Source organism: Bufo gargarizans, chromosome 5, assembly GCF_014858855.1.
Source record: "Bufo gargarizans isolate SCDJY-AF-19 chromosome 5, ASM1485885v1, whole genome shotgun sequence".
NCBI lineage: Eukaryota > Metazoa > Chordata > Amphibia > Anura > Bufonidae > Bufo > Bufo gargarizans.
The window spans coordinates 214,813,637-215,085,487 of NC_058084.1; the positions used below are offsets into that span (position 1 = coordinate 214,813,637).

General features: G+C 44.8%; 1 protein-coding gene across 3 annotated transcripts; it reads right to left on the reverse strand.

The window, feature by feature from the left end:
* Nucleotides 1–51,077: 51,077 nt before the first annotated feature.
* Nucleotides 51,078–235,773, reverse strand: LOC122939062 (solute carrier family 25 member 48-like). 3 transcript variants are annotated; one of them, XM_044295008.1, is made up of 7 exons: nt 235,458–235,773; nt 233,891–233,934; nt 221,116–221,187; nt 207,365–207,617; nt 160,295–160,552; nt 70,078–70,203; nt 51,078–51,310 (listed from the first exon to the last, which is right to left on the reverse strand). In XM_044295008.1, exons 1-7 carry the CDS (start codon nt 235,666–235,668, stop codon nt 51,237–51,239), a joined length of 1,038 nt encoding a protein of 345 aa, XP_044150943.1. In that variant the 5' UTR covers nt 235,669–235,773; the 3' UTR covers nt 51,078–51,236. The 3 variants fall into 3 exon arrangements, with proteins under 3 accessions (XP_044150943.1, XP_044150942.1, XP_044150944.1); XM_044295007.1 differs by having other exon boundaries at nt 70,070–70,203; nt 235,458–235,766; XM_044295009.1 differs by lacking the exon at nt 221,116–221,187 and having other exon boundaries at nt 70,070–70,203; nt 235,458–235,769.
* Nucleotides 235,774–271,851: the final 36,078 nt, after the last annotated feature.

Genomic DNA, 271,851 nt, shown 5'->3' on the forward strand with positions numbered 1-271,851 from the left:
TCAGCCTGCAAGCCCACGTCAAGGGTCCTCAGTGTCTTGCGAGTCCCTACTCTCAACTACAACAGTAAATTTCAAAAAACTATCTAGAAAATAATAAACAACTAAAGAGGCCAGAAGATTTCAAAAACTGCCACGAATCGCGTCCCTCTGCCAGGGTAAGGAGCCCTCTGGGCTGTAAAAGTAGTCTGCATAGAGTTCCCGAACTGCAATCCCTGCAGATCCAGGTCGTCTATGCTGGGTCCTTTCCAAACCCAATTCTGAAGATCATCCATGTCAACAGAAGAGGAACCCTCGTGAATCCTGGTGAAGTTGTGTAGAACAACACAAGCTTGAATCACCAGGGTAGCATTCTCCGGCTTCATCTGTATGGATGACAAAAACACCCTCCACTTGCTAGAGAGTATCCCGAAAGCGCACTCAACATACCGACGGGCACGAGTCAACCGGTAGTTGAATATATGCCTCCTGACATCCAAACACCGCTTTGGAAAGGGCCGCATAACATGGGGAGTTAATGCAAACCCATCGTCCGCCACGATGACAAATGGAGCCGGCGGACCTGCAGATCCGGGCAGTCTTTTGGCCTCGGGCAGGGCAAGTTGGTTGGCACGAAGCTGCTCACCCATTCTAGAAGCACTAAAGATGCGAGCATCAGCAGTGCTTCCATAGGCCCCGATATCAACCATTATAAACCAGTAGTTACTGTCAGCAACAGCCATCAGCACTACCGAAAAATATTGTTTATAATTGAAGAAACGGCTCCCTGAGTATGGCGGCTTCTTCACACGGATGTGCTTGCCATCCATTGCCCCGATGCAGTTTGGAAACTGCGCAGAAATTTGGAAGCCAATCGTCCACCTTGGGCAGCGGCATCACCGTCTCTCGGAGTTGCAGCCAGATGACTTGACAGGTGTGACGTACAATCCGAGAAATCGTCGAGATTCCTAATAGAAACTCAAAATGCAGGGATGCAAAAGAGTTCCCCGTTGCAAGAAATCTGTGGAAAATGGTAAAGGAAAAACAATCAGCGACCAATCAAACTGACACACACTATGTCAGCGGTGGCAAAGATATGGCAAAGGCAGCACTCGGGGCCCTGTCTGTGGGCACACGCACTGTAGAAAAAGTAAAATGTCTACCAATATAACTTATATTTTAGAAAACATTAGCTAACACAGGGCGCACTATGAAATGGACAGGCAGCACGGAATGTATAATGTCTCTGACAGTTAAATGTTTCCAAAACATGGCAGATAAACTACGTTAGACTATGGTATTCATCTGAAATAGACTTATTTACATTAATCCAAAAATGAAATGAGTTTGGTTCAAAGTTTGGGCGCACAGTCTGAAAACGGCACGCCATGACTGACCTATGTCCATTGTTTGATAAGCACGAAAAAAGCCAAACTTTAGCGGGCTCATAGGACAACACTACCAGCCATTGTGGTGTGGGCAGTACTACCACAACTAAGTGACAACAGCTGAGTTTAGTCCCATAGAAATGCAGAAAGTTAAGAGCAACTACTGAATTATGAGCACATTATGCATGAGGAGGATGTTTGCTGGAAAACCAAAAAAGGGTTTTCATGCACCACAATCCCCAAAAATGGGGAACTGTCCGGGATTAAGGCTTCAAGCCGGGTTGTTCATGCAGAAAGGGATTCTGATTGAGAGTCCGAATTCCTAAAGACACTACAATAATCCCCAGCACTCACTAGTACTTTGAAAATAAAAAAAAAAACACAAAGGCAGGTTACAGCCTGCTGCAACCAGGCTGACGGACTGATTAAAGCTCCATTTTTCACTCTGAACTGGCGAGTGCAGAGGATTATTGTAGTGTCTGGAGGACGTTAGCTAAACAGTAGTTTGAAACCTGCTTAATAAAACAGTTTTACAAAAACCAAATTGAGATCTTAGGTGACAGGAATTAACCGATTATTTAAGATTTTGTTACAAAAACATTAGACCAACACAAAAAGGGCAAAGAAAGGTTACTTCAGCAAACAGTAGCACATGTCTTACAGAAGCCATTTTCTAGCACATGTTCCTCCTGACACAAGCCGTGCACATTACTGCTGAAAATGAATGCTTACCTCAACGTGACAATGAGCCTTTCTTCAGGAGAAATGCTGCGCCTCATATTGGTGTCGATGAATGTAAGGACAGTACGTAGAGACGACAGCAAGTGATCAAAGGTACCCACTGACATCCGACAGAAGGTAGGGAACTTCTCAGGATGCAGCCGCAGATCTTGGTAGAGGGTATGGAAGTGTCCTTTCCGGTAACGTTGTGAAACAATCGGATGGACCCAAAATCGTCGCCTTCTACACGGTTCCTCATCCAACAAAGGAGTGCGCTGTCCCCAACGCCGAGAAACCAGCCAATGCAGTACGACCTCTTCCTCAGAATCAGACATGGTGATACAGCAAAGAGAAGCAGCCAAAATAACCTCTGTACTCTGGAAAGACTACAGAAAATGGCCACAAATGCATACTCGGGTGCCCTTGATTTACACCAGTATCCAGGGTGGAGTTAGTAAAATTTTTTATTTTTTTTCACCATTCCTTGATTGCAGATGGTCCGCAAAAAAAACGGACACGGAACAACAGAACCCTGTTTTGCGGACCGTGAAAAAATACTGTCGTGTGCATGAGGCCTACCCCTGGCTTTGGGATAAAGAGCTTTTAGTAAGGACCCAGCTTTCCAAAACTTAGTTCTGTCAGCTTCTTTTTGCACGTCTCGGGTGTGTCCCTGGAAGAATTCCTTGGTGTAGTAGGGGTGGCGATATGGCCTAAAATCTATATTGTGATATAATTATTTGCAATATATATTGCGATCTTATTAGGGGGGGCGGGGGGTTTGAACTTTTACTTTTTATTTATTAACTATTAGCCCCCTTAAGGGCTAGAACCCTTGTCATCTTCACCCTAATAGAGCTCTATTAAGGTGAATAGGACTTTACACTCTCCCTGCTGCCCTGTGCTTTGTGCACACAACAGCAGGGAGCTGACCATGGCAGCCAGCCTCTGATGTGCCCCCCCAGCCTCTTCCCTCTTATCAGCCCCCTCTGGTAACTGAAACCCACCCCCCTCCCCAGTATTAATCATTGGTGGCAGTGGGCAGTGCGCCTCCCCTCCTCCCCAGTATTGATCATTGGTGGCAGAAGCAGCTCCGATTTGGTTACCATGGCAGCCAGGACGCTACTGAAGTCCTGGCTGCCATGGTATGTCAGTGAGCAGCATTATACTCGCGTGCGCAGTGGCCGCCGGGCGCTCCTTCTGTCTGTGCGGCCCATTGCTTATAGCATTAGCAATGCGCCACACAGACCTATGAGAAGGAGCGCCCGGCGGCCCCTGTGTACGTGAGCTATAAGCATTAGCAATGCGCCACACAGACAGAAGGAGCGCCCGGCGGCCACCGCGCTCGTGAGTATAATGCTGCTCACTGACATACCATCGCAGCCAGGACTTCAGTAGCGTCCTGGCTGCCATGGTAACCGATCGGAGCCCCAGCATTACACTGCCGGGACTCCGATCAGAACTGCTGCTCCGTGGTCATATCACAGTCTGGCGATATGCACAAAATCCATATCGTGGCACAAATTTATATTGCATATCGCCTATACCGCCCACCCCTAGTGTGTAGGGAGCTTTTTCTTAGGACTGGAAGTGGTTCCTGAAGTGATGCTGATACCTGATCTCCAAAACTGGGTCAGATATTCTAATCCTTATCTATGCCCATCCCCTCTTGGATTAGAGATTTCCAGTTATATAAGGTGGGTGTGATGTATGTTAATCATGGGGATGATGTCACTTAACCATCTCCCGACCGCCTAACTGATTTGATTTGTTCCTCCTGGACGCATCGGCGCGTCATCTCGAGAGACGCGAGATTACGTCACAGCCGACCCGCGCATGCGCATCGCGGGCCGGCATTTCGCAGCAAAGTATTTCGTAAATATTAGTAAATATGATGGGGTTATATGGCTGCTGTGCTCCTCTGCTCCTTCTTTTGGTCGGTTGGTTCCAGCAGAGGAGCACACATCACTGTGAGTACCCACTACACCACACTTAGCCCCCAGATCACCCCTATTAACCCTTTGATCACCCCTTCTTGCCCCTGTCAATCACTAGTGAAAGGAAAAAAGTGATCAGTGCAAACTGTCACTTTTTTTTCCCACTGGTATTGACCGTTAGGTTTTAGGTATAGTTTAGGCCCCTTGGTTAGGTAGTTTAGGGATCAGTTAGCGCCCAGCCCACCGCACCGCAGTCCGTTATTCGCTGATTAGCGTATCGCTAATCAGCATTTGTACTTTTATAGTATCTGGAAGTGATCAAAACTGATCACGGTCAGATCTATAATTGTATTAGTGTCACTTTAGTTCTCCCTCCACCCAAAACGCAGTGTTTGCCCAATCAGGCCTGATCGGTCGCCCACACGTGCGTTCGCCCACGCCCGCCCCACCGCAGTGGCAAAAAAAAATTTTTTTTTTTGATCGCTGCACATTCACTTTACACGCACTGCGGCGATAAAAAAATCTGTTTTGATATTTTTTATCAACCGCAGCGGCCTCCGGTACTTCGCTAGCCTCCCATTTGTAAGACAGGCTTGCTTTTTTTTTCTTGGGTAGTCTCAGGGAATACCCCTAAATTTAGTTGCCCACATGTCAAACAGGGGGGTATTCCTCTGAAGAGGCCTACAGGCTTCTGACCCAGTCGGATGAGGAGTGGGAACCCTCATCTGATGAATCCAGCGGGTCAGAATACGAACCTGTAGAGAGCAGTGGCTCTCTGACGTGCAGTAGTGACCCCGTCGCAGCCACCGCAAAGACGTGCCCGTAGAGCCCCTAGAATCCCAGAGGTGCTGGCAAACCCTGATTGGCAGTCCCCAACTTCAGCCGCACCTGTAGTTCCCCCTTTCACCGCCCAGTCTGGAGTTCGGGTTGAGACAGCTCAGATCGGTTCGGCCCTGGGATTTTTTTGAGCTGTTCTTGACTGCGGCGCTCTTAGACTTAGTTGTGGCAGAGACAAATGTTCTCTGCTGCTATGTCCAGGACACGATTTGAGACCATCCTGCGTTTCCTGCACTTTAGTGATAACAGCACCTCCCGTCCCAGAGGCCACCCTGCTTTTGACCGGCTCCACAAAATTCGGCCCCTCAGACCATTTCAACCTGAAATTTGCAGAAATGTATACCCCAGAGCAAAACATCTGCGTAGATGAGTCCCTTATACATTTTACCGGGCGCCTTGGCTTCAAACAATACATCCCAAGCAAGCGCGCCCGGTATGGGGTCAAATTGTATAAGCTCTGTGAAAGGGCCACAGGCTATACACACAAATTTCGTGTCTGAGGGAAAAGATCAGACCCTGGAGCCGGTCGGTTGCCCTGACTACCTGGGGAGCAGTGGGAAGATAGTCTGGGACTTGGTGTCACCCTTATTCGGCAAAGGGTACCATCTTTATGTGGACAATTTTTACACAAGTGTGGCCCTCTTTAGGCATTTGTTTCTAGAACGGATTGGCGCCTGTGGTACCGCGCGAACTAGTCGCACGGGCTTCCCCCAACGGCTCGTTAGCACCCGTCTTGCAAGGGGGCAGAGGGCCGCACTGTGTAACGAACAAACTGCTCGCGGTGAAATGGAGAGACAAGCGTGACGTTTACATGCTCTTCTCCATTCACGCAGACACGACAATACAAATTGAGCGAGCAACCCGTGTCATTGAAAAGCCCCTCTCAGTCCACGACTATAACCTTCACATGGGAGGGGTGGACTTCAATGACCAGATGTTGTCTCCGTATTTAGTTTCCCGCAGAACCAGACGCTGGTATAAGAAGGTGTCTGTATATTTAATTCAATTGGCTCTGTATAATAGTTTTGTTCTCTACAGTAAGGCCTCATGCACACGACAGTATTGCTTTTTCAGTGTTTTGCGGTCCGTTTTTTACGGATCCGTTGTTCCGTTTTTTGTTTCCGTTGTGTTTCCGTTTCCTTTCCGTTCCGTTTTTCCGTATGCCATATACAGTATACAGTAATTACATAGAAAACATTGGGCTGGGCATAACATTTTCAATAGATGGTTCAGGAAAAAACGGAAACGGAAGACATACGGATGCATTTCCGTATGTGTTCCGTTTTTTTTTTGCGGACCCATTGACTTGAATGGAGCCAAGCACCGTGATTTGCGGACAAGTATAGGACATGTTCTATCTTTTCACGGCACTGAAATACTGAAACGGAATGCACACTGAGACACTTCAGTATTTTTTGCTGAACCATTGAAATGAATGGTTCAGTATATGTTCCGTATACTGAGCTAAAAAAACGTCCAGTATACTGAACGCAAAATACTGTCATGTGCATTAGCCCTAAGGCTGGGAGAACTGGATCCTTCCTCAAATTTCAGGAAGAGATCATCGAGAACCTCCTGTATCCAGGAGGTTCCGTGGCCCCATCCACCAGTGTAGTTAGCCGTCTACACGAGCGACATTTCCCCAATGTCGTTGCTGGTACCTCAACCCAACCGTCACCCCGAAAAAGATGTCGTGTCTGTAGCAGGAGTGGAATAAGGCGTGACCCCCGCTATTACTGTCCTGACCACCCTGCCCTATGCTTAGGGGAGTGTTTCCGGAAGTACCACACACAGGTACACCTAGCATAGGGATCATCTCACCAGGACAGGCACACAGGGCTATTAGGGCCCATTCACTCACACAGCTGCTGCAAACGTCTTCTTTCACCTGGGACAAAGTGCATAACGCACTTCGCCACATCTTTGGGCTTTGCACATTGACCCATGGGGAAGGAGAGGTTTGTTCTATAAAGGTAAAAAAAAAACACCAGTAAGCAAACACGTTAATGTTTAGTTCAAAAAGTTAAAGTTTACATGTTCTGTTCCAAAGTTAATAAAATTATTGCGTTGTGGCCTGTTTTTTTTTTTTTTTTTTTTTCCTTTTTTACCTTCCAGGTGGACCAACCGATCTACTAGCTGCAGCACCGATGTGCATTCTGACAGAAGCATTGCGCTGCTGTCAGATTACACGCAAGTCGGAGTATGCGGCGCTGCAAGACGAGATTTTCTCCTCTGCAGTGACAGATACGTTTGCCAAGGCATACGAGCTGAGGAGGAGGCGGCGTTCCTATGCTTTGGCAAACACTTTGTGTATATATATAAAAAAAAATAAAAAATCCCGGCAATGATTTATTCATCCACATTGATCGATGCGAATGAAGAAATCTGTGCCGTTCATTTTTTTCTTTCAGCCCAGAGGCTGAACGGAAAAAAAAAAATCGCATTATCTGTATGCTCAGTATAAGGAGAATAGCAGAAACTCCTAATGCTGGCCATACATGTAATGATTGCGGAGACCCTCAAATGCCAGGGCAGTACAAACACCCCACAACTGACCCCATTTTGGAAAGAAGACACCCCAAGGTATTTGCTGAGGGGCATATTGAGTCCATGAAAGATTTACATTTTTGTCCTAAGTTAGCGGAAAGTGAGACTTTGTGAGAAAAAACCAAAAAAAATCAATTTCCGCTAACTTATGCGAAAAAAAAGTTCTATGAACTTGCCAGGCCCCTCATTGGATACCTTGGGCTGTCTTCTTTCCAAAGTGGGGTCACATGTGGGGTATTTATACTGCCCTGGCTTTTTAGGGGCCCTAAAGCGTGAGAAGAAGTCTGGGATCCAAATGTCTAAAAATGCCCTCCTAAACGGAATTTGGGCACCTTTGCGCATCTAGGCTGCAAAAAAGTGTCACACATCTGGTATCGCCGTACTCAGGAGAAGTTGGGGAATGTGTTTTGGGTTGTCATTTTACATATACCCATGCTGGGTGAGAAAAATATCTTGGTCAAATGCCAACTTTGTATAAAAAAATGGGAAAAGTTGTCTTTTGCCAAGATATTTCTCTCACCCAGCATGGGTATATGTAAAATGACACCCCAAAACACATTCCCCAACTTCTCCTGAGTACGGCGATCCCAGATGTGTGACACTTTTTTGATGCCAAGGTGGGCAAAGGGGCACATATTCCAAAGTACACCTTTCGGATTTCACCGGTCATTTTTTACAGATTTTGATTGCAAAGTACTTCTCACACATATGGGCCCCTAAATTGCCAGGGCAGTATAACTACGCCACAAGTGACCCCATTTTGGAAAGAAGACACCCCAAGGTATTCCGTGAGGGGCATGGCGAGTTCCTAGAATTTTTTATTTTTTGTGCAAGTTAGTGGAATATGAGACTTTGTAAGGAAAAAAGAGAAAAAAAAAATCATTATTTTCTGCTAACTTGTGACAAAAAAAAAAATTCTAGGAACTCGCAGTGCCCCTCACGGAATACCTTGGGGTGTCTTCTTTCCAAAATGGGGTCACTTGTGGCGTAGTTATACTGCCCTGGCAATTTAGGGGCCCAAATGTGTGAGAAGTACCTTGCAATCAAAATGTGTAAAAAATGGCCTGCGAAATCCGAAAGGTGCACTTTGGAATATGTGCCCCTTTGCCCACCTTGGCAGCAAAAAAGTGTGACACATCTGGTATTGCCATACTCAGGAGAAGTTGGGGAATGTGTTTTGGGGTGTAATTTTACATATACCAATGCTGGGTGAGAAAAATATATTGGTCAAATGCCAACTTTGTATAAAAAAATCGGAAAAGTTGTCTTTTGCCAAGATATTTCTCTCACCCAGCATGGGTATATGTAAAATGACACCCCAAAACACATTCCCCAACTTCTCCTGAGTACGGCGATACCAGATGTGTGACACTTTTTTGATGCCAAGGTGGGCAAAGGGGCACATATTCCAAAGTACACCTTTCGGATTTCACCGGTCATTTTTTACAGATTTTGATTGCAAAGTACTTCTCACACATATGGGCCCCTAAATTGCCAGGGCAGTATAACTACACCACAAGTGACCCCATTTTGGAAAGAAGACACCCCAAGGTATTCCGTGAGGGGCATGGCGAGTTCCTAGAATTTTTTATTTTTTGTGCAAGTTAGTGGAATATGAGACTTTGTAAGGAAAAGAGAGAAAAAAAAAAATCATTATTTTCCGCTAACTTGTGACAAAAAAAAAAATTCTAGGAACTCGCAGTGCCCCTCACGGAATACCTTGGGGTGTCTTCTTTCCAAAATGGGGTCACTTGTGGCGTAGTTATACTGCCCTGGCAATTTAGGGGCCCATATGTGTGAGAAGTACTTTGCAATCAAAATCTGTAAAAAATGACCGGTGAAATCCAAAAGGTGCACTTTGAAATATGTGCCCCTTTGCCCACCTTAGCATCAAAAAAGTGTCACACATCTGGTATCGCCGTACTCAGGAGAAGTTGGGGAATGTGTTTTGGGGTGTCATTTTACATATACCCATGCTGGGTGAGAGAAATATCTTGGCAAAAGACAACTTTTCCGATTTTTTTATACAAAGTTGGCATTTGACCAATATATTTTTCTCACCCAGCATTGGTATATGTAAAATTACACCCCAAAACACATTCCCCAACTTCTCCTGAGTACGGCAATACCAGATGTGTCACACTTTTTTGCTGCCAAGGTGGGCAAAGGGGCACATATTCCAAAGTGCACCTTTCGGATTTCGCAGGCCATTTTTTACACATTTTGATTGCAAGGTACTTCTCACACATTTGGGCCCCTAAATTGCCAGGGCAGTATAACTACGCCACAAGTGACCCCATTTTGGAAAGAAGACACCCCAAGGTATTCTGTGAGGGGCATGGTGAGTTCCTAGAATTTTTTATTTTTTGTCGCAAGTTAGTGGAATATGAGACTTTGTAAGAAAAAAAAAAAAAATCATCATCATTTTCCGCTAACTTGTGACAAAAAATAAAAAGTTCTATGAACTCCCTATGCCCATCAGCGAATACCTTAGGGTGTCTACTTTCCGAAATGGGGTCATTTGTGGGGTTTTTCTACTGTTTGGGCATTGTAGAACCTCAGGAATCATGACAGGTGCTCAGAAAATCAGAGCTGTTTCAAAAAGCAGAAATTCACATTTTTGTACCATAGTTTGTAAACGCTATAACTTTTACCCCAACCATTTTTTTTTTTTTTTTGCCCAAACATTTTTTTTAATCAAAGACATTGTAGAACAATAAATTTGGCGAAAAATTTATATATGGATGGATTTTTTTTTTGCAAAATTTTACAGCTGAAAGTGAAAAATGTCATTTTTTTGCAAAAAAATCGTTACATTTTGATTAATAACAAAAAAAGGAAAAATGTCAGCAGCAATAAAATACCACCAAATGAAAGCTCTATTAGTGAGAAGAAAAGGAGGTAAAATTCATTTGGGTGGTAAGTTGCATGACCGAGCGATAAACGGTGAAAGGAGTGTAGTGCCGAAGTGTAAAAAGTGCTCTGGTCATGAAGGGGGTTTCAGCTAGCGGGGCTGAAGTGGTTAATTGGCATTCCTTAGAAAGTTCTGCCCATCTACCACTTGATGGCACTGTTGTATCATATATGAAATGTAAATATTTTAAGAATTAACAGTTGTGTACCCTAACTGTCTCAGCTATTGAGTAATGATGTTTGAAATATCAGCTCTGAATGGGTCCTATTTAGGAAAATTCAACTTAAACGCTCTCTACATCCCCTAAGATTATATATCCACCCAGTGAGATAAACACAGTATAAAATCTACATTAACAATATTTGGTTATAATACATAAATATTGCATACTATATATTAACCCCTTAAGGACACAGGGCGTACAGGTACGCCCTTGTGCCCTGGTACTTAAGGACACAGGGCGTACATGTACGCCCTGTGTATTTTAGAGCACTGCTGTGCAGGCACCTAGGCTAAATGCACGGGGTGGTCCCGTGCCCCCCCCATGTTGGCGATCGCGGCAAACCGCAGATCAATTAATCAACACACGCGCGCACACGCACACACAGGCGCGCGCACAGACACTTCTCATTCAAAGTTTATTTTCATGACTATGAAAATTGTAGATTCACACTGAAGGCATCAAAACTATGAATTAACACACGTGGAATTATAGACATAACAAAAGTGTTCAACAACTGAAAATATGTCATATTCTAGGTTCTTCAAAGTAGCCACCTTGTGCTTTGATTACTGCTTTGCACACTCTTGGCATTCTCTTGATGAGCTTCAAGAGGTAGTCACCTGAAATTGTTTTCACTTCACAGGTGTGCCCTGTCAGGTTTAATAAGTGGATACACAGCTGATAGTCCTACTGAATAGACTGTTAGCTGCTTTTTTCTTGCCATAATACAAATTCTAAGTAAAGAAAAACGAGTGGCCATCATTACTTTAAGAAATGAAGGTTTGTCAGTCCGAAAAATTGGGAAAACTTAGTGTCCCCAAGTGCAGTCACAAAAACCATCAAGCACTACAAAGAAACTGTCTCACATGCGGACCGCCCCAGGAAAGGAAGACCAAGAGTCACCTCTGGTGCGGAGGATAAGTTCATCCGAGTCACCAGCCTCAGGAATCGCAGGTTATCAGCAGCTCAGATTAGAGACCAGGTCAATGCCACACAGAGTTCTAGCAGCAGATACATCTCTAGAACAACTGTTAAGAGGAGACTGTGTGAATCAGGCCTTCATGGTAGAATATCTGCTAGGAAACCACTGTTAAGGACAGGCAACAAGCAGAAGAGACTTGTTTGGGCTAAAGAACACAAGGAATGGACATTAGACCAGTGGAAATCTGTGGAGTCCAAATTTGAGATCTTTGGTTCCAACCACCGTGTCTTTGTGCGACGCAGAAAAGGTGAACGGATGGACTCTACATGCCTGGTTCCCACCGTGAAGCATGGAGGAGGAGGTGTGGGGGTGCTTTGCTGGTGACACTGTTGGGGATTTATTCAGAAATTGAAGGCATACTGAACCAGCATGGCTACCTCAGCATCTTGCAGCGGCATGCTATTCCATCCGGTTTGCGTTTAGTTGGACCATCATTTGTTTTTCAACAGGACAATGACCCCAAACACACCTCTAGGCTGTGTAAGGGCTATTTGACCATGAAGGAGAGTGATGGGGTGCTGCGCCAGATGACCTGGCCTCCAGTCACCGGACCTGAACCCAATCGAGATTGGTTTGGGGTGAGCTGGACCGCAGAGTGAAGGCAAAAGGGCCAACAAGTGCTAAGCATCTCTGGGAACTCCTTCAAGACTGTTGGAAGACCATTTCAGGCGAATACCTCTTGAAGCTCATCAAGAAAATGCCAAGAGTGTGCAAAGCAGTAATCAAAGCAAAAGGTGGCTATTTTTGAAGAACCTATAATATGACATATTTTCAGTTTTCACACTTTTTTGTTATGTATATAATTCTACATGTGTTAATTCATAGTTTTGATGCCTTCAGTGTGAATCTACAATTTTTATAGTCATGAAAATAAAGAAAACTCTTTGAGAAGGTGTCCAAACTTTTGGTCTGTACTGTGTGTGTGTAGATATACCGTATTTATCGGCGTATAACACGCACAGGCGTATAACACGCACCTTCATTTTAAGAGGGAAATTTCAGGAAAAAAAAGGGTAGCTCAGAACTTTTTTTTATTAATATTAATACCACTTATAAGGTAAATAATGTAAAAGGATGACACTTATGGGGCTCTGTGGATGACACTTATGTCATCCACAGATCCCCATAAGTGTCATCTACAGATCCCCCATCAGATGGATAAGTGTGGAGAGAGGAGGCGGGAACACTCATGGCGGGGCCCGGTGCAGTGACTCTACTCTAATACACCGGGCCCCGCAACTGTTAAACATTCAATCTGACTCTATATCTAATTGTACGGTACTTACTGTAGTACCGGAGGTATAACATTAAGACGGCGCAGACCGGCATCTCCCTCGGTCATGCGCCGCCTGTCTCAGCTCCCTCCTGATGCGCTGCCTGCCCCAGCTCCCTCCTCATGCGCCGCCTGCCCCAGCTCCCTCCTCATGCGCCGCCTGCCTGCTTATCTCACTTTATGAATGAACAGGCAAGCGGCGCATGACAGATTGAGCTGGGGCAGGCGCCGCATGACAGAGGGAGCTGGGACAGGCGGCACATGAGGAGGGAGCTGCGGCAGGCGCTGCGCCGTCTTAATGTTATACATTCGGTATGTAAAAACATGGCTTCATGGATTATATCGGCGTATAACACGCATACATCATTTGCCCCCTATTTTCAGGGGGAAAAAGTGCGTGTTATACGCCGATAAATACGGTAGATATAGATATATATATATAGATCTCTCTCAATCATGTATTTTCTATATGAAAGAATCTTCATATAAAAGAGGATAAAAAAATATAAAAATTATATTATCCTTCAGGCGGACATAAAAAAACCTCCAAGTTCTTTTTATCAAGTATCTTAATTTGATTTGTGCAAGCAGTGAAACAAAGGAACAATTGTATATGCAAAAATATATAATTATTATAAAAACCAAGAATATAAAACAATACAACTGCAAAACAAATGATGAAGTTACAAATTAACACCCAAAATGTACCACACGGTGGTGTTGACACACCCCTATTTGATCAGCACAGTATGATTTATGACAACAAGTGGCATACTTTTAACAAATGGACTCGTATACCAAGAGAAACTTAGGATCTTCTGTTATCAAACAGGCTATAGCAATAAAACATGGATTTACAGGAAAATAACTGTTATCCCTTGACTCTGTTTTTCCTATGACCAATCAAAAATATGATATTAACCCTTTCACGACCGCAATCTGTATATATATACGTGATAGCTGCACATACCCCGTGCAGCTACCACGTGTATATATACGTTCTGGCAGCTCTTTAATCCAAGCGCTGCAAAGCGCTTGGATTAAAGCTTCTGCCCCTGCCCTGTATGCTGTCACGGACAGCATACAGTGCAGTAATGCCGGCAAGGGACCAATCGGAGTGGCCCCTTGCCGGCAATCGATCCGATTGGTTAGTCTGTGCAGACTAACCAATCGGATCGCGGCAGTGAAAAAATGCCGGTTTCAGGCTCTGATCTGCGCTCTGCAGATCAGAGCCTGAAAGCCGATAGTGTTCCTCATGCCCCCCGATCCTCCAAACCTTTGGTGCCCCTCTGTGGTCCCCCCCCCCCCCCCCCCCCCGATCTGTGCCTCGCTGATCTGTTCCCAGCCGGCGCTCATGTCCTTCCTCCTGCCCGGATTGGCATGCGGTCCGCCCCCTCCCCGCCCCCTGCATTAATTTTCTGGCCGCCCCTCCTGCCCCAGCCTCCCTCAATATTGTCCCTACCCCCCGATTCCCCATTCTGTGTGTGTGATGGCGGCGGCTCCATTCCTGAGCCGCCGCCATCAGCAGAGTGTCAGCTCTATGCTGACACTCTCCTGTAACCCGATAGATGCTGCGGTTGCAGCATCCATCGGGTTAACAGAGGGAGGGGGCTCCCTCTCTCCACCATCGGGGCTGCAGCGCTGTGATCGCAGCGCCCGATGGTTGCCATGGCAACCGGACGCTTTGCAAAAGCGTCCGGTTGCCATGGCAAAGGCGTCCAGTGCTGCCACCTACAGGCAGTCTGGAAGTATTATACTTTGCAATGCAAGAGCATTGCAAAGTATAGTACAACTATCAGCCCCACTGGATCTTCAAGATCCAAGAGGGAACTGATAAAAAAAAGTGAAAATAATAAAAGTAAAAATAAATCAATAAAAATGTAAATAAAAAAAAAAGACATTGCCTTTTCCTATAAAAAAATGAAAAAATAAAATAAAATAAAATACACATATTAGGTGTCACCGCGACCGTCTCTATAAATATATCACGTGATGGACCCCGTCCGATAAACACCATAAAAATAAAATAAAAAAAACAGTGCCAAAAAAAGCTATTTTTGTCACCTTACATCACAAAAAGTGCAACAGCAAGCGATCAAAAAGGCTTATGACCCCCAAAATAGTACCAATCAAACCGTCACTTCGTCCCGCAAAAAATGATACCCTATTTAAGACAATCGCCCAAAAAATAAAAAAGCTATGGCTCTCAGACTATAGAGACACTAAAACATCATTTTTTTGGTTTCAGAAATGCTATTATTGTGTAAAACTTAAATAAGAAAAAGTATAAATATTAGGTATCGCCGCGTCCGTAACGATCTTCTCTATAAAACTATCACATGACCTAACTCCTCAGATGAACTCTGTAAAAATAAATAAATGAAAACTGTTCCAAAACAGCCAATTTTTGGGTCACCTTGCCCCATAAAGTGTAATAATGAATGATCAAAAAATCCTATGTACCCAAAAATGGTACCAATAAAAACCTCAACTCTTTCTGCAAAAAACGAGCCCCTGCACAAGACGATCGGCAGAAAAATAAAAAACATATGGCGTTCAGAAAACCAATCCAGCACAATCTGCCTTCCAAAAACCGTATGGCATTCCTTTCCTTCTGCTCCCTGCCGTGTGCCCGTACAGCAGTTTACGACCACATGTGGGGTGTTTTTGTAAACCGCGGAATCAGGGTAATAAATATTGAGTTTTGTTTGGCTGTTAACCCTCAATGTGTTAAAGAACAAAAATATATAAAATGGAAAATCTGCCAAAAAAGTGAAATTTTTAAATTTCATCTCCATTTTCCTTTAATTCTTGTGGAACGCCTAAAGGGTTAACAAAGTTTGTAAAATCAGTTTTGAGTAACTTGAGGGGTGTAGTTTCTACAATGGGGTCATTTATGGGGGTTTCCACTATGTAAGCCCCACAAAGTGACTTCAGACCTGAACTGGTCCTTAAAAAGTGGGTTTTGGAAATTTTCTTAAAAATTGTAAGAATTGCTTCTAAACTTCTAAGTCTTCTAACGCCCTAAAAAAATAAAATTATATTTCCAAAATGATGCCAACATAAAGTAGACATATGGGGAATGTTAAGTAATAAATATTTTATTAGGTATCACTTTCTGTTTTAGACGCAGAGAAATTGAAATTTGGAAAATTGTGAATTTTTCCTAATTTTTGGTAAATTTGGGATTTTTTCATAAATAAAGGTGAAATATATTGACTCAAATATATGACTATCATGAAGTACAATGTGTCACGAGAAAACAATCTCAGAATGGCGTGGATAAGTAAAAGTGTTCCAAAGCTATTACCACATAAAGTGACGCATGTCAGATTTGAAAATTTTGACCTGGACACTGGGGCATCAATGACCCTTGGTCATGAAAGGGTTAATATGATAAAATATTCAGCTCGGCAATCAGACTAAGGAAAATAACTTTCCAAGGGTTTAGTCCTCTTTTCAAATAATGTCAGATCTTCCATTAACAATATGCATCTTTGCTAAGAGAATCAGCATTATGGAGGCACCTAAGACTATATATTCCCACGGTATGGGAACTCTTGGCTATATACCGAGAGAAATATATAATTAATATCATGAATAGTAAACAAAATATACGTTACCGGGTCAAAGGTAGACAGAGTTCAGATGGGACCAGTGCTGAATAACTTTCCTAGTAATCCAAAAATAATTTTTTGATTGAATGGATATATGGATCTTTTTTCCTCTCTAGTTCTCCCTTGCTTCCCCGCACACAAGTAATTATTCCCCCCTTATCTAAGAATCATCCCCTTTAGATTAGGGATTCCCAATCAGGTAAGGTGGGTGTACTTGCATGCTAATAACACCATGATGTCATATCAACTCCTATTATGGTAAAGAACAAATAATGAAATAATAACTATTGTTTTGAAATAATTCGTTTTCTGAGAAGAGAAAATGTTAACATAAACTTACTTGTTTCTATACCTTCTACAATTCCTTCTAAATGATAAATACATGGTATGATATATATTATAAATCGATACATTGTTGCACATAGATAATACATTATATGAATTATTGATTAGCATATGTTGTAAACTAAATATACCATGCAGAGATTTTATATATATATATATATATATATATATATATATATATATTTTATATATAATAATTATGAATATATAAATTGAACTTCATATAGCAGGTGTGCCTCAAGGACACGAGACCTTATCAAGTAACCTTGTTCCCTCCAGACAGATATGTCTTAGGGAGTTGACTTACTCCTTACAGATGGTCCCATATCTTTAGCAAGAACTTTTAAACACAATGATAAACTGAACTTGCCATGAAGTCATCTTGGCTTCCTCAGCCACATAATAGAACTTTGGTTCAGGCTGATTTTATTCTTGATCATAATGTCATTAGATAATATTGTATATGTATGAAAATGCACAACAAAATAAAAATAAAAAAATATATATATATTTAATTTTTTTCCCCCCATCACCATATTCTGACCCCATAACTTTTTGTGAAGCAACCTGTACTTCTCAGCAACCTGTACTTCTCAGCTTCACACTATTCAACACATGGGATTATTATATTTTAATAGTACTGGTGTTTTGGTCTCTCTCGATTTATATATACTGTATTTTATGCCCCCCCCCCATAACAGTGTCATCCACAGATTCTCTTCCCCCCACCCCCAATGAGTGTCATTCACAGATCTCCGTCCTTGTTCTAGTGTAGATGTATATTTTATAATCCTATTATGAGACCAAAAAGCGGGCAGCACTCCAGACTTGTTTCGGCTCCGTGTGAGCCTAACTACTACTGCAACATTCTCTTCTGTGGCCTTCCATTTAGCACTCTAGTAGTAAGTGCCTTGTATTAACTCTGTCTACATGATAAATGCCATTGGCTGAAGTGAGAAAACAAAGTACTGTATCTTCAATTTTCCTGTACAAACCACACCATGGAAACTGGTTCTGTGTTTTTGTAGCCGCAATCTGCAATCCTCATCCCTGGATTTGGAAAAGCTAATAGTTCTTTTTGTACTTTATTATTTTTTTTTTTTCAGATCCGTTCTCTCTTGAAGGAACGTGCTGACCAAGGCAAGAAACTTCAACTCTTGGAGGAAGAGTTCAAAAAGACAGAGCAAAAACTGGTCACTGCTGTGCGGGAGAAAACATCACTTACTGCAAGCATTGCCTCCTTGGAAAGGCAAATGGCTGACCTCAATAAGGCAAATGAGCTTCTGAAAACCAAGGTAAATACAAAAAATCGTCCTAGCATTTACATGCAAACTGACCTTCTGTTTCAAACCATGGATTTACTCCCAATTATGTACTGCTGTAAGTATGTAGGTGTTGGCCAGGGGACACTTGCACCAATGGTCTTCTAAGAGAGGCCACTAATTTTGACTGTTCATTAACCTCTTGGGGTAAATAGTTATTTCATTAGCGAACGGCAAGTGGTGATTTAGCGAGACATTTGTGTTTAGAAGATGTTTCGTGTCACTGAACAATAGTTGTCTTTCAAGGTTTGCTCGTGATTGCAGTTGCTTGTCGCCTCAGAGCCATCACACTGCTAATGCCTTGCAGATTTCTGCTTGGACGAGGGGACGTGGTGGTGACAAACTATCTTGTTGTGGGATCAATGGTTCATGGTCCAACTTTTTATTTTTTAGTTTTCTGATGACAGCTCAAAACGAAAAATTAACAGTCTTTACGCAGAACTGATGGAGGCAAAAAATAAAATGGACGCAAAAGACAAGGTTTGTGTGTAATTTTACTTCTTCCTTTTGACTGACACTTGAGTAGATGACTGTTTGCCCCACGTACTGGTTCTGTATGTGATCCAAATACGCACATTTCTTTTGCTGTAAAAATCTGAACTGTTCTTTCTTGAAGTATTTAATTTGGTCAAAACTCCTCGACTGGCTGTTTTGTAACTTGTGATTTAAAATTCTCATAATTTTTTTTTTAAAAAATTACTTAATGCAGATTACGTATTAAACCTCCAAATGATTTCCTTAGTCAGGGGACCTGGATGGGTGTGGTTTGTGTCCCCCATTCCCCTCAAGACTTAGACATTTGGGCAGGTTTATTAATCAAACCAGAAGTCTGGAGCACATGCCTTGTGCCACATTCATCAAAGGGCCTTGATGTGTCAACTATGGTGTAAAGTAAACTGCCGATAGGTTGTGTAAAGTTGGACAAATGCATTGTTTGACACCTTTGTCTATATATTTGGGGGGGGGGGGGGGGGGGGGGGTTATGAGCTGAGAGCTCCTAAATGTTGTCTGAATTTTGAAAACACTTGGAAATTTTGCAAAGTGTCTAGTAAAAGGAGCATGGCCAACAGAGTAACAAAATGCACAACAATTGCCGTGCACCATTATTTTGGCCAAGTAAGCCAGCCAAGAGATTTCTGGGCATAGACATGTCACACGATGTGCAGTCAATGTATTCTAGCATGAGCTACTGAGAATACATGTGGTGCACTGACTTTAGGACCGTGAATCTCCATAAATCAGAATATCATATAAAAGTTAATTTATTTCTAGAACCACTAATAATGCAGTACAGTGCCAGGTACTTGTATTGTAATGTCAGGACAGGTGAACGGTCCTTTTTAATATTAGACTCATTGAGGAACATTTATTAAGCAGTTTGCCAAAAGCCCCCCCCCCCCCCCCCTCAAGACAAGGTAATTTCAAGAATTTGTTGGAAATGCACAAGGAGTGGACTGCGGCTGGAGTCAGTCAGGGTGGATTTGATTTAAATCAAACCGATTTAAATCACTAGTCAGTAAGGCTTGATTTAATTCATAGTTTTTTACATAAAGATTCATATTTGGACAATTTTTCTGTTGTACTTAGGAAAGAGAAAAATAATCATTACCTTAATAACAATTTAAATAGGATTTATTCAACTGAAACAATAACATTACAGTATGTTATTTGCTTAAACATCCATGTTTGTTGCAGTGTTTGCATTCATCCCTGCCTTACCGATAGGTAAAGGAACTTCATTAAAATATTGCCAAACTGGGTGTCTTTTACGGCCTGCTGCCATTTTAGTTTTTTTTTTTTTTCCTCCAAGGAAAGAATTTGATAAACCTCAGGTCATACACACAAAAAGATCCAAAGGCTTGTCTGTCTGTGGCTGTGCAGTACTGTGCTCAGAAAGTTTCACTTTCATTTTGTAGTACTCCTTGTCTGCCTGCCTTTTCCTCCTTACACTTAGTTTCACTTTCTTCTTGTGCAGATCTATTCCACTCCAAACAATCAGAAAAATATTGTTTATATTCTATTCACTGAACTTTGAACTTGGCACTGAAGGGGTTGATTCTGTACTTTTTCTCAACTCTTCATGTTATAAATTCAGTTTTGAGAACTCCAAAATTAAACCAAGCATCTGTGATAATATCTTGTAGGCAGAGAAACTACCCAGTAATCTTACAAAAACCTCTGGAAGTGCATGACATTGTGAATGGATTAATGGAATTTAACAAAAAAATTAAACATATACAGCCTTATTCTACATAATTAAAAAAGTAATCTTTATTTCATAATGAAATAATCTTTGGATGGTAATATTTTCCTCAAAGCATTTTCTATTCAAAAATCCGATTTAAATTAAAAAAAATCCGATTTTAAATTTAAAAAAAATCCTATTTAAATCTAAAAAATCAGATTAATTTTATTTATTTTTTATCCACCCTGAGTCAGTGCTTCAAGAGCTACCACACACAGACACATATCCTGGGCATGGGCTTAAACTGTGTCGCATTCCTTGTGTCAAGCCACTCATGACCAAGAGACAACGTCTGACGCGTCTTAGGCTACTTTCACACGGATCCGCTCAGAATGCCTCAGTCTGGCACGTTTTGGCCTGCAGCGTTCGTGTGTCCGCCTGGCCGTGCGGAGCCAAACGGATCCGTCCAGACTTACAATGGATCCATTGTAAGTTGACACAATATGGCTCAATTTCAAACTGATCCGTCCCCCATTGACTTGACTTTCAATGTAAAGTCTGGACGGATCCGTCTGACTAACTTTTCCACTTCGAAATTTTTCTGAAATATAATGCAGACTGATCCGTTCTGAACGGATCCCATCGTCTACATTATAGGAGCGGATCCGTCTGTGCAGACACCAGACGGATCCGCTCTGAACGCAAGTGTGAAAGTAGCCTTACCTGGGCTAAAGAGAAAAATGACTGGACTGTTGCTCAGTGGTTCAAAGTCCTGTTTTCAGATGGAAGTCAATTTTGAATTTCATTTGGAAATCAAGGTCCCAGAATCTGGAGCAAGGGTAGAGAGGCACACAATCCAAGTTACTTGGGGTCCGCAGTGCTCCAGACTAAAAAAAATACCTGGTAGCCATTGGCTCCTGAACTGAAAAATTTAGTCGCCAAATCAAATTTTTAGTCGCCAAATCGAAACCGAATAAAAAACCATAAAAAAGTATTGCGATACTCAATACCGCGCAAAAAAAAACAAAACAAAAAAACACCACCAAAAAAAGCCACGTGCATGTCGCATTTTATGAAATGTTCGGACCACAATAGAACAGTCCTATCCTATTTTTTGTGGTGACAAGGTGACTAAAAAATGGCGAATGCTCACCGCATAGGAGATTTTTTTTATAATTTAATAGTTTGGACAGCGCTATGTAATATGTTTATTTATTCTTTATATATTTTATATGTAAAATTGGGAAAGGGGAGATTTATACGTAATATTTTAGGGTACTTTCACACTAGCGTTTTTCTTTTCCGCCATAGAGTTCCGTCCTAGGGGCTCAATATCGGAAAAGAACTGATCAGGCATATCCCTATGCATTCTGAATAGAGAGTTATCCGTTCAGGATGCATCAGGATGTCTTCCGTTCAGTCATTTTGACTGATCAGGCAAAAGATAAAAGCGCAGCATGCTACGGTTTTATCTCCGGTGAAAAAAAACTGAAGATTTGCCTGAATGCCGGATCCGGCATTTTTTCCCATAGGAATGTATTAGTGCCGGATCTGGCATTCAAAATACCGGAATGCACCCGCACTAAATCCGGACCCATTCATTTCTATAGGGCTGTGCACATGAGGGGTGATTTTCACACCACTTGTGCGTTGCGTGAAAATTGCAGCATGCTCTATGTTGTGCGTTTTTCAAGAAGCTAATGGGGCTGCGTGAAAATCGCAAGCAAGTGCGGATGCGGTGCGATTTTCACTCATGGTTGCTAGGATGAAAGTCTATTCACTGTATTATTTTCCCTTATAACATGGTTCTAAGGGAAAATAATAGCATTCTGAATACAGAATGCATAGTAGAAGGTCAATATAATTAACACTGGTGGCGCAGTGCGCCCCCCATCACCCCAGTATGATAAACATTGGTGGTGCAGTGTGCTCCCCCAATATAATAAACATTGGCGTAGTGCGCCCCCCAACACCCCAGTTTGATAAACATATTGGGGGGGCGCACTGCGCCACCAATGTTTCTTATATTGGGGGGCGCACTGCGCCACCAATAAGAAACATTGGTGGCGCAGTGCCCCCCCCCTCAACACCCCAGTATAATAAACATTGGTGGTGCAGTGTGCCCCCCTCAATATAATAACCATTGGTGGCGCAGTGCGCCCCCCCCCTCAATATAATGAACATTGGTGGCGCAGTGGGCAGTGCCAATGAGGGTTAAAAAATAATTAACTCACCTCCTCCAATTGATCGTCTCCTAATCTTTCTTCAGGACCTGTCAAAGGACCTGTGGTGACATCACTGTGCTCATCACATGATTCATCACCATGGTAATGGACCATGTGATGAGCTCAGTGACATCACCACAGGTCCTGAAGAAAGAACAGAAGACCGGCAGCTACGCGATCAACTGGAGGAGGTGAGTTAATTTTTTTAAATTATTTTGTAACCCTCATTGGCACTTCCCACTGTGCCACCAATGTTTCTTATACTGGGGGAAGGGGGCACACTGTGCCACCAATGTTTCTTATACTGGGGTGTTGGGGGGGGCACACTGTGCCACCAATGTTTCTTATACTGGGTTGTTGGGAGAGGCACACTGTGCCACCAATGTTTCTTATACTGGGGTGTTGGGGGGGGGCACACTGTGCCACCAATGTTTCTCATACTGGGGTGTTGGGGGGGCACACTGTGCCACCAATGTTTCTTATACTGGGGTGTTGGGGGGGGGCACACTGTGCCACCAATGTTTCCTATACTGGGGTGTTGGGAGAGGCACACTGTGCCACCAATGTTTCTTATCCTGGGGTGTTGGGAGAGGCACACTGTGCCACCAATGTTTCTTATACTGGGGTGTGGGGGGGGGGGCACACTGTGCCACCAATGTTTCTTATACTGGGGTGTTGGGGGGGGGCACACTGTACAGGGAGTCTAAGAAAGAATCGAATGAGTCACTAACTAAGGCCTCATGCACACGACAGTATTTTTTTCACGGTCCGCAAAAACGGGTCCGTGTGATCCGTGACCGTTTTTTCGTCCGTGGGTCTTGCTTGATTTTTGGAGGATCTACGGACATGAAAAAAAAGTCGTTTTGGTGTCCGCCTGGCCGTGCAGAGCCAAACGGATCCGTCCTGAATTACAATGCAAGTCAATGGGGACGGATCCGTTTGACATTGACACAATATGGTGCAATTGCAAACTGATCCGTCCCCATTGACTTTTAATGTAAAGTCAGGAGTCTCAGACGGATCCGCTCATATAATGCAGACGGTGGCTCCGTTCAGTACGGATCCGTCTGCATTATATTGTTAAAATATTTCTAAGTGTGAAAATAGCCTCAGACGGATCCGTCCAGACTTTCAATGGGGGACGGATCCGTTTGAAGATTGAGCCATAGTGTGTCATCTTCAAACCGATCCGTCCCCATTGACTTACATTGTAAGTCTGAACGGATCCGCACGCCTCCGCACGGCCAGGTGGACACCCGAACGCTGCAAGCAGCCTTCACGTGTCCGCCTGCTGAGCGGAGCGGAGGCTGAACGCTGCCAGACTGATGCATTCTGAGCGGATCCGCGTCCACTCAGAATGCATTAGGGCTGGACGGAAGCGTTCGGGTCCGCTTGTGAGCCCCTTCAAACGAAGCTCACAAGTGGACACCCGAACATTTTAACTTGAAGCGTCCCCATCACCATCGACCGAATCAGGATCTCTGAAAGCTGACTGGAGATTTTTGCCCTCCCAGGTGGATTGTGGCGGGGCAACTAGACCTGTATGGAAACCCTCTGTGAACCCGGAGATCAGAAACTGGACAAACTGGGTTTGGGGATGATCCTGGAGGAGGGTGGCCAGTAGATCAACGTTAACCCCGTCTAGTCAGTTAACGCCGACTTGAGGGCAAGTGGACTGAGGGTGAGCTCTGAAGCATAACGACCAGATGTAAAGAGCTCTAAATTACTTTAACCCTTTGACCTCACAGTGCATGTTAACATTTTAGTATTTTTAATTACTAACTGGTGGTCACTAAGGACCTATTTACGTTTTTGGATCATGTACTGTTTATTAAATTAAAACTTCACTTTTATTTTATTATTTATAATTATAATATGTATAATATATTTTCACTTATAACAATAAACCACTAAACTATAGACGTTAAAACTATCAGCGATGCGGTAATGCTCAATTTTTTAATCCACCTGTATATTATATATACCACCGTTATAGCTGGCTTAGTTAGATGGACAGATCAGCTGAAGAGGAGGAGGGGGAAGGGGGGGAGGGAAATTGGGGGAGGTGGTTGTGGGGTGCTGGAGAGTTGGATGGAGGTGATGTAACTGTATAATATAGGTATATATCGCTCCTAGATTCTTTGGAGCGTTATCTTGATCATTAATGGTCAGTTACGTGATTGAAAACTAGGAAGGGGGGGCAAAAGAGTGAAAATAAAAGAGTCCAATTGCCCCCCGAAACAATGCCAGAACAGGTCAGAAGAAATGATAAGCTCAGAGTCCTGTCTACAAATGCTCACAGTTTAGGTAAAAAAAAATCAATGAACTTGGGTCAATAATGGCATCTGAGAATGTAGATTTAGTGGCTGTTACGGAGACATGGTTTAATGAAAGAAATGACTGGGACATAACCATACCAGGGTACTCTTTATACAGAAGAGACAGAGAAGGCAAGAAAGGAGGAGGAGTGGCCCTGTATGTGAAAGATAGCATTAAATCTAACCTAATACAAGTTGGTGAGGCCAACATAGAGTCAGTTTGGGTTACGTTGCAGTTTGCTAATCATGCAGTAACTCGTGTAGGTGTGATATATAGACCACCTGGTCAAGTTAAAGAACTAGATGATCTACTAGTTGAAGAAATTGCCAAAATGACAATGAAAGGAGAAGTTATCATCATGGGAGATTTCAATCTTCCAGATAGAAACTGGAAAACCAAAATAGCAAGTTCTACCATGAGTACAGATATTCTAAATCCCCTACTGGGGTTATCCCTACAACAAATGGTTGAGGAGCCAACCCGGAGGGAGGCCATTTTGGATTTGGTATTCACAATTGGGGATTCGGTATATGATGTCATTGTAGGTGAAACCTTGGGATCTAGTGATCACCAGTCAGTGTGGTTTAATATAAGAACTGTGAAAGAGTCCCACCACACAAAAACAAAAGTTTTAGATTTTAAAAAAACAGACTTTTCAAAAATAAAATTAGTCATAAATGAGTCCTTATAAGACTGGAACGGATTACATGGAGTCCAGGAGAAATGGGACTACTTAAAAGGTGCATTATTAAATGCAACAGAAAATTGCATTAGACTTGTCAATAAAAGCAAAAAAAGGAAGAGACCACTGTGGTACTCAGCAGAAGTGGCCCAAATCATTAAAAATAAAAAGCTAGCATTTTGTAATTATAAAAAAAACCAGAGCAATGAAGATAAGGAAATCTACAAGATTAGGCAGAAAGAGGCCAAGCAAGTTATAAGAACTTCTAAAGCGCAGGCAGAAGAAAAACTAGCTCAGTCTATGAAAAAAGGGGATAAGACATTCTTCAGATATATAAATGAAAAAAGGAAATGAAAACAAGGAATAACTAAATTAAAAACAAAGGACGGAAGGTATGTAGAAGAGAATAAAGGGCTAGCCGACTGCCTTAATGAATACTTCTGTTCAGTTTTTACAAAAGAAAAAGAAGGAGAAGGACCTCCACTAGAAAGGATGACTGATAAATCGTTTGATGCATGTGTCTTTACAGAGGAAGATGTTCTAAGTTTGTTGTCTAAAGTGAAGACAAATAAGTCACAGGGGCCTGATGAGATACACCCAAAATTATTAAAAGAGCATAGTGGTGAGCTGGCAAAACCGTTAACAGATTTATTTAACCAATCATTAGTAACAGGAGTCGTCCCGGAAGATTGGAAATTGGCAAATGTCGTGCCCATTCACAAGAAAGGTAGTAGGGAGGAATCGAGCAACTATAGACCAGTGAGTCTGACATCAATAGTAGGCAAATTAATGGAAACCCTATTAAAGGATAGGATTGTGGAACATCTAAAATCCCATGGATTGCAAGATGAAAAACAACATGGGTTTACTTCAGGGAGATCATGTCAAACAAATCTTAAAGATTTTTTTGACTGGGTGACTAAAATAATAGACGGTGGAGGTGCAATAGACATCGCATATCTAGATTTTAGTAAGGCTTTTGACACTGTCCCACACAGAAGACTTATCAATAAACTGCAGTCATTGAGCATGGACTCCCATATTGTTGAGTGGATTAGGCAGTGGCTGAGTGACAGACAACAGAGGGTTGTAGTCAATGGAGAACATTCAAAACAAGGTCATGTTAGGCTACTTTCACACTAGCGTTCGATCGGATCCGTTCTGAACGGATCCGATCATAATAATGCAGACGGAGGCTCCGTTCAGAACGGATCCGTCTGCATTATTTTAGCAAAAAAAAGCTAAGTGTGAAAATAGCCTCGGACGGATCCGTCCAGACTTTCAATGTAAAGTCAATGGGGGACGGATCCGCTTGAAGATTGAGCCATATTGTGGCATCTTCAAACGGATCCGTCCCCATTGACTTACATTGTAAGTCTGGACGGATCCGCACGCCTCCGCACGGCCAGGCGGACACCCGAACGCTGCAAGCAGCGTTCAGCTGTCCGCCTGTCCGTGCGGAGGCGAGCGGAGCGGAGGCTGAACGCCGCCAGACTGATGCAGTCTGAGCGGATCCGCATCCATTCAGACTGCATCAGGGCTGGACGGAAGCGTTCGGGTCCGCTCGTGAGCCCCTTCAAACGGAGCTCACGAGCGGACCGACGAACGCTAGTGTGAAAGTAGCCTTACCAGTGGGGTTCCACAGGGATCTGTACTGGGACCAATTTTGTTTAATATCTTCATAAGTGATATTGCAAAAGGCCTCGATGGTAAGGTTTGTCTTTTTGCTGATGACACAAAGATATGTAACAGGGTTGATGTTCCTGGAGGGAAACGCCAAATGGAAAAGGATTTAGGAAAACTAGAAGAATGGTCAGAACTCTGGCAACTGAAATTTAATGTGGATAAGTGCAAGATAATGCACCTGGGGCGTAAAAACCCAAGGGCAGAATATAGAATATTTGACACAGTCCTGACCTCAGTATCTGAGGAAAGGGATTTAGGAGTAATTATTTCAGAAGACTTAAAGGTGGGAAGACAATGAAATAGAGCAGCACGAAATGCCAGCAGAATGCTTGGATGTATAGGGAGAGGTATAAGCAGTAGAAAGAGTGAAGTGCTTATGCCGCTGTACAGAACACTGGTGAGACCTCACTTGGAGTATTGTGCGCAGTACTGGAGGCCATATCTCCAGAAGGATATAGATACTCTAGAGAGAGTTCAGAGAAGAGCTACTAAACTAGTACATGGATTGCAGGATAAAACTTACCAGGAAAGATTAAAGTACCTTAACATGTATAGCTTGGAAGAAAGAAGAGACAGAGGGGATATGATAGAAACTTTTAAATACATAAAGGGAATCAACTCGGTAAAGGAGGAGAGCATATTTAAAAGAAGAAAAACTACCACAAGAGGACACAGTTTTAAATTAGAGGGGCAAAGGTTTAAAAGTAATATAAGGAAGTATTACTTTACTGAGAGAGTAGTGGATGCATGGAATAGCCTTCCTGCAGAAGTGGTAGCTGCAAATACAGTGAAGGAGTTTAAGCATGCATGGGATAGGCATAAGGCTATCCTTCATATAAGATAGGGCCAGGGACTATTCATAGGATTCAGATATATTGGGCAGACTAGATGGGCCAAATGGTTCTTATCTGCCGACACATTCTATGTTTGAATAGCTTTATTACTATTTTTCATTGTCGCAGCCTCTGCTGCTCCTAATACAGCTCCTCTTACTCAGCTACTACTCCTCATACACCTCCTTCCTCTCAGCTGTCCTATATTGTATTTCTACTGCCTGCTATCTCGCTCTGACTATATGCCCGTATATTTGAGCATTCTACCGCTGAATCACTGCCTAAAACTTTAACACTCCTACACGCTGCATCCCGACATGTTTCGCTGTGTAAACAACGTCTTCAGGGGATGATGCATGTGTGAGTGTTGGGGGCGTGGACCATCGCTCCAATTTGGTCACATGTTCCCATGCTCCAATGGTTAACCAGTACGTCAATCTCCTCCCCTCTTGCTGCTGCGCCTTCTTTTCTTTGATTGGCCATGTTTCGTCATTATACTATGATTCATACTGACGCGACGCAATCACGGGGAAATCACGCATGCGCCCGGACTTGCATTTTTTCTTCATACTTACGATCAGCTTCTCGTGAGACTGCTGTAATATTCGCACGTGCGTGCAGACTTTGAGTTTCATTTCTCAACGTTGATGCTCTGACGATAGTACCTTCCCCAGCCTCGCGCATGCCCGCATTCTTAGTGTCTCTACGGAGCCTGATGTTCCTGCTCTCCAGGATCAAGGCTGCGCAGGCGCGAGAACTTAATGGATTTCTTCTCTCTTTTCTTCATCTAAAGATATACTGGTATCCCATTCTCGTTGGTCTCTGGACCCACTTCTATCTTCTGTTTTAATGCACCATTTTTATCATAGTCCCTACATCTTTATGTACAGGTCCTTAGCATATTGTGATAAAGTTCATTATTTTCTGTAATGTACTGATAAACATTAGACTTTCATATATTTTAGATTCATTACACACAACTGAAGTAGTTCAAGCCTTTTATTGTTTTAATATTGATGATTTTGGCATACAGCTCATGAAAACCCAAAATTCCTATCTAAAAAAATTTGCATATCATGAAAAGGTTCTCTAAACGAGCTATTAACCTAATCATCTGAATCAACTAATTAACTCTAAACACCTGCAAAAGATTCCTGAGGCTTTTAAAAACTCCCAGCCTGGTTCATTACTCAAAACCGCAATCATGGGTAAGACTGCCGATCTGACTGCTGTCCAGAAGGCCATCATTGACACCCTCAAAGCAAGAGGGTAAGACACGGAAAGAAATTTCTGACCGAATAGGCTGTTCCCAGAGTGCTGTATCAAGGCACCTCAGTGGGAAGTCTGTGGGAAGGAAAAAGTGTGGCAGAAAACGCTGCACAACGAGAAGAGGTGACCGGACCCTGAGGAAGATTGTGGAGAAGGACCGATTCCAGACCTTGGGGGACCTGCGGAAGCAGTGGACTGAGTCTGGAGTAGAAACATCCAGAGCCACCGTGTACAGGCGTGTGCAGGAAATGGGCTACAGGTGCCGCATTCCCCAGCTCAAGCCACTTTTGAACCAGAAACAGTGGCAGAAGCGCCTGACCTGGGCTACAGAGAAGCAGCACTGGACTGTTGCTCAGTGGTCCAAAGTACTTTTTTCGGAAGAAAGCAAATTTTGCATGTCATTCGGAAATCAAGGTGCCAGAGTCTGGAGGAAGACTGGGGAGAGGGAAATGCCAAAATGCCTGAAGTCCAGTGTCAAGTACCCACAGTCAGTGATGGTCTGGGGTGCCATGTCAGCTGCTGGTGTTGGTTCACTGTGTTTTATCAAAAGCAGGGTCAATGCAGCTAGCTATCAGGAGATTTTGGAGCACTTCATGCTTTCATCTGCTGAAAAGCTTTATGGAGATGAAGATTTCATTTTTCAGCACGACCTGGCACCTGCTCACAGTGCCAAAACCACTGGTAAATGGTTTACTGACCATGGTATTACTGTGCTCAATTGGCCTGCCAACTCTCCTGACCTGAACCCCATAGAGACCATATGCCCTCCAAAACATGTGGGCCATATGTCCTGGAGTGGCATACATTGTGCGCATCGGGCCGTCTGCGGGGCTATTGTCCCGCACTCATAATATCATGTGTGCGGGATAATGGTACCGCAGGTGGCCCGATGCGCACAGCATCATTGTGACCTAAGATGTATGCTGCTCCGGGTCATATGGCCCGCTCACAGACTGTATGTTTCGGAGGGCATACAGTAGTGTGCATGAGCCCTTATTGATGACCTATCCTAGGAAACCCTTTAAGTTTATGTTCTAAAGCTTCTCCTTCATATCTGTATAATCTCACTACAGCAACAATTAGATGCGTTTGAAGCTGAAAAAAACGCCTTACTTAATGAACATGGCGCAGCCCAGGATGAACTGAACAAGCTGAGTGACTCATATGCCAAACTGAATCAGTAGCTGCCTGGGTCGTAGATTTCTGCCCACTTCTCAATAGATATCACTCCATTCAAAGCTCCTACATCTCGCTGTAACAGCAATGGCACTCCGGCTGTGCTCAGAGAAGCGGGACAAGCAGGTATTGTACGGCGGTGAAGCGGAGCATCTGTCTCACGCGTCTCTACATGCCCGCGCCGGAACCGGAAGCCTCCGCTACTGTCTTCACATCACTGATGTCCCCCTTAATGGTCTCAGGGCCAGGAGCCTGACCGCTCGTAACACCTGCATCAACACAACTCTCATCATCACTACTTGCCCGCCTACTGGATGATGCAGCGGATGTCTTCTCCAGATCTTGGCTGGGCTGTAGCTGCTGACTGTCCTCTAGTAGCTCATCCTCGCTGAAAAGAGGAGCCGAGCCTATGGCATATAATACTTCTCGCTCTGAGGGAACTGAAAATGACAGAGGAAGGTTCAGGACAGGTAGGGGCACAGGGCCTGCTCCCGCGCCATGCCAACTAAGAGTCATGTCAGAGAAACCCACCAACTCTTGGCTGGGGGTGTCTGCTGTCACTTGCAACGGATTTGAAGACCGACTCAACCATTCAAGCACCGCTGGGTTGCTGGTCAAGACACGACCACTAGATGACACTGGGAGGTCATGCCTCTCGCTGTGACTCCTGCTGCCACCACCCCTTCTTCTGCTGCCTTCAACAGAAACATTTTGGCCACTGCCTATTCTCTTTGAAGGGCCTGTCACCTGTCTGTATGACATACTATATAATAAAAGAATGACATGAATATTAAAATAATACCACCCTAAAAAAGGCAGTAGTTCACTGCTGATTAAAACATATATATTTTTTTGTATTAATGAATCCCCCCCCCCAAAATAATAATAATCACAATTCACCGAAGAAGGGCAATTAAGACTTATTCTTTTTCCTATAGCTACACCCCAAAAAAAGAAATATAACAATCACAATTAACTGCAGAACGGCTTATATTTCCTTTTTATACACCACGTAAATGGCTGGATTACAATGTAACTTCACCGCTGAATGGCAATTATGACATATATTTTTTCCTTTTTTTTCCTATTTCTGCACCCAAAAAAAAGGAATATAACAATCACAATTCACCGCAGAATGGCTAATGTCCCATTATGCTATTTCCTTTTTATACACCACTTAAAAGGCTGTAGTACAATGTAACTTCACTGCTGAAAGGCAAATAAGGCGTATTCTTTTTCCTATTACTGCACCCTCAAAAAAGAAATATAACAATCACAATTCACCGCAGAATGGCTAATGGGACGTACGTATATTTCCTTTTAATACATCACGTAAAATGGCTGTAGTACAATGTAACTTCACTGCTGAACGTCAAATAAGGCAAATATATATTCTTTTTCTGATTAATAAACTCAGAACAGATAATAGGAAGTATGTTTATTTCCCTTCAATACACCTTGTAAATGGGTAAATGGCTGTAGTACAAGGTAATTTCACCACAGAACGGCAATTAAGACGTATTCTTTTTCCTATTTCTACACCCCGAAAAAAGAAATATAACAATCACAATTCACTGCAGAACGGCTAATGGGACGTACATATATTTCCTTTTAATAAACCACGTAAATGGCTGTAGTACAATGTAACTTCACTGCCGACCGGCACTTATGACATATATTTTTTGCTTTTTTTCATATAAATACACCCCACAAAAAAAATAAAACAATGTAAAATCAACCCAGCACGGCTAATAGGATGTACGTATCTATACTATTTATACCCATACCATGTAGATTGTAAGCTCTCACGGGCAGGGCCCTCTCTCCTTCTGTACCAGTTTGTAACTCATCTTGTTCATGTTTAGTGCAATTGGGTGTATTATGTATGTATACCCCTTTTCATATGTACAGCGCTATGGAATGAATGGTGCTTTTATAATAAATAATAATAATAATATTAATGCACCCTGTAAATGGCTGTAGTACAATGTAACTTCACCGCTGAACAGCAATTATAACATATATTTTTTCCTTTTTTTTTTTCTATTACTACACCCCCCAAAAAAAGTAAAACAATGTAAAATCAACAGCTAATAGGACGTACGTATTTTTACTATTAACACACCCCGTAATTGGCTGTATCATAGAGAACTTGCACCCCAATCACAAGCAAGGTTTGCTGGAATTACTGATGCATCATATAGTGCAAACAACCTACAAGCAGCAGTATAACTGCAATTTAGACCCCCAATTAGTGCAGCAAGGTTTAATAGATTCGCTCCTATTACCCAGGCTGTACAGTCGTGGCCAAAAGTTTTGAGAATGACACAAATATTAGTTTTCACAAAGGTTGCTGCTAAACTGCTTTTAGATCTTTGTTTCAGTTGTTTCTGTGATGTAGTGAAATATAATTACACGCACTTCATACGTTTCAAAGCCTTTTATCGACAATTACATGACATTTATGCAAAGAGTTAGTATTTGCAGTGTTGGCCCTTCTTTTTCAGGACCTCTGCAATTCGACTGGGCATGCTCTCAATCAACTTCTGGGCCAATTCCTGACTGATAGCAGCCCATTCTTTCATAATCACTTCTTGGAGTTTGTCAGAATTAGTGGGTTTTTGTTTGTCCACCCGCCTCTTGAGGATTGACCACAAGTTCTCAATGGGATTAAGATCTGGGGAGTTTCCAGGCCATGGACCCAAAATGTCAACGTTTTGGTCCCCGAGCCACTTAGTTATTACTTTTGCCTTATGGCACGGGGCTCCATCATGCTGGAAAATGCATTGTTCTTCACCAAACTGTTGTTGGAAGAAGTTGCTGTTGGAGGGTGTTTTGGTGTCATTCTTTATTCATGGCTGTGTTTTTGGGCAAAATTGTGAGTGAGCACATTCCCTTGGATGAGAAGCAACCCCACACATGAATGGTCTCAGGATGCTTTACTGTTGGCATGACACAGGACTGATGGTAGCGCTCACCTCAGCCTTTTTCCTGATGCCCCAAACAATCAGAAAGAGGCTTCATTGGAGAATATGACTTTGCCCCAGTCCTCAGCAGTCCATTCACCATATTTTCTGCAAAAGATCAATCTGTCCCTGGTGTTTTTTTTGGAGAGAAGTGGCTTCTTTGCTGCCCTTCTTGACACCAGGCCATCTTCCAAAAGTCTTCGCATCACTGTGCGTGCAGATGCACTCACACCTGCCTGCTGCCATTCCTGAGCAAGCTCTGCACTGGTGGCACTCCGATCCCGCAGCCGAATCCTCTTTAGGAGACGATCCTGGTGCTTGCTGGACTTTCTTGGACTCCCTGAAGCCTTCTTAACACGAATTGAACCTCTTTCCTTGAAGTTTGAAGAAAATTGTTGCTTGAGGTGCAATCTTAGTAGCCACAATATCCTTGCCTGTGAAGCCATTTTTATGCAACGCAATGATGGCTGCACACGTTTCTTTGCAGGTCACTATGGTTAACAATGGAAGAACAATGATTTAAAGCATCACCCTCCTTTTAACAGGTCAAGTCTGCCATTTTAACCCAATCAGCCTGACATATTAATCTCCAGCCTTGTGCTCGTCAACATTCTCACCTGAGTTAACAAGACGATTACTTAAATGATCTCAGCAGGTCTTTTAATGACAGCAACAAAATGCAGTGGAAAGTTTTTTGGGGGATTAAGTTAATTTTCATGGCAAAGAAGGACTATGCAATTCATCTGATCACTCTTCATAACATTCTGGAGTATATGCAAATTGCTATTATAAAAACTTAAGCAGCAACTTTTCCAATATTTATGTAATTCTCAAAACTTTTGGCCACGACTGTACACTCTCCTATTGCCCCATGTTCTCCTTTTATAGTGTAGATGATGCCTCCCTATCCTTTCCCGACACCTTGACTAATCTTTCCCTGAACTTATAAATAATTTTTTCAGCACAATAAAGTCTTTCCTAGCACTATCCCTAGCGCCTGATGACATCTCTCCCTGCACTAAGTACACTGGAAAATGGCAGAATCCAAAATGGCTGAGGCTATTTATAGGGCTGTGACATCACAGGGGCTGGCTGGCTGCTAATCATTGTGGGTAATCCCTCATTCCCAGAGTTCTTTGCTCCATGTCCTAACACGTGCAGCAGCTAATTTAAGAAAAAATTGGATTCATTACCACGAAGCACGAGGAAATTCGGATTCAGTGCAAATCGAATTTTTCTGAAATTCGGATCGATTTCCACTTCATCAACTTCTATTTGCTTATCTCTATCTATGAGCCTATCTTGATTCCATCTCCTGCAGTAAGGGGCGCTTCCCTCTTCTCATTGGTAAGTCTCAGCATTCAAACCCCTACCAAGCAAAATCTTTGATACATCACTGTCAAATCAAAAGCTTTTCCATATTATTTGTACACCTTAACTCAAGTTGTCCTGCCTTTTTTTCTCTTATTTTGGACTATGTTCCTGTATTACAAAATCTTTGATCTAAAAGACATGGAAATGTTTTTAAAATCTGCATTCTTACTTTCACACTCGCGTTTTTGACTTTCTGTTTGTGAGATCTGTAATGGGCTCTCACAAGAGGTCCAAAACGGATCAGTTTTGCCCTAAATCATTCTGAATTTAAAAAGGATCCGCTCAGAATGCATCAGTTTGCCTCCGTTCAGTCTCCATTCCACTCTGGAGGCCGACACCAAAACGCTGCCTGCAGCGTTTTGCTGTCCGCTTGATAAAACTGAGCCAAATGGATCCGTCCTGGCACACAATGTAAGTCAATCGGGATGGATCAGTTTCCTCTGGCACAATAGAAAACTGATCAGTCTTCCATTGACTTTCAGTGGAGTTAATGATGGATCCGTCTTGGCTATGTTACAGATAATACAAACGGATCCGTTAATGACAGATGCATGCAGTTGTATTCGTATTCGTTTTTGCAGATCCATGACAGATCCACCCAAAATGCGAATGTGAGAGTAGGAACCAAGATCCCTATGTCTTTCGTCAAGGGGTTTTCTAAGATTTCGTAAAAATTGTTTTTATTTAAGTACAGTCTTCTAAAAAAAAAAATATTTGTATTCGCAATCTGCACCTAGAGCCGCCAGCGAGGATCCCCCAGTCGCTTCCAGAGTCCGCGGGAATGAGCGTGGCGGTCGTAGACGTGTAAGTATTGAATTTAGTAGTTTTAATTAGCATTTTGTATTAGGATTTACATTAAATTTTGTATTTCCTTTTTTTCAGGGTTCCCTAGGCTCCACCAGGGAAGATGAGGAGTTTGGGGTTCCGACCATCGATAACCTGCTCCTCATCCGACTGGTGGAGGCGCGTCCAGCATTATGGGACCACTCTGACCGCCACCACGCCGATCATCGCCATACCCAGCGGCTCTGGAGGGACATCTCTGCTGCAGTTTTTGAGACCTGGGGGGATCTAGATGCGGCGGCTCAGGAGAAATATGGTAAGTAAAACAATATGTATTTTAATACATTAAAATATTGTTGTATTCCTTTCATCATGCTGATTTTAGTTTTTATTGTTTTTTTCAGTAGTCAAACTGGTTATAACACGTTGCCGATCTCTCCGGGACCGCTTCAGGAGGGATTACAACAAGGAGGTTCAAGCCCCGAGTGGCTCCGGAGGAACCTCAGGGACCACATACATCCATACGGCGGCCCTGGGGTTCCTACGAAAGGCAATGCCACCAAAAAGGTAAATATTTATAACAACTGTTTAAAAAATAAATTGTAAAGGGGCTGTCTGAGACAGTGGAGCGTTTGGCTCCCCTGTTTTGGACAGCCCCCCACAGTCAGATGGACAACTGTTCTCTCCGTCCGAGTGTAAGGGGCTGTCTGAGACAGCGGAGCGTTTGGCTCCCCTGTTTTGGCCAGCCCCCTACAGTCAGATGGACAACTGTTCTCTCCGTCTGACTGTAAAGGGCTGTCTGAGACAGTGGAGCGTTTGGCTCCCCTGTTTTGGCCAGCCCCCTATGGTATACGGTAGACATAGCATAGAACATGAATGTTTTTATTTAAAGAACAATTCCTAACTTTCCTTTTTTTTTTTCTACAGAAGTGCCAGCAGCACTCGGGAGCCTGACCAACCTACTGAGGCAGAACCGGAACAGATCGCCAGCGCCAGCCCTCCTGTCCCTCATGCATCGGCTCAGGATAATCTGGGTCCCCTACCAGGTCCCTCCGCTCAACAGAGGCTCTTAGGTTTCCGTCAAAATTTGAGAGCCCTGGTGAGCGGGCAGAGATCTGGTAGGCCAAGTCGAGCCGATTATGCGAACCTTGTAGAGGTCGTTTCCGACGCTCTAGAAGGTTTTGCCCGACATCAGATGGAGTTTGGTATTGACTTGATTCGCCGCTGGGAGGGGGCGGAGTCGGCATTTCAACGCAGCCCAAACTACCGTTATGGGCTAAACATGATCGGTTTGATGGACTCAATGACGCCTGAGCAGTTGCATGAGTTCAAAATCATGGTAGAGAACGGGTCATGGGAAATCATGCACCGCCCCCAACCCCCACCCCCATCCCACACCTATCCCACACCTACCCCCCCATCCCACACCTACCCCCCCATCCCACACCTACCCCTCATCCCACACCAGTGGCCAGTACCGCCAACCTTCCCCCCCCCCCCCCCGAGCATGTGTTTCCTTCTTCTTCTTTTTCTTCTCCTGCCCCTTATTTGCCTCCTACTTCTTTTCAAACTCCCTCCACCTCTACACATGCTCGGGTCCCCTCCTCCTCAGACCCTTCCTTTCTCCACACCCCACAATTACGCCCTGCATCCTTTCCTATGGCCTGTAGTTTAACCTCAGTGGCTCACCAGGACAGGGGGGCTACCATTGCCAGCCCCAGCACGAGTCCACGACAGTCCACCTCCCCTCAAAGTTATGAACAGTTATAAAAAAAAAATATATATAAAAAAAAGTTTATATTTATTTTATTTATTTATTTACAGTAAAAAATAAAATAAAAAAATATATACTTTACTGCACTGTATCTGTGTTTTTATTGTCCTGTACAGGGTAACCTTGGCACTACAGCTGTGTTGAAATAAAAACTACCCTAGTCTCACTACTGTGCGTTTATTACAACACCCTTGGTAGTTTTTATATCAAAACAGCATTAGTGCCAATGTCGTAAGATCCATTAAAACCTGACCATCAATAATGAGCTAAATTTTGGCTCTTTATTGATCGTAGACCCTATGATTGGCACATGAACAAGCAAATGCTTGTTCATTGTTCAATCTTGTGCCCTTTCATATGAGCCCTTGTGGGAGTCACGGTCCATCAGCATCATCAGGAATTCATTAATAAAGTGTGATTTTAACGTTTAATGATTTCCCGATGACGCTAATATAACTATTGTGATTACCACAAGGGACACGCAAGGGACATACAGTTTTTAAAGGGGTATTCACATAGACAATGGGGGGATTTCACTTGAATATGCCCCCATTGTCTGATAGATATGGGTAACATTGGTAGGACCCGCACCTATATTGAGAACGGAGCGGGGAGCACTGTTGCTGTAGGACACATTTCCCATGGTATGTCCACCGCCAAACGCTAATCCCCGCCTCAACCATAGAAATGGATGGAGGGCGGCAGCGCAGTGCGACCTCGTCCACTTTCTTGGCTTCGTTCTCAATATATGTGAGGGTACCAGCCGTGGGACCCGCGCCTATAAGACAATGTAGGTATATCCTTAAAGTGGTATGCCCCCATTGTATGAGATGAGAAAACCCCTTTAAAGGCCTCTTGCACACGACTGTATGCCACAAGAGACATACGGTCCGTGAGCGGGCCATATGTCCCATAGTGGCATTGATCGTGCACACGAGAGTACACAGCATCATAGTGTACAATCATCCTGTGCAAGTTGAGCTGCCCGCGGGGATATAGTCTTGCACTAATAGATCATATGAGTGCGGGACAATAGCCCAGTTTGCGGCACAACATGGTCAGCATCATGATGCTCTGTACTCCTGTACGTACTATCAATGACCATCAGGGACAAATGGCCCGCTAATGAACACTATACATCTTTAAGTGCATGTAGTCGTGTACAAGAGTCCGAAAGGTGTGGGCCATTATCAAAGTCGGACCAGCTTTGGAACTTCAACAAGATAGCCATGGAGAAATATAGGAGCATTACAACCCTATAGATCTCAATACATGAAGATGGAACCTAGAGATGCTTTTCCTTCCAAAACGGATCCGCTAAACGGATGACAAAACGGAAACCAACGTGACAAACAGATCCGTAATACAGACGGATCCGTACAAACGGATCCGTCTGAATTGCTTCCGTTTGGCTCCGTTTAGTCAATTTATTGACGGATCCGTTTGAAATGCCCTTCAAACGGATCCGTGAAACGCTAGTGTGAAAGTAGTCTTACTCTGATCCATCAGAACAATAACCCAAAAAAAAACGTATCCTGTCTGTTGAGCTTTTCCCTTCACTCGGTCAGCATTTGGTCTGTAATACATTAGTATTGATAAGGCCAAACAGATGGATCCAAAACAGAGATGACACGTGAATGGAATAATTGCATGTCTTCTGTGTTTTGTACCCACTCCTGCTTTTGGCTACCAAATTATAAGCCAATTCTGATGCAAAATAGGGACCATGTCATACAGGCCTTACAGCTGCTACATAGACAGGATTCATTGTGCATCTAATTTTTCCTTCCTTCTGACAGATCAGAAGAAGGGTCAAATGTATGATGATGTCAACCAGGCTAAAAAGGCAAAATAGTGGCCTAGTCATGGAGTGGTGAAGTAGCAGCAGCATGAAAAGACCACAGAGTGGCCCAATGACAGAGTGTTGAGGTGGCAGCAGCATGAGGAGAACACAGAGTGGTGATGTGGCAGAAGCATGAGGAGACCACAGAGTAGTGAGGTGGTAGCAGCATGAGGAGACCACAGAGTGGCCCAGTGACATAGTGGTGAGGTGGAAGCAGCATGAGGAGATCACAAAGTGGCCCAGTGACATAGTGTTGAGATGGCAGCAGCATGAGGAGACCACAGAGTGGCCCAGTGACATAGTGGGGAGGTGGGGGGAAATACCAGTACCAGTTGATAATGGTGGGTGGCAGTAGGAACACCTGGCAATAGGTGTGGCATCAGGCAGGTGGCAGCATCAGAATAGTAGCTGAAGCAGGTAGCAAGAAGAAACAGGTCTCTTCTGTCAAAGTGTAGGTGTGGCACTATGGAGGATCGAGTCTGATGCATCAGGCACTAGTGTTTGAAAATACTGGCTGATCCACACCTGATTCATCTTCACAAAGGTAATTTTCTCTACATTTTGGGTAAACAAGCGAGTTCTCCTTGGGGTAATTATGGCCCCCGCCACACTAAACACCGGCTCTGATGCCACACTGCTGGCCGGGCAGGAAAATGTATGCAGGGCAAATTCGGCCAGTTGCGGCCACAAATCAAGTTTGGCTGCCCAGTAGTCCAGGGGATCTTCGATGTGGGGTGGCAGGGTGCTGTCTAAGTATGCCACCACCTGCTGGTTCAGGTCCAGCTCCAGGTCTACCTGCTGCTGCTGGTGAGTAGTTTCTTTACTATGCGGGTGAAGAAAACTGCTCATCAGCAACTCTAGACTTAAGTTGCTGCTGATGGAGCTGGTACTGCTCCTGCCCCCCCAAACACCCCCAGCAGCGGAACGTGAGCGCAGAGGGCCCCCCTGGTCAGACCTACGCGCACATAGGCAGCGGCCAACTGACTACATAGGATGTCTCGATAGTAGTTCAGTTTTTCCTCCCTTTCAGCGGGTGTAAAAAAGACCCCCATTATGGGCCGGTAGTGAGGGTCTAAACCTGAAGAGCCAGTAGTCATCCCTCTGCCAAATGGTGACAATTCGGCTGTCACTACACAAGCAACTGAGCATGTATCGGGCCATTTGCGCTAGTGACTTGGAGGGACTCCCTGCCTCCATCTCCACTGCATACTGCCACGGTGTGTTTGGGTTAACTACCTCGTCTTTCTCATCGCTCTTTAGCTCCTCTGGCTGCTCCTGCTCCTCCTCTCCTGTCACCTGTGTAGAAAAAACAGCCATTTTGTCATGCCCTGCTCAGGTTATGTGTGGCGGTCTGCCAGGTTAGCAGCACGTGTGTAATTTTTGGTTTGTTTGCGGTTTGAAGTTGAGCTGTATCCGCCTCCCTTCAGGTGCACTGGGTGTGGTCGTTTGTATGAGTTTAAATTATGCCCCTTCCCAGTTTCCTGTGCGGGTTATAGCTTCTATCTTGCTCTGAGGAAAGGAGGATTTGATGTTTCTGCTCAGCTACAAGATAAGTTTGTTTTGGTTTCCTTTTTGTGTTCTGACTAGGCTGTTAGAGAGACACCTGCCTCCTCCAGGTCCTGAGAAAGAAGGCTGCCTATTTCTCCATTTCCACCATCTTAGGGACTTTAGGGAATCTTCAGCCTTAGGCATGGGGGCACGTTGATTCCCACCTTTAGGGTATGAACGTGGGCACAAAAGACCAGGCAGAGCTGGTAGGGATTTGTCAGGAGGTGACCTTAATCTTCAGCTTCTGGCCTAGACGCTTGTTTTGTGGTTTTCTGTGTGTTTATTGTATCTTGTATCCTACCCAGCGTGACACATTTCTCTACACATTGCTTGTGCTTGAATGTCCTCCTCCTCCTTCTCTAGTTCAGCCCCCACAAGGCTCATGTGGCTGTGAGATGTAGTCGCCATGTCTCCTATCACCTGGCCAGCCAGATTTAGCAGCATATGTTCCAGGACATAAATAAGTGGAATGATGTTGTTCATCCCGTAGTCCTGGCGACTGAGAAATAAAGTGGCCTCCTCAAAGGGCCCGAGCAAATGGCAGGTGTCATACATGAGCTGGCGCTGGCTAACATCGAAGTTACACAGCGGAGTAACTCTGTCCGCCTGTATCATCCAGAAAACGTTTATGGCCTTTCTCTGTTGATATAATCAGTCCAACATATGGAGGGTGGAATTCCAACGGGTGGAAACATTGCATATCAGCCTTTGCGTTGTACGAGTGGCTGAAGTCCATGCAATGTTTCCTGGCCATTTTCAGGATGTCTTGTAGATGGGGTGAATACTTTAGGAACCAGATTGAACACGTGCGCCATGCAGGGTGCATGGCTCGGCCCTCATTGATGCAGCATGTTGTCTGTCACTATGGTTCAGATTTTGAGTTGTCTAGGAGAAAGCCAGGATTCGATTTCTTGCTGAAGGACGCAGAGCAGTTCCTCCCCTGTGTGACTCCTTTCACCCAGGTAAACTAGATGCAGAACAGCGTGACACCGCCGTGCCCTGCACACGTGTTATGCTGGTGGAGCACAGTGAATTGTCCCTGCAGTTGATGCTGAGGACACGGTGGAGGCAGAGGCAGACATTGCCCCAACCAGGGGCAATCCAATCCGCCACTCTCACAATACCCACTACGCAACCGAGTCCAACCACCCCCTCCAAATCCTTAGGCCCCCAGGTTGTTAACCTGTCGTCCCGTCCACTTAGCACCATCGAGACACAGGTCCTCCAACTGTGCCTCTCCTTTGTCCCTACCCCTAGTTTCAATAGATTTGACACCATCAAGGAACTTAACTTATTCGTTCGTAAGTTACGTTGGCATAAATTTTTTAAGTTACAAGAGAGAAAACAGTGTCGTGAACTGGGTATCCCGACTGAAATCCTGTCAGACGTGCGCCTGCTCTTTGACCTTCACAAGGGGCCACCACAACACGACGGACGGGGTCCCTTTACCGACCAAAAAATAATAAAATGCCACCGGTATCCGCAGATCCATCCTGCATTGATGTATTCTTGGACCTGGTTTCACACCAGGTCGAAGAAATTAGGCCTCCACATTGCTCTAATGTTGACTGCGCCCAGGCCACCGCGATCTCCGATCTCGAGAGTGACCGGTCCATCGTAATCAAACCCTCGGACAAAGGGGGCAACACGGTGGTCATGGACCAGGGTCAGTATAGAGCAATGTGCGAGTCCTTATTGAACGATCCCTCTACTTATGAGGTGCTACCTCGAGATCCATCTAATGAATTTAGATCTGAACTCAAATCTATTCTAGTAGAGGCCAAGCTGTCCAACCTCATCTCTGATGATGAATTCAAGTTTTTGTTCCCCCCGTGCCCCCGCATGGCAACGTTTTATTGCCTCCCTAAATTACATAAGGGGGTCAATCCACTCAAGGGACGACCCATAGTCTCAGGGGTGGACAACCTCTGCCAAAATGCAGGGATTTACGTTGATAAAATTCTGGCTCCGTTTGTGACTACTCTTCCATCTTACACTCGTGACACGACAGACCTTCTGAAGCGGTTGGAGGGCATTTACACCGAGGCGAATAGTCTATTGGCTAGCATAGATGTGGAGGCACTCTACTCTAGCATTCCACATTTACTAGGCCTCAAGGCCGTTGAACATTTTTTGAGCAGTCGAGGCCGTCAATATCGCGCCCACAGTCTGTTTATCCTCCGTCTGTTGGAGTTCACGCTTACTCACAATGTGTTCTCTTTCAGCGGTAGGATTTACCACAAGCTCAGGGGCACCGCGATGGGGAGTCCATGTGCCCCATCGTACGGTAATCTGTTCCTGGGCTGGTGGGAAGAGACCCTGGTGTTTACGGACACCGGGTCCGCACTTTTGGATCCTGTGGGACTGTGGGCGCGATATATTGACGACATTTTCATCACCTGGAACAGTGATGAGGTCTCTTTCCGCTCCCTGGTGAAGGCGCTCAATATTAACAACATAGGCCTTCGCTTCACCAGCGAAAACAACATCGCCCAGTTACCATTTTTGGACGTCCTCATCTCCAAAACAGCGGAGGGAGAACTGACCACGACTGTCTACAGGAAGCCCAGCTCAACTAATAACTTTCTTAGGTGGGAAAGCAGTCACCCGCTCCCGCTTAAGAAAGGCATCCCAAAAGGCCAGTACCTCCGCCTTAGGAGAAACTGCTCTTCCAAAAAGGAATTCATTAATCAGGCCGCGGATCTGCGTCTGAGATTCCTTCAGCGGGGATACCCCGATAGGGTGTTGCGACTAGCCTTCAGAGCAGCGCTGCAGGTAGACCGCACAGATCTCTTAATTCCTAAACCCCACCAGGAACAGACGGGAAATCTTATCCGCCTGGTTAGCACTTTTGACCGTGCAGCACCAGAGATCCGCAACATCCTTTGTCAAAATTGGGGTGTCCTCATGATGGATCCAGACCTCAGAGAGGTCCTGGGACCTCATCCCAATATCACCTACCGCAGGGGTCGTAACCTCCGCGATAGGTTGGTTTCAAGCGAATTCATACCGCCTGTACCCCCGGGTACTGCCTGGTTGCAGTCAAACATCAAAGGCTGTTACAGATGTAGTGGGTGCATTGCATGCAGCCACCTGCAAACAGGTAGGACCTTCCGCAGTAACAATACCGGTAATGTCTACACTATTAACCATTTCATCAATTGTAAGACCCGGGGTGTGATTTACCGCCTAGCCTGCGAGTGCGGCAAGGAATATGTTGGCAAGACTATCCGAGAGTTTCGCAGGCGGGTGGGCGAACACCTTAATGATATATCTAAGAGCAAGGACACGCCAATAGCCAACCACATTCGCACTCATCACAACGGCACTGCCCATGTATTTTTTATGGGCATTGATCGCGCCGTGGAGGAGATTGGGACCGGCTGATCCTTCAGCGTGAACTCCGCTGGATTTACTATCTTAAATCCATGGCACCATTGGGGCTTAATGGACAGCTCAATTTTAGCTGTTATTTGTGACCATCTGACCACATCATATTGTGCCAATGTTCAGCCCCTCTGTATTAATTCATTAGACATAGTCACTATAATCTTTGTCCTCTATGCCTCCTGACCTCTCCGCCGGCCCTCTGTTACGGCAGCTGGGCCTCATTGCCTTTGTTTTCCCTCCCAAAGAAGCTCTGATGTTGAGAGCATTACTCTCGCTTCACCTTTGAGACCGCTGACACGCTGGTCTCATATTGCAGCCACTGGTTTACCGAGCGTTCTTGCGCGGTGTCCAGTTGCTAGGAAGCCAGACCCGCCCCCAGGCTGTCATCACCTTAGCCCCTCCTGCTATCCTGCGTGTCTTGCGGCGCCGGCGTCTGCGTTCCACGTGTCTCCGCCCCCGGTCCTGCACAGAGCCTTCCTGGTCTCCATGTGACTTCCGGGGGGGGGCATGCCTTGTCAAGGGGCGCGCTGCAGCCTTCCTTATTTAAACGGCACCCTCCAGGTAAACAGTGCCGACAGCCCCTGATTGTATATCCCTTTGACTTGGGCCCCACAGTGACCGCACCACGCTTTTTGGCGTCCCTGTCTATGTGCCTGGACAACCCACTGGTTTCCCAGCACCTGCGGTCCTGTTTGTAGGATTTTTTGTGGTCCGGTCCCACTGGCCTGGCCACTGTACCTGGAGCTTGAATAGGCCCCACTGGACCTTTCTGCAGTACCCAACAGCCATCCTTCTGTTGTACTGATTTAGCTCCCACATCTGCGGCTAGTCTCTGTAGCAGGTCTAGCCACCAGCATTGTTTGTTTCTCAGGCACTAAGTGCCTGTTACCCTGTATTTTTTTGACGTCCCCTGATGAGTTTGTGTAAACGGAAACGTGACACGTCGGGACATTGTTAGGGTTTATTAGGGACACCGGCCCGCACCAGGGTTAGGTATCTGGATGGGGTCGCTCCTTGCGGAGCAAGCACTCCGTATAGGTAGGTAGGGTCGACTAGCCACCTCCCCCCTCCACCAGGGACACAATAGGGACTAACCAATCCCGACTCCACCTACCGTCAAGCATCCTCTGGTACCATCCTTTACGCACGTGCTCCAGTGATCAGCACCCATTATGAACCGGACTCCTTGCCTGTGACATCACCATTCAGGTTCCATCCACACAGATTGGTCCGTCCATCAACCATCCGGGTGAGAACTTTCCATTATTGACACTGGTGCCCAGTCGTGCAATTGTGTTTGGCCCATTTGGGCTTGTCTTTAATATTTCTGTGTATCCTTTTTTGTGCCATTTTTTCTAATTTATTACTATTAAATGTTAAGTTTGAATCCCTTTGATCCTCATTAATGGATCAGGTCATATAACTCATTCAATTTGGGATTTTTTGGTCCAGGCTCAAAGCTTGACCTGTGCACTTTATTTGTAGACATTGTCGCAGGACCAACAGTGTGAAAACATGGAGGCGGAAGCAGCATCACTTAGCCAAGTTGCTAGTGTGGCTGGGCAAGAACCACATTTACATTGTCCTTGACTGTTGTTATAGCTCCACACGTCGGCGCTGCCGTGCACTTTGGCAGACACCGACAGGCTCAAGGACTGGCCCACCTTCTGTTCTAAATATGTGTGCAGTGCTGGTACTGCCTTTTTCGCAAAGAAATGACGGCTTGGGACTCTCCACCTCTGCTCGGCACAAGCCATTAGTTCTCTGAAAGGTGCAAAGTCCGCCACTTGGAAGGGGAGGGACTGCAGCACCAGCAACTTGGCCAGGAGCATGTTCAACTTCTACGCCGTTGGATGAGTGCATGCATACTGTTGTCCCTTGGCAATCGCTTCGGTGATCGATTGCTGACGGAATGACTGATGAGGAGTAGGAGGAGCAGGAGCATCAGGACCAGCAGATGATTGGAAGGACAGAGAGCTTCCTTTAGCTGAGGTGGTGGAGCCTTGACTGCAGGAAATTGGGTGTGTGCCACTGGGTGATACAGCGGTTTCTGCTGCAGGCCGGACCACCACATCGGAGCCATGGTTCTCCCAGGCCACTTTATGGTGATGCTGCATGTGTTGACGCAAGGTGGCCACGCTTCACCATCTGCCCACAAATTCAGCAAATGGACATGTTCACCTCCTCCGGCGACCTAACAAAAAATTGCCACCCCGCCGAGTATGCCATTTTCCCCCCAACACTCCGCGCTGACTGCCTGCTACCGCTGACTCTGTGAACCCCTGCTTCACTACTTTCCATGCCGGTAGTGTAGTGTCCCACTAGGTAGGAGTGGGCACTACACAAGGGTCAATTGGGTAACGTGTTACTTCTGCTCACAAGGGACAGCGATGTTATCTTTATCCATGCATTGTAATGTATTTCCTGTGTGTTTTTGCATTTGTATGTTTCCCCTGTTATATGCTTATCAGGCCTAGTTGGGTGTAATTAGACATTCCAGACACTAGAGGGAGATAGGGAGCCCCTAGTATAAATGTCCAGGCCCAGACAGGGAGGGGTTAGGTCATAGTCAGGAGTCTGTGGAGACAGAAGTGAGAAGGCACCAGCCCGAGATATGCTGAGGGCCTCCTCCTGACATGCAGCTAGATAGTCCTGGTTTCTAGCTGCACCAGGAGGCTAGAAGGAGTACAGCCTGCTTGGACACGAGTGTGTATTCCAGGGGACTAGAGGAGTCACCTTGTCAGCCTGAAGCTCCTGAGGCTAAGGATAGCTGAGTTGAGATACCCCAGTAGTAGGACAGCACCTCCTGGGAGAAACCTGCAGCCACCTTTCCCATCCAGCAGTGAAGCCAGCTAGGAAAAGAAGGTATTGTAACCTCAAGCAAGTGCCAATACTGGAGGAAGGAATTTATATACCAAGGATTCAAGCCAGCGATTAGGCATCCGGGGCCTTGGGATCCAGCTAGCTAGAATAGCTGTGGGGATAGAGCAGCATACTACTGCAAAGCATTAACGGTATACCCTCCAAGTATCTTGCAAGATTGAAACCTGCTGTGCTAACAAGTAAACCTGCTATGCATATGTACTGTAAAGGACTGCATTATACACCCCTGCAACTGATTGTATAAAGTTGGACTGTTGTCTAAAGTAAAGCAACGTTTGGTTTACCAACTGTGTACTCTATTAATCCTCCTGCAAATCGGTGTGCCACCGTTACAGGCACTGGCGTCACGATTCTTAAAGGGACCTTACCTAAGGCACTCAAAATACCTGCAACATCCAGGGCACCTCACATACCATCAGGCCTGGTCCCTATTTACCAAGTGTGCCCCAGAGGAACTAGTGTCTACCTCTCTTTCACTGTCGCATACCTGCCCAGGGTTCTCCTCAGAAAAGTGAGTAACCCTCGATTGCCCATACCGTGACGTCACTGTCGCAATACCCTGCACGTCTGGCGTGCTGCAGTAGGCTCCTGCGAAGCCGGTGATCTACCCCGGGCACATTTGGCTCCCGACCTCCCACTGCTGCCACCCAGCTGACTCACAGCCACCCTGGTGGCTCAGCCGCTCCCTCACGCGCAAGCTGCCACCCTATTCTTCTGATGATGAAGCCCCTTCTTCACCCGGCTCCCAAGTGCAATCGGCTACATCATCATCATCCGCTACTGTCTTTTTTTTTTTTTTTCTTTAATCAATTCTTTATTATTTTATCAACAAGACAAACAATATATCCAGAATGTACAGTCCTGGACATAAAACAGTACTGCAAATGCAATAAACAATTTCACAACATACATTGGGGCATTCAGTAGTTATGATCACAATATAATCAGTACAAGCAATCAATAACAATGACACGTGTACACCTCATTCTCAAAAATCTAAGACTGATTGGCAGATCGGAGCAATAGACGACACAAGGTCCCCTTTAGTTGACCCACAAGGTACCATTTCGTTAGTGTGAACAGACTCATTATTAATCTGATCTCCTCATCAGACATACAGTGATTAATATATCCAGTATTAATCAGTAGTGATGAGCGGCAGGGGCAATATTCGAATTCGTGATATTTTGCAAATATTTGGGCAAATATTCGCCATATATTCGAGAATTCGCAAATTTGTGATCTCCAGGCATTGTTTTCTTGATTGCGAAAAATTTGCAAAAAAATCGCATAAACATTTTCGCATAAAAATTCGCATGAACTGGTAATAAAAAAAATCTAATATTCGCGATTACGAATATATTTTGCGATATTCTAAATATTCGCGAATTCTCGAAGTGCCGATATTCGTGATTAAAATTCACAATTCGAATATTCGTGATCAACACTATTAATCAGCAACTTTTTAATCTTTCAGATGGCAAATCAGATGGCAAACTCCCTCCTTATGAGCTCTCCCCATGATAGAATCCTCACCCTATAGTGTGGACGCCTCTTCAATACCACCGGTAAGTATCATTTTTTTATTCTTTTATAATGTTATGCTTTTTTCTATTATTCTTTTTTACGGATGGTCTCTCCCCCACCTCACTTGTCTATTGTCAACTCTTATTTATTCTATTATCATAGTTCTTTTTATACTTATTTATACTTATTTATTACTCTTTTACTTCTTTCCTTTTTTGCCTATTTTACTGTCCCGTGAGATGGTAAACCCCTTGTTGAATCCAATCGGTGACAGTGATTTTAGTCGATATATATCCACCTAGCTTCCTCCTGTTGTAGTTTAATGTCTACATTTCCCTACCTTGGGCCTACTCTGATCTTCTGTATTCCCCATATTTGAAGATCCTTTGGATTCCCATTATGGTATTTATTGATGTGTCGTACAAGGGGTGTATCATCGTCGGTATTAAGAGTACTTAGGTTCTCCTTCTCAGCTCTTGTATAGTTTTACCTACATAGATCTTGGGGCATTTGCATTGTATAGCATACACTACACCCGTGGTCTTGTGATGTGAAGAGCTCTACACTTGTTGTAATTACAAACGGACATGTTATAATTATTACAAACTTGGCTCTTGCCCAAGAAAACTATGGGCCTGCCTAGTTTATCTACAGACGGCATCTGTTTTTGTATGCCGGATGGACCAGGAAGATACCTGTCGTGGGAAGTGGGAGCTGGGTTAGGGCACCATTCAGAGGAGTGAAGGATGGATTGGCAGGAAGCCCAGGTTGGAGCCTTAAGCCCTGCAAAGTGACAGCAAAAAAGCTCCATGTCCAGCACAGCCTAGTTTGTCATGTACTGAAACTGAGCCAGGGCTGCAGCTGCTTTCACTGAAAAGGAACAATAATAATCGTAGAAAGCGAAACCACCGTATTTGTGCCCCAAGTCAGTGACCCTGTAGAGATATGTGTCTAACTCCTCACATCTCCCTGGTTGAGCAGAGCATATAACGTCCCTGAAAAGGCTGAAGGCAGGACAAACTCAGTTATGGATAACTTCTTATTGAGGCGGGCATCTTTAGATTTGAGGATGATGGAGACGTAGCCACAGGCGATTGTCTTATTTTCAAGGGAATCATGGGTGGCAATGAGGATGGAGGCTAGGTTGACATCCCTCCCAGCCAAGATGTCCTTCTTAATGTTTTCAGGGACAAACTGAGAAGGCGCAATGTCAGGTATACTTGAAATAGAGGGGCGCTTCCCTCTTCTCATTGGTAAAAGTCTCAGCATTCAAACCCCTACCAAGCAAAATCTTTGATACATCACTGTCAAATCAAAAGCTTTTCCATATTATTTGTACACCTTTACTCAAGTTGTCCTGCATTTTTTCTCTTATTTTGGACTATGTTCCTGTATTACAAAATCTTTGATCTAAAAGACATGGAAATGTTTTTAAAATCTGCATTCTTACTTTCACACTCGCGTTTTTGACTTTCTGTTTGTGAGATCTGTAATGGGCTCTCACAAGAGGTCCAAAACGGATCAGTTTTGCCCTAAATCATTCTAAAAAGGATCCGCTCAGAATGCATCAGTTTGCCTCCGTTCAGTCTCCATTCCACTCTGGAGGCGGACACCAAAACGCTGCCTGCAGCGTCTTGCTGTCCGCTTGATAAAACCGAGCCAAATGGATCCGTCCTGGCACACAATGTAAGTCAATCTGGACGGATCAGTTTCCTCTGGCACAATAGAAAACTGATCAGTCTCCCTTTGACTTTCAGTGGAGTTAATGATGAATCCGTCTTGGCTATGTTACAGATAATACAAACGGATCCGTTCATGACGAATGCATGGAGTTGTATTCGTATTCGTTTTTGCAGATCCATGACGGATCCACCCAAAATGCGAATGTGAAAGTAGGAACCCTCTATTTCAGATCCCTATGTCTTTCGTCAAGGGGTTTTCTAAAATTAAAACATTAATAGCCTTTCCAGGGGGTCCAATCACATACATACACAGCCACAGTCTTTTTCATTCTCCTAACTGGTCCAGGTATCAGAGATTGACCAAACATTAATGGCCTGTCCTAAAAATAGGTCATGAGTGTGTTCCTCCCAGAAAACTCTTGGATTTACTGTAATCCTGACTAATTATAAAATACATATAGCCTTTTGATACAAATTAATCATTTTGTTACAATGCAGTTGTATCTGATATGCTCATGTGAATATCTGGTCAAGCAGCTCAGCAACAAAACCTTTCTGGAATTATTGGTGAAGAACAGTATTCTCAGACCATCCTCTTCGAAACATCAAATAAGGAGCAAAAACAAATGATGCAAGAAAGTATTAGCCCACACATTTCACAAATGTAGTCGTTTTGGCAGTACACAATGAAATGGAACAATAGCATCGTACACTTCTGATATCTCATGACACAAACGGCAGGAGTTTGATTAAAATCTTGACCTCATTTATGTTACGCAGCAGCTCAAAGGCTTCTTTTCCTTTTCACTATCTTGTATGACTTTTCATGCGGCTATTAACAACAGAGCAGACTCTAATTATCCTCTTTTTATTACACAAGTCATATGTTATAATAACAATAGATTGAAGAAATGTAATGTCAAAAAGAAACAAAATCAAACTTAAAAATATAACTTTCTTGAAAAGGTGTTTAATTTGATTCCTTGCTTGTCTTCAGGGCTCGTAATGAAAGTTCATAGGTCAAAAACATTGCAGCACTCATTGGAAAGCCTCGTATGGCATTTACTGTGATTCCCCTGAAAAATACCTGTAAAGATAACAGTTACAAATCATTGAAAGAATTTGCTCCATAGTGAATATAACAGATTCTAAATTAGATTCTACCACAAATTTGAGTTGATTCACAATTTATTTTTTAAATAGGAAAAATTCCAACTTCTATGTAACCTATATGTATGAACAAGAAGTACTTATTATCAGTACTTATTATGACTGAATGTCCCTTATTTTAACTGGGGAGATAAGGGTTTCCCATATGCTTCTGGCAACACTCATCACTGGGGGGAAATAGGTTTAGGTATTAAAGATGTAATCGCAGAGATTGGGGACTATCTGTCTGGTTTGGCAACATTGAAATGTCTATAGGGAATACTCTGTTATAGTAATCACCAAGTCTCTAGGCACATCTAAACTTTTTTTCAGCATTTTTAATAGCATGTAAAAAACATACTCTTTTCTTATTAGCATTTTTAGTGGGGCTGTTTATTTTGAATAATTTTATACATGTGTTTTTTCTTGAATCTTAAATCACGATCGCCCATTTTCAGGTCACACGATATGAGGAAGCAAATAGGAGGAAGTTCATCTCTTAATTTAGTAAAATAGTTTGTCTTTACCACTCTGATGGGCAGTTGCATAAAATCCTCTGTCCCTCTTGAAGACAAACACCTTTGTGACCATGAGGTAGATGCATTTGCATTTTGCTATCAGAGTCTATTTGATGGCCAGTTACCTTACAAATGTATAAGCCTTACACCTACTTTTTTTCTACTTTTTTTGCAAAATGTTTTTATTATACTCATGAATCATAAAATTGTAAGCATAATTCATTAAAATCAAACAGAACACAAAAGACATTGCCCTTTTTTCAGTTCCTATTGCATTGTTTATTGTACTCACAAGATAAAAAAAATAGTATAAGCAGAACCCACATCAGAGGCTTCACTTATGAGAAGCAAAAACCCTGAGCTGTCTGCAGATAGGTGTCTTGTGTGTTATAGCAAAGCTTCTGCTTTTGGCTTATGTGGCCAGACATTTATTTATAGAGTGGCTATCCAATAGAAGAGCATCTGGAAAATATGTCATTTATATTTCCCTTTTCCCAGGTACCATTGCCTGGTTTATATGACTCTCTATGCTTTCTTGGTGGTCTCCACAGGGAGAAACTTAAAGGGGTTGGCCTCCTTCTGGTTACTGTTGACCAATAGATTTGTGAGAAGATTGTATGGCACTTACTAATATAGCCTTTGTTGCTATTCTGCACCATTTTCTATATTTTATAAAGTATACTCCATTGGTTACAAAGTCTTTTGTGCTGTCCATACAGAGGTCCTGTCCATAAAATGGCCGCTGATGAATAGTCATGTGACCAGGCAAATCACCTCCATGTGATGTCTCCTCCATTCAGACACACTGCACTTGCACTAGAGATGATTTGGAATATACTTGAAATATGTGAAATATAGAAAATGGTGCAGAATTTCAACAAAGGCTATGTTGCTAAGTGCCATATAATCATATTACAAACACAATGGTCAACAGTTAGCAGGAAGTGGCACCTTTAAAGTGTACCTAACTATTCAACAAACATTGCATGAAACAATACTACAGTGTGTACATGAGCAATAATACTATTTCTGGCCACTATATGACTATATTTCCCCCTGTGTGCTGGATGTATAGTTTGTACTCTCTGTCCCCTCAATGCTGTGGGTTCACACCTGTGCTGCCCTCTGTTTAGTACCCTCTCAACTAAAAATGGAGGAATAACTAAAACTTAAAAAATAGCAATGTGACAATAGTTTTTGTATGTTGCTTCATACCGTTTGTTGTCTCTGGCACAAATATCAAAATATTATCCCTAGATGACATGCTTTCCCACTTGAGAGGTTTGATTAAATAATTTGGTGCAGGTTCCCTATGTCTGGATTCGCCAATATTAACTATAATGGGACCGGCAGAGATCCGGCCACAACCTGGCAAATGTGGAGAGAGTCATCCAGATGAAAACTGCCACATATTTGCTGAATTGCAGTCAGATCTCTTCTGAATGAATAAAAATCCCTCGAACAAGAATTAAAAGAAACTCTTGACTGGCTACAAAAAGCGACCACGAGCTGTGATACATGCCAAATGGGGTGCTACTAGGTACCAACCATGCAGGGTGCCAAAACTTTAGCTTCAGGCCCTTTTCCTTTTTTTATTGTTTTGAAAATGTAAAACATGAAAATAAAAAACTTGCTTAAAATACAAAAGGGAATGTGTCATCAAAAAGATATATATATATATATATATATATATATATATATGAAACGAAAAAAGGACAGCACTCCAAGTAAAAGTGATGATGATTTAATCACCCATGTGCAGGCAACGTTTCAGCTCATACAAGAGCCTTTATCAAGCTTGATAAAGGCTCTTGTATGAGCTGAAACGTTGCCTGCACATGGGTGATTAAATCATCATCACTTTTACTTGGAGTGCTGTCCTTTTTTCGTTTCCTATTGATGGGGTAAGCTGCTACATCCCTGGACATAGCACCCTTTTTGCATTCCGGTGCCGCCATTGCTTTCCTTTTTATATATATATATATATATATATATATATATATATATATATATACAGTACAGACCAAAAGTTTGGACACACCTTCTCATTCAAAAAGTTTTCTTTATTTTTATGACTATGAAAATTGTAGATTCACACTGAAGGCATCAACAAGGCATCCACAAGAATTAACACATGTGGAATTATATACATAACAAAAAAGTGTGAAACAACTGAAAATATGTCATAATCTAGGTTCTGTAAAGTAGCCACCTTTTGCTTTGATTACTGCTTTTCACACTTTTGGCATTCTCTTGATGAGCTTCAAGAGGTAGTCACCTGAAATGGTCTTCCAACAGTCTTGATGGATTTCCCAGAGATGCTTAGCACTTGTTGGCCCTTTTGCCTTCACTCTGCGGTCCAGCTCACCCCAAACCATCTCGATTGGGTTCAGGTCCGGTAACTGTGGAGGCCAGGTCATCTGGCACAGCACCCCATCACTCTCCTTCATGGTCAAATAGCCCTTACACAGCCTGGAGGTGTGTTTGGGGTCATTGTGCTGTTGAAAAATAAATGATGGTCCAACTAAACGCAAACCGGATGGAATAGCATGCCGCTGCAAGATGCTGTGGTAGCCATGCTGGTTCAGTATGCTTTCAATTTTGAATAAATCCCCAACAGTGTCACCAGCAAAGCACCCCCACACCATCACACCTACTCCTCCATGCTTCACGGTGGGAACCAGGCATGTAGAGTCCATCCGTTCACCTTTTCTGCGTTGCACAAAGACACGGTGGTTGGAACCAAAGATCTCAAATTTGGACTCATCAGACCAAAGCACAGATTTCCACTGGTCTAATGTCCATTCCTTGTGTTCTTTAGCCCAAACAAGTCTCTTCTGCTTGTTGCCTGTCCTTAGCAGTGGTTTCCTAGCAGATATTCTACCATGAAGGCCTGATTCACACAGTCTCCTCTTAACAGTTGTTTTAGAGATGTGTCTGCTGCTAGAACTCTGTGTGGCATTGACCTGGTCTCTAATCTGAGCTGCTGTTAACCTGTGATTTCTGAGGCTGGTGACTCGGATGAACTTATCCTTCGCAGCAGAGGTGACTCTTGGTCTTCCTTTCCTGGGGCAGTCCGCATGTGAGCCTGTTCTTTGTAGCGCTTGATGGTTTTTGTGACTGCACTTGGGGACACTTTCAAAGTTTTCCCAATTTTTCGGACTGACTGACCTTCATTTCTTAAAGTAATGATGGCCACTTGTTTTTCTTTACTTAGCTGCTTTTTTCTTGCCATAATACAAATTCTAACAGTCTATTCAGTAGGACTATCAGCTGTGTATCCACCTGACTTCTCCACAACGCAACTGATGGTCCCAACCCCATTTATAAGGCAAGAAATCCCACTTATTAAAACTGACAGGACACACCTGTGAAGTGAAAACCATTTCAGGTGAATACCTCTTGAAGCTCATCAAGAGAATGCCAAGAGTGTGCAAAGCAGTAATCAAAGCAAAAGGTGGCTAATTTGAAGAACCTAGACTATGACATATTTTCAGTTGTTTCACACTTTTTTGTTATGTATATAGTTCCACATGTGTTAATTCATAGGTTTGATGCCTTCAGTGTGAATCTACAATTTTCATAGTCATGAAAATAAAGAAAACTCTTTGAATGAGACGGTGTGTCCAAACTTTTGGTCTGTACTGTATATATATATATAATCAAAATAAATGCAACGCAGCACTCCTTGGATAAAAAGTGAAAAAATACAAAATGTACTCAACTCATGTTGATACAGGCAACGTTTCAGCCTCACTTGGCTTGATAATGGCTCTGTGAGAGAGCTGAAACTGCCTGTATCAACATGTGTTATATACATTTTGTATTTTTTCACTTTTTATCAAAGGCGTGCTGTGTTACATTTATTTGGATTGTGTTTGGACCCCAGGACCCAGGGGAAAACGCTGGCACCTGAATCATTTGTATCACTTGAAGTGAGGAGTGCTGCCCTGCCATTTTCTGGAGATATATATACATACATACATACATACACACACAGATATATATATATATATATATATATATATATATGTATATATGTATATATATATATATATATATATATATATATGACAGAGATTTCTAATGTATATAACCATAATAACAGAGCATCTTCTATGTCTAGAAGAAAGAAGATGTCATCGTTATCATAATAAAAGGGGCTGTGAATGATTGGAGAAACAGCACCATATGTATCTGTGGTTTGTATCTGGTATTGCAGCTCCATTAAAGTGAATTGGGCTGAACTGGATTTTTATTTTTAACCTTGTACAACACCTTTAGTGAGGCTACAAAACTCTCTGCCACAAGATGCTGTGATGGTTGTGCAAGTTCAAGAGGGGTGCTGGATGGCTTTCTGAAATTTGTAGTATTATTATATATTATTTTTATGATACATTAATAAGTTCTGGGCAGTTTTTCAGAGATGTTGATCCAGTGAGTTATTCTGATTGTCAGTTCAGAAGATAGGAAATAAATGTTACCCTAGTATAGGGTCATTAGTGACCACCTCATAAGGTTTTTTGATTCCTCAGGAACTTCAGAGTAGATGTAAAGGTTGTGCCTTTTTTTCAACTTTCACCAGTGGGGGGTTGGGGTGGGGGAAAGATTGGCATATGGCCCTCAGGCTGATCCCCAGAAGATATTTAAGGCCGAAATCCAGTGGCATATCGCCAATAGAGGAAGACCAGGCAGTCGCTATTGGGCCAGTAACTTGGGGGGCCCGGGCAACCTGCCTAGCTGCCCTCAAGGGAGATGGCAGTTTATGGCAGGGCATGGAAGCCAGAAGACAGAGGAGGGACCATTCTGTGTACTACATTCTACAGAGGGGAGTTATTCTACAGATTGAGACCATGCTACTGAGGGGGCCATTCTATGAACTACAGAAGGGGGCATTCATCAGAGGGGGATATTCTATATACTACAGATGGGGACACTCACTATACTAGAGAGTGGGCTAATATATACACTATCAATACAGAGGGGGCGTTATACTACAGGGGGCATGAGAACACTATACTTATGGGCACTACAGGGGGCACTATAAGACAGGTGGCATTATACATTTGGGCACTACAGGGGGTGAATAATATATAGTGGCACTACAGGAGACACTTTGTGGGGCTTTATAAATACAGGGGCTATTACAGGGGGCATTATAAGTACCGGGGCAACTATAGGGGGCTTTGTTACTATTAGCAACAATTTTGCTAATCTGTTATAATAAAAACATTTTTAATGCAGTAACTTTTTTGCTGTACACAGAATAAAATAAAAAAACTCAATGCAACATAATGTACGCTGATGCAATCACTACCATGAAGCCAAAAAGATCTAAAAAAAATAAGTCTAAAATGATTGTAAAGAAATTATGTAATTTCCTAAAAATGAATCATTCAGAATCAGACATCTATGGAGACATGATGAGAAAGATTTTTAACTATATTTCTGATTGAATTTTTTTTTAATGAAGTCTTTTTAATTTAACATTTTCAATAAACCTTTTCTTTAGGAACAGGCACATTATTAGTCAGTGAATGAGCCTGAAACAGTGCCCTTAACTTACATCTGATAAGAAACTTGTGATGTACATTCTTAACACGTCTTACATAGTAGAGAGTGCATGGACTTCTTATGTAAATCACTCAGGGTTTAACAGGAAAAGATTTTGTGGCACATGATTTTCCAGTATGTATAATATGCGCAGGTGTATTGTACATACTTTTTCCGACATGTGAAAATGTGAAAACAGTTGGAGGTAGAGTTGTGTTGAGCACAAATAGTTAAAGGTTTCTAGTTAGAAAACAAAGCCCATAGTGGCAAACACAGCACTAGTGGATAGCCTTAAAGGGTAGACTCAGCAGGGACATTCAGAAACGTCCTTTTAGGCTGGTTTCACACAAGCAAGTTTAATGCGTTGAATTCGCAGCATGAATTGAGTATGCAGCACTCACGGGGTTGCATTGCATTATATTGATTTATGATGCTATGTAACCCTTACAGTTCTGGAATGTATTGGATAACACTGACATAATGCTGTCAGTGTTATACAATACATTCCAGAACTCTAAGGCTCCTTTCAGACGGGCGAGATTTCCACGCGGGTGCAATGCGTGAGGTGAACGCATTGCACCCGCACTGAATCCGGACCCATTCATTTCTATGGGGCTGTGCACATGAGCGATGATTTTCACGCATGACTTGTGCGTTGTGTGAAAATCGCAGCATGCTCCTCTTTGTGCGTTTTTCACGTAACGCAGGCCCCATAGAAGTGAATGGGGTGCGTGAAAATCGCAAGCATCCGCAAGCAAGTGCGGATGCGGTGCGATTTTCACACGCGGTTGCTAGGAGGTGATCGGGATGGGGACCCGATCATTATTATTTTCCCTTATAACATGGTTATAAGGGAAAATAATAGCATTCTGAATACAGAATGCTAAGTAAAATAGTGCTGGAGGGGTTAATTATATTTTTTTAACTCCCCTTAATCCACTTGTTCGCACAGCCGGCATCTCTTCTGTCTTCATCTGTGAGGAAAAGGACCTGTGATGACGTCACTGCGCTCATCACATGGTCCATCACATGATTCACCACCATGGTAAAAGATCATGTGATGGACCATGTGATGAGCTCAGTGACGTCATCACAGGTCCTTTTCCTCACAGATGAAGACAGAAGAGATGCCAGCTGCGCGAACAAGTGGATTAACCACCTCCCGACCGCTGTACGCACCGATGCGTCCGGGAGGTGGTTGTTTAGTTCCTCCTGGACGCATCGGCGCGTCCTCTCGCGAGACGCGAGATTTCCTGTGAACGCGCGCACGCAGGCGCGCGCGCTCACAGGAACAGAAGGTAAGCGAGTGGATCTCCAGCCTGCCAGCGGCGATCGCTCGCTGGCAGGCTGGAGATCCGAATTTTTTAACCCCTAACAGGTATATTAGACGCTGTTTTCATAACAGCGTCTAATATACCTCCTACCTGGTCCTCTGGTGGTCCCTTTTGTTAGGATCGACCACCAGAGGACACAGGTAGGTCAGTACAGTCCCACCAAACACCACACTACACTACACTACACCCCCCACCCCCCCCCGTCACTTATTAACCCCTTATAAACCCCTGATCACCCCATATAAACTCCCTGATCACCCCCCTGTCATTGATCACCGCCCTGTCATTGATCACCCCCCTGTCAGGCTCCATTCAGACGTCCGCATGATTTTTACGGATCCGATCCATGTATCCATGGATCCGTAAAAATCATGCGGACGTCTGAATGGAGCCTTACAGGGGGGTGATCAATGACAGGCGGGTGATCACCCATATACACTCCCTGATCACCCCCTGTCATTGATCACCCCCCTGTCATTGATCACCCCCCTGTAAGGCTCCATTCAGACGTCCGCATGATTTTTACGGATCCGATCCATGTATCCATGGATCCGTAAAAATCATGCGGACGTCTGAATGGAGCCTTACAGGGGGGTGATCAATGACAGGCGGGTGATCACCCATATACACTCCCTGATCACCCCCTGTCATTGATCACCCCCCTGTAAGGCTCCATTCAGACGTCCGCATGATTTTTACGGATCCGATCCATGTATCCATGGATCCGTAAAAATCATGCGAACGTCTGAATGGAGCCTTACAGGGGGGGTGATCAGTGACAGGGGGGTGATCACCCTGATTACCCTGATCACCCCCTGTCATTGATAACCCCCCTGTAAGGCTCCATTCAGACGTCCGCATGCGTTCTGTGGATCCGATCCATGTATCCATGGATCCGTAAAAAGTCATGCGGATGTCTGAATGGAGCCTTACAGGGGGGGTGATCAGTGACAGGGGGGTGATCACCCTGATTACCCTGATCACCCCCTGTCATTGATAACCCCCCTGTAAGGCTCCATTCAGACGTCCGCATGCGTTCTGTGGATCCGATCCATGTATCCATGGATCCGTAAAAAGTCATGCGGATGTCTGAATGGAGCCTTACAGGGGGGGTGATCAGTGACAGGGGGGTGATCACCCTGATTACCCTGATCACCCCCTGTCATTGATAACCCCCCTGTAAGGCTCCATTCAGACGTCCGCATGCGTTCTGTGGATCCGATCCATGGATCCGTAAAAAATCATGCGGATGTCTGAATGGAGCCTTACAGGGGGGGTGATCAGTGACAGGGGGGTGATTACCCTGATCACCCCCTGTCATTGATAACCCCCCTGTAAGGCTCCATTCAGACGTCCGCATGCGTTTTGTGGATCCGATCCATGGATCCATGGATCCGTAAAAAATCATGCGGATGTCTGAATGGAGCCTTACAGGGGGGGTGATCAGTGACAGGGGGGTGATTACCCTGATCACCCCCTGTCATTGATAACCCCCCTGTAAGGCTCCATTCAGACGTCCGCATGCGTTTTGTGGATCCGATCCATGGATCCATGGATCCGTAAAAAATCATGCGGATGTCTGAATGGAGCCTTACAGGGGGGGTGATCAGTGACAGGGGGGTGATCACCCTGATTACCCTGATCACCCCTGTCATTGATAACCCCCCTGTAAGGCTCCATTCAGACGTCCGCATGCGTTTTGTGGATCCGATCCATGTATCCATGGATCCGTAAAAAATCATGCGGATGTCTGAATGGAGCCTTACAGGGGGGGTGATCAGTGACAGGGGGGTGATCACCCTGATTACCCTGATCACCCCCTGTCATTGATAACCCCCCTGTAAGGCTCCATTCAGACGTCCGCATGCGTTCTGTGGATCCGATCCATGGATCCGTAAAAATCATGCGGACGTCTGAATGGAGCCTTACAGGGGGGGTGATCAATGACAGGGGGGTGATCAGGGAGTCTATATGGGGGATCACCCCCCTGTCATTGATCACCCCCCTGTCATTGATCACCCCCCCCCTGGTAAGGCTCCATTCAGCCATTTTTTTTGGCACAAGTTAGCGGACATTTTTTGTTTGTTTTTGTTTTTTCTTACAAAGTCTCATATTCCACTAACTTGTGTCAAAAAATAAAATCTCACATGAACTCACCATACCCCTCACGGAATCCAAATGCGTAAACATTTTTAGACATTTATATTCCAGACTTCTCACGCTTTAGGGCCCCTAAAAAGCCAGGGCAGTATAAATACCCCACATGTGACCCCATTTCGGAAAGAAGACACCCCAAGGTATTCCGTGAGGGGCATATTGAGTCCATGAAAGATTGAAATTTTTGTCCTAAGTTAGCGGAAAGTGAGACTTTGTGAGAAAAAAAAACAAAAAAAATCAATATCCGCTAACTTATGCAAAAAAAAAAAAATTCTAGGTACTCGCCATGCCCCTCATTGAATACCTTGGGGTGTCTTCTTTCCAAAGTGGGGTCACATGTGGGGTATTTATACTGCCCTGGCTTTTTAGGGGCCCGAAAGTGTGAGAAGAAGTCTGGGATCCAAATGTCTAAAAATGCCCTCCTAAAAGGAATGTGGGCACCTTTGCGCATCTAGGCTGCAAAAAAGTGTCACACATCTGGTATCGCCGTACTCAGGAGAAGTTGGGGAATGTGTTTTGGGGTGTCTTTTTACATATACCCATGCTGGGTGAGAGAAATATCTTGGTCAAATGCCAACTTTGTATAAAAAAATGGGAAAAGTTGTCTTTTGCCAAGATATTTCTCTCACCCAGCATGGGTATATGTAAAATGACCCCCCAAAACACATTCCCCAACTTCTCCTGAGTACGGCGATACCAGATGTGTCACACTTTTTTGCAGCCAAGGTGGGCAAAGGGGCACCTTTCGGATTTCGCAGGCCATTTTTTACACATTTTGATTTCAAGGTACTTCTTTCACATTTGGGCCCCTAAATTGCCAGGGCAGTATAACTACGCCACAAGTGACCCCATTTTGGAAAGAAGACACCCCAAGGTATTCCGTGGGGGGCACGGCGAGTTCCTAGAATTTTTTATTTTTTGTCACAATTTAGCGGAAAATGATGATTTTTCATTTTTTTTCTTTTTTCCTTACAAAGTCTCATATTCCACTAACTTGCGACAAAAAATAAAAAATTCTAGGAACTCGCCATGCCCCTCACGGAATACCTTGGGGTGTCTTCTTTCCAAAATGGGGTCACTTGTGGGGTAGTTATACAGCCCTGGCAATTTAGGGGCCCAAATGTGTGAGAAGAACTTTGCAATCAAAATGTGTAAAAAATGCCCTGCAAAATCCGAAAGGTGCACTTTGGAATATGTGCCCCTTTGCCCACCTTGGCAGCAAAAAAGTGTGACACATCTGGTATCGCCGTACTCAGGAGAAGTTGGGCAATGTGTTTTGGGGTGTCATTTTACATATACCCATGCTGGGTGAGAAAAATATCTTGGTCAAATGCCAACTTTGTATAAAAAAAATTGAAAAGTTGTCTTTTGCCAAGATATTTCTCTCACCCAGCATGGGTATATGTAAAATGACAGCCCAAAACACATTCCCCAACTTCTCCTGAGTACGGCGATACCAGATGTGTGACACTTTTTTGATGCCAAGGTGGGCAAAGGGGCACATATTCCAAAGTGCACCTTTCGGATTTCACCGGTCATTTTTTACAGATTTTGATTGCAAAGTACTTCTCACACATATGGGCCCCTAAATTGCCAGGGCAGTATAACTACGCCACAAGTGACCCCATTTTGGAAAGAAGACACCCCAAGGTATTCCGTGAGGGGCATGGCGAGTTCCTAGAATTTTTTATTTTTTGTCGCAAGTTAGTGGAATATGAGACTTTGTAAGGAAAAAAAAAAAAAAAATCATCATTTTCCGCTAACTTGTGACAAAAAATTAAAAATTCTAGGAACTCGCCATGCTCCTCACGGAATACCTTAGGGTGTCTTCTTTCCAAAATGGGGTCACTTGTGGCGTAGTTATACTGCCCTGGCAATTTAGGGGCCCAAATGTGTGAGAAGAACTTTGCAATCAAAATGTGTAAAAAATGCCCTGCAAAATCCGAAAGGTGCACTTTGGAATGTGTGCCCCTTTGCCCACCTTGGCAGCAAAAAAGTGTGACACATCTGGTATCGCCGTACTCAGGAGAAGTTGGGGAATGTGTTTTGGGGTGTCATTTTACATATACCCATGCTGGGTGAGAAAAATATCTTGGTCAAATGCCAACTTTGTATAAAAAAATGGGAAAAGTTGTCTTTTGCCAAGATATTTCTCTCACCCAGCATGCGTATATGTAAAATGACACCCCAAAACACATTCCCCAACTTCTCCTGAGTACGGCGATACCACATGTGTGACACTTTTTTGCTGCCAAGGTGGGCAAAGGGGCGCATATTCCAAAGTGCACCTTTCGGATTTCACCGGTCATTTCTTACACATTTTGATTGCAAAGTTCTTCTCACACATTTGGGCCCCTAAATTGCCAGGGCAGTATAACTACCCCACAAGTGACCCCATTTTGGAAAGAAGACACCCCAAGGTATTCTGTGAGGGGCATGGTGAGTTCCTAGAATTTTTTATTTTTTGTCGCAAGTTAGTGGAATATGAGACTTTGTCAGAAAAAAAAAAAAAAAAGAAATCATCATCATTTTCCGCTAACTTGTGACAAAAAATAAAAAGTTCTATGAACTCACTATGCCCATCAGCGAATACCTTAGGGTGTCTACTTTCCGAAATGGGGTCATTTGTGGGGTTTTTCAACTGTTTGGGCATTGTAGAACCTCAGGAAACATGACAGGTGCTCAGAAAGTCAGAGCCGTTTCAAAAAGCGGAAATTCACATTTTTGTACCATAGTTTGTAAACGCTATAACTTTTACCCAAACCATTTTTTTTTTGCCCAAACATTTTTTTTTATCAAAGACATGTAGAACTATAAATTTAGCGAAAAATTTATATATGGATGTCGTTTTTTTTGCAAAATTTCACAGCTGAAAGTGAAAAATGTCATTTTTTTGCAAAAAAATTGTTACATTTTGATTAATAACAAAAAAAGTAAAAATGTCAGCAGCAATAAAATACCACCAAATGAAAGCTCCATTAGTGAGAAGAAAAGGAGGTAAAATTCATTTGGGTGGTAAGTTGCATGACCGAGCGATAAACGGTGAAAGTAGTGTAGTGCCGAAGTGTAAAAAGTGGCCTGGTCATGAAGGGGGTTTCACCTAGCGGGGCTGAAGTGGTTAAGGGGAGTTAATTTTTTTTATTTTTTTTTTAACCCTTCCAGCCCTATTTTACTTAGCATTCTGTATTCAGAATGCTATTATTTTCCCTGCTTACAATAATACAAATACAATTCTTCTGTGAAGAAGTTCGGGTCTGGGTACCACATTGCACCCGTGGAATAAAAACTGAACAACGGAACGCAATCACAGTCAAAACTGACTGCAATCGCGTACCTACTCTCACGGGTTTTCCGCAATGCACCCGGGACGCATCCAGAGCCAAAACGTGGCGCCCGTGTAATAGAGGCCTAAGGGCTGTTTCATGCTCCGTGTGTGAGTGTGATCCTCTGCTCTGGACTTGCAGGAGCGCACGGCATTATCAGGATTTATAATGCTATGTGTCTCTGCGTGGCCTTTTTTTCCACAGGATCATAGTGACATAAAGCTGTCAGTATGATTCTGTAGAAATAAGGTCAAGCAGAGGCACATAGCATTCATGATAATGCCGTGCGCTCCTGCAAGTCCAGAGCAGAGGATCACACTCACACACGGAGCGCGATTCCCGCAATGGACTCGCTCGTGTGAAACAGCCCTAAGGGTTACATAGCATCATAAATCAATATAATGCTATGTGATCCTTAGGTCAGGACGGGATCTCTCACAGACACACGCACTGAACTCGCTCATGTGAAACCAGCCTTAGAGTCATATGCAGATCCACTGGATGTTTTAAGTCATTTTAAGTACGGTAGTTATATGTTTTATTAATTTGAGGCAACTGGAGGGTAGACATTTTTTCTTCTATGAACGTTGGAGATAAAGACAAAGACAAAGTTAATACAAGACACTTACCAATGAATTGCGATTGTCTATATTGCCTACTTTGCTTGCCTGATTTATTTTTCCATCATATTTGGGGGGAGGGGCGGTCCGCCCCAGGTGAAGGCTCTCAGGGGTGTGTCAGAAGCAATGAGCGCTTCCATCAATACAGATGTAAGCGCTCATTGCTGGAGCGCTGGGGGCTGCGGTCCTGTCACTCACCGCTCAGCTCTCAGTGCTCCTTCCCTCCTTCAAGCTGGCGATGCATAGAATGGTGAAGCAGGAAGACTTCTCCCCGCTCCACCATTCAGCCTGCAGGCACAGATCGCACTGCCAGCCTGTATGGGAGGAGCCTGCAGCCGGAAATCTGCAGAAGCTCCGCCCACACAGTGCTGTAGAGCGATCTGTGCCTGCAGAGAAGAGAGGAATGTGAGCTTCAGGAGCAGGACAAGGCAAGTAGTTACTGTGTTTTTGTGTTTGTTTTTTAAAACAGAGGGGGCACAGAGGGCTTTATTACTATGGAGGAGGCACAAAGGTCATTACTACTATGGAGGGGGCACAGAGGGCATTACTAGCACAGTGGGCATAACTACTTTTAAGCGGGCACAATGGTCATTATTACTGTGAAGGGGGCACAATGGGCATTATTACTGTGAAGGGGGCACAATGGGCATTTCTACTATGGAGGGGGCACAGAGGTCTTTACTAGCACAGTGGGCATAACTACTTTTAAGCAGGCACAATGGTCATTATTACTGTGAAGGGGCACAATGGGCATTATTACTATGAAGGGGGCACAGTGGGAATTATTACTATAAATGGGGCACAATGGGAATGATTACTGTGAAGGTGGCACAATGGGGATTATTACTGTTAAGGGAGCACTAAGAGGGCATTACAACTGTGAAACAGGCACAGCGAGGGCATAACTACTGTGAGGGGGCACACATCTTTACAAAACTAATGTAAAGGTTGTACAATGAGGGCAATACTACTGTGAGGGGGTACCATTTTTTTTTAAGTATAGGGGGAGGGGTCCAAAGAAAGGGTCCGCCCCAGATGCCAAACACCTTAAGCATGCCACTGCTCAAAACACATATTAACATAAGTATGAATATTGTAAACATGATTCATAGAAAAGAGTGAGTATTATATGGAATGCTCCACCAGAGCATCTTCAGTTATCTTTTTAGCATTGGCCATAATTTCTTTGACCAATTTCTCTAATTCTATAACTCTCCTATCATCCCTCTTAAATAATGTGTCCAATTCAATTTTAAGTGGGGGTATTTTCTTAAACATTGGGGAAACCATTGCTTCCCAGTCACCCAAGTCCCTCTGAACAATGTTTATAGAAATTTGGTTTAATTTGATGTTAGCTCGTATGTCTTCTCTTCCGATTATCACTAGTCCATGTGTCAGATTCACACACCAACCTGTGAGAGGCGCCTGGCACTGTACTTGTCATTGCCATGTGAAGAAGGCCACCCTTACTGCACAGACTTTGAGACCATGTCCATGAATTATTGACTTCCATTCAGAGTTTGCAGTTGGATTAGACAGCTTCCAGCATGCGATGCAGCACAGCCATCCACATATTCCAGCTCTCCTGTTGTACAGGAACCATGCCTGGTCTCATCTCACAGCAGTTGGAGTATATTGACTTCCACACTTGGCCTTTCTTTGTAAACAGGGGGTGGTGGCATAGTCCATACGGAATATCAACAGTGCGTTTTCCTTTAACATACGGAGTACAAGTCTAGAGTCCATTATTCTGTGGCACTCTCCTCACTTTATGTCTTGAAGTCCTAGACTTAGGTGTTTTAGTGAACAGGTTCCCTATCATACCACAAACCATAGCTTGGGACACATTATTACGACTAAGTGAATCATTCAGTGCATTCACAGTTTTCTGAAACCCTGCATATCTGCAGCAATAGTTTGAATGTCTTGAATATACATCTTCACTTCCGCTAGTGTTTAAATCAACTCTTCCCCCTTTAAGCAGTACCTGCTCCAACTCGCCTACAACATTTTTATCTCCTATTCACATCCCTAAACTACTGATAATATACAGTGGGATGCGAAAGTTTGGGCAACCTTGTTCATCGTCATGATTTTCCTGTATAAGTCATTGGATGTTACGATAAAAAATGTCGGTTAAAGATATCATATAGGAGACACACACAGTGATATTTGAGAAGTGAAATGAAGTTTATTGGCTTTACAGAAAGTGTGCTATAATTGTTTAAACACAATTAGGCAGGTGCATAAATTTGGGCAACACAAAAAAGAAATGAAATCAATATTTAGTAGATCCTCCTTTTGCAGAAATACAGCCTCTAAACGCTTCCTGTAGGTTCCGCTCTCGTCCTCTGGTTGGCCCTGTCTGCGTTCTAAATCTCGCGCCTGCGCCGTACCGGTCTTCAGTCGGCGCAAGCGCACTGAGAGGAGGACGCTCGCTTGGCCACTTCTTCCTCAGTGCACCTGAGCCGGGTGTAGATGTGACGTCATCGGCGCAGGCACATTGAGGAAGGAGTGGCCGAGCAAGCGTCCTCCTCTCAGTGCGCCCGCGCCAACTGAAGACCGGTACGGCGCAGGCGCGAGATTTAGAACGCAGACAGGGCCAGCCAGAAGACAAGAGCGGTCGCTGGCCCTGTCAATCAACAGGAGGAGGGGGCGTTTATTTGAAAGGAGGATGCGGCTGCTACCAGCAAGTTGCCGCCCTACTTGCTGGTAGAGAGGTAACTTACATATTATAAAAGTGCGTTTTTTGAAGAAACTACTGAATGAAAAAGGGTAAGAGTACTATATATTGATAAATCGCAATATAAGGATTTTAAGTCGCCCAAAAATGAAAAATGGCTTTAGGGGGGTGACAGAAGCCCTTTAAAAGGTGAAACTAACATATGAGATAGACTCATTACATGCAAAGCGAGATATTTCAAGCCTTTGTTATGATTTGGATGATTATGGCTTATAGCTTATGAAACCCCAAAGTCACAATTTTGAGGTCCCCTTTGCTCAGGGGGAATGGACTAATTAGCTGACTAGAGTGTGACACTTTCAGCCTAGAATATTGAACCTTTTCACAAAATTCTAATTTTAAGCTGCATTAATGCAATTTCTTTTAATTTGCATTACTGAAATAAATGGACTTTTGCACGATATTACAATTTTTAGAGTTTCACTTGTATATCGCTAAACAAAAACAGGATTGAATGGAACATAGTATATGTATAATGTCAGGTAAATTATTACATATATATTCTAAATAGCGTTGAGCGAGCATGCTCGGCCGAATACCGGCTATATAGCACCCAATGATGCAGATTCGGCTCATTGCGAGTCAGGCAGAGCTGCGCTTAGGAAGGGACAGATAGTGTAGGGAGTTTGTGATTGCAATTTATTCAATTTTAAAAATTTCAAAGACCAATTAGTCCTTTTAAGGACTAGTGTGTGTGGTGGCAGCAATTTAATATTGCAACGTAGTCTTTGATTTTTTTTTTCCATACTTTGTGATTCTTTTTCTATAGAGGGTGTCATGGGGTATTTTTATAGAGCAGATTCTTACGGACGAGGCGATACCTAATATGTCAACTTTTTTAAATTTATTTAGGTTTTATCCTTTTATAAAAAATAAAAAAAAAATTTTAGTATCTCCATAGTCTAAGAGTCAGTTTATTTTTAGTTTTTAGCTGATTATCTTAGGAAGGGGCTCATTTTTTGCGGGATGAGAGGATGGTTTTATTGGCACTATTTTGGGGGCATATGACTTTTTGATCGCTTGCTATTACACTTTTTGTGGTGTAAGGTGACAAAATAAATACCTTTTTTTGCACCGTTTTTATTTTATTTTTTGACCGTTTTCATCTGAGGGGTTAGGTCATGGGGTATTTTTATAGAGCAGATTCTTACAGACGCGGAAATACCGAATATGTCTACTTTTTTTAGTTTTACAAAATAATTTTTTTGAAATATTTTTGTTTTAGTGTCTCAAGTCTGAGAACCATATTTTTTTTTGATTGTCAGTGGCTAAATGGAATTAAAATTGGGGAAGTGGATTATAAATTTAGTACTCCTTAGAAGTGTGGTACTCCCTGAAGCAACCTTCAATAAAGAGGCCCGGGGCACGTGTCACACCGAATGGTGGTGTCCTTCCGTATCCCCCTCCTGTGACACAACCTTCTTTCCAGTATGGGGAACAACACCCGAAAAGATCAGGGCCTTGAGGACTGCCTCATAAAACTGGAGGAATTTCCCTGTGTTGCCAGCGCATATGGGCACCATTACAATGCTGTGCTTGAATACAAAGTCACAAATAATATTAATACAATTTTATCTTCTGTTAGTGATCCACCAATTAAAGGGGAATTCTGTATACATTAAGTCATCCCCTATCCACAACGGACTATTAGAGACGAGAACGGGAGCCCCGTAGAGTGCTAGGCCATCTCTGGAATTCCCATAGAAATGAATAGAGTGGTCACCCACATGTATGACTGGCCACTCCGTTCATTTCAGGGGAGCTGCAGCCGGTATGTTGCCCCTGTTCTGATGATCGTGAGGGTCCTAGCGGTAGGACCCCCACTAATTTAATAGTTATCCCCTATGCTGTGAATAGAGGATAACTTAAAGGGGTTGTCTCACTTCAGTAAGTTGCATTTATCATGTAGAGGAAGTTAATACAAGCCACTTACTAATATATTGCTATATTCCTTTGCTGGTTAGATTAATTTTTCCCATCACATTATGCACTTATTGTTTCCATGATTACAGACCACCCTGCAATCCATCAGTGGAGGCCGTGGTTGCACACTATAGGAAAAAGTGTCAGCCTCTCTGGTGGCCAGGACCATGGGAGCTCACAAAGGCCAGTGCTTTTACCTATAGTGTGCAAGCACGACCACCACTGATAGATTGCAGGGTGGTCTGTAACCATGGAAACAAGCAGTGTATAATGTGATAGAAAAATGAATCCAGCCAGCATAGGAAGCAATATGGACAATAACAATACATTAGTAAGTGGCTTGTATTAACTTTCTCTACATGATAAATACCACTTGCTGAAGTGAGACACCCCTTTATTTTAACTGGAATCCCACTAATTAGCATGTTTTTTTTCTCTAGGACCTAGTTTGATAAATGACCACAACTGTTCTGTGACATAATACTGTGTATGCTCTGCAATTATATCAGCTGTAAATATTCTTTACCTGAATACCTTCATTAGAGTAACTTTGCTTAATGCAGTCTTTGACTCCTCTGTATTTTCTGTTATACAGACTGTCTGCTTGAAGACGACTCTTTATTACATCCATTGGAGTAGCAGTGCCCCAGGAAATAGCTCCTGAAAGTAGAGATTTAGTAACTGGTCATCAATGGCTTAAATTTGAATATAGATACAAAAGAAAGGTAAGGCTACTTTCACACTAGCGTTATTCTTTTCCAGCATAGAGTTCTGTCACAGGGGCTCTATACCGGAAAAGAACTGATCAGGCATATCCCCATGCTTTCTGAATGGAGAGCAATCCGTTCAGTTTGCATCAGGATGTCCTCAGTTCAGTCATTTTGACTGATCAGGCAAAAGATAAAACCGCAGCATGCTACGGTTTTATCTCGGGCCAAAAAAAACTAAAGACTTGCCTGAATGCCGGATCTGGCATTTTTTTCCATAGGACTGTATTAGTGTCAGATCCGGAATTCAAAATACCCGAATGCCGTACTTGTCCTTCTAGTCTGCGCATGCGCAGACCGAAAAAAAGGTGAAAAAAACAAATGCCGGATCCGTTTTGATGGATGACACCAGAAAGACGGATCCGGCATTTCAATGCGTTTTTCTGACTGATCAGGCATTTTTAAAACTGATCAGGATCCTGGTTAGTCTTACAAATGCCATCAGTTGGCATACGTTTTGCCGGATCCGGAAGGCAGTTTCGGCGACGGAACTGCTTTCCGGATCACTCTGCCGCAAGTGTGAAAGTAGCCTAAGCAGCACTCCAAGCCCCTTAGTGGATAAATCCATAGTCACCAATCAAGTCACCTAGTATGCTATGTGCAATGTGGTGCACGCGGTGAGGGGTCCTGGCTCGGGATCCCATTAGAAACAGCAATGTAGAGTGTTTTAGGGTCCATTCACACGTCCGTTTTTTCTTTCCTGATCTGTTCCGTTTTTTGCGGAACAGATCAGGACCCATTCATTTTCAATGGGTCCTGGAAAAAAATCGGACAGCACAATGTGTGCTGTCCGTTTCCGTTGTTCCATTCCGCATGTCCGTTTAAATATAAAACATGTCCTATTATGTTCCTGAAAAATCGGATCCTGGTACAATGCAAAGTCAATGGTTCCGCAAAAAACGGAAGACATTCGGATGTCATTCCGTATGTCTTCCGTTTTTTGCGGAATCCGTTCCTGGAAACACATAGCAAATTTATTTTTTTTTATTTTTTTTTATTTTTTTTTATTTTTTCAAAGAAATCCAAACAACTTTATTTGATTATTGAAATGTATACATGCTTCCGTTTTTTGCGGATCCGCAAAAAACGGATTACATACGGAAACATTTTCAGGAACAACGGATCCGCAAAAAACGGACCGAAATTCGGATTATAGAAAAATACTGACGTGTGAATGTAGCCTTATTTAGTATTTTATTTTATGTAATAAAACACCATTGACTGAATTGGACGAGTGCTAAGGATTTCTCTACATTGCTGTTAAATTTAAATATAGTTACAAATGACTAAATGCACTGTGGGCACTATTATGGTGAAGTTTTACCTAAAACTTCCCTTTATTTCTGTCAGATATCTTAAAGAGGACCTTTCACCAGAATTAAACTTCTAAAGTAACTATACAGGCATGTAGCGCGGCGCCCAGGGACCCCCCTGCACTTACTGTTATACCTGGGCGCCGCTCCGTTCTCCCGTAATTGCCTCCGGTATCTTTACAGTTAGGCTCCACCCAGGGGAACCTGCCGTCGGCTCATTCTCCCATGCTGTAGCGCTGGCCAATCACAGCGCTCGGCTCATAGCCTGAGAGAGAGAGCTGAGCGCTGTGATTGGCCAGCGCTGCAGCATGGGAGAAGGAGACGCCGGCAGGTTCCCCTGGGTGGAGCCTAACTGTAAAGATACTGGAGGCAATTACCGGCGCCCAGGTATAACAGTAAGTGCAGGGGGGTCCCTGGGCGCCGCTCTACATATCTGTATAGTTACTTTAGAAGTTTAATTCTGATGAAAGGTCCTCTTTAAGGCTACTTTCACCCTTGCGCTGTTAATTCCGATATTGAAATCCGGCAGAGGATCTCATTACCAGAATTAAACTGATCCGTTTTGATTTTGATCAGGATGCATCCGTTCAGTTAGGATGCCGTTGTGTGAAATCAAAATGGAAAAAAACTGATCAGTCACTAAATACATTGAAGTCAATGGGTCAATTGACTGACATTGTCAGTTGACTGACATTGTTTGGATCCGTTTTTGTGACTTGACAGAAAACTGCAGCTTGCAGAGGTTTTGTGTCCGGCCACAAAACAAAATGCTGCCAGAACAGACGACATCCTAAACAGATCTCTTTACATTCAGAGGACAAAACAAAAATGTTTTTTTCAAGTATTGAGGCCCTCTGCCGGATCTCAATACCAGAAAACAACAACGCAAGTGTGAAAGTAGCCTAAGGGTCCATTCACACGTCCGTTTTTTCTTTCCTGATCTGTTCCGTTTTTTGCGGAACAGATCAGGACCAGATCAGGACCCATTCATTTTCAATGGGTCCTGGAAAAAAAAAAAATCGGACAGCACAATGTGTGCTGTCCGTTTCCGTTGTTCCGTTCCGCATGTCCGTTTAAATATAAAATGTCCTATTATGTTCCTGAAAAATCGGATCCTGGTACAATGCAAAGTCAATGGTTCCGCAAAAAACAGAAGACATTCGGATGTCATTCCGTATGTCTTCCGTTTTTTGCGGAATCCGTTCCTGGAAACACAATCCAAACAACTTTATTTGATTATTGAAATGTATACATGTTTCCGTTTTTTGCGGATCCGCAAAAAACGGATGACATACGGAAACATTTTCAGGAACAACAGATCCGCAAAAAAACGGACCGAAATTCGGATTATAGAAAAATACTGACGTGTGAAAGTAGCCCAAGACTGAATTTCCATAATCAAGACATTGCACTGCTATTCAATTTACCATCTGACACAGTGACAGTGGAACACTATCAATAATCTTTAGACATCAAAGATGGATACTCATCATTGAGCTTAGTAATTTTATTTTATCAGCTTGTGTAATGTAATTAAGAGAATAACAGGAATAATTGTAGTTTAACCTCTTCAGGACCCTGCAATTTTTCCCCTTAAAGGGGTTCTGCACTTTGTTTTAACTGATGATCTATCCTCTGGATAGATCATCAGTATTTGATCGGTGGTGGTCCGACACCCGGGACCCCCACCGATCAGCTGTTTGAGAAGGCTGCGGCGCTCCGGGAGCGCCGCGGCCTTCTCACTGTTTACCGCTGGCCCAGTGACGTCACGACTAGCGTGGGCGGGGCTAAGCTCTGTTCACTTCTCAAACAGCTGATCACCGGGGGTCCCGGGTGTCGGACCACCAGCGATCAGATGCTGATGATCTATCCAGAGGATAGATCATCAGTTAAAACAAAGTGCAGAACCCTTTTAAGGACCAGGCCATTTTTTGCAAATCTGACCAGTGTCACTTTATGTGGTGATAACTTAAAACGCTTTTACTTATCCAGGCCATGTTTTCTCGTCACATATTGTACTTTATGACAGTGTAAAATTGAGTCAAATAAATTTATTTTTATTTATAAAAAAAATCCAAATTTACCAGAAATTTGCAAATATTTGCTAATTTCCAAATTTTTATTTCTCTACTTTTATAATAGATAGTAATACCTCCAAAAATAGTTATTACTTTACATTCCCCATATGTCTACTTCATGTCTGGATCATTTTGTGAATGCCATTTTATTTTTTGGGGACGTTAGAAGGCTTAGAAGTTTGGAAGCAAATCTTGAAAGTTTTCAGAAAATTTTTAAAACCCACTTTTTAAGAACCAGTTCAGGTTTGAAATCACTTTGTGAGGCTTACATAATAGAAACCACCCAAAAATGATCCCATTTTAGAAACTGCACCCCAATGATTTTACTGATAATGATACTAACTTTGTTAAACGTTAGGTGTTCCACGAGAGTTAATGGAAAATGGGGTAGAAATTTCAGAATTTAACTTTTTGGGCAGATTTTCTATTTTAATTAAAAAAAAATTACACTAACAAAGTAAGGGTTAACAGACAAAAAAAACCTCAGTATTTATTGCCCTGATTCTATAGTTTACAGAAAAACCCTATATGTGGTTGTAAACAGTTGTACGGGCACACGGTATTGCACAGAAGGAAAGGAGCGCCATATGGTTTTTGGAAAGCAGATTTCACTGGGATAATTTTAAGCTGCAATGTCACATTTGAAGACCACTGATGCACCCCTAGAGTAGAAACTCCAAAAAGTGACCCTGTTTTGCAAACTACACCCCTCAGGCTATACAAAACTGATTTTACAAACTTTGTTAATCCTTTAGGTGTTCCACAAGAATTAATGGAAAATAGAGATAACATTTCAAAAATTCACTTTTTTGGCAGATTTTCCATTTTAAACCATTTTTTCCAGTTACAAAGCAAGGGTTAACAGCCAAACAAAACTCAATATTTATGGCCCTGATTCTGTAGTTTACAGAAACACCCCATTTGTGGTCATAATCTGCTGTACGGGCACACGTCTTTGCACATGGGAAAGGAATGCCATATGGTTTTTGGGAAGTAGATTTTGCTGGACTGGTTTTTTACCCCATGTCCCATTTGAAGCCCCCCTGATGCACCTCTAAAGTAGAAACTCCAAAAATATGACGGATTTATAAAAAAGGTTGTTACGGATGCATGCTTTTTTTTATATAATTAAGGCAGAATGCACACGGCTGTGTTCCACGGCTGAGAGCGGTCCGTAGTATGCCGGGCTGGATTCCTGTCCAGAGCAGGAGCACACAGCGTCATTGGTTGCTATGACGCCGTGCACGTCATGCCGCCACTGCACTACAGTAATACACTATACGAGTATTACTGTAGTGCGGCGGCAGCAGGGAGCGCACGGCGTCATAGCAACCAATGACGCAGTGCGCTCCTGCTCTGAACAGGAATCCAGCCCGGCATACCACGGACCGCTCTTGGCCATGGAACACGGCCGTGTGCATTCGGCCTAAGGCTGAGTTCACACTTCCGTTATTTAATCAGTTATTTCCATCAGTTATTGTGAACCAAAACCAGGTGCTGGTCAAATACAAAGAACAGGTGCAGATCTTTCCATTACACCTTATCTCTGAATAGGCTTGACTACTGGCTTTGGCTCACAATAACTGATAGAAATAACTGATCAAATAAGGGAAGTGTGAACTCAATAACAGCATCTTTGAAACCCAAAAACTCATGTTTTAGTCTGAGAGACATACAGTGGGATGCGAAAGTTTGGACAACCTTGTTAATTGTCATGATTTTCCTGTATAAATCGTTGGTTGTTACGATAAAAAATGTCAGTTAAATATATCATATAGGAGACACGCACAGTGATATTTGAGAAGTGAAATTAAGTTTATTGGATTTACAGAAAGTGTGCTATAATTGTTTAAACAAAATTAGGCAGGTGCATAAATTTGGGCAACACAAAAAAGAAATGAAATCAATATTTAGTAGATCCTCCTTTTGCAGAAATTACAGCCTCTAAACGCTTCCTGTAGGTTCCAATGAGAGTCTGGATTCTGGTTGAAGGTATTTTGGACCATTCCTCTTTACAAAACATCTTTAGTTCATTCAGGTTTGATGGCTTCCGAGCATGGACAGCTCTCTTTAAGTCACACCACAGATTTTCAATTATATTCAGATCTGGGGACTGAGATGGCCATTCCAGAACGTTGTACTTGTTCCTCTGCATAAATGTAAGGTACCTGTAAAAGGTAGTGTCCGAAGTGGAAATAGTGTGCTTGAGATCCAGGCAAAGCGTCGTCAGGCGAATAGTTCAGAATCAAAATCCGGAGAAGAGTCAGGCAGGCTAAGGTCATTCACGATCTGGCGGCAAGGTACAAAATCAGCAGGCTGTAGAATAGTCGGGATATCAGGCAGGAGTTCAATACAAGGAAGATCACTGAAGTCAAAACACCCCGGGAAGAAATCCAAATAAACGGGCACTGAGTGATGACCTCACTTCCTATTTAAAGGCTGTCCAGATTGAGAATTGTCCACAGCTGGCAGCAGGTGGAGCTAGAGAGTATGATGTAGTGTTGAACACAGTAAGGACTTTCCCAAAGTCTAGATCTCTTCTGTAGCACAACAGGTAAGGCTATGGTTTAAGAGACCAGGAAGATCCCGGTTCGAATACAACCCGGGTCATGACAGGGCCCCCTCCCCAATAGACCCCTCCGGGGGCCTAGCGGGGCTTAGTGGGAAACGAGGTATGGAAGTCTCGTATAAGAGAAGGTGCATGCAGATCTTTGGCTGGAACCCAGGAGCGGTCTGTGACAGGATACCCCTTCCAATGAACCAGATACCGAAGGCCACGGCCCTGTCTTCTGGAATCAAGAATCTTGGAGACTTCAAACTCATTTTGTCCATCAACAAGAACAGGAGGAGGTAGTTGTTGTGATCTGGAGTAGTGGTTGAAAATAGCTTTTTTGAGGAGTGAAACGTGGAAGACGGGATGTATCCGGAGAGAAGAAGGTAATCTTAAGCGATAGGAAACTGGTCCAACTCGAGCAATGATCCTGTAAGGACCGATGAATCGAGGGCCCAATTTGGTAGAAGGTTGTTTCAGTCTCACATACTTGGTTGATAGCCAAACTCTGTCCCCCACCACATATGGAGGTATATGGCGTCTTCGTCTATTGGAAAAAAACCTATACTTGCCTGCTGACTTCCGTAGTAATAAACGAATCTTCTTCCAATGTAGTAGAATATTTTTCACCCGCTGATCTGCTGCTGGTACACCAGAAGAAGGCTGGAGTAGGGGAAAAGTCTGAGGGTGATAGCCTAGGGCTGCGTAGAATGGTGTGGTATGAAGAGCACTGTGCCAACGGGAATTTAGGGCGAACTCAGCTAAAGGCAAATACTCAGACCAGTTGGAGTGTAAGGCATTGACATAATGTCGAAGGTAGGTTTCTAGGGTCTGGTTCATGCGTTCGGTTTGACCATCAGTTTGAGGGTGATGTGAGGTAGAGAGTGAGAGCGTTACTCCCAGTTTCTTGCAGAACGCTCTCCAGAATCGGGAAACGAACTGGGATCCGCGGTCTGAGATGATATTGGTAGGTATGCCATGATGTCTTACAATATGGGAAAGGAAAAGAGTGGACAGTGCTTTCGCTGTAGGTAATCCCGGAATCCGCACAAAATGAGACATTTTGGAAAAGCGATCCACTGTGACCCATATAGCAGTCATGCCCTCGGACTTGGGTAAGTCTACAATGAAGTCCATGGTCAAATGGGTCCAAGGCTGGCGAGGTGCCGGAAGTGGATGTAACAGTCCAGCAGGTAATGTGCGGGGTACTTTATTAGCAGCACAAGTTGGGCAGGCAGCCACATAGTCAGTAACATCCTTTTTCATACGAGGCCACCAGACATGACGCTGCAAGGTCTTAAGAGTGATGGTGACACCAGGATGACCGGATAACACGCCATCATGTGCCCAGAGGAGTATAAGTTTTCTGAGACTAGGGGCTACGTACAGGCGACCTGGTGGTATCTTCAAGCCCTGGGGAACACGATTCTGGGTTTCTTGTAGTTGTTGGGAAAGGGCCGTAGAGATCTGTGCGACAATTTTGTGAGGTGGGATTATATACTGCTCGGCTGGTTGATCTTCTTCAGAGGAAGCGAACTGTCTGGAAAGAGCATCGGCTTTTTTGTTTCTATGTCCTGGAACGTAAGAAAGGACAAAATTAAAACGGGAGAAAAACAGAGCCCATCGAGCCTGACGTGAGTTCAGACGTCTAGCAGTCTGAAGATACAGTAGGTTTTTATGGTCAGTGAGGATAGTAAAAGGTTTGGAAGCCCCTTCAGAAGATGTCGCCATTCAGACAATGCCAATTTGATGGCCAGTAGTTCTCGATTCCCAACATCATAATTCATCTCTGCCGGAGAAAACTTTCTAGAGAAAAAAGCTACTGGATGGATTCTACCAGACTTTTGCTGTCTCTGGGAGAGTACGGCACCTGCTCCAACCTCAGAGGCATCAACCTCAACAGTGTACTGGAGGTCAGGATTTGGATGCAGAAGAATTGGAGCTTTACTGAACATGTCCTTTAATCGCTGGAAAGCTGATTTTGCTTCTGAAGACCACGCCTTGCAATTTGTACCCTTCTTAGTCATGGCAGTAAGGGGTGCCGCAATGGAGGCAAAACTCTTAATGAAGCGTCTGTAGTAATTTGCAAATCCTAAAAAGCTTTGGAGTCCTCTTAAAGTGGTCGGTTGGGGCCATTGCAAGACAGCGGAAAGTTTTTGAGGGTCCATTTGGAAACCGTCAGCACTTATGATGTACCCAAGGAAAGGAATACAGCTTTGATGGAAACTGCACTTCTCGATTTTTGCATAAAGATGGTTTTCTCTAAGCCGTTGTAATACCTGTTTCACATGCGAGATGTGCTCTAGAAGAGTCTTGGAAAAGATTAAAATGTCGTCCAAGTAGATGATCACAAAACGGTTGCTGAAATCATGAAAAATTTCATTCATGAAACGTTGAAAGACAGCAGGTGCGTTACACAAGCCAAATGGCATGACCAAATATTCAAAGTGTCCATTACGAGTGTTGAATGCTGTCTTCCACTCGTCCCCCTCATTAATTCGAATCAGGTTATAAGCCCCTCGTAGGTCTAGCTTGGAGAATATAACAGCCCCCTTAAGTAGATCAAATAGTTCAAGAATGAGTGGCAAAGGGTAGGAGTCCTTTACGGTGATTTGATTTAACCCCCGATAGTCTATGCATGGTCGAAGGCCCCCATCTTTCTTTTCAACGAAGAAGAAACCTGCTCCTACTGGAGAAGAAGAGGGTCGGATAAAACCTCTTTCCAAGTTGTCTCTTACGTATTCCTCCATAGAGTTTTGTTCGGGCAGAGACAGGGGGTAGGTCTTTCCTTTGGGAAGAGGTGCTCCGGGAATCAATTTAATTGTACAGTCAAAAGGACGATGTGGGGGTAACACCTCTGCCTTTTGTTTGCAAAATACGTCTGCAAAGTCATGGTATTCAAGAGGCAAGGTAGGTGGGATAGTCACAGGAGCCAACATGCAAGCAGAAAGTCTTTTGGGTTGAGACAAACAGAGAAGGCGACAGGACGATCCCCAGGAGGTTAGTTCTCCATTTTCCCAATCAAAAGAGGGGTTGTGAAGTTGTAACCATGGGTAACCAAGGATGATAGGCAGAAGCGGAGAATCAATAAGAGACAAGACAACTTCCTCTTTGTGGAGGAGGCCTACCTGCAGGGCGATTGTCGTAGTCTCGAATTTCACAATACCATCTCCCAAGGGCTGTCCATTCAGGGTGGTAATGTTCAGGGGTCTAGACTTAGGAACAAACGGGATGTTGTTCTTTCTTGCAAAAGTGTAGTCCAAGAATATACCCGCCGCTCCGGAATCCACAAAAGCCTCACAGAAAACAAGCTTAGAAGATAAATGGATAGTAGCCGGAACAGTAATCTTGGTCTTGGAGGATTTACCTGTAAGGTCTAAGCCAGCTCCTCCAACACTGGTTAGACCCTGCCTTTTACTGGACGGGAGGGGCAGACAGATACTAAATGTCCTTTAAGTCCGCAGTACAGGCACAGGCCCAATGAACGCCTCCTTTGTTTCTCTGACTCAGTTAGGTGGAGACGGCTCACCTCCATGGGTTCCGCAGGTGTCTGGGGTTCAACAGAGGTTTCAGGTTCTGGCTGAGGTGGTGCTTGGAAGTTAGGGGCCAAACGGTAAGCTGGCCTAGGAAACTTGCGGGTTCTAAGTCTCTCTTGGCACCTTTCATGGTACCGGACATCCAGACGAACACACAGCTCTATGAATTTCTCAAGGTCTTCTGGGAGATCCTTATAGACTAATTCGTCCTTGATGCGATCCGTAAGACCTTTTCGGAAGGCTGCACGTAATGCCCTTGAGTCCCAATTTGTTTCAGCAGCAAGGGTACGGAACTCAATAGCATACTGTGTCACAGATCTGGTGTCTTGTTGTATGTCCAAGAGGGAGTACTCAGCTGCAGAAACTCTACCTGGCTTGTCAAATACAATCTGGAGAGAGGCCAGAAATTTTTCAGCATCTTGGAGTACAGGATCGTTGCGTTCCAAATAAGGAGAGACCCAGGCCAGGGCCTTCCCCTTTAACAAGGAAATTACAAAAGTCACTTTGGCAGACGAAGTGCTAAAAGTTGCAGGGTTGTTGCGGAAATGCAAACGGCAAACATTTAAAAAGCCTCTGCAGTCCTCAGTATCACCACCAAACTTGTCAGGCAGGGGAAGTTTTGGTGGTACAGAAGAGGCGGGTTGGACCGTAGTAGGAGTAGGATCCGGAGTCTGAACCGTTGCAGAGGAACCAGGCAAACAAGATTTGAGCATGGTGCAAAGTTCATCTAACTTGGCGTCCAGGGAAGCAAGATGCTGTTCATGAGCTCCGATCAATTGTCCCTGTCGTGTAATCGCCTTAACAATCTCAGCAGGGTCCACTGCCATTGTGGCCCGTTTATTATGTAAGGTACCTGTAAAAGGTAGTGTCCGAAGTGGAAATAGTGTGCTTGAGATCCAGGCAAAGCGTCGTCAGGCGAATAGTTCAGAATCAAAATCCGGAGAAGAGTCAGGCAGGCTAAGGTCATTCACGATCTGGCGGCAAGGTACAAAATCAGCAGGCTGTAGAATAGTCGGGATATCAGGCAGGAGTTCAATACAAGGAAGATCACTAAAGTCAAAACACCCCGGGAAGAAATCCAAATAAACGGGCACTGAGTGATGACCTCACTTCCTATTTAAAGGCTGTCCAGATTGAGAATTGTCCACAGCTGGCAGCAGGTGGAGCTAGAGAGTATGATGTAGTGTTGAACACAGTAAGGACATTCCCAAAGTCTAGATCTCTTCTGTAGCACAACAGGTAAGTCTATGGTTTAAGAGACCAGGAAGATCCCGGTTTGAATACAACCCGGGTCATGACAATAAATGCCTTAGTGGATTTTGAGCAGTGTTTAGGGTCGTTGTCTTGTTGAAAGATCCAGCCCTGGCGCAGCTTCAGCTTTGTCACTGATTCCTGGACATTGGTCTCCTGAATCTGCTGATACTGAGTGGAATCCATGCGTCCCTCAACTTTGATAAGATTCCCAGTCCCTGCACTGGCCACACAGCCCCACACCATGATGGAACCACCACCATATTTTACTGTAGGTAGCAGGTGTTTTTCTTGGAATGCTGTGTTCTTTTTCCTCCATGCATAACGCCCCTTGTTATGGCCAAATAACTCAATTTTAGTTTCATCAGTACACAGCACCTTATTCCAAAATTAAGCTAGCTTGTCCAAATGTGCTTTAGCCCACCTCAAGCAACACTTTTTGTGCTGTCAGCGGAGAAAAGGCTTCCTCTGCATCACTCTCGCATACAGCATCTGCTTGTGAAAAGTGCACCGAATGGTTAAACGATGCACAGTGACTCCATCTACAGCAAGATGATGTTGTAGGTCTTTGGTGCTGGTCTGTGGGTTGACTCTGACTGTTCTCACCATTCGTCGCTTCTGTCTATCCGAGATTTTTCTTGGTCTGCCACTTCGAGCCTTAACTTGAACTGAGCCTGTGGTCTTCCATTTCCTCAATATGTTCCTAACTGTGGAAACAGACAGCTGAAATCTCCGAGACAGCTTTCTGTATCCTTCCCCTAAACCATGATGGTGAACAATCTTTGTCTTCAGGTCCATCTGAGAGTTGTTTTGAGACCCCCATGTTGCTACTCTTCAGAGAAAATTAAAAGAGGAGAGAAACTTACAATTGACCCCCTTAAATACTCTTTCTCATAATTGGATTCACCTGTGTATGTAGGTCAGGTGTCACTGAGCTTACCAAGCCAATTTGAGTTCCAATAATTAGTTCTAAAGGTTTTTGAATCAATAAAATGACAACAGTGTCCAAATGTATGCACCTGCCTAATTTTGTTTAAACAATTATAGCACACTTTCTGTAAATCCAATAAACTTCATTTCACTTCTCAAATATCACTGTGTGTGTCTCCTATATGATATATTTAACTGACATTTTTTATCGTAACAACAAACGATTTATACAGGAAAATCATGACGATTAACAAGGTTGCCCAAACTTTCGCATCCCTTTTTTTGGGCGATTGTCTTACTTAGGGTATAATTTTTTTGCGGGATGAGGTGGCGGTTAGATTGGTACTATTTTGGGGGGGCATATGCCTTTTTGATAGCTTGGTGTTGCACTTTTAGGCTGAGTTCACAAGGGCATTTCGGGAAAAGGTGCGGGTGCGTTGCGGGAACATGCGCAATTTTTCAGTGCAAGTGCAAAACATTGTAATGCGTTTTGCACTCGCGTGAGAAAAATCAGCATGTTTGGTACCCAAACCCGAACTTCTTCACAGAAGTTCGGGTTTGGGTTAGGTGCTGGGTTGATTATAAGGGAAAATAATAGCATTCTGAATACAGAATGCATAGTACAATAGCGCTGAAGGGGTTAAAAAAAAAAAAAAAAAAAAATGTAACTCACCTTAATCCACTTGCTCGCACAGCCGGCATCTCTTCTGTCTTCTTTTTTGCGGTGTGCAGGAAAAGGACCTGTGGTGACGTCACTCCGGTCATCACATGGTCTATCACATGATCCATCACCATGGTAAAAGATCATGTGACGGACCATGTGAGGACCGGAGTGACGTCACCACAAGTCCTTTTCCTGCACACTGCAAAAAAGAAGACAGAAGAGATGCCGGCTGCGCGAGCAAGTGGATTAAGGCGAGTTACATTTTTGTTTATTTTGTTTAATCCCTCCAGCGCTATTGTACTATGCATTCTGTATTCAGAATGCTATTCATCTCCCTTATAACCATCTTATAAGCGAAAATAATAATCATCGGGTCTCCATCCTGATCGTCTCCTAGCAACCATGCGTGAAAATCGCACTGCATCCGCACTTGCTTGCGGATGCTTGCGATTTTCACGCAGCCTCATTCACTTCTACCTGATAAACGCACAATATAGAGCATGCTGCGATTTTCACGCATTGCATAAGTGATGCGTGAAAATCACCGCTCATGTGCACAGTCTCATAGAAATGAATGGGTCCAGATTCAGTGCAGGTGCAATGCGTTCACCTCCCGCATTGCGCCCGCGTGGAATACTCGCCCGTGTGAACTCAGCCTTAGTGATGTAAGATGACCCCCCCAAAAATTTTTAGCACAGTTTTTTTTTTCTATTTTGGGGGGAATGTGTTCATTTGAGGGGTTAGGTCATGTGATATTTTTATAGAGCCAGTCGATACCGAAGTGGTGATACCTAATTTGTCTACTTTTCTTTTTTGTCCCTATTTTTTTTCGCTTTTTTTTTTTAATTTATTTTGGGGAAAAGGAAGTTTTTTTCTTGAAAATCAAAAATTTTTTGTAAAACTATTTTTTTACACTTAACTGAATCTCACAGGCTCTTCCGGAAGGCAGCCATGATGTCTAAGGAAGGCATCGGGCTGCCATCGGGTCCCAGTCACAGCAGCAGGGGGACACGATGGAAGCTCCGATACCTGCAAGGACATCGCGGCACATCAATGGTTAATGCGCCAGCATCGGTGATTTGACCTATGTGGGCTCATGCAGCAGGGGTCCAGCTATCAGTGTCTGACGGACCCCTGCGGCGGATCAGGCAGGCGCATCTCCTGCACCCACCTGATCACAGTGCCGTACATGTACGGCGGTGGTCCTTAAGTCACGGGCATCTGCGCCGTACATGTACGGCGCGGGCCCTCTACGAGTTAACTACAAAATGACAAGATAAGGTAAACAAAGTGCAATCAATAGTAGACACAAAAATGTAAGTTAATCACAAGAAACAAAAATAAATCACAAAAACTAAAATTAACTAAAAAATAAATGGCTGATCATGGGGACAACAGGCCACAGACAAAACAGAATACTTTATTAAACAGGACATGACCAAACATGGCAGTAAGACCTGGACTAACAGGCAAGGGTACCGTGGCAGATGAAACACCACTGGACCAAGTGCATCACTTTGACTTGGGGCCAAACCCAGAATGCCGAGTCTAAGTGAGCCTTGTTCTTCATGATACCTCTGATGGTGGGGATAGGCTTTAACCAGGGCTTACCAGGTCGCAGCACCAGTATGGTCCTGGTACACTTGGCCACTTACCTGCAAGAGAAACACTGGTGCTTGCAGGAAAACAAGCATTGGAATAGCAAACAAACTGGAACCCAAACATACTACAACACAGGACACAGTTCAGACCAGACATAACCAAAAACACAGGAAGCACTGTCTAGCCCTCATATGAACACTGCTACATGACTGTCCCAGACAGAGATGCAGCTATGGACTAGTCAAAGACAAGGATACTAAACAACCAGGTCATAGACAGAGTGATAAACAAACATAACATGGCCAAGGTAACATCGATCCAGGAAGACATGGCTCTGGGAGACATAGCTACATGGCATACCTCCTAAGTGTCCCTCTTTTGGAGGAAAAGTCCCTCTTTTCGACCACAGTCCCTCTACCCTTTTTGCTCCTTAAATGCCCCTCTTTTCGACCTGAGGTATAGATTTGCATTATTACATTTACAATATTGATCCAGAATGTGTTTCCCTGGTTCCTATCTATATATTAAAGCCCGCCTTTCATATTATTTCATTATTTGATGCTATTTGGATTTTAGAAATTTTTATATTCAGATAATTTTTGATCTATTGAAGTATATAAATATGCAGGGGATCTTTCACATAATAAACCATACGTGTCCCTCTTTGACCGTCCAAAAAGTTGGGAGGTATGACAAGGTGACATTGAAGAGACATTGTAGTGACATCAATTTCGTCTTACCAGACAACCACACAGAAAGGGCAGATTACAAAACCCCAGATCAGGTGCAAAGATCCTGCACCCAGCAAAGCTGGAGATAGCCAGCCTCAGGCACACAGCTTACAGGTATTAAATAGCTGAGCACTGAGAGCATCTAAACCACCTGGTAAACCACAAACTAGACCAGGGAACATTAACCCTACATGAACCAAGACAAACAAAAACATAGAGCAGGGATGGCCAACCTGCAGCTCTCCAGCTGTTGTAAAACTACAACTCCCACCATGTCCTACTGTAGGCTGATAGCTATAGGCAGTGTGGGTATGCTTGTCAGCGAATTGCGGATCCGCAAAACATGGATGCCGCCAGGGGTGTACATAAAAATCACTTGGCCCCATAGCAAGAATCTAAATTGGGCCCCCATTCCCCTTTCATAGCCCCTCCCACTACCCATTGCAGGCCTCTCCCTTTGTTCCATGAACTATTCTTGCTGCTGCGTCTTATAATTTATGCCATCAGGGCCGGAGTGGGATTACGAAACAGCCCTGGCACACAAAAGAGCTATAATAGATGCAGTGTGCACAGATGTATAGTATATACAGCAGTGCACTGTTATGTGAGGTACTTGGTATAATATATCCAGTGTGTACAGGTATATAGTATATTCCCTAGTGTTCTGATATGTGAGGTACAGGGTATAATATATGCAGTGTGTACAGGTATATAGTATATACAGCAATGTACTGATAAGTGAGGTACGGGGTATAATATATGCAGTGTGAACAGGTGGTGGTCACTGCAACTGTGTGAAGTATTATACATGAGTGAGTAAAAACAGGGGGGGGGGGTAAATGATGAGAAGTGGAGGATCTCCTCTTACCACTCCATTCCTATCTGTATGAATCAATGCAGAGCTGCTTGTGAACTTCTAATACTTGCTGTTAGGGGTTGAAGGACCTGTGATGATGTCTTCACAGGTCCTGGCAGATGTACCTTTCAAACCTAGGAACTACACCATTTTTGTGCAGTTCCTTTGCTAGATTCTGCATACCTGTGATATTGAAGATGGTGTCATCACAGGTCCTGGCAGATGCACTGTTCTAACCTGGGAACTACACTTTACACTGTGCAGCTCCCTTACAGGACCTGTGATAACATCATCAAAGGTCCTTTAGATTCAGAAAGATAGACAGGAGCAATAAGGGGGCGGGGCCTCCCCTCCAATTCAGGCCCCTCTTTCTTACGGGCCCCATAGCAGCTGCGTGGTCTGCCTATATAGTAGGTATGCCACTGGATGCCGCCCGTGTGCATTCTGCAATTTGCGGAACAGAATGGGTGGCCCATTATAGAAGTGCCTATTCTTGTCCACAAAATGGACAAGAATAGGACACACGTTCTTTTTTGTGGCCCCATTGAAATGAATGGGTCTGTGTGAATGAGCCATAAGGTCACAGCCAGCACACATCACACAAAGCCGTTGTTTGGGTCCGCATTAGAGACGCTGTTTTGGCGGCTCAGATGCGGACCCAATCACTTCAATGGACCCACAAAATATGTGGACAGCACTCCGTGTGCCGTCCGCATCCGTTGCTCCGTTCTGTGACCCCTCTAAAAAAAATATAACCTGTCCTATTCTTGCCCGCGCTTTGTGGACAAGAATAGACATTTACAGTACAGACCAAAAGTTTGGACACACCTTCTCATTCAAAGAGTTTTCTTTATTTTCATGACTATGAAAATTGTAGATTCACTCTGAAGGCATCAAAACTATGAATTAACACATGTGGAATTATATACATAACAAAAAAGTGTGAAACAACTGAAAATGTCATATTCTAGGTTCTTCAAAGTAACCACCTTTTGCTTTGATTACTGCTTTGCACACTCTTGGCATTCTCTTGATGAGCTTCAAGAGGTAGTCACCTGAAATAGTCTTCCAACAGTCTTGAAGGAGATGCTTAGCACTTGTTGGCCCTTTTTCCTTCACTCTGCGGTCCAGCTCACCCCAAACCATCTCGATTGGGTTCAGGTCCAGTGACTGTGGAGGCCAGGTCATCTTGCGCAGCACCCCATTACTCTCCTTCATGGTCAAATAGCCCTTACACAGCCTGGAGGTGTGTTTGGGGTCATTGTCCTGTTGAAAAATAAATGATGGTCCAACTAAACGCAAACCGGATGGAATAGCATGCCGCTGCAAGATGCTGTGGTAGCCATGCTGGTTCAGTATGCCTTCAATTTTGAATAAATCCCCAACAGTGTCACCAGCAAAGCACCCCCACACCATCACACCTCCTCCTTCATGCTTCACGGTGGGAACCAGGCATGTAGAGTCCATCCGTTCACCTTTTCTGCGTCGCACAAAGACACGGTGGTTGGAACCAAAGATCTCAAATTTGGACTCATCAGACCAAAGCACAGATTTCCACTGGTCTAATGTCCATTGCTTGTGTTCTTTAGCCCAAACAAGTCTCTTCTGCTTGCTGCCTGTCCTTAGCAGTGGTTTCCTAGCAGATATTCTACCATGAAGGCCTGATTCACACAGTCTCCTCTTAACAGTTGTTCTTGAGATGTATCTGCTGCTAGAACTCTGTGTGGCATTGACCTGGTCTCTAAACTGAGCTGCTGTTAACCTGCGATTTCTGAGGCTGGTGACTCGGATGAACTTATCCTCCGCAGCAGAGGTGACTCTTGGTCTTCCTTTCCTGGGGTGGTCAGCATGTGAGCCAGTTTCTTTGTAGCGCTTGATGCTTTTTGTGACTGCACTTGGGGACACTTTCAAAGTTTTCCCAGTTTTTCGGACTGACTGACCTTCATTTCTTAAAGTAATGATGGCCACTCGTTTTTCTTTACTTAGCTGCTTTTTTCTTGCCATAATACAAATTCTAACAGTCTATTCAGTAGGACTAACAGCTGTGTATCCACCTGACTTCTCCACAATGCAACTGATGGTCCCAAACCCATTTATAAGGCAAGAAATCCCACTTATTAAACCTGATAGGGCACACCTGTGATGTAAAAACCATTTCAGGTGACTACCTCTTGAAGCTCATCAAGAGAATGGCAAGAGTGTGCAAAGCAGTAATCAAAGCAAAAGGTGGCTACTTTGAAGAACCTAGAATATGAAATATTTTCAGTTGTTTCACACTTTTTTGTTATGTATATAATTCCACATGTGTTAATTCATAGTTTTGATGCCTTCAGTGTGAATCTACAATTTTCATTTTTCATGATGTCATGAAAATAAAGAAAACTCTTTGAATGAGAAGGTGTGTCCAAACTTTTGGTCTGTACTGTATGTTTATTTTGTTGATTTCTTAAGAGGGAAGAGTTACGGCACTTAAACTTTTGTTGCAGACTTTTAGACGCATAGGAAGAGGCTCATAAATGCAGATAAATGTCACAAGGGACAGCAGGATTTGGTAAATCAGGTATTAGATAATCCAGATCATGTGCTCTTTGTGGATGGATCGAGGTATGGCCAGGATGGCAGTTACTACACAGGTTGAGCAGTAGTGATTAAACATGACATTATAAAACAGAGTCCTTACCACCACACATGTCAGCCCAAGAAGCAGAGCTAAGGGCTCTGGAGATGGCTTGCAGATATGCAGATGGAAAAGCAGCCAACATTTGCGCTGATTCCAGGTACAGCCCATGACTATGGGCCCATTTGAAAAGCCAGAGACTTCCTGGCTGCTTCAGGTAAACCCATCAAAATGGGGAAGCAGTGAGGTCTCTTATAGAAGCCGAGAAATAAAGGAATAGTCTCCAGCATCCGTCAGTATTGGTCGTCTTTATTGTAGATTGGTATAATAGTACATGCTCTAATCTTCAAGGTTATGACTAAGAACTTCCGAGTTTGAAGCATGTTAACCTGTGGTGGAGGGTGGTGAATATTGAAGCATGTACTTTTATACCGATCTACAATAAAGACGACCAATACTGACGGATGCTGGAGAATATTCCTTTGTTTCTCTGATTGTACAAGGGACGGGTCCGGTCCTCTCCGTGCACCGAACGCTTATGGTGAGCTGGATAAACTTTCTTCTTTGATTACTGACACTCTTATAGAAGCCCTCATGTCGCCAACTTGAGTGGCAGTGATAAAAACAAAGGTTACTCTAAAACAGACTCAGAGGAGGCAAAGGAAAAAGCCAAGGCAGATCAGGCAGCAACAATGGCTGCCAAATTGCTTAGGCAGACCCCTGCCTTAGTGTATACATGTCCCTCTAATCCACGATGGCACAGGTAACCCGTGGAGTGATGCACCAGTCAGAAACTGCTGTGTGTGATTTAGTACATAGCGTATGAAACGCCGCAGGGTTTAGCACTGTAGCAGTTAGATATACTCAATGATGTATGATTTTTGCCAAGAACAATGTGAGGCAAAGTGGTTAAGGTACCCCAGAAACACACGTCTTGCCCTTTGTATCTGTTTCAATGCTTGCAGACTACCTTCAACTACCTAAGGTGGGCATGTATGAGTATGTATTGGTGTGTGAAGAATTGTTTTCAGGATGGCCAGAAGCATACCCGGTAGCTAAGACCACAGCAAAGAAGATTATGGCCAAAGTTGTATGCAGTTATGGAGTACCTGAGACCATTGAAAGTGACAGAGGTGTTCACTTCACAGGTGAAGTGATAAAGAAGATAATGAAGGTTTTGGGTGTAGAACAGGTCTTGCATGCTTTGTACCATCCACAAAGCAGTGGTAGAGTATGGAGAAAAGGAATTGAACAGGACACTAAAGGTAAAGATTAAAAAAGCCATTGCAGAGACTGGTAAGCCATGAACAGAGTGTCTGCTGGTAGCCGTATTTTTAGTAAGGTATACCCCTAACCATGAGACATGCCTTTATCCCTATAAGGTCCTTAGTGGGTCAGGCCCTAGGACAGGATCGTATTTCCCATAGTGGGTCCAGATATAACATGGCTGTCTGACAGATTATGTGATCAGTTTGCACAAGCATTTGACTAAAATACATTCTCGAGTGACAGATATTGAAAAAGCACCAGGAACCCACACACTTGTGTCTGGAGATTGTCTGGTGGTAAAAAGACACGTTAGAAACGTCCTGTCCTCAAATTCTTGTTTGATGGTCCATTCCAAATGTTCTTGACCACAAGCACATCAGTGAAGCTTGAAAGAAAGCCTAATTCGAGTCATTTCAAGAAAGTATTGAGTCAGGAGACTTGAAAGGATGTTTATTGTTCCCCCTTGTGTGACTGCTGATCCTGACTAAAAGAATATGGATTCTAATTGAGATAGCAAAAATGGTTTCTGGGCTGGGTAAGAGGTGTGCAAAAGGAAGAACAAAGTTGTTACAGTCCGATACTTCTAGCCCAGTGACCCATTAATAGTATAGCCCAAAGACTCCCAGTATTAATAGTTCTTATGTTCATACTAATCAATGACCGGGTCATGAATGCCCTAAAAGGACTTACTTCCTATTCTTGAATTGTATCTTTAATTCTGCTATTGGCTTTAATTGTTTGTTGTGTCATCCCCTACATTAGGAGGTTTTTGTTTAAAGTCATAGCTGAGGCTACCCCAGAGATGCTCATTGGAGATCTCCATAAGGATGGGAGACAAGGTCCACTTCGTTCTGTTGGTCCCCCCTGATTACGATGCCACCTGGAGATCATCGACCATAGGGACTGACATCTGACTTTCCCATGCTAAGTCAAGTGTCATGGGAGGCTATACACTAGGCTAGGTTGTCATGGAGACTGGCGAAGAGGATTCGAAGCATGGGGACAGATGTGATAGGCTTTCGTTAGGGAAAGAATGAGGTCCAAGGGGGGATTGATAGAGATGTGGACTACATTCTTTGAATTCAGCTAAGAAAGCTTCCACATACTTTACCTTTCAGACAACACCTTATCTTCTCCAGAGCACAAAGGTTCCATCCTACCCAAGAGAACACGCCTCCTTGCTACGTCATATATGCTTTTTCTGTTGTTAGAGAACTCCATTACAAGATAGCGCCTGTAGTTAGATATTTACATAGTTCACATACCACAGTTAGTAAAACAATGCACAATGGACAGATACCAAGTGTTATCTCTGTCTTATTCTCATATTTTAGCCAATGTAACAATGCTACATGCCTCAGGGGAAATGCCTCTCTGATGTCTATATAAACTGCTGTACTTCCTGTAAAAAACAAGAATTTGCTTTGACCCCAGTGTGTGTGTCATAGTTATTTTCTTCTGCGCACGTAAAACCCTTTGGGTTACTATTAATTTGGAGCAGTAAAGCAAAGTGATCGGCCCTGATGTCCTCTGGTGACTTGATGAAAAATTCCCCCATCGGCGAGTATGGTTATTTTCCCCCCACCACCCCATGCTGACTTCCTGATGTTGCTGCCTCCATGAACCTGTGCACCGCTAGTTCTTTCCAGACAAGTAGGCTCCTGAGTACCAGATGGTCTACCCCGGGCACGTTTGGCTCCAGACCTCACACTGCTTCCTTCCTACTGGCTCAGCCGCTGCCTCATTCACTGTTAAGGGGGTGGACCACTGTGGAAGTCACTGTTAAGGGAGCGGGGTGTTGTGGAAGTCACTATTATTGGGTGGGGCAGTGGAGGGGTCACTGTTAAGGAGGTGGACCACTATGGAGGTCACTGTTAATTTGGCTGGGCGCTGTCGGTTGGTCCCTGTTAAGGGGGTGGGCTGCTGTAGAGTTTCATGTTAATGGGGTGCTGTTGAGACCACTGTTAAGGGGTAGATCACTATGGAGGACCACTGTGGAAGATCACTGTTAAGGGGCTTGGGTACTGTGGAGGACAGTGTTAAGGGGGATAGAGCACTGTGAAGGTCCCTGTATTAGGGACAGTGTGGATATCTTTTATCCACACACATAAACATTAAATGAAATAGTAGAGATATACCTGTGCTGGTCATTTTGCTAGTACTGGATATATATACAGTACAGACCAAAAGTTTGGACACACCTTCTCACTCCAAGAGTTTTCTTTATTTTCATGACTATGAAAATTGTAGATTCACACTGAAGGCATCAAAACTATGAATTAACACACAGGGAATTATATACATAACAAAAAAGTGTGAAACAACTTTTGCTTTGATTACTGCTTTGCACACTCTTGCCATTCTCTTGTTGAGCTTCAAGAGGTAGTCACCTGAAATCGTCTTCCAACAGTCTTGAAGGAGTTCCCAGAGATGCTTAGCACTTGTTGGCCCTTTTGCCTTCACTCTGCGGTCCAGCTCACCCCAAACCATCTCGATTGGGTTCAGGTCCGGTGACTGTGGAGGCCAGGTCATCTGGCACAGCACCCTATCACTCTCCTTCATGGTCAAATAGCCCTTACACAGCCTGGAGGTGTGTTTGGGGTCATTGTCCTGTTGAAAAATAAATAATGGTCCAACTAAACGCAAACCGGATGGAATAGCATGCCGCTGCAAGATGCTGTGGTAGCCATGCTGGTTCAGTATGCCTTCAATTTTGAATAAATCCCCAACAGTGTCACCAGCAAAGCACCCCCACACCATCACACCTCCTCCTCCATGCTTCACGATGGCAACCAGGCATGTAGAGTCCATCCGTTCACCTTTTCTGCGTCGCACAAAGACATGGTGGTTGGAACCAAAGATCTCAAATTTGGACTCATCAGACCAAAGCACAGATTTCCACTGGTCTAATGTCCATTGCTTGTGTTCTTTAGCCCAAACAAGTCTATTCTGCGTGTTGCCTGTCCTTAGCAGTGGATTCCTAGCAGATATTCTACCATGAAGGCCTGATTCACACAGTCTCCTCTTAGCAGTTGTTCTAGAGATGTGTCTGCTGCTAGAACTCTGTGTGGCATTGACCCAGAGGTGACTCTTGGTCTTCCTTTCCTGGGGCGGTCCGCATGTGAGCCAGTTTCTTTGCACTTGGGGACACTTTCAAAGTTTTCCCAATTTTTCGGACTGATTGACCTTCATTTCTTAAAGTAATGATGGCCACTCGTTTTCTTTACTTAGCTGCTTTTTTCTTGCCATAATACAAATTCTAACAGTCTATTCAGTAGGACTATCAGCTGTGTATCCACCTGACTTCTCCTCAACGCAACTGATGGCCCAACCCCATTTATAAGGCAAGAAATCCCACTTATTAAACCTGACAGGGCACACCTGTGAAGTGAAAATCATTTCAGGTGACTACCTCTTAAAGCTCATCAAGAGAATGCCAAGGGTGTGCAAAGCAGTAATCAAAGCAAAAGGTGGCTACTTTGAAGAACCTAGAATATGACTTATTTTCAGTTGTTTCACACTTTTTTGTTATGTCTATAATTCCACATGTGTTAATTCATAGTTTTGATGCCTTCAGTGTGAATCTACAATTTTCATAGTCATGGAAATAAAGAAAACTCTTTGAATGAGACGGTGTGTCCAAACTTTTGGGCTGTACTGTGTGTGTGTGTGTGTGTGTGTGTGTGTGTGTGTGTGTATATATATATGTATATGTATATGTGTGTGTGTGTATATATATATATATATATATATATATATATATACACACACACACACACACTCTAGCCTTCTGTCTCCCTGACATTTTTACACTGACATCATGGCCAGTGCCAACACTGAATAATCCTTCTGTACCCCCAGTGTACTGAATAACTAACCAGCCAATGGGGGATATAGGACAGATCAGGCAGTTAGCGCTGGCTATTGAGAAGGAGAAGAGACATATGGAGAAGCTGTTTTGCTGTATATATGGACAGTACTGAATCTTTCAAAAACTTAACTTCTTGTGTTTTCAACATCTACTTGTAAAATCCTCACCTGTCTTGCATTCCGGTGTGACCAAAAAGGGTCCTCGTTGAGCTGCGGGACGGGTTACACGTGTCTCCATTGATACACCAACTCCGACCCCTTTGCGAACTGACGCGGGGATGCATTCGCATGTGTGCCGGAGGGGAAGACCGCATGGCTTTCGGGGACAGCTTGCCCTGGTTAGTGGCGGTACGCTGCAGCCTAGCTTGTCTCCGGTGCCTATTGCGGATTCCATTCCGGTGTCCATGTCTCGTGCACTCTCGCAGAGCCTGTCTTGCATCCGCATTTGCGTTTGAAAATGGGTTCACAAGGGGATATACGGTCGCACGTACGCACTTCTTATGTGCTTCGCCAACCAGCAAAGGGAATAGCACCTGGCCGCAAGTTCAAAGCAGATTAGGGGCCCAGCATTGGTCTAATTGACTAATGACCGACCAAAGCCTTGTACACAGGTGTACGGCAGGATCATGATCTATTGGGAGTGGACACTTGGCGCCCTGGGATTTGTTAGCAGGCACATAAAAGGTGGCCTCCCAGGTCGGTCAGTGCCCACTGTTATCCTTCCTTATCCAGGTGCAGGTCAGTGCTGCTAGCTACTGACTGAAGTTTGCTGGGACTCCGTCCGTTCCAGTGGGACCTAGGACCTGGGACTTTCCGTGATGCATCAGTTTACCTGGCAAGTTGCACAGAGACTTATGCACAGATCAGGACTACTCCTGGCTTTCCTTTGTTTTTTGTTTGCCTGATGTTTGCCCAGTGAAGTTTACTTGTTAATAAACCCCTTTTGCGTCACCCTCACTGGTATGTTTTGTTGGTGCCTTGCATTACACTACTAACCTAACCTGATGCCTCATCCAGTCTCATCTCAATAACTCATTATTAATTGGCCTCTACCTCACTAAACTCTCCTCTCTCCAATCTATCCTGAATTCAGCAGCCAGGCTTATCTACCTATCTAACCACTACTCAGATGTCTCAGCCCTGTGCTAGTGATTACACTGGTTGCCCATACAGTACAGAATTCAATTTAAACTTCCTATTCTCACCCACAAAGCTCTCCACAGTGCTGACCCCCCCCCCCCCTACATCTCCTCCTTCATTTCTGTCTACCACCCTACCTGTTATCTCCATTCAGCCAATAACTTACGGCAAACATCTACCATAATACAAACCTCTCTGAACATCTCACTTCCGTCTTAAAGACTTCTCTCTAGCAGAACCAGTTCTCTGGAATCCCCCACACCAAGCAATTAGGTTAATTGCCAACATCAAATTTAAGGTGGTCCCAAAAAAATCATATTTTTAGGGTGGCCTATTACTACCCCTAATCTAACTCTAATCATTCTTCTGAACCTAATCCATCGTCAGACACCTTCCACCACTAAGAATCACTACAGATATTGGCTGATGGCTAGCTCATGCAGCTTTAAATCTACTCCCTATTGTGTTAAGACGTGCAGACCATTGTACAAAACTAGCACTTGTCTTATGAGTGTCATCCTATCTCCCCATAGATTGTAAGCTCTTGAGAGCAGGACTCTCATTCCTCTTGTTTTAATTGTTAACTTGTCTGGTTGCTAGGTTATTTGACTCAGATTGTACACAAACTTCCTGATTGTAAAGCGCTGCAGAATATTTTGGTGCTACTTAGGGCTGGGCGATATGGCCTAAAATGTATATCGCAAAATAATTTGAACTATGTGCAATAACAATATATATCACAATATATTTTCTTCTTTTTTTAATCAGATGTTTCTTTATTATCAATTTTCATTCATTTTTTACAACAATCACATGACCTTTTGTAGACCACTGTCATATACAATATGTCATAAAAGATATATATGATATACACATAATAAGACATATATCTGTAAAGACATAGAACGAGTCTACATAAAGACACAGATATCAAAGCCATCTCCAATGTGATTACAGATATTCTCCATAAACAAATAAACCCATAACCCCCCCCCCCCCCCTCCCAAACCCCCTATAAGAGCAGGACACATTTATAACATCTCATCTTAATCATTATTCCTGGGGAGTCGGCACCACAGTACCCATTAGTAAACCATCCTCCATTACCATCTTCCAACCACCAATATGTCTATAGAACATCACCACCCAACATCCATCTCTTCATACAGCCACATTTCAATTCCAGATAGATCAATCACCAACAGGCTTCTGCACCTACCCCACACACCTACTACCATCTGTAGCCTCTCCTCTTTCCAAACTCACTGCAGTATCATATGTATCCTCCATCTTTATTGTACTCACTTCATCATATAAAACTCCTTGTGAGCGCTAACCAGGAGCTGCAGCACCCAGAGTTATCGATCCAGCTGCCCCAAATCGCTTTTTTGATACACTCCCCTCTCTAAGCGAATCACCACATTTAAATCGAGCAACGTACTCTGATATATCAGGGGGTATGGACTGAATCCATTTTGCTGCCAGTGTTTTCCTAGCCTGGTATAACATCCTCCCTATTCCAATAATAATAACCAAATTATTTTCTGGTAACAAGCCTAGCACACACAGTTTGGGATCCAACTTAAGATTAGCACTATACACCTTGTTCACTAGGTGTAGTACCGCCTTCCAGTAGGATGTCAGTGATGAGCACGACCACAGCATGTGCAATAGATCAGCCTCAGCACTGCCACACTTCGGACAGGCTGGGCTATCCCTATACCCTATTTTATGTAAAAACATTGGGGTCCTGTACACCCTATGTATTAAATACAGGTGAGACAGACGTGCTGCCTCACTAAGGGATAAAGTAGGGGTAAGTTCCACTACCTCCATCCACTGCTCATCCGTAAGTACACCTAGATCTCTTTCCCACTGGCGCCTACTTGTTAGTGGATAACCCTTAAGAAAATCTTCCAATAGGGCTTGATATACCATAGAGATTGCTCCCTTTACTGATCCAGCAGCAACCACCGTATTCAACGTCTGATTTGATATAAATGTCACCGGGGCTATCTTAGATTGGGCTTCTAAAGCATGCCTAAGTTGCAGATACCGATAAAACTGCGAAGTGGGCAGTCCAAATTCAGAGCACAATTGTTGGTATTGTTTCAAGATTCCATTAGAATAGATATGTCCCAAATTCCATACCCCTTTATTATTCCATTGGGAGAATCCCTTCAGGTCCACCAGTTTCTGAAGTGCAGGGTTATGCCACAGAGGCGAGATGTTCATCAACCCCGTTATCCCCAAAATATTCCTTGCCTTATTCTATACTTTCCTCATAAGTAGCAGGGTTGGCATACTTCCCACTTCCCCTTTTATTTCCCCTTCTATAACTGTCAACGGGAGATCTATTTGACGCCCATCCTATCAACCGACCACTCTTCCCTCCCATATCATCTATTACCCCCCACCCTTTAAAATGTTGTAATTGGGCCGATAAAAAGTATAGCATAGGGTTGGGTAGAGCCAGGCCACCGGCTTCCTTACTCCTTTGTAGAATTTCGTACCTTATTCTACCTCTGTTATTCTTCCATACAAAAAAACGGAACATTTGTTGTATTTTGTGAAAATAATGCACCGGGAACCATATGGGGGAATTATGTAAAATATAAAGCAGCTGCGGCATGAATACCATTTTTAACAAATTGCCTCTACCGACCATAGAGAGAGGCAATTTATGCCAGACAGCAACCTTACCTCTAAATTTCCCTAACAGGGGTAATAGATTATTAGGAATGTAATCTGCAGGGTTCATTGATACGGTTATTCCAAGGTATTTAAAAGAACGCACCACCTTGAGTTCAGAGAAAGTAGCATGAGTGGTATGCATTTAAGAAGATATTGGGAGAATTACTGATTTATCCCAGTTTATGAGAAGTCCAGACTGGTCACCAAACTGCGATATTATAGAGATTATAGAATCTATGGAGTCCACTAGATTACCTACATAGATTAGCATATCATCTGCGTATAAGGATACGCGTTCCTCACTAGAACCCCTCACTAGCCCTCTCATCAGTGGAGTAGATCGCAAAAGGCATGCTAATGGTTCAATTGCTATTGCAAATAATAAGGGAGACAACGGACAACCTTGTCTCGTCCCCCTTTCCAGTGAAACTGTAGGTGATAATTGACCATTGACTCTGACTCTAGCTCTGGGCTCGCAATATAGAAGCTTGACCCATTTTAAAAAACCTGTTCCAAAGCCCATCCTAGTCATGACCGCCCACAAATATTCCCACTCAACACTGTCAAAGGCTTTGGCAGCATCGAGTGAGACTACAGCAGCTCCACTACCCTGACCTTCCCTCCCCTCCAACTGCAGATTTAAAAACAAGCGCCTAAGATTCAATGCCGTGGATTTCCCAAGCATGAACCCAGACTGATCCTCATGAATAAGAGATTGAATGACCCTACTCAACCGGTTAGCCAGAACTTTGGCTAGAATTTTTACATCTACAGTCAGGAGTGAGATGGGCCTATATGAATCCACAAGTGAAGGGTCTTTACCTGGCTTAGGTATCACCACAACTATAGCTTCTTTCATGGAGCAAGGCAATCTACCTTCGCGATATGCATCCTTAACCACCTCCGGACCGCCTAACGCACATGTGCGTTCCGGAGGTGGCAGGCTGGCGCACAGTCACGCATATATGCGTCATCTCGCGAGACGCGAGATTTCCTGTGAACGCGCGCACACAGGCGCGCGCGCTCACAGGAACGGAAGGTAAGCGAGTGGATCTCCAGCCTGCCAGCGGCGATCGCTCGCTGGCAGGCTGGAGATCCGAATTTTTTAACCCCTAACAGGTATATTAAACGCTGTTTTCATAACAGCGTCTAATATACCTCCTACCTGGTCCTCTAGTGGTCCCTTTTGTTAGGATCGGCCACCAGAGGACTCAGGTAGGTCAGTACAGTCGCACCAAACACTACACTACACTACACCCCCCCCCGTCACTTATTAACCCCTTATAAACCCCTGATCACCCATGATCACCCCATATAAACTCCCTGATCACCCCCCTGTCATTGATCACCGCCCTGTCATTGATCACCCCCCTGTCAGGCTCCGTTCAGACGTCCGTATGATTTTTACGGATCCACGGATACATGGATCGGATCCGCAAAAAGCATACGGACGTCTGAATGGAGCCTTACAGGGGGGTGATCAATGACAGGCGGGTGATCACCCATATACACTCCCTGATCACCCCCTGTCATTGATCACCCCCCTGTCATTGATCACTCCCCTGTAAGGCTCCATTCAGACGTCCGCATGCGTTTTGTGGATCCGATCCATGTATCCATGGATCCGTAAAAAATCATGCGGATGTCTGAATGGAGCCTTACAGGGGGGGTGATCAGTGACAGGGGGGTGATCACCCTGATTACCCTGATCACCCCCTGTCATTGATAACCCCCCTGTAAGGCTCCATTCAGACGTCCGCATGCGTTTTGTGGATCCAATCCATGTATCCATGGATCCGTAAAAAATCATGCGGATGTCTGAATGGAGCCTTACAGGGGGGGTGATCAGTGACAGGGGGGTGATCACCCTGATTACCCTGATCACCCCCTGTCATTGATAACCCCCCTGTAAGGCTCCATTCAGACGTCCGCATGCGTTTTGTGGATCCGATCCATGTATCCATTGATCTGTAAAAAATCATGCGGATGTCTGAATGGAGCCTTACAGGGGGGTGATCAGTAACAGGGGGGTGATCACCCTGATTACCCTGATCACCCCTGTCATTGATAACCCCCCTGTAAGGCTCCATTCAGACGTCCGCATGCGTTTTGTGGATCCGATCCATGTATCCATGGATCCGTAAAAAATCATGCGGATGTCTGAATGGAGCCTGTCAGCTAAGAAACATTAGTGAAACAAGAACAGTCTCAGTAGAGAAATCACTGTCTCATCAGGTATTGTTGCCACACCGATCATTCTCGTGAGTGTCCAGCCATTGACTTGCTTCAGACGGGTCTTCAAACATATGCGTGGATCCGTTCGCCACCACCCGAAGCTTTGCCGGATATAGCATAGAATAAGGCCACTGCAATGATCTCAGTCTTTTCTTTACTTCCAAAAACTTCGCTCTCCTCTTCTGTATTTCTGCAGAAAAGTCAGAGAACATAAGAATTCGGCTATCGCCAATTTGAATATCAGGGTTGTCCCTGGCTGCTTTAAGTATGGCATCCCGGTCTCTGTAGTGTAGGACCTTAATCAGGAGAGGTCTCGGAGGCACCCCCGGAGGCGGCGGGCGAAATGGCACCCGATGAGCCCGTTCTATTGCAAAGAGTGGGGATAACTTTTCTTTCCCAATAGTGTCCACCAGCCACTTTTCCATAAACGAGACAGGATCTGAGCCCTCAGCACGCTCCGGTATTCCAATAAATCTCACATTATTCCGTCTTAGACGCTTTTCCAAGTCATCAGATTTGGAGATAAGTAAGGACACGTTATGTATAACACTTTGTAGGTCCCTTTTAACAGGCGGTAGCTGGTCCTCCATGTCACTAACGCGACCCTCCACCTCCCTCATTTTTTCTTTAAACTGCTGCATATCTTGCCTTATCAACAAAACTTCCTCCTTAAGGCTTCTCATATTGGCATTTAGAGACGTGAGGGCAGTGTTACATTGTGCCACCATTTTATACACGTCCGCGTTAGTAGGTTCAGAAATGGGCGCCGCTTCTGGCGGCAACTCAGGACCCACCTTCAGCCTTGTAACAGATGCATATGAGGCCGCTTCCAGGGGCTCCTCACCCCCAGCCTCACCGGACATTTCAGCATCAGGCTCCGATTCACTCACTGCAGCTGCTGGGGTGCGGGCAAACCTCCCCAGCTTCGCCGCCACATCAGACAGCTTAGTGCTTTGCACGGCGCCATTTTGTTTGGTCGGCGTGTCAGTGCCGCCGTCCTTGCCCTCCTTCTCCCTCTGCTTTTGACGGGTCATATCGTGACCGGAGCAGACCACAGCGTCCAGGGAGGCTTCAGAGCAAAGTTGGTCTCCTTTGAAGTCAGGTAGGAAGCGAGTGAGCGATTAAGTACAGGATATTGCCCAGGAGCTCAGCGCCAAGCGTCCCTCTACATCGGCGGTTAGGCCACGCCCCCCACAATATATTTTCTTCTGCATGAATACAAATTACATGGATATAATCATCCATGTCCCCCAGCCAGCACCATCAGCCCCATGCCATTGCCATTTGCCATCATCCATGTCCCCCAGCCAGTGCCATCAGCCCCATGCCATTGCCATCATCATCCATGTCCCCCAGCCAGTGCCATCATCCCCATGCCATTGACATCATCATCCATGTCCCCCATCCAGCGCCATCAGCCCTATGCCATTGCTATTTGCAAGTGTCCATGTCCCCCAGCCAGTGCCATTAGTCCCATGCCATAGCCATTCTGCATCCCAACCACCGTGCCCACAACCCCCCCTCGGTAGATACGGGCCCCTGCTAATATACTTACCTTTCCTGCAGGGTGCGCGGCTGGCTGATGGAGTCCGCAGGAGACCGACCGCGTCTTCTTCCTAGCATGCACTGTGAGTGACCTGACGTCACACACAGCGTCAGCCAGCACGCTGACGATGTGTGCATGCAAGGCCCTGGCCAGTGCAGCTCGGTGCCAAGTCGGGAGGCCACGGTGCAGTGAGTGAGAAGCTTCTTCAATTCACTAGTGCTCTGTGGTCATCTATCGCGATAGGGCGATATCGACAAAATCTATATTGTTACCTAAATTTATATAGTTTATCATTTATCGCCCACTCCTTATTATTATATACTTTATACTCAATAGCGAGCGCTGACTGCCTGATCTCTCCAGCATCTCCCAGTGGACGGTTAGTTATTCAGCACGCTGGGGATTCAGAAGGATTATTCACCGTTAGCAAGAATGTGTTAAAATATCAGGGAGACAGGAGGCCAGAGTATATGTATATACAGTATATAGTACCGATTTTCATTTTTTAGAAATATATACAAAGGAGCAGTGAGGGCAAAAGAACGGAGCCCAGCGTCTTCATAGTCAGTGCTGCACTGCATTGTGAAGCAATGCTCACTGCTAAGAGGAAACTTTAGAGCCGCTTTTTAAATAGAAATGTAAAAAATGAATAAATAGTATATGCATTAGTCTATTAGAAAACATTTCTGATCACTGGCACTACACATTAGAAATTAAATAAATAAATGGCAGTCACACTGTAACACTGCTATATGCCACCTGTAACATTTGTGTTCACATAATATATCTCAAAGGCTTTCAATTCTATGTCAAATTGTGGTGAATGTGTTGTTTTTGATACTCCTTTCAACCAGTCCGTTGGACTAGATATGTTATACTGTACGTTAAAGTAAAGGCAAAAATAGAACAAAATAGGAGAAAGTTACAGAGAAAGCTTTCAGTTTGATTCTGAATATTGACCCGCACAGACACTCCCCTACGTATGTGGTTAACCAACTGCAGGAAGAGAACACATTCAATATCCCTACCTGAATACACTGTACATTTTATAAAGCACATAACCCTGGCACTTTACACCACAGACCTAAATTGCAGTTGCAACTTGCTTTTGTTGATTTTGCATTGAGATGAGTGAGTTTCCCCAAACGGATTTCAGGTCCAATTCAGCCATCAGATTTAATTCAATCTGTAAATAGTGTCCCAGTTGCCCCAAAAGTTGTGTATGACCATCTGACGTCTTATAGATCTGTAGTTAACCTCTTTCACGCTCTTTGACGCAAAGACAGCATTAGGGCTCATGCCCACGAACGCAAGAGCTCCGTGCCCGTGCTGCAGACCGCATACAGCGGCTCTGGAATACATGGGTCACCAGCCGTGTGCATTCCGCATCACGGATGCGGACCCATTCACTTGAATGGATCTGCAAATCCAGAGATGCGGTTCGGAAGCATGGATCGGAATCCCGCGGGAGCACTACGGGGTGCTTCTGTGGTGTTTCTTGCCGTGCCTCTGCACTGCAAAAAAGTAGTGCATGCACTACTTTTTTGCGGTGCGGATCGCGAATGGGTCCACGATCCGCATGCGGCTGCAGCACGGGCGCGGAACCCTTACGTTCATGGGTATGAGACCTTCGTCAAAGTGAATTATATGGTAATGGGTAAAAGGATGGTAGCTGGTAGTAACAACTTTTCTGGTTGTGATTGTGTTCATGTTTTGTTAACATTTTAAGGACTACAGTCTGTTTTTATAGTGGCTGTTGAGGGAGCTTCTTAGAGATTGAATTTTACATCAGTGGTTCAGAAGAAGGATTCAGTATAACAGGTGATGATGCAGTACAGGCAATCATATAGGAAAATATTCAGTATTTCAAAGCATGGTAGAAGTGATCACCGAATTGCTGCTTCAAGTCCTTTAGAAAGATGAAGTAAATAATTTTGTATTCCCCCAAAAAATACATGATAAAAATGAAATCAATTACTAATCAATGTACTAGAAAAAAAAGCACAAAACAAGCCCTCATAAGACTTTTAGGATGCAGGAAAAAAAGTGATGGCTGAATAGGTGATCTGAGGAATACGGTGACATAAAAATTACTTAAATATTTTTATTATGCAAAAGTACTAAATTTAGGGTCAGTATTCAACAAGATCCTTCTGATGAGAACAAGCCATTCTGTTCCCAGCTAGGCTTGTGAAAGGGTGTTTTGTAGCAGTGTCTACACACAACAAACCAATTACTAGGAACACTAGAAAGAAACTATAGGGTCAAAATTGAATATAATGCCATTATTGTACTTGTGTTATTGACACGGGCATTGCTAGGGTCCCAAAATATCTGGGGCCCAAGCCCCAATGCATATGGCCCAATTCTCTAGGTCGACCCTCCCCGCACACAGCATTGTACTGTATTTGCAATACAACACATCACATACCTCTCACATCCAGTGCCTACCAGGTGACGTCATCATCTTCTCCATTCAGTCCAGACATCTTCTTTCAGCCACCTCGTCTCTGCAGAGTGTGACACACTGACATCTTAGCTTCCTAACTTTTCTATCATCATTTCTAGGGATGAGCGAACTCGAACTGTATAGTTCGGGTTCGTACCGAATTTTGGGGTGTCCGTGACACGGACCCGAACCCGGACATTTTCGTAAAAGTCCGGGTTCGGGTTCGGTGTTCGTCGCTTTCTTGGCGCTTTTGTGACGCTTTCTTGGTGCTTTTTGAAAGGCTGCAAAGCAGCCAATCAACAAGCGTCATACTACTTGCCCCAAGAGGCCATCACAGCCATGCCTACTATTGGCATGGCTGTGATTGGCCAGAGCACCATGTGACCCAGCCTCTATTTAAGCTGGAGTCACATAGCGCCGCCCGTCACTCTGCTCTGATTAGCGTAGGGAGAGGTTGCGGCTGCGACAGTAGGGCGAGATTAGGCAGATTAACTCCTCCAAAGGACTTGATTAACTGATCGATCTGCAGCTGTGGATCATTGAGCTGCTGATCCTCAATTGCTCACTGTTTTTAGGCTGCACAGACCGTTTGTCAGTCTCATTTTTCTGGGGTGATCGGCGGCCATTTTGTGTCTTGTGGTGCGCCAGCACAAGCTGCGACCAAGTGCATTTAACCCTCAATGGTGTGGTTGTTTTTTGGCTAAAGCCTACATCAGGGTGAAGCTGTCACACCAAGTGCATTTAACCAGCAATAGTCTGTTCATTTTTTGGCCATATACAAAATCAGGGGCAAGCTGCGCCTGTCACCAAGTGCATTTAACCCTCAATGGTGTGGTTGTTTTTTGGCTAAAGCCTACATCAGGGTGAAGCTGTGACACCAAGTGCATTTAACCAGCAATAGTCTGTTCATTTTTTGGCCATATACAAAATCAGGGGCAAGCTGCGCCTGTCACCAAGTGCATTTAACCCTCAATGGTGTGGTTGTTTTTTGGCTAAAGCCTACATCAGGGTGAAGCTGTCACACCAAGTGCATTTAACCAGCAATAGTCTGTTCATTTTTTGGCCATATACAAAATCAGGGGCAAGCTGCGCCTGTCACCAAGTGCATTTAACCCTCAATGGTGTGGTTGTTTTTTGGCTAAAGCCTACATCAGGGTGAAGCTGTCACACCAAGTGCATTTAACCAGCAATAGTCTGTTCATTTTTTGGCCATATACAAAATCAGGGGCAAGCTGCGCCTGTCACCAAGTGCATTTAACCCTCAATGGTGTGGTTGTTTTTTGGCTAAAGCCTACATCAGGGTGAAGCTGTCACACCAAGTGCATTTGACCAGCAATAGTCTGTTTATTTTTTGGCCATATCCCAGTCTAATTCTGTCACTAAATCCATACCGGTCACCCAGCGCCTAAATACTAGGCCTCAAATTTATATCCAGCTAAATCTGTCCCTAGTGCTGTAGCTGGGCGAGTTATTTAGTGTCCGTTCAAGCACATTTCTTGTTCTGGGTTGAAATACAATTCCCAATTTAGCAATTTCATAATTTAGTGGTTCCTGCTATATCAGAGCTATTTGAAATCTATCCCAAAAAGGGTATATAATATTGAAGGTGCACATTGGGTCATTCAGAATAACTTCACACACACCCGCTACTGTGTATTTCCAAGTCTAATTCTGTCACTAAACCCATACCTGTCACCCAGCGCCTAAATACTAGGCCTCAAATTTAAATCCCTCTAAATCTCTCGTTACCGCTGTACTGTTGTTGCTGGGCAAGATATTTAGTGTCCGTCAAAGCACATTTTTTGTTCTGGGTTGAAGTACAATTCCCAATTTAGCAATTTCATAATTTAGTGGTTTCTGCTATATCAGAGCTATTTGAAATCTATCCCTAAAAGGGTATATAATATTGAAGGTGCACATAGGGTCATTCAGAATAACTTCACACACACGCTTCTGTGCATTTCCAAGTCTAATTCTGTCACTAAATCCATACCGGTGACCCAGCGCCTAAATACTAGGCCTCAAATTTATATCCCGCTAAATCTCTCGTTACCGCTGTACTGTTGTTGCTGGGCAAGATATTTAGTGTCCGTCAAAGCACATTTTTTGTTCTGGGTTGAAGTACAATTCCCAATTTAGCAATTTCATAATTTAGTGGTTCCTGCTATATCAGAGCTATTTGAAATCTATCCCAAAAAGGGTATATAATATTGAAGGTGCACATTGGGTCATTCAGAATAACTTCACACACACCCGCTACTGTGTATTTCCAAGTCTAATTCTGTCACTAAACCCATACCTGTCACCCAGCGCCTAAATACTAGGCCTCAAATTTAAATCCCTCTAAATCTCTCGTTACCGCTGTACTGTTGTTGCTGGGCAAGATATTTAGTGTCCGTCAAAGCACATTTTTTGTTCTGGGTTGAAGTACAATTCCCAATTTAGCAATTTCATAATTTAGTGGTTCCTGCTATATCAGAGCTATTTGAAATCTATCCCAAAAAGGGTATATAATATTGAAGGTGCACATTGGGTCATTCAGAATAACTTCACACACACCCGCTACTGTGTATTTCCAAGTCTAATTCTGTCACTAAACCCATACCTGTCACCCAGCGCCTAAATACTAGGCCTCAAATTTAAATCCCTCTAAATCTCTCGTTACCGCTGTACTGTTGTTGCTGGGCAAGATATTTAGTGTCCGTCAAAGCACATTTTTTGTTCTGGGTTGAAGTACAATTCCCAATTTAGCAATTTCATAATTTAGTGGTTCCTGCTATATCAGAGCTATTTGAAATCTATCCCAAAAAGGGTATATAATATTGAAGGTGCACATTGGGTCATTCAGAATAACTTCACACACACCCGCTACTGTGTATTTCCAAGTCTAATTCTGTCACTAAACCCATACCTGTCACCCAGCGCCTAAATACTAGGCCTCAAATTTAAATCCCTCTAAATCTCTCGTTACCGCTGTACTGTTGTTGCTGGGCAAGATATTTAGTGTCCGTCAAAGCACATTTTTTGTTCATGGTTGAAGTACAATTCCCAATTTAGCAATTTCATAATTTAGTGGTTTCTGCTATATCAGAGCTATTTGAAATCTATCCCTAAAAGGGTATATAATATTGAAGGTGCACATAGGGTCATTCAGAATAACTTCACACACACGCTTCTGTGCATTTCCAAGTCTAATTCTGTCACTAAATCCATACCGGTGACCCAGCGCCTAAATACTAGGCCTCAAATTTATATCCCGCTAAATCTCTCGTTACCGCTGTACTGTTGTTGCTGGGCAAGATATTTAGTGTCCGTCAAAGCACATTTTTTGTTCTGGGTTGAAGTACAATTCCCAATTTAGCAATTTCATAATTTAGTGGTTCCTGCTATATCAGAGCTATTTGAAATCTATCCCAAAAAGGGTATATAATATTGAAGGTGCACATTGGGTCATTCAGAATAACTTCACACACACCCGCTACTGTGTATTTCCAAGTCTAATTCTGTCACTAAACCCATACCTGTCACCCAGCGCCTAAATACTAGGCCTCAAATTTAAATCCCTCTAAATCTCTCGTTACCGCTGTACTGTTGTTGCTGGGCAAGATATTTAGTGTCCGTCAAAGCACATTTTTTGTTCTGGGTTGAAGTACAATTCCCAATTTAGCAATTTCATAATTTAGTGGTTCCTGCTATATCAGAGCTATTTGAAATCTATCCCAAAAAGGGTATATAATATTGAAGGTGCACATTGGGTCATTCAGAATAACTTCACACACACCCGCTACTGTGTATTTCCAAGTCTAATTCTGTCACTAAACCCATACCTGTCACCCAGCGCCTAAATACTAGGCCTCAAATTTAAATCCCTCTAAATCTCTCGTTACCGCTGTACTGTTGTTGCTGGGCAAGATATTTAGTGTCCGTCAAAGCACATTTTTTGTTCTGGGTTGAAGTACAATTCCCAATTTAGCAATTTCATAATTTAGTGGTTCCTGCTATATCAGAGCTATTTGAAATCTATCCCAAAAAGGGTATATAATATTGAAGGTGCACATTGGGTCATTCAGAATAACTTCACACACACCCGCTACTGTGTATTTCCAAGTCTAATTCTGTCACTAAACCCATACCTGTCACCCAGCGCCTAAATACTAGGCCTCAAATTTAAATCCCTCTAAATCTCTCGTTACCGCTGTACTGTTGTTGCTGGGCAAGATATTTAGTGTCCGTCAAAGCACATTTTTTGTTCATGGTTGAAGTACAATTCCCAATTTAGCAATTTCATAATTTAGTGGTTTCTGCTATATCAGAGCTATTTGAAATCTATCCCTAAAAGGGTATATAATATTGAAGGTGCACATAGGGTCATTCAGAATAACTTCACACACACGCTTCTGTGCATTTCCAAGTCTAATTCTGTCACTAAATCCATACCGGTGACCCAGCGCCTAAATACTAGGCCTCAAATTTATATCCCGCTAAATCTCTCGTTACCGCTGTACTGTTGTTGCTGGGCAAGATATTTAGTGTCCGTCAAAGCACATTTTTTGTTCTGGGTTGAAGTACAATTCCCAATTTAGCAATTTCATAATTTAGTGGTTCCTGCTATATCAGAGCTATTTGAAATCTATCCCAAAAAGGGTATATAATATTGAAGGTGCACATTGGGTCATTCAGAATAACTTCACACACACCCGCTACTGTGTATTTCCAAGTCTAATTCTGTCACTAAACCCATACCTGTCACCCAGCGCCTAAATACTAGGCCTCAAATTTAAATCCCTCTAAATCTCTCGTTACCGCTGTACTGTTGTTGCTGGGCAAGATATTTAGTGTCCGTCAAAGCACATTTTTTGTTCTGGGTTGAAGTACAATTCCCAATTTAGCAATTTCATAATTTAGTGGTTTCTGCTATATCAGAGCTATTTGAAATCTATCCCTAAAAGGGTATATAATATTGAAGGTGCACATAGGGTCATTCAGAATAACTTCACACACACGCTTCTGTGCATTTCCAAGTCTAATTCTGTCACTAAATCCATACCGGTGACCCAGCGCCTAAATACTAGGCCTCAAATTTATATCCCGCTAAATCTCTCGTTACCGCTGTACTGTTGTTGCTGGGCAAGATATTTAGTGTCCGTCAAAGCACATTTTTTGTTCTGGGTTGAAGTACAATTCCCAATTTAGCAATTTCATAATTTAGTGGTTCCTGCTATATCAGAGCTATTTGAAATCTATCCCAAAAAGGGTATATAATATTGAAGGTGCACATTGGGTCATTCAGAATAACTTCACACACACCCGCTACTGTGTATTTCCAAGTCTAATTCTGTCACTAAACCCATACCTGTCACCCAGCGCCTAAATACTAGGCCTCAAATTTAAATCCCTCTAAATCTCTCGTTACCGCTGTACTGTTGTTGCTGGGCAAGATATTTAGTGTCCGTCAAAGCACATTTTTTGTTCTGGGTTGAAGTACAATTCCCAATTTAGCAATTTCATAATTTAGTGGTTCCTGCTATATCAGAGCTATTTGAAATCTATCCCAAAAAGGGTATATAATATTGAAGGTGCACATTGGGTCATTCAGAATAACTTCACACACACCCGCTACTGTGTATTTCCAAGTCTAATTCTGTCACTAAACCCATACCTGTCACCCAGCGCCTAAATACTAGGCCTCAAATTTAAATCCCTCTAAATCTCTCGTTACCGCTGTACTGTTGTTGCTGGGCAAGATATTTAGTGTCCGTCAAAGCACATTTTTTGTTCTGGGTTGAAGTACAATTCCCAATTTAGCAATTTCATAATTTAGTGGTTCCTGCTATATCAGAGCTATTTGGAATCTATCCCTAAAAGGGTATATAATATTGAAGGTGCACATTGGGTCATTCAGAATAACTTCACACACACCCGCTACTGTGTATTTCCAAGTCTAATTCTGTCACTAAACCCATACCTGTCACCCAGCGCCTAAATACTAGGCCTCAAATTTAAATCCCTCTAAATCTCTCGTTACCGCTGTACTGTTGTTGCTGGGCAAGATATTTAGTGTCCGTCAAAGCACATTTTTTGTTCTGGGTTGAAGTACAATTCCCAATTTAGCAATTTCATAATTTAGTGGTTCCTGCTATATCAGAGCTATTTGAAATCTATCCCAAAAAGGGTATATAATATTGAAGGTGCACATTGGGTCATTCAGAATAACTTCACACACACCCGCTACTGTGTATTTCCAAGTCTAATTCTGTCACTAAATCCATACCGGTCACCCAGCGCCTAAATACTAGGCCTCAAATTTATATCCCGCTGAATTTGAATACAATACATTGGGCCAAATAATATATTTGTTGTTGTGGTGAACCATAACAATGAGAAAAACATCTAGTAAGGGACGCGGACGTGGACATGGTCGTGGTGGTGTTAGTGGACCCTCTGGTGCTGGGAGAGGACGTGGCCGTTCTGCCACATCCACACGTCCTAGTGTACCAACTACCTCAGGTCCCAGTAGCCGCCAGAATTTACAGCGATATATGGTGGGGCCCAATGCCGTTCTAAGGATGGTAAGGCCTGAGCAGGTACAGGCATTAGTCAATTGGGTGGCCGACAGTGGATCCAGCACGTTCACATTATCTCCCACCCAGTCTTCTGCAGAAAGCGCACAGATGGCGCCTAAAAACCAACCCCATCAGTCTGTCACATCACCCCCATGCATACCAGGGAAACTGTCTCAGCCTCAAGTTATGCAGCAGTCTCTTATGCTGTTTGAAGACTCCGCTGGCAGGGTTTCCCAAGGGCATCCACCTAGCCCTTCCCCAGCGGTGAAAGACATAGAATGCACTGACGCACAACCACTTATGTTTCCTGATGATGAGGACATGGGAATACCACCTCAGCATGTCTCTGATGATGACGAAACACAGGTGCCAACTGCTGCGTCTTTCTGCAGTGTGCAGACTGAACAGGAGGTCAGGGATCAAGACTGGGTGGAAGACGATGCAGGGGACGATGAGGTCCTAGACCCCACATGGAATGAAGGTCGTGCCACTGACTTTCACAGTTCGGAGGAAGAGGCAGTGGTGAGACCGAGCCAACAGCGTAGCAAAAGAGGGAGCAGTGGGCAAAAGCAGAACACCCGCCGCCAAGAGACTCCGCCTGCTACTGACCGCCGCCATCTGGGACCGAGCACCCCAAAGGCAGCTTCAAGGAGTTCCCTGGCATGGCACTTCTTCAAACAATGTGCTGACGACAAGACCCGAGTGGTTTGCACGCTGTGCCATCAGAGCCTGAAGCGAGGCATTAACGTTCTGAACCTGAGCACAACCTGCATGACCAGGCACCTGCATGCAAAGCATGAACTGCAGTGGAGTAAACACCTTAAAACCAAGGAAGTCACTCAGGCTCCCCCTGCTACCTCTTCTGCTGCTGCCGCCTCGGCCTATTCTGCTGCTGCCGCCTCGGCCTCTTCCTCCGCCTCTGGAGGAACGTTGGCACCTGCCGCCCAGCAAACAGGGGATGTACCACCAACACCACCACCACCTCCGTCACCAAGCGTCTCAACCATGTCACACGCCAGCGTTCAGCTCTCCATCTCACAAACATTTGATAGAAAGCGTAAATTCCCACCTAGCCACCCTCGATCCCTGGCCCTGAATGCCAGCATTTCTAAACTACTGGCCTATGAAATGCTGTCATTTAGGCTGGTGGACACAGACAGCTTCAAACAGCTCATGTCGCTTGCTGTCCCACAGTATGTTGTTCCCAGCCGGCACTACTTCTCCAAGAGAGCCGTGCCTTCCCTGCACAACCAAGTATCCGATAAAATCAAGTGTGCACTGCGCAACGCCATCTGTAGCAAGGTCCACCTAACCACAGATACGTGGACCAGTAAGCACGGCCAGGGACGCTATATCTCCCTAACTGCACACTGGGTAAATGTAGTGGCAGCTGGGCCCCAGGCGGAGAGCTGTTTGGCGCACGTCCTGCCGCCGCCAAGGATCGCAGGGCAACATTCTTTGCCTCCTGTTGCCACCTCCTCCTTCTCGGCTTCCTCCTCCTCTTCTTCCACCTGCTCATCCAGTCAGCCACACACCTTCACCACCAACTTCAGCACAGCCCGGGGTAAACGTCAGCAGGCCATTCTGAAACTCATATGTTTAGGGGACAGGCCCCACACCGCACAGGAGTTGTGGCGGGGTATTGAACAACAGACCGACGAGTGGTTGCTGCCGGTGAGCCTCAAGCCCGGCCTGGTGGTGTGTGATAATGGGCGAAATCTCGTTGCAGCTCTGGGACTAGCCAATTTGACGCACATCCCTTGCTTGGCGCATGTGCTGAATTTGGTGGTGCAGAAGTTCATTCACAACTACCCCGACATGTCAGAGCTGCTGCATAAAGTGCGGGCCGTCTGTTCGCGCTTCCGGCGTTCACATCCTGCCGCTGCTCGCCTGTCTGCGCTACAGCGTAACTTCGGCCTTCCCGCTCACCGCCTCATATGCGACGTGCCCACCAGGTGGAACTCCACCTTGCACATGCTGGACAGACTGTGCGAGCAGCAGCAGGCCATAGTGGAGTTTCAGCTGCAGCACGCACGGGTCAGTCGCACTACAGAACAGCACCACTTCACCACCAATGACTGGGCCTCCATGCGAGACCTGTGTGCCCTGTTGCGCTGTTTCGAGTACTCCACCAACATGGCCAGTGGCGATGACACCGTTATCAGCGTTACAATACCACTTCTATGTCTCCTTGAGAAAACACTTAGGGCGATGATGGAACAGGAGGTGGCCCAGGAGGAGGAGGAGGAGGAGGATGAGGAAGAGGGGTCATTTTTAGCACTTTCAGGCCAGTCTCTTCGAAGTGACTCAGAGGGAGGTTTTTTGCAACAGCAGAGGCCAGGTACAAATGTGGCCAGCCAGGGCCCACTACTGGAGGACGAGGAGGACGAGGATGAGGAGGAGGTGGAGGAGGATGAGGATGAAGCATGGTCACAGCGGGGTGGCACCCAACGCAGCTCGGGTCCATCACTGGTGCGTGGCTGGGGGGAAAGGCAGGACGATGACGATACGCCTCCCACAGAGGACAGCTTGTCCTTACCCCTGGGCAGCCTGGCACACATGAGCGACTACATGCTGCAGTGCCTGCGCAACGACAGCAGAGTTGCCCACATTTTAACCTGTGCGGACTACTGGGTTGCCACCCTGCTGGATCCACGCTACAAAGACAATGTGCCCACCTTACTTCCTGCACTGGAGCGTGATAGGAAGATGCGCGAGTACAAGCGCACGTTGGTAGACGCGCTACTGAGAGCATTCCCAAATGTCACAGGGGAACAAGTGGAAGCCCAAGGCCAAGGCAGAGGAGGAGCAAGAGGTCGCCAAGGCAGCTGTGTCACGGCCAGCTCCTCTGAGGGCAGGGTTAGCATGGCAGAGATGTGGAAAACTTTTGTCAACACGCCACAGCTAACTGCACCACCACCTGATACGCAACGTGTTAGCAGGAGGCAACATTTCACTAACATGGTGGAACAGTACGTGTGCACACCCCTCCACGTACTGACTGATGGTTCGGCCCCATTCAACTTCTGGGTCTCTAAATTGTCCACGTGGCCAGAGCTAGCCTTTTATGCCTTGGAGGTGCTGGCCTGCCCGGCAGCCAGCGTTTTGTCTGAACGTGTATTCAGCACGGCAGGGGGCGTCATTACAGACAAACGCAGCCGCCTGTCTACAGCCAATGTGGACAAGCTGACGTTCATAAAAATGAACCAGGCATGGATCCCACAGGACCTGTCCGTCCCTTGTCCAGATTAGACATTAACTACCTCCCCATAACCATATATTATTGGACTCCAGGGCACTTCCTCATTCAATCCTATTTTTATTTTCATTTTACCATTATATTGCGATGCTACCCAAAGTTGAATGAACCTCTCCTCTGCCTGTGTGCTAGGCCTAAATATATGCCAATGGACTGTTGCAGTGGTGGCTGACATGAAGCCTGATTCTCTGCTATGACATGCAGACTAATTCTCTGCTGACATGAAGCCAGATTGTCTGTTACGGGACCTCTCTCCTCTGCCTGGGTGCTGGGCCTAAATTTATGACAATGGACTGTTGCAGTGGTGGCTGACGTGAAGCCTGATTCTCTGCTATGACATGCAGACTGATTCTCTGCTGACATGAAGCCAGATCCTCTGTTACGGGACCTCTCTCCTCTGCCTGGGTGCTGGGCCTAAATTTATGACAATGGACTGTTGCAGTGGTGGCTGACGTGAAGCCTGATTCTCTGCTATGACATGCAGACTGATTCTCTGCTGTCATGAAGCCAGATTGTCTGTTACGGGACCTTTCTCCTCTACCTGGGTTCTGGGCCTAAATTTATGAAAATTGACTCTTACAGTGGTGGGTGACGTGAAGCCTGATTCTCTGCTATGATATGAAGACTGATTCTCTGCTGACATGAAGCCAGATTGTCTGTTACGGGACCTTTCTCCTCTGCCTGGGTTCTGGGCCTAAATTTATGAAAATTGACTCTTACAGTGGTGGGTGACGTGAAGCCTGATTCTCTGCTATGATATGAAGACTGATTCTCTGCTGACATGAAGCCAGATTGTCTGTTACGGGACCTTTCTCCTCTGCCTGGGTTCTGGGCCTAAATTTATGAAAATTGACTCTTACAGTGGTGGGTGACGTGAAGCCTGATTCTCTGCTATGATATGAAGACTGATTCTCTGCTGACATGAAGCCAGATTGTCTGTTACGGGACCTTTCTCCTCTGCCTGGGTTCTGGGCCTAAATTTATGAAAATTGACTCTTACAGTGGTGGGTGACGTGAAGCCTGATTCTCTGCTATGATATGAAGACTGATTCTCTGCTGACATGAAGCCAGATTGTCTGTTACGGGACCTTTCTCCTCTGCCTGGGTTCTGGGCCTAAATTTATGAAAATTGACTCTTACAGTGGTGGGTGACGTGAAGCCTGATTCTCTGCTATGATATGAAGACTGATTCTCTGCTGACATGAAGCCAGATTCTCTGTTACGGGACCTCTCTCCTCTGCCTGGGTGCTGGGCCTAAATTTATGACAATGGACTGTTGCAGTGGTGGCTGACGTGAAGCCTGATTCTCTGCTATGACATGCAGACTGATTCTCTGCTGACATGAAGCCAGATTCTCTGTTACGGGACCTCTCTCCTCTGCCTGTGTGTGTGCTGGGCCTAAATATATGCCAATGGACTGTTGCAGTGGTGGCTGACGTGAAGCCTCATTCTCTGCTATGACATGCAGACTAATTCTCTGCTGACATGAAGACAGATTCTCTGTTACGGGACCTCCCTCCTCTGCCTGGGTGCTGGGCCTAAATATATGCCAATGGACTGTTGCAGTGGTGGGTGACGTGAAGCCTGATTCTCTGCTATGACATGCAGACTAATTCTCTGCTGACATGAAGCCAGATTGTCTGTTACGGGACCTCTCTCCTCTGCCTGTGTGTGTGCTGGGCCTAAATATATGCCAATGGACTGTTGCAGTGGTGGCTGACGTGAAGCCTCATTCTCTGCTATGACATGCAGACTAATTCTCTGCTGACATGAAGACAGATTCTCTGTTACGGGACCTCTCTCCTCTGCCTGGGTGCCGGGGCCTAAATATCTGAGAATGGACTGTTCCAGTGGTGGGTGACGGGAAGCCAGATTCTCTGCTATGGAACCTCTCTCCAATTGATTTTGGTTAATTTTTATTTATTTAATTTTTATTTTAATTCATTTCCCTATCCACATTTGTTTGCAGGGGATTTACCTACATGTTGCTGCCTTTTGCAGCCCTCTAGCTCTTTCCTGGGCTGTTTTACAGCCTTTTTAGTGCCGAAAAGTTCGGGTCCCCATTGACTTCAATGGGGTTCGGGTTCGGGACGAAGTTCGGATCGGGTTCGGATCCCGAACCCGAACATTTCCGGGATGTTCGGCCGAACTTCTCGAACCCGAACATCCAGGTGTTCGCTCAACTCTAATCATTTCCCAAACTGTGGTCAAACAAGTGTTATTCTGCTGCTCACTGTTCTCCCCGATGCCCCAAATACTATCCTGAAGAAAAATCTGTACCATAAAAATAGTCCCCCCCATAGTAATAGTGCTCCGCCAAGTCCCACCGATAGTAATTCCCTTCTAGAGTGCCCTCATTAGTCATACTGCCCCCTATAGTACCCCCAATAGTGGTAATAAAGCTCTCTACAGACCCCTCAGTAGTAATAAGGCCCCCCATAGTGTTCTTAGTAGAAATAAGGTGGCAGATCTATAAGTCAGTCCTATAGAGCCAGTAAATACAGTAGTATTAAGAATGCCTCATGTTCCCTGGATTTAAAATAACCCTACAGTGCCCCCTGGATTTATACCACCCCTTACTGTTATAATGCTCACCCTGAAGTGCCCCAGTATATATAATGCCCCCTGCAGTGCCCCCTGTAGTTATATTTTTTCCTCCACTACCGTATTTTTCACCCTATAAGACGCACCTAGGTTTTTGGGGAGGAAAATAAGAAAAAAAAAAAAGATTTTAACCAAAAGGTGTGCTTTTGGTGGGTTTGGAATTAATGGTGGTCTGTGGATGGCACTATTATTGGGGATCTGTGGATGACGGACACTGTTATGGGGGGGATCTGTGGATGACGGACACTGTTATGGGGGGATCTGTGGGTGACCGACACTGTTATGGGGGGGACCTGTGGATGACAGACACTTATGGGGGGGGGGGAATCTGTGATGGACACTGTTATGGGGGGATCTGTGGCTTGCACTGTTACAAGGGGGATCTGTGGCTGGCACTGTTACAAGGGGGATCTGTGGGTGGCACTGTTATATATGTGCCATCCACAGACCCCCCAACCCATAACAGTGACATCCACAGACCCCCAGCCCATAACTGCCATCCAGAGATGTCCCCCATAAAAATGCGGTATATCATCCAATGTAAATAACATTACACCATCTCTCCTGCCGCCTCCAAAATACAGTCCCATTTAAATAACATCACTCCCCTCCCTTCAGCCCCTCCAATATACAGTTCCATGTAAATAACATCACTTCCCTCCCTTCAGCCCCTCCAAAATACAGTCTCATGTAAATAACATCACCCCCACCCTAGCCGCTTTTAACCTACAGTCCCATGTAAACAATATCACCCCCTCAACATTCAATCCCAGGTAAATGACATCACTCCACCCCACTCTAACATACAGTCCAATGTATATAACATCATCCCCTCCTCAGCCACCTCAAACACACAGTTCCATGTAAATAACATCACCCTGCCCCAGCCACCTTCAACATACAGCCTTGTGTCAATAACACCACCCTCCTCCTAACATACTGTCTCAGTTAAATAACCACAACTTCTAGCATTGCTCTGCCTCTCCCTTCACTTACCTCTCCTCATGCAGCCAACCTCACCACAGATTCTTCTGCATGACTTCTCCCCTTCACTGCCATTCTCTCTGCATTGGTCACATGATAGTGACATCATTGCAGGTCCTCAACCACTGCCTGTTTTACTGGTCACATGACCTGTGATGTCATCACAGGTCCTTCAGCTTTTCCAGTGCATTAGATGCAGTTGTATTGCTGTCCTGAGGACGGCAATATAGTTATATCTAGCTGGCAGACAGTACATTCGGGCCCAGGCCCGAATGTTGTATCCTAGAAATGCCTGTGGTTATTGATCATGTTGTAAACTACTGTAAAATACCATTTAGCATTATAGGAAAAGCAATACTGCAATAACGTCATTATTACAATGTGTTGTATATTTCTGCAAGATATTCTGCAACAGTGTTAAAGCAAAAACAGCACTTCAATAACTATAATTATACCCCTGTTATGGGCAGCATGTAGTTAGCAATGGTGCCTTGCAGAACTGGACTGGGGTCCTATGTTTGAATCTGACAGAGGACAACATCTGCATGGAGTTTATGTGTTCTTGTGTTTGTCTGGGTTTCCTCTGGGTATACTCCAAAGAAAATGAGAAAAAGGAAAAAAAAAAATCACCAAGTGGCACCTGACTGCTAATAAAATGAATGTGTGTTAATCAATAAAATGTATACAGATAGTAGGAGCTAGAGATAAATAAATATATAAGTAAATAGAAACCCCTTACCATTAAAAAGGAGGGGGTGCTTTAGTGCTCAGTAATCATATGATAAACCCATAAAACAACTGGTAAATAATATCAAATGGAACACGTAAAAACATGTAAAAGGTGATATACACCAAAACTCACTTCACCAGGGAGGGGTGTAAAGGGATAAAACTCAAGACACCCAAAACCACCACCTCCCTCGCCTGGCTCGCTTGTAGAATGGCTGGAAGATACGGCAGTCCACGACTAAGAACTTCTGGTATAATCCAGATAGCTTCAGATCCAGAACCAGGCATACAACTGAGTAATCAGCCTCGGAGTACATTTTATTGATTAACACACATTCATTTTATTAGCAGTCAGACGCCACTTGGTGATTTTTTTCCTTTTTCTCATTTTCATTACTACTATATTGCATCCTTGCTTATAGTCCATCACCTAGGCCGCCCTGCTTTTGTTCTATTACCTCACTGTTGAGCATTTCCTGAACTCTAAATTTCTTCATATTTATTATTAACCTTTTCCTCCACTTTGGTTTCCACCTCTGGCGCCCTGTGTGTTTATCCCATATCTCCTTTCACAGAAGTACAGGATTAACCCTCTTTTTTCTCTCCCTTTACCTATACTTCAAAGACACACTTATAGGGAACTTGCATTGTGAGCCCCATTGGGTACAGTGTGATGCTAATGTCTGTAAAGAAATATGGAATATGTTAGCACTCTATTAGTGCAGAAAATAAATAAATAAATTGTATATTACTGCAAGAAATTACAGAAAAACACTTGCAATTTTAGTAGTACCGTTTAATGATAGAACTGAGTCCTCAAGTATGCTGGAGAGCATGGCAAGCTGCAAGCTTACATAATGATGTATCGTTCATATCTGATTATTGCTGGATAACCTGCTTTCTATCAAGGCAAAATGGCTGAATGTTTTCCTGTCGCCGAAAGGGAGGCTATCTTGCTTTATTTCCAAGATAAACTGTGTAAGCCGCTTGCTGCAGCTTTTGGCGAGCAGATGCCTGCTGCTCACATGCCTTCTGTGCCCCCCCGTCTAGTCACACGCCGCCCACCAACTCCTCTTCCACAAGCAGCAGAAAGTAGTTCAGTATCATCAACATGATGGAGCAGTTTTTCCATGTGCTGTGCCAGGCTGACGCAAATCATCAAAGTCCTACCTGGCCTCTGGCCTTTACGCAGTGCATACTGTGTTCTCTGACCCCATGGACTTCTGGGCAGCCAGAATAGAACAGTGGCCAGAACTGGCCCAGGTTGCTCTCTCTACACTTCCTTGTACAGTCTCCAGTATCATCTCAGAGAGAGTTTTCAGCATGGCAAGTAGTGTTGTCACACCCAAATTGACAAAATTGTCCCCCACTGAGAATGTTCACATACCTCTGGCTGAGGACGATGAATAGATCTACCTTTGCTGATGGTGACCCATCATGCCACTGCGGCTGTGTGCCTACCTACCAACCTGTAGTGCTCTGTACTATAAGTCTGCTGCTGCAACCACTGCAGCTGCTACTCCATGCTGCTAATGTCCCCTACCTCTAATACCAATACCCATAAATAGCTGACACTACTACTACCCCAACACAGACGCACAAATATCTACTTATTGCATTGTCTGTTCCAGGCTGTGCTGCTCCTCCTGGCGCTAATATGGCTGAGACTTTTACCTCTCACACCCTACCCTATCCACACTGTACTTCTGCTGCTCCCAAATAAAAGAGAACATTTTCTTGGCTTTTTCATCTTCAGAACACGTCACTGTTCCTTCTGACAATTAACACTTGTGTGTGTGTATAAATATGGGCAGCCATTCTGCCCTGTTAACATAACATTTTTGGAAGCGTGTGAAGAACAAGCCACTCTTTTTTATGGCATTAATATATGTGTGTATAAATAGGAACAGGGACCTTCCCCCATTAAGACAAAAAATGTGGACACTTTGTCCTAACAAACCACTTTTTTCCTGATAACTCTGCATGTTTTTTTGGAAGATTTATAATATAAAAAAGCAAAACATATGTGACAGTGCAGAGTGTTTTTAAACACTTAAAATGTGAATATGAATATGTCTCTGATCATTTGGAATCCATTGGGTCTGATAAAATTATTCTCACCTCTGAATGAATTGAAGACTGTTTGGCAATGTTTGTACTTGAATAGCTAACCCTTTCGCTACCAGCACCGTACATGTACGGCGCTGGAGCCATAGGCAAACATGGTGCCCGCTCGCACGTGTAGCGGGTGTCATGGCCAGCAGGTCTCTGCTGTTTCAAACAGCAGAGACCTGCGGCTAATTACTGCGACCAGCAATAATGCTGATCACGGTAATTAAAGACTTTAGATGCCGTGATCAATTGAGATCACGGCATCTAAGTGCACTTCCGGGAGTGTTACCGGTATCCCCAGCGAACAATGCCAGTAATAGGTTTGAATGCGCTCAGCCTCACTGAAGAGGCTGAGAACATTCAAACTGCAATTCTTATTTTGGCCACCAGATGGCAGGCCAACATAAGAAATTAGCAATTCTTAACAAGTCCAGTTTAAAAATACATGATTGTTCAAAATAAAAAAAACACCCAACTTTCCGTATAATAAAAAAAGAAATTCCTAAATAACAAAAAATATAAACATCATGGGTATCACCGCAACCAAAAACACCGTTCTATTAAAATATCAAAAATATTTTTCCAATACGGCGAATGGCGTAACAGAAAAAGGCTCAAAATGTCTCTTACCCCAAAAAATATAATAAAATGTTATCAAAAAGTCACACACACTTCAAAATGGTATCAATAAAAACTATAGATTGTCCCGCAAAAAAATGAACCCCCACACAGCTCAGTTGATATAACTATAAAAAAGTTATGGGGGTCAGAATATGGTGATGTAAAAAAAAAATATAATTTCATTTCAAAGTTTACATTTATTTTTACACTATTTAGACATAAAAAACCTCTACATATGGGGTATCGTTGTAATCGTACTGACCCAGAGAATGAAGGGCATGGGTCAGTTTTGCCGCAAATGGAACACAGTGCGAACAAAACATGTAAAACAGTGGAGGAATATAAAAATATTATGTCTCAAGAAAGATAGGGAAGAAAAATGAAATCGTAGACATGGAAAAACCTCTGGTATCCTAAAGGTTAAACTATGTCTTTGTTATTTGTCTTAACTGTTTATTTGAGACCTTGTCCATGTCTGTCTGATGAAATGGGCAAAGAAACTGGTGTGGAAATGTTTGTAGAACGCTTTGTTCATTTTATCTAATAGACTTGACACATGTGTACACGGTATTGTCCTATGTAGTTGATGTTTAAATGAACAATGATCTGTTGGGAAAGGTGTGTTTTCAAGAGAGTTAGCATTATCTGCATAGTTTCTCTTGGGATTCTGATGTATTGTGGATCAGAGAATTGGCTACTCCAAGGTCCAAAATAATACCAGAAAACCAAGTGTCACGACCATGGTCATGGTCGTGACTCCTTGGGACCCGCATGCATTTGCCCGCGGTCTGGTATTGTTGTCAACCACAGGTGAGGGCTAGTATCTTGCCTCGCGTGTGGTTGCCGCTGGCAACTTGTGGTTGTTGGGCAGTGGAGCAGCCTGAGCTGGTTGCTGGGCGGCTGGCTGTCCATGCATGCGGTTGTCTTTGGCAACGTGTGTTTATGTGTGCACTTTCCTTGTCTGGTGTGCACAGGGTTTATTGTGTGTATTCCCCTTTTAGTTGCTGTCTTCGCTTCCCTGGTGTGAGAAGGGTTAATTCCCTTCCTAGTCTGTGAGCACTGGGTGTGTCTGCGTGGGTGTGGCTACATGGGCTATTTAACCTCAGTTGAGACCTGAGTTCTGAGGGGTACTCCAGCCTTGTAGTAAGCTGGAGGCACTCTCCTGGTCCCATATACCATCTGCCAGTGAGGGCCACCCTTGTGGTCATAAATTGTGATACTATATGTTTATGTGATGTTAAGTTTATGTCTATGTGGTGTCTGTTATTATTGCAGCTATGGTTCTGGGTCCCTATGTGTTTATGTGTGCAGTGTCCTTTTATGTTTGTGTGTGGACAGCCAGCACTTGTGTCCAGGGATCCAGTCAGTGTGTCCGTGGCAGGTAGAGGTGGAAGTCTTTCACTCTCCTGCCATATCCATAGTCTGTTTATGGTTACATCCCATTGCCGCTCGGCCAGTTTTAGACTCCTGTTTCTCCGCATCCAGGAGGAACAGGTGGTCTACCCAGCTCCTAGTTCAGGGATCGGCGGAGGGTGAGTAGGGATCCGAGATTCCTGAGCTTGGGCCCTCCTACCTTCAAGGTTGGCTCATGCAGCTAGGAGTTAGGGTCGGATTAGGGATGCGTTAGGAGGTGACCTGCTCCCTAATTCTGTTGTCCTGGCCGAGCAGCGACTAACATCACGTGGCATCACACGGATGAGGGTTTTCCCCATCCTCAGCCGTGACACCAAGATATGTACAGTGACCATTATGGATTGGGCAATCTAGCTACATTCCATTAGGGGGTGAAGCTCTTTGGTTAAAACAGTATAAAAGCTGGACTGCTTCAGCAAGCCATTGGAGTTCATCTATGAGTTAGACATATCTGCGTAGAAAACTGTTATCCCCAATCGAGTATCTGACAGCTTTTCGCTGAACAGAGCTCCCCAGCTGATTTGTGTCAGATGATGCTAAACTCAATTGGGGATATAAGTATTAGGTCCCGAAACAGAGGATCTGGCTTCATGTCAGCAGAGAATCAGTCTGCATGTCATAGCAGAAAATCAGGCTTCACATCAGCCACCACTGCAACAGTCCATTGTCAGATATTTAGGCCCAGCACCCAGGCAGAGGAGAGAGGTCCCGTAACAGACAATCTGGCTTCATGTCAGCAGAGAATCAGTCTGCATGTCATAGCAGAGAATCAGGCTTCACGTCACCCACCACTGCAACAGTCCATTGTCAGATATTTAGGCCCAGCACCCAGGCAGAGGAGAGAGGTCCCGTAACAGAGGATCTGGCTTCATGTCAGCAGAGAATCAGTCTTCATATCATAGCAGAGAATCAGGCTTCACGTCACCCACCACTGTAAGAGTCCATTTTCATAAATTTAGGCCCAGCACCCAGGCAGAGGAGAGAGGTCCCGTAACAGACAATCTGGCTTCATGTCAGCAGAGAATCAGTCTGCATGTCATAGCAGAGAATCAGGCTTCACGTCAGCCACCACTGCAACAGTCCATTGTCATAAATTTAGGCCCAGCACCCAGGCAGAGGAGAGAGGTCCCGTAACAGACAATCTGGCTTCATGTCAGCAGAGAATCAGTCTTCATGTCATAGCAGAGAATCAGTCTTCATGTCATAGCAGAGAATCAGGCTTCACGTCACCCACCACTGTAAGAGTCCATTTTCATAAATTTAGGCCCAGCACCCAGGCAGAGGAGAGAGGTCCCGTAACAGACAATCTGGCTTCATGTCAGCAGAGAATCAGTCTTCATATCATAGCAGAGAATCAGGCTTCACGTCACCCACCACTGCAACAGTCCATTTTCATAAATTTAGGCCCAGCACCCAGGCAGAGGAGAGAGGTCCCGTAACAGAGGATCTGGCTTCATGTCAGCAGAGAATCAGTCTTCATGTCATAGCAGAGAATCAGTCTTCATGTCATAGCAGAGAATCAGGCTTCACGTCACCCACCACTGTAAGAGTCCATTTTCATAAATTTAGGCCCAGCACCCAGGCAGAGGAGAGAGGTCCCGTAACAGAGGATCTGGCTTCATGTCAGCAGAAAATTAGTCTGCATGTCATAGCAGAGAATCAGGCTTCACGTCACCCAACATTGGAACAGTCCATTGGCATATATTTAGGCCCTGGCACCCAGACAGAGGAGATGTTCATTCAACTTTGGGTAGCCTCGCAATATAATGGTAAAATGAAAATAAAAATAGGATTGAATGAGGAAGTGCCCTGGAGTCCAATAATATATGGTTAAGGGGAGGTAGTTAATGTCTAATCTGGACAAGGGACGGACAGGTCCTGTGGGATCCATGCCTGGTTCATTTTTATGAACGTCAGTGTGGCGAAACCAACCTCGCCACTGGGTTTTGGAGAGGACTGTTTAAAAGCCTCTTGCCTCAGGATTATGGCCCATAGTAACTGTAAAGGAGAGGACAGACCGGCCGCACAGCTTAAATCTGTCTGTAGAATTGTATTTTATGTTATTATGCGTTCGGTTAAATTGTATGTTATGTGAGGGCACCCAGATAGCTAATATTATTGTATTTGTGTATTCTGAGTGCCAGTCACCTAATGATATGCACTCAGACTTGAGCTATCTGGGGATATGTTAAATGTCTGTGTTTGCTGTGGGGGTGTGCCATTGTGTGTTTGGGTGGTGATTCCTGTCCTGTTGTCTCCACATGTGTATTGGTGATTTCCCCTTTGTCCTGAGAGATAATTGGATTGTGTTCGGTTGTCTCCGGGACAGAGGGGAGGAAACCATGATGCATTGTGGGGATATGTTGTATCTGTCCTGTATCTGCAACAAACGGTAATAAAAACCAGGCTGGGTGTGCCAGCACTTCGGAACACTGCTTGACCCTCAACACGGAGCCTTGTCTCGTTATTGGGGGATTCCCTGTATGCTGTTGGAGACTGATTGCCAGGAGTGTAAGCTGACGGATACGCTTTTCCTGTTCGTCTGCTGGCAGCTACTTGCGAGGTTCCAGTTTGGAGTGCTATTTTGTATCCAGTTCGGGAGGTTGGTGTTCTGCAGTAGCTGTGCCTGTCTCTCGGAAAGGGGCCTATCGCCTAAACGGATTTTAACCCCTTGTCTGCGGAAACGGTGCCGTTACATTGGTGGCAAGCAGCGGGATCGTTCCTACAGCCAGAAGGACAGCTACAGGAGACACCATTTCTTTGGATTTTACAACTTAAGGGCAACGCATGTCCCAGTACAGTGACCCTAAAAGCACCAGGATGGAACCAGCAGTGGAGTACAGATACTCTGTGGAGGAATTTGACCGTATGATGTGGTTGCGGCTGAACTTCTTCGGACCCAATCCAGGTGAGAAATACGTGAAGTTCGTGAGGAATCTAGTGTCTACGACCCTACTATACCGGGCAGAAGGTGACGGTCAGCTGCCACGTTGGGTGGACCTCCATCGGAGGTTACGGTTGCGGGACAGTGGGAGCCTAGTCTCCATTCCCCAGCGTCAGTGTGAAGTGCAGGGAGAGGAGAGCAGCGGCCTCCCTCCCCAGCGGCAGGCTGAGTTACAGGGGGCAGAGGTAGTTGTTCCTGCCCCCCAGCAGCAGAGTGATATGCCGGGAAGGCAGTGTGAAGTGCAGGGAGGGGAGAGCAGCGGCCTCCCTCCCCAGCGGCAGGCTGAGTTACAGGGGGCAGAGGTAGTTGTTCCTGCCCCCCAGCAGCAGCATGATTTTTTGGGAATTGGGAGCCGAGTCTCCATTCCCCAGCGGCAGGCGGAGTTACAGGGGGCAGAGACAGTCGGTCCTGTCCCCCAGCGGCAGAGTGTCCTACAGGGAATAGAGAGCCCAGTCTCCTTTCCCCAGCAGCAGGACACTGTATTGGGAGCGGAGGCGGTCGGTCGCACTCCCCAGCGGCTGGAAGTATGTATGGGAGAGGAGCTCGTTACCCCCTCTCCCCAGCGGCAGCTTAACGCACCAAGGGGAGACAGTAAGCCCCACAACAGTGCAGATGGGACCGTGGTCTCTGCACTTACAGCACAGGGGGTAGAGACAGTCGGTCTCCCCCTCCAACAACCAGGCTCCAACCAGGCTTCTTCCGTGGTAGCGCTGGCACCAGGGCTGAGTACCGCTGATCCCTGCCCACAAAGCAACCTCCACTCCAAACCAGGGAGCAACACAGAGACCGGGAGTACCAGCTTCCAACATCACCTTGGTGGACTTACTGGACAGAGACAGGCTACGAAATTCAGCAGGTCCAGTATTGGGTTGTGGGTGGGCTGCCAGACTAACTCAGGTACCGACCGGCGTGAGGTCAGGTATCTGGTTAGTCTTCCCTGGGGGGGGGGAGATGTGTGGCGAAACCAACCTCGCCACTGGGTTTTGGAGAGGACTGTTTAAAAGCCTCTTGCCTCAGGATTATGGCCCATAGTAACTGTAAAGGAGAGGACAGACCAGCCGCACAGCTTAAATCTGTCTGTAGAATTGTATTTTATGTTATTATGTGTTCGGTTAAATTGTATGTTATGTGAGGGCACCCAGATAGCTAATATTATTGTATTCGTGTATTCTGAGTGCCAGTCACCTAATGATATGCACTCAGACTTGAGCTATCTGGGGATATGTTAAATGTTTGTGTTTGCTGTGGGGGTGTGCCATTGTGTGTTTGGGTGGTGATTCCTGTCCTGTTGTCTCCACATGTGTATTGGTGATTTCCCCTTTGTCCTGAGAGATAATTGGATTGTGTTCGGTTGTCTCCGGGACAGAGGGGAGGAAACCATGATGCATTGTGGGGATATGTTGTATCTGTCCTGTATCTGCAACAAACGGTAATAAAAACCAGGCTGGGTGTGCCAGCACTTCAGAGCACTGCTTGACCCTCAACACGGAGCCTTGTCTCGTTATTGGGGGGGATTCCCTGTATGCTGTTGGAGACTGATTGCCAGGAGTGTAAGCTGACGGATACGCTTTTCCTGTTCGTCTGACTGACAGCTACTTGTGAGGTTCCAGTTTGGAGTGCTATTTTGTATCCAGTTCGGGAGGTTGGTGTTCTGCAGTAGCTGTGCCTGTCTCTCGGAAAGGAGCATATCGCCTAAACGGATTTTAACCCCTTGTCTGCGGAAACGGTGCCGTTACAGTCAGCCTGTCCACATTGGCTGTAGACAGGCGGCTGCGTTTGTCTGTAATGACGCCCCCTGCCGTGCTGAATACACGTTCAGACAAAACGCTGGCCGCCGGGCAGGCCAGCACCTCCAAGGCATAAAAGGCTAGCTCTGGCCACGTGGACAATTTAGAGACCCAGAAGTTGAATGGGGCCGAACCATCAGTCAGTACGTGGAGGGGTGTGCACACGTACTGTTTCACCATGTTAGTGAAATGTTGCCTCCTGCTAACACGTTGCGTATCAGGTGGTGGTGCAGTTAGCTGTAGCGTGTTGACAAAACTTTTCCACATCTCTGCCATGCTAACCCTGTCCTCAGAGGAGCTGGCCGTGACACAGCTGCTTTGGCGACCTCTTGCTCCTCCTCTGCCTTGGCCTTGGGCTTCCACTTGTTCCCCTGTGACATTTGGGAATGCTCTCAGTAGCGCGTCTACCAACGTGCGCTTGTACTCGCGCATCTTCCTATCACGCTCCAGTGCAGGAAGTAAGGTGGGCACATTGTCTTTGTAGCGTGGATCCAGCAGGGTGGCAACCCAGTAGTCCGCACAGGTTAAAATGTGGGCAACTCTGCTGTCGTTGCGCAGGCACTGCAGCATGTAGTCGCTCATGTGTGCCAGGCTGCCCAGGGGTAAGGACAAGCTGTCCTCTGTGGGAGGCGTATCGTCATCGTCCTGCCTTTCCCCTCAGCCACGCACCAGTGATGGACCCGAGCTGCGTTGGGTGCCACCCCGCTGTGACCATGCTTCATCCTCATCCTCCTCCACCTCCTCCTCATCCTCGTCCTCCTCGTCCTCCAGTAGTGGGCCCTGGCTGGCCACATTTGTACCTGGCCTCTGCTGTTGCCAAAAACCTCCCTCTGAGTCACTTCGAAGAGACTGGCCTGAAAGTGCTAAAAATGACCCCTCTTCCTCCTCCTCCTCCTCCTCCTGGGCCACCTCCTCTTCCATCATCGCCCTAAGTGTTTTCTCAAGGAGACATAGAAGTGGTATTGTAACGCTGATAACGGCGTCATCGCCACTGGCCATGTTGGTGGAGTACTCGAAACAGCGCAACAGGGCACACAGGTCTCGCATGGAGGCCCAGTCATTGGTGGTGAAGTGGTGCTGTTCTGTAGTGCGACTGACCCGTGCGTGCTGCAGCTGAAACTCCACTATGGCCTGCTGCTGCTCGCACAGTCTGTCCAGCATGTGCAAGGTGGAGTTCCACCTGGTGGGCACGTCACATATGAGGCGGTGAGCGGGAAGGTCGAAGTTACGCTGTAGCGCAGACAGGCGAGCAGCAGCAGGATGTGAACGCCGGAAGCGCAAACAGACGGCCCGCACTTTATGCAGCAGCTCTGACATGTCGGGGTAGTTGTGAATGAACTTCTGCACCACCAAATTCAGCACATGCGCCAAGCAAGGGATGTGCGTCAAATTGGCTAGTCCCAGAGCTGCAACGAGATTTCGCCCATTATCACACACCACCAGGCCGGGCTTGAGGCTCACCGGCAGCAACCACTCGTCGGTCTGTTGTTCTATACCCCGCCACAACTCCTGTGCGGTGTGGGGCCTGTCCCCCAAACATATGAGTTTCAGAATGGCCTGCTGACGTTTACCCCGGGCTGTGCTGAAGTTGGTGGTGAAGGTGTGTGGCTGACTGGATGAGCAGGTGGAAGAAGAGGAGGAGGAAGCCGAGAAGGAGGAGGTGGCAACAGGAGGCAAAGAATGTTGCCTTGCGATCCTTGGCGGCGGAAGGACGTGCGCCAAACAGCTCTCCGCCTGGGGCCCAGCTGCCACTACATTTACCCAGTGTGCAGTTAGGGAGATATAGCGTCCCTGGCCGTGCTTACTGGTCCACGTATCTGTGGTTAGGTGGACCTTGCTACAGATGGAGTTGCGCAGTGCACACTTGATTTTATCGGATACTTGGTTGTGCAGGGAAGGCACGGCTCTCTTGGAGAAGTAGTGGCGGCTGGGAACAACATACTTTGGGACAGCAAGCGACATGAGCTGTTTGAAGCTGTCTGTGTCCACCAGCCTAAATGACAGCATTTCATAGGCCAGTAGTTTAGAAATGCTGGCATTCAGGGCCAGGGATCGAGGGTGGCTAGGTGGGAATTTACGCTTTCTCTCAAATGTTTGTGAGATGGAGAGCTGAACGCTGCCGTGTGACATGGTTGAGACGCTTGGTGATGGAGGTGGTGGTGGTGTTGGTGGTACATCCCCTGTTTGCTGGGCGGCAGGTGCCAACGTTCCTCCAGAGGCGGAGGAAGAGGCCGAGGCGGCAGCAGCAGAAGAGGCCGAGGCGGCAGCAGCAGAAGAGGTAGCAGGGGGAGCCTGAGTGACTTCCTTGGTTTTAAGGTGTTTACTCCACTGCAGTTCATGCTTTGCATGCAGGTGCCTGGTCATGCAGGTTGTGCTAAGGTTCAGAACGTTAATGCCTCGCTTCAGGCTCTGATGGCACAGCGTGCAAACCACTCGGGTCTTGTCGTCAGCACATTGTTTGAAGAAGTGCCATGCCAGGGAACTCCTTGAAGCTGCCTTTGGGGTGCTCGGTCCCAGATGGCGGCGGTCAGTAGCAGGCGGAGTCTCTTGGCGGCGGTTGTTCTGCTTTTGCCCACTGCTCCCTCTTTTGCTACACTGTTGGCTCGGTCTCACCACTGCCTCTTCCTCCGAACTGTGAAAGTCAATGGCACGACCTTCATTCCATGTGGGGTCTAGGACCACATCGTCCCCTGCATCGTCTTCCACCCAGTCTTGATCCCTGACCTCCTGTTCAGTCTGCACACTGCAGAAAGACGCAGCAGTTGGCACCTGTGTTTCGTCATCATCAGAGACATGCTGAGGTGGTATTCTGAAATTGCTAAATTGGGAATTGTATTTCAACCCTGAACAAAAAATGTGCTTTAACGGACACTAAATAACTTGCCCAGCCACAACAGTACAGCGGTAACGACAGATTTAGCGGGATATAAATTTGAGGCCTAGTATTTAGGCGCTGGGTGACCGGTGTGGATTTACTAACAGAATTGGACTTGGAAATGCACAGTAGCGTGTGTGTGAAGTTATTCTGAATGACCCTATGTGCACCTTGAATATTATATACCCTTTTAGGGATAGATTTCAAATAGCTCTGATATAGCAGAAACCACTAAATTATGAAATTGCTAAATTGGGAATTGTATTTCAACCCAGAACAAAAAATGTGCTTTGACGGACACTAAATAACTTGCCCATCCACAACAGGACAGCAGTAACGACAGATTTAGCGGGATATAAATTTGAGGCCTAGTATTTAGGCGCTGGGTGACCGGTATGGATTTAGTGACAGAATTAGACTTGGAAATGCACAGTAGCGTGTGTGAAGTTATTCTGAATGACCCTATGTGCACCTTGAATATTATATACCCTTTTAGGGATAGATTTCAAATAGCTCTGATATAGCAGAAACCACTAAATTATGAAATTGCTAAATTGGGAATTGTATTTCAACCCTGAACAAAAAATGTGCTTTAACGGACACTAAATAACTTGCCCAGCCACAACAGTACAGCGGTAACGACAGATTTAGCGGGATATAAATTTGAGGCCTAGTATTTAGGCGCTGGGTGACCGGTATGGATTTACTAACAGAATTAGACTGGGATATGGCCAAAAAATAACCACACTATTGCTGGTTAAATGCACTTGGTGTGACAGCTTGACCAACCACACTACTGAGGGTTAAAAGCACTTGGTGACGGGCGCAGCTTGCCCCTGATGTAGTATATGGCCAAAAAATGAACAGACTATTGCTGGTTAAATGTACTTGGTGTGACAGCTTCACCCTGATGTAGGCTTTAGCCAAAAAACAACCACACCATTGAGGGTTAAATGCACTTGGTGACAGGCGCAGCTTGCCCCTGATTTAGTTTATGGCCAAAAAATGAACAGACTATTGCTGGTTAAATGCACTTGGTGTGATAGCTTGACCAACCACACTACTGAGGGTTAAATGCACTTGGTGACGGGCGCAGCTTGCCCCTGATGTAGTATATGGCCAAAAAATGAACAGACTATTGCTGGTTAAATGCACTTGGTGTGACAGCTTGACCAACCACACTACTGAGGGTTAAATGCACTTGGTGACGGGCGCAGCTTGCCCCTGATTTAGTATATGGCCAAAAAATTAACAGACTATTGCTGGTTAAATGCACTTGGTGTGACAGCTTCACCCTGATGTAGGCTTTAGCCAAAAAACAACCACACCATTGAGGGTTAAATGCACTTGGTCGCAGCTTGGATGCACTTGGTCGCAGCACCGCACAAGACACAAAATGGCCGCCGATCACCCCAGAAAAAAGTGACTGACAAACGGTCTGGGCAGCCTAAAAACAGTGAGCAATTGAATTTCAGCAGCTCAATGATGCACAGCTGCAGATCGATCGATTAATCAAGTCCTTTGGAGGAGTTAATCTGCCTAATCTCGCCCTACTGTCGCAGCCGCAACCTCTCCCTACGCTAATCAGAGCAGAGTGACGGGCGGCGCTATGTGACTCCAGCTTAAATAGAGGCTGGGTCACATGGTGCTCTGGCCAATCACAGCCATGCCAATAGTAGGCATGGCTATGACGGCCTCTTGGGGCAAGTAGTATGACGCTTGTTGATTGGCTGCTTTGCAGCCTTTCAAAAAGCGCCAAGAAAGCGACGAACCCCGAACCCGGACTTTTACGAAAATGTCCGGGTTCGGGTCCGTGTCACGGACACCCCAAAATTCGGTACGAACCCGAACTATACAGTTCGAGTTCGCTCATCCCTAGTTGTCATCAATAGCTGGGATGCATTGTGTGAATAGCCCTCTTTAGGTCATGGAACAACATCTCAATAGGGTTTAAGGTGGTGGCTCTGACATGGCCATTCTTGCGTTTTGATAATAAAAAAGTTTGAAAAAAAAGAAAACAATAAATTTTGTCGCCATATTTTGACCCCTATAATTTTTCGTAAGCTATCTGTACTTTTTATTGATACCATTCTGGGCTGTGTATGACTTTTGTATCACTTTTTTTTTTTTTTTTTAGAAAACGAAGGACCAAAAGCCGTGAATCGGCTATTATAACACTTTTTTCCATTTCACCGTTTGTCATATGTGGAAGATATTGTTATACTATAGGCATTTTTGCACATGGCTATACCTATGATATGTATTTTTTTTTATTTTTTTGTTCTTTTATTTTTGGGAAAGGGGGTTATTTGAATTTTTACGTTTATTTTTTTTAAACTTTATTTTTTCCCATAGTGAACTATAACAAGCAATCATTAGATTGCTATTCTCTTAGACCTCAATGCATTAGAAAATTACTAGTTTCCTAGGGAGCCCTATTAATGGTAAGGGCTCCATGGGAAACACTGTCATTCACTAAGACAGGGGCTGCTGCACACAAGCTCCGTCTCCTCTGATCCCCACAACAAGTATTCCGCTCGCTCAGATGCCGTGATCTGAAGTCTAAAATATTCGCGACTGGCATTACCGCCGGTCAGAGACATTAGCCGCGGGTGTCTTCTGTATGAAATAGCAGGTACCCCATGACTATGGCGCCCACTCTGCATAGGAGCGGGTGCCATCTTTAAAGACCAGGCCAGCCGTATTAGTACAGCACTGTTCGGGAAAGTGTATGGGGATATTTAATGATCATGTTGTTCCAGAATTACAACGTAGGTGCCAAAAAGGTTTTTTCATTTCCACCAAATATATCATCAGTTTCCTTCTTATTTTTCACCAGAAAGAATGAAACACTGCAGAAAAGTGTTTTGAATGTCAAAGTGGGCGGGCTACCAAATTGGCATGTATTATGCCTCATTTATCAACGTATGTTCGGCTTAATAGGCGCAAAATGTATCAGTAAATTAAGCTTGCTTCTGTGGTTGTGTAAATTGTTAAAGAGGGGCACAACAGATAAGATAAATCAGATCTGCCTTTAAGTAGTCAAACATTTGAAATCAGTTGAGCACAGAAAAATGTTTATAAAGTGATGGATTATTAGCCTGCATTTACAAAAGACACATTTTGAAAATAACGAGTGCCTTTCGATAAATGAGGTGAAAAAAATCACCACTTTAGAGTTGTGATGTAAGGATTTTTCTGTTGCAAAATATATTATTGATAAATGTCCCGACTGTCTAACTAGTTTTACCTTTGGCCAGTGGGGAAAACGTATTGTAACAAATACACCACACCGACGAAAAGCAGCACTGGTCAAAAGGAAAGACCCTGACAGCAAAGCTATTCTGGTGTGAAACAGCATGGCCTTATGTATTGCTTACTTACCGTGAGCTGGAATATGACAACTAATCTGTGACCCAGAGGCCACTGCTAAAGGGGGAAAATGAACTGTATTAATATCCATTTTAATGTGTAGTTAAGGGTGCACTCTGCAAAACATGGATTCGCAAAAAATATGAATGACGCCCACGTGACGTCCATGTAGCATCCATTCTTTTTGCAGACCCATTATAACAATGCCTATTCTTGTCTGCAAAACGGACAAGAATAGGACATGTTCTATCTTTTTTGTGGAACAGACATACAGATGCAGACAGCACACAGTGTGCGGTCTGCATTTTTTGCAGCCCCATTAAAATGAATGGGTTTGCATCCAATCCGCAAAAAAATGTGAATCGGATGTGGACCATAAATACTGTTGTGTGAATGGGGCCTAAGCTGTATTGTGGTTTGCAGACTCCAGGCAGGGTCAGACCTGTTGTGGAAATGTTATTATGCGGACATTTTATTTTAGGATGTGTGTGTGTGTTTTTATAGATTGTCATCTGTCTCCGTGTGTCGGATTTAGCCAAAGAGCACTCTAGCAGAGGGTACTTTGGCTGAATCGGGACCAGTTTGGCGAGCTCAGTAAGGAAATATTTTTTTTCCCCGTTATCAGCAGAACTTAAAGGAGACACAGCTTAATTTTCAAAAAGCAAAAAAGGCCGGCATAAGGTAATATCCTTTTCCTTACTCTCATTTTTGAGAAAGTTTTTCTCTTTGTGTACTCCAATCTGCTGGTTTCAGAAAAAAATCTATTTAAAGAACCTTTTGGTGTATGTGGTTGTCTGCTGCGTCAAGGGGTGTAAGGATGAGGTAAGTGCTTTTCCGTTGTATAGTTTTTGGTGGATCTGTGTTGATTGTATGGAGGTTGTATGATGAGATAGTGTGCTGAGCAGGACAGGGTATTGTGTTTTTTTTGTAACTTCTTAACTTTTATGTTACTGTGATTTTGTAAGAGGCGATTTTATAGAGGTTTATAGAGGCAGCAATTGGTTTTAGTGTTTGTACATTAGAGACAGCGTTTAGAGTGTTTTTATATTAAGCTGTAAATCACCCGCAGAGTGGAGGTTTTGCTCTGGTTTCGGGGGTAGGGAACAGGAAATATAGAAACTGTTTCTTTTGCTGGATTTTGTATACACTATCTTGATTTCCTTTGTGTGATGACCATGTGCTTATCAGCCATCGTTATGACCATGCTTGTCAGCCATCTTTATGACCATGTGCTATGTCGGCCATCTTAGTTAGTTTGCTATGGAAAGCGATTTGATTGTTTTTGCCTGAAATGTTAGTTTTGTCCAGAATAGTTATCTTGTCTTTTTGTAACCTATGTACAGTTTGATTTTGTTTTGATAAGTTTTGTGCTGGATATCAGTTTAGTGTTTGGTTATGGTATAGCTCAGTGACAAGTCTGATACAGGAATCATTGTGTGAACATTAGTGGCAGTTTAGCGGTAAAATCATCCTATAGTTTATGATTCTGTTTAATGTTTGTATATCTGTGGCTGTTACACTGAACTGTAGACTTGTTTGGCATAATTAATATGGGTACTACAGTGTAGAAAGGTTCTGTGCCAAAAGTATTGGGACAACTCCTAGAAATTGGTACTAGTGTGTTGTATATTTTTTTGTAGCAACCATTGTGGTGTTTTTTTTTTGTGCAATGGAAAGTATTTTTAAAGAAGTAGCAAAGTTGAAGGACACAGCGCCATTCTTCAGGCTATGCAGGGATCTACTGATCCATGGCTGCAGGCCCAGAATTGAGTAGCAAACCTGATCGGTACCAAAAAATGGCGCAAAAGGAAAGGCAAGTATGCTCTGATTTTTGCTGCTGGGTGGATAGCGGATAAATATCAGGAGTCTTGTAGGCTGAAGCTGAGTTTGGAAGGAGAAGTGTAAGATTTAAAAGTGGAAATTCTTAAATTGAGAACTCTTGTCCAGTAGGCAGCTGAAGCGGGCGCTGATTATGAATGTACTGTGAGGTGTAATACTGAGCTGCGCAAGGAGAATGAAAGTTTATCTGAAAGCCTGACGCATGCACAGGGTGCTGTAAGGGAATTGCCAGAGTTATTGAAACAACCGTTGGAGAGTAATGTGTCTGGGGTTAGAGGAAATGTATGGGCTGTAAGCATGGAGAAGTCTGAGGACTGTGGGTCGCATGGTGAAACCGACTCAGGAATGGAGATGGACAATGTGTCTGACCCTGGAGTTGGACGTATTAACACAAGGCCAGAAGATTCCTCAGATGAGTCTGTGGTAAGTGGACTCGATACAGATAGTAGTGTGGGAGTGTGTGCCCAGACAAGGTATTGTGCAGGGAGGCGAGCTATCCTTGGTTTTGCATGCAGGGAATACAGGCACATTGCACAATACTGTAACGTTGCTAATGGCAACAGACACAGGTACCCCAGAACCACACCTAGAAGTGAAGTGGTTTATTCAGCAAGGTGGGGTAATGGTCCCAGACATGCTTCTTTGCAAAGGAAGAGAACCCAGGGACAGCCAAGGTCTTTGATCATTGAAGCAGATTTTAAATCACAATATGAACGGTTAAAATTTGAAAATGTGAAGCTCAGAGAGGAAAGAGATCGGTTCTTGGAATTCAGTAGAGTTTCAAATTTTTGTGTGCCAAAGAAGGGAACATTAAGGTCTTTGTCAACCATTTAAAACTCTTAAGATCTAATTTGAATAGAATCCCTTCCCCTAGGAAAAAACGGTTTTGGGACCTTGTAATGTCAAATCCTGCCTCTCTGGTAAAATGAATCTGAAGCTGTTTGGGGCTGGGCAAATTAACATTTCAATGACTGGGTGGGTAGAAATTCTCCTGTACAGTTTGCGGGGAACCCTCCAAGACATTGATTTGTTAATTCAGTCCCATACAATTGTATGTGTTCCTAAGGTTTTACATTTTTATTTGAGTTTTGGGTTTTAAGTTAAAATTAACTTTTTACTGAATCTCAATGTATGTAGCAAGACTGTCTGTAACTGAAGTTTTCTATGATGTTTGTTTTTCTCTCCTGTTTACAGGTCTTCTAATAATCCATTTTTATTTTTTAGGTTTTTATTGAAGTTTCTTTCAGGTTTTTCCTTATTTACCAACCCATTTTTAGTCTATTATTAAAATTTTCTTTTTTCATATTTTGGCATCTTTTTCGGTTTCATTTTCAGTTATTTTTGTCTATTCTTGTTTGGGTATTTCTTTGATTATAATTAACCATAGAGAATTTGGGAGAGCTTAAAATGTAACTTTTACTAATAATTTTAATAAAATATAAAGCGCCACAAACAGATATTTGAAATATGGCTACATTTATGGAACAGTCTTACCGTTCAGATGCCCCCTGATAGGGATCAGCCTGGCGTGGTGGAAATAATACCGCGTCTGGGCCGAGAATAAGATGTAACTGATGGTAGTTCAAGATGTAGACTGGTACAGGGAACCGTTGTCCCTAGTAAGCCCTGATTCGGGAGGTGGCAATGCTACTGTTCACCTGCCTGTCTACACAGAGTTCCTACCCCGCAAGGGGCGGCCCTGTCCGGATACCTTACCCTAAAATCGGGCGGGTATCCCTAGTATTGCCCTATAGGATGGTTCCCAACGTGTCACGTTTCAAGTGATAAATCATCAGGGGAAGAGATCCAGCAATGCACATAAATAATCCTGCAAGTAAAAATGTGTTTAACATGAGGATTGGAAAACGCATGTATTGGGGAAAGAAAGGAAATTAAATGAAATAGAACAGGGACATACCTTAGATCAGTGGATCCATAGGATTAATATAAAGGACATAGATGGTCCTGCAGAAAGGGAGGACCCCACAGATTCTTTATAAGGGGGGGCGCCTCTGGGGCAGCTGATCTGGTGTTGTCAGCTGCACACCGAAATGCCATGAGGACGCTGTATTTAAGCAGCAGATCGCGCGCCCTTAGTCAAGTGACCGCCTCTGGGGGTGGAATAGTCCGGAACGCTACGTCCCATCGGCAGGCGCGGCCAAGGACCGCGGACCGCACCGCACCAAACCGTGGAGCGCAGCGCAAGGTCCGGTCACGTGGGGCGGCCGGGAGAAGGGTTAGATGCAGCGCCTGTTGCTGAGCAACTGACCGACGCCAGGAGTGCTCAGGCGTCTGAGTCAGCTGTTAGGGAACAAGCGTAATAACTTGCGCCCCCTTAGAAGTTAATATAGCATTTAATGCAGGTAAACAGATGAAGAGGCATGGATGCTCCTATGATTAAAGGCCAAATGGCACAAGATTTATAAATATGAGCAATCGATAACATTATTGGGAGGGGGTGGGGGGGAGGAGGGGAGGGAAGGGCAGGGGACGGGAGGGGATGCTGGAAGGGACTATACAGGTAGCTTTCATTAATTACTAAAGGTACTGAGATACCAGTTAGTATGCCCCCTACTAGATTGGGGTGCATAATGCATGTAGATAATAGGAGGGAGGGGACTATTAATAGAGAGATGGTGCATTACAAAAACAACCAAAATTTAGCTGCTCGTTAAGTCCTAAGGGGGCCATGGTCTTGAGGTCAAAGATCCATCTAGCTTCCCTCTGTAGGATTAACCTGTCCCAGTCTCCCCCTCTAGCTGGTGGATTTACTTTATCAATTGCCATGAATGAAAGACGGCTATGGCCATTGTGAGAATTGTGGACGTGTTTAGCCACTGGGGTATCCTTGAGTTTGGCCACATCACTAAGGTGTTCCCCTACTCGCCTACGGAATTCACGGATTGTCTTGCCAATGTATTCTTTCCCACATTGGCAGACAATCCGGTAAATGACTCCCCGAGTCTTGCAGTTCATGAAGTCACGGATGGTAAATTCCTTGCCCGTAACATTACTCCTGAAAGATTTGCCAGTTGTGATGTGCGGGCAGGCGATGCAACCACTGCATCGATAACAACCATGGTTGGGGTTCTTAAGCCAAGCACATCCCGACGATACTTGTGGGGTGTATTGGCTATGAACCAACCGATCCCTGAGGCTCCTTCCGCGTCTATAGGATATGCTCGGAGCTTCGCCGAGCACCTCCCTCAGATCCGGATCCATCAGGAGGATGTGCCAGTGTTGGTTAATTATCTGCCTGATGGATTGGGCTTCGCCATCATACGAGGTTATGAGGCGGGTTAGTTTATTCGATTGCACTGGTTTCTGTTTGGGAGTGAGTAATTTAATTTCATTTCCTTTCTTTCCCCAATACATGCGTTTTCCAATCCTCATGTTAAACACATTTTTCCTTGCAGGATTATTTATGCGCATTGCTGGATCTCTTCCCCTGATGATTTATCACTTGAAACGTGACACGTTGGGAACCATCCTATAGGGCAATACTAGGGATACCCGCCCGATTTTAGGGTAAGGTATCCGGACAGGGCCGCCCCTTGCGGGGTAGGAACTCTGTGTAGACAGGCAGGTGAACAGTAGCATTGCCCCCTCCCGAATCAGGGCTTACTAGGGACAACGGTTCCCTGTACCAGTCTACATCTTGAACTACCATCAGTTACATCTTATTCTCGGCCCAGACGCGGTATTATTTCCACCACGCCAGGCTGATCCCTATCAGGGGGCATCTGAATGGTAAGACTGTTCCATAAATTTAGCCATATTTCAAATATCTGTTTGTGGCGCTTTATATTTTATTAAAATTATTAGTAAAAGTTACATTTTAAGCTCTTCCAAATTCTCTATGGTTAATTAAAATTGTTAGTGGGAGCGCCAAACACTCATATTTCCCAAACTACTCAACATACTATTTCTCGTCTATTTCTTTGATTAATTTACATTTTTCTTCTTTTACTAATCCATTTTTATTTCTTAGTTTTTTATTGAAGTTTTTTTCAGTTTTTCCTTATTTACCAACCCATTTTTATTTTTAGTCTATTATTATTTTTTTCCTTTTTCATATTTTGGTGCTTTTCTCTTTTTCTCTTTCTTTCCCTCTCTTTTCTCTGTAGATTTGGTTGGGAGTACTGGGGATCTCATGATATTGTGTGGGAACTACTGTCTGAATTCAAGGGTTGCTGCTGAGAGGTTTTTGATCAGTAACTGCAAAAAGGGCTTTGTGTGCTGTTCCGCTTGACTATATAGAATCATATCGGCAAAGGAAAGTGAGTTGATGAGCTTTTTTTTTAAGGAGACAAGGTGATATATATCACCTGGGCATACCAATAGCTGTGTGAGTAACCCCATTCCCCACAGGAGTACTGTGTGTTTGTTTCCTGTGCACCCTTCGTCCCCACAGAAGGTACTGTGTGTTCTCTGGCGCACACCTCGTCCCCACAAAAGGTACTGTGTGTTCTCTGTGCACACCTTTTTCCACTCCAGGTCAATTGGAAGCCCTATCCTGTGGTCAGGTCACTATTCAGAGCCAAAACCGAGGCTGGTATATCTCATTAGGAGACTCAGAGGGCCGCCATGCGTTAGCGAGAGCCCTTTTCCTCACACTGATTACTCCTTTTCCTGAGGTCTAACTAGTGTGAACGGAGTCTGTGTGTTGGTGCCAGAAATCCTAGGGCAACTCAGAGGTGAATGAAGGGGAGTAGCAGCCGTCCATGGCATAGGTCGCGGGACAATTCCTTGTGTAGGTCGCAGGAAACTGTAGGATGGACGCATCTACTTTTAGAAGGCTCGAGCATGGCTTTACGGAAATTTAGGGAACAGAAGGGTACCACTTCTGACTATAGACAGCCAAGCAGTACATGAAATCCATCTATGGAGGAGGAGTTGTTAAGCCCCTCAAAGATTGGCACCAAGGGACTGTAGGTTCAGACTGGACAATCCCCAAAGAATGGACCTTTTGAGGTCTGGATTGGGAAAAAGTTTGTCCAGAAATTCCCCACTAGACTCCAAAGCCATGGTTCCCTCCAGAAAGCAGAACTGTGGCTGCACAAATCCATAGATCTCCAGCAACAGGGCATTCAAAAGTCCCAGACAGTGCGAACTAACACTGTCATGTACTCCCATCCCGCTAAGACTTCAGAGTCCAAGAGAAGTGCTTTTCTCTTTCTCCTTTTCTCTTTCTCTATCTTCCTCATCCCTCCATCATCTCTCCATCTAACCTTGAGACGATGCACCATGTCTAATCCAGTTTCTCTTCATCCTGGTTTTAAGGATGATAAAAAGGTGGGAAAGTGGTGTAGAAAACACTGATCTTCAAACTTTCTAACCTATCAAATGTCAATCAATTTCTAACCTAGTAGGGAATTATGTTAAGAACCATCACGAGTGCCTTTTCTTTGATGGTACTTGGGTCAGATTTTTGCAAAGAAGGTAAAAATCACGGCTGATCCATGGCCCGAATGTTCCTTGTTCCGCTGTAACCCTTTTATTCCATCGGGTATGTTCCCAGGCAGCCCCACGGGTTATCACCCGATGTCCACCACCGGGTTCGGGAGTTTCTCCCGGACCCAGACTCAATAACCAGTGTTCATTCTAGTCAACCAGGTGATTGGGTCGTGCTAAAGAAACATCCGAGGACGGGACTAGAGCCGAGATATCTTGGGCCATTCCAGATGCTGCTGATGACGCCAACCTCTCTGAAGTTCAAGGGACGAGACAACTGGATCCACACCAGTCACTGCAAGAAGCTGCTCAACTAAGTCAAACAATGCAGAGTATCACTTTTGTTTATTTGTTACAAGGAGGCATTTGTTGATTTGTTGCACATAACGACACATTCCTAGAGGTAATATTAATATTAACTCTGGCACCTGCTCCTCGCTTGGTAATCCTGTATGGGTGTCCGGGCAGCTAGGCAACCCGTAGATGTGGGATCCTCCAGTTGTGAGGAAGGTATATGGTTATGCCTGGCTAGCAGACACTATTGACAAGGGTCAGGCCCATACTGACAGGAGCAGGGCAGAGGCGGAGCTATGACTAGTGAGGGTCAGAATCCTTTTTAAAGGTTTGGGAGGTCTTGGGGCTCACTGGTTTTCCATTGGATCCGGGCAAAAGGAAATAGGACATGCATGTTTTTTTGTTTCAATTCCTTCTATACGCCAGAGTGAGATGTTCCTGATGTCTAATCGACTGAGTTACCGAAGCCCAAACAGACAAGACGCCCTGAAGACCAAACCAACCGGCGACCAACGTGAAACGCCACCTCCTAAGTCACCTCCCGAAGAAAAGAAGCTATGTGTCAAGATTGACTTTCTGTTTTCCATCATCTGTTTTGTTTTATGGATTACTTTTCGTAGACAAGACTGTTTTTTTTTCAAAAGAAGAAGATGGAGATTCTTCGAGGGACACAGAGGAGCATATGACAAAGAGGAGGGACTGTTGTGGAAATTTTATTAAGCGGACATTTTATTTTAGGATGTGTGTGTTTTTATAGATTGTTATCTGTCTCCCTGTGTCGGATTTAGCCAAAGAGCGCTCTAGCAGAGGGTACTTTGGCTGAATCGGGACCAGTGGTAAAACCGTCAGTCTGAAAACCTTCGCATGGGCTTGGAGACGTGTTCTCAGTGTGTAGGGGGGCGTTTACCGATTTGTGAGCACTAAGTGCAAGCACTTGGCTTCTTCTCTTCAAATGTGTATACACATTAAAGAAGTGAAGTCTGAATAACGAGAGATTATACCTCTGCTGCGGCTTTGCTATCCCTTTCTGGATACATATCTGCTTTTAAGACATGCATATCTGCCTTGTCGGTATACTCGTACCGTATACTGACAATAGCCGTAACAATGTCTCGCAGATAATCTCAAACCTATTAGAACCAGTAGAATGATCTTTATTAGATACTGATCACCTTTGAGCAGTATTGAATGAGGTCCATGCTGACAGTGATGGGGGGTGGGTGGCCACCTGGCTGGTCAGACAATGGACATGACTCATCCTTCCTTATACAGGGATGGGGTGTATGCATTGTCTGTCCAGCCACATTGATTGCCCCTCCCTGTCCTTTGACATGTCATCACTTCCTGTATCCTTGTCTTGGGCCAGCCCCTTTTTACACCTTTTGTGAGTAAATAAAAGGAACAGGTTGAGCAGGGAGGAGAGGAGTTGCTCAGAATTCAATCAAGATGGTTGCACCTGGGTCTGTCTCTGACTGCGGCTGAGGGAATTGGGATTTACCTTTTTCCTTACACAAACTTTGATGCAAGATGATTACAACTATTAATATTCCTACAAGAGTTCCAACTGGGCCTGTTTGTTAAAGGGGGATCTCAGGGAACTCAAAATATAAGATTACTGAAAATACTTCAATATTACGTTATTATAAATATATTCTCCAATAACTTTCATTAGTTATAATAGCTCATAATTAGAGATGGCCTTTGCGGTTCACCCAGCGGTCGTTTTGCGGCAAACTTTGCTCGTTCGCGATTCACCGAACATGCGAACATATGGCAAGATTCGCACGTACCATATTTTTATGCATAGCGCCGGACTTTGACCCATGACACATCCATATGGTGGGACAGGACAGCCAATTGAGATGTTTCAGCACATGAACACACACCCAACTCTATAACAGAACCCGATCTGGCAGCTATTTTACATTATGTGTTTTGCCAGTGTAGGGAGAGGTTGCATTTTGGAGCAGGGACAGTTAGGGACACCAAACGCTAGCTAATAGGGTAAAAAAAAGTCCCTTTAAGGACTGGTATAGGTGTGCTATAAGGACTGGTATAGGTGTGATATAGAGAGGTGTGATGTACTTATGTATAATATACTTTCTAACATAGAAATTATATTATAGTGTATTTGCATTGTGCAGCAGTTGTGTGTGGTTCTGCTGGGATACCGCAGCTAGATAGAGGGACAAATGCCATTGGAGTAAGTAATTGCAATGGGTGTGATATACCTGTTGCCCCCAAAGAAACTGCTTGAGGGCTGCAATATACCATCTTCCACAAAATCCTGATTGAGGGGTGCTATTTACCTGTTGCCGCCAAATACTGATTGAGGGGTGCTATATACCTTCCTCCACCAAATACTGATTGATAGATGCTATTGCTATATACCTTCTTTCACAAAATACTGATTGAGGGCTGTGATACACCTGGTTCCACAAAATACTGATTGAGAGGTGCCATATACCTGTTTCCACTAAATACTGATTAAGGGATGTTATTGCTATATACCTTCTTCCACAAAATCCTGATTGCGGGGTGCTCTATACCTGTTTATGCCAAATACTGATTAAGGGGTGCTATATACCTTCTTCCTCCAAATACTGATTAAGGGATGTTATTGCTATATACCTTCTTCCACAAAATCCTGATTGCGGGGTGCTATATACCTTCTTCTACAAAATACTGATTGAGGGGTGCTATATACCTGTTTCAATCAAATACTGATTGAGGGGTGCTATATACCTGTTTCCGCCAAATACTGATTGAGGGGTGCTATATACCTTCTTCTACAAAATACTGCTTGAGGGGTGATATTGCTATAGAACTTCTTCCACCAAATACTGATTGAGGGCTGCAATACACCTGCTAACATAAAATACTGATTGAGGGGTGTCATATACCTTCTTCCACAAAATAATGATTGAGCGGTGCTATTGCTATATACCTTCTTCCACCAAATACTGATTAGGGGCTGCGATACATCTGCTTCCACAAAATACTAATTGAGGGGTGCCATATACCTGTTTCCACCAAATACTGATTAACCGCTTCCGGAACGCCTAACGCAGGATCGCGGTCCGGAGACGGCAGTCTCAGGCACAGTCACACATATACGCGTCATCTCGCGAGACACTGGCAGGCTGATGATTTTTAAAAAAAACTAATCACAGGCCATTTAACACCTTATATTTATAAATAATGCTGTGCTTTTCTGCTGATTCTTTTCATCAGTTGGTCTCAGCAGAGGAGCACAGTTCATAGTGAGTACACCAAACACTTCACTTCGCCCCCAGATCACCCTCCATCACCCCAAATAACCCCTTCATCACCCCTGTTAATCACCTAGTGAAAGGGAAAAAAGTGATCAGTGTAAACTGTCACTTTTTTTTCACTGGTATTGACTGATAGGTTTTAGGATAGTTTAGGCCCCTTGGTTAGGTAGTTAGCAATCGGTTAGCCAGCCCACCGCACCACAGTCACTGATTCGCTGATTAGCTTATCGCTAATCAGCATTTGTACTTTTATAGTATCTGTAAGTGATCAAAACTGATCACAGTCAGATCTATAATAGTATTAGTGTCACCTTAGCTCGCCCTCCACCCAAAACGCAGTGTTTGCCCGATCAGGCCTGATCGGTTGCCCACATGTGCGTTCACCCACGCCCGCCCCGCCGGGGTATTCTTCTGAAGAGGCCTCCAGGATTTTGACCCAGTCAGATGAGGAATCGGAACCCTCATCTGACGAATCTAGCGGGTCAGAATATGAACCTGCAGAAAGCAGTGGCAGTCTGACCCAAAGTTCGGACGAGGAGGTTGAGATCCCTGATAGCACCAGGCGTACACGGCCCCGTGTTGCTAGACCACAGGTTGCGCAAGATCCGCTTCAAGGGCAGCAGAGTGGGGCTGGCGCTGTCGGATTACGCGGTGAAGCATACACCAGCAGCGCAGCCCACCCTGGACCTAGTACCAGCACTGCCGTACAACATGGTGAAGTGGCGAGTACCAGAAGGGCAGTTGAAGCTGGTATAGTGGCACGTGCAATAGTTACCCCGTCGCAGCCACCGCACAGACAGGCCCGTAGACACCCTAGAGTCCCTGAGGTGCTGGCAAACCCTGATTGGCAGTCCCCAACTTCAGCCGCACCATTAGTTCCCCCTTTCACCGGCCAGTCTGGAGTTCGGGTTGAGACAGCTCAGATCGGTTTGGCTCTGAGATTTTTTGAGCTGTTCTTGACTGCAGAGCTCTTGGACATAGTCGTGGCAGAAACAAATCGGTATGCCACTCAATTTATAGTTGCCAACCCGGGAAGCTATTATGCCCAGCCTTTCCGGTGGAAACCTGTCCAAGTTTCCGAATTAAAAAAAATTCTGGGCCTTCTCCTCAACATGGGTCTAACCAAAAAGCATGAATTGCGGTCATATTGGTCCATGAACCCAATTCATCACATGCCCATGTTCTCTGCTGCCATGTCCAGGGCACAATTTGAGGCCATCCTGCGTTTCCTGCACTTTAGCGATAACACCACCTTCCGTTCCAGAGGCCACCCAGCTTTTGACCGGCTCCACAAAATTCGGCCCCTCATAGACCACTTCAACAACAAATTTGCAGATTTGTATACCCCTGAGCAAAACATCTGCGTAGACGAGCCCCTTATACATTTTACCGGGCACATTGGCTTCAAACAATACATCCCAAGCAAGCGCGCCCGGTATGGGGTCAAATTGTATAAGCTCTGTGAAAGAGCCACAGGCTATACCCACAAATTTCAGATCTATGAGGGTAAAGATCAGATCCTGGAGCCGGTCGGTTGCCCTGACTACCTGGGGAGCAGTGGGAAGACAGTCTGGGACTTGGTGTCACCCTTATTTGGCAAGGTGTACCATCTTTATGTTGACAATTTCTACACAAGTGTGCCCCTCTTCAGGCATTTGTTTCTAGAACAGATTGGCTGCTGTGGCACCGGGCGACCTAGTCGCAGGGGCTTCCCCCAACAGCTCGTTGCCACCCGTCTTGCAAGGGGGAGAGAGCTGCCTTGTGTAATGAAGAACTGCTCGCGGTGAAATGGAGAGACAAGCGTGACGTTTACATGCTCTCCTCCATTCACACAGACACAACAATACAAATTGAACGAGCAACCAGTGTCATTGAAAAGCCCCTCTGTGTCCATGACTATAATTCGCTCATGGGAGGGGTGGACTTCAATGACCAGATGTTGGCTCCGTATTTAGTTTCCCGACGCACCAGACGTTGGCGTAAGAAGGTTTCTGTATATTTAATTCAATTGGCTGCATATAATAGTTTTGTTCTCTACAGTAAGGCTGGGAGAACAGGATCATTCCTCAAATTTCAGGAAGAGATCAACGAGAACCTCCTGTATCTAGGAGGTTCCGTGGCCCCAACCACCAGTGTAGTGAGCCGTCTACACGAGCAACATTTCCCCAATGTCGTTGCTGGTACCTCAACCCAACAGTCACCCCGAAAAAGATGTGGTGTCTGTAGCAGGAGTGGAATAAGGCGTGACACCTGCTATTTCTGTCCTGACTGCCCTGACCACCCTGCCCTATGCTTTGGGGAGTGTTTCCGGAAGTACCACACATAGGTACACTTAGCATAGGGATCACATCTCACAGGACAGGCACACAGGGCTATTAGGGCCCATTCACACAGAGCTTCTGCAAGCCTCTCCTTTCACCTGGGACAAAGTACATAATGTACTTCACCACATCTTTGGGCGATTTGCGCTTTGCACATTGTCCCATGGGGAAGGAGAGGTTTGTCCTATAAAGGTAAAAAAATAAAATAAAAATCACCAGTAAGCAAAAAAAGTTTACGTTCTGTTCAAAAAGTTAAATAAAGTTTATATGTTCCGTTCAAATGTTATTATAAAGTTAATAAAATTATTGCGTTGTGGCCTGTTTTTTTCTTTTTTGTTTTGCTTTTTTTTACCTTCCAGGTGGACCAACCGATCGACTAGCTGCAGCACTGATGTGCATTCTGACAGAAGCATTGCGCTGCTGTCAGATTACACAAAAGTCGGTGTATGCGGCGCTGCTAAACGAGATTTCTCCTCTGCAGTAAAAGATACGTTTGCCGAGGCATATGAGCTGAGGAGGCGGCGGTGTTCATATGCTTTGGCAAACACTTTGTATATAAAAAAAATAAAGAAAAATCTCGGCAATGATTTATTCATCCACATAGATTGATGTGAATGAAGAAATCTGTGCCGTTCATTTTTTTCTTTCAGCCCAGAGGCTGAACGGCAAAAAAATCTCATTACCCGTATGCTCAATATAAGGAGAATAGCAGAAACTCCTAATGCTGGCCATACATGTAATGATTGCGGAGACATTTCAAATGCCAGAGCAGTACAAAAACCCCACAAATGACCCCATTTTGGAAAGAAGACACCCCAAGGTATTCGCTGAGGGGCATATTGAGTCCATGAAAGATTGAAATTTTTGTCTCAAGTTAGCGGAAAGGGAGACTTTGTGAGAAAAAAAATAAAAAAATAATCGATTTCCGCTAACTTGTGCCAATTTTGTTTTTTTATATGAACTCGCCATGCCCCTCATTGAATACCTTGGGGTGTCTTCTTTCCAAAATGGGGTCACATGTGGGGTATTTATACTGACCTGGCTTTTTAGGGGCCCTAAAGCGTGAGAAGTCTGGGATCCAAATGTCTAAAAATGCCTATCTAAAAGGGATTTGCGCATCTAGGCTGCAACAAAGTGTCATACATGTGGTATCGCCGTACTCAGGAGAAGTTGGGGAATGTGTTTTGGGGTGTCATTTTACATATACCCATGCTGGGTGAGATAAATATCTTGGTCAAATGCCAACTTTGTATAAAAAAAATGGGAAAAGTTGTCTTTTGCCGAGATATTTCTCTCACCCAGCATGGGTATATATATAAAAAGACACCCCAAAACACATTGCCCTACTTCTTCTGAGTACGGCGATACCACATGTGTGACACTTTTTTGCAGCCTAGGTGGGCAAATGGGCCCACATTCCAAAGAGCACCTTTCGGATTTCACAGGCCATTTTTTACACATTTTTTATTTTATTTTTTTATCAAAGACATGTGGAACAATAAATTTAGCGAAAAATTTATATATGGATGTCGTTTAAAAAATAAATAAATTGTACAACTGAAAGTGAAAAATTAAATTTTTTTGCAAAAACAAAAAAAGTAAAAATGTCAGCAGCAATAAAATACCACCAAATGAAAGCTCTATTAGGCAGAAGAAAAGGAGGTAAAATTCATTTGGGCGGTAAGTTGCATGACCGAGCAATAAACGGTGAAAGTAGTGTAGTGCAGAATTGTATAAAGTTGTCTGGTCATTAAGGGCGTTTAAGCTAGGGGGGCTGAGGTGGTTAAGGGGTGCTATATACCTTTTTCCAGCAAATACTTATTGATGGCTGCGATTTACCTTCTTCCACAAATACTGCTTTTCTCTACAGACTTAGGGTCCAGTCACACGTCCGCATTTCGCAGAACGGAATTGCTGACCCATTCATTTCTATGCAACCACACTATGCGCTGTCCGGATCCGCACTTCCGGGTCCGCAATTGCAGACAAGATTAGGCATTTTCTATTATAGTGCTGGCGATGTGTGGTGCAAAAAAATGTGGAACGCACATTGCAGGTGTCCATAATTTGTGGATCCGCAGATCCGCAAAACACATACGCATGTGTGGATGGCCCTCAGGGTGCCATATACCTGTTTCCACTAAATACTGATTGAGGGGTGCTATATATCTGTTTTCATCAACTACTGATTGAGGGGTGCTGTATAAGAGTTTCTGCTAAATACTGATTGAGGGGTGCTATATACCTTCTTTCACTAAATACTGATTCATGGGTGCTATTGCTATATACCTTATTCCACCAAATACTGATTGAGGGCTGTGATACACCTGATTTCACAAAATACTGATTGAGAGGTGCCATATACCTGTTTCCACTAAATACTGATTGAGGAATGCTATATACTTTCTTCCACAAAATACTGAATGAGGGGTGCTATTGCTATATACCTTTTTTCACCAAATACTGATTGAGGGCTGCAATATACACCTGCTTCCACATAATACTGATTGAGGGGTGCCATATACCTGTTTCCGCCAAATACTGATTAAGGGGTGCTATATACCTTTTTCCAGCAAATACTTATTGAGGGGTGCGATTTACCTTCTTCCACAAATACTGCTTTTTTCTACGGACTTAGGGTCCATTCACACATCCGCATTTCTGTTCCGCATTTTGCAGAACGGAATTGCGGACCCATTCATTTCTATGCATCCACACTATGTGCTGTCCGGATCCGCACTTCCGGGTCTGCAATACCGTTCCCGAAAAAAAATAGAACATATCCTATTCTTATCCGCAATTGCGAACAAGATTAGTCATTTTCTATTATAGTGCTGGCGATGTTGGGTGCGCAAAATGCGGAACGCACATTGCAGGTGTCTGTGTTTTGTGGATCCGCAGAACACATACGGATGTGTGAATGGACCCTTAGGCAGAGGGCCATTTAGAAAATGACAGGCAGAGGAATAGGCAGACTGTACCACAGAGGTGGTAGTGGTCGGGCAGGTGCACCAGGCCGGAGCCTAAGCGGGAAGTTGGAGAAAAAAAACGCATGCAAAAACTTCAAAAAGGCACAGCAGAGTTGGTTGAGTGACCTTCTCAGCCTTCCGTTTCTGCACCCTCCTCATCCTCTGTATCTGCACCCTCCTCACTCTCTGCTGTGTGCACCCACAAAGACACCACCACCACCAGTCGTAGGAATTACAAACCGGATTCCCAAAAAGTTGGGACACTAAGCAAATTGTGAATAAAAACTGAATGCAATGATGTGGAGATGGCAAATGTCAATATTTTATTTGTAATAGAACGTAGATGACAGATCAAACGTTTAATCCGAGTAAATGTATCATTTTAAAGGAAAAATACGTTGATTCAAATTTTCACGGTGTCAACAAATCCCAAAAAAGTTGGGACAAGTAGCAATAAGAGGCTGGAAAAAGTAAATTTGAGCATAACAAAGAGCTGGAAGACCAATTAACACTAATTAGGTCAATTGGCAACATGATTGGGTATAAAAAGAGCTTCTCAGAGTGGCAGTTTCCCTTACGTCCTAACCAGCAGCACAAGTGGGGTATTTGCCCCTGTGAAGCTGGTCAGGACAGGCGGAATTTTAATGAAAAAAATTTCTGCCCAAGTATCCTAATTAACAATTAGCTAATTAAGCCCCTACCCCATATAACCCGGCCCCAACTGGACGGGGTTGCTTTTTTATTGTCCTGTGGACTCCAGGACAGGCTAGACTCCTTACTGGAGTCTCCCAGTATTGACCATAATGTTATAAGATGGTTATCATGTTCTTTAATTCTGCCTTTTTTTTTTCTTTTTCTAGGTATCCTACAGGGGAGCCTGTCTCCGCCTACCTTGGGTGCCTCTGGTGAAACTCCATCTTCTGGATGTCCTGCTGCTGCAGGGATCTGATGTGTTACAGGGGGGAGATGGCGCCGGTTGGCTCCCTGCCTCCCTCCACGTGTGCCGCCGAAGCAGTCGCTTCGCTCCGCCGGCATCGCGCGTGTACCGGAAGTGCGTCACACTCGTCACTTCCGGTCCGCGGCTCCGGCTTCAGCGCTGTGTTCAGCGCTTTCAGCTCAAGATAATATGCTTAAATTAGTGCCCCCGGTTGCTGGGGCACCAATAGGGGGTAAAATGAGGAGAATAGCGTATATTTTTTAAAAACTTACCTTCTAACCAGGATTCCACCCCCTGGCTGGGGGAGTGACGGTAAGCTCCTCCCCCTTGTGCTATTTAAGGCACCTGTGTGAGGCAGGTCAATGTTGCTCTCAGTTTTCTGAGCCCAACTGACTTCTGCTGTTGGTTACTCCTGCGCCCAGGAAGTTTTCCTTGAAGTTACCTTTTGCTTGCTTCTAAGGTGGCATCGCCACCTCACGGTAAGGTACTGCTTCCCCTTTTTTTGTACCATTTTGTGTCCAAGTTCTTATTCTGTGCTCTGTGTCCTAGGCAAATCTACCCAGAAGCAGAAACATCTCGCCTGCTCCACCTGCAGCACCCCATTGCCGGATTCATACGAATTCCATCGATGTCCAGGCTGCCGTCCCAGAGCGGACCCAGAACCAACGATGGTGGATATGTTTTCATGGATGAAACAGTTCATGGATACGTCTATCGCCGAAATTAAGGGAGCAGTCTCCAACAAGAGGCCCAGACAGGCTTCTCCTGGTCCTGTTCCCATGTCTGAAGACGTCGTCTCCATTGAAGACAATTCTTCCTCTGAGGAAGAGAGTTCGGCCTTCCTCTTTCCGGCCGAAAAGACTCAAAGACTATTGCGCTCCATCAGGTCAAGGGACCATTATGTTGAGCAAGGGGAAGCTCCACAGTCCACCTCTAGGGGGCCAAGGGCCTTTAAAGTGGACGAGTCTTTAATGAAGTTAATGGCAACCGAGTGGAAACACCCGGAGAAGGGGCCAGTGTTAACAAAAAGGTTTAAACTAATGTTCCCTCTACAGGATGCGGACTCCTTAGTTTGGGTTCCACCTCCAAAGGTGGATATGGCCATATCAAAGCTCTCCAAGAGAACCCTAGTGCCTTCAGACGACGGCAGCAACCTAAAGGACCCCTTAGATAGACGAGCTGAGTGCACGCTTAGACGCAACTACTCGGCTGCCTCCGCTTCAGCCTCGGTTGCTATAGCGTGCTCTGAGGTATCGGAGTTCATCCGTGCTCGCACACTCAGAATCCAATCAGACTTGGATTCTGGGGTTGCCCGGGACGACATCTTGGACCAATTCAAGACCCTCTTACTGGGGATCGATTTCTTAACAGACTCCTCCCAGCAACAGTTAAAATTAGCGGCCAAGTCGATGGCGCTCTCCTCAGCCAGTAGACGCCCACTCTGGTTAAAACCATGGGCGGCGGACAACACGTCCAAATTTAACCTTTGCTCCCTTCCCTACGAACCTGGTAGATTGTTCGGTTCCGAGTTAGATGCTCTCATGGAGAACCTAGCGGACAAGAAGGGTAAATCCCTCCCCCAGCAGTCCTTTCGGGGTCGAGGAAGGGGTAGAGGAGGAGGAAGATTTCAGGGGGGAGACAGAACCCAGAGGCGTTCTGAAAATAATAAGAGAGGTAGGGGTCGCGGTCGCGGGAACCGCAAGCCTGATCTATGACTCTCCACAGGCCGTCAACCCCCCTCCCCTCCCCCCTGTTGTCCCAGAGGAAGGTACAGTTTTCAGTCCCCCAGTCGGTGGACGTTTGAGTCTATTCAAAGATTTTTGGGTGCAAAAAATTCCAGACCCTTGGGTGCTACAGGTGATAGCGTCAGGGTACACAATAGATTTTATTTCCCTTCCTCGGGACAAATTCGCCCTAACAAGGACCTTAGCACCCGACAAACACTTAATCCTGGAAGACTCGGTCCTCCAGTATATACGGAAAGGAGCATTAGAGGAGGTTCCTCCTCGCGAACGGCGGCAGGGGGTTTATTCCCCCATCTTTTTGGTGCCAAAACCGTCAGGAGACTGGCGGATGATCATCGATTTACGTTATTTAAATCGCTCCATCAAGAAGAAGCGTTTCCGGATGGAGACCATTCGCTCTGTCTTAAACATCCTGAACCCAGGAGATATGATGGTAACCATAGACCTGAAGGATGCTTACCTTCATGTTCCCATCTGCCCAGCACACAGGAAATATCTCAGAGTTGCTGTGGCCTTGCAAGGGGTAGTGAAGCACTACCAGTTTGCTGTATTGCCCTTCGGCATATCCTCAGCTCCGCACACCTTCACAAAGGTAGTGGCTCCTGTGGTCGCCCATTTAAGGCTCCTTGGGCTAGAAGTCGTACCGTACCTGGACGATTGGCTTTTAAAAGCCGCAAACGCAGACGTCCTGCAGAGTCAGCTTCAACAAGCTCTCCAGATTCTCCAGGGTCTGGGGTGGTTGATAAATTGGGACAAGTCACACTTAGTCCCGTCAACCACGAGAACGTTCTTGGGCTTTGTGATCAATTCACAACTGATGACCCTATACCTGTCCCCTCAAAGGAGGGACAAAGTAATAAAAGCCGCACAGTCTCTTATACCACCCAGACGAGTCTCCATAAGGGTTCTTATGAGGATGTTAGGCCACATGTCAGCATCTGCAGAGGCAGTTCCGTGGGCCTTATGGCACTTACGCCCTCTTCAGGAGGAGGTCTTAGCAGCTTGGACTCGCAAGCCCAAAGACCTAGACAGGTTGCACTCCCTGTCGGTAGAAGTCCGTTCCTCGCTCAAGTGGTGGAGGAACCTAAAGGATGGGAGGTCTCTGATCCAACCTCGTTGGATCACCTTGACCACGGACGCTTCTCTGCTGGGCTGGGGGGCCCATCTGGAGGACAATCCAGTACAGGGTACTTGGAATCCCCAGGAGAAAATACTCTCATCCAACTGGAGAGAGCTGAGAGCGGTCAAACTAGCCCTCCTTCATTTTGCTCCTCTCATCCGCGGTCAGGCGGTGAGAGTCCGAACAGACAACACTTCTGTGGTCGCCTACCTAAACAGACAGGGAGGGACGAAGTCCCTAACCCTCCTGAGGGAGGCGGGTTCTATTCTTTCTTGGGCAGAGATCAATCTATCCCACCTAATGGCAGTCCATATCAGAGGGGATCTCAATGTACTGGCAGATCGCCTGAGTCGGGGTCTACCAGTTCCAGGGGAGTGGTCCCTGAACGAGAACATCTTCTCTATGATTGTCCAGCGGTGGGGCACGCCGGAAATCGACCTGATGGCTACCCGATTGAACGCCAAGGTGAGCAGGTTCTGTTCCCTTTACAGGGAGGACAACCCGGTAGCGATAGACGCTCTGTCCATAACATGGAGGTTCAGGCTGGCATACATCTTCCCTCCAATTTCCATGATACCGAGGGTATTGATGAAGATCAAGCAAGACCAGACCTCGGTGGTTGCCATCATGCCATTCTGGCCAAAGAGGTCTTGGTTCACCCAGCTCATGAAGATGAGTCAGGGCAATTATTGGAGACTTCCCCTAATACAGGACCTTGTGTATCAGGACACAGGTCCCTGTCTAGATCTGAGGAGACTCAATCTGACAGCCTGGAGATTGACAGGTCCCTTCTAGAAGCTAGAGGGTTATCTGTGGAGGTCCTGAGAACAATCTCTCACTCCAGAGCGGAATCTACAAGCAAGAAGTATTCCAGAATCTACAGAATATTCCTGCAATGGTGCAATAACAGAGAGGTAGTTGCCTCAGACCCTCCTCTCTCCGCTATTCTACAATTCCTACAGGATGGTCTAGACAAGGGTCTAAGCCCATCTACTCTCAGAGCTCACGTCTCTGCCTTATCGGCATGCCTTGGCAGACCGATTTCTCAGGACCCCCTAATCAAGAGGTTCCTGAAGGGAGCCGAAAGACTTAAACCCAGAGTCCTGAGACCAATCCCACAGTGGGACTTATCGGTGGTTCTAAAAGGGTTATGTGTCCCCCCTTTTGAGCCTTTGAATGAAGTGGACTTGAGGTTCCTATCCCTAAAGATCACATTCCTACTGGCTATCACATCAGCTAAGAGAGTTGGGGAACTTCAGGCTCTGGGGGCTTCTGAGCCCTATTTAAAAATCCTTCAGGACAAGGTCCTGTTAAGGTTTTTACCAACCTTTTTACCAAAGGTTCCCACTTTTTCTAATATTAATCAGACAATATGTCTGCCCACCTTTTCACCGGCTGCAACTTCTCCCGAGGAGGAAAGGCTCCGTACATTGGACATTTCAAGAGGTCTTAGAATATATTTGGACAGAACAGGCGAATTTAGAAGATCAGAAAACCTCCTTCTGACCTATGCAGGGAAAAACAGGGGCCTGAAGGCCTCAAAACCCACTCTGAGTAGGTGGATTAAAGAGGCAATCCGTCTGGCCTTTCTGTCCCAAGATTTGACGCCTCCTTCCTTCGTCTCCGCCCATTCTACCAGGGCTGTATCCACCTCTTATGCGGAGAAGAAACTGATTCCCCTGGATCAGATTTGCGCAGCCGCCTCTTGGAGTTCTCTGAACACCTTCATTTCGCATTACCGTCTAGAGTCTAGACAGACGGAGGGAATGGCCTTTGGACAATCCGTTTTAAGTGCCGCCCTCTCCTGAGAGGGGAGTAGGGAGCCCTCCCAATTTGGGTGAGGTTCTTGCTACTTCCCCACTTGTGCTGCTGGTTAGGACGTAAGGGAAGCGTCAATTTTGACGTAAATTTGTTTTCCCTTAGTCCTAACAGCAGCACACAAATTTCCCTCCCCTTGTATGATTTTTTTGTCATTTACTTGTTATAAAGCAACCCCGTCCAGTTGGGGCCGGGTTATATGGGGTAGGGGCTTAATTAGCTAATTGTTAATTAGGATACTTGGGCAGAAATTTTTTTCATTAAAATTCCGCCTGTCCTGACCAGCTTCACAGGGGCAAATACCCCACTTGTGCTGCTGTTAGGACTAAGGGAAAACAAATTTACGTCAAAATTGACGCGTCTCTCAGAAGCCAAGATGGGTAGAGGATCACTAATTCTCACAATGTTGCGCAGAAATATAGTGGAGCAATATCAGAAAGGTGTTACCCAGCGAAAAATTGCAAAGACTTTGCATCTATCATCATCAACTGTGTATAACATCATACAAAGATTCAGATAATCTGGAACAATCTTTGTGCGTAAGGGTCAAGGCCGTAAAACCATACTGGATGCCCGTGATCTCCGGGCCCTTAAACGACACTGCACCACAAACAGGAATGCTACTGTAAAGGAAATCACAGAAATGGCTCAGGAATACTTCCAGAAACCATTGTTAGTGAACACAATCCCCCGTGCCATCCGCCAATGCCAGCTGAAACTCTACAGTGCAAAGAAGAAGCCATTTCTAAGCAAGATCCACAAGCTCAGGCATTTTCACTGGGCCAGGGATCATTTAAAATGGAGTGTGGAAAAATTGAAGACTGTTCTGTGATCAGACGAGTCACGATTCGAAGTTCTTTTTGGAAATCTGGGACGCCATGTCATCCAGACCAAAGAGGACAAGGACAACCCAAGTTGTTATCAATGCTCAGTTCAGAAGCCTGCATCTCTGATGGTATGGGTTTGCATGAGTGCGTGTGGCATGGGCAGCTTGCATGTCTGGAAAGGCACCATCAATGCAGAAAAATATATTCAGGTTCTAGAACAACATATGCTCCCATCCAGACGTCATCTCTTTCAGGGAAGACCCTGCATTTTTCAACAAGATAATGCCAGACCACATTCTGCATCAATCACAACATCATGGCTGCGTAGGAGAAGGATCCGGGTACTGAAATGGCCAGTCTGCAGTCCAGATCTTTCACCTATAGAGAACATTTGGCGCATCATAAAGAGGAAGGTGCAACAAAGAAGGCCCAAGATGATTGAACAGTTAGAGGCCTTTATTAGAAAAGAATGGGAGAGCATTCCTATTTCTAAACTTGAGAAACTGGTCTCCTCGGTCCCCAGACGTCTGTTGAGTGTTGTAAGAAGAAGGGGAGATGCCACACAGTGGTGAAAATGGCCTTGTTCCAACTTTTTGGGGATTTGTTGACACCATGAAATTCTGATTCAACATATTTTTCCCTTAAAATGGTACATTTTCTCAGTTTAAACTTTTGTTCTGTGATTTAGGTTCTATTCTGAATAAAATATTAGAAGTTGGCACCTCCACATCATTACATTCAGTTTTTATTCACGATTTGTATAATGTCCCAACTTTTTGGGAATCCGGTTTGTATTTTCCCATCCATTCCCAGACCTTACCGATGCTCAGCCATTCTTGGCATCCGATGAGGAAGAGGAGGTAGCAGCGGCCGCAACCCAGCAGTCTGACGACAGTACCCAGATCAGCCCAAGGAGGTCCCTGCTGTTGCTGCCTACTCCTAGATCTCTAATGTCAGTGGTGGTGAAGGTGACAATGATGACGTGTCGATGGACATCACATGGGTGCCCAAGCAGACTGCAAATGTATCTGGAGCGAGCCATCCACCATGCACGGTCACATCTTGCACTCCCAGGATGCTGGCACATGGCTCCGCAGTGTGGGCTTTTTTAAACATGTCAGCTGCTGATAATAGTTTTGTCATCTGCAGCAGTGGCGTACCGTCTATATAGGCAGACCACGCACTGGCTATGGGGCCCGTGAGGTTAGGGGGCCCGGCCAGGCTGCATGGCTCCGCCCCCTTTCCGACCTGAATACACGCTGCTTTAGTTAACAGTAGAGAGATAAATACCAGCAATGGGACGTTTGGGTCGGCAGCCCTGGGCCCAGTGTCAATGAGGAGCCCATTGCCACCCCAAATGCCCCAGTGCCATTACATATTTTCATTTGGCATTATGCACAGCGCTAGTGCTGCGCTGACAACAGCAGGCTGGAAGGAGGGAGAGTGAGCAGCCGCTTCCTCCAATCAGGTAGCAGCTCACTGCCTGATGTGCCCGCCGCTCTGTGATGTCTTTGGTGGATGTTTGCTCCCACAGCTAGCACCACGGTAAAGTACCAGCTCTTCATTTACTTTTATCAGCAGTGATGTCCCACATGCTGACCCTCCTCTGGGTCTTCCTGCCCTTCTGTTTGCTTGTTAACCCCCAGCACTGCCTTCACTTTTCCTAGGCTGTGTGAGAGGGCAGAAGGAAGCCGCAGCAGAAGCGCTCTGCATGATAGAGCTGAGGAGAGAGGTGAGAGGAGCTGCCAGGAAGACGGGCTGTTTGCTGCAGCAGTGTGACTGTACTCAGAGCTGTTAGGGTCAGACAGGAGCCTCAGCTCTGCTCACTGTAGTGCATATATATTCTTTCATATGGCACCTGTGGCATGTGCTGGATGCTCCAGATAGACTACCTCTGAGTGAAGGATGGGACATGACTAAAATTGCTCGGCTCTGCTCCCTGTTAATAACAAAGGGAAAAGTTAGAGATCTAATGCTGTGGACCTGCAGAAGATCTGTCCCAGGGGTCACTTTGACCAATGTGGACAGTTCTGCTGCAGTAATTAACCCTATAGGCTCTCCTCTGATTTACACCTATCATAAAATAAATAAAACTTAAAGGGTAAGGCAGAGTTCATATCCCGTTTTTCCCCCCATCCATTTCATGTATACATACAGCGGCATCCTTCATCATAGAGTTTGAAAGAAAAATGTATATGTTAACCTATATGTTTTTTCTACTGGACTTTGCAGGATAGAAAAGCATTGGGTGCAGCTCTTTTTTTATCCCCCCTTCCCCCAACATATACGTAAAAACAGATGGCAAAAAAGTGACCTAACCTTTTATTTAGCTCCTAATGTACCCCGCACCCTCACTAATCAGCTTTAATAATTGTACTTTTTATTGGGGGGGGGGGGGGGGGGGCATGATTTCTATGTACGCCCCTGATCTGCTCTGCAGCCTGTGCTGTCAACGCATAAGTCGTGGTAAGCCCAATACTCACCTAGGCACGACCGCTTTAAGAAGGCAACTGGCCTCCCATCACCGAGCCTAGTGGGAGCAACGCCATCAGAACCCACAAAGCCACACTCCTGGCACTCCACATCCTGCCTCTTCTCCACTCTCTTCCCATTTGTCCTCCACTCCAATTTCCACCATTCCCTGTACTGTGCACTCTTATACCCTTTTATCCCGTCACGGTATCGCGGTGTTATCGAGTCACTGTACAGAGGTGTTATTCCGTCAATGTATGACAGTGGTGTCCAATAACTGGATGGCCATAACTGTATTCCTTTCCCTGCCCATGCCATCCTTTTTTAGACCTGGCATGAGAGGGAAAAATATGCAGATTGCAGTGCTAAGGACCTTTGCGCCACAATCTGTGTCAGAAATACGCCTAACATAGATGTATTTATTTATGATAAATGACCACCTAATTGTATTATTATTCGGGGGTAGGGCTTTTATCTTTATATTATATAGATTTTTGTGTATTATACTGTAGAAAATGATCCTTTGGAAACACAGTCCTCATCCTTGACCACCAGGATCTGGTAGCGCTTTTTCATTATATGGCGGCCTCCCCTCTCCGCCACGCTGCTCCGCTGTGTACTAGTGCTTATTCAGACGCTAGGGCTGGGTTCACATCCTATTTTTGCCATCCATTTAATGCATACCAAAAGTGTATGCTTTAACGGATGCCTCAGACTGATGCCGTACAGTGGCGTCCGTTCACTACACATTTCAATGCTATAAAAAAAAAAATTAACGTTAACGGATGCATTTTTTTTATGCACTCTGCAGGATACAAAAACGTGGAGTGCTGCACATTTGTATACATCAAACCGATAAATAAAATTAAATTAAAAAATTCTAGGCTCCAGCCGGGCACATTTTTGAGAGTTTACCTTTAAGATGCATAAAAATGGCCCCTGATTAAAATACACATTTTTGTGGGAATTTTTGCCAATGTTCCCCCTCTGGTATATCACGGTCCATGTTGTGGGACCATTTGTGCACTCATAGTTTGTATTTGGTCGCTGCAAATATGACCTGAATGTTTTTCAGGTTCAGCTGCTATTAAAGTCAATGGGCGCGACGTGAACAAGCGGTTCGCGAACATTTGATTGAAAATTGCGGCATCTCAACAAGGGCTGCAGCCACTCTTCTTCTGCTCATGGGGCATGTTCTCCATCCGGCTCTTTAAGGGCCCAACATGCACACTGTAATCTTTACCAGCCATTGGTTGGCAACCCTGTGGTATTTAAGGCGCCTTGGTAGGGTGCCTGAGCAACAGGTTTTCTAGTATTTTCTAGTATCCTGCAAAGATGTTTGTTCAATTGTCTGCCCATGTACCGACCTTCTGCCCGTTTACTGCATTCTGCATTTGTTCATTGACCTGACCTCTGCCGTACCTCCCTAACAACATTTCACTGCCTGCCCTGACCAAAATCTGTTTATCGTATAGTACATACTCTGACAGCCTTTGTTTCTTTGTGCCAGTTAAAACTGTGTTTGGGCCCACACAAGATAAATGAACTGATGGTGAACGGCATTTGGAACTTGGAGAAGTTATTAAATGGATCACTCATTTTTTCTCAGAACCGTGGATGTTTATTCAAAGTACTTAATAAAAAACATGAACTGTATAACTGTTTCAGTGTTATTAGTTTAGTTATAATAGTGTCTAAGATAACAATCAGGCCATATTTTAATGGTAATCAAACCAAGTAATTGCTAAAGGTTCACTTACTTTTTCCTCCAACTGTGGTTACTAGAACTGAGTTGTCACAAGAGTTGCTAACTCCCCTACTACAGTACATCAGTGCTGATGCTCTGGTGGCCCCAATGGTCTATGTTTATATCCTAGAAGTGATCAGGTACCAACTGACATCAATGCTGCACTGTGGCCAGGGTACAAAAATCTGCAGAAAACCTCCAGAGAAATTGTGCTGAAGAAGTAGAAGATATAAAAGTAAAGTATTATGTATTATATTTACCTGTCCTATTATTTTATTTAATCTATGAAAACCCCTTTAACTCTTTGGAGTAGAACAACATTGTCTTAACTAAAAACATAGATATCATATTGGGATATCACTGTCATTTGTATCAAATGAGAACTAACCTCTGCTTGACTTGTGTGAATTTCATTTAAGAGTACATAGTATATGCATTTTAAAACCTTTGTAATCTTCAGTATTTATACCAAGTTCTTAAACCATAATTTTTCCAGTTGGATGGTATGAATAACAACAATAAAATTATAATCAGAATGATTCTTCCCATTTGAAGTGCAGTTGTTACATACCTGCAATGCCACCGGCCAGCCACACAGACAAAGCACTTGGCGTTGTGTGATGATCTAATTTCAGCCATTCGCTTAAATATATGTAGGGTATAAAGTACAAGCAATATCCTGGAATGTCCCTCAGAACCATTGCTCCTGCTCCACGATACATCCCCAAAAGGCCTTCCTTCCTCAGGATGCAGTTCACACAATGTACTGGACCTTTGTAGGTTTTTTTATAATGATGTATGGATGTATTCTGAGTCAGTGATACAACCTCTGTAAATATAACAGATAATTGAGATTTATATACATATATACAGTTGAAACCAGAAGTTTACATACACTATATAAAAAGACACATATGCATGTTTTCTCAATATCTGACATGAAATCAGAATAAATAGTTCCTGTTTTGGTAAATTAGGATTATCATAATTATTATTATTTGCCAAATGCCTGAATAATGAGAGAGCTAATGTTTTAAGGCATTTTATTACTTTCTGAAAAGTCTAAAGTATACATACATTTCATTAATATTTGGTACTATTGCCCTTAAACTATGTGACTTGGGTCAAATGTTTTGAATATCCTTCCATAAATATGTTCCCCCTGGAAATACTGTATATGACTAAAGCAAGTCTAGAATGTTATACTCACACTTGCTAAATATTATAAAAACAGTATTAATGCTGAAGAAGATATCTGGTCAACCAAAGAACACTGGGCGAACAGTAACCAGAGGTCAGAAACTGTACAGTGCCATGTGTTTAGTGAAATAGATATGTGAATTGCTTATAGCGCACTCAAAAAATCTTCAGACCCTTTCACTATTTTCACATTTTGTTATGTTGAGGCCTTGTGCTAAAATAAAATAAAAATATGTGTTTAACTTGTCTTTATTATACTTACTGAGTGTAGTGTCTAGGTTTTATCAAATAGTTTTTTTCTATTCTCACTTCTTTCCAGAACACATACTGAATTAATTTATATAAAAATGTTCTGCCAGGATTTATTTCCTAGAACTGGGAGAGATTAATTACTGGAAAAAAACAAGTTTCTTGAATATTATAACAAATCACATACCATACAATGCATTCTGAAAGTCTTCAGACCATTTCACTTTTTTCACATTTTGTTATGTTACAACCTTGTGCTAAAATAAAAAAATCTAGTTTTCCCCATAATTCTGCACTCAGTATCCCATAATTAGAGAAGAGCGAATTCTTCAGAAATTCTATTTGCAGGTTGGTCAAATTTCGCTGCAAATTACTTTAAAAATGGCTATTTCCTGGCTGCAGAGACCCTTGATAGTGGTGTAGAACACTGTGCCTTGCAGTAACACGCATAGGGAGTCTGCTGTGGTAGTGAAAAAATACTGTGAGTCAGTATGACATGAAAATGACAGGCATTGCTCTAAGAATCACTGCACACTTCACTTATTTGGGCAGTCACAGGGCCAAACTGACCAAATAACTCAAGTATGAACTCAGCCTTACAGGTCAATGTTAGCGCCAAGAAGAAGTGCACTCCTTTTACACTTTCGTCAGCTGATTCCACATAGATGTCTACAGAACCTGTTTTATTAAACGCTTATAAAAGAGAGCTCCCCAAGTAGAGAGGGTGTCAGCAGTAAGTTTGTGTTGATATCACAGATTTTTTTTTGCCCTTCCTCTAATCCGTCAGAACAATAACCCTCATTCCTACAGTGCAGGCTACACAATCACAGGTGGGAGGTAACCGATCGGTACAGGCAACACCCGAAAATATTTATAAATAAGCCTAAGTATGTGCAGGTCTCACAGCGTAACAGAACAGTAAGAAGCGGTATAACATGTAGTAAGCACTGCAGGGATCCTAAGACATCCGGGGGGGCCCGATTATTGTGGACAAGGTCCGAGATGAGTCACCCATGTGTTCAGTACTGGATGTTATTGATGGCCAGCTCCATGATGAATCTCAGCACTTGGATTAGGTAGTTCTTATTAAGGAACTTCACTTTTCCTTCACAATGCGCTGATGCCACAGATGCCGTCACCTTGACGAGCTGGGTTACTGATAAGTGGATTCTAAAGTGTCTGAAGAACTGAGAGTAAAGAAATTAGAATAAATTGTCCACTTCCTCCAATGTGACCTCGTCCTTTGATTTAGGAATATCATTCCATAATGTCTTGAAGTACTCTGTGTGGATGGCATAAGAAATGTCCATGCGAGGTTCGATGGGCACAGAGAAAACAAGCTCTGTGGCCAACACTGATCCAGACACGTCATTACCGTTCCACATCGCTGCTAGCCACATAAGATCTAGAGAACTGATCACCAGCTTACCAAAACAACAGTCAAAGTTTCCTTGGAACCTCGTCCATACGATAGCTGTGAGCGCCTTGGAGCCATTATACAGGAAGAGCGGAAGGCAAGTAAATGTCTTTGGTAACACCTCCAATAGATTGTCCTCTGTCTACGTCCCGCAGAACCAACCTGTCCACACAATCCGGTCCTCTGTGCTTGCCTTGGTGAGTGGAGGCTTGGATGAAATCTGTATGAGCACAGCCAGTGGATCTCTGTCCTTTCCTTTGAGTCCAGGTAAACAGGAAAATTTTGATTTTAGGTTCAGCTCTGAGCCCACTTTAATGGCAAGACACTTCTGCTTCTCAGCAGCTATGTGGGCAGATGTGCAGAGGTCAAGCTTCTGGGAGGATACCTCGAGCTGTTAAAATGACTGCTCCTTCATGCCGATGTCACGGCTGAGGATGGGGGAAACCCTCAGCCATGCGATGTTACATGTATGTGGAAGCTGCTTGGCCAGGATAACAGAATTAGGGAGCAGGTCACCTCCTACAGCGTCCCTAACTCTGACCCTGACTCCTAGCTGTATGAGCCGACCCAGATGGTAGGAGGGCTCATACTCAGTAACCTCGGGTCCCTACTAGCCCTCAGCAGATCCCTGAGCTAGGAGCTGGGTAAAACAACCTGTTCTTCCTAGACATGGAGGAACAGGAGTCTAAACTGGCCAAGCTGCAAGGAAGGGGGAACATATACAGACATATGGATATAGCAGGTGAACTACACCAGTTCCAAACCTACCTGCCACAGCCTCGCTGACTGGAACCCATGCACCAGTACTGCTGTCCACACAAACACCAAAGAACAGCACACCACAAAACACACAGGTAACCAGGACATCCATCGCTGCAATAAACATAGAAAGGATAACAACATCTACTTAACATCATGCATAACTTTTTTATGACCACAAGTGTGGCCCTTACTGGACAGATGGTAAATGAACCAGGAGGATGACTCCAGCATAAAACATGGCATGAGTACCCCTCAGCTTCAGGTCTCAACTGAGGCTAAATAGCCCAAGTAGCCACACCCACACAGACACACACTGGAAAAAGAATTAACCCTTCCAACACCAGACAGGGTAGTGAAGCCACTTAAAGGGAAAGTGCACACACAAATAAACCCTGTGCACACCAAACAGAAAGTGCACACATATAACACAGGTTGCCATAGGCAACCGCATGCATAGACAGTGAGCAGCCCAGCAACAAGCTCAGGCTGCTACAATGCCAACAACACCATGTTGCCAGCAGCAACCGCACGTGAGGCTAACAACTTACAGCCCTCAGCTGCGGTGAACAACCAACTGACCGCTGGCAACTGCATGCGAAGTCCAAGAGTCACGACCATCAGCATATTCGTGACAGCCGATGACCTACTTCTGGGGGTCAATTTGTGTTTACATATCCTTGCAATAAATGATGTTCCCGTTCACTGACTGTAAACAGAGATCTTGACAGACAAATGGATCAAACTCTGCCGCCATCTTTCTAGGTGCCACATCTACAGTCCCCTGAACAGCCAGATTTACCACCATCTGTTCCAAGATATGCAGCAGTGGAATGACATCGTTCATCCCGTAATCCCGGTGACTGACAAATAACGTCGCCTCCTCAAAGGTCCTGAGTAAACGGCAGGTGTCACGCATGAGCTGCCACTGGCTGACATCAAAGAAATTGTTGATGGCCTTTTCTCTTTTCGTATAGTCAGTCAAACATATGGAGGGTGAAATTCCAACGGGTAGAAACTTTGCATATCAGCTTATGTTGGGGAATGCCGTTTTGCAGCTGCAGGTTAAGGAGGGTGTGCTTTGCGGTGTACGAGTGGCTGAAGTGCATGCAAAGTTTCCTGGTCATTGTTAGGATGTCTTGCAAATGGGTGCAAGACTTCAGGAACCACTCGACAACCAGATTGAACAGGTGTGCCATGCAGGGCATATGGCTCAGCCCTCCTTGACGCAGCGCCGACACCATGTTCTTTCCGTTGTCGATCACCATGGTTATGATTTTCTGTAGTCGCGGAGAAAGCCAAGATTCTATTTCTTGCTGAAGGACATGGAGCAGTTCCTCCTCTGTATGACTAAGTTCGCCCAGGCAAACCAGGTGCAGAACAGCGTAAGAGTGATGAAAGGGGTCACATATGGCTTGCATACACTACATGCCTTCAACATAATTCTTGGATCTCTACATGAAAATAATATAGTTGGTGTAAATCGCGCGAGGGGCATATTTGGAGACATTGACTTCACAAGAGATACAGAGCAGCGGAGTTTGCTTTTAAATAAAATTTTTTTACCATTGCGTAAATTGGCCCATACAGCAAAAGGAGGTATACAGTCGCCCATCAATTTTTTAAAAAAAAGCCTGTTTCACATAACAAATTTCATCACTATGTAATTCGGCCCATACCGCAAAAGGAGGTGTACACTCAAGTGCAATGTTGAGAGACAAATATATCTTTCTTTTGCCTACGGACTCTGTTTGTTATGGCTTTGCACAGGGAGGAAGAATGTTAAGCACAATTCTGGTAAAACTCCTGATCTTAAGAAACTGGACTTGGACTCCAAAGCAGAGGCTCTCCTGTCATGTCTTGTCATCAGCATCTTCATTATGTTTACTGCTGGACTCACGACGACGTAATTCGGTCCATATAGCAAAAGGAGGTCTACAATCACCCAATTTTCCTTAATGAAGCATTTTTTAAATAAAAAATTTCACCAATGAAAGGATAATGGAATTCCACTCATACAGAAGAAAGTCTACAATCACCCATAAATTTTTCTCTAAAAAAGCCTGTTTCACATAAAAAAATGTCACTACATAATTCGGTGCATACTACAAAAAGGGCTTCACCACATATAACTTCACTGCTGAACGGCAATTAGGCCCTATTTTTTTTTCTATTTTTACACTACACAAAAGGCTTTTCAACAGATAAGTGCAACGCTGGAAGGTAAATATTTTTTTATTTTGCCACTAATACACGGCAAACAGGGCTGTATAATATATCACTGCACCTCTGAACGGCAATTAGGTCCTAATTTTTTTTCTACTTTTACACAACACAAAAGGCTTTAAAACAAATAAGTGCAACGCTGGACAGTGAATATATTTTTATTTCGACACTAATACTCGGAAAACTGGGCTTTAGAGTATATCACTGCACCGATGTATTAGGCCCTCATTTTTTTCTACTTTTACACAACACAAAACGCTTTTCAACAAATAAGTGCAGCGGAGGACGGTGAATATATTTTTATTTAGCCACTAATACTCGGAAAACTGGGCTTTAGAGTATATCACTGCACCGATGAATGGCAATTAGGCCCTAATTTTTTTCTACTTTTACACAAAACAAACTCTGTCAATTCAGATGGGGCCTGTGGGTGGACTGCCATCTTCAGATCTCTCCAGGGATGTTTTATTGGGTTCAAGTCAGGACTCTGGCTGGACATTCACAGAGTTGTCCTTAGGTCACTCCTATTCTTGTTGAAAGGTGAACACTCAGACCATTCTGATATCCAGAGCAATCTGGAACACGTTTTCATTAAGAATATCTATGTACTTTCTCCATTCAGCTTTCCCTCAACCTTGCCGCTGAAAAACAACCCCATAGCATGATGCTGCCACTACAATACTTCATTGTAGGGATCATATTGGACAGGTAATGAGCAGTGCCTAGTTTCCTCCAGATATTACTTTTTCTTCTTCATGATTTGTTTTTTGCTCTGATATGCATTGTTAGCTGTGAGACCTTATAAAAACAGAGGTGCTTTTCCAAATCATGTCCAGTCAACTGAATTTACCACAGGTAGACTCCAATTAATATGTAGAAACTTCTTAAATACTGTTAAGAGAAATTGAAGGCTCCTGGAGCTAAATTTCAAGTGTCATAACAAAGGGTCTGAATACTTACGTCCATTCATAATTTTAGTTTTTCCTTTCGCTGAAAAGGAACGATGATAATCGTAGAATGCAAAAACACCCTATTTATGCCCCAGGTCTGTGACCCTGTAGAGATATGTGTCTAGCTCCTCATGTCTCCCTGGTTGGGCAGAACATATAATGTCCCTGAAAAGGCTGAAAGCCAGGACAAATTCTGTAATGGATAATTTCTTATCGAGTCGGGCATCTTTAGATTTGAGGATAATGGAAACGTTGTTGCAGGCGATTGTCTTATTTTCAAGGGAATCATGGGTGGCAATGAGGATGGAGGCTAGGTTAATATCCCTCCAAGCCAAGATGTCCTTCTTGATGTTTTCAGGGACAAACTGAGAAGGCGCAATGCCTAGACTGCATATCAGACACCGTTGAGGTGATGTTGTTTATTGTGGCATGCAACTGTGTCAGGGCGAGTTGGATGGTGGACATCGAAGCCTGTTCCTCGACTGGAGCTTCAGGCTCGGTGAAAAGCAGTCTGTATAATTCAGCCTTTCTGGCGGAGGCCGGGTGACGAATCCCCCGACGATTCAATTCCGCGATCAGTTTGGGAATCGTTCCAGTTTCTTAGCGAGACATTGATGGCGTGCTCAGACACCTGGGTTTCCAGGACCGACAGCGCATCTTCTAGGTCCGACACTTAACTTAATGAACCCAGGTGGGGCTCCCTCCCCCCGAGGGTGAGCGAGAAGTAAGTAGCTGGTGACCCGATGAAGAAGCGAGGACGCAGAGCGGGTGGTCGAAGAAAAGAAAGAACGGTGGTGAGTGAAATGGGAGGAAGAGACGTGAACAATAGAGGGCCAGAAATGAAGAATTAAGAAGCCCTTGTTACCTGGACCAGAAGGCTTCGACCTGAATAAACAGAAGGAAATAAAACATTACACTGTATCAGAATCAGCTATACATAAATAATGATGTTGGGGAGGACGTAGGCTACTGACGTGGTAGGTGGCCTTGGCGTGATCGTGCGAGACCGAGCAGACCGGAAATAAAATTAGCAAAAACGTGACCTGACCGACATGGCAGGTGACCCTGAGTGGCTCTCTACGTGACCTGAGACAGGCAAAATATTTAACAAATGTAACCTGACCGAACATGGCAGGTGACCCTGAGAGGCTCACTACATGACCTGAGACAGGTGAGAAATTTAACAAACGTAACCTGACCGACGTGGCAGGTGACCCAGAGATGCTCCCTACGAGACCTTAGACAGGTGAAAATTAACAAAAACGTGACCTGACCGGACTGGCAGGTATTGTATTTTATTTTATTTATTTTTTGAGACCCATACCTTAGTCCTGAAAGATGAATCGACACGGAGAGGCTGACGTAGCCTGGACGCAACTGATGATAGGTGAAAGGAGACCTATTTGCAAACCTAGAACATTGGAGCAAAAGTGAGCGTATAAAGTGGAACATGGTATAAATGACTTTATGCTATGGACTGGAGGTAGTCAATGGCAGGAGCGCAGATCCTGACCAGAATTGCCTGTTTGTTTGTTTTTTGTGGCCTGTAAGCGGGATTCGGGGCTACTGAGGGGACAGCCCTAAGGGAGAACCACATGCGCACTGACCAATACACCGGCGGAACACGGGAGGAGACGGGTCAACAAGACAAGCAGTTGTGGGAGAAAAAAATGGAAATAAGCAGACAAAAAAAAAATGGCACAGTGGAAAGGATGCGGTAATGAACTGAATTGACGTTTATCAGCAGAAGCAACCCCACTGAAACACGCAGCTGCCTAGCTGAATGCTCCTGGCCTGGATCTGAGTAGCAGTCTCCCTGAGAAGGTTCCTTTATTCTGGGTACTGGCCCCTTGGAGCAGTGCAGTTGGCCACGGGCTGCTACACTTGTGAGCCTTTCTGAACGCTTATTCTGGTATAACAGCCCGGTTAATGAAACAGCACTGGGGACGGCTCTTCTTCTGGAAGCTCGGCCTGACCGCCCCGAGACACGCTGTGCAATATGTACAGACTGGCACATACTGTATTGTGTGAGCATTCATCCGCCTGGACAGAATCATGACACTGTCTACTGAAAATGGAAGATTTGTATTTAATTTTTTTAATCCCCCTTTCCCAACAAATTTTATATTTTTTTTCCCAGATGTACCTAATGATGGGTTAATGACATCACACACGTTGATAGGAATAACTGTTCCTAATAAATCCGATGATAAAGACGTGATGGTGAAGGGGCGCCGTGCGATCCAACCGCCAGGTGGAGGCAGCGCAACGGCAGAAGCAGCGGGACCTAGTGGCCAGTCTCACGAGATATCGAGCACTCGCCATCAGGAAGGGAAGCAGCGTCCCACGTGGGGAGCAGAGTGGAGGAACGCAGAAGTCGGCATGGGGAAACCTGAACAAGGTGGGGGTGGGTGACTTACCAATCCGGCCGGTGAGAGTGTACTGGGTGCGGACTGCTGTGCTGCGTGGGACCACTTACCTATGGATCGGTAGCGAGGAGGGCGACGTGCTGCTCCACTGTGGTTAGCACCGGAAGCGCACGTGAGCAGTGCAGGTACGCTAGGGATTTTAAGTAGCCCTACGCCCCTCCCACAAATGGAGCCTGAGAATCTCAGCCTGCTGGATATATCGATAGGATGTGCCATAAATGTCCTATAGGTGGGGTCCCACCTCTGGAACCTGCTCATATCCCCAGAACAGGAGTTCAAACTAGACGGAGAGCACATTGCATATATGCAGTGTCCTCTCCATTCATTGCTATGGGAGTTCTCTAAATAGCAAACATGCTCGACTATATAGTTCTATAGCAGCGAATGAAGAACAAGCAGCAGAAGTGCGACCACCTCTCTATTCACCCACTATGGGACTCCTGAAAATTGCCAAACCAGCACTCAGCTATTTTCTGAAGTTCCATAGCGGTGAATGAAGGGTGGCCACACATGCACAACTTACTGTCTGAACACTTCGGGGGCTCCATCCTATGGATATGTCATAAATGTCCCAGATGGGAATATCCTTTAAAATAAAATTCATTATAAAATAACCAAGTTAGTAGAGCATTGCTAGGACTCAGAGCAGTGTTAGGAGTCCTAGCACCATTGCAGCAAATGAGAACAGTTGCTGGTGGCGCTGAGGGCCAAAGACTATTCCAGTGAACTCTGTGGGGCGAATGGATGAATCTTCTACACCAGTTTTATAGTGTCGGAAAGTTGCAAATTTAGACGCGTGTTCCATTTTGTGTCTAGATTGGTATAATACCTGGCCTAAATAAATAAATGTGTATTATATATGTAATATTTGGGGACTACATATAATAAATAATAAGATAGGGGCACCATCCCCTTGAGGAATGAGTTCTTATTTATCAACACTATCTACCAGTAGGTCTTCATTGCCCATAGCAACCAATCAGAGAGCAGCTTTCATTTTCCCAGAGCAGTTAAATCCCTAGGCGCCCCAGTCCGACACTGGATACTGATGACCTATCCTGAGGATAGGTCATCAATATTAATTCCTGGATAAATCTACCTAGTGTAGGGGATTAGCCCTTTTCCAGGGGTTGCAAACACACACTTCTTCACAGAAACCAGGATTTAGGGGCCAAACTGTGCTTTATTGTGGCACACGGCATAAAGAAAAAACAAACAAAGCCAAAATAAAATACCTTGTCCGTCTGGGCCCTATCTAAACACATAGGTTTCCCTGACTCACCTAAAGCGTAACACAGTTCACATCCGCGATGAGATGCGGCTTTCCCAGCCCAACCTCCAGCAGCCTCCAGGCTGCTCCCACACCAGGGTCTCTTGGGGGATAGTGGTCTCACAGCCCTCCCGGCTCAGACCACACAGAGCCACTCCAGCCTTCTGTGTGCAAGTCCCCACCCCCTCTCACTCTGAGGATTCCTTTATCCCCAGGTGATTGCTGCACCTGGTCTTTCTTCAGACCTGGTGATTCTGGGGAAGACACAGCAAATCCTGACATATATCTCCCCTAACAACCATGAGGCCTGTCACTTCCTCAAATATCCCCCCCCCCCCCTTTGTTCAAGCCCGTGAGGGTGAACACCTGCATAACCAGGGGAGGCTGGTGAGAGGGCATCCACCTGGCCTGGACGTGGGGAACAGCCACCCACCCTGCTCTTTGGCTGCTCCCAATAAGAACCGGCCCAGATTGGCTTTACAGACACACTAAGTAACCCAGTGTCAGCGAGCACTAGCTGCCACTGACACTGAAAATTACCGGTTCTTATTTCACCGAGGCCAGGAACCTCGGTGACACGTACCTTCCCTTTGTTCTGCCAGACCCAGGACAACAGCGCTTGGTTTGTCACCCTCATGAGTTTATTACAGAGCTGACAAGGCCTCTGGGATTTTCTTGCCCATCTCATGAGCAGGTACTGTCTTTTTATATTTCCTGGCTTCTGCACAGGCCCCTCACGTTCTTTCTTGGACTGCGGTAACTCTTGACTGAACTGGTCCCAGTCATGGTCGTGTCCCAACCCTTTCTCTTTTGCCTTGCGGGGCTCCTTCAGCAGAGCAGGTTTCTTATGTCTCGCTCCTTTTCCACACATCTGGACCCCTTTACCATTATTCTCAGTAGGGGTTTCTTCGGGTTTGGAGCCAACTTTAGAGTCTTCTGCGTCTTCAGTGGCTTTTCCCACTTCAGCAGTCGCTCTTTTCGCCCTAACCTTGGTCTCTGGGGCATCCAAGTTTTTTTCCCATTTTAAGGCCTCTGCCTTAGCTTCTTTGGAGTCTCCATTTACTTTATTATCCTTTTTATCCTTCACGGACTTGGTCTCATATCCTTGCCTTCTTAACGCCTCCTTCTCATCAAGGTTGGAGGCACTGGGGACATCAGGATCTTCACCAGACTCGTTGCCTTCTGGCAAAGCCTCTAGAGGTTCGCTCAGGATATTGTTCCCCAATCGCTTAAGCTCTAGTGGAGCCATATCACAGTAGTAGACACCATCTGTATGCTGATCGTCTGTTTCGTGGTATTTCTTCTCCAGCAGACTGCTGGCTTTCTGTAAGGCACTGACGGCAGAGGGAGCATCTTTCATGACCAGGTCCTGGCTACTTATTGCCACGAGTCTCTTGGCCTCTGTATTCACATCAGCACCATCAGTTGGGTGAGCAGAAAGATCTTCCATCTTCTCCACCTCGGTCGGCACCACGGCGCCACCATCTCCAGACCCATTCTTAACAGCCTCTGGCTTAGACTTCTTCAACTCATAGACGTTCTTCCTGACATCATCCTTTGAGCTCATAAGATCTTCCATCCCTGCTCTGAGTTGTCTGTTCAGCCTCTCACATTTATCTCGCTCCTCAAGCGCTTCTTCAAGGGATCGCGCCAAGGAGAATGTCTCCTGTTCCAGATGCTCTTCACTTGGCTCTGCTGCAGCCGATGTAGGAGTATCACCATTCTCTTTTGGCCACCCTGTGGGGGTTCCACGCAGGGTCTCTTTAAGCACTTTGTTTGTATCTACTGCAGTCTTCTTCGGCGACTCTGTGAAGACATCTACTCCCTTCTCTATCATATCTAGGGACCGTTTGGAGAGAGAAAAATCTTCAGGATTGCAGCTGTACTGACGTGTCAGGTCATCTACCCCTGCCTGGGTATGGGTCTCAGACACTAGGCTCCCATCTCCCCACTCAGCTCTCGTCACGTCAGGTATAACTGTCGTCTGGTCGCTACTAGTGACCACCTGATTTTTGCAATACCTTGACTTGGTAGCTTCCTTCTCAGAGTTGCTAATGGTCACAGCGCATATATCGCCTATGTCACTGGTGTCATTATTAACTGTGACCTCTAGGGGCACTGCCGAGTTAATCCCTATCTGGGACATTACTTTATGGTCCATAAAACACTGTGGAGACTGCATGTCCACTTCTGGTACTTGTGATACTCCCTCTAGGACTGCTACCCTTTCTTGCACATGTAGTGTCCCACTAGGTAGGGGTGGGCACTACACGAGGGTCAATTGGTGTGCGCGTTACTCCTACTCACAAGGGACAGAAATGTTATATTTAATTGTACCTTTAATGTATGTTCTAATGTGTTTTTCTATGCAATGTTCCCCTGTATGATGCAATAGCAGGCCTAGTTGGGTGTAGTTAGACATCCCAGACACTAGAGGGAGATAGGGAGCCCCTAGTATAAATGTCCAGGCCCAGACAGGGACGGTGTGTACAGAGTCAGGAGTCTGAGAAGACAGAGGTTAGAAAGCCTCCTCCTGACATGCAGCTTGATAGCCCTGGCTGCTAGCTATGACCAGGAGGCTAGTGAGGAGATCCAGCCTGCCTGAAGCCAAGAGAGCCTTAGTTAGCTCTGAAGTCACCCCAGTAGCAGGACAGAACCTCCTGGGAGAAACCCACAGTCATCCACCAAACAAGTAAGGAAATCCCAGGGAAAGATAAGTAACCCTGATGGGCAGATGCCTTAGAAAATAAAGCAAGAATCTAATACCTGAGGAAGATATAATTACCAAGGATTTAAGCCACCCTTTAGGCATCCGGGCCTTGGGATAGAAAGCCAGACAGGAGTTCTAGAAAGAACAGTGTACACTATTTCTGAGGAAAGGTACAACCTGCTTCTGAGTGCATTGTGAATTTACCCTCTGCGTATCTTGCATAATTAATACCTGCCATTTTGTGGAGAAAGCCTACTTGTGAAACTGTGATTTAAGGACTGTGTTACCACCTGCTTGTACAAAGTTGGACTGTTCAGTAAAGTAACGTTTGGTTCACTATACTACCTGTGCACCTCAATCATTCCAACTACCAACCGGTGTGCCACCGTCAAAGGCACTGGCGTCACGAATCCAACAGGGACCTTGCCCCAGGCACTCAAAATACCCATAACATCCAGGGCACCTCATCCACCATCAGGCCTGGTCCCTACATACAGAGTGTGCCCCAGAGGAACCGTGTCTACCTCTCCTTCACTGCCACGCGCCTGCCCAGGGTTCTCCAATACAGTGAGCAACCCTCGATTGCCCATAACCGTGACCTCACTTCGCTATACCCTGCAGGTCTGGCGTGTTGCACACATTCTCCAGAGTAGGATTGCTCCACTCAGTGCTCACAACATTTATCTGCACTTCTGCATCATTGTTTTCAATAGGGAATATTCTTTCCTTATGGCAGTCAATGTGCAGCTCCCTTAGACCTTCATTTACACAGGCAAGTACAGGTTCTGCAGGAGTTTCGTCACTATCTGCAGAAGTATCTACCTTGCCCCATAACATCGAAACGTTATCACAACCCAACATCACATCATATAAGAACATATTTGTAACATCAGGTCCATAAGACCCAGTTCTTACTGTAGACTCCCCCTCAGTGAGAACCACCTGCACTTGCTCAGGCTCCCTTTCAGGTGCCTGGTTCACATTACTTATATGCAATTCTTCAAACCTCCTGATCAAGTCATAAAGTTCTTCATGAAAAATAGCAGATGAAGAAAATAAAGATTCATCATCATTTACATTTTTACCACCTGTGGGTGCTTCTCTCCTGATCACATCCTGAAAGGGAAAAGGCATGTAATCATCATCATATACTTCACATGACCTTACATTTTCATTTTTCACTTCAACTACTCCATTACTCCACAACTCCCAGCATAAGGGAAAATTACACCCCAACACTCCCTTCTGCATGAGCGTATCTGTAACATCAAGTTCATCAGTCTCTGTTCTCATTGGAGTCTCACGCTCAGTGAAAATCAGCGGATAGTCCTTATCCACACGACTGTCCAGCACCTTTATTATTTTACCAGTCTCAGGTTTCAATATTGTGCTACCTCTTACCCGGGCTAGCATGGGATCCCGGATCCTTGTCATCCCAAAACTAGCTTTGGTCATGGGCAACTGAGGTAACACAGAAACCTTCTCCCCTGCAGGTTTCTGTGAGGGAGCAATCAAAGCAGGCTTATCCGCCTGTTCAGACAGTTTTTTCTCTGTGTGACTTATTACCTACCGGCCCAGAAGATATCCCCTGCCGCCGGCTCACTGTCACTGGCTCTGCCACATAGGTAATAACAGGAACAGTCTTACCCTTTGTAATCAACCATTCTGGTAAAGCAGTGACATTCTCTCCCGCGGACTCATCAAGGTTGTGGTTGCTCCTAGGAACAGCTTTACTGCACCTCCGCACTTCCTCTCTAGGACTCCGGGCACAGTCGCAAGGAAGATATGCACTCCTGAGAACCGCACCGCTCTCCACCTCCTTTTCTTCCCGACGGTTGCCCTTGGCAACGGCATATCTTTGCTTTTTATCAGGAACTCCGCTCCACAACTGCCCAAACAATGGAAAGTCCTTGCCCAGCGCAAACTCCACTTCCAGGTCTCACATTTTAAGAGCTCCCATTGCACAGGGCCATAGTCTGTTATAAAGGTCAGAGACAGGGTGACATCTGTCTCTGGCCCGCTCTCCAGAAAGTCCAGGACTTCAGGCACCTGCTGGCGGGCATCTAGAGTGACCCCCAGCGGTATTCCCCCAATCACTAGCTCGCAGTCCTTCTCCCATGGATGATACCAAGCTGCAGCCAAGAATGCCACAAGTCAGTCTCTTTTACTCGGCTACTGGCCCTTTAAGTCCTGCACTGTTTGCACCACAGAAAAAAAAATAAAATGTACAGACTAATACCAGCAGTCTCTGCTCCTGCAAACTAGCAGGCTTCCGGCCCTTTGAATCACTGCACAGCAACACAGCAATTCCTTGGCAATATTCAGCAGCACCTGCTCTTTTCAGTGATGTTGTTGCCCTTAGCAACCACGTTGTTTTTCACTTTTCAGCACGGACATGTACCCCCAAATGTAGGGGATTAGCCCTTTTCCAGGGGTTGCAAACACACACTTCTTCACAGAAACCAGGATTTAGGGGCTAAACTGTGCTTTATTGTGGCACACGGCATAAAGAAGAACTCACAAAGCCAAAATAAAATACCTTGCCCGTCTGGGCCCTATCTAAACACATAGGTTTCCCTGACTCACCTAAAGCGTAACACAGTTCACATCCGTGATGAGATGCGGCTTTCCCAGCCCAACCTCCAGGCTGCTCCCACACCAGGGTCTCTTGGGAGATAGTGGTCTCTCAGCCCTCCCGGCTCAGACCACACAGAGCCACTCCAGCCTTCTGTGTGCAAGTCCCCACCCCCTCTGACTCTGAGGATTCCTTTATCCCCAGGTGATTACTGCACCTGGTCTTTCTTCAGACCTGGTGATTCTGGGGAAGACACAGCAAATCCTGCCATATATCTCCCCTAACAACCATGAGGCCTGTCACTTCCTCACACTAGATAATTCCCGACCCTTGGCTACCAAATTGTGGAATATGTAAGCAAAACTCTTGCAGGGACTGAGCAACTTGTCGAATGTAAAGTCCTTCATAACTGACATTTTGCCAATATTTTACTGTGAAGTAAATAAATATTGTATCTTCTGATCCGTTTTGTTAGTTCTCTGTCTGAGATCTGTTATTTTAGACAGGAGAAAAAGTCCTGCATGCAAAATACAGAATCAGTTTTTTTTATTAATATAGGCCTATAGCTCACCATACTGATAACACATCATTACCAACGTTTACTGTGAGCTGTAAAATGATGAGAATTACCACTAAAATAATCGGGTCAGATATCACCATCCTCCAAAAAATCACATATTTTTACAGACTGTCCAGAAATTTCAGAATGGTTGGTAAGGGCCCTTTCACACTTGCGTTGTGCGGATCCGGCATAGAGTTCCGTCGTCGGGGGTCTATGCCGGAAGAATCCTGATCAGGATTATCCTAATGCATTCTGAATGGAGAGAAATCCGTTCAGGATGCATTAGGATGTCTTCAGTTCCGGAACGGAACGTTTTTTGGCCAGAGAAAATACCGCAGCAAGGCCGGATCCGGAATTAATGCCCATTGAAAGGCATTGATCCGGATCCGGCCTTAAGCTAAACGTCGTTTCGGCGCATTGCCGGACCCTACGTTTAGCTTTTTCTGAATGGTTACCATGGCTGCAAGGACGCTAAAGTCCTGGCAGCCATGGTAAAGTGTAGCGGGGAGCGGGGGAGCAGCATACTTACCATCCGTGCGGCTCCCGCGGCGCTCCAGAGTGACGTCAGGGCGCCCCAAGCGCATGGATCACGTGATCACATGGAACACGTCATCCATGCGCACGGGGCGCTCTGACGTCATTCTGGAGTGCCCCGGGAGCCACACGGACTGTAAGTATACCACTCCCCCGCTCCCCGCTCCTACTATGGCAACCAGGACTTTAATAGCGTCCTGGCTGCCATAGTAACACTGAAAGCATTTTGAAGACGGATACGTCTTCAAATGCTTTCAGTACACTTGCGTTTTTCCGGATCCGGCGTGTAATTCCAGCAAGTGGAGTATACGCCGGATCCGGACAACGCAAGTGTGAAAGGGCCCTAAGGTGGGAAGTAATAAGTCATTTTGTTTTGGCCCAAGTTATCTAGATACAGGACTAGGGCAGGAAAATGAGCCTTTGCCCTGTGTGAAAGTAAGCCTAGTTATGGCTCTGCCAAATTATATACTGTACTGTATATACAGGCAATTGCTTCCCCTGTAATGATAGTATCTACCAGTAGAGGGCTTAGAGACAAATACTGCAGCATTGTAGGTCCAAGATCGTATTGGAATTAGGGTTAAGCATACCGAACGTTAGGATTTTTGGACCCCAGACCCGAACCCGAACATTTCTGTAAAAGTTCGGGTTCGGTGTTCATCGATTTGATGGCGCTTTCTGAAAGGCTGCAGAGCAGCTAATCAACAAGCGTTTAACTAGTGTGCCCTTAGAAGCCATCACAGCCATGCCTACTAATGGCATGGCTGTAATTGGCCAGTGCAGCATGTGACCCAGCCTCTATAAAAGCTGGAGTCACGTAGCGCTGCACATCACTCTGCTCAGATTAGAGTAGGGATAGGATGCTGCTGCTGTGAGGGAGAGAATAGGACAGAATCTTTGATCTGAAGTGCTTGTTTTTTTTTTTTTTTTATTTTTTTTTTTATAAATTTTATTGGGAAAACTACAAAACATTTACAATAAAAAATTTATTATAATCTCTCAATTCTTAGTAACCCAAGTGATTATATGTGCGTATATTCCACTCATTTTTTCAAAATATTTAGAAAACCCTCCCCTCCCTCCCTCCCAGTTTGTGGTGCGTCAAAGTAGGACCCTTATATAAAAAAAACAACTTGATCTCAGCTAACCAGACCTCCAACCACCCCATATCCTGGTCCATTGGTATTCATTTTCCCTCCGTCTATATAAAATTTTTTCGTAGTTCTTTACCTTATCAATTAAATTTATCCATGTGTTTTTGTTTGGAGTGGATCGGGCAAACCAGGTGCGGCTGATCAAAACTCTAGCCAACATCAATACTCTACTCAAGAGAATCTTTTGATACTTATGATTTTTTAATTTGGAGAGATCATTAAAGGGTTTCTACCACTTGAATATCACATATTTGGTGTTCAGACACTAGCGATCCGCTAGTGTCTGTTCTTGCCTACAAGCTAATTATCACATTAATCCGGCCTGCCGATATCTCAAAAAAAGCACTTTTATCTTTATGCAAATGAGCCTCTAGGTGCTATGCAGGCGTTTTTCAAAGCACCTAGAGGCTCCGTCTACCTTGCAGTTTGCCGCCCTGCGCCTCGCTCCAGCACGCCCATCTCTGCCTGTAATCGATCCTCCCCCTGCTTCAGCCTTCCGAAATCCCGCGCCTGCGCCGTCCGTCGCGGCATTCGGCGCAGGCGCAGTCCATGTCTGATCGCTCCGTGCTCAGACATTTCCACTGCGCCTGCGCCGATGTCATCGGCGCAGGCGCAGTGGAAATGTCTGAGCACGGAGCGGTCAGACATTGACTGCGCCTGCGCCGAATGCCTCCGAATGCCGCGACGGACGGCGCAGGCGCGGGATTTCGGAAGGCTGAAGCAGGGGGAGGATCGATTACAGGCAGAGATGGGCGTGCTGGAGCGAGGCGCAGGGCGGCAAACTGCAAGGTAGACGGAGCCTCTAGGTGCTTTGAAAAACGCCTGCATAGCACCTAGAGGCTCATTTGCATAAAGATAAAAGTGCTTTTTTTGAGGTATCGGCAGGCCGGATTAATGTGATAATTAGCTTGTAGGCAAGAACAGACACTAGCGGATCGCTAGTGTCTGAACACCAAATATGTGATATTCAAGTGGTAGAAACCCTTTAAGAATAAATACTTGTGGTTCAAAAGGAATTCGAATTTTTAGTTTACACATAATATAGTTATTGATACCGTTCCAGTAGTTTATAAGTTCTGGACAGGTCCATATCATATGGAGAAAGTCTGCTCCTACAGTGTCACATTTGGGACAGTTGGACGTGTCTCTTAACCCACATTTATTCATCCACAATGGAGTAATATATAATCTGTGGCAGATATAAAATTGTATTAGAACATGGTTAAAGTTCTGGGATAGTGAAGATAGATTCCCAAAAATATTATCCCACCCTTCTATTTGTATATTCGGACAGTCCACCTCCCACGCTTTTTGTCCTGGAGAGTGTATGTCACTAAACCGTGCTTTAAGTAATAACTTATATATATTTGAAATTTTTATTCTAGAATGTGTACCTCCTACCCAATCATTCAGAAAGGATACATTATCTATATCCAACAGCCGCTTATCATCCAAGCTGGATAACACAGAACGCAATTGGAAATACCTAAACCATGAAAGATTTTTAAAGTTTTGTATCATTTCTATATAGGATTTAATTTCTCTATCTTTAACTACCTGTGAGATATATAAAATTTTATTCTTCTGCCAAAATGTGTCAGCTGCAATTTCATCCAGCCTTTGTAAATACAAATTATGCCAAAGAGGCGTAAATGTAAGTGAACCCTTAACTTTCAACCATGTCCTAGTTGTAGCCCACACCTTAAGGAGTAGTTTTATAGTCTCTCTGTAGCCTTGCTCATAGCTCTTCAATTGGCCAGATTCCAACAAGGAAAAAATATTATTGTGGGCATGACTATTTACCAACTTCCCCAGTAATGCGCTGTGCTCTGATTCATAGCACCTCAATAGCTGGGCTGCAATAAAGTATCCCTTAAAGTAGGGGAGATTTAAACCCCCGCACTCCACTGATCTATACAAATACTCCAACTTAATTCGAACTCGCTTTCTTCCCCATATTAAATCATTAATTAGTCTCTCTATAAGTTTAAAATGTTTGTCTTGTATCCAAATAGGTGTATTCCTGAGCACATAGAGCAATTGTGGTAATATCACCATTTTGACTAGTGAAACTCGATCAGCTCTAGATAGGGGAAGTTTCAGCCAAATTCCTATTTTAGCTCTGATCTTTACTATTATGGGGATCAAATTAAGTTCTACAAAATTTTCGACCCGAGGCGATATCGTCAAACCCAAATATTGAAAAGTATCAACAATATCCAACTGTGTAACAGGAATCTCTTTCTGTGGTAGGGGGTCTATTGGAAGCAGACTAGTCTTGGTCCAGTTTACAAGAAGACCAGACACCTCACCAAATAATTTAACCATTTGAATAATCCTAGGGAGAGTGGTTTCCGTATGATCTATAAAAAATAGAACATCGTCTGCATATAGTGAGATACGATCTTGTGTTCCTAGCGTACCAAATCCTTTGATCTGATCGTCCTGCCTAATGGCCATCGCAAGGGGTTCAATATATATATCAAATAATAAGGGAGATAGTGGGCAACCCTGACGGGTGCCTCTGTTTAACTCGATACTGCTACTCAAAATTCCATTAAGACTCAATTTAGCCCTTGGAGATCCATACAATAGCCTAAGAGTACGTATAAACCTCTCTCCAAAGCCCATCCTAGCAAGAACCTTCCAGAGGAAACGCCACTCCACCCTGTCAAAGGCCTTAGAGGCATCTAATGACAGGATGGAGCGGGCGGTCCCCCCAGGGGCCTGGATATTAGAAAAGAGCCGGTGTAGATTATAATGTGTACCCTTATTTTTAATGAAACCGCTCTGATCCGGATGGACTATGGAGGGGATGACCCCAGAGAGCCTTGTAGCAAGGACCCTCGCCAAAAGCTTTACATCTGCATTAAGCAGTGAAATTGGTCTGTAAGATTCTAAATCTAGAGGGTCCTTGCCTTTTTTTGGAATTAGTATCACTGTAGCCTCCATCATTGAATCTGGCAACCTCCCATCCTCCATTGATTCAGTAAAGACCTCCAGTAATCTAGGAAAAATACAGTCCCCATATTTGCTATAAAATTCATATGGAAGCCCGTCTGAACCAGGAGTAGAATTAGGTGAACATAATTTAATAGCTCCCTCAAGTTCCTTAATTGAGACCTCCAGTTCTAATGCTTTCTTTTGGTTCTCAGTAATAGTTGAAAAGTTAATCCTATCTAGGTAGAGATCTATCTTATCGTCTGTAATATTAGAATCAGCCTTATACATATCAAGAAAATAATCAAAAAAGGCCTTCTCCACCGGACCCTGACCAGTAACTGTTCTACCATCCCTCACTCGAACCTTCTCTATATGTTTTTTAGGTTGTTGATTGGAGATTACTCTGGAGAGTAGCCTACCGGGTCGCCCAGACTCTGTAAAATATTTTTGCCCTTTAAAGAAAAGATTCTGTTGAGCTTTATCCAGTAAAAAATTAGCATATATTTGTGTGGCTTTTTGCATATTTTCCCTATTTTTCTCCGTCTTATTTATATGGAAGGATTCTGTCGCTGAGATCACATGTTTCTCTAGATTTTTCTGTTTTTTTCCATATTCTCTTCTAAGATTCGTGATATTACTAACCATCAATCCCCTCATGTACGCCTTAAAGGTATCCCATACCACTTGAATTTTTGCTGAGCCGTCGTTGATATCCCAGAATCGGCCTATTTCATTTCGAATTATTTCATGTGTCTTTATGACTGATAGCCAGTAAGGGTTTAATCTAAAGGGAGGTTTTGGTGTATATCTTTCCTGAGAGAAGCATAATTCAAGTACTAACGGGGAGTGATAAGATATTGACCTTGTTTCATATTTCATTCGTTTTATCAATTTCATATATTTGCTATTTATCAGTACTAGGTCAATTCTAGACAATGATTTACCTGCTTTACTAAAACATGAAAAAACCCTTTTCCCCTGTCCCAGATATTCCCAAGCGTCCTCAAATCCAGCCTCCAGGCAGAACCGTGCGAGGGGGGACCCCTGGACCGTACTGTCACTCCTAGCACTCATAGAGACCCTATCACGTAAAGGATCGATGACACAATTAAAATCACCAATAATCAATGTTGGACATTCTGGCCATTTATCCATGAATAATAGAAGAGAGTTAAGAACCAGAAGAGAAAATGGCGGAGGGATATAGACAAAGGCCAAAATACATAACTCTCCCCCTAACCTACAATATAGAAAAATAAATCTTCCCTGTTGGTCGACAGAGGATGCCTCACAAACGAAGTCAATAAGTCTATGTATCAACACCGTAACACCTCTCGAGTAATTGGAGAGGGTAGAATGATACGTATGCACAGCCCATCCCCTGTCGACCACTCTAGTGGTCTCCTCAGTAAGATGGGTCTCGAGCAAACATACTATTGCTGGTAGATGGGCCTGAGTCAAGTCAAAAACCGCTTGTCTCTTACCTCTTTCCCCCAAACCACGTACATTCCAAGAAAAAATTCTAATCATCGTCATCAACAATGGTTAAATGGAAGATTAGGAGAGAGGGAAAAAGGAGAAAACAAGATGGAAAAAGAGAATAATAAACTGAAAAAAAAAGGGAACCACACCTACTTTGACGCACCACAACCCAACCCCCCCCTCACCCCCCTCCCACAGGCAACCCACCACATATTGTAGTAGATTTCTTTCCTATGACCAACCCTCGACCCTCCCCCCAGTCAACCACCCCCACACCGCCATTTTGAAGCAAAGAAGACTACATTTAGGGGTATGAGCCCCTTATATTACTAATTATTCCCGTCAATTCATAACCCAATTGAGTCATCGATTGTTTCGCTCAATCCAGTCCGCGGCTTCTTCTGAGGTATCAAAAAAAAAAGTTTTATCTTCAAAAATAATCCGCAGTTTGGCCGGGAATATAAGAGAATATTTAATATTCCTCTCTCTTAGCTTCTTTTTAACAATCATGAATGTGCGTCTCTTTTCTTGTATTTCTTTCGAAAAGTCAGGAAAAAAGGCCAGTCTAATCCCGTTATACACAACCGGTGAGGATTCCCTCGCCCTTCTCAGGAGGACATCTCTGTCCCCTGTAGTCAGTGACTTAACAAGGATTGTCCGAGGTTGTCTCCCTGGAATTGGTTTTCCTCCTGGGACCCGATGAGCTCTTTCAATCATGAAAAGAGGAGAAAATGACTCTTTACCAAAGTTCTCAAGAATTAATTTCTGTACAAATTCAGTTGGATTTTTTCCTTCCTCACCCTCTGGAATCCCTATTATTCTCACGTTATATCTTCGTGACCTATCTTCAAGGTCCACTACCTTTTTCTTCAGGAGATTATTTTCCACTTTAAGTATAGAAACTTCCGTATTTATTTTTTTGGATTCCTTCTGTATAAGGGTGACGGAACTTTCAAGGGTGTTGAGTCTGTCTCGCATTTTGGTCAATTCATCTTTTATTAGTCCCACATCAACTTGAATAGATCCAAGTTGGGTTGTAACCACCTGTATTGAATCTCCGTTCTGTTTAACCGCAAGGAGTATTTCTTCCAGCGGGGACGAATTGTCATCAGGGATAACTTCCCCCATTATTCCATCCTCCTCCTCAGGGTATCTAGCGCCTTTTTGTATTTCTCGCTCAGTTACCTCTAATTCATAATTTTTTTTTTCAGAGAATTCCTTTTGTCCGCCCCTCGTATTGACCCTTGGGGATTTTAGAAACTGGTCAAGTTTTGTTGGTTCAGCCGTTCTAGACCCATGTTTCTGACCTGATAGATCGGTCGAACGCCTTGGGGCTTTTGGGCCCATATCTTATTCCTCTTTATTTTTTTTTATTTTTTTTCTTTTTTTTTTTTTTAAATATATATTTTTTTTAGATATTTATTTGATTTTTTTTTCCCCCTTATTCCGCCTCCTTTCTCTCTTTTAAATATATACCTTTTTTTTTTTTTTTTGTTCCTTTTCTTTTTCTTTTTTTCCTTTTTTTTTTCCTTTATTTTTCCTTATCCCCCTTTTCCTTTTTTTTTTTTTTTTTTCCCTTTTTTTTTTTTCAGTGCCTTCTTCTTAGTTCTTGTTTTTTTTCCCTTTTTTTTTTTTTCACTCTTCCCTTTTTTTTTTTTTTTTTTATTTCCACTCTTCTTTATACTCTTTCTCCTCTTATTTTCTTTTTTTTTTTTTTCCCCCCTTCTCCAGCTTATATTTTAGACTTTAAAGTTGGCTTTCTTGTGATCTTATGATCAAATGCAGCTTATAATCATATGCAATCATACACAACTTATTCAAAGTCCGTTCAAGGTTAGTTGGAGTCAGCAATCGTGGGGAGGTGGGGAGGTTAGTCACTAGAGGAGAGAAGCTTATAGCTTCTTCAAAAAACCATCAGATATGAGGGAACACAAGGTTACTCACTGACATCAGAACAAGGGGGGGTAGCGGATCAGGCAGGAACCGGAGGCACAGTCCACGGAGGTAAAGGAGAGAAAACCTCCAGACGGCAAAACTGTTCACAGTGAAATGGAGAGCAGGAAAGGAGGCAGGAGCGGCAGCATCAAGCACGGCACAATCAAGAAGGAGCCGGAGGCAGCCTGAACCTAACAGCCGATATCAGCAGCGTGGCAGGCTTTGGGCAAAAGGCAGCAGCGCTGATCACACGGTCCCGGTCACAGAGAGGGTAGATGGAGGATTCGGCACACAGACGCCAGCATACTCGAAGCGGCAGCGAGGTAGCAGAGCAGCGGGGAGAGCCGGGAGCGCGACGTCCACTACGTCATCACGTCATGTCGCAGGTGACACTAGGGAGGCTCCTCTGAAGTGCTTGTTAACTCAGCGATCTACCTAGATTTTGTTTTGTGGGTGCAGTGCACAATCTTTTTTACCCTGCCCTGAGCCCAGTGACACAGAAAAATTACTTTTATCCATCTGTCAGTTAGGTGGGCGGCGGCAGCGGCCATTTTATGCAAGCTCAGTGCACCAGCACAGCATATGTGCTTTTGTGACCTTCAAATCCAAGCTTGAAATATCTGTGGCCTTAGCAGCATTTGTTATTATTAAATACAAGCTTGAAACACAGCAATAATTTTCTGGGTTTAAAAAAGCACCCATTTTTGGCAATACCAATCTGGGGCCTATGCAGCATTTGTCAGTGTGCAATTTAAGCTTCAAATACCGCAATCATTTTCTGGGTTTTAAAAAACACAATTTTTGGGCAAAAGAGCCCTTGCTGCATCTGTCAGTGTGAAATACACACTTTAGATACTGCTGTTATCATCTGTTATATAAAAAAATAAACATTTTGGGAAAAATGCTAAATTTGCAGCTTTTGCTGCATCTGTCAGTGTGAAATACACACGTTAGATACTGCTGTTATCATCTGTTATTAAAAAAAAAAACATTTTGGGAAAAATACTAAATTTGCAGCCTTTGCCGCATCTGTCAGTGTGAAATACACACGTTAGATACTGCTGTTATCTTCAGTTATTGAAAAAAACACCCATTTTGGGAAAAATACTAAATTTGCAAAGAATGAGGAGAGCGTCGAATAAGGGACGTGGCACGTGGCCCCGGTCGTGGTGCTGCTGGTGGAGCTCCTGTTGGTCGACATGGTCGATCTGTGCCAGCTACGAGCACAAATGAAACACCTTCCTCAAGTACGAGTAGGCGACAGAACCTTCAGCGTTATTTGGTCAAGCCTAATGCGGCTCTACGAATGGTGAGGCCAGAACAAGTACAGGAGATTGTAGATTGGGTGGCTGACAGTGCCTCCAGTTCCTTCACATTGTCTCCCACCCAGTCTCCTGTTGAAAGATCAGAGTTAGCACCTGCAGCTGATGTCCAACAGTCTTTCACCCCAACCCCTTGCAAATCAGCCAAGCAGTCTGAGCCCCAAGTCATGCAGCAGTCTCTTCTGCTTTTTGATGACTCTGCTAGCAGGGTTTTCCAGGGCCATCCACATAGCCCTGCCCTAGAAGTGGAAGAAATTGAGTGCACCGATGCCCAACCACTTATGTTTCAAGATGAGTACATGGGAGGACCACGGCAGCACGTCTCGGATGATGACGGAACACAGATGCCAACTGCTGTGGCTTTCTGCAGTGTGCAGACCGACAAGGAGGGCAGGGGGTGAAGACTGGGTGAAAGATGATGTGGAGGATGATGAGGACCCCGCATGGAATCATGGTCATGCGAGTGACCTGTCTAGTTCGGAGGAAGAGGCGCACAGAGCCAGCAAAACAGCAGAAGAGGGAGCAGGGTGCATAAGCGGACCAGCCACCCCCTAGACAGTACGCCTGCTACTGCCCACCACAGCAAGGGACCGAGCAAACTAAAGCCAGCTCCAAGGAGTTCCCTGGTGTGGCAGTTCTTCAGACAATGTGCTGACGACAAGACACGAGTGGTTAGCACACTGTGCAATCAGAGCCTGAAGCGAGGCACAAACGTTTTCAACCTGAGCACAACCTTCATGACCAGGCATCTAAGTGCAAATCACGACCTGCAGTGGAGTAGACACCTCAAAAACTAAGAAAGGTCTCTGGCTCCTCCTGCTTCCTCTTCTGCTGCAGTCTCAGCCTCTTCATCCACCTCTGGAGTGACACTGGCACCTGCCACCCCACAAACAGAGGGTCTGCCAGCAACACCACCACCTGGGTCACTAAGCATCTCCACAATGTCCCACGGAAGCGTTAATCTCTACATCTCCCAAACACTGGAGCGGAAGAGGAAATACCCCCCTATCCACCCGTGATCCTTGGCCCTGAATGCCAGCATTTCATAATTACTGGCTGTCTGGTGGAGACAGAGAGTTTTAAAAGCCTTATGGCGGTGGCTGTCCCACAGTACGTCATGCCCAGCCTCCACTACTTTTCCAGGCGAGCCCTCCCTTTCCTGCACAACCAAGTGGCTGAAAAAATCAGGTGTGCACTGCGCAACGCTATCTGTGGCAAGGTCTACCTAACTACAGATACATGGACCAGTTAGCACGGTCAGGGACGTTATATATCTCCCTAACAGCACACTGGGTAAATGCAATGGTGGCTGGGCCTGAGGCGGATAGAAGTTTGGCGCATGTCCTTCCACCACCGAGGATTGCAGGGCGCTTCAGTTTGCCTCCTGTTGCTTCCTCCTCCTACTCCGTGTCCTCATCCTCTACCAGCTCCTCATCCGGTCAGCGTAACACCTTCACCACTAACTTCAGCACAGCCAGGGGTAAACAACAGCAGGCAGTTTTAAAACGGATCTTTTGGGGGACAAACCCCACATCGCGCAGAAGATGTGGACAGGCATGGAACAACAGACCGATGAGTGGTTGGTGCCAGTGAGCCTCAAGCCTGGCCTGGTGGTGTGCAATAATGGGCGAAATCTTGTAGCAGCTCTGGGACTAGCTGGTTTCATGCACATCCCTTGCTTGGCACATGTGCTGAATTTGGTGGTGCAGAGGTTCCTTAAAAATCACTCCAATATGTCAGAGCTGCTGCAGAAAGTGTGGGCTGTCTGCAGCATAACTTTCGCTTTCCTGCTCACAGCCTCATATGCGACGTGCCCACAAGGTGGAACTCCACCTTGCACATGCTGGCCAGACTGTGCGAGCAGCAGCAGGCGATAGTGGAGTTTCAGCTGCAGCACGCACGCGTGAGTTGCTCTGCGGAACAGCAGCACTTCACCACCAATGAGGTCTAATAGTTAAAACTGAAACAAAATTAAGAAGTTCTAGCTATACAGGGAGTGCAGAATTATTAGGCAAATGAGTATTTTGACCACATCATCCTCTTTATGCATGTTGTCTTACTCCAAGCTGTGTAGGCTCGAAAGCCTACTACCAATTAAGCATATTAGGTGATGTGCATCTCTGTAATGAGAAGGGGTGTGGTCTAATGACATCAACACCCTATATCAGGTGTGCATAATTATTAGGCAACTCCCTTTCCTTTGGCAAAATGGGTCAAAAGAAGGACTTGACAGGCTCAGAAAAGTCAAAAATAGTGAGATATCTTGCAGAGGGATGCAGCACTCTTAAAATTGCAAAGCTTCTGAAGCGTGATCATCGAACAATCACGCGTTTCATTCAAAATAGTCAACAGGGTCGCAAGAAGCGTGTGGAAAAACCAAGGCGCAAAAAAACTGCAGCTGCCAAGATGCCACTTGCCACCAGTTTGGCCATATTTCAGAGCTGCAACATCACTGGAGTGCCCAAAAGCACAAGGTGTGCAATACTCAGAGACATGGCCAAGGTAAGAAAGGCTGAAAGACGACCACCACTGAACAAGACACACAAGCTGAAACGTCAAGACTGGGCCAAGAAATATCTCAAGACTGATTTTTCTAAGGTTTTATGGACTGTTGAAATGAGAGTGAGTCTTGATGGGCCAGATGGATGGGCCCGTGGCTGGATTGGTAAAGGGCAGAGAGCTCCAGTCCGACTCAGACGCCAGCAAGGTGGAGGTGGAGTACTGGTTTGGGCTGGTATCATCAAAGATGAGCTTGTGGGGCCTTTTCGGGTTGAGGATGGAGTCAAGCTCAACTCCCAGTCCTACTGCCAGTTTCTGGAAGACACCTTTTTCAAGCAGTGGTACAGGAAGAAGTCTGCATCCTTCAAGAAAAACATGATTTTCATGCAGGACAATGCTCCATCACACGCGTCCAAGTACTCCACAGCGTGGCTGGCAAGAAAGGGTATAAAAGAAGAAAATCTAATGACATGGCCCCCTTGTTCACCTGATCTGAACCCCATTGAGAACCTGTGGTCCATCATCAAATGTGAGATTTACAAGGAGGGAAAACAGTACACCTCTCTGAACAGTGTCTGGGAGGCTGTGGTTGCTGCTGCACGCAATGTTGATGGTGAACAGATCAAAACACTGACAGAATCCATGGATGGCAGGCTTTTGAGTGTCCTTGCAAAGAAAGGTGGCTATATTGGTCACTGATTTGTTTTTGTTTTGTTTTTGAATGTCAGAAATCTATATTTGTGAATGTTGAGATGTTATATTGGTTTCACTGGTAAAAATAAATAATTGAAATGGGTATATATTTGTTTTTTGTTAAGTTGTGTAATAATTATGCACAGTAATAGTCACCTGCACACACAGATATCCCCCTAAAATAGCTAAAACTAAAAACAAACTAAAAACTACTTCCAAAAATATTCAGCTTTGATATTAATGAGTTTTTTGGGTTCATTGAGAACATGGTTGTTGTTCAATAATAAAATTAATCCTCAAAAATACAACTTGCCTAATAGTTCTGCACTCCCTGTAGTTATTATTTATTAGAACAAACTGCACAGTAACCATAGGAAATGGACAGGCTACCATAGGGAAGAACCATAATATAGAACTTCAAAAATATACAATTGTTTTAAGACATGCAATTAATGAAATAGTTTTTTATGGAATAAGTTCAGAAAACTTTACAGATCTTCCCATAGAAACTCTTCAAAATATTCTAGAAAGCCTTCCCAGAAGAGTGGAAGCTTTTTTAGCTGCAAGAGAAGGAAGGGGGGGGGGGGGGGCAGCTCCATAATAATGAGGCATCATAAAAGCTCCTGTAGGTGTAATATGTAGGTGTCCTAATACATCATGGTGTACATGCTTTAAGTAAGGTCTATGGAGTTATTTAAAAATGCTCATAGCTAGGAATTATGATAAAATGACAAAAGAGGCTATACTGAGCAGTTTAGTCCCCTGTTGCTTTTAGCGCAATGCTCTAGTTCTTTTTAATGGTCTTTGTTACATGGCTGCAGCGATAATGTGCCCGTACACGCCATGTGAGTGCTGCAGCCAATTATTGGTCTCAGCACTTCATGGCACGAGAATACTGAGACTAGGGACTAGCTGTAGTGGTCATGTGGGGAAATACAAGCACACCGGTGCTGCAGCCATGTAACCAGAGTACTGTGCGAAAGTGTGTTAAGCCTTTTTTGTTATTTCACCACAATTTCCAGTGGTGGGCACTGTAACGGACCGTTTCAGCAGACAAGGGGTTAAAATCTGTTAAGGCGATATGCCCCTTTCTGAGAGACAGGCACAGCTACTGCAGAACACCAACCTCCCGAACTGGATACAAAATAGCACTCCAAACTGGAACCTCGCAAATAGCTGCTGGCAGACGAACAGGAAAAGCATACAATCGGCTTACACTCCTGGCAATCAGTCTCTAACAGCATACAGGGAATCCCCCCAATAACGAGACAAGGCTCAGTGTTGAGGGTCAGCAGTGGTCTGCCGTGCTGGCACACCCAGCCTGGTTTTTATTACAGTTGTTGCAAATACAGGTCCGCCCACAGGTTTTCAAATACAACCAATCAGTAATTTACAACCCATACAATGTAAATACAGCAACCAATCGTTCACGCCCCCAGAGGACCAGAAGGGAGACCGCGACACAGAACAGATACAACACATCCCCACAATGCATCATGGTTTCCTCCTCTCTGTCCCGGAGACAACCAAAGGCAATCCAATTATCTCTCAGGACAAAGGGAGATCACCAATACACATGTGGAGACAACAGGACAGACATCACCATTTAAACACACAATGGCACACCCCCACAGCAAACACAGACATTTAACATATCCCCAGATAGCTCAAGTCTGAGTGCATATCATTAGGTGACTGGCACTCAGAATACACGAATACAATAATATTAGCTATCTGGATACCCTCACATAACATACAATTTAACCGAACGCATAATAACATAAAATACAATTCTACAGACAGATTTAAGCTGTGCGGCCGGTCTGTCTTCTCCTTTAAAGTTACTATGGGCCATAATCCTGAGGAAAGAGGCTTTTAAACAGCCCTCTCCAAAACCCAGTGGCGAGGTTGGTTTCGCCACAGGCACATTTTTAAATAACTCAGAACTTCTTCATAGCTGAATTTTTAAATGCTGTATAAAATGCACTACTCAGAAATGGATAGATCATGCCATCTGTGGTTATCTATAGGGACAGCATGTGAAACTATAGAGGTTGTCTGGTGGGATAAAATTTGGAGATAAAATGCTGAATGGTGTAATAAAATTAAAAAAAAACATTGCATTTGCAACCAATGCAGTCAATGATTGGCTGAGCAGGCATCGCCTTCCATTTCCTGTGTGTCAAGCCCAGATCATAGAGCCAGCATGTAAGCATGGGAACAGAAGGGGGTGGAGGATCAGTGAGGTGAGTAGTTTTTTATACTATTCTGTCCCTTACCAAAAAAAAATGCTATAGCTGTATACTATATGAAACCGCTATGCTGCAGAACGCTACCAACTATTACTGCTGTGATTCTGCTTTCTGTCAGTGAACAGAACCTTTAGTATTAATACTTAAACTTATGGCCAATTCAGATGTATGTTTCTGTACATTAGTATATAAATGGCTTATCTAATGTTTGTTGATTTAAACGTCTGTTTTAGTCCAAATTCGAACTTGTAAGGTCATTGAACGAGGCCATGTAAACTCAGACACTTCCCATATTTACTATTAACTAGACTGAACATAACATTTCACCAAAACATAAAAGATAAATTCAGCAAGGAATCCTTAAGTAACTGTGTGTACAGTAAATATATAGTATATAAGGCACTTCCAGGACCAATGAGCCCCACAATTTAAGCCCTTTATGCTTGTCCTCAGTGCAACCCAGGCTCCATTACAAACATTTAAAGATGGTTCTTGATACAAATATTTGAGTTCCATATCTGTTAAGAAGGAAGGCCACATGACTGCTAGAACACCCAGGGAAAGGGGAAGAGGGGATAGCAGTGAACTGCTTCTTCTGCTCTCCACATGAAAATGCAGCTTTTTTTGTGCAGCTGTCACTAGGGGGAGCACAGTGCAAAATATATTTACAGTTTCCATTGCAGACAATGCCAAGCGCATAAATTCCTATGCACTGAGGTCCTCCTAGTGGTGGTATGAGGCATCTAGTTTTGAAATACATTTTGTGAAGAAAAGCAGTGCAAAGCAAAGATGGTAGAAGCACACTAGTTGTGCGCTGCAGCAGTGTAGAGAAGACAAGGACGTATTTTCACCAGACATGCTGTGGTTATCACTTTAGGAGTGCTGTGTACAGAGGTCGCCACTTCCCACTCTGATCCCAGCAGTCATGTGATTGTTGAGGGCTGGGAGTCTGTGGACCTGGCTAGGTATTATAAGAACAAGATAAGCTCTGCAGTGAGGTTGTACAGCCCTGTACAATCTCTCTGGGGACTATTTCCCTTGTAACTAGGCTACTATGTCAGCTTCAGTTATAGGAGAGATCAGCAATAAAGATAATGTAATGTGTAATCATGTAACTTTAAAGGGGTTGTGCCAAGTTTATAAGTCATCCCCTATCATCTGGCGCTTCTATAGAGAATGAATGGAGCAGCAAAGTGCATGCCCAATATGCCACTCTATCAGAGCAGGGGAACAGGATCTCTGTGTTCATTATCGGTGGGGATCTCAGTGGTTAGACCCCCAGTGATCAAATAGTTATTCCTTATTCTGTACTTGTAAACTTTGCACAACAGCTTTAAATGTCCCCCAAAGGTCTTATATGACCTTATAGTAGGCACAAAGTGTTAAATAGTTAAAAGGTTTAAAAAATGTGTTTTATAAAAAAAAATAAAGATTTTAAGAGTAGAGTTGAGCGGACACCTGGATGTTCGGGTTGGAGAAGTTCGGCCGAACTTCCCAGAAATGTTCGGGTTCGGGGTCCGAACCCGATCCGAACTTCGTCCCGAACCCGAACCCCATTGAAGTCAATGGGGACCCGAACTTTTCGGCACTAAAAAGGCTGTAAAACAGCCCAGGAAAGAGCTAGAAGGCTGCAAAAGACAGCAACATGTAGGTAAATCCCCTGCAAACCAATGTGGATAGGGAAATTAATAAAAATAAAATAAAAAAATAACCAATATCAATTGGCGAGATGTCCCATAGCAGAGAATCAGGCTTCACGTCAGCCACCACTGCAACAGTCCATTGGCATATATTTAGGCCCAGGCACCCAGGCAGAGGACAGAGGTCCCGTAACAGAGAATCTAGCTTCATGTCAGCAGAGAATCAGTCTGCATGTCATAGCAGAGAATCAGGCTTCACATCAGCCACCACTGTAACAGTCCAATGTCATATATTTAGGCCCAGCACCCAGGCAGAGGAGAGAGGTCCCGTAACAGAGAATCTGGCTTCATGTCAGCAGAGAATCAGTCTGCATGTCATAGCAGAGAATCAGGCTTCACGTCAGCCACCACTGTAACAGTCCATTGTCATATATTTAGGCCCAGCACCCAGGCAGAGGAGAGAGGTCCCGTAACAGAGAATCTGGCTTCATGTCAGCAGAGAATTAGTCTGCATGTCATAGCAGAGAATCAGGCTTCATGTCAGCCACCACTGTAACAGTCCATTGTCATATATTTAGGCCCAGCACCCAGGCAGAGGAGAGAGGTCCCGTAACAGAGAATCTGGCTTCATGTCAGCAGAGAATCAGTCTGCATGTCATAGCAGAGAATCAGGCTTCACGTCAGCCACCACTGTAACAGTCCATTGTCATATATTTAGGCCCAGCACCGAGGCAGAGGAGAGAGGTCCCGTAACAGAGAATCTGGCTTCATGTCAGCAGAGAATCAGTCTGCATGTCATAGCAGAGAATCAGGCTTCACGTCACCCAACATTGGAACAGTCCATTGGCATATATTTAGGCCCAGGCACCCAGGCAGAGGAGAGAGGTCCCGTAACAGAGAATCTGGCTTCATGTCAGCAGAGAATCAGTCTGCATGTCATAGCAGAGAATCAGGCTTCACGTCAGCCACCACTGTAACAGTCCATTGTCATATATTTAGGCCCAGCACCCAGGCAGAGGAGAGAGGTCCCGTAACAGAGAATCTGGCTTCATGTCAGCAGAGAATCAGTCTGCATGTCATAGCAGAGAATCAGGCTTCACGTCAGCCACCACTGCAACAGTCCATTGTCATATATTTAGGCCCAGCACCCAGGCAGAGGAGAGAGGTCCCGTAACAGACAATCTGGCTTCATGTCAGCAGAGAATCAGTCTGCATGTCATAGCAGAGAATCAGGCTTCACGTCAGCCACCACTGCAACAGTCCATTGTCATATATTTAGGCCCAGCACCCAGGCAGAGGAGAGAGGTCCCGTAACAGAGAATATGGCTTCATGTCAGCAGAGAATCAGTCTGCATGTCATAGCAGAGAATCAGGCTTCACATCAGCCACCACTTCAACAGTCCATTGTCAGATATTTAGGCCCAGCACACAGGCAGAGGAGAGAGGTCCCGTAACAGAGAATCTGGCTTCATGTCAGCAGAGAATTAGTCTGCATGTCATAGCAGAGAATCCGGCTTCACGTCACCCAACATTGGAACAGTCCATTGGCATATATTTAGGCCCCGCACCCAGACAGAGGAGAGGTTCATTCAACTTTGGGTAGCCTCGCAATATAATGATAAAATGAAAATAAAAATAGGATTGAATGAGGAAGTGCCCTGGAGTACAATAATATATGGTTAAGGGGAGGTAGTAAATGTCTAATCTGCACAAGGGATGGACAGGTCCTGTGAGATCCATGCCTGGTTCATTTTTATGAACGTCAGCTTGTCCACATTGGCTGTAGACAGGCGGCTGCGTTTGTCTGTAATGACGCCCCCTGCCGTGCTGAATACACGTTCAGACCTTATAGTAGGCACAAAGTGTTAAATAGTTAAAAGGTTTAAAAAATGTGTTTTATAAAAAAAAATAAAGATTTTAAGAGTAGAGTTGAGCGGACACCTGGATGTTCGGGTTGGAGAAGTTCGGCCGAACTTCCCAGAAATGTTCGGGTTCGGGGTCCGAACCCGATCCGAACTTCGTCCCGAACCCGAACCCCATTGAAGTCAATGGGGACCCGAACTTTTCGGCACTAAAAAGGCTGTAAAACAGCCCAGGAAAGAGCTAGAAGGCTGCAAAAGACAGCAACATGTAGGTAAATCCCCTGCAAACCAATGTGGATAGGGAAATTAATAAAAATAAAATAAAAAAATAACCAATATCAATTGGCGAGATGTCCCATAGCAGAGAATCAGGCTTCACGTCACCCAACATTGGAACAGTCCATTGGCATATATTTAGGCCCAGGCACCCAGGCAGAGGAGAGAGGTCCCGTAACAGAGAATCTGGCTTCATGTCAGCAGAGAATCAGTCTGCATGTCATAGCAGAGAATCAGGCTTCACGTCAGCCACCACTGTAACAGTCCATTGTCATATATTTAGGCCCAGCACCCAGGCAGAGGAGAGAGGTCCCGTAACAGAGAATCTGGCTTCATGTCAGCAGAGAATCAGTCTGCATGTCATAGCAGAGAATCAGGCTTCACGTCAGCCACCACTGCAACAGTCCATTGTCATATATTTAGGCCCAGCACCCAGGCAGAGGAGAGAGGTCCCGTAACAGACAATCTGGCTTCATGTCAGCAGAGAATCAGTCTGCATGTCATAGCAGAGAATCAGGCTTCACGTCAGCCACCACTGCAACAGTCCATTGTCATATATTTAGGCCCAGCACCCAGGCAGAGGAGAGAGGTCCCGTAACAGAGAATATGGCTTCATGTCAGCAGAGAATCAGTCTGCATGTCATAGCAGAGAATCAGGCTTCACATCAGCCACCACTTCAACAGTCCATTGTCAGATATTTAGGCCCAGCACACAGGCAGAGGAGAGAGGTCCCGTAACAGAGAATCTGGCTTCATGTCAGCAGAGAATTAGTCTGCATGTCATAGCAGAGAATCCGGCTTCACGTCACCCAACATTGGAACAGTCCATTGGCATATATTTAGGCCCCGCACCCAGACAGAGGAGAGGTTCATTCAACTTTGGGTAGCCTCGCAATATAATGATAAAATGAAAATAAAAATAGGATTGAATGAGGAAGTGCCCTGGAGTACAATAATATATGGTTAAGGGGAGGTAGTAAATGTCTAATCTGCACAAGGGATGGACAGGTCCTGTGAGATCCATGCCTGGTTCATTTTTATGAACGTCAGCTTGTCCACATTGGCTGTAGACAGGCGGCTGCGTTTGTCTGTAATGACGCCCCCTGCCGTGCTGAATACACGTTCAGACAAAACACTGGCCGCCGGGCAGGCCAGGACCTCCAAGGCATAAAAGGCTAGCTCTGGCCACGTGGACAATTTAGAGACCCAGAAGTTGAATGGGGCCGAACCATCAGTCAGTACATGGAGGGGTGTGCACACGTACTGTTCCACCATGTTAGTGAAATGTTGCCTCCTGCTAACACGTTGCGTATCAGGTGGTGGTTCAGTTAGCTGTGGCGTGTTGAAAAAACTTTTCCACATCTCTGCCATGCTAACCCTGCCCTCAGAGGAGCTGGCCGTGACACAGCTGCCTTGGCGACCTCTTGCTCCTCCTCTGCCTTGGCCTTGGGGTTCCACTTGTTCCCCTGTGACATTTGGGAATGCTCTCAGTAGCACGTCTAGCAACGTGCGCTTGTACTCGCGCATCTTCCTATCACGCTCCAGTGCAGGAAGTAAGGTGGGCACATTGTCTTTGTACCGTGGATCCAGCAGGGTGGCAACCCAGTAGTCCGCACACGTTAAAATGTGGGCAACTCTGCTGTCGTTGCGCAGGCACTGCAGCATGTAGTTGCTCATGTGTGCCAGGCTGCCCAGGGGTAAGGACAAGCTGTCCTCTGTGGGAGGCGTATCATCATCGTCCTGCCTTTCCCCCCAGCCACGCACCAGTGATGGGCCCGAGCTGCGTTGGGTGCCACCCCGCTGTGACCATGCTTCATCCTCCTCCTCCACCTCCTCCTCATCCTCGTCCTCCTCGTCCTCCAGTAGTGGGCCCTGGCTGGCCACATTTGTACCTGGCCTCTGCTGTTGCAAAAAACCTCCCTCTGAGTCACTTCGAAGAGACTGGCCTGAAAGTGCTAAAAATGACCCCTCTTCCTTCTTCTCCTCCTGGGCCACCTCCTCTTCCATCATCGCCCTAAGTGTTTTCTCAAGGAGACATAGAAGTGGTATTGTAACGCTGATAACGGCGTCATCGCCACTGGCCATGTTGGTGGAGTACTCAAAACAGCGCAACAGGGCACACAGGTCTCGCATGGAGGCCCAGTCATTGGTGGTGAAGTGGTGCTGTTCCGTAGTGCGACTGACCCGTGCGTACTGCAGCTGAAACTCCACTATGGCCTGCTGCTGCTCGCACAGTCTGTCCAGCATGTGCAAGGTGGAGTTCCACCTGGTGGGCACGTCGCATATGAGGCGGTGAGCGGGAAGGCCGAAGTTACGCTGTAGTGCAGACAGGCGAGCAGCCGCAGGATGTGAACGGCGGAAGCGCAAACAGATGGCCCGCACTTTATGCAGCAGCTCTGACATGTCGGGGTAGTTGTGAATGAACTTCTGCACCACCAAATTCAGCACATGCGCCAAGTAAGGGTTGTGCGTCAAACCGGCTAATCCCAGAGCTGCAAAGAGATTTAGCCCATTATCGCACACCACCAGGCCGGGCTTGAGGCTCACCGGCAGCAACCACTCGTCGGTCTGTTGTTCTATACCACGCCACAACTCCTGTGCGGTATGGGGCCTGTCCCCCAAACATATGAGTTTCAGAATGGCCTGCTGACGTTTACCCCGGGCTGTGCTGAAGTTGGTGGTGAAGGTGTGTGGCTGACTGGAAGAGCAGGTGGAAGAAGAGGAGGAGGAAGCTGAGTAGGAGGAGGTGGCAACAGGAGGCAAAGAATGTTGCCCTACGATCCTTGGCGGCGGAAGGACGTGCGCCAAACAGCTCTCCGCCTGGGGCCCAGCTGCCACTACATTTACCCAGTGTGCAGTTAGGGAGATATAGCGTCCCTGGCCGTGCTTACTGGTCCACGTATCTGTGGTTAGGTGGACCTTGCCACAGATGGCGTTGAGCAGTGCACACTTGATTTTATCGGATACTTGGTTGTGCAGGTAAGGCACGGCTTTCTTGGAGAAGTAGTGCCGGCTAGGAACAACATACTGTGGGACAGCAAGTGACATGAGCTGTTTGAAGCTGTCTGTGTCCACCAGCCTAAATGACAGCATTTCATAGGCCAGTAGTTTAGAAATGCTGGCATTCAGGGCCAGGGTTCGAGGGTGGCTAGGTGGGAATTTACGCTTTCTCTCAAATGTTTGTGAGATGGAGAGCTGAACGCTGCCGTGTGACATGGTTGAGATGCTTGGTGACGGAGGTGGTGGTGTTGGTGGTACATCCCCTGTTTGCTGGGCGGCAGGTGCCAACTTTCCTCCAGAGGCGGAGGGTAGGTCGAGGCTGCAGCAGCAGAAGAGGCCGAGGCGGCAGCAGCAGAAGAGGTAGCAGGGGGAGCCTGAGTGACTTCCTTGTTTTTAAGGTGTTTACTCCACTGCAGTTCATGCTTTGCATGCAGGTGCCTGGTCATGCAGGTTGTGCTAAGGTTCAAAACGTTAATGCCTCGCTTCAGGCTCTGATGGCACTCGGGTCTTGTCGTCAGCACATTGTTTGAAGAAGGGCCATGCCAGGGAACTCCTTGAAGCTGCCTTTGGGGTGCTCGGCAACTGCACCCCAGGCCGCCCTAAATAAACGGCCACTGGGCCACCCGTCTAAAAAAAAGAAAAATATATTTTTTTATTCTTCAGGGCCGCACCGCCGATCACCACAGGCGGCACGACCCTGGATGTAATTGCGGCCGTGCTGTGGGGCAGCGGAGGGAGAGGTGTGTCCCTCCCCTTTTCTTCTGATAGGCCGCAGGCAGTAATGCCTGCAGCCTATCAGAGGCCGGCTCAGGCAGCGCGATGACGTCATTATCATCGCGACGCCTGAGCCGGCAGCACACACACACAGCAGGGACACAGGCCGGAAGAGGCTTGCATCGCTGCTGATGGAGGTAAGTATGGGGGGGAGATCTGGCACTATGGGGGGGGGGAGATCTGGCACTATGGGGAGGAGATCTGGCCTTATGGGGGGGGAGATCTGGCACTATGGGGGGGAGATCTGGCCCTATGGGGGGGTATCTGGCACTATGGGGGGAGATCTGGCCCTATGGGGGGGAGATCTGGCCCTATGGGGGGAGATCTGGCACTATGGGGGGGATCTGGCACTATGAGGGGAGATCTGGCACTATGGGGGGCACTATAGGGGGAGCTGGCACTATGGGGGCACTATAGGGGGAGCTGGCACTATGGGGGGACTATAGGGGGAGCTGGCAGTATGGGGGGACTATAGGGGGAGCTGGCACTATGGGGGGGGACTATAGGGGGAGCTGGCACTATGGGGGGACTATAGGGGGAGCTGGCACTATGGGGGGGACTATAGGGGGAGCTGGCACTATAGGGGGAGCTGGCACTATGGGGGGGACTATAGGGGGAGCTGGCACTATGGGGGGGACTATAGGGGGAGCTGGCACTATAGGGGGAGCTGGCACTATGGGGGGGACTATAGGGGGACTGGCACTATCGGGAGAGCTGACACTATGAGGGGGCTGGCACTATAGGGGGAGCTGACACTATAAGGGGGCTGGCACTATGGAGGGGGAGCTGGTACTATAGAGGGGCTGGCACTATGGGGGATGGGCTGGCACTATGGGGGAGGGCTGGCACTATGAGGGGAGGGCTGGCACTATTGGGGGAGCTGGCACTATTGGAGGAGCTGGCACTATGGGGGCATTTCTTACTGGCACATTATGGGGGGGGGGGGCACCATGGGGGAGAGGAGCACTATGGGGGTAACTGGGGGCTCTAAAGGGGATTTTTTTTTTATTAGTGGCACATTCTGGGGGGCACTATTGGGGAGAGCAGCACTATGGGGCATCTGGTGCTACTATAGGGGCATTATTTGGGGGCACTATGGGGAAGTGGGGGCTCTAAAGGGGCCTTTTGTATTGGAACATTATGGGGGGCTCTATGGCATTTGGCGGCACTAAGGGGGCATTTTTTACTGGCACATTATGGAAGGCACTATAGGGGAGAGCGGCACTATGGGGGAGTGGAGCACTATTGGGGCATATGGTGGCACTAAGAAGGGGCATTTTTTTACTGGTACATTGTGGGGGAGAGGAGCACTATAGGGGCATCTGCTGGGGGCACTAAGGGGCATTTTTTTACTGGCATATTATGGGGACACTATGAGGAAGGGGGAGAGGAGCAGTATGAGGGCATTTACTGGGGCACTATATAGGGGTATTTTATACTGGCATACATTATGGGGACATTAGCTCAACTGCGGGCACTAAGCAGGGGTATTTCATGTACTGTCATATTATAGGGAAAATTAGTACTACTAGGGGGTATTATGGGGAGCTTTACTACTACTAGGGGCTATGAAGAACATGATTACTAGGGCACTATAGGGGCATTATTACTACTAAGTGTGCTCTGGCAGAGAATTATTTCTATTGGTGGGATTTTGGGGAGCACTGTTACTTTGGGGGCACCCTGGCATAGTATCAGCTTAGCACAATTATTTTTGGGGGACATTATCTTTATACTATTAGTGTCTGGGCGCAGTTATTTTTTAGAGCACTGTGTGCCAATAATTGTTTAAGGGGGCACTATCTGTGTGGTAGTAGTATTTCCAGGCGGACTGTTTCTGCAGTATAGTATTGGGGGTGGCAGGAAACTAATGTCTGTTTCTCAATCTCTGCAGAGAAGGGAGATGGCAGAAAAATCAACATGGCGGTCTGGTCTGAATGGAGAAGATGAGGAAAGAGAACGTCTACAACAAAGGTGACATCACTGGATGTAAGAGGTATGTGGCGCTATGTAGGAGAGGAGATGCTCCGGCTCCTCCTCCTGCCATTTGCAGAAGGAGGATTCAGAACTGGGTGAGGATGACGAAAGGGGGCAGCAGGCCACGGGTGGGTGGCAGATGGTGGGGGGAACCACAGGCCTTGAGCAGGATCAGGGTAGGGAGGAGAGCGGAGGAGCTTCCTGGCTGTAGCTTGTTATATAAGCAGGCAGTGCAGCCAGGACGGCCTCCCCTCTCTGTATGATGTGTAGAGACAGGCCGCAACTATAGAATGTCAGCTGTACAGTGTGTGTTGGGAGTGGCCTATTATATGTAGGAGGGGCTTTTAATGATGGGCGGGGCTAAAAATGGGCCACTTGACTAGATTTGCCCCCCAGGACTAAGATCAAAGGGTGCGGGAACCGCGCTCTAAATAAACAGTGAATATCAGTGACTATCTCCTGCAAATATAGAAAAAATTGCGAAATTGTCCAGTTATCAAAGATGGAAAATTCACTGAACCAAGATGTTCAAAAGTGGATGACACAATTCTCCTGCTACTGATCTATAGGTAGCATATTAAAGCTTATACAAATGACCAAGTTCCGAACCCAAATGAAAGAGGTGAGTGCTGCTGGAAAGTGTTAGTTTATACGAACAAACGATCACAAACACCTCCTGCTGGTCCACAGATCTCGTGCTGAGTATCCGACCTCTGAATCCAGACACCGAACCTTCAAAAGGAATAAGACAGATGGTGCAATACCCTCAGTATCTTCAAATGGTAAGGATTTTATTGTACTTACAATCAAGAAGTTTAAAACAACCCTGATGTAGGATTTAGCCAAAAAACAACCACACCATTGAGGGTTAAATGCACTTGGTGACAGGCTCAGCTTGCCCCTGATGTAGTATATGGCCAAAAAATAACCACACTATTGCTGGTTAAATGCACTTGGTGTGACAGCTTGACCCTGATGTAGGATTTAGCCAAAAAACAACCACACCATTGAGGGTTAAATGCACTTGGTGGCAGCTTGTGCTGGCACACCACAAGACACAAAATGGCCACCGATCACCCCAGAAAAAAGTGACTGAAAAACGCTCTGGGCAGCCAAAAAACAGTGAGCAATTCAATAGCAGCAGTTCAATCATCCACAGCTGCAGATCGATCTCTGAATGAAGTCTTTTGGAGGAGTTAATCACTGCCTAATCTGCCCTAACGTCGCAGCTGCAACCTCTCCCTAAGCTGATCAGAGCAGAGTGACGGGCGGCGCTATGTGACTCCAGCTTAAATAGAGGCTGGGTCACATGGTGCTCTGGCCAATCACAGCCATGCCAATAGTAGGCATGGCTGTGACGGCCTCTGTGGGCAAGTAGTATGACGCTTGTTGATTGGCTGCTTTGCAGCCTTTCAAAAAGCGCCAAGAAAGCGACGAACACCGAACCCGGACTTTTACGAAAATATCCGGGTTCGGGTCCGTGTCACGGACACCCCAAAATTCGGTACGAACCCGAACTATACAGTTCGGGTTCGCTCATCCCTATTTAAGAGTAAACAAAAAGCCCCTTTCCTCTTATTAAGTAATTTATTATTGTAAAAAATAGAAAAAAAATAGACAATAGGTATTGCCGTGTCCGTAACGACATGCTCTATAAAAAATTCGCATGCTCTACCCGGTCAGGTGAATGCCATAAAAGACAAATATAAACAATGCCAGAACAGCCATTTTTTGGTCTTGTTGCCTCCCAAAAACATAACATCAATCAAAAAGTCGTATTTACATAAAATGGCACCAATGAAAACATCAACTCATTCCACAGAAAATGAACCCCAACAGAAGACCATCGCCAGAAATTTAGAAAAATGATGACAGAAAATAGCAGCACAAAACTTTTATTGTGTAAAACTTAAAAGAAAGGCATATTTGGTATCACCACGTCTGTATTGACCTTATTAGCACTGTATAAAAAATGTAAAAAAAAATGTGCCACAACAGCCATTTTTGGGTCACCTCCCAAAAAAAAATCAAGTAATTAAAAAGTTGTAAGTACCCCAAAGTGGTACCAATGAAAAGTACTGCAAAAAATTAGCCCTACACAGGACCATTGCCAGAAAAAAATAAAAAAAATGCTTTTATTTTGTAAAAATAGCAAAATAAACAAACAGAATTGCAATAAACAAGCAGAATTGCAGTTTTTTCTTTATCCTGCTTCCCAAAAATCAGAATAAAATGTAATCGCTTATTATGCTGGCTCTGTACTCACTGCTTTCTGTTTTGTTTTCTGGTGCTGCATGCTATGCAGTAACCTGCACACTGCATTAGGATGTCAGTGTGCTCTGTGGCCTCATGCTGTATTATGGCGGTCTGATTGGGGGTCTTATTAAGAGTGGGGGTCTGATCCAAGGTCTGATTGGGATCTTTTTAACTTTGGGGGTCTTATCTGAGGTCTGATTCATTTTGGAGATCTGATTGGGGCTCTGAGCTGAGGTCTGATTAACATTGGGGGTGTGAGCTGAGGTCTGAATAACATTGGGGCTCTGACTGGGGTCTGATTTGAGGTCTGAATCAAAACATTTTCTTTCTTATTTACTCCTCTAAAACCTATAGGGTTAAAAATACAGGATACCCCAAATTAGCACTAATGATAATGGCAACTTCTTTTGCAAAAAATAAGCCCTCACACTGCTCTGTCAAGAGAAAAATTAAAAACGTAGAGATCTCAGAAAACAGCTGTACTGGGTACCGCCAGATGCTGTGTGAAAGCAACATACGCACTCTCCAGAAGCCAATTGGCTCTCCTTCCCTTCTGAGCCCTATCATGTGCCCATATAGCAGCTTATGTCCATGTTTAGGGTATACCCACGAGAACCAACCTATCAATTCAAGAAGTGTGGTGTGAGTCTCAGATTGCACAAGATGGGCAGAGCATATTAGACACTGAAATGCCATATGTATCTGTGGAAAATTGCATTTTCATTTTGCACGGTCCACTGAGCATTAATTTCTTCAAAATACCTGTGGTGTCAAAATTCTCACTCCTCCCCTTAATACCTTGAGAGGTGGAGCTTCAAAAATAAATGTGCTCCACAGTGCAACCCAATACTGAATGAGTATAAGGTAGGATGATAAGGTGCTACAAAGCGCTTTACTAGCATATATGCCACTAGGGCTACTCTCTTATTATTGAAAAGATCCTAATTGCGCTAGAAAACAAATCACATAAAGGGCAAGAAAAACATACTATTAGGGTAATGATAAACTTTGCCCTAGGAGTAAACATCATACAAAAAGGAATATTCTATACTTTTTTGTATTATCCCTATTACAATCAATATTAAAATAGGCCCTCATCCTGTAAAAGAGAATAAGGAAGAAACTCACAGGGGGTGATCCATATTGATGAGGATCCTCCCATGAGGCTTATCAGTTGATATAATTCACAATGGACCTTTGCGATCCGATGATCCCGATTACAGCCTATATTTAGATATCTGAGACCTCCATGACAAGGTGACCAGAAAAAGAAAAAAAAGAAGGTAACCCAAGGAGGGTGCATTTGTGAAGAAAAATCAAATCGTATAAACAAATTGACAGGAAACCAAAGAAAACCTAAATGGCAAATATTGCTGACTATAAAAAACAGCCAAATGACAATTGTTCATTGAGACCCCCTGGACTTGTATCTTTCTACCCCAATCTCCCTTTCGTAGAGAGGGCTGAATCACTTCAATAACTTGAAATCTGATAGATCTCGGGTCCCCATCATGGAATTCATGAACATTATTTGCCACTGGTGTATCCCTCTTATGTCTGCTGTCTCCAATATGTTCGCTAGTTCTCCTTCTCAGTTCTCTTTTAGTTTTTCCTACATAATTACGAGGGCACTGACACGTGACAAGATACACAACTCCACAACTCTCATGTCAAAAGTTCTTCCCATAGAGACACTTTTAAATGTCTTTGATATTAAAATAAAGTGACATGCTACGCAGCCACTGCATTTAAAGGTCCCCAAAGCCAAGTGCCTAAGGGTCTAGGTTTCACATACATACTATGTACCAGGGGATCCTTAATAGACCTACCTCTCCTAAATGTAACAGCTGGTCTAGCAGGTAGTACGTCGACCAGACCCCCTCTGTGGAAATCTATTCCTCAAATCTCTTGATTGTAAGTAACAGTAACATATAAAGTAACAGATCACATTTGCAAAATTAAGCTTGGTCAAGAAGGTGAAAAGTAGCTTGGCCTGGAAGTGGTTAAAATTTCTTCAAGTTAATAAAAATAAAAATTCTACATTGGTCAGAAATCTTTGCATTCTGCATTACCTAGGAGTGATTGATAAATGCATACTGGAAAACTAGGTGAAGCTGGGGGGCTCATGCAAAAAAAAATTCTATGGGGCCCTATGAGATCTGTGTATGCCACTGATGAGATCCTATGAGTATAACGTGCCCAACAAATCCTTTGTTTCCTAGAAGACTATGCTGTAGTGTTAAAAGTTGCCTCCAGCATTACATCAAAGGTAAGAAATTATGTGCTATGCTGTACTATTCACTTACATTAAACTACAGTATCACCATTGATGATGTATTAGAGCTAATAAATGGTATGTTCAAGTGCTAATGCCAGTTGTACTCCATCATTATCATAAAAATACAGGGAGTGCATAATTATTAGGCAAATTAGTATTTTGACCACATCATCCTCTTTATGCATGTTGTCTTACTCCAAGCTGTATAGGCTCGAAAGCCTACTACCAATTAAGCATATTAGGTGATGTGTATCTCTGTAAGGAGAAGGGGTGTGGTCTAATGACATCAACACCCTATATCAGGTGTGCATAATTATTAGGCAACTTCCTTTCCTTTGGCAAAATGGGTCAAAAGAAGGACTTGACAGGCTCAGAAAAGTCAAAAATAGTGAGATATCTTGCAGAGGGATGCAGCACTCTTAAAATTGCAAAGCTTCTGAAGCGTGATCATCGAACAATCAAGCGTTTCATTCAAAATAGTCAACAGGGTCGCAAGAAGCGTGTGGAAAAACCAAGGCGCAAAATAACTGCCCATGAACTGAGAAAAGTCAAGCGTGCAGCTGCCAAGATGCCACTTGCCATCAGTTTGGCCATATTTCAGAGCTGCAACATCACTGGAGTGCCCAAAAGCACAAGGTGTGCAATACTCAGAGACATGGCCAAGGTAAGAAAGGCTGAAAGACGACCACCACTGAACAAGACACACAAGCTGAAACGTCAAGACTGGGCCAAGAAATATCTCAAGACTGATTTTTCTAAGGTTTTATGGACTGATGAAATGAGAGTGAGTCTTGATGGGCCAGATGGATGGGCCCGTGGCTGGATTGGTAAAGGGCAGAGAGCTCCAGTCCGACTCAGACGCCAGCAAGGTGGAGGTGGAGTACTGGTTTGGGCTGGTATCATCAAAGATGAGCTTGTGGGGCCCTTTCGGGTTGAGGATGGAGTCAAGCTCAACTCCCAGTTTCTGGAAGACACCTTTTTCAAGCAGTGGTACAGGAAGAAGTCTGCATCCTTCAAGAAAAACATGATTTTCATGCAGGACAATGCTCCATCACACGCGTCCAAGTACTCCACAGCGTGGCTGGCAAGAAAGGGTATAAAAGAAGAATATCTAATGACATGGCCTCCTTGTTCACCTGATCTGAACCCCATTGAGAACCTGTGGTCCATCATCAAATGTGAGATTTACAAGGAGGGAAAACAGTACACCTCTCTGAACAGTGTCTGGGAGGCTGTGGTTGCTGCTGCACGCAATGTTGATGGTGAACAGATCAAAGCACTGACAGAATGGATGGCAGGCTTTTGAGTGTCCTTGCAAAGAAAGGTGGCTATATTGGTCACTGATTTGTTTTTTTTGTTTTTTTGAATGTCAGAAATGTATATTTGTGAATGTTGAGATGTTATATTGGTTTCACTGGTAAAAATTAATAATTGAAATGGGTATATATTTGTTTTTTGTTAAGTTGCCTAATAATTATGCACAGTAATAGTCACCTGCACACACAGATATCCCCCTAAAATAGCTAAAACTAAAAACAAACTAAAAACTACTTCCAAAAATATTCAACTTTGATATTAATGAGTTTTTTGGGTTCACTGAGAACATGGTTGTTGTTCAATAATAAAATTAATCCTCAAAAATACAACTTGCCTAATAATTCTGCACTCCCTGTAGGATATTTCTCAAAACTAGGGTACTGGAAAAGTACAGAGTTGCCAGTAGTAACCACATATATTTTATATCTCATCTTACATACTAGGACTTTAGATATAGAGATCTGGAGCTCTCCTCCCGGGTTAATGCTTTGATGAACATGTAACTTGTTGGATAGTGTATGTGTGTACATATAGTATTGCATCTTCTGGCAATAGTTTTCCCTTTAATTATTGTTCCTCCTCTGTTTAGGAATAACAAGTCCAGTCCAAGGTGCCAAACTTTAGGGAGTAGTTTATCAGGCAACATTGGTAGGGGAGCACTCTGGCATGTCGCCATGTGCTCCTACAGGATATCGCTTTAGAGGTTACATAAGTGAGTTGTTCCTACCTTTTTGCTTAATGTGAGTACCGGTTGTGACCCTAGTCATTAATAACATCTTAAATGGGTTATCCAACATTAAATAAGACCTCACAGAGTGGTCAACCTGCGGTGGTGATCATACTAACCTGGCCCCTAAAACGCTGGGCTCTGTCTCTGTCGCCCCACAGCCGGCTTATCATCTCCCTGCTGCACTGTAATCAACATCCTGTTGACAAGGGGGCATGTGACCATTGCATCCAATTGCTGGTCCCTGTCAACAGGATGTTGATATCAGGCATAACCCCTTTAAGGACAGTAGTAGGGTCAGAGTGGAGCAGGTACCGACACTGAGTTGGATGGTCCAGGAACTTTATTGTGATAAAAAAAATGCATTTCTTACCTGAAGAAGCACATTGAGTTTGCATTTGCAGTTTTATCTTTACAAGGTCCACTGGTCCACCAATTCCCACTGAAACACATCCAGCTAACATACTTGCAAAAGTCACATCTATAAGATCTGGAGGATGTCTTCGACTTGTATCTCGATATTGACTAATAAATCTCTGCGCATTGCTGAATACACCAAATACTACTGAGTTATAAATTGCAATGGTAGCCAAAGGGAAGGACATTCCTTTAAAGAATCCAGCAACCTGACAAAAGAATATTCATTTTTGGATGATGAGCAAAAACTTTAAAGTTGTACAAAGCAGGCACAATTTAAAAAACTTCTCCAAAAATGCCTAATTTTAATGACAATATTTTTTTTTACCTAAGCAGCTATTTTGTCCCATCTCACAAGTTTAGGTCTACCACTGTTCTGCAGCCGTGGCTTAATTGTTATGGAGGTGTTGACTTGTGACTGATGGCACATGCAGGAAGCTCTAATAATGGAATTGTGCCGCTTGGCTGTGCAGATACATTCTCAAGGCTGCTAGAGAAGCAGCTTTTTTGGCATAGAGGGATGGTGAGGCGGGCAGCCTGTGATGAAGCTGAGGTATCTCCAAGTCTACTGCTCATGATCTGGAAATGTTCTACAGACTAGACAGATTGATGCAAGGTAGCTGGTGCACATGCGTGCCTATGCATCCTTCCCTGCAACCTCTCCTGCCATGTCTATTTTAGCAACTGCCTGCATTCACCATATAATAAAAATTCTGGAGCATCTATTATGACTGTTGTATGATTTATTTATTATGACTGCTAGAAGTTACTAGCAATTTCCAGTAAAGGCACATCTTTGTGTCCTTGAAAAGTCTGAAATTATGCAATCAATGTTGCCAGTGCCAAAATGTGCAGGGAAACACCCCCAACTGGTAACACCCAGTTGGTGTCACAACCAGACAGCTGAGAAGCTCTGACAGAAGCCTCCTTCTTGAGTTTTCTTTGTTGTGGTGTTCAGTTCCTCATCTCGTTAGCCTCTCTCAGCTGTCATGTAGTTGGACTGATTGCATCCCTTTAAATTCCGCCCCATAATGCATTACTGGACGGCTTATACTTCTTCCTGGAGTGTGTGTGCATGCTGATCCTGTTTCCCAGTCTGCTACAAAGTTAAGTGCTGTACATTTATCTGTTATTTTCTGTTTGCTGGATCCCAGATGACCCTGACTCCCTCCGTGTCTGGTGTAGGGAGCCGGTGGCCGTGTCCCCTCACTATTGTAGGGTGTTCAGGGGTTATATAGTCGAGGTAAGTGGATATGCAACCATCCACCTTTGGGATCTTTGCATAGGCTGAGCAGCCAGGGAAAGTGCTAGGTCTTGTGCAGGGGTCTCCCTTTTGGTTCCTTAGCTTTGGATCCAGTGAGTCATATATGCATGTTGCTTTGACTTGTTTCCTGTACACCGTCCGTGACATTATAAGCCGCCAAAACCATCTCAAGCATGGATCCGGTTTCACTTTTGGCTGAACGCCTTCAGGGTCTTTCATTGAAGGTAGCTGATCCCCGCAGGACTTTTTCTCAGCTTCAAGTGACCGGTTCAGCTGGCGTTCATGGAGTTTGTTCTGAGCCTAAGATCTCGCTCCTGGATACGTTTTCCGGGGGTAGTGAGAATTTTGTGCGTTTTAGAGAGGCTTGCAAACTCCATTTTCGCCTTCTTCCCCATTCCTCTGGTGATGAGGAACGGAGGGTGGGGATCATTATATCGCTGCTCAGGGGTAACGCTCAGTCCTGGGCCTTTTCGCTGCCGGAGGGGGCACGGCCCCTCCGTTCAGTAGATGAATTCTTTTTAGCCCTGGGTCAGATATGATGATCCGGATCGTATTGCTCTGGCTGAGTCTAGACTACGTCTATTATGCCAGGGTAAACAATCCGCAGAGATATACCTCTCAGAATTTCGGAAATGGGCAGCTGATACTGGTTGGAATGATGCTGCACTCCGAAGTCAAGTTTGCCATAGTCTTTCAGAGGGATTGACAGATGCATTTGCCTTTCATGAAAGGCCTATTTCCTTGGACTCTGCTATGTCTCAGGCCGTTCGTATTGACAGGCGTCTTAGAGAGAGAGGAGAGATCTCTCCTTCCTGTCATATTCAGTCCCAGGACAGTGCAGCGGTCCCATTCTGTGCGCAGGGGTCTCAGTCGCTGTCAGCCCCTTCTGAGCAGGAGCCCATGCAGCTGGGGTTGATTGCTTCTGACAATAGAATGGGAGGGTTTGTTTTTGTTGTGGAGGTATAAATCATTTGGCAAATGTTTGTCCCTCTAGGAGATTCAGGCAGTTCTCTGGGAGTAATAAAGAAACAAAGAGGAAAAAATCTTTTAAAAATGTTCCGTCTGTTACTATTGGCAGGGTTGAGGCGGAAATTGAAGGTTTTCCGTTTGCTTGTAGTTCCTGTTTTGTCCTGCCTGCTATGGTGGCGCTAGAGAGCAAGAGCATTTTTTGTGAGATTTTTGTGGATAGTGGAGCAGCGGTCAATCTCATTGATAGTCAATTTGCATTAACTCATGGTTTCCAGGTGTGCACTTTGGGAAAGGATATTCCTGTTTTTGCTATTGATTCCGCTCCACTTTCTCAGAAATCATTAAAGGGCATAGTTCACAATATCCGTTTAATTGTGAGTGATACTCATGTTGAGGATGTGTCATGTTTCGTCCTTAGTGGTTTGCCTACTCCTCTAGTGTTGGGAATACCCTGGCTCACTAAACATAATCCCACCATTGATTGGCAAGCGAGGCAAATAAATGGTTGGAGTGACTTTTGCCGAGAGAATTGCCTCACGACATCTGTTTCTGAGGTTGCTACTAAGACTGTACCATCTTTTCTCTCTGAATTTTCGGATGTCTTCTCTGAGAGTGGAGTTCAGGATTTGCCCCCGCACAGGGAGTACAATTGCCCTATTAATCTCATCCCAGGCGCCAAGCTGCCTAAATCTTGTTTATACAATCTTTCCCAACCTGAATGGATCGCTATGCGTGCTTATATCTCTGAGAGTCTGAGAAAAGGACACATACGACCCTCGAAGTCACCTGTTGCCGCTGGTTTTTTCTTTGTTAAGAAAAAAGATGGTTCTTTAAGACCTTGTCTGGATTTCAGGGAGCTGAACAGTATCACTATTCGTGACCTTTATCCGCTTCCTCTGATCCCAGACCTGTTTAACCAGGTTGCTGGGGCTAAAGTCTTTTTCAAATTAGATCTAAGAGGGGCATACAACCTGGTCAGGGTCAGAGAAGGAGACGAATGGAAGACGGCCTTCAATACCCCTGAGGGCCATTTTGAAAATTTGGTTATGCCTTTTTGTTTGATGAATGCCCCAGCCGTTTTTCAGCATTTTGTGAACAGCATTTTTTATCATTTGATGGGAAAATTTGTATTAGTGTATTTGGATGACATTTTGATTTTTTCTCCTGATTTCAAAACTCATAAGGAACATTTACGTCAGGTCTTGCTCATTCTGCGGGAGAATAAATTATATGCGAAACTGGAAAAATGTGTGTTTGCGGTTCCAGAAATTCAATTTCCGGGGTTTCTTCTCTCCGCTTCTGGTTTTCGCATGGACCCCGAGAAGGTCCGCGCTGTGCTTGAGTGGGAGCTTCCTGAGAATCAGAAGGTGCTGATGCGTTTTTTGGGCTTTGCCAATTATTACAGGAAGTTTATTTTGAATTATTCCTCTATTGTTAAACCACTCACTGATATGACTAGAAAGGGGGTAGATTTTTCTTCTTGGTCGGTAGAGGCGCGTAAGGCTTTTTCTAATATCAAGGAGAGTTTTGCTTCCGCTCCCATCTTGGTGCAACCTGATATTTCTTTACCCTTCATAGTGGAGGTTGATGCTTCTGAGGTGGGTGTGGGTGCGGTCTTGTCTCAGGGTTCCTCTCCTGCCAAATGGCGACCGTGTGCCTTTTTCTTGAAAAAACTCTCCTCTGCAGAGAGAAATTACGATGTGGGAGATAGCGAATTGTTGGCCATCAAGTTGGCTTTTGAGTAATGGCGCCATTGGCTGGAGGGAGCCAGACACCCTATTACCGTGTTTACTGACCATAAAAATCTGGCCTACTTGGAGTCAGCCAAGCGTCTGAACCCGAGACAGGCCAGATGGTCTTTGTCCTTTTCAAGATTAAATTTTGTTGTCACGTTCCGCCCTGTGAAGGCAGATGCCCTGTCACGTTGTTTTCTGGGAGGCGGGAATTTTTAAGACCCGTGTCCCATTTTGGCCGAAAGTGTGGTGGTCTCTGCTCTTTTTTCTGAATTGGAGGCAGAGGTGCAGGCAGCCCAGTCAGAGGCTCCTGATCTTTGTCCTCCTGGGAGGTTGTTTGTGCCTCTCGCTTTAAGACACAAGATTTTTAAGGAACACCACGATACGGTCCTTGCTGGGCACCCGGGGGCAAGAGCCACACTGGATCTCATCGCTCGGAGATTCTGGTGGCCTGCGCTTCGTAAGTCGGTTGAGGGTTTTGTGGCAGCCTGCGAGACTTGCGCTCGTGCCAAAGTCCCTCATTGACGGCCGTCAGGTCCTCTCCTTCCCTTACCCATTCCTTCCCGTCCTTGGACACATCTGTCCATGGACTTCATAACGGACCTGCCTCGTTCCTCGGGGAAGACTGTGATTCTGGTGGCGGTGGACCGTTTTAGCAAAATGGTGCATTTCATCCCTTTTCCTGGTTTGCCCAATGCTAAGACGCTGACACAGGCATTTATTGATCACATTGTCAAATTGCACGGTATTCCTTCAGACATAGTCTCTGATAGGGGCACACAGTTTGTTTCCAGATTCTGGAAGGCTTTCTGTTCTTGCTTGGGGGTTCGGTTGTCATTCTCTTCTGCTTTCCACCAGCAGTCGAATGGGTAGACGGAGCGCGTCATTCAGAATCTTGAGACATATCTGCGCTGTTTTGTGGCGGAGAATCAGGAGGATTAGTGTTCTTTTTTGTCCCTTGCTGAGTTGCTTTAAATAACCGTCGTCAGGAGTCCTCTGATAAGTCACCATTTTTTGGTGCATATGGGTTTCATCCGCAGTTTGTGACTTTCTCGGGAGAGGGGTCTTCTGGTTTACCTGATGAGGACAGATTCTCCTCGTCTTTGTCATCTATTTGGCAAAAGATTCCGGATAATCTAAAGAGCATGAGTGAGAGATATAAGCGTGTGGCAGATAAGAGACGTGTGCTTGGTCCGGACCTGAATGTTGGTGATCTGGTGTGGTTGTCTACCAAGAATATCAAATTGAAGGTTCCCTCCTGGAAGTTGGGTCCTAGGTTTATTGGGCCTTACAAAATCCTGTCTATCATCAATCCTGTTGCCTACCGTCTTGATCTTCCTCAGACTTGGAAGATCCATAATGTTTTTCATAAGTCCTTATTGAAAACTTATGTTCAACCCATTGTACCCTTGCCTTTGCCTCCTCCTCCGTTATGGTTGATGGGAATCTAGAATTTCAGGTCTCTAAGATTGTGGATTCTCGTCTTGTCCGCGGTTCTCTCCAGTACCTTGTTCATTGGGAGGGTTATGGTCCTGAGGAGAGGATGTGGGTCCCAGTGACGGACATTAAGGCCTCTCGTCTCATCAGGGCTTTCCATAGGTCCCATCCTGAGAAGGTGGGCTCTGAGTGTCTGGAGTCCACTCGTAGAGGGAGGGGTACTGTCACAACCAGACAGCTGAGAAGCTCTGACAGAAGCCTTTCAGAACCTCCTCCTTGAGTTTTCTTTGTTGTGGTGTTCAGTTCCTCATCTCGTTAGCCTCTCTCAGCTGTCATGTAGTTGGACTGATTGCATCCCTTTAAATTCCGCCCCATAATGCATTACTGGGCAGCTTATACTTCTTCCTGGAGTGTGTGTGCATGCTGATCCTATTTCCCAGTCTGCTACAAAGTTAAGTGCTGTACATTTATCAGCTATTTTCTGTTTGCTGGATCCCAGGTGACCCTGACTCCCTCCGTGTCTGGTGTAGGGAGCCGGTGGTCGTGTCCCCTCACTATTGTAGGGTGTTCAGGGGTTATATAGTCGAGGTACGTGGATATGCAACCATCCACCTTTGGGATCTTTGCATAGGCTGAGCAGCCAGGGAAAGTGCTAGGTCTTGTGCAGGGGTCTCCCTTTTGGTTCCTTAGCTTTGGATCCAGTGAGCCATATATGCATGTTGCTTTGTCTTGTTTCCTGTACACCATCCGTGACAGTTGGATCTTCATTGTAACCTGTAATTCATTCAAAACATCTAAAAATAATAACAAATGAATGGTACAACATGAAGTCATAAAAATAGATGCTCCAAAATTGGCATTTCATGGGGAATAAAAGTAGTTATGAAAACAGACAAGTCAGGACTCAGGAGAGGTTACTCAGGTCACCTAATGGGCATATCTTGTGACCGACTAATCATAGGAAATTGGTAGATACTATTTAGAAATACCACAGTGAGGACTCAGAGTACTCTCCAAAGTTGTGCATACCATATGGGTAGCCCATGTATCAGTTCCTACAGCTTCTACAAAGAGGGAGCAGATTCCAGGTTGTTCTTGTCTACATTTTATAGGTAGTGTTAACAGGGCAGCGGACACCTGACAAATTAGCAAACACTTGATTGTCAGCTTATCGGTTCTTTAAAGGGTAACTGTCATCTTCATTAAAAAATGCTGCAGCATTCTGCATAAAGCAATCTTTAGTTTCTTCACATACCACTGTTTTCTGTGAGTTTTCCCTTAGTTACGGCTGTTTAAACATTTACATAATGAGGACCTTTTGAAGATGGCTCCTCTGCAAGTTCTGAAGCCAAAACTGCTTTACCTCACTTAACATACACACTTGCTGTAGCCAGCAGCTCCCTGCCAGCCAATCAGATTGGATTACTGAGAGACACACCTCCTCACTCTGAAGCCTACTGCAGGCATGCAGTGTGAAGCACCGCCCCTCTGTCTTCCTAGCTGGAGACAGATGAGCCATAGCAATGGCCTTTTAAGGGAGCAGTGGAAAGGTACAGGGGACATAAAAAAAACCCTCAATGCCTAGTTCTAATAAACTAGCAAATAAAATAAAATATGACAGTTACACTTTAACCACCTCAGCTCCTCTAGCTTAAACCCCCTTAATGACCAGACCACTTTTAACAATTCTGCACTACATTACTTTCACGGTTTATTGCTCAGACATACAACTTACCACCCAAATGAATTTTACCTCCTTTTCTTCTCACTAATAGAGCTTTCATTTGGTGGTATTTATTTGCTGCTGACATTTTTTTATTTATATTAATCAAAATTGACCGAAATTTTTGCAAAACAATGATATTTTTCACTTTCTGTTGTAAATTTTTTCAAATAAAACTACATTTCTATATAAAATGTTCTCTAAATTTATTGTTCTACATGTCTTTGATAAAAAAAAGCAATAAGTGTATATTTATTGGTTTGGGTAAAAGTTATAGCGTTTACAAACTATGTACAAACTATGGTGCAAAAATTTTTATTTACGCACTTTGACTTTCTGAGCACCTGTCATGTTTCCTGAGGTTCTACAATGCCCAGACAGTAGAAACACCCCAAAAATGACCCCATTTAGGAAAGTAGACACCCCAAGGTATTCGCTGATGGGCATAGTGAGTTCATGGAAGTTTTTATTTTTTGTCACAAGTTAGCGGAAAATGATAATTTTTTTCTTTTTTTCTTACAAAGTCTCATATTCCACTAACTTGTGACAAAAAATAAAATTTTACATGAAATCACCATACCCCTCACGGAATACCTTGGGGTGTCTTCTGTATAAATCGGGGTCACATGTGGGGTATTTATACTGCCCTTGCATTTTAGGGGACCTAAAGAGTGAGAAGTAGTTTGAAATCCAAATGCGTAAAAAATGCCTGTGAAATCCAAAAGATACTAGGCTGCACCTAGGCTGCAAAAAAGTGTCACACATGTGGTATCACCGTACTCAGAAGTAGGGCAATATGTTTTGGGGTGTCTTTTTACATATACCCATGCTGGGTGAGATAAATATCTCTGCAAAAGACAACTTTTCCTTTTTTTTTATACAAAGTTGTCATTTTACAGAGATATTTCTCTCACCCAGCATGGGTATATGTAAAAATACAACCCAAAACACATTGCCCAACTTCTCCTGAGTACGACGATACCACATGTGTGACACTTTTTTGCAGCCTAGGTGCGCAAAGGGGCCCAAATTCCTTTTAGGGGGGCATTTTTAGACATTTGGATTCCAGACTTCTTCTCACGCTTTAGGGCCCCTAAAATGCAAGGGCAGTATAAATACCCCACATGTGACCCCATTTTGGAAAGAAGACACCCCAAGGTATTCCGTGAGGGGCATGGCGAGTTCATAGAAGATATTTTTTTTTGGCACAAGTTAGCGGAAATAGTTTTTTTTGTTTTTTTCTCACAAAGTCTCCCTTTCCGCTAACTTGGGACAAAAAATTCAATCTTTCATGGACCCCAACCTTGGGGTGTCTTCGTTCCAAAATGGGGTCATTTGTGGGGTGTTTGTACTGCCCTGGCATTTGATGGTCTCCACAATCATTACATGTATGTTTGTAAATTCAAAGTGTTTGCCAAAGCACATGAACACCGCCCCTCAGCTTATAAGCCTCGGCAAACGTATCTTTTTTACTGCAGAGGAGAAATCTCATCTTGCAGCGCCGCATACACCGACTTTTGTGTAATCTGACAGCAGCACAATGCTTCTGTCAGAATGCACATCGGTGCTGCAGCTGGTTGATCGGTTGGTCCACCTAGAAGGTAAAAAAAAAAAAAACAGGCTGCAACGCAGTACATTTATTAACATTAACTTTATATAGCATTTGAAACAGAACATTAACTTTTATAAACTTTATTGAACTTTTGGAACATTAACTTTTTTGCTTACCTGTGATTTTTATTTTTTTTTATTTTTTACCTTTATAGAACAAAACTCTCCTTCCCCATGGGACAATGTGCAAAGCGCAAATCGCCCAGAGATGTGGCGAAGTACATTATGCACTTTGTCCCAGGTGAAAGGAGAGGTTTGCAGCAGCTCTGTGTGAAAGGGCCCTAAGACCCCTGTGTGCCTGTCCTGTGTCATGCAATCCCTATACTAAGTGTACCTGTGTGTGTTACTTCCGGAAACACTCCCCTAAGCATAGGGCAGGGTGGTCAGGGCAGTCAGGACAGAAACAGCGGGTGTCACGCCTTATTCCACTCCTGCTACAGACACAACATCTTTTTCGGGGTGACGCTTGGGTTGAGGTACCAGCAACGACATTGGGGAAATGTCGCTCGTGTAGACGACTCACTACACTGGTGGTTGGGGCCACGGAACCTCCTGGATACAGGAGGTTCTCGATGATCTCTTCCTGAAATTTGAGGAAGGATCCTGTTCTCCCAGCCTTACTGTAGAGAACAAAACTATTGTACATAGCCAATTGAATTAGGTATACAGACACCTTCTTATGCCAGCATCTGGTCCTGCGGTAGAGTAAATAAGGAGCCAACATCTGGTCATTGAAGTCCACCCCTCCCATGAGCAAATTATAGTTGTGGACACAGAGGGGCTTTTCAATGACTCCAGTTGCTCGTTCAATTTGGATTTTCATGTCTGCGTGAATGGATACACAAGGCATCCCTCTTCCCCCTTGCAAGACGGGTGGTAACGAGCCATTGGGGGAAGCCCCGGCCTGAAGAGGGGCACACTTGTGTAGAAATTGTCCACATAAAGGTGGTACCCCCTGCCAAATAAGGGTGACACCAAGTCCCGGACTGTCTTCCCACTGCTCCCCAGGTAGTCAGGGCAACCGACCAGCTCCAGGGTCTGATCTTTACCCTCATAGACACGAAATTTGTGCGTATAGCCTGTGGCCCTTTCACAGAGCTTATACAATTTGACCCCATACCGGGCACGCTTGCTTTATGTATTGTTTGAAGCCAAGGCGCCCGGTAAAATGTATCAGGGACTCGTCTACGCAGATGTTTTGCTCAGGGGTATACAAATCTGGTGTTAAAGTGGTCTATGAGGGGCCGAATTTTGTGTAGCCGGCCAAAAGCTGGGTGGCCTCTGGGACGAGAGAAGTGCAGTAAATGCAGGATGGTCTCAAATTGTGTCCTGGACATGGCAGCAGAGAACATGGGCATGTGATAAATTGGGTTCGTGGACCAATATGACTGCAATTCATGCTTTTTTATCAGGCCCATGTTGAGGAGAAGGCCCAGAAAAGTTGGACGAGTTTCCACCGGAAAGACTGGGCATAAAAGCTTCCCGGGTTGGCGGCTATAAATTGAGTGGCATACCATTTTTTTTCTGCCACGACTAAGTCAAAGAGCTCCGCAGTGAAGAACAGTTCATAAAACCCCAGTGCCGATCCGATCTGAGCTGTCTCAACCCGAACTCCAGACTGGGCAGTGAAAGGGGGAACTACTGGTGCGGCTGAAGATGGGTGCTGCCAATCAGGGTTTGCCAGCACCTCAGGGACTCTAGGGGCTCTACGGGCCTGTCTGTGCGGTGGCTGCGACGGGGGAACTACTGCAAGTGCCACCGTACCAGCTTCAACTGCCTTCTAGTGCTCGCCACTTCACCATGTTCTACGGCAGTGCTGGTACTAGGTCCAGGATGGGCTGCGCTGCTGGTGTACGCCTCACCACATAATCCCACAGCGCCAGTCCCACTCTGCTGCCCTTGAAGCGGATCCTGCGCAACCTGTGGTCTAGCAACACGGGGCCGGGTACGCCTGGTGGTATCAGGGACCTCAACCTCATTGTCCGAACTTTGGGTCAGACTGCCACTGCTTTCTACAGGTTCGTATTCTGACCCGCTAGATTCGTCAGATGAGGTTTCCCATTCCTCATCTGACTGGGTCAGAAGCCTGTAGGCCTCTTCAGAAGAATACCCCTTACTTGCCATTTGGTCAACTAAATTTAGGGGGTATTCCCTGAGACTACCCAAGAAAAAAAGCAAGCCTGTCTTACAAATGGGAGGCTAGCGAAGTACAGGAAGCCACTGCGATTGATAAAAAATATCAAAACAGATGTTTTTTTATCGCCGCAGCGCTTGTAAAGTGATGGTGCAGTGATAAAAAAAAACGAACATTTTTGTCACTGCGGCGGGGTGGGCGTGGGTGAACGCACGTGTGGGCAAACACTGCGTTTTGGGTGGAGCTAAGGTGACACTAATACTATTATAGATCTGACTGTGATCAGTTCTGATCACTTACAGATACTATAAAAGTACCAATGCTGATTAGCGATACGCTAATCAGCGAATCAGTGACTGCAGTGCGGTGGGCTGGGCGCTAACTGAAGCTAACTACCTACCAAAGGGGCCTAAACTAACCTAAACCTAACAGTCAATACTGGTGAAAAAAAAAGGCAGGCTGGTGACGAACTTCTCCTGCGACTTTTCCCGGCCCGCACTGCGCATGTGGGGGCCGGCTATGCGCGTTATCTCGCGTCTCGTGAGATGACGCGCCGATGCGTCTACGAGGAACAAACCGACTACCCGCAGGACGCATCCCTGCGTTAGGCGGTCGGGAGGTGGTTAAGGACGGGGTGACGAGTGACTGATTAGCTGCGGATTTTACCCTTCTGCTATAACCATAAACAAAACTAACATGCTATTTTTCTTTAAATCCACACGGCAGGTAAATTTCCACACTGAAAAAATCTGCAAATTGTACATGAGATTTGTGTAATCTCATACACATTGCTGGTACGGTAATCCACTACAGTTTTTCCGCATGTTACGGTAATCCACACAGAGAAACCCCACGTATTCTGCAACGTGTGACCTAAGGCCTTGTTCAGATGAACAATACGGATTGTGTCAGGGTGCGTTCATTGAAACTCGCACCATTTCTCAAGCAAGTTCATTCATATTCATTTGCGATTGCGTTCAGTGTTTCTGTTTATTCCGAGCAGGTGCAATCAGTTTTGATGCATTTTCGGCCTTTTGCACACAAACTTTTTTCCTGTTTACATTTCTGTTTTTTGTGTTTCGTATATGGCCCATATACGGAACCATTCATTTCAATAGATCTGCAAAAAAAAAAACTGAAGCTACTCCATATGCCTTCCATTTCCGTATTTCCGTTTTTTCCGTTCTGTTCAAAGATAGAACATGTCCTATTATTGTCCGCATAACTGACAAGGATAGTACTGTTCTAAAAGGGGCCAGCTGTTCCGTTCTGCAAAAAACGGAATGCACACAGACGTCATTTTTTGCAGATCCGTTTTTTTGTGGACAGCAATATACTGAAAAAGCCAAACGGTCGTGTGCAAGAGGCCTTACATGCATGTGATGAAAAAACTGAAGGTTTACAAACATCATCTCCTAGCAACCATCAGTAAAAAAATGCATTGCATCCGGGCTGCATGCAGGTGCAATGTGTTTTTCACTGAAGCCCTATTTACTTCTATGATGCCAGGGCTGCATGAAAAATTCAGAATATAGAACATGCTGTGATTCTCACGCAACGCAAAAATGATGTGTAAAAAACAGCGCTCATGTACACAGACCCATGAAATGAATGGGTCAGAATTCAGTGCGGGTGCTATGCATTCACGTCACGCATTGCACCCGAGTGACAAACTCACTCGTGAGAAAGGGGCCTAAGGGTGCCTTCACACCCTGCAGAGTTTCTTGCAGAAAAGCTGCAGATTAGTTTCATTCTTTTCATTGGAAAGGGTGAAATCCACAATAAAATCCGCAGTATAAATTCACACGCTGCCGATTCACACCACAGGGCAGTTTCTGCTGCGGATGACACACGGAGGGCAAAAAACGTACACATAGACCAAACACGGATCCTTCACAAATGGATGAAACACAGACTGACTTTTTTCATGTACATGGAGTGTGGCTGCACGCAGTGTGGATTACGGGCAGTTTTTCCATATGGATTTTGTGCAGAAAAAAAAAACTGTGTAATACAGGGGCCAACTAGCAAAGTGTATGAGATTAGACAAATCTCATGTACTCTTTGGGCCAGATTTATCACGACTCTGACAGCTCACTCCACTTTAACATATGGCTAAAGTCAGTTTTAGCCAAGTCAGATTTATTATCAGCCCTTTTAGACTGTAATAAATGTGGTTTGACGGTAGCAGTTTATCCGTCAGTAAGCAGATTTACAAAAGTCGCACATCTTTACGAAAAAGTCGCACGTTTTTATGAAAATGTTGCATGTTCTATTAAAAAGTCTCATAAGATAAGCATGGTTCTCACTGGAGTGAAATTGCAACTTTTTTGCGACTTTTTAAATAGTCCCAATAGTAAATCTGTCTAGAGATTCATTTACATAAGAAAACACGCCCACTTTCAGAAAACTGGCGAGCATAGTGCAGAGCAGTTTTGTGCGCAGTTTTAGCGTTTGGGACTTTTTTTGGGGACTTTTTCACTCCATTATTCTGACCTGAGCTAATTATAAATCTGCCCTTTTGCTTTTTCCCTTAGGTGCAGAAATGGACCTGTTGTGTAGATTTTAAAATCCTCAGATTGTAGCTTGTTTGTGTGATTCTGCAACTTCTGTAGAGTGGTTTCCCCCACAGACTTCAATGGGATTGTATAAATAAATAGAAACACAAAAATCCACACCGAAACCGTGATAAATAGTGCAGATTTATGTGAGTTTTTTTTAACGTGGTTTTGGTGCAGATTTCATATGGATTTTCTGCAAATAATGGTCCTACATCAAAACTGTGGTAAGATTTATTTGATATTTGGTAAATGTACATTGTTACCATTTTACTTACACTTTCATTCCTGTAAATTGTTTGAATACAGTTAAATGTAGATCCATATCCTTGACCAGCTTGTAGTCGAGCCTGTGAAAACAGCAATTTAAAAGTAACCATTCACATCCCTGCCGTGCGCTCATCATGTCACTGTCTCTGGCTTTTATATCTCTGTTTAGATCAGTTTTTAAAGAATAGCCTTAAGTTCTGTTCACATTAGGACTCATCTCTGTTCCATTTTTTTTTCTTTTTGCTAACAAGAGCTGTACAGACTGCACTACTCCTCCCATACAAAAATGGAAACCAGAAGGACTTAAGCTACATACAGTGCTGTGAAAAAGTATTCACTCCCTTACAGATTTCTTTTGTTTTTGTACATTTGGCACATTTCAGATTATCAATCAATTTGAATACCAGACATGGTATAACCTGAGTAAGTACAAAAAGCAGTTTTTAAATTATCTCATTTATTAAGGGAAAAAAAGCTATCCCAAACACCCGGGCCCTATGTGAAAAAATAATTGCCCACCCCATGGATTAACTGTGATTTAGGGCTCATGCACACGACAGTATGGCTTTTTCAGTGTTTTGCGGTCCGTTGTTACATTTTTTGTTTCCGTTGTGTTTCCGTTTCCTTTCCGTTTTTTACAGTAATTACATAGAAAAAATTTGGCTGGGCATAACATTTTCAATAGATGGTTCAGCAAAAACGGAACGGATACGGAAGACATACGGATGCATTTCTGTATGTGTTCCGTTTTTTTTGCGGACCCATTGACTTGAATGGAGCCAAGCACCATGATTTGCGGACAAGAATAGGACATGTTCTATCTTTTCACGGTAAGGAAATACGGAAATACTGAAATGGAATGCACACGGAGACACTTCCGTTTATTTTCTTCTGAACCATTGAAATGAATGGTTCAATATATGTACTGCATACTGAACAAAAAAAACGGCCAGTATACTGAACGCAAAATACTGTCGTGTGCATGAGCCCTAACTGTGATTAACCACAGTTTTTGAAAGCTCAGTTTTCAATTTCACTAGCCACACACAGGCCTGACTACTGCCAGACCAGTTGATTCAAGAAATCACTTAAATAGAAGCCAGCCTTCCAAAATGACTCCAGGAGCGCATCAACAACTCATCTAGGAGGTGACAAAAGAACCCAGAACAACATTTAAAGCACTGCAGGCCTCACTAGCCTCAGTTAAAGTTAGTGTTTATGATTCAACAAGGAGAATTCCAAGGTAAAAACCACTGCTGACCAAAAATGAACACAAAGGCCTGTCTCACATTTGCCAAAAATATCTTGATAATCCCCAAGACTTATGGGAAAATATTCAGTGGACTGACAAGGCAAAAGTGGAACTTTTTGGAAGGTGTGCGCCCCTTTACATCTGGCATAAAACTAACACAACATTTCAGAAAAAGAACATCATACTGATAGTCAAACATGGTGGTGATAGTGTGATGGTTTAGGACCTGGACCATGAATTCTGCTGTCTACCATAAAATCCTGAAGGAAGATGCCTGGCCATCAGTTCGAGACTTAAGCTCACGCATACTTGGATTCTGAAACAGGACAATAATCTGAAGCACACCAGCAAGTCCACCTCTAAATGATTAAATAAAATAAAATGAAGGTTTTGGAGTGGCCTGTCTGGACTAAAATTCGATAGAGATGTTGTGGCATGACCTCAAACAGGCTGTTAATGCTCAAAAACCTTCCAATGTGGCAGAATTAAAAAAATTCTGCAAAGAAGAGTGATCCAAACTTCCTCCACAGAGATATGAAATACTTATTGCCAGTTATCGCAAAAAATGTATTGCAGCTGTTGCCACCAAGGTTGGGGTTTAGGGGTAATTATTTTGTCACATCGGGTCAGGTTGGTTTGAACAGCTTTTTACCCTTTTTATTTTTACTCAGGTTATCTTTGTCTGATATTCAAATTTGTGTGACAAGCTGAAACATTTAAAGGGGTAATCCGGGTTCAGAGCTGAACCCAGACATATCCCCATTTTCACCCAGGCAGCCCCTCTGATATGAGCATATGAGCATCGGAGCATTTCATGCTGTATCGTGCAGAGCAAGGGCTGTTTGCTTATATTTTTTACACTGCTTCACCTAGCTTTACCCATGGAGCTGTCACTAGCTGTCAGTCTGCTAAACAATCATATTCATTTAGTTATGAATATTCCTGTAAAATTTCAATTGTGATTTGTGTTTTAGAACCTTATGGCATTCTATGTTTTGTTCTGAACACAGGAGATATAGGAATTGTGCTTGTCATGAAATTGGCTGTCTAAAACCAGCATTTAAGGGAATGCATCATTATTTTGGTTTAATTAGTAAAACAGATATTTATTACAATTAATTTTTTACTTTCAATAAGTGTAAGGCCGATTCATTGGCCTGTATTTGTGGGAGGGGCTTGGCCACCTACTTCAACGGCCGGCGCCCTCCCACAAACGTACGTAGTGCAGAGTCCTTGGAAGCGTGCGCTCGTACCTGGCAGTCGTTTGGTGGATTGGGTAAGTGCAGGCAGCAGTGCGGTGGTCGGCCCTTTGGTACGTAGGGGCCGCCATACGCTGCGTCTCGTTCACCCCTCCTGCCGCGTTCCACATGCGGCACCTTGTCAGCCGCCGGGGGGAGGGGGGGGAATGGAGCCACGCTTACGGCACCCCCCTCCTTCGCCGCCCAGGCTCACGCTTGGCACCGCTCTCTGGCGGGGGGCGGAGCCAGTGGTCACATGTGGGCCAATTCCCCGCCCGCTCCCGCCCCCCTCTTCTCGGCCGTACACAGCCTGCGCTGCCTCGCTCCCTCACCTAGTGGGCAGCGCAGACAGCTGTGGAGCGCCGACACACACAATTGCCAGGGGGCGCATTTTCTCCCCACGCGGTGGGGATGCCCAGCCGGCGGGGGGCGGCCCCTCGTGGAGCAGGGGGGCACCCCTGCACTGGGCACCCCATCAGGGAGTGGTGCGCCCCCCACGTGGCACGTCTCACACAAAAGGGGGGAGGCACGTCTGATTAGGCCTCCCCCCTATGCCAGGGGGCAACTCCGTTTCCCCACGCGGTGGAGGTGCCCAGCCGGCGGGAGGCGGCCCCCCATGGAGTAAGGGGGGCACCCCCGCACTGGGCGCCCCATCAGGGACCGGTGAGGCCCCCCACGCGGCACGCTTAGCCTCGGCAAGATGGGGCCCTCGTCGCCAGGGGCCCCCCTGGGCCGACCTCATGCCTGAGGGCTGCGCTGCTCCCCACGCGGCAGAAGTGCTCAGCCGGCGGACGGCGCCACCCAGGGACAGAGAGGGCCCCGCACTGAGCACCCTGTCAGGGACATGCGTCAGCTCTCCACGTGGCACTCGTCTCATGTTTGCGGGGGTTGCCAGCCGTTGCCGATATCCATCCCCACGTGGTTCATGGTACCAGGGAACTCCGCGTTCCCCACGCGGTTACCATGGAACACGGCGGTGCAGGCAACGGCTCGCTCCCCGCTCACGTAAAGTCTGGCACGGGCCGCCGTGCCGCCTAGATAGGTAGGGTTTTTTTTTTTTTCCATCATCAACGCAAAAAAAAAAAAAAAAAACACACCTTCTCCCATCAGTCACCATACCTCCCCTCACGTACACGTCCTGGCATCGAGCCTCACGCATTGACTGGTTCTTTTGCATTTGTTCCGTTGTTGTTTTCCAGGTTCTGTACAGTGGTTAGTCTGAGAGAAGTTGGTGGGATCTCAATTGATTTTTCCTTGGCTACCAAGGTAGTGAGGTACACGTCGGGGGATGGGAAGTGCTTGGCCTCAGGCCGGGGTCTCATGTGTTTTTTTGTCAACGTATAGGTCATTTTTTCATTTCATTTCACTTCCGTGAAGTCAGTACATAGGGATTCTCAGTTGCCGCTATGTCACGTGCTTCGGACATTGTAGACGCGTCGGTGGACGAGGTCGTGGCACAGGCATCCGAGAGGGGCAGCACACCGTCCCTACGTGCTTGGACAATTCCTAGGCTGATGGCGGAGTTGACAAAGCGGGGCGTCCCTTTCCCGGCAACCGCTAGGAAAGCTGAACTGTATCGGCTGTGGAGAGACTCCCTGGCATCCAGCGCCAATGATCCCCCTGCAACTACGATGCAAACATCGCTAACTCAAATACACGTCATGCTAAACAGTTTGACGTCGGCCGTCACATCCATGCAGGCGAGGTTGGAGTCCATCGAGGCTCGCAGCACAGTTGCACCAGTTTCCTCTCTCGAGGTTCCGGTCGCCTCCACCTCCGCCATAGCAGACATTCGTTCTGCCCAGTCCGTCCCTAACGTGACTCCCTCCCACTATGTCCCGCTCAACATCAGGAAGGACATCCTGGAGGGTAGGGATGTCAATCTTGCGTCTCTACTGATAGCATCTAGGGACCTCTCTGATAATAGGGTTATAGCTTGTGGAGAAGTGTCAGTGGAATTAAGGAGCCGCGACCACCGGCTCAACCGCAAATTGTCCATCCCGGAATTCGTTATGGCATTTAGTCTTTTCAGGGATGTCATTTGCACTGCCAGGCCGGACAGGAGGGAGGAACTAGACCATTATCTCTTCAGGGTCACAGAGTTGGGTCATAGGTACAGAGGAACCGCGTTCTACGACTACCACTGCTCATTTGCAGCTAAGGCGGCAGCGGCTCTCTCCCAGTTTCAGCACGTCACTGACTGGTCCAACCTGGACACTGAGCTTTTCTGCAGACACTTTGCAGGTCTGAAGGCTCCCTCCTGTTCCGCCTGTCAATCTATCTTCCACTCGGTTGAGTGGTGCGACAAGTCCGCCGGCAGCACGGCGTCCTACCCCTCCAGCTCGGCAGCTGGTCCTCTTGAGGTCTTCAGGCCCCCCAGCTCAGTAGACAAGCTGGGCCGGCCCATCATTCAGCTTGGTAGGGCACAGATATGCAACAACTTTAATTACGCCTCTTGTAATTTTGGGCAGTGCCGGTTGTTGCATATCTGTACCAATTGTTTCAGGGCCCACCCCCGAGTAGCTTGCTCATTAAAGTCCGTAAAAAGCTACATGAGTGTGGTCAATGTCAGCCGTCTACAAGAATTCTTGCAAGGCCATCACAACCCTGGGTTTGTTCAGTTCCTGGTGACAGGATTTCACGAGGGTTTCCACACGGGACTGATCACGACCCCAGAGTCCACACACGAGTGCAAAAATCTTCAGTCAGCCGAAAGAAATCCCGCCTCGGTAGACGCACTCATAGAAGCCGAGTTGAGCAAGGGGTTCTTAATCGGTCCCTTTGGTGTGCCCCCTTTTCAACGCTGGAGAGTCAGTCCCGTGGGGGTAGTCACAGGCAAGTTCAGCGGGAAGGAGAGACTCATCATCGACTTATCGGCCCCACACGGCTCCCAGGTCCCCAGTCTCAACTCCCTCATTCCTTCGGAGGAAGTGGGCATGAGATATGCCTCAATAGACTCACAGGCTCGTCACCAGAACGCAGCGCCGATGTCTAAGGAAGGCATCGCGCTGCCTTCCATGCAGTGGGGTCCCCCCTACAGCTGCATGGGGACCCAATTGCCGCAACTATGAAAAGCCGCAAACCGCAGGTCTGAATTGACCTGCGGTTTGCAGCGATCGCCGACACAGGGGGGGTTACGGGACCCCCCCTCGCATTTAGCCAATGTGCCTGCTCAATTATTTGAGCAGGCACCGAGTTCCGATCACCGCCCACCGAGTGGCGGTGATCGGAAAATATACAGGGCGTACAGGTACGCCCTGTGTCCTTAAGTACCAGGACTTCAGGGCGTACCTGTACGCCCTGTGTCCGTAACATGTTAAGGTCCTATATAAACCGAGGGTGGGTCCTATATTAACAGAGGGTGAGAATTATTTCCTTTGGTGGACCCAAAGGATTTGAGTCTGATGATGAGCCCCACATATATGGTAATTGTAGCAACCTATAAAATAAGCTTAGGATGTTATTTTTACCATATTACAAATATTGGGAAAAAAATCTAAAGAAGAATTACTTTTTGTCCCACGTCCTCACCCCAAAAATAATAAAAGTTAATCAATAATCTACTGCAAGATAATTATATTAAAGAAGTTGATCCACAAAAAATATTCTACATCTAGCACCTGGATCTGAATACTTCATGTAATTCAAAATTTAGCATAGCCAATTATCCAATAAAATCCATCTGTGTAGTGCGATCAGCTGTTTGTTCTTTTCCTCATCTCTATGTCCATCTAGCTGACGTGAACGCACAACTCTAATTCCATCCTGTAAATGCCACGAGTTGTATCAACATTAGAAGCTGCAACAGTTATAGGACACGTCTTCTAAGCAAGCACATGCCCCCTGATCTTCTATTTTGAAATAAATCTAACAGAGCAATTGGAGCAATGAATAGGGAGAACTCTGGATCCATGAGAGGTACAGCACTGGTTCTAGCTTTGCTAGAAATAAATTGTCATGTAGTATATGATGCTTAATTTAAGGCTAATGAGTTAGAGTGGGAGGAATCCTCAGATGCTGTAGAGCCAAAAGAAGAGGCTGAATGAGAGTAGGCCGAAGTGGGAAAAGCTCTGAATGTGCTGCCAAATCTGAGAAAACCACTGCTGAAGAGAAGGAAAAGCATGAAAATTGAACTTCCGATTTGTTCTAGAACTATCAAAATTGAAAGCAGAGATGCTCAAAGAACTGTCGTTTTGGATAAATTAAAGGTAGAGCCTGCCGTTGGTATCAGAAGCCAAGATTGAAATGCTAAGAGTAAAGAAAAAAGAAAAATGCAATCTTTTGAGGAAATAGAGAGACAAAGAGAGAGAGATCAAAAAGTGCGATAGTGCAACATCGTCGCTCGTGAAAGAGTAGAAAGAGAGTGTCTGGCTGTTAGATGGGCACCGGAGGCCTTTAGGTAGAAAGTGGATGTTTGTGACAAACCGAGCTCTGCTGGCCTGGGTGTGGCAGAATAAAGGAAAACATGTGACACTACCACATCTTCCAGAGGGCATTCTATGATGTGGAGAAATGCCCAGACCAATGGTCTGAAGAAGAGGGGGGGATATGTGGTGATGTATACAGTAAAAGTCCTGGAAGGGGTGTATATCTCACCCAGGTTCCTCAACTGGGTGAGATCAGCAAAATCCAAACATAGTTGCTGGAGCTATTTGTTTTGTTGGAATACAAGGACTGGATTTTATTTGGATTGGTCCCAGTCCACACCCCCATTCTAAGGCAGGTTTTCCCCTAGCCTGAGGTCATCGCAGGTGAGGCCTGCTTTAATCAAGGAGGCATAAAACCAACCTTCTGTGTGTTAGTCTGAGAATAGAGAGGACCTGGAAACAGAGGCCTAGTGAGACTCTGGATGCTCTTAGGCTGAGGGGCCAAGAGGGTACGTGTAGCCGGACCTCTTCCCACTTGTGTTTGATGACCGGATCTGCTAAGGCTTGGAGCCTGAGATACTGTGTATAACCTGTACTTAGAGGTGAGTCAGGGAACACTACTGTGTATTAGTTAGAGCCCAGACGGGCAGGTGTTTATTTCTTTTTGATGCTTATGTTTCTGTGGGTGCTGAAGTGCCACAATAAAGCACCAGTTTGGACATTAAATCCGGTTATCTGCAACTCCTAGAGACCCATAGAATAAACCTAACATGTTTATGTCACAAAGTGAACAGTGCAAAATTTTAATAGCAAAAATCAGTGGGGGAATTGCTGTTTTTATCATTCCCCCAAAAAGGATTAAAGGGGTTGTGTCATGTCAGTAAGTGGCATTTATCATGTAGAGACAGATAATACAAGCCACTTACTAGTGTTTTGTTATTGTCCATATTGCATCCTTTGCTGGCTGGATTTGTTTTTCCATCACATTTTACACTGCTCGTTTCCATGGTTATGACCTCCCTGCAGTCCATCAGAGATGGCTGTGCTTCTACACTATAGGAAAAAGTGTTGGCTTGTCTGGTGGCCTGGACCGTGGGAGCTCACATAGGCTGGTGCTTTTTTTATAGTGTGTAAGCACAGCCACCACTGATGGATTGCAGGGTGGTCGTAACCAGGTAAATGAGCAGTGTATGAGCAGTTATGGAAAATGAATCCAGCCAGCAAAGGAAGCAATATGGATAATCTCAATACATTAGTAAGTGCCTTGTAATAACTTTCTCTACATAATAAATGCTATTTGCTGAACTGACAGAACCCCTTTGTTGAACATTTTTAAATAAGTTATACAATGCATTTGGAAAGTTTTCAGACTCCTCACTTTTTTCATATTTTGTTATCTTTCCCTCATAAAATCTGCACTCAATGCCTCATAATGAGAATGTGAAAACACAATTTTAGACATTTTTGCTAATTTATTAAAAAGGAAAAACAAAAATTTAACATGGACATAGGTGTTCAGACCTTTTGCTATGAGACTTGAAATTTAGCTCTGGGAGCGTCCCATTTCTCTCAATAATCTTTGAGATGTTTCTACAGCTTGATTGGAGTCCACCTGTGGTTCAAGTTCAGTGGCAAAAAAAGTTTGGGAACCCCTGGTCAAAATTACTGTTACTGTGAATAATTAAAGGGGTTTTCACACAAAAATATTCTACAGTTTTCAAACCAGCACCTTGTAATTCCATGTAATTTAAAATTTAGCGCAGTCACAGAATTATTCAATAAAATGTGCATAGCTGTATAGTACCACCTGCTGTTTGTTTTCCTTATTTCTTTGTCTTGCTCACTGAGATAGCCGCACATGCTCAGTTTCGTTCTTTAACTGCCTCTTGAGTTGTGATAATGAGAGCATGGAAATGTCCCCTTAGCTGCAGTAGAAAGACACTCCCCTTGAGCTGTCAGCTTGATATAAATCTAGCAGAGAAGTGAATAGGGAAATCTCTGGATCCATGTGAGGAACAGAGCTGGTTCTAAGTTTGTTAGAAATATTGTCATGTACTATGAATTTCATTTTTACATTAGTCATAGGATAGCCCCTTTAGGCAAGTTGAAGATAAAATGATCTCTAAAAGGCATACAGTTAAAGATGACACATTACCTTTGTATTTTAAGCAAAAACATATATTTTTTTTTTCATCTTTTACATTCCGAAAATAACAAAACAAGGAAGAATTCTTGAAGAAAACTTGTGGGCACCCTGCATGTTTAGTACCTAGTAGCACCCCCTTTGGCAAGTATCACAGCTTGTAACTGTTTTTTGTAGCCCGCAAAAAGTCTTTCAATTCTTATTTGAGGGATTTTCATCCGTTTTTCCTTGCAAAACTCTTCCAGTTCTGTGAGATTCCTGGGCCTTCTTGCATGGACTTCTCTTTTGAGGTCTGTCAATAGATTTTTCATGATGTTCATATCAGGTGACTGTGAGGGCCATGGCAAAATACCTTCAGTTTGCACCTTTTGAGATCGTTTATTGTGTATTTTGAGGTGTGCTTAGGGTCATTATCAATTTATTTAAGCTATCCTCTTTTGAACTTCAGCTTTTTTACAGTTGGTGTTATGATTGCTTCCCGAATTTGCTGTAATTTCAATGAATCCATTCTTACCTCTACCCCTGAAATGTTCCCCGTGCCATTGGCTGCAACACAACCCCAAAGCATGTTTGATCCACCCAGATACTTAATAGTGTTGGGAGCGAATATTCAAATCGTGAATATTTATCGTGAATATCGACACTTCAAGAATTTGCAAATATATATTCAGAAATTCAAATATTCTCTTTTATTTTATTTTATATCAGTAACCTCCCTTTTGCTTGTGGGGCCAATGAGAAGGCTGCAATGTCTTTGTCTGAGCTTAGCTTCATCCCTAGCAACCAATGGGAAAGTTACTATATAAGGAACCTCCCCAGCAGCCATTTTCTGCTGTGTAATGGAGTTCTGAGAGAGACAGCAGTGTAATTGCTGTGCTCTGTGCTTTGCTGTATATACATTAGACAGTTAACTTAAATATATAATTCAGATAGTTAGGGGGAGATAATCAGTGTAGGTTACATTGATTTATAGTGTAGCTGATAGGTTCGAGTGCAGGGTGTTAGGTAGTGTGATAGGTTCAGCTGTCCATACATACATAGTGCTGTGATGTCACCTAGTCGCACGAATTGCGCAAAAATATGTGCATCATTAATTGGCAACTTTTGCAATCGTGAATATATTAGTTCTGCTGTGCCAACCATTATCACCAGTCTCAGTAAACTTCTAGCAGCATGAAAACTGTACCTAAAGTGACCCACGCCTGTATTGTGTGTGCATCACGCGTGTATTACATTGCCAATTTTCGCAATCAAGAAAATAACTGTAAATTAGCGATTTTATGACGAATATTTACCGATATATTCGTGAAATATCGCAAAATCGCATATAGAGGTGTTCTTTTCATGAAATTCTGTGCCTTTTTTACTCCAAACATACATTTGCTCATTGTGGCCAATGGGTTCTATTTTAACCTCATTGGTTGCCAGGACTTGGTTCCTGCATCAGACTTGTTTATATGTGCTTTTGCAAACTTCTGATGCTTTGTGGTGAGGACACAGAAGAGGTTTTATTATAATAACTTTCATGTAGGCCATATTTGTTCAGGTGTCACTGAACAGTAGAACAATGTGCCACAACTCCTGAGTCTGTTAAATCTTCCTGAAGGTCTTTTGTAGTCAAAGCCGATTCTGATTTGCCTTCTAGCAATCCTATGAGCAGATGCCTCTGACATTTTTCATGGTCTTCCAGACCTTCTCTTGATCTCCAATATTTCTGTTAATTGCCATTTCATTTATTAAGTATATTTCAAACTGAGGAAATGGCAACCTGAAAACTCTTTGCTATCTTCTTATAGCCTCTCCTGCTTTGTGGGCCTCAACCATTTTCAGACTGATAGGCAGCTGCTTAGAAGAACCCATGGCTGTTGTTTTTTGGGACAAGGTTAAAGGAGTCTGGGTATTTTTAAAGCTTTGAAATTTGCATCTCCTGGCCTTTCCTAATGATGATTGTAAACAAGCCTTAACCCTAACAGGCTATTTAAGGTCTGAGACCTCTGTCAAAGTTATCTGAGCGCTCATATCTCCTTGGGTTCCCATACTTTTGCAAACTACTCCTTTCCTTTTCCACTCTAAAATTGCATACTACTAAGTGTGTTTCATCTTTTAACTACTGAAAATGTAAAAACTAACTACTTAAAATAAAACATTTTTATTTTTTTGCTTAAAATACAAAGGTAATGTGTCATCTTTAACTGTATGCTTTTTGGAGGTTATTTAATTTTTAAGTTGCTTAACTGTTTACAGTAACATTCATTTTTACTATGGGTGCCCAAACTTTTGCATGTCACTGTAAGGTCTCACAGCTGACAATGCATACCAGAGCAAAAACCAAGCCATGAGGAGGACAAAACTGCTTGTAGAGCACACAGACAGGATTCTGTGGCATCACAGATCTGAAGAAGGGGACAAAGACATTTCTGCTGCACTGAAAGTTCCCAGGAGCACAGTGGCCTCCATAAGTCTTGAAGTAAAGAATCTAAATGACTATCAGACTGTGAAAAACAACATTTTCTGCTTTGATATAACCAAGATTGAACTTTTTGGTCCCAATTCACCATATCTGGAGCAAACCAGGCACTCCACAATACTGTCCCTACATAAAAGTGTTTTGTATGAGGCTGGGACAGGGAGACTGAATGGAGCAAAGTGCAGAGATATTCATAATGAAAATCTGATCCATAGTGCCCTGGACCTCAGATTGGGCTAAGGGTTCACCTTCGAATACGACAACAACCCTAAACATACAAGCAAGACAACACAGGAGCAACTTAGCGGCAACTTTTTTGATTGTCCTTGAGTGGCCCAGCCAGAGCCCTGACTTGAACCCAAACATCTGTGGATAGACTTGAAGATGGCTGTCCCCATCCAACTTACCAGAACTTGAGAGGATCTTCCTAGAACAATCACAGAAAATCCCCAAATCCAGGTGTGCAAACCTTGTGGCATCATACACAAGAAGATGGAGTCTGTAATTGCTGTCAAAGGTGCTTCAACTAAGTAATGAGTAAAGGGTCTGAATGCTTATGTCAATGCAAGATTTCATTTTTCCTTTTTGATAAAATAGCTAAGATTTTGATCATATTGTTTTCACTTTGTCATTACAGGGTGTTGAGTGCGGAAATGTAGGAAAAAACTGGATTTTTTGTAAATTTTAGCACAAGGCCACAATACAACAGAATGTGAAAGGGTCTGAAGACTTTACAGATGTACTGTATTTAACCAAAAATGATGTCATTGAAAATACACCTCATCTTGCAAAAAAAAAAAAAGCTTCCATTTGGCTGTAATGATGGAAAACATAGAAAAATTGTATGGCTTTTGGAATGTACTGTAGCAAAAAAACAACAAAAAAAAACGATTTTTTTCTAAATAATGTGCTATTATTGTGCAGAAGTGAGCGTTTGTAAGTAAGCAATAATACAAAAAAACTGAGCTGACTTACTGTACCAAGATTGCATAACTGTTGAGAGGTTATTCGAGGAGAAGTTAACTCTGCTGGAATCTACTGTTGTGATATTACCAGGAAAGTGAATGACACAGATAATAGAGATACCTCTCATACCAAAAAAGCTGAACAAATCTGACTGGATGATGCAGGTAACACCTATGTGTTTCTTTCTACCAGCTGATATAAATGTTATATTATCTGAATATTTTTAACCGATTTTTTTTTTTGGCAAGTTTCCTAAAATATTTCTAGTTTGGCAGCTCCTTTTTGGAATTCATGACAACACATTACAATTTAAAGCAGCAATAAAATATATGTAAACATAATGTATGTACCTTAACAGTATCCAAGGGGTGTCCCACAATAACACTAGCAGCCCCTAGAAGAGGTAGAAATATTTAGTATTTTTTAAGTAAAGGGTCATAAAGGAATAAGCACAAGTTCTTATTAGTTTGAGTATGTGTAGCATGTGTATGGCTTAATGGACGTATTATTTCCCAGAAATCTTGCATTTCTGCTTAAGGTGGGGGCTGTTAGAACATGGTACAATTTGCAGTTATTGACAAAAGCTTGGCATGCGGTTATGTTCCAGGCAGATATGTAAATAATTACATGTGTAGTTTGATTGCATACTGGGTTTTGCCACAAAACTTAGAAGTGCTTCCCCTGCAGTCCTAAAAAGGTTCTCAGAGACTACTTTCAGGTAATGTACCTTTTGGTGACCATTCTGACAAAGCTGTTAGTACGTGTTGAGAACAGTAGTTATGTGAGGGCACGCTCAAATTGTGAACAGGTTTTTAATGGTCTCGATAGACCACCAGTAGAGAGGATTTCTTGATCTTCAGACAAGAACGGGCAGCTCCCACAGTTTTGTTGTCCACCATTGACACCTTACACACCCCTGTCTCTGTCTGGACCATTTCCAGTGCTTAGTATATGTCCTGCCATTGACAGTCAGCCATTGTAATTTTTGTTTGCAGTGGTATAGTAAACGAGAAACCTGGCCTACAGACTTGAACTGTATAGTCTTTGATAATGAACCCAGGTTCTGTTTGAGATCCTATGATGGTCCGGTTCAAGTGTGGAGGCCTGGTGGTGGGTACTTCAATCCTGCTTCTAGTGTGAAGCGACACACTGTCCCAACTGCTAGTGGGATGATCTAGGGAGCCAAAGTATACGACAGTTGGTCACCCCTAGTAATAATACAAGGAACAACAGCTCAGCGATATGTGCAGGATATCCTTTGGGGACATTTGTTGCTTCTCATGGCAGGGCTTCAAACTGGAATTTTTCAGCAGCATAATGCTCACCCACACCAAAAAGATTTTCCCAGGCATGTTTCTGCCAGATTGAAACACTTCCATGGCCTGCTTAGTCACCAAATTTATAGCCAATTAAACTCTGTCAGATATGTACAGAATAGAACAAAAACACTTTATGACCCTCTAAGAAATTGAAGGCATATGAAGCTACCTATGAGCACCATTCTATGGCTCTGTGCAACTCAAGGGTGCATACAGCTGCAATTTAGGTTTCTACATAAGGCTTTACAGTGCTGACATATTTATAAAAGAGCTTTGTACATACAGTAGACTTCCATAAAGAAACTTCTCCGGGAGTACTATATTGACTGCATGTGCTTGCAAGCAACAGACATCAACATAAAATTGCCCACAAGATCTTGGCTTGAGGACCAAATGGACATTGTAAAAATAATGCACTCTCTGTGCCAGAAGGCAATTGGTCCTATTTTTTTTTTTTTTTTAAATGTTCAGAATGTTATTCAGTAGTATCAAATTTCATGCCTAGAAGTCAGAAGAATATGTCTGTATTCACTGTGCCATATGCTCACATATAGTACTACTGAAGCAAATTACATAAAAACAATGCATTATTACTTACCTCCAAGGTATCCAGCTACAAAATCTTCTATTTGGACTCTCCCCATTTTATGTTTTAGGACCAAGAGCTCCTCTCCTATGCAGTTACAGTTTTTTTTGCAGTGACAACTACATAGCGTTCGAAAATGTGTATTCACTTTCTTCCAGTCCAAAGGTTTTGATGTGCAAAACAAATGTGTTCTCCTGGCAGATGAATCTGTATCTTGTGTCATCTGTTTTATGCTAATGCCAGTGGTAGTTCATACTTTGTCAGCTTTTCCTAGTATAATACTAACACACAGTTTAGAGAATATAGGAATTATTTCCATTCTTCATGTGCTTTGACTATTCACATATTCAACATTTTCATTACGATCAACAATATTAGTTCATGGTTGTCTTTTGTAGCTGCTTACATTTATTGATTTATAAAATAAAATACTTAATCCTTAGACTGGTTTATGATTTACCTTAAAGTAAAATTAGGAAACGGGACAAAAGGTGCTTGTTGGGTTGTGATATAATTTATTAACTAAAATAAATGTTCTTATGAAGCCACTTCTGTTTTATTGCTACAAAAAAAGCAGTTTTTGATTATGGAAGTTTTTTTATTTAAGGTGCAGTTTTACTCAAAATGACATCATTTTTTTACATAATTTAAGTTATGTGTATGATACTAATCACATATCTTGTTAAGCTACAGATTGTTCATGTGCAGTGTAGAAAGCCAAAAATAAATTACTAGGTATTTCACATCTGGAATAATGGGGCAGATATAGAGGTACCAGCCAGATGATAGTTGAGGTGCCCTTGTCGGTGAAGGTGTTTAGGATGCTTTTGAGGCTGGGACCCCTGTTGTCCGTGATGCCAGCACCGTTAGGTGCAAAGGTTGGTGGAGGAAAAGATGAGAAGTCGGTTGTAGTAAAACAGTTGAACTTTTGCTTAAGTCACTTGTCTCCAGGTAGTCAGTACAGTTAATTTAAATAATAATGACTCAGATACTGGTTCAGCTGTAATCCTTGTAACAGTCTTGGTGATTGCAATTTGAGGAGTTTTCCTTCTCTCTATATCTGGCTATAGCTTGTCCACACTCTAGCACTCAGGTACTGGATATAGTCAAATTCTTACTTCTATTTAGCAATCCACAGGGCGGTCTCCCTAACGGCAGGCATCAGTCCTCTCGGCTCCATTCTTTGAAAAGGATGCGGATTGAATAATTACAGTCCGCTATATACATAGAGGCATGTGGTAAAGGATAATTCTGCGCACTAATCATCCGGTTGTGTCCAGGTACTCTTAGGTTCCTCCTGGTCACTGTTGCTTGTGAAGTCCATTGGCTAATTTAGCTTTAACCTCCACTAGACTTTCCCTATACCAGATGTAGACTCACTGGTCTGTGCTGTGCTGCCGTAATGTTGTTCTCATATTCGGTGCTCCCTCAGATTGGCCAGAGCCAAGGGGCTAAAAAGGCAGCTACATGGTGGACAGGGTTTGTACTACTCCTTCACAACCCTCAAATCTGCCCTCTTCAACTCTCAACTCCCCTACTCACTTCCTTCCTATTAGCATACCCCTGACTATATATGTAAGTGATGCCAGCACCACCTAAGGCGAATAGATGTAAAGACCTACACCAGCCTGGTAATAGGAATTACAGTTTGATACCTTACAAAATTAAATATGACAGTTCAGAAGTTTAAAGTGCCTACATATAACACATAGTGGGACACTGCACAATCATGTTTGTCCCTCATGTTAAGCAACAATGTCTCACTCTGTGAATGAGTGCATCGAGACAAGGAAAAACACAGCTGGATACAAAGTAGCAACTCCACTATATCTTTGATGCCACCACATACACTTCCCTCACTCGTGCTATCAATTGTCTAACTGTGGTCAGTGCATAAACTGTCCTATTCTCCCTTGTCTCAATGTAAATAACTAATTGCTGGGTTGCTAAAGCTCTCTATTAATTAGCTATTCATCTGGCTACTTTGCTTAGGCTTGATGAGTTTCTTACACATAAAATGTTACATCAGGAGCCCACATTTAATGAAATAGCTGAAAGTTCTAATATGGCTAATGTAGCAACATTCCGCCCGCCGCAACATTCATACTGGCAGTGCGTCCGGTACTGGAGCAGCCGTAAGGCGGCCGCTGGAACTCAAAGTATTTAGACAGTCCATCTGTCGGCCGGCCAATACAGCGGCAGATACCTGCGAAAGGGAGTGCCGCTAAGCATGGCAGTTCCCGAGGTAATCTCACCACTGTCACTCAAGTTGGACAGCCCAACAAAGGAAGGACCAAGTAAGTCCTCAAGCGGGACCTTAAGCTGACTATAGTAATCAATTGAAGGGGACCTCTACAGGCTTAGTATTGGCCTAAGACAGCAATGGGAATAAACCACGTATCCCACAGGCTCGATATTTTCAGCCACCAAATATGAAAATTAAAGATACAATGGAAATTGGGGCATCCCCTTGTTAATAGACAGTCAAAACCTACCTTATCATTGCCATAAAAAAAAATATACTCATGGTGTATTGCAGCTGCATAATGGTATAAATAATACAGAAAATAGCATGGTATGGTTACAGTGACTCTGAAAGTTGATATATGCAAACTCCCCAGCTACACATAACCCAACTGTCAGCACTGAGTGGCACAATGACATTGTCACATGTAAATTTAGAACTATCATGTGGCCTAACGATATCACCCGAAAAAAAGATAGAGTAGCCTACAATACCATGCGTTGCCTGGCAATTCATAATGGGGAAACTGGGCAAATTTACAGAAAGCATGCATATGAGATGTGGTCATTAAAGCCATTTGGACGTATAATAATAACGAGGCGGAAGATCCATTCCTCTGTAGGAGACATTTATCCAGATCTCCCCCTCTTGGTAACTGCTTAAGTTCCCTTAGAACTTAAATAACCCTGAATTTCCAGCATGTAGTTCTGCCACATGGCGTGCTATGCGGGTATCTGCTCCACTGCATACATTATTCAGATGTTCACTGATACGTCTCCGAAACTCCCTCACCGCTTTACCAACATATTTAGCACTGCTCACAGAAGTGGCTAAGTAGACTAGGCCTATAGTTTTACAGTTATAAAAAGTTCTGATGCTGTATGCCAAGCCCGCATGCATGCTAGTAAATCTCTTGCCCATTTTGATAGAACTACAGGCGATGCATGTACCACATCTAAATGTGCCTGTCAGAGGATTTCTGAGCCACTGTGAAGAGTGAGGGAGAGGTTCATAAACGCTGTGAACCAGGCGATCTCTGATGTTTTTGCCTCGGCGATATGTAATCGCCGGGGCATTACCAACTAGGTGTCCGACATCAGGATCAGCCTGCAGAATCCCCCAGAACCTAGATAGTATTTCCCTTACTGGACCATGCGCGTCATCAAAATTCACAATAATTAGGGTCATTTCGGAAACGTCATCGTGTGGTTGCGGGTTCAATAGGGATCCCCTGTCAAGGCTAAGTGCATGTTGGTACACCCGATTAAGAACCATGGTGGGGTTCTTAATCTTTGTTTTAAGTCCACAGCAGCCAAACGGAAAGCTTCCATAGCCAAACAATTACGTCTTAGTCTCAAATATTGCCCTTTTGGGATGCCCCTCCTCAAAGCTAATGGATGGCAACTCTCCCAGCCCAACAAATTGTTCATTGCTTTTTTTTGCGGAATAACCGGGTTCCGATATTGCCATCTGTTCCTTTTGTAAATGGCAAGATTACATTTATTTTATCATTGATTAATGAAATTCAGAAGTGAAAAATAGGCCCCAGTCATTATTATTAACGACCTACACAAAAGAAGTAAAAGACTCGGCATCACCTTTCCATCATCTGTTGTACATCGTCTGAAAGTACAATAGACGATGCCCAATCATTCATGGTCTCCCCAAAGATTACCTCCTGTTTAGAGTTGAGCGGACACCTGGATGTTCGGGTTCGAGAAGTTCGGCCGAACTTCCCGGAAATGTTCGGGTTTCGGTATACGAACCCGATCCGAACTTCGTCCCGAACCCGAACCCCATTGAAGTCAATGGGGACCCAAACTTTTCGGCACTAAAAAGGCTGTAAAACAGTCCAGGAAAGGGCTAGAGGGCTGCAAAAGGCAGCAACGTGTAGGTAAATCCCATGCAAACAAATGTGGATAGGGAAATAAATAAAAATAAAAATAAAATATATAAAAATTAACCAATATCAATTGGAGAGAAGTCCCATAGCAGAGAATCTGGCTTCACGTCACCCACCACTGGAACAGTCCATTCTCAGATATTTAGGCCCCGGCACCCAGGCAGAGGAGAGAGGTCCCGTAACAGAGAATCTGGCTTCATGTCAGCAGAGAATCAGTCTGCATGTCATAGCAGAGAATCAGGCTTCACGTCAGCCACCACTGCAACAGTCCATTGTCATATATTTAGGCCCAGCACCCAGGCAGAGGAGAGAGGTCCCGTAACAGAGGATCTGGCTTCATGTCAGCAGAGAATCAGTCTGCATGTCATAGCAGAGAATCAGGCTTCACGTCAGCCACCACTGCAACAGTCCATTGGCATATATTTAGGCCCAGCAAACAGGCAGAGGAGAGAGGTCCCGTAACAGAGGATCTGGCTTCATGTCAGCAGAGAATCAGTCTGCATGTCATAGCAGAGAATCAGGCTTCACGACAGCCACCACTGCAACAGTCCATTGGCATATATTTAGGCCCAGCAAACAGGCAGAGGAGAGAGGTCCTGTAACAGAGAATCTGTCTTCATGTCAGCAGAGAATTAGTCTGCATGTCATAGCAGAGAATCAGGCTTCACGTCAGCCACCAGTGCAACAGTCCATTGACATATATTTAGGCCCAGCACACAGGCAGAGGAGAGAGGTCCCGTAACAGAGAATCTGTCTTCATGTCAGCAGAGAATTAGTCTGCATGTCATAGCAGAGAATCAGGCTTCACGTCAGCCACCACTGCAACAGTCCATTGGCATATATTTAGGCCCAGCACACAGGCAGAGGAGAGAGGTCCCGTAACAGAGAATCTGTCTTCATGTCAGCAGAGAATCAGTCTGCATGTCATAGCAGAGAATCAAGCTTCACGTCAACCACCAGTGCAACAGTCCATTGGCATATATTTAGGCCCAGCACCCAGGCAGATGAGAGAGGTCCCGTAACAGAGGATCTGGCTTCATGTCAGCAGAGAATTAGTCTGCATGTCATAGCAGAGAATCAGGCTTCACGTCAGCCACCACTGCAACAGTCCATTGGCATATATTTAGGCCCAGCACCCAGGCAGAGGAGAGAGGTCCCGTAACAGAGAATCTGTCTTCATGTCAGCAGAGAATCAGTCTGCATGTCATAGCAGAGAATCAGGCTTCACGTCAGCCACACTGCAACAGTCCATTGGCATATATTTAGGCCCAGCACACAGGCAGAGGAGAGAGGTCCCGTAACAGAGAATCTGTCTTCATGTCAGCAGAGAATTAGTCTGCATGTCATAGCAGAGAATCAGGCTTCACGTCAGCCACCACTGCAACAGTCCATTGGCATATATTTAGGCCCAGCACACAGGCAGAGGAGAGAGGTCCCGTAACAGAGGATCTGGCTTCATGTCAGCAGAGAATTAGTCTGCATGTCATAGCAGAGAATCAGGCTTCACGTCACCCAAAATTGGAACAGTCCATTGGCATATATTTAGGCCCCGGCACCCAGACAGAGGAGAGGATTATTCAACTTTGGGTAGCCTCGCAATATAATGGTAAAATGAAAATAAAAATAGGATTGAATGAGGAAGTGCCCTGGAGTACAATAATATATGGTTAAGAGGAGGTAGTTAATGTCTAATCTGGACAAGGGACGGACAGGTCCTGTGGGATCCATGCCTGGTTCATTTTTATGAACGTCAGCTTGTCCACATTGGCTGTAGACAGGCGGCTGCGTTTGTCTGTAATGACGCCCCCTGCCGTGCTGAATACACGTTCAGACAAAACGCTGGCCGCCGGGCAGGCCAGCACCTCCAAGGCATAAAAGGCTAGCTCTGGCCACGTGGACAATTTAGAGACCCAGAAGTTGAATGGAGCCGAACCATCAGTCAGTACGTGGAGGGGTGTGCACACGTACTGTTTCACCATGTTAGTGAAATGTTGCCTCCTGCTAACACGTTGCGTATCAGGTGGTGGTGCAGTTAGCTGTAGCGTGTTGACAAAACTTTTCCACATCTCTGCCATGCTAACCCTGCCCTCAGAGGAGCTGGCCGTGACACAGCTGCTTTGGCGACCTCTTGCTCCTCCTCTGCCTTGGCCTTGGGCTTCCACTTGTTCCCCTGTGACATTTGGGAATGCTCTCAGTAGCGCGTCTACCAACGTGCGCTTGTACTCGCGCATCTTCCTATCACGCTCCAGTGCAGGAAGTAAGGTGGGCACATTGTCTTTGTACCGTGGATCCAGCAGGGTGGCAACCCAGTAGTCCGCACACGTTAAAATGTGGGCAACTCTGCTGTCGTTGCGCAGGCACTGCAGCATGTAGTCGCTCATGTATGCCAGGCTGCCCAGGGGTAAGGACAAGCTGTCCTCTGTGGGAGGCGTATCGTCATCGTCCTGCCTTTCCCCACAGCCACGCACCGGTGATGGGCCCGAGCTGCGTTGGGTGCCACCCCGCTGTGACCATGCTTCATCCTCATCCTCCTCCACCTCCTCCTCATCCTCGTCCTCCTCGTCCTCCAGTAGTGGGCCCTGGCTGGCCACATTTGTACCTGGCCTCTGCTGTTGCAAAAAACCTCCCTCTGAGTCACTTCTAAGAGACTGGCCTGAAAGTGCTAAAAATGACCCCTCTTCCTCCTCCTCCTCCTCCTCCTGGGCCACCTCCTTTTCCATCATCGCCCTAAGTGTTTTCTCAAGGAGACATAGAAGTGGTATTGTAACGCTGATAACGGCGTCATCGCCACTGGCCATGTTGGTGGAGTACTCGAAACAGCGCAACAGGGCACACAGGTCTCGCATGGAGGCCCAGTCATTGGTGGTGAAGTGGTGCTGTTCCGCAATGCGACTGACCCGTGCGTGCTGCAGCTGAAACCCCACTATGGCCTGCTGCTGCTCGCACAGTCTGTCCAGCATGTGCAAGGTGGAGTTCCACCTGGTGGGCATGTCGCATATGAGGCGGTGAGCGGGAAGGCCGAAGTTACGCTGTAGCGCAGACAGGCGAGCAGCGGCAGGATGTGAACGCCGGAAGCGCGAACAGACGGCCCGCACTTTATGCAGCAGCTCTGACATGTCGGGGTAGTTGTGAATGAACTTCTGCACCACCAAATTCAGCACATGCGCCAGGCAAGGGATGTGCGTCAAACCGGCTAGTCACAGAGATTTCGCTCATTATCGCACACCACCAGGCCGGGCTTGAGGCTCACCAGCAGCAACCACTCGTCGGTCTGTTGTTCTATACCACGTCACGACTCCTGTGCGGTGTGGGGCCTGTCCCCCAAACATATGAGTTTCAGAATGGCCTGCTGACGTTTACCCCGGGCTGTGCTGAAGTTGGTGGTGAAGGTGTGTGGCTGACTGGATGAGCAGGTGGAAGAAGAGGAGGAGGAAGCCGAGAAGGAGGAGGTGGCAACAGGAGGCAAAGAATGTTGCCCTGCGATCCTTGGCGGCGGAAGGACGTGCGCCAAACAGCTCTCCGCCTGGGGCCCAGCTGCCACTACATTTACCCAGTGTGCAGTTAGGGAGATATAGCGTCCCTGGCCGTGCTTACTGGTCCACGTATCTGTGGTTAGGTGGACCTTGCTACAGATGGCGTTGCGCAGTGCACACTTGATTTTATCGGATACTTGGTTGTGCAGGGAAGGCACGGCTCTCTTGGAGAAGTAGTGGCGGCTGGGAACAACATACTGTGGGACAGCAAGCGACATGAGCTGTTTGAAGCTGTCTGTGTCCACCAGCCTAAATGACAGCATTTCATAGGCCAGTAGTTTAGAAATGCTGGCATTCAGGGCCAGGGATCGAGGGTGGCTAGGTGGGAATTTACGCTTTCTCTCAAATGTTTGTGAGATGGAGAGCTGAACGCTGCCGTGTGACATGGTTGAGATGCTTGGTGACGGAGGTGGTGGTGGTGTTGGTAGTACATCCCCTGTTTGCTGGGTTTGCAGGTGCCAACGTTCCTCCAGAGGCGGAGGAAGAGGCCGAGGCGGCAGCAGCAGAAGAGGCCGAGGCGGCAGCAGCAGAAGAGGTAGCAGGGGGAGCCTGAGTGACTTCCTTGTTTTTAAGGTGTTTACTCCACTGCAGTTCATGCTTTGCATGCAGGTGCCTGGTCATGCAGGTTGTGCTAAGGTTCAGAACGTTAATGCCTCACTTCAGGCTCTGATGGCACAGCATGCAAACCACTCGGGTCTTGTCGTCAGCACATTGTTTGAAGAAGTGCCATGCCAGGGAACTCCTTGAAGCTGCCTTTGGGGTGCTCGGTCCCAGATGGCGGCGGTCAGTAGCAGGCGGAGTCTCTTGGCGGTGGGTGTTCTGCTTTTGCCCACTGCTCCCTCTTTTGCTACGCTGTTGGCTCGGTCTCACCACTGCCTCTTCCTCCGAACTGTGAAAGTCAGTGGCACGACCTTCATTCCATGTGGGGTCTAGGACCTCATCGTTCCCTGCATCGTCTTCCACCCAGTCTTGATCCCTGACCTCCTGTTCAGTCTGCACACTGCAGAAAGACGCAGCAGTTGGCACCTGTGTTTCGTCATCATCAGAGACTTGCTGAGGTGGTATTCCCATGTCCTCATCATCAGGAAACATAAGTGGTTGTGCGTCAGTGCATTCTATGTCTTCCACCGCTGGGGAAGGGCTAGGTGGATGCCCTTGGGAAACCCTGCCAGCAGAGTCTTCAAACAGCATAAGAGACTGCTGCATAACTTGAGACTCAGCCAGTTTCCCTGGTATGCATGGGGGTGATGTGACAGACTGATGGGGTTGGTTTTCAGGCGCCATCTGTGCGCTTTCTGCAGAAGACTGGGTGGGAGATAATGTGAACGTGCTGGATCCACTGTCGGCCACCCAATTGACTAATGCCTGTACCTGCTCAGGCCTTATCATCCTTAGAACGGCATTGGGCCCCACCATATATCGCTGTAAATTCTGGCGGCTACTGGGACCTGAGGTAGTTGGTACACTAGGACGTGTGGATGTGGCAGAACGGCCACGTCCTCTCCCAGCACCAGAGGGTCCACTGACACCACCACGACCATGTCCACGTCCGCGTCCCTTACTAGATGTTTTCCTCATTGTTATCGTTCACCACAACAACAAAAATATTATTTGGCCCAATGTATTGAATTCAAATTCAGGCCTTTTTTAACACCTAACACTATCTGGCTATCTATTTAGGTACCGTATTACACTAATACAGGCACAGCAGTAACCATCGATTTAGCTGACTAGGAATTTGAGGCCTAGTATTTAGGCGCTGGGTGACAGGTATATGTTTTACGGACAGAATTAGACTGGGATATGCACAGTAGCGTGTGTGTGAAGTTATTGAGAATGACCCTATCAGCACCTTGATTCTGATATACCCTTTTAGGGATGTATTTAAAGTAGGCCTGATACAGCAGAAACCACTAAATTAGGAAATTGCTAAATTGGGAATTGTATTTCAACCCAGAACAAAAAATGTGCTTTGACGGACACTAAATAACTTGCCCAGCCTCAACAGTACAGCAGTAACGACAGATTTAGCAGGATATAAATTTGAGGCCTAGTATTTAGGCGCTGGGTGACAGGTATAGGTTTACTGACAGAATTAGACTTGGAAATGCACAGTAGCGTGTGTGTGAATTTATTCAGAATGACCCTATGTGCACCTTGAATATTATATACCCTTTTAGGGATAGATTTCAAATAGCTCTGATACAGCAGAAACCACTAAATTAGGAAATTGCTAAATTGGGAATTGTATTTCAACCCAGAACAAAAACTGTGCTTTGACGGACACTAAATAACTTGCCCAGCCACAACAGTACAGCAGTAACGACAGATTCAGCAGGATATAAATTTGAGGCCTAGTATTTAGGCGCTGGGTGACAGGTATACGTTTTACGGACAGAATTAGACTGGGATATGCACAGTAGCGTGTGTGTGAAGTTATTGAGAATGACCCTATCAGCACCTTGATACAGCTTGCCCCTGATGTAGTATATGGCCAAAAAATAAACAGGCTATTGTTGGTTAAATGCACTTGGTGTGACAGCTTGACCAACCACACTACTGAGGGTTAAATGCACTTGGTGACAGGCGCAGCTTGCCCCTGATGTAGTATATGGCCAAAAAATAAACAGACTATTGCTGGTTAAATGCACTTAGTAGTGTGGTTGGTCAAGCTGTCACACCAAGTGCATTTAACCAGCAATAGTCTGTTTATTTTTTGGCCATATACTACAGGGAGTGCAGAATTATTAGGCAAATGAGTATTTTGACCACATCATCCTCTTTATGCATGTTGTCTTACTCCAATCTGTATAGGCTCGAAAGCCTACTACCAATTAAGCATATTAGGTGATGTGCATCTCTGTAATGAGAAGGGGTGTGGTCTAATGACATCAACACCCTATATCAGGTGTGCATAATTATTAGGCAACTTCCTTTCCTTTGGCAAAATGGGTCAAAAGAAGGACTTGACAGGCTCAGAAAAGTCAAAAATAGTGAGATATCTTGCAGAGGGATGCAGCACTCTTAAAATTGCAAAGCTTCTGAAGTGTGATCATCGAACAATCAAGCGTTTCATTCAAAATAGTCAACAGGGTCGCAAGAAGCGTGTGGAAAAACCAAGGAGCAAAATAACTGCCCATGAACTGAGAAAAGTCAAGCGTGCAGCTGCCAAGATGCCACTTGCCACCAGTTTGGCCATATTTCAGAGCTGCAACATCACTAGAGTGCCCAAAAGCACAAGGTGTGCAATACTCAGAGACATGGCCAAGGTAAGAAAGGCTGAAAGACGACCACCACTGAACAAGACACACAAGCTGAAACGTCAAGACTGGGCCAAGAAATATCTCAAGACTGATTTTTCTAAGGTTTTATGGACTGATGAAATGAGAGTGAGTCTTGATGGGCCAGATGGATGGGCCCGTGGCTGGATTGGTAAAGGGCAGAGAGCTCCAGTCCGACTCAGACGCCAGCAAGGTGGAGGTGGAGTACTGGTTTGGGCTGGTATCATCAAAGATGAGCTTGTGGGGCCTTTTCGGGTTGAGGATGGAGTCAAGCTCAACTCCCAGTCCTACTGCCAGTTTCTGGAAGACACCTTCTTCAAGCAGTGGTACAGGAAGAAGTCTGCATCCTTCAAGAAAAACATGATTATCCTTCAAGAAAAACATGATTTTCATGCAGGACAATGCTCCATCACACGCGTCCAAGTACTCCACAGCGTGGCTGGCAAGAAAGGGTATAAAAGAAGAAAATCTAATGACATGGCCTCCTTGTTCACCTGATCTGAACCCTATTGAGAACCTGTGGTCCATCATCAAATGTGAGATTTACAAGGAGGGAAAACAGTACACCTCTCTGAACAGTGTCTGGGAGGCTGTGGTTGCTGCTGCACGCAATGTTGATGGTGAACAGATCAAAACACTGACAGAATCCATGGATGGCAGGCTTTTGAGTGTCCTTGCAAAGAAAGGTGGCTATATTGGTCACTGATTTGTTTTTGTTTTGTTTTTGAATGTCAGAAATGTATATTTGTGAATGTTGAGATGTTATATTTGGTTTCACTGGTAAAAATTAATAATTGAAATGGGTATATATTTGTTTTTTGTTAAGTTGCCTAATAATTATGCACAGTAATAGTCACCTGCACACACAGATATCCCCCTAAAATAGCTAAAACTAAAAACAAACTAAAAACTACTTCCAAAAATATTCAGCTTTGATATTAATGAGTTTTTTGGGTTCATTGAGAACATGGTTGTTGTTCAATAATAAAATTAATCCTCAAAAATACAACTTGCCTAATAATTCTGCACTCCCTGTATCCTACAGCTAGTAGGGCCCCAAACATTGGCCTCTTCAGACAGCTAATTAACGCGGCTAGGATTTTTAATTCCGCAATACTGGCTCTCGCTTGATACCCCTTCTATTGAACATTGGCTCTCTAGAGTCGACCAGATATACAGACTTGAGGAAATTTCCCACTGGGAAAGTAGATCTATCCATAAGTTCAATGCTGCTTGGCTCGCTTGGGAAACTTATAGTGGGTTTAGGAGTCGATAGATCCCTGGAGCTCATATTCCACCTTTAGCTCACTTTAATCAGTATTTAGTTAAACAACACTTCATTCAGGTACCTGAATAGTCATTGAGAGTCTCTCAAAAAATGGACTCTCTCTCGAATAATGGACTCTCTTTCGAATATTCCAGCACTATATGCAATATGTCGTAATACCTTTAAAAAGTCTTGTGATCTTTTATGCATCATACTATTGTTGACTTGTTTGTTAATATACTATTTTACAGGAGGTCTGTCCTCACCCTCCTTTATTCTTACATCATTTTGTACTCCTGCTTTTTCAAATAAAGCTTTTTCAAATAAATAAATAAATAAATCACAGCGGAGGTCGGTTGAGTCATTTGAGAGGGAGAAGAAGGCAGACTTGCCCACAGATGAATTCTGTGGGGCATACTGCTTCTTTTACTCAGAGGCAATTTGTTTGGTATTATAAGAGTTGGATGGTTGGAGAAAAATAACTAATAAAGCTATGACCGACCCTCACCCAACAAGATGGTTGTCAAGTGTTGTTATTTATTATAGGCTGCAAGACGGCCAAGGTGTTGAGGGGCAAGGGTATAAGTCTTGGCAGTCAGTCACTTCTTTCTAATTTGCATTATGAAGACTGGTTTGTCTGGTGGAGCTAGTTTTCTGCAATGTGAACATAAATTTTATGCTTGAGTTGTAGATTAAACTGGATGAACTTTACTTTAAGCTTAAGTGCCTGCTTTTATACCATACATGTCATCTTTTGAGAAAGAACATCAGCAACATTCTAAAGGGAGGAAGAGCACATTTTTGGGCTCTATGCACTGTACCATTTGAATCACAAATAGTACATAGAAAACATTTTAGCACCCCCCCCCCAAAATGGACTTCCTAAACATATATAGACCCCAAACCAGACCTTCTGTTTACAGACTCCAGAATAGATCTCCTAGAAATACAAATCCCAAACTGGATTACCTACAAAATACAGATACCAGACTAGAAAATACAAACACAGAACAGATTGTGTAGAAAATACACAACCAAAACTAGACTGTCATGAAAATACAGTATCATAGTCTATATACAGTATGTGTGGTACTGGTTCAAAATATAATGGCCAGAATTCTGTAGGACTATATTGTACCTTGTGTGCTGACGATATTATGTTATATATATTTTTCCTGAATTTCTTAAAAATGTGCAAGAACATTTTTACCATACTACATTACATGCCACAGTACTGTGAAAATATAGAAGTGTTAAAAGTTTAAATTTATTTTGCAGGGCATTTACCCCAAATATACAGCCAGTGTCATGGTGTTTAATACACAGGGTGTTATGGGATAAAAAAATAAATAAAACCTGTGGCTTGTTGGGGGACCAAGCGTCCAAAAATTATTTCTGCTCATATGACACACTCAAGTACTGTATTAATTGTCAGGGAAAAAAAGTGTGTCGTTGTGCACGAGCATATAAAAATTATCCCTTTTAATTGGGAGTAGCAACAGTACAGTATGGATGTGGAAAGGGTAAGGTATTATAGGCAAGTGGCCACAATAGTAGTGGCAGCAGAAGCAGCATGTATAGAACATACAAGGCAGTAGGCTGTCTATGGGTGGTGGTAGTAGTAGTAGTGGTAGTAGTAGTAATAGATGTAGTAATGGTATATGCGTAGCATTATTAATGGATGCAGTAGGGGATGGGCAGCAAGGAGCATCAGTTGAGGTGGTGGCGACAGCAGAAACCATGATACATGTTGGTAGGCAGCAGCAGCCGTACGGAACATGTTGGTAGGCAGGCAGTAGCATTAGCATGATGATGGTCACCGTGGCATGATAGAGCAGAAAAAGCAGTCATACTGAACATGATGTTAGGTAGGCATCATGACAGGAGGAAGAACGGCAGGCAGACAGCAACAGTGGTAAGGTGGAGCATCGTCACAAAGGCCAGATCTTTTCATCGGCCTCAGCCAGAGAAGTGTGAAAATCCTTCCAAATCCAGACTTCGTTCATTTTGACAAAAGTAATGTTTTGGACACTAATGGAGGACAACTTGGTCTGTTTGGGTGTCATCATGCCCCCTGCAGTGCTGAAAACGCTCTTCGAGATAACAATGGAGGCTGGGCAAGAAAGAAGAAAGAGAGCGTGCTGTACCAGTTTGGGCCACTATTCCAGTCTGCCTGCCCAGAAGTCCATTGGGCCAGGGAATAGGGTATGCGCCAGAGACAGGCCAGAGTGTAAGGCCAGAACCTGGGCGTTGAGGGGGGATATCTTGGCTTGATGATCTGTCTCACCTTGGCTTGTCATGGAAGAAAAACTGCTCCATAATGTTAAGAAGACTAAATTGGCTGCTGCCATTACTGCTGTTTGTGGCAGAAGGAGGTGGGTGATTCTGAGGGCATGGGGAGAAGGACCTCCCTTTCAGACACATTGGCAACAGGCATCTGCTCGTGTTTCCTGGTAATAATGTAAGTTGGTCTCCTTTTCAGGAGGAAAACATTCCCTTAATTTGCTTTGATAGCGAAGGTATAAAAGCATAACTATCCAGCAATCATCAGACTGCTTGATATGAATGATACACCTATCACTGCAAAAAGTCAGAATGATGGATAGAACAAAGTCTTTTAGTGATACAGCAGTTTACGACCACAAATGTGGCGTTTCTGTAAACTGCAGTGTCAGGGTAATAAATAAAAATTATTTAGGTTTTAGACTATATTATCCTATCTTATGTAGGGGCTCATTTTTTGAAGGATGAGAGGACGGTTTTATTGGCACTATTTTGGGGGCTATATGACTTTTTGATCGCTTGCTATTAAACTTTTTGTTAAAGTGACAAAAAAAATCTTTTTTTGCACCGTTTTTTAATGTGGGGGGGTTATTTCATGGGGTATTTTTATAAAGGAGATTATTTCCGACGCGGAGATACCTAATTTGTATACTTTTTTAAATTATTTTAGTTTTTACAAAATTTTTTGGGTGTCTCAAGTCTGAGAACCATAGTTTTTATCCGATTGTCAGTGGCTACATTGGAATATAAATTTAGTACTCCATGAAAGTGTGGTACTCCCTGAAGCAACCAATAATGCAGAGGCCCGGATGATCGGGGCACGTGTCACATTGAGTAGTGGTGTCCTTCCGTATCCCCCTCCTGTGACACACTCTGCACCTTTTTTGGGTCCGTCCCTTCTTTCCAGTATGGGGGAACCACACCTGGAAAGTGTTGGCCAGGGACGATCCAGGCGCCTCCAGTTCCTGAGGTACTCCGGCCTGCTCTTTCCCGGTCTGAAAAGATCAGGGCCTTGAGGACTGCCTCACAGAACTGAAGGAATGTCCCTGTGTTGCCAGCGCTCCAGGACAGCACAAAAGAGTTGTAACCTGTACCAAGTAGACCGCAACTTTTTTGTACCATGCCCGGCTTTTGCGCATGGCATTATATGGCTTGAGGACTTGATCAGAGAGCTCAAATCCTCCCATATACTGATTGTAGTCGACGATACAATCGGGCTTGAGGACCGTTGCCGCGGTACCTCGCACAGGGACAGGGGTGATGCCGTTACCATGAATTGTGGACAGTACAAGGACATCCCTCTTGTCCTTATATCTGACCAGCAACAGGTTTCCAGTGGTAAGGGCACGGGTCTTACCCCTGGGGATAGGTACCTGGAGGGGGTGGGCAGGGAGGCCGCGTTGATTTTTCCGCACGTTCCCACAAGCGGATGTGGATCTGGCGGCGAGGGACTGGAACAAGGGGATACTAGTATAAAAGTTATCCACGTAAAGGTGGTAACCCTTATCTAGCAGTGGATGCCTAAGGTCCCACACAAGTTTACCGCTAACACCCAGAGTGGGGGGTCATTCTGGGGGTTGAATACGGGAATCTCGCCCCTCATACACACGAAACTTGTATATGTAACCTGAGGTACTCTCACAAAGTTTGCACAGCTTCATGCCATACCTTGCCCGCTTTGAGGTAACATACTGGCGGAAAATGAGTCTCCCCTTGAATGCAATGAGAGACCTCCCTTCCAGGTACATAGGCCTGTAGACATTTGGCCCCAAAGTGATTGATGACCAGCCTGATTTTGTACAGGCAGTCATAGGCAGGATCACCCCGGGGAGGACATGCTGCATTTTCTGAATAATGCAGGCATTTCTGGATGGCCTCAAACCGGGAGCGTGTCATGGCCGTACTGTAAAGTGAGGTCTGGTAGAGGACGTCCCCACTCCAGTAATTCCTGACACTAGGTTTCTTGACTAGGCCCATATGCAGCACAAGGCTCCAAAATTTCCTCATCTCGGCTGCACTGACCGGCGTCCAGCCACCAGGCCTAGCCAAAAAGGAGCCCGGGTGTTGAGCAACGAACTGTTGGGCATACAGGTTCGTCTGCTCCACCATTAGATTTACCAGTTGGTCACTGAAAAAATTACTAAAAAAGTCATATTCAGTGAAGCCCACTGTGGAAATCTGGATTCCTGGTTGGCCTACAAAATCAGGAATCACGGGCTCAAATCGCTCTGGGGTATACCAGACAAGTTCACCGGCAGGGGGTTCCGGTGGATTTAACTGGTGGGCCGGAAAACTAGTACGAGCCCCAGAGCTGCTCGTACTAGTATGGGCCACAGGGTCCCTATCATGGCGGTCCCCTTGCTCCGCCGCCTTGGGGGCTCATCATCATCGTTAGATGATGAGGAGGACGCGGATGACAACAGGAAAGTGGGGTCATCCTCGTCCTCACTGGGACTCTCGGACTCGTAGGCAAGCTGGGCGTATGCCTCTTCGGCCGTGAAGATCCGGCGGGCCATAGGGGAGTGTGTGTCTGAGTGTAGATGTGCATGTGTGTAAATCTTTATTTGGTAGGCATGTGTGTGGGGGCATGGGTGTTCGCGGACTTATCCCTAAAACTAACAGAAAAAAAAAACTAACTAAAAAAAGGGGAAAAAATTTGAAAATAATATAAAAAAAAATCAAAACCGCTGATCAACCATCTGCAGTTGATCAGCGGTGGGGTGTGCAATGCGCTAACAGTGGCCGGACGCTAAGAGTGCCGGCCACAGTCAGCGTATGCACAATAAAAAATAAAAAATGCCTGTGCTCCAAAAAAGTTGGGGGAGGGCAGGGGGGCAAGTGGCAGCACTCCTGGGGGGTCTAGGGTCACACAGCGTGCTATGGACCCCAGACACCCTACTTAGGGTGATGCTATAAAACTTTTTCTCACACTAACTTTCCCTTTATTATCCCCGCCTAGCCCAACCTTTCCGTAGACTTTCTCTAATTACCTGCTGATCAGATGGGGGGTGCTGGGGCACAGATTGGGTCCTGGGGGCAAGGATGGGTGCTGGGGCACAGCTGGGGTGATGCTGCCTCAGATATGACTACGTACACTGCAGTGCTCCTCTCTCCTCCGCTCCGGGACTCAAAAGGAGGAGGAGAGGAGCACTGGCAACATTTGAATCTCCCGCCCACCTACCAATCAGAGGTGATCATGAGCGGTGATGTCACATCACCTCTCAGGATCGCAGGATGGTGATTGGTGGGGTAAAATCACACCCCCGATCACCATCCTGTTCCGGGTTATCGGGTCCTCAGAGACCCGAATAACCTGGAAACCGCAGGTCTGAATTGACCTGCGGTTTGCTGCGATCGCCGACATGGGGGGTTCACAGGACAAGGTGAGTACTCAATGATTTGAGCAGGCACCGGATTCCGATCACCGCCCGCCGGGCGGCGGTGATCGGAACTATACATGACGTACCGGTACGTCATGTTTCCTTAAGTACCAGGACAACATGCCATACCGATACGTCATGTGTCCTGAAAAGGTTGTCTGGTCCCAAAATCAAAATTCTTTTTGTGCTCCTAACACCCCTCACCATGCATACATATGCCTGTTTTTCATGTCTGAGCTTTCCTTCCCCCTGGAAGACATCACATTATCCTGGCAGAATTGTTTACTTTCTCCTCTTCTTGTTTTGTTGAATACATAACTTTATTGATACACAAGCCTGACTGTACTGCACAGAGATGAGTCACAGGCTGGACCCCCCCCCCCCCCACTCTGCTCTGCCTGCATAACAGTGACCTCTACAGTGTGCCCATAACAGTGACATCCACAGTGCCCCCATAACAGTGACATCCACAGTGGATCCATAACAGTGACATCCACAGAGCCCCCATATCAGTGACATCCAAAGTGCGTCCATAACAGTGACATCCACAGTGCACTCATAACACTGATATCCACAGTGCGTCCATAATAATGATATCCACTGTGCCCCATAGCAGTGCCATCCAGTGCCCCTAGTGCCATCCAGTGCCCCCTATTTGTCAGCCAGTGCCCCCTAGTATCATCCAGTACCCCCACTATGCCATGCAGTGCCCCCTTTTTGCCATCAATTGCTCCCCTTGTGCCATTCAGTTCCCACATTGTGCTATCCATTACCCCATGTATCATCCACTGTGCCCCAGTGAAATCCAGTGCCCCCATGTGCCATCCTAATTGCCCCAGAGTGCCATCCACAATTCCACAGTGCTGCCCCCCCATGTGCCAGTCAGTGCCCCCAGTGAGATCCACAGCATAGCGATCAGCCTCTGTGGCTGATCGCAATGCTGTCACTCCTGCACAGCGCTTACATTGCGCTGTGCAGGAGTCAGTACAGGCTTCACATAGAAGCCTGTACGACACAGATAGTTGCCGGTGGTCATGCACATGCTCAGTAGCATCCAGCCTAGTGCGCTGTGAAGACTGCTGGCTGCCGGCTGGAGAAAGGAAGCGAAGACAGGAAGATAAGAAGACGGACTTCGGCCGAAAGCCAAGAAAAGACATCTGGAGGTACGACTTGATCGGGAGCAGATCTCAGGAACGGCTGCACTATGGAAGGTAAGTATGTGATCATTAATCTTTCCTCCACAGGTTAGACTTTTAAAGGAAAAAAAAAGGTTAAGCCCGGAAAAAGCCTTTAACTATGTTATGTCTGGAAACTTGTTTTGTCTGGAAAAACTGCTGCGTCATTGCTATTGACTTTCATTGAAGCTCTAATGTAAATCTATGAGAGACGGAAAGTGTTACAATGTATCTGTTTGTGCTGAGCTTCTCCACTCCACCCTTCCCACTAGAAGGTTCTAGTCTAGCTAAACTGTATATAAGGAGAGCAGTCAAAGCCCCTATGGTGCTGCAGTTAGGGAACAGTGCTTGGAAGAGGAGACTCTGCCAGACTACTGAGAGACCAGAAGAAGACGCTGAGACAGGTATACTCAGCCACAGACCCTTGTTCACCAGCCTTGGACCAGGGTACCAGCTTTCTAAAGAGAGAGAGGGCCAGCTAACTAGACCTTTCCTCAGCATCAAACCCTTCTTCTGCCAGGGAGGAGACTGGAGAAGCCAGCCCTAAGCTGTCACAGAAGGTGTACAGGAAACAAGACAACACAAAATGAATATATGACTCACTGGATCCAAAACTAAGGAACAAAAAAGGAGACCCTTGCATCAGACCTGGCACTCTCCCTGACTGCTCAGCCTATGCGAAAATCCCAATGGTAGATTATCGCATATCCTCGTACCTCGACTGTATAACACCTGAACACCCTATAATAGTGAGGGGACACGACCACCGGCTCCCTACACTAGACACGGAGGGAGTCAGGGTCACCTGGGATCCAGCAAACAGAAAATCACAAATGAATGTACAACACTTATCTTGTAGAAGACTGGGAAATAGGATCAGCATGCACACACACTCCAGGAAGTTGTATAAACCGCACACTAATGCATTATGGGGAGGAATTTAAAGGGGTGCAATCAGTCCAACTACATGACAGCTGAGAGAGGCTAACGAGATGAGGAACTGAAAACCAAAACAAAGGAAGCTCAAGGAGGAGGTTCTGAAAGGCATCTGTCAGAGCTTCTCAGATGTCTGGTGGTGACATAAGCCTCACCTGTAATGTTTAGCACCTTAATCCCTCCAGTAAAGGAGCACCTTTACTGCAGACCCTGACACTCTGGACTTATTTCTCATTGGGATTCACCATCACGTGGTGACACCTCGACAATGTCTGGGGGACCCAGTGTAGCATTGGGGCCAACCCAAACCCAGCCACTGCATCACCATTCTGGCCAGCATGCATGAGGAGCCAGTTCTTTCGGGCTCCGCCCCCACAGATGATTGGGTACAGTGACTGGTGCCTTCGTTATCACAATCCTCGTGCTCCTCCACCTCTTCCAGTTGCAACTCCTCATCCTCCTCCTTCTCCTTGTGGGTCCCCAACAGCTACAGTGCGGGCAGCAAGATGCGTTAGCTGTTCTTCCGCCATTGTCCCCTGCTGCATGAGTGTCAGCATCTGTTCTAAGATAAATATGAGGAGGGTGACATTGTTCATACCACAGTTGTCCCTGCTGACAAACTTTGCTGTCTCTTCAAAGGGCTTCAGCACCCGACAGCCATCTCGGATGAGCTGCGACTGCCTGACCTCGAAACAACATATGCCCCCTTCTGAGGAAGTCTGGTGCATGACAAAATTATTCACAGATTTCTGCTGCATGTGCAATGTTGAGTTCAAGCAAGTTAAGAATGTCATGAATTAAGCAGTGAAGTGGCAGACCGTTCTGTCTCTGCAAGTCCAGGAGAGCGTTCCTCGCCATGTAAAAGTGGCTGAAATTGATAGCACAGGCTAGGCATAGGCAACATTGATCCAGTGGGCTTTGAAAGACATGTACTGTCCCTGCCTTAAAGCTGCTCCAGGTGTCCACCATGGCGCGCACTTTAACGCGCAGTAAGAATCACAAGGAGCGGCCTACATTCTCTGCCACGTGGGCAGAAATAATGCTGACTAGTGCGGGGTTTTGACCTGGTAGATAGGGTAAGCAGGCGCAGTACAGAGGCAAAACACAAGTTCTTAACTCAAAACGTCAGTGTTTATTCACACTTGAGGCAATTGCACAAAACAGCACAACTTTGAAGTCTTGGTGTTAATTCACACACAATGGAAAGCTCATATAACACAAGTCACCTAGCTGGCAGTTCTGCCTCCAGTAGTCAACAGCAGGCTTTAGGGGGCCTGTTTCCCCAGCGTGCGGCTCTCAGCCCTCCAGCATGGCACAAAGCCTCAGATCCCCAAAACAGATACATCTTTGCTGAGCACAGCTGCCTATTTAAGGACAGCCAGGTGCTGCCAAAACCCGGAACAGCACTTAAACTCCGGTCCGGTATTTGACCTCACCTGGCTGGAAACCTGTCCAGCCGCACATGCTAGTTGGAAAATACCTGCCTTGACAGACACAACCCCTCACTGTGTCACATTAGGTATCTTCCAACGAGGCTGAACAGATGACATCAGCTCTCTAAAGGCAGCAGACTCTAGTAAATAGTACAGTAGTGATCGCACCGCTAGCATGTTCGCCAGGTGAGAATTAAAGAGGACCTTTCACCGATTATGACACTGTGAACTAAGAATACAGACATGGAGAGCGGCGCCCGGGATCTCACTGCACTTACTATTATCCCAGGGTGCCGCTCCGTTCTCCTGCTATGCCCTCCGGTATCTCCGGCCACTAAGTTATAGTAGGCAGAGATTTCAGTCACTAAGTTATGGTAGGTGGAGTCTGCCCTTGTTCTGCTCTAGCGCTGGCCAATCGCAGTGCAGAGAAAATAACCTCCCAGGCTGTGAGCTCTGCAATGCGATTGGCCAGCTCTACAGAAGAACAAGGGCAGACTCCGCCTACCATAACTTTGTGACCGGAGATACCGGAGGGCATAGCAGGAGAACGGAGCGGCGCCCAGGGATAATGGTAAGTGCAGTAAGATCCCCGGGCGCCGCTCTATATTTCTGTAGGCTTAGTTCACAGTGTCATAATCGATGAAAGGTCCTCTTTAAGCTTGAGCACCAGTGGTTTGCTGGCCATGTAGATTTGTTTCCTGGCCACACATTCCGTTATCGTTCACTGACAATAGAATTTGTGCGGAATTTGTGCTGAATTTGTGACAGTCAAATACAAACTTTAAATACTGCAGTTATATTCTGGGTTAAAAAAAAACAATTTTGGGCAAGACCCTACATCTGAGGCCTTTGCTGCATTTCTGACAGTGAAATACAAGCTTTAAATACTGCAATTATATACCGGGTTTAAAAAAAATACCCATTTTGGGCAAGATAATACAAACCGGATTCCCAAAAAGTTGGGACACTATACAAATCGTGAATAAAAACTGAATGCAATGATGTGGAGGTGCCAACTTCTAATATTTTATTCAGAATAGAACATAAATCACGGAACAAAAGTTTAAACTGAGAAAATGTACCATTTTAAGGGAAAAATATGTTGAATCAGAATTTCATGGTGTCAACAAATCCCCAAAAAGTTGGGACAAGGCCATTTTCACCACTGTGTGGCATCTCCCCTTCTTCTTACAACACTCAACAGACGTCTGGGGACCGAGGAGACCAGTTTCTCAAGTTTAGAAATAGGAATGCTCTCCCATTCTTGTCTAATACAGGCCTCTAACTGTTCAATCGTCTTGGGCCTTCTTTGTTGCACCTTCCTCTTTATGATGCGCCAAATGTTCTCTATAGGTGAAAGATCTGGACTGCAGACTGGCCATTTCAGTACCCAGATCCTTCTCCTACGCAGCCATGATGTTGTGATTGATGCAGAATGTGGCCTGGCATTATCTTGTTGAAAAATGCAGGGTCTTCCCTGAAAGAGATGATGTCTGGATGGGAGCATATGTTGTTCTAGAACCTGAATATATTTTTCTGCATTGATGGTGCCTTTCCAGACATGCAAGCTGCCCATGCCACATGCACTCATGCAACCCCATACCATCAGAGATGCAGGCTTCTGAACTGAGCGTTGATAACAACTTGGGTTGTCCTTGTCCTCTTTGGTCCGGATGACATGGCGTCCCAGATTTCCAAAAAGAACTTTGAAGCGTGACTTGTCTGACCACAGAACAGTCTTCCATTTTGCCACACTCCATTTTAAATGATCCCTGGCCCAGTGAAAACGCCTGAGCTTGTGGATCTTGCTTAGAAATGGCTTCTTCTTTGCACTGTAGAGTTTCAGCTGGCAGCGGCGGATGGCACGGTGGATTGTGTTCACTGACAATGGTTTCTGGAAGTATTCCTGAGCCCATTCTGTGATTTCCTTTACAGTAGCATTCCTGTTTGTGGTGCAGTGTCGTTTAAGGGCCCGGAGATCACGGGCATCCAGTATGGTTTTACTTGACCCTTACGCACAGAGATTGTTCCAGATTCTCTGAATCTTCAGATGATGTTATGCACAGTTGAAGATGATATATGCAAAGTCTTTTCAATTTTTCGCTGGGTAACACCTTTCTGATATTGCTCCACTATCTTTCTGCGCAACATTGTGGGAATTGATGATCCTCTACCCATCTTGGCTTCTGAGAGACACTGCCACTCTGAGAAGCTCTTTTTATACCCAATCATGTTGCCAATTGACCTAATTAGTGTTAATTTGTCTTCCAGCTCTTCGTTATGCTAAAATTTACTTTTTCCCTTACGTCCTACCAGCAGCACAGATGGGGGTTAACTGCCCCCTGTGGACTGGTAGGACCAGAGGAATTTTTAATGAGCCCAAGAACCAATAAGCGATCTTCAGCTCCCTCAAAGGGAGGAGATCGCCCCCCAGCCCACCGTGTCTTTTTCTGTCCTTTGGACAGGTGGACTGGCGTGAGGCTTCCCTTTTGGGGAGCTGAAGTGTGCAGTGGAGGGGAGCTCTCTCTTTCTTTCTAAAGAGATTGCCCCTCTGCCTCTTTCTTTTCTCTTATTGCGGCGCTATATTATAAAGCGCACGCTTATTTTTTTATTTATTTTTATTTGTACCTGGGGGGGGGGCCCTCTTCCTCCGTGCTGGTTTCAGAGACACAGCTGTGCCGCGTCTGTTTTCGCCGCGCTAGTGTCACGGAAGTGACGCGCATGTGTGCAACGTCACTTCCGGTTTCTCTATTTCTCCGGCGCGCGGGATTTTTCTCCTCACCGCACGGTCTGTTTTCTTCCAGGGGACATCTTGCACAGTCTAGGATTGTTAGAGATGTGTGTGTGTGAAGGTCTGAGCCTATAATAAGGCTCCATTAGAGGGTTAGAATTCTGGGCGTAGTTCTCAGTAGCAGTCCCACCCAGGGGGCGGAGCTTTCCCTTTTTAAACTCCCAGAGCCTGTCATTCAGTCTCTGGTTGCGTTGCTTTGACAAGCTAGCTCCAGAGTCCCCTGCACTTGGCATATTTTCATTGCTATTGTGTATTTTTCCAGCTCTATTTTCTTCAAGTGCTGGTGGGCGTCCCATATGGTCTCGTTGCACCTTTGTGTGTTTTTTGTTGGAGTTATAACCTATCTTTTTCTGTTACAGTGATGGCTTCCCCTAGGGATTCGGATCAGCAGCGGAAGTCTGGGGCCAAGAGAAAGCACTTGGCCTGTTACAACTGTAACACACCCTTGGACGACAACTGCCCTTACTCTAGGTGTGAAAGTTGTTGCACACAAACAGCCACGGAACCCACGATGCAGGAGATGTTCCAGTGGACCAAGACCTATGTGGACGATTCCATAACGGGAGTAGTGCGCCTACTTAACGAGAGGCTACAGGACCCTCCCAGGCTCCTATGGAAGTGGCTGCACCAGTCGAGAGACCCATCCCCTGTACGGTGGGGTCATCTTCTGAGGAAGAAGAACTAACTTCTTGTTTCTTTCCACCAGAGAAAACACAGAAGTTGCTGAAGTCCATCAGGTCGGGGGACCATGATGTTGACATGGGGGAGTCCTCTGATCCCGCCGGCCGGACACAGTGTGTCTTTAGGGCGGATGAGACCCTTCTTTCTGTGATGCGCACAGAGTGGAGAAAGCCTGAAAAAGGTCCAGTCCTCACCAGGAAATTTAAGCTTATGTTTCCGATGGCTAAACCCTTGGTGGACTCGTGGGGTTCCATTCCCAAGGTGGACATGGCGATAGCCAAGTTGTCCAGGCGCACTCTGGTCCCAGCAGACGATGTGTCTAGTCTGCAGGACCCTCTAGATCGGAGGGCAGAGTGCACCCTGAGAAGGGGTTACGCGGCGGCCGCTGCCTCCGCCTCGACATCCATTGCGGCCACTGAAGTTGCCTCCTTCCTACGCTCCAGGCTGAACCAGATTCAGACAGACGTTGACCAGAGCGTTTCCCGGGATGACATTTTGACCGCATTCAAATCAGTCAATCTGGCCATGGATTTTCTGTGCAATACCGCTCAGATGCAGTTAAAGCTGGCAGCCAAAACAATGGCCCTGGTCTCAGCCGCCCGTAGACCACTATGGCTGAAACCTTGGAATGCGGACAACGCGTCCAAGTTTAATTTATGTGGGCTCCCCTTCGAGCCGGACAGGCTGTTCGGATCCGAGTTGGATAAGATTATGGAGGGACTCTCCGACAAGAAAGGGAAGAGTCTTCCCCAGCAGCCCTTTCGGGGACGCACCAGGCAGGATCGCGGAGGCCGTTCAGGGCAGCAGGCTAGGCGTAGAGATTGGGGGGGGGGGGGGCGTCTCGTAGATCCTCGAGACCCTCCCGCAAACCCACCAGGGAGGCAAAACCCTCTTGACTATGGGCCTCCCAGAGGCTCTTGGTTAAACCCTGCTGCTCCTGCCGTGACTCCTCTAGATTTTCCCGTACCCCTCCCCCAGATTCCTGTGGGGGACTGTCTCTCCCACTTCAAACATATTTGGGCCCAGCAGATTGTAGACCCCTGGATTACCCTGGGGTGTAGACCCCAGGGTATAGTTTCTGCCGGTTACCAGGTAGATCTCATCTCTCTCCCCCCAGAGAGATTCATCGCCACGTGAAATTTCGGGCCTGCCAAAAAGAAGATCCTAGAGTCCTACATACAGGACTATATCTCCAAGGGAGCTCTGGAAGAGGTACCGGCAGGGGAGAGAGGCCTAGGGATTTATTCTTAAGTATTTCTGGTTCCCAAGAAGACGGGAGATCTCCGGATGATCATCGACTTGAGATTCCTCAATCGATTTGTAAGGAAAACCAGGTTTCGGATGGAAACCATAAGGTTAGTCAGCCACATCCTAAACCCGGGGGACGTCATGGTTACTCTGGACCTCAAGGATGCTTACCTCCACATCCCGATCCATTCCGCCTCCCGGAAGTTCCTCAGGATCGCGGTCCAGATTTCAGGGGTTCGCAGGCATTTTCAGTTTGCCGCTCTTCCCTTCGCTGCCCCTCTTATCTTCACCAAGGTAGTGGTGTCGGTGGTGGCAGCTTTGAGACTTCAAGGACTGACTATTGTTCCTTATCTGGACAATTGGCTTTTCATAGCCTCTTCAGTTCTGATCCTTACCCACCAACTTCAGATCGCAATCTCCTTTCTCCTCCGCCTGGGCTGGATTATCAACTGGCAGAAGTCGAATGTGAGCCCATCGACTTCAATCCATTATTTAGGATTCGTGGTCGACTCTGTGGAGATGTCCCTCCAGTTGACTCTAGAATGGAGAGCGCGGATTCAGGACCTGGCAACGGTCCTTTACGTCCCTCGTCGAGTCTCCATCCGGACTCTCATGAAGATGCTGGGGCTCATGTCAGTGGCTGCGGACGCAGTCCCTTGGGCGCTATGGCACCTCCGTCCTCTTCAGTCTTAGACTTATGGAACGGCAGCCCTGCGGGGCTAGATTCCCTGCGCTCCCTGTCCAGTCAAACCCGGAATTCCCTCAGATGGTGGTTCCATCTGCCAGCAGGGAAGTCTATGACCCAACCAGTTTGGCTCATATTGACTACAGTCCCTTGTAGGCTGGGGCGCTCACCTGGACGGATCCCCAGTGCAGGGATCTTGGTCTCCTCTGGAGCGGCGTCTCTCTTCCAATCTTCGCGAGATGTGAGCTATCCGGCTAGCCCTCCTTCACTTCGCCCCTCAGATCCGGGGCAAAGCAGTGAAAGTCCAGTCAGACAATATGACTGCGGTTCTCTACATAAACAAGCAGGGAGGCACAAGATCATTGCCCCTTCTGTCAGAGATCAAGGTAATTCTTCGGTGGGCAGAGATGAACCTTTCCCATCTATCTGCCACTCATATTCGAGGCTCAATATGATCGCGGACCGCTTAAGTCGAGGATTACCGACCATGGAGTTGTCTCTGCAGCCGTAGATCTTCAGGCAGTTAGTTCACAGATGGGGTATGCCAGAGGTGGATGTCATGGCGACTAGGTTTAACGCCAAGGTGCTGAGATTCTGTTCCCTGTACAGGGAAGACAACCCCCTGGCGATAGATGCTCTGTCGATACCGTGGAGGTTCAGGCTGGCTTACATCTTCCCTCCGTTTTCCATGATACCGAGGGTATTGACGAAAATCCGTCAGGATCAGGCCTCGGTAATAGCCATTATACCGTTCTGGCCCAGGAGATCCTGGTTTATCCAGCTCATTCAGATGAGTCGGGGACAATACTGGAGACTCCCCCCGGAGCAGACCCTGGTGTCATGGGACACTCACCTCTGCCCAGATCTGCACAGGTTCAACCTGACAGCCTGGAGGTTGATCAGTCCCTTCCCAACATAGAAGGGCTTTTACGAGTCGGTCCTGAGAAGTTTGTCGCATTCCAGAGCAGAGTCTACGAAGAAGGCCTACTCCAGAATCATGAGAATCTTCGTGTCATGGTGTGATTCCAAACAGGTGACGTCTGCAGATCCGCCCCTTCCTGCGATATTACAATTCCTTCAGGATGGACTAGATAAAGGTCTCTCTCCAGCTACCTTGAGAGTACAGATATGTGCCATCTCGGCCTGCCTTAACAGGCCACATTCTCGGGACCCACTCATCAAACGCTTCCTGAAGGGAGCTGAAAGACTAAAGCCTACTATACTGAAACCTATTCCCCAGTGGGATCTTTCAGTAGTGCTCAGGGGGTTAGCATCTCCCCCCTTTGAGCCATTGGAGGAGGTGGAATTAAGATTTTTGACCATAAAGGTGGTTTTTCTTCTGGCTGTAGCTTCAGCCAAAAGGATCTCTGAACTACAGGCTTTTTCTGCAATTCACCCTTACATCATCTTGTTGTAGGACAGAGTACTCCTGAAGTTTTTACCCTACTTCAGGCCTAAGGTTCCAACCTTCCAAAATATTAACCAGTTAATCTCTTTACCAGTTTTGTTTTCAGCCTCCTCCTCTGATACTCCAGCCAGACACCGGCTGGATATTTCGAGGTGCCTCCAGGTCTATGTGGATAGATCCAGAGAGTTCAGGATAGATGAGAATCTCCTCATCCTGTTTGCCGGTAAGTCTAAAGGCCGTAAAGCATCTAAAGCTACCATTAGTCGCTGGATCAAGGAAGCCATTAGGGAGGCTTTCATCTCCCAATCTCTAGATCCTCCGGAGTTTGTGAGGGCCCATTGTACTAGGGCTGTCTCCACCTCTGTTGCAGAGAGAAGACTTCTCCCCTTAGAGCATTTGCAGAGCATTTTCGACTACTTTCTCTGGATAGTCTTTGGCCAAAAAATTGTTCTTCAAAATGATAGCCTCATCCTCAAATTCCGCCTGGCTTGTGCAGTTCCTTTTAATTCTGCGGAACTGACCAGTTGGTATGTTCAATAGCCAGGAGGGCAGATGGCAGCTGGAAAAGAGAATGAGGCTATTCTTGGCCACCTTTTTCTGGAAGGTAGTACAAACATAGTGATTATTCTAAGTGGTGATCCGTAAATCTAGAAATTCTGTGTATTCTTGATTTATATTAGATTTATATTAGAGGAGAAATTGAGATTATAATCATTCATATTGATTTCTTCCAGGAAGATCTGGAGGCTAGATAATCCCCCCCTGCCAGATAAAAATGATATCATCGATGTAACGCTGCCAGAGCACCAGATCCGACCCCAGCCTAGGTGTGATGGTCTCCTGTTCCCATTGTGCCATGAAAAGGTTGGCATAGCTGGGGGCGAATCTGGTGCCCATGGCAGGGCCCCGAATCTGGAGGTAAAAGGCCCCCTCAAAGAAAAAATAATTGCGCGTTAGTATATGTCGCACCCCTTCTGCCAGAAAATCAATTTGTTTCTCTTTGAGATTTCCATAATTCTGCAGCTGTAATTTCATGCTGTTTGTGCCCTGTTCGTGATCAATCATGGTATAGAGGGATTGAACATCCAAAGTCCCTATCAGCCAGTGTGGCTCCGCCTGCAAATTTTCCAGGATATGGACAATTTGGGTGGTGTCCTTAAGATAGGCTGGAGTATTCTTGACTGTTGGTTGAATAAGTTGGTCTATGTACTGGGACAAATTGGATGTCAATGACTCCATACCCGAGATTATAGGGCGACCTGGCGGGTCTATCATATTTTTGTGGATTTTGGGCAGGCAATAAAACATGGGTAGCCTCCGCTGTGTCCCTAAAATAAAATCAGATTCCTGCTTAGAAAGTAATCCATCCTCAAGACCTCTATTACAATATTGGTTCAGGATCTCTGAGAATTCTTCTGTAGGGTCCTTCCTTAATCTCTTATAAGTTGTTGTATCAGCGAGTTGTCTCAGACACTCCTAATTATACTTGGTTGTTTCTAGAAGAACAATCGCCCCGCCTTTATAAGCTGGGCGGATAGTAAGATTATTAATTTTTTGTAATTCCTTAATGGCTTTAATCTCCTGTATAGTTAAATTATTTCTCCTCATCTGTTTATCAGGTATCTTTTTCAGATCTGTCTCTATATTTCTTCTAAAGGTGGCTATCTCTGCGCCAATCTCCTGTCTTGGGAACTTTTTTGATTTTGGTTTTAAAGATGTGTATTTGACCTCTCCATTACTATACTCATCTGTATTGGTTAATATCAGATTTTTCAAGAAATATTTTTTCAGACAGAGTTTCCTCACAAATTTCTCTATACCAACATATGTGTCAAATTTATTCAATTTCAGTGTAGGCGCAAACTTAAGACCTCTATTTAGTAATCTTGTCTGGGAATCCGTCAAGACGACCGAACTGAGGTTTACTATGGTTTCTGAGCTGTTTATCTGTGTCTGTTGTAGGTCCCTCTTTTTTCTTTGGGATCTACGTGTCTTCCTTTTGGGTCTGGATCCTGTTGTTGTCTGTAAGTTCCCTCTCTCAAATGTTTGGGTGTATATTGCTGTCTGTTGTTCTGCGTGGGCCAAATCCTCTGTTGTGACTCGTATTCATCTGACTGGTGATTGAGTTTGTTCCTCAGATTGTACGTATGTGTTGGTAATGGCTGTTGGTACAGTTGGTCTCTTGTTGGTGTTCGTGATCTGTGCCTGACTCTTGTGTTCTGATATGTTGGTCTCTGTTGGTGTTGTACATAAGTGTCGGTTGGTGTCTGTGATCTCTGTCTGTTTCTTGTCTTGTGGTGGGGTGGAGTTCCATCTAAAAAATGGTTGTGATTTAGTGACTCAAATCTGTTATTTACCGGAATATTAAACCTAGGGGGATAAGTGTCACTATTTATATGATCTGAAGGTCTAGTTGTTACATCTCCATCTTGTGAGCTATTTCTATGGTTATATCCTTCCTTTGGTTTATTATTAAATCTATATTTCTTAGTTTTTTTATTGATTATTTCTGATTCCATTTTATCCAAGCTTTTACATAGGCGTTCCTGCCACATAGTTAGTTCTTCATTAGCTGGCAGTTTATCCACCACAATTTTGATTTGATTTATTCTCTCAGTTAACTCTTCTAATATTTTGCACCTTCTTTTTATAATGAGTTGTGTCAGCATTACTGATTGGGAGAGTAGCAATGCTTCCCACTCTTTATTAAATTCCTCATTGCATAGGTCCTGTGCTGGAGTTTTGGATATCAATAGACCCCTAGGGATTCTCTTATTCTCAATACATAATTTCAGTGATTTAATTTCCCACTGCTGTCTAAGTTGTTTAAGCAGGAGTGGTTCAAGTTCTCTGAATGTCTCATCAATGGATTTCTCTCCTCCAGTAGCATTTAAATGATAGATAGTTGTGTCATCAAACCTATAGGTTTCAACTTTAAGTCGCTTGCTTTCAATGTGGTTCCAGATATCCATTATTGAATCAGGGGGAGCTCAGTCCTATTTGGGTACGTCAAATAGTATGTGTAACTGAGGTAAAGGACGGCTCACCTTCTGGCTCAAAATAGCAAGGTGCACCACACTGATGTCGTACCCTGATCACCGAAAAAGACAATTGTAATATAGTATAGGTGGGCACTCTTATAACTGGACCACAATGTAGGCAAAATGACACTGGTTTATTAGTAATAATATATATAAAATACAAGCATAGGCAATGGTCACCATATAAAAATCTGGTGGATCCTAAATAAATTTTAAAATTGTATATTAAAATGAAATTTCTTAGACATTGAATAAATTGTAAAAACAGTATATACTAGATAGTAAAGACTGTAGAGGCTAGGTAATAGTAGAAAGACTGACCAGGTTGTATATAAACTAGCAAACTCACTGTACTCAATTAGTTACAGCAGTGGCTAGTTCCCAGTAAATCTCCGCAAATAAAGTGCAATTGTATAAATAAATACATATAGTGCAACAGTGAAACAGTGAACCAATATTCACAATGAATTAATAAAAAAGGTGAAATAAATATATAAAAAAATATATAAAAAAATAATAAAAAGTAACAGTGTTCAAACCGTGATAGTATTAAAATAGTGTAAAATCATATGGTATCTCCGGAGCCTCCAGATTTTCCTGGAAGAAATCAATACGAATGATTATAATCTCAATTTCTCCTCTAATATAAATCAAGAATACACAGAATTTTTTGATTTACGGATCACCACTCAGAATAATCACTATGTTTGTACTACCTTCCAGAAAAAGGTGGCCAAGAATAGCCTCATCCTCTTTTCCAGCTGTCATCTGCCCTCCTGGCTTTTGAACTGGTCAGTTCCGCAGAATTAAAAGGAACTGCACAAGCCAGGCGGAATTTGAGGATGAGGCTATCATTTTGAAGAACAAATTTTTGGCCAAAGACTATCCAGAGAAAGTAGTCGAAAATGCTCTGCAAAAAGTCAGAATGATGGACAACCAAAAGAAGGTTGATAATCCCATCAATGACAACAAATTCCGTCTAATACTGCCTTACAATGCACAACATAAGAAAATTGAGCAAAGCATTAAAAACCATTGGCATTTAATCCAGAAGGATAAAATTATAGGCCCCTTGATTCCTCCAATACCGGAGATAATTTATACGAAGGCCCCTAATCTGGGTTTAAAAATAGCACCATCTATTAAAAAGCAGATAAAAGAAACTGGATCCATTAATAAATGGCTAAAAAGGAGTGGGTTCTACAGATGTGGGTGCTGCATTAACTGTAGGAATACGTCTTTTGCAAAAAAGACTACACGAGTAAGTTCAACCCAAAATACCTTTTCAGTTGAGATCAAAGATCTCCTGACATGTAATAGCTCAAACGTTATCTATATTATTGAATGCCCATGCGCAAAACAATATATTGGCAGGACCAAAAGACCTCTAAAAATAAGGATAGCGGAACATATTAACAACATCAAAAAAGGTTACGAAAAGCATGTACTATCCAAGCATTTTAAATTGATACACAATCAAGATCCCAAGACTCTAACTTTTGCGGTATTCGAACAGATAGAGCGCCACTGGAGGGGAGGCAATCATATTGCCCGAATGTCTAGGGCAGAGTCTAGGAGGATTTTCGAATTCGGCAGCTTGGCTCCAGCCGGGCTCAATGCCGAATTGGAAATTTTTGGGTTCTTATAAGGGGGTTGGGTGCCTTCGGCCCACGAGGGGTACTAGTCGGGCTGATTACCAGCACTATGACCCCTCCTGGCCTGCAGGTCCCCTATTCCATCTATCAACCCATACCTCTGACCTACCCGAACCATTTGAAGTAATGACCCCCATTGATATTTGAATCCTCAATATGGAATTATCTCTGTACCAGTTTTTAACTTTTATATATATATATATATATATATATAGATATAGGCATTCACCCTATAATTCTTATCATTTTATGAATTATTTTATATTTTATATATGTATACTTTAATATAAATGTTGGTTTTAGATGTATTAAATATAATAATTTGAATCACTGGTTTAGTATATCGATAAATTAGGATATACAATATTATCTATTTAAAATATATTGGATGTTTTAAGACGCTATAGATTTTTGACTTCTGCTTCTATTCCTTTTTATACTTTATATATTTTATAGACCACACTAGATTGTATGTAATTTATGGAAAATCCAGAAATACGCTCTTGAATAATATCTCATCCGATTTTAAATGAGATATGATTATTGCTGTTGGCCAATTCAAGATTTCATATTACCAAAAAATACCTGGATGCAAAATGTCGGCATGTATAAAATAACCGCAGATGAACTGCAAGCATACCGCAACATTATGTACAAAATAACCACAGATGAACTGCAAGCATATCGCAACATTATATACAAAATAACTGCAGATGAACGGCAAACATACTGCAATACTATCCAGGTCTTCTAAATCCATTTCAGGCTTACAGGAGAACCTTCTGAGTAGCCCAAAGGTATAAATAGCCGATAAATTAGTCAGATCCAACTAAGCTACTGAGAAAGAAGGTGGATAACCTTCGAAACGCGTCTGGCGTAGAGGAACTTGGACCTGACTATCAATCGGCTAAATTCCCATAGTCCGATCACCTATATCGGACTAAGAAAGCGCTTTCTGAGAATAAATGAATTGCGGCCCCTTTTGGATATAGCAGCAACCTGTGGGTGAAACCGCATCATCTGTTCTATTACAAGACAGGCGGAACATTCACCCCAATCAAGGGGACCAGGTGCGAGCCTGCAGCGCGATGGTTTAAGCGCTCTCATTCCCAGCCGGACCTGCAAAACTACAAGATCTACTAACAGAGGACTTACATCGAACTTGCTGTTGAAAGATAAAGTTCACTCTGAGTTCACACCACGTGGGACGCCACGGTATGAGCAACGGGACTGTGTGTGTGTAACTCCAAATATCATTATATGCGCATGATATTGCTACACATCAATCGTATTGCTGCTGCTAAAGCTTACTTAACCAGACTGGATTACTGGATTATTAATACTATTTGCAGGATCCACCTCCTAATGCTATAGAAAGACTAAGTTTTAGAAGCAGAATATTAAGGAAGAAAGACTGTTTACTAATATTATCAAGTCTCCGGAGATGCCATATGATTTTACACTATTTTAATACTATCACGGTTTGAACACTGTTACTTTTTATTATTTTTTGATATATTTTTTTATATATTTATTTCACCTTTTTTATTAATTCATTGTGAATATTGGTTCACTGTTTCACTGTTGCACTATATGTATTTATTTATACAATTGCACTTTATTTGCAGAGATTTACTGGGAACTAGCCACTGCTGTAACTAATTGAGTACAGTCAGTTTGCTAGTTTATATACAACCTGGTCAGTCTTTCTACTATTACCTAGCCTCTACAGTCTTTACTATCTAGTATATACTGTTTTTACAATTTATTCAATGTCTAAGAAATTTCATTTTAATATACAATTTTAAAATTTATTTAGGATCCACCAGATTTTTATATGGTGACCATTGCCTATGCTTATATTTTATATATATTATTACTAATAAACCAGTGTCGTTTTGCCTACATTGTGGTCCAGTTATAAGAGTGCCCACCTATTCTATATTACAATTGTCTTTTTCGGTGATCAGAGTACGACATCAGTGTGGTGCACCTTGCTATTTTGAGCCAGAAGGTGAGCCGTCCTTTACCTCAGTTACAGAAGTTATCTAGAGTCAACAAAGCGGCAGCAGGGCCTCTCCTGTCTAACGTTTCCTAATACAAAATACCGCAGTGACATTCCCTGTAATTTTTAATTAATCATTCAAATAACAGGGCATCTTAAGAGTCTTGTATTGTTATTTATCGTCACTACCTCCCCGAGTCGGGAGTGGGTAATTGTTGCGCGCCTCCTCCTTTACTTCAATTCTTCTGTTTTAATAGCTTCTCCCACATTTCCGCTCAATCACAATTAAATTTCATCCATTGATCTCCCTTGAATGTGGTCTCTCTTTCTCACGCTCCCTCTACGGGGTGGAACCCTGATTCGCCGCTAACCGTGATCAACATGGTAGGCGCAGAAAAGAACATCGAAAGTTCATAGAGCAGATATCCAATTGGATCGTGAACATCACGGGGACGTTCGACATGGTGGGGCAGTATGTTTGCACACGCCTACAGGAACTGACTGATGGGTCTGCTCCCTGAAACTTCTGGGTCTCCGAATTGAGCACATGGCCTGAGCTTGCCCTTTGCGCCTTGCAGAGCAGGCCAGCACCTCCAGACAGTGTATTGTCTGAACGTGTGTTTAGCCCGACTGGAGGGGGTTATCACAGGTTATATTTCCCAATGTTTTAGGTGTACACTCATAAAAAAAAAATAATAATAATAATTAAAACCAAAAAGTAGTGTAGGCTACCTCCTCCTCCTCCACTGCCGCTTCCACCTACACCGCCACATCCACAGCCTCCTCAACCTCCCACTCCATATGGACCTCGTCCTCCTAGATCAAGATTATTATTTCTTATTTTTACATATTTTATGTTATTTAAAGTCATTTCCATATTCACATTTGTTTGTAGAGCACTTGCCATGCTATTAACCACATTTTGATGCCATTTGCAGCCCTCTAGCCCTTTCCATTACATTTTTACACCCATTTTAGTGCTCAAAAGTTCAGGTCCCCATTGACTTCAACGGGGTTCGGGGTCAAGTTCGGGTCCCGAACTTGAACTTTTTTGTGAAGTTCGGCCGAACCCGAACATCCAGGTGTCCGCTCAACTCTAGTCCTTAACAGTCTGTCCCTGCTCCACAAAGCATCCTCTCCGTACACTGGCAAAACACATAATGCAAAATGGCTGCCAGATTGGATTCTGGGTGGGGGGTGTCCATGTGCTGAAATGTCTCAATTGGCTGTCCTGTCCCACTTCATGGATGTGTAATGGGTCAAAGTTCGGCGCAATGCAAAAGAATATGGCGCATGCGAACATCGCCATATGTTCACATGTTTGGCAAATCGCGAACACGCAAAGTTCGCCGCGAGATGTGCGCTGGGGGCGAATTGTATGTCCATCTCTATAAGTCAGCATTGGTGAGTAGGTGAAGCAAGAGCAGGCACAGTCCATGGGGGAAGGAGTGCACAC

What these genes read in the sequence shown, in the direction of transcription:
- LOC122939062 (XM_044295007.1), bottom strand. Translation starts at nt 235,668, where the DNA reads ATGACACAAGATACAGATTCATCTGCCAGGAGAACACATTTGTTTTGC. An exon ending in TGTAGCTGGATACCTTGGAG is followed by an intron (nt 233,935 to 235,457) that starts GTAAGTAATAAT and finishes TACCTCTTCTAG; the next exon opens with GGGCTGCTAGTGTTATTGTG. An exon ending in ACTCTAATGAAGGTATTCAG is followed by an intron (nt 51,311 to 70,069) that starts GTAAAGAATATT and finishes TTATCTTTACAG; the next exon opens with GTATTTTTCAGGGGAATCAC.